This window comes from Phaenicophaeus curvirostris, chromosome 4 (assembly GCF_032191515.1).
Source record: "Phaenicophaeus curvirostris isolate KB17595 chromosome 4, BPBGC_Pcur_1.0, whole genome shotgun sequence".
Lineage (NCBI taxonomy): Eukaryota > Metazoa > Chordata > Aves > Cuculiformes > Cuculidae > Phaenicophaeus > Phaenicophaeus curvirostris.
The window spans coordinates 33919372-34207729 of NC_091395.1; the positions used below are offsets into that span (position 1 = coordinate 33919372).

The window sequence follows — 288358 nt, forward strand, 5'->3', positions numbered from 1 at the left end:
CTCATCCCTTTAACTACAGAGAAGACAACTAAAAAAAAATCAAAGTAACAAATTCTCAAATTCCAAACTTAAAGAATCATCTGATAGTGAACATGAATGAAAAATGAAGTTAAACAATTTGCAGATATCATTTGAGGAGCTGCATAGACTGATCAAAAAAACCAAAGGGCGTACTGAACAAAAAAAGGGTATACTGACCAAAAGAGGGTAAACTGATCATAAAAGGGCAAACTGACCATAAAAGGGTGAAATGACCATAAAAGGCCAAATTGAACATAAAAGGGAAAACTGACCATAAAAGGGCAAACTTATCATAAAAGGCCGAATTGACCAGTACTAAATGCTTAAGGCAACATGCCTAAATATAAATTCTGTAAAAGCACTTTGAAGTGTTCTCGGAACTCTAATCTGCAACAGAACCAATGATGCAGACAAGGATCTATCATGAAAGGCCTTGCAGACTATCACAGTCAGTCTGACTATTGGTAGCCTGCAGCTCAATAACTTGATACTTTCAAGCCCTTAAAATAAGGCATGTGCATTGTAACACTTTGCCAGAAAACAAAACATCATGAACTAGGGCAGAAATATCATTTGAATAAAGTAATGATCTGGTTTTCAAGATTTTATTGTGAAACATGTTAGTTTGCTTGCTACTTCTAATCCTTACAATTCTTCTTCCCATTTTTCATGTTACCTTTATTCCTCTCTTCTTTTGCAGTTACTGTGCCTTAGCTTCTGGGTAATTACAGTGACATGATTGACTGTTTTGGGCCCTAGAGGTCGATGTCCTTAATGTACTGGTGTCTGCTGATAACCTTATTTTAATAACATGGACAAAGACATAGATATAGGTTTTGACTATTACCCTTGATCCAATAGCATGGTAGGTGGCTATGTTATATTTTAGTTTGTATTTAGCACAGCTAATAAATAAGATCTTGGTACTAGTGAATCAGAGGGCTCGTTAACAGCTGGCCACTTTTAGGAGAACTCTAGAAAATGAAATTACTACCTAGCTGGAAAATCAAGGCCTGAATATGCATCAAGATGCATACATAAATGGTGTCATAATTCCAGGAAACAGTTTAGATTGACATCATAATTTAAACTCCCTGTCACATTTCATAGAATCATAGAATCATAGAATAACCAGGTTGGAAGAGACCCACCGGATCATCGAGTCCAACCATTCCTATCAAACACTAAACCATGCCCCTTAGCACCTTGTCCACCCGTGCCTTAAACACCTCCAGGGAAGGTGAATCAACCACGTCCCTGGGCAGCCTGTTCCAGTGCCCAATGACCCTTTCTGTGAAAAATTTTTTCCTAATGTCCAGCCTAAACCTCCCCTGGTGGAGCTTGAGGCCATTCCCTCTTGTCCTGTCCCCTGTCACTTCGGAGAAGAGACCAGCACCCTCCTCTCTACAACCTCCTTTCAGGTAGTTACAGAGAGCAATGAGGTCTCCCCTCAGCCTCCTCTTCTCCAGCCTAAACAACCCCAGCTCTCTCAGCCGCTCCTCGTAAGACCTGCTCTCCAACCCCCTCACCAGCTTTGTTGCTCTTCTCTGGACTCGTTCCAGAGCCTCAACATCCTTCTTGTGGTGAGGGGCCCCGAACTGAACACAGTATTCGAGGAGCGGTCTCACCAGTGCCGAGTACAGAGGGAGAAGAACCTCCCTGGACCTGCTGGTCACGCCGTTTCTGATACAAGCCAAGATGCCATTGGCCTTCTTGGCCACCTGGGCACACTGCTGGCTCATGTTCAGTCGGCTGTCAACCAACACCCCCAGGTCCCTCTCCTCCAGGCAGCTTTCTAGCCAGACTTCTCCTAGTCTGTAGCACTGCATAGGGTTGTTGTGCCCCAAGTGCAGGACCCGGCATTTGGCCTTGTTAAACCTCATCCATTGGACTCTTCCCAGCGGTCCAGCCTGTTCAGATCCCTTAATTAATTTAAATTAATTATCTTAGACACGTTAAGATCATTGGCTATTTCAAAAGTGAATATGTCTTAAGATCTCAGAAACTGCCATAAATTTGCTGGAACGTTGTGCTTAGTAACTTCTGGATTGGCAAATGGCAGTCATTAATGATGCGGACTTAAAACCCGGCGAGAGTGTTATGGGGATATTAAAGGCAACTCCTTCCTTTGACTTCCAAATGTGAGGATGTAATGAATATAACTGACACTGAAATGTGAGCTTATTACTTTTCCTAGTACTAATAAATAGCAAGGGAAGTAGATCAGTAGATAGACACTTAAGTTAAAGCAACTAACTTAAGGTGAATATCAATGGTATGATGCTGTTTTCAAATATTCATTAAAACAAGGTTTACTAGACTAATACTCTAATAAACTGTCCAAATAATAGGTAAATTACAATAACATTAACATAAACACAATTAATATTGCAAAATGGATAAAGCCAGTTCATAATATATTTGCTGTGCCAAATATTATATAGTCATTCAGTGATAACTTCATCATTTTTTATAGACCTAACACAATAACCCACAATTAATAGGTATAATTGTTTGCTGCAATAATAACTAAACAAAGATGTGGCTACTTAGGGTTTGGATTGATTGTTGGAACTGTAACAACATCCATTTTTTTAATTGTATTGCAGCTTTCATTGACTCTTGTGGAAGTTTGTGGGTTTTTATTTTTTACCAAAGGCGTTAGGTGAAAAAGGAATTAGCAAGCTTCATAAAGATACAATTTACATTGCAGATATAGTTTGTCTTGATTCATTGTTTTATTTGCAATTAGGTCAGAATTTGCAGAAGACTATAGAAATAATAAGTATTATAAAGAAGATGTGGATTAATCTGACTCCTACACTGTGGTTCACTGACATTAACCCTGAACATGATGATTTATTTTCTATCTGAAGATTGGCTTAGCTAATTAAATCTCTAGATCTTATTTTTTTTGATCCTTTGGCTTTTGTAATGTCAGTCTTTTCAGGTTTGAAAAACATGGGAAAACTTGCAGTTGCTGAGGAAGAGTGTTCAACACATGAGAATTCTTGTTGTGAAATGGTGTTGATTTTTAGAAATGGTAATGTTGAAACCTAATCATATACCTTTTGTAGAAGACTATGTATTTTTGCAAACTTGGCCTATGGTACAGCATACAGAAATTTTACAGGTAACAGAAATGTCCAAATGTTTGAATTGTCATAGTTTTTCTGTAAAGGCTGTAAGGGCTGTTTTGTTCGTCACAACATTAGCACAAAAATATTATAACTAATATTTCTCCTTGCTGCACATGCAGCCCAGCATTCTCCATCAAAAGAGTGTGATTTTGCTTCCAACTGAAATTTTTTGTGTGCGCCTTGTTAGTGCAAATTATCATACGTCAATGTAACCATTCAGTATTATGGACATGTCACTTATGAGAGGCAATAATATGATAAATAAATATCTATTCAAGTGACAAATAATTCTTGCCATAATTCATGAGAAAAAAATCCTCAGTTAGTTCTACTTAACACAGAGATATAAGGAGGTATGGATTGTGAGCCTGTAATTTCAGTGCTATTTTTGTACTAGCTAGCCTAGCTAGTCACCAAGCCACAAATGAGTGTAGCTTGAGGTGTAACAACTTCAATTAACACCACAGCAGGTTTTTAAGTCCAGATAATTTACTTCATGCTTACAGAAGATATGGGAGTTGAGAAGTGAAGATCAGGACAGGCAATAATTCTTAAATGATTAGGTGTAGTAATTTATCTTGAAACAGAGATGCAAATAAGGTAACAAAAGTTGCTGAGGTTTGGTCTTCCAGACCTGAGGGGTTTTTTATGGTACCAACATGTTCTGAAGCCTAAGAGCTCAACAACTGGCTAAGTATCATATTAAAATTATATCTATCAAATGCCTGTGCCTGACTGCAGACATATTTCTAATTCTTCTGCCTTCTTTCTTGCACTGAACCCTCCACTGTCCCCCTCAGCCTTTTTTTAGGACTATTTCAGTAGATCATAGTATCACAGAATCATAGAATAACCAGGTTGGAAGAGACCCACTGGATCATCGAGTCCAACCATTCCTATCAAACACTAAACCATGCCCCTCAGCGTCTCGTCCACCCTTAAACACCTCCAGGGAAGGGGACTCAACCACCTCCCTGGGCAGCCTGTTCCAGTGCCCAATGACCCTTTCTGTGAAAAATTTTTTCCTGATGTCAAGCCTGAACCTCCCCTGGTGGAGCTTGAGGCCATTCCCTCTTGTCCTGTCCCCTGTCACTTGGAAGAAGAGGCCATCACCCTGCTCTCTACAACCTCCTGTAGTTACAGGGAGCAATGAGGTCTCCCCTCAGCCTCCTCTTCTCCAGGCTAAACAACCCCAGATCTCTCAGCCGTTCCTCCTAAGGCCTGTTCACCAGCTTTGTTGCTCTTCTCTGGACTCGCTCTAGAGCCTCAACATCCTTCTTGTGGTGAGGGGCCCAGAACTGAACACAGTATTCGAGGAGCGGTCTCACCAGTGCCGAGTAAATGACTTGCTGATTTGCTCCTTTTTATGACAGAGGATTTGGTTTAATACTTGAAATAAAATGTCGCTGATTTTGTCTTTTCACAGTGCATGGCACTGCAGGTCTGTGCTACTTCACTGAATTTCTAGTCAGTTCTACAGTATTAGTAGGAAAACATCATGGTTCACTTCCACTTTCCATGTAATAAATATTCTGCATTGAACAGGAATTTAACAATATTGAATACTTTTTCAAATTATGTATAAGGAATTTCAGGAATAAGTTCAAATAAATAGTATGATATCTCTATCAATATTTATTATAGAAAGTTGTACATATGCTCAAGTACATATGTTACATATGTACATATGTTACATATACTGAAAGTGGGATCATCAAGTTCTGCTAATTAGCAGATGAGATACTGCTCACATTACAGTTTCATGAAAATGAAAAATTTGAGTCTTTCACAGGTTAAGCCATCTGGCTTCAGTTTTATTCGGTGCATGATTACCATTAAATTTTAGTCCTTTTCATGGACAAACTGACTAAATTAACTTCTTTATTTCTTCTGTCTTCTAAATTGTTATCCTAATTAAGAGCTCAGCTAGCAAAACGCTGCATATTAAGCAAGTGGCTTCCTTTAATAACATGCTAATTTATTGTGATAACACTGTAACACTTCAAGAAATGGAACTTCCAGAGTGTTTCTATTTGTAATATCAGAATTTTTAGAATTATCAGCAGATAGCATCACCTAGCATTCCTACTGAGGTAAGTATATGGTACCAGTGCTGTGATTGAAATGTAATTTTCTTAAAAGTAATATTACTTTCAAACTGTCTTCTTTGAGGCAGTGTCAATTGCATAGCATTATGTTGGACCTTCTTCAGAAAGAGGACTTTCTATTACTCTCTGGTTTAGTATGTCATTTTACTTGTAGAAATATGAGATAGTGTACATGTGCTTTTGTAACTTAATTTCAAACCCCCAAAGCCTCTCAGATTCATAACAGCAATCGTTTATAAAATTAGTTTATTTCTAATGTCTGTATTGTTTAGTTAGAGATTGCTATTGTAGATAATACTGGAAGTATGTGATTTTTAAACAGTTTTTAAACATTATGAAGGACAACACATATTGCATTATTAATTCAGTAAAATGGTCACAGAAAGTCTTTTTTTCTCTCCATTGTTTCTCCTACTCAGTAAGATAATGTGGTTGTGTGAACTGAATGGTTCCATCAAAGACAATCAGCCCGACCATATGCTTGAACATACAGGTATGCTTTAAATATGTTGCTGTTTCAAGACTATTTTGTACTATTGAACTTAGGTTGTCAGGAAAGCTGAATAATTGCACTGAGTGCGCTGGTCTTGACACATAATGCAACTTCTACATAATGGAGTAGATCCTACGAGTTGGTTATTTTTGCTTGGCAGCAAGGTTAACGTCACAGATTATGCTATAATTTATGTAGTCGAATATCTCAGAGAGCCCAACATTTTGCCTTTGAACTATTTCATACACTAGCAAAAGCATATCTTTTAGTTTATGTTTGAGTAGTCTCAGCAAAAGATGGGCTTTTTCAAGCCTTATTAATAAATTTCAACTTTTATGGATTCATTCTCTGATTCTAGTCTGATTCTCCATGCTTGGAAGAGGCAATGTTTAAAGGCCCTCCTGATGGTCCAAACATGCATTTTTGTGCCTATTATCATTTCTCTCTCATTCTGCAAAGATAAAAGAGCAGCCCACCAAAACCTTTAATTTTTAAGAACCAGCTTTGTTAGGTTTCCCAAAAAAACACTTGTAAAACAGAAGTAGTGGCTCCTGATACAGGCACAGCACTCCAGAGTTCAGATACTGGAAAGGGATGGGATCAAATAAATCTTTCTATTCTTATAGGCATGATGCTGCTCCCAGGCAACAAATTGAATGTTTCTTATGAGACTTGGTTAATCAAAAAGTGAAGAATTATAATGTAATTACTACAGTCAGGTAGGGTTAGTGGGAAGTAGATATTGTTTGACAAAATTAATATAATTCACAGAATCACAGAATCACTAGGTTGGAAAAGACCTCCAGGATCATCGAGTCCAACCATTCCTATCAGCCACTAAACCATGTCCCTGAGCACCTTATCTGCCTCTCTTTTAAATACCTCCATGGATGGTGACTCAACCACCTCCTTGGGCAGCCTGTTCCAGTGCCCAATGACCCTTTCTGTGAAAAATTGAAACCTTTGCAATAACAGCATATTGTTAGCAAGAACAGTAACATCTCTGGATGCGCTGTTTGCAGATGTTCGGTAGCCATTGAAAAGACTCTACGTTGGAATTCAAAATGTTTCAAAGATATTCTTCAAATGTGAATTGTCCCTTGCTTTGTCTGTTACCTGTTGTGCCTCTCCCTATTGCATGAGAATTATACCACCATCAAATATAACTAGAAGAAACTTTAGAGGTCTCCAAATGTTGCTCTTGTAATGATGCTTCTCTTATTCCTGCAGAAGGACAATTTTTGTCAACCATTTTCCCAGGTGTAATAAGGAAGGGTCTTGAGACCTATCTTGTTCTGAGACTCAAGAGGATGCACAAGTTTTCTGTTCATCATAAGGGTTGTGCAGCATCGTGTGAGAGTTAATCTTACATCTTACTGTCAGGATTAGTGGCAGTGTTCTTCTAAAGTTAATAATGAAAAATTATACCAGATACAAATGAGGTGTAAATTTCTGTTTGAGGAATTAACTTGAAATCTGGCATGTATGCTACAGTGGGGAAGGGTATAGATAAATAAAATTAATATCTGTGCAGTTTTACAACTGAAAAGGCACTTAGAGAATCAGAATTAGAAACAGATAAACACACGTCTAATTGGCCCTGAGGAATTAAATATGAAATTGTACCAAGTACAGTTAAATTAAATATCCAAGCCAATGAAACAACTTTAGAAAGCAGTTTTTCCATTTGGTGGAAAGTTGTTTTCTATTTCTTCATGATCCACATATTATGGTGCCTCAACAACCTGAATTTATTCATTAAAGTTACTATTAATATTTTCCTTGAGGTTATACCGACTAGGCTAATTCTCTTAGAACTGCATAAATACTGCAAAATACTTTGGGGATTTTTTGCTACTTTGTATAGCATATTGTCTTGGGCTACTACATGCCCAAGTAAATAGTTGATTCATGTGCAGTTTGGTTCAGGAGGCTGGAATGAGGTCTTGTAATTCTGTCTTTAAAAGACTTAGATAAAGGGTTATTCTGACTTTGAAGCAAGAGTTATATGTCCATTATGCATATGACTGGTGAAGAATAGGATAACTGTCAGTCCGGATTAGAATCCAGAGACATTTCTACAGAGCTCTTCATGTTAGTATGTGACCTCTGTTGACTTCCCTTTCTCATTTCTACTTGATGTCAGTGGGAAGGAGTGAAAGGATGTTTATTAATTTCTCACAGCAATGCTGCCAAACACAGGTCTTCAGGGTTGTATCTCTTTTTAAAGTAACAATTGACAAAGCTTCAGCTGTTATCTTTCAGTGTATATTCAAGCTGTTATACTGTATTTAGAGACAATTTTCCTTTCATGGTGGAAGCATAACAGGAGATTTGACTATCATATTGTAGGATATCACTGAAAGGAAATATTTAGCAGGGCAATGATAGAACTGTGGGCCATCCACGCTGGTAGTCCTTTCTGAAAGTGACCAAATAGGGCAAAAAAGGGCTGACGGAACCAAAACTTAATTTGTAGTTTGTATTTTTTTTTCCCCACAGGTTAGACATGTGGGTTTTCTTGTTTTATCTTCTATTTCTTTTGATGTCAACCATCATTTCCTAGCTAGCCAAATGTCTTAGATTCGACCCTGTTGCAATTCATGGAACTGCTAGATTTGCTGTTGCCTTTTTTCTTTAACAGGTAGAAGAAAAGATGTAGTATCAAGCTATTACTAGTAGAATTGATCCCAAATATGTTAAATCATTATAGTTTAAGAACTGAAATACTTTTTATACAACATATTTTAAATGGTTTTTTTTTTTTGGTTTGATACCTAGGAAGAAAACCGAACATAAATAATTGTCTTGAGAATATTTCTTTTACACTTGTGTTGTTGTTTTTTTCTTTCCTTCCCAACTGCTCCATTCACTTCCCCACTTCTTCTGGATGGGCATGTGTGTGAATGCGGGCATTGCTTGGATGTGGGATATTGGGAGATCTTTGGATTACTTGCTCCATTATATTTGACAGGACTCTGTCAGGACATCACTTCCTTAAACTAGGTACACCAAACAGGTTTGTAAATTTAAAGATATAATTTACTGGGATGAAAGCTAAAGTATAGTTGCTTTTGAAATAGAAATGCAGATGTCTTGGGTGTCAAAGGTTAAAATGATGGATCCTTTACTCTTCTTCACTTTCTAGCTCAACATCTTTCACTGGCGTTCTTGGTTGCATAAAGGAATGTAGTCTTTGCTGGGTTTCCTGAGCAAAGTTTGTGCTGTTTTGGTGTGTGGTGTGGTCCGTTTTTTCCTATTTTTTTTTTTCTCCCTCGTCATCTCTAAGGTCTGTCTGTGAGTGAGCTCATTTCTCTTTTTCACAGTCTCTCATTGTATACACCTGCAGGTTCCCAGCCTGCCTCATGTATATTTTTGCCCTCTAAAAGCTACATTTGCCCCCTTTGCAAATGCAAGGCAAATAGACAGTCCTTCTTGTGCTGCTCAGCCATACTTCCAAAACACATCTTACAGACAGAGATTAGTTACCAAATAAATTAAACAGGTGCTGTCCGTTAGAGTGCACGTTCGTATCTTAAATAACACAGAAGCCTCACGTACAGGATGTCTTTTGGCCCAACAGGAGTTTATTTGGAATGAAGAGGGACTTATAAACAGCAGAACCCTGGATGTTTAGTATTACCAAGAACGCTATTTTGCTGGATACCAATGCTGAAGAGTGAAGACAGGCTGGACATCTAGCCAAGAAGTTTGGCAATAAAATTATACTGCTATGAACATTTTACAAAATACTGCTTTAGAAAGAGGCTTTTCAGTGTCACCAGATTGTAGCTTGTTTTGACAATTGTTCAGTAAAGATAGCTGCAGGCACTGTGCTAGTCAGTCAAGGAAACTGAGACTGTGTTTTGGAGAAAAAAAAAAAAACCAGAAAAAAGAGGAGGAGAGATCGGGCTGTCCTTACAAACGCCAAGCAGAAAAGTTGCACTGAACATACTCTCATAAGTCTCTCATAACAACACTTTAAAGAAGGGAGAATAAAGGAGAATTGTAGCTTCTTTAGGTTTGGTTTATAACTTGTCTGTTTGTGTATGCTTAACAAAATGCATAAACATAAAAAAAAAGTGGTAAAATGTACAATTAATGAAACAACCATATAAGAAAAGAAATCTGAATAAAATTTTGTGAATTGTATCATAACATTTAAACACTTATGAAAGTGTTTAAAGCTTTCCACATGTCTGTATGTTGGATTAGCTACAGAAGTAATTTTTATACAGTAAATCCAGCTGATATCCTGTGAGATGCTCAATTTTTCTGGTTGAGTATACATTTCCTCCGACAGCCTACATCTTGAGATTTTCTTTAAGGAATGGTATGTGGATTTGAAGATGTATTCCTTTCATTATGTCCCAAAATAATTTTAGATTAACATTCAGTTTCAAACATGCTCTTCTTTCCATTCACCTCCCTTCTCTTCAACTCCCTCTGTCTGAAGGCTCTTAAGTTATAATTTAGTTAGGAAGCTATTTCTGTCTTTCTTTTAATGTAGCATTTTTTATCCTCCCCTGCTCAGGATCTATTTGGAACAATGAGGTATGATTTCTGTTTTAATATATAGAAAAAAGTAGTTAGCTAAAAGTCTTCAGCTAATGACTCTGATGAGGCTTGAGCAAGCGTTTGTCCTTTTCAAGAGAAAAATGACCTTCCCTCCCACCCAGCACATTGTTCGTATCTCTGAATGAAATAATTCTCTATATTATCTATTCAATTTTTAATGCAGATGTATGGCTTGTTAAGTAATAAAAACTACAAATGTAACACCCTACTGTGGGTAGCTTAGTACATTACTTCTGGGATTTTTTTTAAATCTTGGGTAGGTTTTTTGCTTCTTACTTATCTATGTGTAGGAATAGTAGTATATTATGTACAATATGGTACAAAAAAAGATAAGACTTAAATTCATTAGCATGTAAACAAGGATATTACAGAAGAAACTGAACAGTAGTAGAGTTGCAATACATTGCATGTCAACAAGATCTGTCCCCTGTAAATTTATATGCAAATATAAAAGTGCAGTTCTTTCAGGTCCCTTTGTGTAAGACTTATCTCTTACAACTTCAGGGTCAAAGATAATTTCACATATATCTTTGGGGTGAAGTTTAATGTGTTTATTCTTTCACAAAGAAAAGTGTGAAGTTGTTTAGTAGAGGTCAGAATTATGGGTCACTCAAGACATACTCTGCACACCAGAACTCTGAGTCTGTTATTACCGGCCTACATCCACATTATTATAACATAATAGAAAAGATAGAGGTGGGATTTATATTTACTGTCTTGACTGTACTGTTTTTTTTATTCATTCTAAGTATGCATGACAAAATTAAAGACTTATACAGACTGTTCCATGAGAACAAAGGTTGTTTAAGGAGGTGTTTTGCAGAGGTTATTGCCCTGCGAGGAGGGTGCTGTTTAAGTTTAAGTTTAAGTTTAAGAGGAACTTTTTAAGTTCCTCCATTTATTAAAAAAAATAATTATTATAAGTTATTCTTGTACAAATATCAAAGTGAAGGTCTAAGTGAGAGAAAATGATGAAGAGATAAAGCTTTGAACATTACATTTCAGTGCTTGTTAATACAATGAAGTACATTACTTTTATGCTCAACTCTACTAGAGAAAGAAAGCTTGGATTCTATCCTGTTGTACATTGTATTACTGTCATTGCTGGTCCTGTTTAGTGGTTCTTTCTCCTTTTCCAGTCTGGAGAAAAATCTTATTCTTCCTGTGCAACTTTAGTGTTTTTTTTACTAGTGCTATACCTGATATAATATAAAATGACAGCAGGGAGTACCTTGGACTTTGACTACATTTGCTGAGTGCTTCACTCACATGTTATGACTTTCATCTCTGAAGCAGAGACTACTCTGTAGAGTATAGGACTCCAAAGTGAATGGTAATACACTGAGTTTCAATTCCATCTTTAGCATTTAAACTAGTAGTTTAGTAGCTTACTTGCTTAATAATTCTATTTAATAGAATGATTATTTTATTAATATACTAGAAATATATATCTGTAACATTCCCATGAAGAGTATAATGAAAACATACCAAAAGTTCTCTTTGACTTAATAGCAGGTAACTCGTCAGATTCCATTTAAGGGTGTGATATTTTATGAAGTCTGGCAAGGAACTTTGAAGGAAGCTCATCATTGTCAGGTAGTACCAATTTCCTATGTGGAATTTTTGAAACTAGCATACTTCATAAACCACTGACATATAACCTGCTGCGCGCAGTCTCAAAAGCATGTATGCACCCTCAAAATGGAGAAAATCCCACCACTGAATTGGCAGAATGTACCAGCTGCTAGTCATCCAAAATTACACACCTCTAATTATTTCATTTAAATAAGGTATGAATAACTCTTCAATCTTGGTGTTTTTTCAGCAGTGACTGACCTCAGTATTTCTTATTGCTGAGTCAGTTTCTGTGGCCCAGAGATTTCATGCCTTACTCATATCCCAGAAAAGCTTAAATATTCTTCTTAGTAGATGGTAATTATTCTCCATCATTATAGTTAACAGTGTAAAGAAAGGCATTATGTGTTTCAAGAATTAAAACTGAACTGGCATTTTTTGTTCAGAATAGAGATCTCCAGAAAGGGACAGTATAGATAAAGTTATAACAGTATAAGAAGACTGATATACTTTCCTTGATAGGAAAGACTGATTCTGTTCCTCTGTCTTTAAAGCTTAAATGTGCACTTAAATGGCATGAAAAGATGGTGGCTGCTTGTGTATAATGAACAAAGAGGAAGGAAATTTATATACCTATAAATAACAATGTACAATGGTCTCTTAATAGCAAAACTGTATGGACTTATTTTTTTCAGGCTTACTTCTGAGAGGTAAGTGTGTCCAGCAATGCTCACAATAACTATATTTCTTTCCTTTAAGTACCATGCAGTGAGTTTTTCTGACTTACATATCAAAAGAAACCATTTATCTTGTGTTCCTTTATCAGTTTTTTTAATGGGAAAACTCCAGAGGAAGAACTTTTTCTGTTTAAAAAAAAAATACAATAAAAATGTGGTTGGTGTACTGTCTGTTAGAGAAAACAAGTTTTTCTGAAGTGTACTGTCCCTTAATGATGTGTTTCTGTTGTCATGGAAATGAACGTTTTTTTCAAGTAGGTTTATTTGTTCTACTTTTGATTTTACAGTCCTCTCTTCATAAGTCTGGTTCTGTACTGGCAGTGTTGTGCTTAATGAAAGAACAGCTATACTTCCTTTATCATCCTTTTACTTCTCTTTTATGTCCATTAGAATCTGATGTCTAAAAGGCTGAGGGAGAAACAAATATTGGCAGATATGAAGATACCAGGCATGTACATCGCCATATAAAAACAGCCTCAGTCTGGCAGACCCCAGAAGGTATTGTAATGAAGAATGTATTTAAAAAAGGTAAAGATTGCATTGGATCAAATTATAGATATTGTTAGCACTTCCCTTTTCCTACACATGTCAGTTGCAGAGTTAATGATAGAGGCCATGAAAACCATCCAGTTCTTACTGTGTCTATTCTCTATCAATGACTGAACAGGAGAGTTGCTGCTAAAATAGGCTTTGTGCTCAAAGGCAGTTTCTAATTGTTTACAACTCTTTCATACTTATTTTTTTCTGGATCTTGGTAAGAAAAATGACTTGAACTTCTATATAGTTAAATGTTGTTTGCCAAATAAGTAGAAAGGGAGAATAATGAGTTAATCATATATCACCTCTGATGCTGGGAACCCTTGAGGTGTGTCAGCATAAGACAGATCTCTCCAAGGTATCCATGAATTCCTAAGTTCTGCGTACATCACCACCTGATTTATGCTTTTATAGTCTTCTTCCTCACCACTAAATTTATCAGTTGAACACAGTCTCTTTCCTCACAATAAAACCATTAATTTGTCATTCAAAGTGTGGACAGTGTCCATGAAGGACAGGTCATACATGTTAGAGCATCAGACAGGACCATCTGTGCATCCTCCTGTCACATCTGTATGTCCTCCTGTCACACCTGCAAACTAGCCTGACAGAACATAGCATGAGGTCATTCAGCGGCCACTTAAGTTAACATATGGGTACTAGCTAAAGAGTCTTAGTTGGGTCAGCATATACCTCAGGATTACCCATTCCTTGTTATGTCTTTAGATGTGGGTCCCACTGCAACAGTTTTTCTGTAAGTATGTGCTAAAATGAACTGAAGCATTGTGAGTGTGTGATATCTGTAAAAATAAGCGAATAGACATATTTGTGCTGATTCAGAGAGAGTGTGATTCAGACTGTGCATAATTTGAGCCTCTGCTCTGGAAGTACGTGTTACTGACTTGTGAGAAAAGAAGGGAAATGTTAAAAAAGATCAGAGTTCAGAAGCAAAATGTAGAATGCCTCTCCTTTTGTGGGAGACGCTATTGCATCTAACATTGTTTTCCATCTGATACAGTATTTTATCCTTCCAAAGATAATTTTATCATGAAATATTTATGTAGTGAATGACAACTGCAGCTAACTTCCTGAGAGGTTGATCTTGCAAATCATAAGTTACTATAGCCTGTTTAAAGGATGAAAAATGGAGAAAAATCTGCTAGATATAGAAAATCCCATGTTTATCTATACCAGAAATTAATAAAATATCTTGTTAGTGCAGGGTAATTAAAAAAAGGCACACTAATAAGTGATTGTGAACATGAACATCTCAGATTACTTCTTTTAGGTACTGTATGATATGTATATAAAATATGTTTGAAATGGTTAGAAAATAGGTTTTGAACTAGATATGCATTCTATGTACAACATTAGCAGATAGATTCAGAAAGACATAAAGAATCCTCACGTTTATAATGCATTGCAAAATTAAGCTAAGATTGTTCAAGTTACTGTTACCCACACCTGAATTCTTAATGGTAAAACAAAAAATCGGGTTGGTTTTCTTTTGGGGATTTTTGTTTTTGTTTTTTTTTGTCTTAGCAGGATAAGTGTCATGAACATAATAACATTAAAAAAATCCTAACTTTGTTCAGCCAGAATTTTCCATTACAAAAAAACTTTGGAGCATAGTTTGAGATAGATGAGTAAACTGCTTTAGAATCTCTCATAAAAGTAAATGTCGGCTTTAAAATTACTATAATTATTGAAGAATCAGTGGAAAAAATATTTTATGATACTTTTATTTGGTGAAATTTCTACAGTGTAGAGTGCAATTCTTCCCTTGTTAAAACACTAAATTTTTAATAGGTACAGAGAAAGCTTAGAGGTGTCTGATATCTAAAACACAAAGCAGTTTACTCGTGCTATAGTAAAAGTGAATGTGGTTTGGTTTGCTGTGTTTTAATCAATAGCTTTTACTATCTTTGTGGGAACCCTTTTTTTTCCTCCCCCCAGTTGTCTGAAAACTGATCTGCAATCCATTTATGTGATTTAGTTTTCCAGATTAGGAAGATCCTATAATCATGTTGTATTAAAAGATTGCAATTAGGGTACGTAAAGAAATCTTAGCTTGAATGTCATAAAAATGTGCCACTTTAAAAAAACCAATGTTTTGTTAATCTTCATTTCCCCTTGCTTGTCATGTTACAATGTTGCTGTATGATAGAGATATTGTATGCTACTCTGATCCTTACAAAGGCACTAAGTATATAACAGGGATTATAGGATTCAGGGAGTTTGCTGAACCAGCATCATTAAACCAGTGCTCATGGAAGATATTTATAAACTGTGCTTTTGTAGCCCGTAATTGAACAGTCAATTTCAGTTATGTTTTTTAAATATCATTCTCAGGTTTTCTGGGAATGATAAGGGGGTGAGGTGAGGGATGTTGTGCAGCACTTACTGTATGGCCTGTTAGGACATGATTTACATGCCTTTTCTTGCTGTGCATGTATATTGCAGAAGAATCTCATTTGTTGATTATTTTGCAACTGAATAGAATTGCATGGGAGTATATAAATGTATATATAGAAAGTGTTGTATGTGTATATCTACATATGTATATACATACAAACATATATTCTTATATAAAGCACACATGAGCACATATATGTATATATTAGTTACACTTCATGTCTAGAACTTCTCTTTTTCTCCTAGCTATGTTAAATTAAGTGATCTATTTTTCCTAGGGTTTTGGTTTATTTTTTAAAAAAAGTTAAGTTTTGGTTTTGGTGTTTTTTTGCATGAATGTTACTCTAAAAGAATGACAATGATGCTTGTTTTAGATTCCTTAGTGTTGTGACATAAGGCCATCAGAGACACTGATGCATTGCTCATTGCGTGATATAAAAAGGAGTAAAAAGCTTTCTGGCTAATTGCTATAAGCATAGTTTAACTTTCATTATTTTAGAAATTGAATATTTGTGATCTCTCTAGTTTTAACAAATAAACATAGACAACTAGACTTGACCTTGAAATAAACATTAAACATTTATGATATTTTCAGCTTCACCATTCTCCATAAGCCTTGAGCTTTCTATGCTGGTAGGAGGACCCACCCAGCAGCCTTTTGTTTGTTCCTCTTTTTTACTCTACTGCTAACCTCCCTTTATTGGCTTGTTTTTCCTTTCCATTCAGAACTTGGATGAAATGGATGCAGTTGGAGAAAAGACCAGTGGTGGCAAAAACGTAGCTGGCATCTACACAAAGAGTCTACTGTAGTTGCTGTGTAACCAGACCTTGAAGAAAAGTGTCTGCAGTGGGGCATCTGAACTCGTTAGCAACCAAATATTTACTGCTATTGCAAAGACATCTTGTTTGTTTTATTCTTTTTTTTTCTTTCTCCAACTTATTATATTCCATAAAGCTCAGCTGACTCTTCCATAATAGTCTACCTTAGTTGGCATGAAAATTCTCTGAAGCATAATGACCTCCTCAACACCCTGCCTGTACTTCCCATCCACTTTATGATGTGTGCATTGCCGTAGATGCATTAGTTTCATTAATGTTTCTGCGTGGTTAACAAGAAGCCATAATGTGTTGCTCTTCCTATGAGAAAATCATTACAATAAATTACAAAGTCTCAAATCTGATTGTATTCTTTCTTTTGAAATGTATATAGTGTTGTATTAATTTTAGAGTTCTAAAAAGCAACAATTTAAAAAGTCAGAACACTTCTGATGTCCGTGTTTTCTAGGTGTTTATTGAGAGTAAATAATACCTTCAACTCTATGTAAGATCATTAGAATTTTTCCCATAGGCTTTTACTTTAAAACCTGGCACGTATCATTCATACAGTTATATTTTGCATTCATTTTATTTCATGTTATTTTTCACTCCATAATATGAAAAACCAAGCATGTAATGTAATTCCTGATTATTATTCTTACATATTGTGATGTCTGGAAGTCTTACTGCAAAGGCAGTTCTGTGTCAAATAATGTGTGAACAAAGACAATGTCTAAACTATAACTTGTGGAATAATGGTGAAAGAGATTAAAATTAACCAGCTTGGGTGTTGCAGGTAGTCTGTTGGGTAGTTTACTGTTCCATGGTTTCTGCACTGTACATGTGCAGTAATGTGGCTATTTCTTCTGTGTTGTGATTCATGTGGAGAAATTGTAGAACCTGAAGTGGAAAGCAGAAGAAATGGATGAGTTTATAGACATGCTCCATCACTAAGTGTAAATCAACTCCTCCATCTGAATCTTGTAGGCTAGGCATGGAGAAAAAGTACTGAACCTTGAGGTAAGTTTTAAAGGATAATTTTATTATAAAGTTGTCTTGGATTTTGTTGCTTACGCTTGCACATATTGAACTGTGATGAAAGTGAGGGAGCATGAGTTCAGTTGTAAAAATACGATACCTTCTTTTTCTGTGAAGTAGCATCTCCTATGGGAAACTGCTGTTTCCCAATGGGAATGGTCAAACTCTTCTTTCTATCTGATAAGTAGAAGCAAAATATGACCGATAGTGAGGACCACTTCGAAAAAAGATGCATTCTTTTCTGTGCATTTTTATCTTTCCCTCCTCTTTCCTTCCATACCACTATGTTCATTTTCTCTTGTTATTTTAATTTCATGTTGTGTTTGTGTGTTGCATATTCGTGTGTGTCCCGCTGTACTCTCAGCTCCTAACTTAGAGGTAAATGTAATCCATATCAAGACAAACTGTTAGACCAAATACAACCTTTTGAAAGCATCAAAAGGTGCTTTCAGATGTTCCTCAAACTATATGTGAGAGAGAGACTTTACAGAGCCAAAGAGAAACTTGAATTCTTTAAGAACTGATAGCAGTAATGGAACAGCAGCACACAGGGAGATACACCTACTGTTGTTGCATATGGGGCAAATAACACCTTTCATCACAATCTGTAAGCAACTTACACCGAAAGATTTGTGGGAAGGGAAATAAAATCAAATGTATTGGCTGTAACTAATTCTTATATGTGGCAAACCTCTAAATATTAAAGCTATTTGAATAAACACTTCTATGTACAAAGACCACAGAAGTTAAGGGAATCTCAGAGCACATTAAGATATGAAATCTCTCAGCAAACATAATTACAACTGTAATTAATAAAGTAATTAAAAAATCAGAGGATGGTCTAGGGACTAGTGTGGTCATCTAGTCCAAATTGCTGCATAATGCAGGAATTAATCAGAGAACTTCTATGACCTAATTAAGCTAAAGTATAGCTAGGAAAATATCAGAACTTGATTTAATTTTTTTTTGCATTCTAGAATCCAATTTTGTCAAATTTCTCTAGTGTTTTGAAGAAAAAAATCTAATATTATTTCTGTTCTTAATTTGTCTGGTTTGCAGTGGTGAAAGACTTTCTCAGTGAGAAAGTTTCTTAAAGGGTTTAATTTTCTGAACATGATACTGATGTTAGTGGTTAGATGCTAGAATGTAATGAGGCTATAAGCAAGTAGGTCGCTTTCACACTCTCCCATTCAATAAAATCCCTGTTGCTAGAAGTGTTAGACTATAGAATGATATAGAAAAAATGAGAATAAATTAAGATCATTAAAGAAAGTATACTCGTTGCTGTATTATTCATTCTGTCAAATGTAACACCCACACTCAAGCACAAATAGGGTTGTAATAACCTCTCAAACCTCTTCTTTATTATTCTGTTTATATGATACTACTTCATTTAGCAAATAGTGATTGATTGATTGTCAAAATGCAAATATTTCTTTTAAGTATTAGTAGATCCACTTGTATTGGGTGAATGCCTGTTCTGAAATGTCTTTAGGTTACAGAACCATGTTACAATTTCTTTGATAACTGCCTGATTTAAACTGGTACTTTGATCCTCTAGAAATATGCAATTTCCTTAGAAAAATAATCCTTGGATATTAGTAGAGTTATACAAAATCCCATCACTGGGATGAGCAACAATATCCTATCAACCTTATGTTTTATCTCCTTCCTTCCTTCCTTCCTTCCTTCCTTCCTTCCTTCCTTCCTTCCTTCCTTCCTTCCTTCCTTCCTTCCTTCCTTCCTTCCTTCCTTCCTTCCTTCCTTCCTTCCTTCCTTCCTTCCTTCCTTCCTTCCTTCCTTCCTTCCTTCCCTTCCTTCCCTTCCTTCCCCTCTTAACATTCAATTTTCCCACTAAATATGATAATTTGTTATGTCATTAAGCACGTCTCCTTTCCCTGGACAAGTATCAATGTCTGGGATGAGTTAAACTCTGGGAAGGTACCACTTGTTGATTATTTTGGTAAGTATTATTTGAAGCTGTAAATAAGAAATACACATCCCCAAATAGGCAGTTAGACACATTTTGTGAGTCTTAAAGTTTCTCAGTGCTTCCTTCTAACCTCATTCCATCAGGATATTTCAAAGATGAAATATCTTATGCCATCGTTTTATAGTTACATTTCTATTTTAAATATAAAATATAAATATTTTTTGTGAAGCTCTCTAAATATCAAGGTTGATCACCTAATTTTAATTTATCTGTGAGCCTTTCACAGATTTCCATAATCTACTGCCTAATTTTCATAAAATAATTACTACATGTGCATCTATATTAGAGTTCTGGTGAGTTAAGGAGTGAGCATTTAAAGAGAATGTCCCAGTTTTCCCTGCCTGCTGCATTTTGGGTTGCATCACAGAATGTTCTCTAAGAACATAAATTATTTTTGATGTAATGAAACCAGAATATGCTTTTCAGGAGTACACCTTATGCCACCCCAACACTGAAAGGATTGGCAGTCTGTGGGGCCTGACTGACATTGGTCCAAAGGGAATTCTGCTGAAACGCAAAGAATGGGTGTCACTTCACCCCCCAGTTCCATCACAACTTGCTCATGCAGTCATAGGCAGTGTTGTGACATAGCTGAGGTGATTCTGGATGGCTTTTGATTTTTCTTGCTCTGTTATCGAGGTAGTAATACAAGCAACATACATAACACTGTGCTTTTAAATTAAGCTTTCATACATTGATCAAGACATCATTGCACCACAATATCAGTATTATGTGGTTGAAAATCAATAGGATTGAACAATGGAAGGGTAAACTGATTTGAAGGCCATACAAAACTGGGAGTAAGAGTCAGGTGTCTTGTCACGCTAGTTAAAGCTATAAGCACTCAGCCTACATTTCATAATATCATAATGGATACCAGGAGATCTGTTGATGTCATCAGCTTCCAGTTATTCTCTTGATTGACTGTTTATTTAGTCTCACTACACAGTTGGATGTTCTGTCTTGCCATTTATGAATGACATTGTTGTCCAATGATTGCTTGCACCAACAATCTCACCTCACATTAAGAGGAAATTTTAGACAGTCATCTGTAGGTCCTACCAAAATAGTTTCCTTCTGTGCCAGAAGCATGCCCAGAAAGAGAAGGCCAGCAGCTTGGGTACTTTCTGAGTATGGCTTTAGGGTATCTTATTTATCATTGGTGATAAACAGCTTTCACAGTATGCTGAAGAAAGCAATCCTATATGGTTGGTGCTTAGAAAATCAGATAAAGTTGGCATTTTCTGGGTTGTTTTTTTGTTACTCTTCTTAATGCTTGCAGAGCTTTAACACCTATTCATAATTTCATCTTGAAAGGTCCTTAAAACAGTTTTTAAAGAACCATCTAGGAAGTACAGTTCTGTTTCAACATTAAAATATTAATAAAATGCAGCTAAATATGAAGGAAACTGGTAAAATCTCTTTCACATTCTCTCTCTTGCACACACTCACACACAAGCTGTGACTAGATGATCAGTTAACAGCCCCAGAAAGTAATCAGAATCCTCTCAGACAGGAGCTGTGACACTTGTGTAGTATGGAGAAGCTGATCTTTAACAGGAGGATCTGTTAGTACCTTAATGATGATATTATATACACAAAAGAATAGATTATTGCAAGGGGTGGATGGAAAGCTCAAAGCCATTGTTTGGCAATGACATACTTTGCTTCATACATACTTCTCCCAAGTGACAGGGGACAGGACAAGAGGGAATGGCCTCAAGCTCTGCCAGGGGAGATTTAGGCTGGACATTAGGAAAAAATTCTTCACAGAAAGGGTCATTGGGCACTGGAACAGGCTGCCCAGGAAGGTGGTTGAGTCACCTTCCCTGGAGGTGTTTAAGGCACGGGTGGACGAGGTGCTGAGGGACATGGTTTAGTGTTTGACATGTTTGACATGGTTGGACTCGATGATACGGTGGGTCTCTTCCAACCTGGTTATTCTATGATTCTATGATTCTATGATCATTTACTGTGATTTCATCTTGGTCTCTGATACATGAATGTAGGATTTTGAGGATGATAAAAATCCTAGCATTAAAATTATAAGTGTATGTGAAGCTGATGTGAGAATTACCATAGTGGAGACTGCATCAAGGATTCATTGGGCCTAGCATCTCATATACTTTGGTCCAAAAGCAGACTGTCTTGGAATTAGTATAAGAAAAGACAAAACTTTTCCATAAAATATTCCTCTACTTTCCAACAATTTGCAACTTGATGATCTCCTGATCCACAGGGGCTTATTCTTATCCACGAATCTTTGTGATTCAGATTCTCCTTGCTCTTTTGTTTATTTTTTCCTTTCTATGTGACCCTACAACTTCCATGGACCAAGTACACTTACTGTACTATGCCTTTGTTTTCTTCTAAGCCTACTTTATTTGCAGCTCTCTTCTTTTATCGAACAAGTTTTTTATTCATCTTTTCTATGTCTCTTCTGGTTGTACAATCTTTATTGTATCTTTTCCCACTTATCTCTTCCCTGCCATGTTTTTGATGCTTTTTATATTTGAAAAAAGTTTATATAATTCTTCAAAGAAGCGAAGTAATTTTGATTCATAAGCAACCTATAGATTCCTTTGTTGCAAATTCTGCTGTTAAAGGGATTGGTTATCTGAAACATTTAGTAATATCAAGAAACAAAACTCAGAAGCAATTACAACCTAAGTAAAATATTCACCACACACTTTTTTTAAAGTATGAAGATTTATTAATACTTACCTAAGAAAATAGTTTGAAAAGAATATATAGCAGAGGAGATTTAACCAGGAGATGTTTTATAGGAAATATTCTTTTCTTAAATCTGACTGAAGGAATAATTCCTAGAAAGATGGAAGACACTTAAATGCTATGGTGTTAAAGCAGTTGTACATGTGTAGACAATCTCAATGTGTTGATTTTGAAATGATTAATTAGATCAGAGAACTAAACCAAGTGATCATTTTTCTTCAATTATTCCAGAAAATAGAGACCTAGAAAGGTGAATTAAAAAGGAAAAAAGTAACTATATAAATATGCACTAAGTTATTTGACTATATATAAAAATTTAAACTAATATATAAAAATTATTCTGTTATGAACCATATTGGAAGAGATTTAAATACAAAATATCTAACCAAACATACAAATAAACCTAGCAAATCTCCAAACAAACAAAAAACCCCCAAACAACTTTCCTTTCGGGGGGTATTTTTGTAATGCCTTAGGAGGTAGCACTAGGTCAATCTAATTAAATAGCATAAAGTAAATGGATGAGCTATTTATCATTTATATGTGATTATGAACTTTTAGCCACAGTAATTTTTATATATGAGTAAGTTGTAGTCATTTTTTTCCCAGAAGGATAAGTGAAAACTGTAAAGAAAAATTTGATTTGTGTTCTAATTGCATTTCTGTTGAACAAATGAAAGTCTTAAAGTGATGTTACATTACTCTGTAGACTAAGGTGCAAAAATGCTAATTTATTGCTAGACTGCAGCGTCCAATTTGCATTCCAAATCAGACTGCAGAGCTCCCTAAATGAGTAGGTGCCCTCATAGTGTATTTAACCTATGTCTTTCCTGAGCAAATTCATAACAGTATGTGTATTTATGTGTGCTTCCTCACATACAGACCCACATCTGATGCTTCACCATTTTAAGAACATCTGGTTTTTTAATAGGGATTTGAAGTGTACAGCTAATTTTAGATATTAGAAATCAGAGAAAAAAAAAATAATGCAGGTGCTGTTTTAAATCTCTGAGCTGCTCCTCGGTTCCTGTTTACTGTGACACTAGCAAATAATGTGTAGAGTGCATATAATTTGCAGTGACTGATATAATGTATTAAATTGTGCTTGCATGTATGTATAAACATATAGTTGCAGAAAAAAAATGGTACTGTTATAAAATTATTTTCTAGACTATTATAAGGGTAATAGCGTGCATTTGTTGTTAGTTCAAGATGATACTAATATATGAGAAGGAAAGAAATGAAGAGTCATATTATTCTTAAATGTGCTGATACAAGCGGAGGGGGGAAGGGGAGGGGGAGAGAGAAAGACAAGTAATACAGCATAAAGAACCCACAGGCATCTGGGCTTTCCCACTTCAGTAGCAAATAGGGGGAATTATGGGTTGGTGGTCTGCTTCCCATTAGAAGGACACCCCTCCATCTGTTTTCAGTACAGCCTGTTTCCAATTTATAACACAGGTTTCAATACAAACCTCAATTTCTTTTCTCCATTTTATATGCAAAGTGAGTCTTATGAATTGGTGTCATTGCCATAAGGGCTCAGACCAAATTTCCCCCCAAAATTCACAGGCTGTTCATTTGAATACCTGCTTACAGTGGTACACAATGGGCAGCTTTGAGAAGAAAAATTGATAATCTTCACGGAAGAGTAATTTGAATGAAATTACACTTGACAGCCTGTCTCCAAGCAAACAAGGAGAGTGAGGGAGCCTTAGCTAAGCTCTGAGGACTTGCCTAAGCCTCTGCTGTTGGAGCTTCCCAGGGAAAAAAAAATCCACACTTTTTCCTACATCTGACTGAAGCTTTTGATTAATTCTCTGTAGCTGTTTCTAGTGAAGAAGGGTAGCCATGGAAGAAAATATGGAAGAAGGACAAACACAGAAAGGTACTGTGATAAAATTGCTTTCTCTTTGCAAGGAGAGAATTATTTTGCAGTTCCTTATTTTCTTTAGCAGCATGCTGTAAGGTTAGTGAATATCCTTATGTGGCAGATAGGGAAAGACTGGTTTGGTTTTTTTTCATACCATTTACTTCATTTGTCTCTCTGCAATAGCACCTAGTATTAAAATAGTGACTGTCATCTGATATCTTAGTATTAAAAGAATCTAAATAGCAAATTTTACATCTATACTAATAATATTGAAAGCATTTAATGCAGCCTGCTTCCCAGACCAGTCTTTGTTAACCTTCATTTATTTCATGTTTTCACGGTTGTCTAGCTGGGTCAGGGGAGTCTAGTGTGAACTATGAGACAGCTACTCACACAATATTTGAAGCTGGTTGCAGTTGGCTATCTAACAATGTAACCAGTATTTACACCTTGAATGAGAGTCCAGACTGAACAAAGACATGGGGTATATTTTGTACATATATATGCAGTATTGAAATTTCGTTCAGCTTTTTTCCTGCTTTTGTTTTGTGATGTGTTAAAGCAGCCTTGCTACAATTCTAATATTTGCATTGTACAGATCTGCATTTTGCTGAAGTTATTTTTGCACATTGCAGCTGAAATTGCTTTAGCAAGATGTACACAGCATGTTCAGGGCATTTCTGCTCCAGTGTTGCTGGCCAAATAGAAAATAGCTGAATGTCATGAGATGTGTTAGCACATAAAGATGCTGTTTAAAATTATTACAGACTGTTTATTAATTTGGGAACCTCTGAGAAATACAGCTTCTAGTCTTTTCAACCCAACCGTTATTTTGTACAAGCAACATTACAGTAGCGAAAGGAACCAAGGTTTTTTTCCATTTTATTTTACTGCAAGCATAAATGATAATCCTAGTGAATATTTTCCAGGTTAAACCATCTATGCATTTCATTTTGCATCTATTTTGAATTCATATCCATTTTTAGGAGGATTTAAGAACTCACTAAATGATTTAATAAAAATTGCCTGTTAATGCATATTTTTCTGCACTGATGACATATTCTGTTTTACTGCTCCCTGATCAGTCTGCTTTCTACATATAAATGTCACACTTTCTCATTATAAGTGACCCATTTAAACAGAATGCAGTTTTGAATTGTTTATTGTCTTGGCTTGATCTAGATGCACAGTAGAGACTCATGAGAAGACTAAGGGGGGTATATGTGCCCCCTCTGTGTGTATACATACTTATGTTTATAGATAAATAGGTTAGTATCTGGTCAGTGATTTCAGCAGTTTGTTCAGCTGAATTTTATTACTTGCCAGTAACAGAAATGATACGAACATACAAGACAGTTCAGTTTGTTTGTTTGTTTGTTTTTTTCCTGAAGGTAAAATCAGTACTTTTTTTGTATGGGTCAAATTATTTAGTGTGCTTTACATTTAGAAATTGGAGACATGCTTTTTTTTTAATATCTGAAATTCATTTTTCCTTCTTAAAGCAAGTGAATTGAACCATTTGACCACTGAATCAAAATACATCATTGTTACTGAACGTTATTGCCTGAAGAAGCATTGTGAGATTCAAAATCTCTAAATTCTTATTAGAGAGAAAAGGAGAAAAGTGAATAATTTTTTATATTAAAAGAACATGCTGTTATTGATAAACTGTGTTCAAACAGTTCAAACTGATAAGCAAATGAATGACCAATATCCACTCAAATGATGTGGTTAATAGTGTAATTACAACAGCTAACACTACTTTACCCCCACCCGCTTTCACAATGCCAGGTGTTCAGCCTTTTTTTTCCCTTCAGTGGTCACCAGACAGTGACAGGAGAATGTTAAGAGACCACAAATTATATGTATTTTTCCTTATTAGTGTGGTAGAGATGCTGCTTAGTTTCTGTGACGAAACCTGTTAACCTGTCATGTCAACCTGCTGTGTTCCCACTTCAATTATGACAACTTTTAAAATTTATTTAGAATCAAAGAAAATTTGCAGTTTGGGAGGAAAATGAAAAAAATATTTCTTTTTTGATTTTTTGGGAGTGCTTAATGCAGATATTGGAATTATGATGAAGTATAGGAATGATTATGAAATCATGGATCTCTTATGGTTTACACTTTGTACTTAAAACTGTTGACTGTTATTGGTATGACTTGATACTTTTCTTTCATAGTTCCTGGTGTTCATTGGTTTCATTTAGCATGATCTATATATTATGTGTTTCATTAATATCCCTAGTATAGTTCCAGGTCACCTGAACTAGTTTTTCTAACTGTAGCATCCCAGAAACTTTAATTGTCATTCAGATATTCTGATTTTCATCCTTCTGCCATCTTGAGTGGAACTGTTTCTTTCTTGCTTGCTTGCTCTCTACAAAATGAATGGGAGTATAAATTGTCACTGCTTATCAACTCCTTTGCTCTTCACAGCAGATGCTTTGAACCCCCCACTGAACAGCATTACGTCTTGCTAGCAGCCATGATGGAACTGAATAGTTTCATATTGATGCATTTCATAAATAAGAGAAAGATGGCTCTAATAAGAGGTTTGCAGGTTTGAAAGTCTTGTTATTTTAGAGACTTTTCTGCAGGAAAATATAAATGCAAACAGTTCTTACCATAGTGGTTCCAAATCATGACCTCTGTCTTACACAATCCTTGTACATTCTAGTGTTTAATACCTATGATTTGTTTATGGCTGTGTCTTGGAAAATTGTCAGCAGAGAAATATATTACATCTGTTTTCTGAAAGGAAATTACTACAATCTGTACAGTTCAAAGTAAAGATTGGAAAACTGAAATTGACATCTGTCTACAACCCCCCACCCCCAAATATTTTCTTTCTATTAGCCTTGGAAAGTGTGGTTTCATCAGTAAATTGAGATAATGCTGTTGTTGAGCAGTACAGCTATAGAAATTGAAAGCAAGAACAATACATATTAACTAATTTTCAGCTGTAAAGCAGTAGAAGACTTGCTCCCTGCCTCCACTCTCCCTTCCCCCACCCCCCCTTTTATTTTTTTTCCTTAATGTCACATTTCCTTCACTTGCAAGCTAGTACAGGTTGGGGATGACATTTCAAAGGTATTTTCTACACACTGTCTGTAGGTTTCCAAGAAATGGGAGTACGTAGAAAGTCTGGCTGAAATGTAGACTAGATATGAATACTAACATAAATTCTAAAAAGTAAAAGTCATAACATCTCAGAAATATTAACTTGTTCACAATTTCCATAGTATTGGCATTATGCTACATGCCTAGAACTGTAACGTACTAAGAGATTTGATTGCAATTTTGCTGTCTGGAAAACCCAAGATAACTAATGCTTGTAACTTATTTGACTGGTTTATTTTTCAAGAATGATCAGCTCCACGTAGAAGCAGAAGTTTCACTGATGTCTTTAGGGATGTATGCTAATTTTGAGAACCTCATGAATAAATTTGAATGTGTCAGTGATATGTCTCAGCTGCCAGTGTTTAACAAACAGTGACGTCAAACTGTTACCTTTGCTATGTGGAAAAAGATAATTGGTTCAGTTCCTGCAGAACAGACTTTCCCTTGGTGCAAGCACTGAGGTTGCAATGATGTCCCCAACCCCAGTCATTTGTCCCAGTAGAAAACTTTTCAGAGTGCAGGCACAGTAATTTATTCTGCATTGTGTGGGATTGTCACAGAGAAGTTTGGGATTATTCTCACCATACAGGTATTTCAGAAAAAAAGAAATATTCTGTAATGCAGCAAGGCATGCTTGTGCCATTTGCACTAAATTGAAGATAAATGTGCCTTTATGGTTACTCCATAACTTCATTTTTAAGTTTAAATTCCTGCATAAAATAAACTCATGGGAATGGATGGAACAACTGTGTTTACACTGCAGCAGACAAGAGGAAAAGCTAATTTTATTTAAGCTCTCTTGGCTGTGGTATACCTAAAAAACATACATAAGGTTCCACTGGTAGGATGGGAGAAAAAGGATTGTGATAAGATGGTTGAATACTAGAAAAAAAATAATGAGTCAGTAGCTGGTCTAGATTAGCAACTTAAGTGGATCTGCAGCCTATTTTCAAAGATTTCTTGTACCTTTCACAGCATACCAGTAAAGGAGGGCCTTAAGCAGAGTTTTAGAAGAAAGTAATGAGTAGTCTAAGATGCTGTCAGCAATATGTACAAACAGTTTCTACTTCTTCAGCCATGAAAGGTTGAATTGCTTCCTCTTACTTCAGTTATTTTTGGAAAATAGCAGGCTCTGAGTTAGGATACTGCAGACTAGATGAAAGTGATGATTTCTATTTCACATTAAGAAATAATCCAACAACCAAATAGTTGAAACATTGCTTGCATCTTTTGCAAATATAGTCTTCTACATTTTTTATTTACATATAAAAGAGAATGGTTATCCAGTTTCTCATATGACTATTGTTAGACAGTTGTTTAAAATAAAAATGAGCAAACCTCAATATTTTGCGCTTTGACTTTGTTGAGTGACTATATTTGTAAATAAAGCCAAGGAATGGTTTTCTGTTCTTCAGTGTAAATGCCACATAAAGTGAGAACCATGCTTGTATCTTCAGCTAGATTATTTTTTTGTTGTTAGTACTCTCCCTATTCTTATACGACCCTTGAAGTACAGTCAATTTTGTGAGTTTTTGGAAACAGTTCTTAAATTTGGCCTTATAAGTAGGAAGTAGCAGACATTTCCTGGCTGATATTTTTCATACAAAACCTGGATTTACAGTTTCTGGTTCTTAAAGAAAACCTCATTGACAGAGGTCAATATTTTTTTCTTTTGGAAAAATATTTTCACTTCCAGTTCCCAAGCTTGTGTTCAGATTGGATTTTACAAGTTTTTCTTCAGAGCATGGTCTTAACTTTCATTGTGTTTATTGTTGCCTGTTCTTAAAAGTGTGTGTGTACAGTAAAAGGGACAGCTAAAATACTCATTCACTTGACAATCACAAAGTCATTAACAGAGTAAATAATTCTCCTTCTTAATCAGTATTATATATGGACATAAAATTTAGCATCTGGCAAAGTATCTCACTGTATTGCCTGCTTAATACTCCTCAGTAGTTAATCAATACAGTTTATTAAAGGAAAATGAAATAACATTCAATATGATTTTGAAATTAATTGTTCTAATATTGTAAGAGTTATTCTCCTTCATGTAGTAACTACAGACTATCTTACTTAATATTCTTATATTAGGAGCAGTGAGTTCCAGAGCTGTGATTTGAATATATGTTATTATTCAATACATTAGGCTTTTATTCAGAGATAATGGATGTAAATAAATTTAGTCTTGTTTGCTTATTTGATCTTTAACATTGAAATATCTCTGTTAATAATAGAAGACTTAGTATTTCTTACAAGCTTGGCATCATGCTAGTCATAGTCGTGAAAATCCAGCATTAATAGGACCTAATTATACTTTTATATATATTCTTAAAGGGCAAAAATTTTTCCAAATGCCTTAAGGCAGATGGACTCCTCCACTCCCTGTGTGAGAATTTAAGACTTCCTGGAAATTCTGACACTAATATGTCAATTTAATAAATAAGGTGTTTAGAAAAAATATATATAATAAGAGGTGCAATACAAATGCTTAGAAAAAAAATACTGAATATGTTTAAAATAATTATTTATACAAATTCTTGAAAAAAATACTATACCAATCCAGCAATATAAATTTATAAAAAGCTTTTTTACAGTTTGTCAGACTTTGAGGGAAAAGGGGTATTTTTGGTCTTTAATTACTCTGAAAAAAATAAGCTTTTCCTGTTAACAAAACAGTTCAGATAGAGCAAAAATAAATTTGATTCAGCTTAGTGCTTAGGTTCCTTCTGGAAAAGGATTGAGGTACTATATATTTAATATCTAAAAATTATTAATTTGTGATAAGGCCCCTAAACCATTTTGGCAATGTGATTTTTTTAAACATATTTGAGTTGCCTGCAACTACACTAAAATTCAAGATGGAAGAGTGAATGGAATACTGCTGGCCTAACATAACAACAATGTTTGCTTTCTTGATGTAATGGTTTTGAACTGTTAATTCTCCCTATGCAGAGAGGTCGGATTATGCTCTTACCTTGTAATAGTTCTATATGAAGGTTTAAGTAGAAAATAAGAAAATACCCTATGCCTTTTTCTGGAAGTTCTACTTCAGATTCTAGACATTGTGTATGATGTTATAAAAAACATAAAGTATATAAGCACCTGATGACCATTGGAAAACAGAAGGTAAGGTGGGCAAAGGTGAATATTGATCTTACATCAAATATTTTGTTAGTTAATATTCCATTTGGCAATTCTGTTTCAGAATACTTTTCAGCCAATTTATGAAACTAAAAGGCATAATTCCTGCTGACATCTCATCACGTGGCTGGTTTCTGAGACAGACCAGCAAGTCCCACACTGGGGTGTTTTCACAAATCTTTGATTGGGAGTGGCAAAGGTGTGGAATTACAGAAACTTCAATTACAGCATGTAAGGAATAAGAAGTCTGTCTTGTAATTTTCTTAGCCACAGAGAGATCAAAATCAGAGCATCACAATAGTCAGGGTCAAAGATAAGCACCAAATAGGTGTTAACTACCAGAACAGTGAATTTTCTAAGGCGTATGAAGAAAGGCCATTGATGCAAAAAATGCTTTAAGTATTCTGTTAGTTTGTCTATGCCAAATCTCATCCAATACAACAGGGTAGTCTCCACAAGGCTAAATTTTCTCTCCCTGAGATCCTAGTAGTCCTCCCAAAATTTATACTGCAGCCATCTTGGGACAACATTGTTCCAAATAACAGTTGCTAAAATACCACCAACTACTAAGTGCAAGGATTACTCTTCTCTTTACATTTATAATGTCACTGATATTTACACTTGGATAGTTTCTGAAGAATTTTTATTTGGTTCACATAGTGAAAGTTTCTTTTTTTACCGCAGTAGTGATAAAAGTACAACTGTACAGCAAATAAATATCACAGTCAATTTAGTATAAATTTAAAAAAAAAATCTTTCTTTTTACTAGTGGCTTGGGGGCAGTAGTACATTTGCTGTAGTACTAAAAAAAGTACATTGACTGCACTATTGGTATATGAGAAGAAAAAGTATCTCTTTGTGATTGCTGTCCTGCTTTTCAATTTTCTGTGGAAAGACTTTCTTTTTAGCATCTGGAAGGCATGGAAATGAAATTCTATAACACTTTATAATTTATTCTGGGAACATGTAATGTAAGATATCAAGTGCTGCATATTTATTAATTAAGTCATAGCTGGTGACACTACTACTCAGTCTGCAGCAGGGTAATTTTATATAGGTAATATTGGACATTAAGGAGGAATTTGAAGGAATAGAAGCATAGTGAAGTGATTAAGCAGGGATTGCTTTGCATTAAGGCAGAGCGGGAAAAAAAGTAGAGGTGATTGTTCTGACAGAGGTTAAAGAGAGGCAATATGACGAAAAGAAGGAATGAATTGGCAATATAACTTGGAAGACTTTCAGAGGGGCTTGGAAGCTTGAAATTGATATGGAAATAGAGGAAGATAATATTAGAGTTAAAAGAATGAAAGGCAGTAATGTTCAATCTTTCAGACAAGACCTATAGAGGGCCTTGAAGAAAATTTTAGGAGTTTATAAATAAAATGTGCAATTTTAGTTAGAATGTTTCTAAATGTCTTCTAAATATTTACACTATAGACTCTAAAGAAAAAAGAATCTCTTATGATGTTGATATAATGATATAAATGTCAATAATTTTAAATGTAAAAAGCCCAACTAAACCACAATATGAACAGACTATTACTATATTAATATTTGTAGATTAATATTGGTAAACAAAGCATTTGTGAACCTTTACATAAAGAGTTATTAGATGTATATATTCAGAATTTCTTTCTAAAATAGTGAACACAAACATATTTTTCTTCTCCCAAGTAAAACAGTAGCCACGCTGTGTTCATGGCTACTATGGAAATACAGTAATATTAGTATGGAAATACTGTAATATTAGTATGGAAATACTGTAACTGTGGACAATTTCTAACTGTTATGAGCACGTAAGGGAAAGAAGGAGAGAAAGCTTGGTTTTATCTTAAAGCAATTAGAGATAGGAAAGATTTTCTTAGTTGGAAAAGGAAATTATAGCACTTCATGTTCATGGAGAAGAGTTATCACAGTTGACCTGCTGGCCTAGTTTCTCTGGTGAAGGAAGCCAGTACTGTGTACCCTTGCCTAGCAAGGTGATGTATCCAATGTGGGATGCTCCACAGTGTAGTGGCAGCCTCTGCTACTGGTGGATTACCTTAAATTTTTTTCTGTAATTCATCAAAACCTGCCACCCCCTGATTTCCCACCAAATCTTCTCTTACTCTGTTAAGCATATGCAATAGTAAACAGCTGGCGTATCTTTGAAACAATTTAAAAGCCTTTAGAAAACAACCATGGGAAGAGCTTGGGGCGTCTCTTTGCAGATCACAAATGAGGACGTGTTTGGCCATAGCCAAGAACTTACCCTTACATATTTTTATTCTGGAGTAGATCCTGAGCTTCTGGTGTCATAGATTTGATTGGTATCTTAGGGGGTAAATGAGGAAACCTATCCAAGCCAGGTACTCATCCTATGATTGGATGGCACAGAGCTTTGATCTTTGCCTCTCTAGAAGAAAGCCAATATGTGCATCCTGTTGTGTTCTACTTCCATCTACCAAATGGTTTGCTCCCCACCTCCTAGTATAAATCTCACTTCAAATAACTCTATAACTTGAAAAGATCTTCTACTCTGTGCAAATTACTAACAGAACTATGACTGCCTTGAGACTTCTTAATATTTACATACTGGAATCTGAACACAGAACTTGATGCTGTGGTAAGTTTCTCTAGTATGACAAGGAGAATCTGGGCTGTGATGGGCAAGATATTGTGCAGACTGCTGAGGGGGAATCCTCCAAGTTGGCACTAGAGGTGGAAGGCCATGAAATAGTTAGTGCTGTTGCTTGTTCTGTTGTTCCTGTTCTATCAGTAAATAAGTCTAAAGTCTTAGGATTGTTCTTTATATATTCACATTAATAAACATTTGCTATTTTGGGTGGTTTTCTTTCTGATATTTAAAATAAAAAATATTATTAACTGACTCTAGCTATCAGGGTGGCATATAAAGCCCCACTGAAACATATAGAAAGTCTTTATTAGCTTATAAAAGTACACTGCAGAGACTGGTAAGCCTCTCATATTTTAGATTTTACCTGGTCATTTTCTCAGTCTTTTGAGAAAATCGAAGTCGTACATTTTGACCCAGTAGCCTGAGAATATGATGTGTGAATTTATGGAAGATCTTGAATTTCATGCCATTCTAAGTATGTTGCCAAAGACATACATAGCCTACTGGTAGCTCCCTCTCTGAATAATTTTTATATGTTGTTGTATGTGACAAGCCTTTGGTAATAATACCAGGAACTGTAAATTCTGAGGCATTCCTGTTAGATAATGAGAATTAAATACACAGTTCAAGTAGAATAAAACAGAGCATTTACCCTTTCTTACAAAGTACAGAAGAATTAACATTTATGTATTAGAGAAGTAAGGGCATTTCTTCCAGGAAGAGGCATACTCTTGGTCTTACTTAAGGGAGTGTATGTGGGTTACCAAAAAAACTGTGAAGTTGCTCAATGGAGGAATAAATTTCCTGTTAGTGAATGGCAACAGACAAGCTGAAGTTACTTTAATTTTTCCAGTAAATTAATCCTTGCCTTTTAGCAGTTAAATAACATATTGTGTTCTCAAGACATACGTACAAAGCGATTTATAGTCAACAATTTCTTCCTTCTTATTGCCTTGCTTCTTTTGTGACCTCTATGGTGAAAATTATATTTCCAGATACATTTTTCTGTATAACTTACCATGTTCATGGTGCAACTTAGAGATTGAATCTGGTCTTTGGGATGCTTACTTTTGATCTGCTTCCTTTTCAATGGAGGTGGGGAACAACTGTGTAGAAGGTGCTGTAACTCAAAACGGACAAATGCTTCTGTGCCCTACTTGAGTACAATGTTAAACAGATCAGGTGGCTGTGGTAGAAGAAAGGGAAGACAGTAGCTGCCACTGGGCACAGTGAGCCCAAATTCAACCTCTCTGACTTTTGGATTAGTCCTTTGTGAAAAACCTTGATTGATGTCCATGTATAGATATTTTTAATGATAATAATAAAAATGGTACAATCAATAGCATTTTGAATTCTGCATATGGCACAGAACACAGAAAACCTTAAAAGTGTTTTCCATAAAGGTTATATACCAATAAAGAACATGTAGTAAGTTGCTTAGTTATTGTAAATTGTAACTCAATTTGCATAACTGAGGATGAAAATAGATGTCTGAAATTGCCTTGGGAAAGGGACCATTGACTACTGGCCACTGTGTTGTTCATAAAGTTATTCAATTATGTTATCGAATGTTGTACTATTGATCTTTAAACTGAGTAGCTTTAGCGTGAAATGCCTCCCACTTAACATGGTTTGCCTTTGTTCACCACTTGTTGATAAACAACTCCTATATAGAAAAAGAACTCGCATTTCTGGCTGAATGACACAAATTCAATGATTTTTTACAGCCTACAAGAAAGACAGGGAGTGGCTCTTTATCAGAGAGTAGTGGCGGAACAAGGGGTAACGGCTTTAAGCTGAGAGAGGGTAGATTTAGTTTAGATATTAGGAAGAAATTTTTTAACATGTGATATCCATGACTTCTCTGGGCAACCTGTTCCAGTGCGACACTGGAACAGGTTGCCCAGAGAAGTCATGGATATCACATCCCTGGAAGTGTTGACGTCCTGGCCAGATGAGACTCTGAGCAACCTGATCTAGTGGAAATCTTCCCTGCCCACGGCAGGGGTGTTGGAATTAGATGATCTTTAAGGTCCTATCCAACCCAAAGCACTCTATAATTCTATTATTTACTTTCTCATGAAATAGTCTGAGTATGCTAGATATATAAAATGCTTTTCCAGTTTGTTGCAATGCTTCAAGACAGTAATACAACAGTCTTCAGAGACTTTCTCAGCCTTCTAATTTCTCACAGACAGGCTGATCGCTACTTCTGGCCAACATAGACTTTTAACATTATAACTAAGCACAACCATCCTTCCCCTCCAGCCTTTTCTCACAGTTGTAAGTTGTGGTTCCTTACAAACAACTGCAGATTCTCTTTGTGGCTCTTAGCTATTCAAAAGCATCTTATAGCCATGTTACTTAACTAGGCAGCTGAACTAGATCAAAATGAAACAATATCTTGTTTCCCAGGTCTTCATCATTAGCTTGAGATCTGTGTCTCTGACCCATAAAAATTTTCTTCTATTTATTCTTGACTGTATTTGCTACATAATACTTCCCTTTTGCTAGAAAATTCGTAGTCTTAGTAAAGTATTAAGGACTACATTAATGAAATGTACTCACCTATTCTGTAGAAAAGAGTAGTTTTTTCTTGTAAATACATATATTGCCTTGACAGGGTGAGAGAGTTGGAATTGTTCAGCTTGGAGAAGAGAAGGCTCCGGGGAGACCTTATAGCAGCACTACAGTAACAGAATGGAGCCTACAAGAAGGGACAAGGGCATGTGGTGATAGGATGACAAGGGCATGTGGTGATAGTATGAGGGGGAATGGCTTTAAATTGGAAGGGGGAAGATTTAGACTAGATATTAGGAAGAAATACTTCATGATGAGGGTGGTGAAACACTGGAACAGGTCACCCAAGGAAGTTATGGATGCCTCTTCCCTGGAAGTGTTCACAGCCAGGTTGGATGGGGCCTTGAGCAGCCTGGTCTAGTGGGAGGGGTGCCTGCCCGTGGCAGGAACTGGATGATCTTTAAGGTTCCTTTCAACTCAAGCCATTCTATGATCCTATGATTTTAGGGTAGTATAATGCTTCTAAAATTACAGACATGTGACTTCAAAGTATGAAACATGAATGACCAAGGCTCTGAGCCTGCAAATACTTACACGTCATGCTTTGTGAGTAATTCCATTAGTTTTATGCTAATTATTCACATAAGCAAATAAAGAAGCATGTGCACAGCCTTTAAGATTAAGACCTAACAGTGCCATGGGGTAATTTGCATGTAGCCATCAGGCTTTTGGCAGGAAATCTGTGAGATGATATGATGATGCAGTTTAATAGAGTCTGAGAGGAGCCTGGAAGGAAGTTAAGATAGAGTTCGTTTATCAGCTGGTTTTTTTTGCTTGTTTTGCATGATGTTACAGTAGAAAAATATGCTTTCACAGAATCACAGAATCACAGAATAACCAGGTTGGAAGAGACCCACTGGATCACCGAGTCCAACCGTTCCTACCAAACACTAAACCATATCCCTCAGCACCTCGTCCACCCGTGCCTTAAACACCTCCAGGGAAGGTGACTCAACCACCTCCCTGGGCAGCCTGTTCCAGTGCCCAATGACCCTTTCTGTAAAGAATTTTTTCCTAACGTCTAGCCTAAACCTCCCCTGGCGGAGCTTGAGGCCATTCCCTCTTGTCCTGTCCCCTGTCACTTGGGAGAAGAGGCCAGCACCCTCCTCTCTACAACGTCCTTTCAGGTAGTTACAGAGAGCAATGAGGTCTCCCCTCAGCCTCCTCTTCTCCAGGCTAAACAACCCCAGCTCTTTCAGCTGCTCCTCATAAGGCCTGTTCTCCAGCCCTTTCACCAGCTTTGTTGCTCTTCTCTGGACTCGCTCCGGAGCCTCAACATCCTTCTTGTGGTGAGGGGCCCAGAACTGAACACAGTATTTGAGGAGCGGTCTCACCAGTGCTGAGTACAGAGGGAGGATAACCTCCCTGGACCTGCTGGTCACGCCGTTTCTGATCCAAGCCAAGATGCCATTGGCCTTCTTGGCCACCTGGGCACACTGCTGGCTCATGTTCAGTCGGCTGTCAACCAACACCCCCAGGTCCCTCTCCTCCAGGCAGCTTTCTAGACAGACTTCTCCCAGTCTGTAGCACTGCATAGGGTTGTTGTGCCCCAAGTGCAGGACCCGGCATTTGGCCTTGTTAAACCTCATGCCATTGGACTCTGCCCAGCGGTGCAGCCTGTTCAGATCCCTTTGCAGAGCCTCCCGACCCTCCAGCAGATCGACACTTCCACCCAGCTTAGTGTCGTCCGCAAACTTGCTAAGGGTGCACTCGATGCCTTCATCGAGATCATTGATGAAGACATTGAACAGGGCTGGACCCAGCACTGAGCCCTGGGGAACCCCACTTGTCACTGGCCTCCAGCTGGATTTCACACCATTTACCACCACTCTCTGGGCCCGGCCATCCAACCAGTTTTCCACCCAGGAGAGTGTGCGCCTGTCCAGGCCAGAGGCTGACAGTTTCTCAAGCAGAACGCTGTGAGAAACTGTGTCAAAGGCTTTGCTGAAGTCCAGGAAGACCACATCCACAGCCTTTCCCTCATCCAGTAGCCGGGTCACTTTGTCATAGAAGGCGATTCAGGTCTCATGTGGCTGTCTGCAGGTTCCAAGAAAATATTATTCTTTTCTTCTTGGCTGTTTTGACTTTTTAAGGATTTTTGTTTGTGTCTTTCCTTTGAATTACTAGAATTTGGTTTCAGTCTTCGGCAAGGTAAACTGACCTTCTAGTGGTATTAAAATGTTTTTCTAGTGTGTCTTGTTCATGTGCTTAAGCCAAGCCCAACAACAAATTTGCTGTGAAGATGAAATTTTGCCCAAGGTAGGCTACTTGTGACCTACCTTTTCTCTGCAACATGGTCATAGTCTGCTTTCTAAGATTATGTGGCAGTTTAATTTCATTAAATTCCTGCTGCTAGTGCAAGGACTGCCACTGGTGTTATACTTCTCTCTGTCCTCTTGTAATGAACTCTAGGTGAGACTCTTTCTAATGAAGGTCTGAAGCAGCTTGTTGGTGAGTTGCCTGTGTTTTGTGGGACAGAGTAGAGATGGGGAGCAAGCAGTTTGGCAGAGTGGAGCAATTTAATATATCCTGAACTGAGGGTCAACAATGAGGCTTTCTGTCCTTATAAGGTTCTGAACTCTGACAATGTCTATTGTAAATGCAGAAAATGGGTGTTTGCCTCTTAGATTTTTGCCATATAAATTTGCCTTTAAAGGGGAAAAAAGATACTGTTGTCAGCCACGTGTACAGTTTGCAGGAGTTTCTTCTAGTTTTGTAATACTATTCTACCATAGAGAAAAAATTAATCCAAAAAGTGCGTATCGTTGTGACTGTCCTAAACTTTAGCAAATCATATATTATATTACCACAGCCATGGCATGTGGCATTAAGGCCAAAAAAATCAGAGTAAACTTATTTCAGCTGTTCAACAGTGTATGGAGGCTACCATTTCTCAAAGATGTCATCTTTCAGAATTATTCTAGATTTATGAACATTCTTCACTAGTGAAAACAGTGGAGTAATTATAACCTAGTGGCAAAGAGGTCTTTTAGGTCAGCTGCATTTATGCTGATGGTTCAGACAAGTTATTTTTCTCCTTCCTCCCCATCTGGTACATTAAATATTTAAGACATAGAGGAAACCATCATGGACACTTAGGGTCTTTTATCGGATTTATGGATGTGTTTGCACATGGAGGACCTTTGCTGTTAACATTTTCTTCATTTTGATCTGGTATACATGCCCATACTGTCCGTATTGCCTGTGCTTCCAGCAGATATCTTTCCATTAGTACCTGTCATATCCCCTTCTAGAAGATGAAATCATGTACTCTATTGTATATTTATTGACAGCAGTAATTTTTGAAATCCACATCAAGCATATTTGCCTTTCTTGAATGGAATTGTAATATGCATATTTCAAGACTTTAAAGTACATGTAGCTAGCAGTGGGTGTGTTTTGTGAACATCATACATAACCAAAGAGTTGAAACATACTGCTCTTTCCTAATAGAAGAGTGTAGTTATCTCTGAGCCTGGGGAATTACCTTCTGACACACTGTTATTCCCGCTTGTCTGTCTTGATGTATTTCTCATATTGTTTTATTTTTATTATTATCTTTTAATATAAACTCACATAGATTTGATGTAGCTGCTGCATTTGCTAAATCTAGTGATGTCCTCTGGGATATCATTTTTCTCTTTTGAATCTTCTACTCATAATTCCTGCTCTTTTTTTGAGTCAGTACAAATTCTGTACTTCAGGCTGGAAAAATGGACTGTCTGCTACTAAAGGTATGAAAGTATTGTCACTCAGGAACTGTTGATCTGTAATCATTCCTCTAATTTAATATCCTGACAAGGCAGTAGACTTCAATGTTGCTACAGAATGTGTGTTTTTTTAATTCTAAAGGGATAATTTTACCAGGCTTTTTGCAGTCCTTCAGGGACGATGGATTACACAACGGCCCAGATGTAACAAGCAATTTAAGAGTAGTAGTCATTAAACTAAAATATTGCAGCCATCCTTACTGTCCTTAATCTGTTCTTTTTTTTTTTTTCCATAGCAATGTCAGTGTGATAAACTGTATAATTTAAAAGCTTCCCTGCTGAAATGTGATGAGGAATAATTTAACTCTTGGTAGTAGTGGGTAATGATGCTGCAGAGTTTTTTTAGGTAAGCATGGTCATAAATGCTGTAATAAATTAATCTAGTGAGTACTAAAATATAGAATACTTTCATGGTATGAATGTAATAAATGAATTTTCTCTTTGTAAGTCAGAAAACATGGTACAAACCCCCACAGTGATTTGTTCACTATTGTCAGAATATAAAAAACTTTCTGATTTTTTTCATTTTAATAATGTTACGTAAAAAAGGGCAATTATTTGCATTTACTTTATGCAATTTCCCTGTCTGTTTTTATTTTTTGTCCATTATAATTCATTTTATGAAACTGTTTGGTTTTCTTTTATTAAGAAAAATTAAGGAAACACTGGCCTCTTTTCTGAGTGTGTTTATGGTTCTGGGATAGAATAGCAGTTACTCTTGTCAGTGTCACAGTGTTTATTTTAATCCCTGAATTATGTTGGTTGCTAGGCAATTCTACTTCATAGTTTTAATGGAAATGACTAATTCAGTGTGCTCTCATTTCAGAATATGCAATCATTTGCTTTAAAACTGAAACTAGTTTCATATTGGTGTACAGTTTTATGACTACTGCTAATAAAATATCCACATTTCTGTTATCCAGTCTTATATTTTTTTGTACGCTACAACAAAGCCTTTGTAAATCTAAGGTTTTCCACAGAGGCAGAATTGGGATTTTCTGTGTATGTAGAGAATAAATATCTGCTCTAACATCTGATGTCTTAGAAATCTTTAAAGGCAGCTTATGGACCTGGTGACATAGTATGTATTTGGAGCTGGTATCAGTTCAGCCTTTTTACATCTTCAATGGCAATGGTGTAATAAGTGCTACATGTCTCAGTTACTCAGTTTGCAAATGTATTCAGCAGGTCTTGCTCATAGCAGTGTAGGGAAGTTCAGAAATAGGTATGAATATTCAAAGGAGTAACAGTCTATAGTTCTGGACCTGTTTTTCATACTGGAAAAATGCAATGCTTCGGGATTTTTTTTTTTTAAATTTTAAATAATATTTTCTGCTGTTTCAGTACTATTCTTATTTAAGGACAAATATAAATGAAAAATAACTTCATAGATTCTTCAGTATCAGGGTAGCACAGAAGTGTAGGCCTTGTTTATTCGTTATAAGCTATGCTTTTGGTTCTTCTGAGCTACCCAGCTAGGGAAATTTTGACTCCTTACCTCCATTCCACTCTTATATTTCCATGATGGTGAACTATATGGCTTCAAAATGAATGAAATCCATTCATCCTGTGAGCCAGAATGCCAATGATGTACCCTAGTAGGCTCTGTTCTCCTTATATTGATTTAAGGTTTATCAGCTCAGTTTCTCTAGCCCAAAGCATCATTCTGTATGTTTAGTCGCTCTTTATTTTCCTTCTCCTTAGTTTATAGTTTATCTTCCTGATGGCAGCCACCTTTTTGGCACAGTTAGTGCACTAAGGACCACAGCTGATTAGGCTTATCTGAATAATTTTTTTTCCATCAAAGACCTAAACAATGAATCTAATTTTGTCCAATTCAAAGGCATAATATCTTATCAAGACAGAGAAGGCTGGGTATGCTATGCATTTTAATGAATTTGGATTAAGTATACAATCTTTGCATTATCTATTAATACAACTAGCTGTGGCAAAATCTTCCAACTGCTGTCTTACAACTTTAGTTACAGCTCATGTTGGTGTTAGGTAAGCAACAATACTGTGCTATTTTCAAAAATCACACAATTACAAGTATTTTCAAGACTTTTTTCAAAAGAATATTGGGGGGTGGGAGCAGTGGGGGTGGAAGATATGTCATTCAGTTGTATTCCTCAAGGAACAATGTGCTTTCATTTGACTGTTTGTTATGTATGAGCTAATAAGGATGGTAGGTAGCAAGAATGTTTGCAACTGCAATGATAATGTACAATGAAATAAGAAGTTGGATCATTTGTATCCAATGTATTCTTGGGAGACCCTCTCACTTTTTGTAAATGAGAGATGGAACATGCAGCCAAAATTCATAAGATTACATTCATGTTAGTGAGCTCTCCAAGCTTATCATAATCTGTTTTACCAATTAAAGAAAGCAGCACTGAGATGATAGTTTTCAGTTTGTGAGACTACTTATGAAACTCCTGCAACAGAAGCATAACAATGTTAATGTGGATGAAAGCGAACTTGTAGAGGATATAAAATATATTTCTTAATAAGCATAGGCCATAACCCTGGTTCTGTGGGGCAGAACACTTGTATAAATGGTTTGTAAAAACAACTGCTTTATTATAATAACGTCACTAAATACTAACAAATACGGTAAAAACAACATAACAAAAATCCCATCAAAGACCTTCCAAAATTAGTTCCAGTGATGGCAGATTTAATAGTTGGACCTCTGTCCAATAGTGCAAAACGTGGACCTTTGTCCAGTATATGAATTCTCAGTAAGAGTGCACAGTGGAAAGAAGGAGGTGTGTCAGCAATAAATTGCACCATGTTTGGTAATTCTGTGGAATGAGATGGTTATGAAGTAATGAAGATAGGAGAAGTTATATTATTGGATTGAAAAATAAGCTGTTCTTTCAGCCAATAATTTATAAGTTTGTGTTTCAGAGGTAATGTTTGTGAAAATTATATCATTTAAGATTCTGGGCTGAGATATGAGAGATCTGAAACTGATTACCTGCATGATTTATATCTTTCAGTTTGAACTACAGAAATTACTACAAAATTGTTTGCACCCTTGAACAATCTTATTTAACTCATTTAAACAAGACACTCAGAGTGTCTTGTTTTCATGTTTGTGAAAAGCCATATAGGACATAAAAAAGCTTTCATTCCTTCCAACCATTCTATGACTTGTTTATTTCTTTAGTAGGTCATAGTCTTTACAGTTCTGCAATGGGAACCTCATCTTAGCTGAGGCCTTTAGATACTAAAGAAAGATGAAGTATACCAGGGAATACTTACTGATCTGTAAATTGATTAATTCATTATTTGCAGCTATTATATGTTTTTTCCTATTAAATATATATAATATTTATATAATATATTTTTTAATATATGTATATAGTGTTCCACCTATTAAAGGTGGAATGCAAGGCAATTGAAGTATCTTGTCTCTCACACTTTAGATTCTAACCAAATATTTTATTTGAATGAGCAAAACTAAAGGAGTTTCAATCTTTATGCATGTGGCATATGTGTAGTTAAAATGAAGAGTGACAGACCTTTAATTTTTAGCAGTGACATAATGTAAGGCAGAATGCTGTGATACACATATGGTGTATGTCTGTACAGTATGCCAAAGGAAGGAACAGTTCAGAAAGTTGTTGACTTCAACCCTTTCAAAAGAACTGGATTTTTTAATGATAACAGGCACGTGATATGAAAAATTTAGGACAGATATGATTCTACTAGGTATCAGTATGTTTTTTTTACTCGTTTTACAGTAATGATACCCAAAAGTGACCAGTCATCTGGTGTTTGCTTTCTTGCTTAATTTAAACAAAATATGAATTTTCTTCAGACAGCTTTTTTCCCTTAAGAAGGCAAATGCTACATTTTCAACTAAAGAAATGCTGAAAAAGTTTCCTGTCTTTGATGGCAGAGAACACAGATTTTGTGTTAGCAGCATATCATGGACTATAACCCCAAATACTAAGAAAATTTTGAGCATAGCTCTGGAAGGTGAGCATACCTAACTCTTAATAAAAATACTCTTAAAAGATTGTTTCTTGAATGTCTCTGCATTCTTTGAAAACATTTGTTGTACTGTCTGTGTTAAGAGACACTCTGAGTATCTTCTCTAGTGGTGGTCAGAGTGCATCCAATCTGTACCTAGAAACATAATAAGCATCACACCATCTAATTTATCTTAGTAGAAAGAGTACACTGTGAGCTCTGCATGGCAAGATTTATTTTTGCTACTTAAGCTATCTTGTTTAAATGGTATTCGTAGATCTTTCTTTAACACTCCTGTCTGCTAACAAGACGTATGCTTAGATCAATTGTTGAAACAGACAGCCTTCTGTGTGCTCCTCACTTTGCTACAAGTTTAAAGTCTTCTTAAGTAGCAGGACCTGCAACCACAGGATATGAACAATATATCAGCTGTTGCATTACAAAAGCAAATTTATGGCCTTCATTCTTAATATTACAAATCTACACATTCTGTTAATAGAGTACAGGTTATATAGGAACTCTGACAGTGTTGATGCCAATTTCGGCATGCATATGCCCTATCCTGATTTTCATGATTCCAAATAACTTGAAATGTTGGGATTTTTTTTTCTTTTTCTGTGTTAAATAGGAGTAGACCTCTGGCTTTGCTATTTGAGTTTTAGGGCCAAAGCACATGATGGGCCTAGCCTTTGCCACTAACATGTTAAATAACAATGAAGGGCAGTTCTGACCTCCTTAGGGTCTGACTGGCAACAACTAATGTTCAAGACTAGAATAACTGAAAGCAATGTCAAACTATTGTAAATTTCTCTAGATAGTAAAATAAAAAATAAGGTTTTATTTCAAATGAAGCAAATGAAGTGTAAGACATAAAGGTCTCTGAAGTTAAGCTGTCTAGTGTGTGGGTTGAGGAAAATGGGTGGAACTTTATCTTCAACATCCAGTCAAGAATTGTAATAGGGTAAGCTTGCTAGAGAAGAATAATGATAATGCTAATAAGTCAGTTCACTGAAGCACTGACCCATGTACCGCATGACGTGAGTCCTGTCACAACTCCTATTATTTCCTTGTGCTTTAGAGGACAAAAAAAAAAATGCTTTTTAAAGGTATATCTCATGGGAGTGGGAAGCATATAGCTTTGTTTCTGAGGCTAAGTTATTTGTCTTAGCGTGTCCATGGGAAGTGACTGCCCCATCCCTTCAGCAAAGGAATTGCAAGTCTCCTATTGTTGTGTTATGAGGACTGCAAATTTTATTTTTGTAGCTGTATTCAAAGGGGAGCTTTGCATTTCATTTTTTTACAAGTTTAATACAATCTTCTGTGAAATGAAATTTATTAATTCAAAAGTTTTGGAAAATGATTATTCTTTTCAAAATTCTATCTAATCCTATGACATTTTCTTGGGAAGGCTAGAATTTTATTCTGTTTTGCTTGATTTTTTTTCCATACAGAAGTGTAGTACTTTCTTTATGTTGTGTCATGCATAGAAAGCTATTTGTCTATAAGTCCAAAGCTATTTGTCCCAGAAGACAGACATATTGCTGGAAGAAGCAGTAAACATATGGCAGATTGATTTAGTCATGAAAAGTTCTTTTCTGAGCCCTGAGCAGAGGCAGATGAAGTAGTAGTAAAAGGTGCTCAGAAGATTATTGTAAAATATGAGCTTGTAATCTTGAGCTGTAGAACATGATAGGTTGTACTAGCTATGCAATAACCATTGTACTTTCTGAGTATAACTATATTGTAGTTGCCAGAAAAAAATTTTATGTACAACATTTTGCAGAACAGTTTGGTTTTCTGAATTCTGTGGAGCAGATTATGTCCTGTAAGTGATGATGAACAGAGCTTCAAAAAATATTTTGAGGAAAAACTGCATTTTGGAGAATACCTGCCTTTGTGAAGCAAGTATTAAGTCATTGTATTTCAAAGTCATGATATATAACAGACCAATAAATATTCCTGTGCCAGCAGCATGGGTAAAACACAGCTGCATGTTGGAAAATGACTGCAGCTTTCTCATGCTCTACTGTTCAGTAAAACCAAGTCAGTCTAGGGGAGAACTAGTCTTGAAGAAATAAATTATTATTATTATTCATATAATAATAAAAAAGTTATTCATTACCACTGGAGAACAAAAGAACAAAAGAATGAAGAGAACTTTCATCATGAGGGAACTTTGAGCAGATATGTAGTACATAAGGCAGCTGCTGCCTGGAGTTGTATGGCATATCTGCTTACATTTTCAAAATTTCCAAGGATGAAGCAATACGGATTACATGAAAATATTAGTCTTAATGTCATAAATGATCTTGCAAATGTAGAGTGGATTCTGAAGGCTCAAGATCCAAAAAATGAATGAAGGAATATATCACCTTTAAAAAAAGCCAGATCAAGCCAAACAAAAGCTAAAAAACCCAAAACTTGTTTTAAGCAGCATATGGGGGTCTGATTTTCCTGTCTTTACAATTTATGTCAATTAATGTACTCTTACATAGTTAATTCTTTTATGATAGGAAGGCTTGTGACCCCACTGCAGCTGCTGCTCAGGTGAGAGCTGTCTTTTAGCTCTTCCTTTTACCTAAGTGATGGACTTTCTGGCTCCTGGAGCAGGTAATAAAAGGGTTGTTCAGAATATGTAGTCAGAGGCTCTGTTTATAGGGATGTTGTAAAATACAGCGGGTGGAAAGACAGAGTGTATAAGGTTAGGTCATTGTATCAGTTCAGTGAAAACCTGCACTCGCAGTAGCTGCATAGCGAAGTACATCTGAGAGACTGGCAGGGTTGTAGAGTGTTATATGGAGTGCGAGGGTGAGTAGCCATTGGAGTTGCCAGTGGCTGGCAAATGAGGTAACTAGATGGATTCAAAGTGTTTATTGTGGAAAGGGAGCTGCTGGCAAATGTGGGACTTCGTCTTTTATTCTGTGTCTAGGGCATGTAATATGATGTCTACAAGATATTTTACTTCTGCTATTTGCTACTGAAGCAACAAGCTGAGAGAAGAAAACCAGAATAACTTTTGGCCAGAAGGAGTTTCTGTAGCAGTTATGCTGGAGCTGTGCAAAGCTATGTTGGTGGCAGCATTGGCACTGGGACTTTAACTAGAGAGGAAACAGTGAGGACTTCAGCATTTACACCAGGAAACAACAGAAGACAGAGAGAAAATGCTATGCCTGCTTCTAGCTGAAGAGTTCCCATGAACTCCTAGTCCTTTATCACTAGCTACCTTGCAGTACTGAGTAGGATGTGCACATTAATTTTCATTAAAACATTGCTCTGCTTTGAGCAGTAACTCCTAAGTATAGTCCAGTTCTAAAGCTGTTTTTCAGTGATACTTGCAAAAAGCTGAGTACTGTGTGTGCAGTAAATCATAAATGTTCCTTTAGTACAAAAGAGGAAATTACGTAATTTTTACTGCCCTCAGTCTTTTGCCTTGGGAAAAGCATTTTTTACTGTTGGAAGTATTTTGCCACTGTTTCAAATGGAGATAGGAAGCATTGGACTGGTACATGCTGGGAGTTTTAACTAAGCTGCTAACAAGTAAAAGAGGCCAGATATTTGTAGCAGAGAGAGGGGATACCTAATAGTGAAAGCAGACAGCAGAATCTGATTTTTACCTTCCAGATGTGGGTTGAGAAGTGGAGAGAAAGCTGAAGTAGTACTCCTGTGGACATTGATATCAAATGATATTTATTTGGAAATCTCCACTTCTATGGAGGCAAAAATTCTGAAACCATTCTCTCACAATAATTCTCATTTAAGGATGTGTTGAGGAGAAACCTGGGCAGCATTTAGGGACTGGAAGATGAAAAGCAAATAATTCGGGGGTGGGTGGGGGAAAAAAACCCAGAAGCTTTGTGTGTCCTGCAGTCATGAAAGCAGAACAGGCTGTGTAAATTCTTACAGGATTGCCAAGAGTTGGAAAGCATGGTGAGTGTTTGTTAACCAGCAGATACTACTTATTCACCAGGGCACCATAAGCTTGGCACACGGTGCAGTCAGTTCGTGATAATTCTTCCAATGTCCTATTTCACAGAGGTGCAGGAGAAGCTGTGCTGCGTCCCAGCTGACAAGACTTCTTCAACAGACACAGCAAATTTCCACTAAGTGTGTATGTGTGTACCACAAATTTCATGGACCAAGTCTGAAGGAATTTTTAGGAATGCTTCAAAGAGCACATTTCTAGATTATACCTGTCTCATTGGCATTTTCAAGTACCCCCTGTAAAGCATAAAAGAGATCCTGAAGTTGTTCAAGGAAAAGCTTGCCAGATTTCCCACTCCTGAGACCACACTAACGTACTTTCTTTTAGGTTGGTTGTTTGGAATAGTGGGAGATTTTTTGGCTGGAACTCTAAAGATTGCAGCCTAGAGGGACAGCATGCATAGCCAATTTCATCCTTAATAATTGATTTTGAAAAATAAGTAAATAAAACCAGTGTTTTACATTGGAAAATATTGGCATAATGATGAAGGTTGAGTATAAGGAAGAGGGGTAAAGAGTGGAAAGAGAAAGTAAGCACAGATGTGTATCTATGTTCCTGGTGTGGAATATCTGTGAAGAATGAAAGGTAGTGGGTTTGATAAAATGTGTATTCTATGAAGTATTAATAATGTCTATGGCTTTCTGATATTCTGATTTTTGGACAGCAAACATAGAGATGAATTTGCTGTGTAGGGAGCAAGACAAGATTACAAACAAAATTAATCCTCCTGGAAGACAGAAAGGATTTACATTACTTTTGCATGGCATGGTAGCACGGGCCTAGGGAGCACTTTGAAGACATGACAGATTTCAGATTTGCAATAATTTGGGGGAAAATAAAACAAAGTTAGAAGAACTGAATACTCAGTAGTGCTGGATATAAAGAATATGCATGGGAAAGGTGGCTGGGAGTGGAAAGGGCTGTGCGTGGTTCACTATCAGCCAGCTGATCTTAGACAATATTGTAGGGATATTACGTAAAATCTAGAATTGTACTTACTGATGCTGAATTTGCTAGAACAAAGTTTTCACCTTTAAGTTTGCGTGGTATCAGTGATTTCAGGCAAGCATAAGGAACATTTGTATACCCCTCAACTCCCCTGACAATATGTTTTTAAAAAAGTGTATGTTATATGGACATTCTGGGTGTCTGCAAGCCAGATCAAGTTTGGGAAACATAAGTTTGAAGATGTGAAATGATGAGTGCTGTTAGATGCTAATCAGAAAGATGTAGTGCAGAGCCAGTCCCAAAGTTCTGGTAATATCAAATAGCTGCCGTATTTGATTCTTGTAGCCAGGCAACTGATACACGTACACAAAATATTAGGAGTAAACATATAAATAAACCCTTAGTGGTTTGAAAAATAGCCTGTTCTACAGATACTGCAGAAGGTTGCAGCTATTTTTTGCTCTCTGCATGGTTCCTCAGATAATTCCATTTGGTAACTGGTGACACATGCCTTTAAAAAAAATGCTGACTTTCATTTAAAGTGACAGGGTAATATTGCTAAGAAACTAAAGAGTGAAGGTAAATACATATTAAATATATATATTTTAAATTGGTAATATACCATTATGTATAATTAGTACTCTTGAAAGATGCCAATCTCTTCAAGGAAGTTATTTAAATTGGAGTAATCTGTTTCCAGAGAATGAAAGAACAGAAATAAACTGAGAAACAAAGAGAGGGAGGCATTTTGAGCATGCCTGTGTTAACGTATTTCTGAAGGGGAAGAACAGCAAAGGAAATATGGAACTAAACTGCACATAGTTAATTTTTAAATTTAAATCCATGATGTAAGTATGTTACAGAATTCCTCCCCCTCCCCCCCTTTTTTTAAATGATTTGCTGCTAAGATGGCCATCTGTACAAATATATTCTAAATTAACCATTATATTCTTATATCTTGGAAGAAGAGTTCTATTTTTTTTTTTCTGCTCAGTTCTAGCCAACAATGCAATACACAAAATATATGTAATTCCCATGACTATTACAGCAATATCGACTTAGTTTTGTGAACATAGTTAAAAAAATAAATACACGAGTACTGAATACTGATTATTTTGGCAGAAATTTCTCCTTTAGTGCCACGAATATATTGGAGGATTAAAAGGCATTACAGCTATCTCTGTTTATAGTGTTCTGGCCTTTCAAACGAACTAAGATTTTGTTCCAGACATCTTTGTAGTTCAGTCTCTGGGATTTAATCTCTATAATGTGTTACACTCAGTATTGTCCCAGTGAATTTGTTGACAGACAGTAAGTGGGTCACTGCATTGAAAAGCACGATGTAAGCCCCGAGTTCTCCCTGCTTGTTGGCAAGGCAACCACAGTCGTCCATGAAACATGCGCAGAGCAGACTACTGGCCTGCCTCTCTTAAATGGTGTCACTGGAGGGCAGGGAGGGAAAATCGCTTAGATGTTGAAACAGGCAGTGTTTTTTTAATCTGCGCATTGTCTTGCAGTGGTGGTGGATAGAAAAGCAAACTTATAAATAAAACAAAGAAATACACTGCAATCGACGCTGTTTATTATGGCTATGTTCGAAAGTCTTTGGATATTATTTCTGTCTGGGGAGATTGAATACATTATACATCAGTTGGATCTAGTTGTTCTAATGTGTGACAGGAGAAAGATAAATATTTCATAACTACTTTAGATCTTGCTCTGATCTGCCTTTCCGTTCTCTTCTGCCCTCCTCCACACGTCCTTATAGAGAAGCAACTGATAAAGTGCTGTATTCCATGAATCTATAAATAAGCAGAATTCCGCTTGTACTGGAATTGTAATGTATGCTGCTAGTTGACACTATTCATTGACTATTTTTGCTGGTTTTCCTTTTTTTTTTTTTGGAGGCCTAGTGTTAGGGAGGGGCTAGTGAAGGACGGAGAACTGCCCTCGCTTAAAGGCATGAAAAGGAGGACAAAATCCACAGACGGTCAGTTTCATTGTCCATCATGCATTCTTAATTTTTCTGTTTCCTTGGGTTGTTTAAAATAACCACTTTGGATATAGTTTTTTCTAGAAGCATATAAAATGATGATGAAGAAAAAAGAGAACTTTGTTTTTCTCCAAGCTAAACATATTCTACACATTCTTCTGCTTCTTGTTCAGTCTGATCTAGATTGTGACAAGTCATGCAATGATGGAAGAAGAAAATGAATATTATATCTTGTGCAATCTGAATTTCTCAAGATTCTTTTATTTCGTTTCAATGGGTCTCATTTTCATGGACTTTTTTCAGAGATGAAATCACCTCTTTATTGGCTTAAAAATCTTTTGTGAATTTAGAGTTTTGAAGTGATGAAAAAATAAGTAACTGAGACTGAATTATATTCAGTAGGTTAAGCCTTTAAGTGTGAGAGAAGGTGTTAGAATAACATAGGATACTATTCTGTACTATAGTATGGTAATAACAATATTAGTAATATCAATAATAGTAATGAGTTGTAATTATAGTATGATATAGTAATACTGTAGTATGTTGTCAAGACGGCATGATGTAAATGCGTCCTCTATAGATCTTTAAAATTTCATTTACTTCAATATATGCAGATGTTTCAATAGTATTTCAAAATAAAGCCAAAGTGAGTCATACAGCTGGGATTAAAGTCTCATCTTCAGTGTTTGCAGTGACACATTCTTGCTATCCTTACACTGGAGCTAAAACTCCAGCTAAGTAAAAAACTCCTGTGCAAAACCAGCTTTATTTGTAGTCACCACAGAACAGAATCTACATGTCTGCATAATTAATAGCAATGAAACTTAAAAGCAAGTGGAACTACGTATGATTCTTACTCAAGTGAAATAAACTTGGAGTCTGTGCCTAAATAAAAATTTCAAACAAGTAAAAAGAAAATCCTTTATGTCTTATTGAAAATGAGTTCTGCTCTGTCCCATCAACATATTTATGGTGTTGGGAGAAAGGTCATGTCAAATCAGACTTCAGACGTAATTGATGAAATGCTTCTGTTTCCATTGTATAAATACAGATTTGTCATTATTGTCAGTTTTCTTCTGATTTAAACAGGTAGAAATTTAAGGGATATTCTTTCGTACTGCATAGTACAGATGTTTATCTCTCCATAAGCTAGGAAACTTCACTTGCAAGTAAAAAAATGGGAATTAGCGGAGTTGTTCATCACTTGTTTCGTAGCTTTTCTCAAATGGGTATAAGTTTTTAAACTTACACAAAGGCAATATGAATTGCTAGCACTTTCTATTTATTTGCTGGAGTTCAACAGCTGTTGGCATTTATATTGTTATTAAAAGTTAAATATTTTGATTTATCCAGAATAATCTGGGGAATAAAGAAGTACAATTTTATCTTGATCTTTGCTTGAGACATCCATCATGCAAAGGACAACAGCGATAATTACATTCATACCAGTTTCTGAAAAGTAGTCCAGGCACAAAGGAAATTTGAATATCAAAAAATTCATAATGATAACTGTTGATCTAATTAACTGATTTCTACCATTGATGCTGAACCCTGAGTGATACCACTACAATACTTTGTGAAGGAAGGTGTGTGAAGGGAAAAGGAAGGAAATTTAAAATTGCCTAGAGATTATAATCTTTCCCATGACCAAGTCAAGACATTTGGAGGAAACTAAGCTTTGTTGATAACACTACTCCATGGACTGTGTGTTCATTTGCTTCAGTCAAGTAGCTCATGACAGGAAGAGTAATTATTAGACTGTTACATTGATGAGCATAGGTGTAACCATCTGGGTTTGTGAAATAAAAGCGTGTGAAGAGCTGGGGGACATACCATGTTCTTTAGCTATGATTTTTTTTTTTAAAAAGAAATATATTCAGATAGGAATCACCAGAATTAGTTTTCTCAGGACAGCAGCCATGTTGCTGGTTACAGCAGCAGCCTGCTCTGTTTTGCCATTCATGCTAAAACAGGGAGCCAGGCTTCCCTGTATCTTTCACATAAGTCTAAACTATTTTAAAAAACTGAGGAACACCAATGTCATCATGTTGCACATCTGGACTTGATATAGTATGTAAAACTTGTCAACTTCACAATTTGTATGCTTCCCATCCCTATGGGCTGATCAACAGCAATTACTTCTGCTAAAGAGTTAACTCACATTGCATGGTGAACACCCCACTTATACCTGCAGCAAGGCATCTCTTAAATACTCACTGGATATCTATTTCAGGAGTTGGACTACAGTAAGCATACGTGCTGCTGGTTCCAACTGCCAGTCAGCAAACTATTTAAGGGAAGAGGATATATTTAACAGGTTAAGGAGAAATAACTTTCTCCTGCATCAAAACCACCAAAGTCCCCCAAACCAAATAAGACTAAAAATATCACTGTTTTGATTTTTGACAAATCTACTGCACGGTTAAATAAAAATACATATTAGTTTTTCGGGAAGAGCAGAAATGCATTTTCATATTGAAATTATTTTGATTACCTTTTTTTACCTATAAGTCAATATGAAAAGTGTGCTTTTTGTCTTGGTCTGTCTGTTATGTTGTTTGAATGGCCTACAAAAAGTGAAGGGTAAAATGGAGATATTTAAAGTAATGTTAAGAGATGTGGGGAAGATCTTTCTTTTGCCCAAGATCTGACAAGGCAGGCATTTCTTACATTTCTTTTCTAATTATGTTTTGTTTGATTCCTGGCTTTGAAAGTGCCAGATATGACTTCCTGGGGAAATAGTGCATAGCCCAATGGATTGAGACGTCACAGAGACTATTTACATTTTTCTATATTTTATGATCTTGCAGAGTTAATGGGATGCTACTAAAGCATTTCTCTCCACATTTCCAATTTGCATAGTAGACAGAGAGTTATTGTAACATGTCCTGCTGTTGCCTTTCTAAGTTTCTTTGGAAACTCAAAGATTTCCTCCCCTCCCCCTGCTTTCTTTTCTTTTATCTTCTGTAAAGGGCAGAATAAAAGCTGAAGCCAAAAAGTGTGAAGGGGATGGGAGGAAAAGGAGTTATTCTTGTTGTGATGTCATTCTGCAGGAGAAATTTTGGGACTTGGCCATAATTTTGTCAGAGTTTTTGTGCAGAAGAAAGTGTGAATCCATATAGTCTATTTCAACATGTATGCAACCTTAAGCTACAGATATTATACTAGCTATACATTTTGGCATTTTCTGCCTCAGGTTATTCAACGATTCTCCTCAGGGGTTTACATAAAGTGTTTACATCATGAACTTCTAAAGAAGTTTATTTTAGAGCTTATCTATGTTTGAAAATAAATAAAAGCTGGTTCCTCTCCTCTGAAAAGCAAGGGCAGAATACAAGCTATCTAATATCAACAAGAATATCTAAAAGCTTCTCATAATGGTGTTTGGGTTTGTGAGGGTTTTTTGTGGGATTTTTTTTGTTAGTTTGTTTTTGTTAGTTTGGTTGGGTTTTTTCCCCCAAAGATTCCTAGGTTCTTGTCACCAGAGAGCCTCCCACAACTCAGCTTTGTATTTGAACAGGCACGGAGGCTTCCTGAAGTCTGTGGCTGTAGTTCCATGTAGGTTGTGATGGACAATAGCACTGCATTTTCTGGTTCCCAGACCAAGTGTCTTGCAGTTGTCCATATCAAAAGTGTAGAAGACTTGGGGCCCATCCAAAATGGAATTAGAGTTTAGGTGTGTGTGTTTTAATCTGATCCTCACTAAACCTCATGAGGTTTTGCCTAATCCTGGTGGCTTGTAAAATGTATATGTACATATCTAAGTTGCATTAGAGACATCCTGGAAATGGAGCTGCCAGTAACTGACGAATGGGTTTCATATTTTTGTGAAGTTCATTTACATGCAGTGTTTCATTGCATGTGTTCACTTACAGGTTTCATCTTGTGAAGTGTGATCTGAAAATGCATAAGAGACAGAGAGTGCTAAGTTAATGGTTACAGCATATGCTTGCGATCAGTTCCCTTCTCACCCACATTTCCTGTGTCCCTGAATATATTCTAACAATGAAACTGTAGGTCAAGTTGAAATGGGAGCCATTCCCCCTCTGCTAAAACTGTTAGATTTTACTAAAGATAATTATGAATTCAGTGGAACAGAGAGATGAAAGGAAAAAAAAGGAACAGAAAAGAGAGCATGATGAAGCAGGCTAATGTTTGCAACCATATTTAAATAAGCTATCACTAAATAAATTATTGGAAAAAGAATTTTAATGTTTGCTTATTTCTGTATCTCCAGATTTGCTATTTAACTTTTTTTTTTAATTTCGTTAACAGTAATTGCATCTCTGTTTTATGCAATTCTTCATGGGTTCATGCTTCTCTTTTTTTTTCCTACCATTAACTGAATTTGACTTATTGCATGTGTTAAGAAGCAATGACTGCAGTGGATTTCATCTGATAGCTGGAAATAAAGACTTGGCTTTATGAATAGAATGGTCTGTGTGTCCTCTGTTGTTTCTTATTTGCATCTGTGTAATTTTCATAAATGTGCAAATTGTTCGGTTTTGCATCATTAAATTATCTTAATAGTGTTTATAATACAGCTTTAATATAGAAAATTACATTATAGAAATATGGTAATAAAAAGAAGACTATGAAGTGCCTTTTATCCCTTTAATAAATAGATATGAATATATATTATACATTCCTTGGTTTGCTTGGCTTTTTGTTTGTATGTATGACACCTGTTAGTAGGTTTTCTATCTCTATGTAAATAGAACAGGGCTTAGTAAAATTTTCTGAAAAGTTGTCTTTTTATATAAACATAAAACTATTAGCAACCACCAAAACTGGCTGAAGTATTATTGTTATATATATATATAATGTTTTTATCTTATTAGACAAAAATGCACAAGAATATGAGATAAGTACTTGTTAGATCATTGAAAAGAGTATTTCACTAGTTAGGGATGCTTAAGTTTCAATTGCTTGAGTGGAAGTTATGCGAAAATATGACTACTTTTCAGAAACTGCTCAGCAATTTGTAAGTTTAACCTCTTTACTAGCATATTTTGTTCATTTGAAGTGAATTTCTGAGTTTTGCTTTCTTGCCCTCAGTTATTGGAGCATAGCACTGCTTTGGTACTCAGTGCAAGCTGCTTACTTACCTGTATTAACTGACAGAATAAGCTAACGCAGAAAAACATTGCCCTTCAGTTCCTGCAGAGTCCATTCTTGGACCCTCTTAATTGAATTAATCTCTGCTGCATCAGAGCATTGAAGTCTCAGATCTGTTCCTTAACCTAGTCTGTTAGTCAGTTGAGACACATAATGTGAGGGACTCTTGATTTCTAACTTTACTGACTTAAAAAAGCCACCAGGCAAATAACAATCTCTGCCACTTTATGAAACTGTGGATTTAGACTCTCTGTGAAGCAGGCTAATAGAGATACTGGTAACTGATTTGTTTGAAGAATTTTGATAAAAATCTCTGGCTTAAAAAATTCTTTTGTTTTTTATTTTTTTTTCAGAATTGGGCAACAAAAATGTGGTAAAAGCCTAGACCATTTTATTTCCATTTGTTTCTGACTATTCCATGGCTATGCAAGGACAAAGCCAAGTCCATTAGCTTTTAATTTGGCCTGTAGGGTTGGAAACACTAAAAACTGGTTTTCTAATAAAAAATGATTTAGCTCAAACAGGTTGTCCCTTTGAAACCTGGACCTGGAGTTCATTCTCAGTGATTTATTCTTAAACCATACTGATTATTTTTGTAATTTTATTTTTTTTATTATTTAGTATTAATTTCTTGTCATTGTTTCAAATAATCCAATTAAATTTTCTGGAAATGTGCTTGCAATACAGAGATGTGTCAGATGTATTTACATTTAAATTAGACATAGTCACCTTGTGATTGATTGAGTGATGTCATACTGACTTTCAGGTTTGATTTTTTCCTAAGAGGTTTGGACTGTCACTTTGAGAACTGATACCTTTCTTGTCCTTACTAGTATAAAAGCTGCATGTAATGTTAATACTGCTGATCTGTACTTATGAAGAATCAAATACAATTCTTTACGTTTTTTCTGTTGATACAGTCTTCTCTATTAAAAGTACTCTATAACATATTCCTGCATCACATTTGTACAATTATTTAAACGGTTATTGATTCCTTCTCAGTTTAAAACTGTTCTTGTTTTGGGATCATCGCCATCATTTCCAATAAAAAACTGATTAGTTAAATTTTAATGACGTTTCTTAAGCCACAGTCAGTGAGAGTGTACTCCTTTGCTCTGTAATATGTGTTTGTGGAGAATTTAGTCTTGTTTGCATCTTGTTATTTTTGTACCTGGGATACTTCTGTATTGAAATAGTTCAAAATTTGTGACAGCTAATTTATTCAGGACACTTAAAATTTCAATAATATAAGAAAATCATGTGACTGTATGAATAATCATGGTATAAAATCTAGAACACACTGCATTTCAGCACAGTTCTAGCTTTAGGCAATTTCTACGTTTCACTTGTGTGGTCAATTCTATGACTGTAAGAGTTGAATTTATCTAACTTGGTAACAAAGTAATGCTGAATCAAATTGGTCAACAAAAGGAGGTGCCTTGGTTGTCTTCGTGAAAGGAGAAAATAACTTAGTAGATTAACAAGAAGGATGTTTATTCTTTACAAGACATGCTTAAATTTCTAACTGAATTTAACCCCAGAAAATGAATTTCATTTTTGAGCTCTATTTTTTTGTATTTCTTTTTGATCAATAGTAGTATAATTTGCTGAACTCAATATTAATTCATAAATACTTTCAACATTGAAAAAAATTGGTTTTAAATACATCAGTAATATGTAAAAAATATTTGTCTAGTGTTTCTTGAGGTGCATATCTGCTGTAATGGCATGATGTGGTTAGTGACTTTTCTCTCTGTTCTCCCATGAGGGCTAAGGAGAACCTCTGAAGTCTCCAGGGGCCTCTGGAGGTGAGTGCAGTGATTTGAGACTCCTGCACACCCTTTTAGACATCCCTCCTACCTACACAGTTGCATTCTGCTGTAGTTTTAAATGTGAAAGCTTAAGTAATCAGTCTAGGCAAATAAGATTTGCTGAATATCTCAGCCTTATTTCCATTTGGTAATTTGCATATACTGAAGAAGAAAATACATCTCTGAACCTTTAGGTGTCAGCAATCAGTCTGACCAGATAGAGTGTCATATGTCAGACTGTGGTAACCTTGGATGCGCCATATTCTGCTGTGTGTAGCCTGTCATCTGTTTCCTGAGAAAGGTGGCACTCCTTTGCTTAGTAGGAGCATCAAGCATTACAGTCTCAGAAAAAAGATAGCTGTTTGTCTGATGAACAGAATAAAATAAAATGAAATAAGTAGATGATAAAGGCAAAGGACACACATATGCTAGATGTGAGACAGAAGAGATTCATAGGTGAAAAATAATGTTTATGAAAATGTTAATTTTACAGGTACCTAACATTTTTCTTTCATGCTTACCTTCTGTCTATCCAATCATCTTCCTAGAAATCTGCTAGGTAGAAAAATGAAACATTTGGTGGTCAGTCTGTCAGCATGCCCTTTTAATCAGAATTAAACAGACATTCACTGTATTCATGCTGTTGTTAGATATGTATTTCAGTGTCTGTTTGGAACACAGTAAGCCATTCAATCTATTGATCAAATACTGCTGTTTTGTGGACAATGGTTTATCTCATAAACAAACCTTGGTTTTTTCCGTGAGTTGTGGTTTAGTATATATGTTGTAGTTATTTACAGTAGATAGTGATGCGCTTTATCACCTTCAAAATGATTCATATTGAAGTTGCAGGTACACAGCTTTGCTTTTATTGCAAACTTCAGAAGTAACACAAAGCTACTCATTGCATGCACACTAAATTTGTTGGTACTGGAAACCCCTTACATGATAAATTCCTCAATATATTTATCTGGATTAACTTTCCAGGGCTTACTAGTAAAATGGAATATTTTTTTACATGGAGTTGACTTCACAATATTCTTGGCTTCCTAGGAAGGTTTTGAAGGCATTCTGAATGCACTAAGTACTTGCAATATAATCCACTTAAATCCTGTTACTTAATTTGAACTGTAAAGTCAAGTACTAGTCTGGTCTTCTCCTGCATTAGCATGTCTAGTATCCTATCTGCATTAGCATGTGCTAAAGCTACTATTTCGTACAGATTTCAGCTGTCTATGGGCAGCACCTCATTCCAGAAAAAATCAAACCAATTTGCATTTATAGCTTATTCTTTAAGAGCTACCTCTTCATAGTCTCTCCATAGTCAATAATCCTTAATGTGAGACCCCCCAAAGATTACTTGTTTCTGTGAATACTACCAGTTGGTGCTATAAACTCCAGTTTTTAAGTTTTTTTGTGTGCTTGGATAGCTCTTTAAGAGACATTAAAAAAGAGTTCTAAGTAACATTTTTCATCAGCTAGGAGCTACTTCTTAAACATACAGTACTCTGGTAGTTATTTACGAGAATCAGCTTTTATATGATTCTATGATTTTATAAATATTATATTAACAAAACATAGTTGTGTGCTGATTGGATAGACTGGCAATGGTAACTGAGAGATCAGAATAAATTCCCCATCCCCAGCATGAATTACCTGTATGTGGAAAACATAGATCTAAGTATACTGGGGGCAGTAAAAGTCTACATTTAACTTTCCCAGACGAGAGCTGTACATTTCAGTAACTAATTCAGCTGTGATATCAATGTCATATTAGGACTTTAAATGATATACCATGTATAGCTTATATCTAAATGTGAAAACACCAAATTGCAACTGAATAGTACTACCCTTATAGTAATACTACTCTGATGTCCATTTCAGAGATGAGAAGCAATAGGAATAAAAAATAACTTATTTTTACTTCACCCTTGAAGGAAAGTCTGTCTGTGGTATAAGAAAGTGGATAATATATTCAAGGACAGTTAAACTTTATTTTTTTTAAGCTTATCCTTGTAATATTTGCAGCACCAGAATCTGAGTAAATATACACAAACTAAGGTATCGCAAAAATATTTTTCACATCTGATTGTTTTGGAACCAATTCAAATTTTACTTTTCTGAACTGTGTCAATTAGCCCAAATCACATTATCTTCTCTTTGAGCTCTATCTGGATTCACTTCTTTTGTGCTCCTAACTAGCTGAGTCACTGTTTTTATGCCAAGTGTCATGATAAATACCTGTTTTGTATGAGTTACATGAAAAACATGTGACGTGATTTTCTCATTTCTTTTCCATATTAACTTACAGAGTATGGGGTAGCTAATTAAAAAAATATCATGTTTTATATTGCTTAAGACAAATAAATATTTAGCCACAGAAAGTAAAAAGCCTTTAGAGAACGAAAGGAAAATTTTCGTACTTCAGCAAGAGACACATGAACGCATGAAGCTGCACACGAAGATAGACAGATTTACATTTCTGTTCCAACACCAACATATAAACTTAATTTTTTTTAAATCTTTAGTCTTTTAAAAAAAAGATATAAATACACTTTTTGTTGCTTTCAAGGTTAGATTTATATACTTTTCAGTTTGAATTTTGCAAGTGAATCTATTCAATTCTTCATTGAATCTTCTGTATCTCCTCTTATATGAGAAAATTTATTTGGTTTTATAAGTAAGTAAATTTTTCCTAAAATGCACAATAATAAGCAAAACAGAATTTTACTGTTTGGTTGAGTACCAGGAGACAATATGGTCTGTGCTTCTCTATAGATTTTGTTTAGGGAGTAGATTTGCATAACTTGCTCATATTTTGCCTGTCTTCAAAGAGGCCAGAGACAACTGGCTTCATGATATCAACAAGTCAAAATTTATTTTGACTGAAAACTGTGATTTCTTCTGTGTTTCTGCTTAGTTGAATTAGAAATTAAATTACTTCTGATTTATTAACTAAGCTGGACATACAAATCTAAGCTATGCGTATCTAAGCATTCATCTACAAAAATACAATGCTCTGTGTTTATCTGTGTTTATGAGTGGCCAACACCTGTCCATAAATGCAAATTTCTGATGAAAATTTCAACCCTGACAAATGAACCCAACTTTAAAGAATTCATCAGAACCACTTGATAGTTTTTAATGTATACTTTCCTTGATTATGGTTTTTTTTGACTGATTCCAGTATGTTTTAGTAAATCTTCACTCATATTTTATGTGTGGTAGCTTTTTGTTTGTTTGGTTGTTTTTTAACTGAGCATCCTCATTTATTTACCTTTGAATTTTCAATGTGTTATGGTGTGGCTCATAATTATTTTTTTCCTTTGGTCAGGTTTTTTCTGCTCTGTGGTTGTGTCACAAAAGATGATTGTTAACAGGTTTGCTAGTGCAGATACTCGGCTAGAAAAACTAGCTTTGCAATTTTGTTATTATCTGTTTGACGATTATTTTAAATGTACTGTTTTCTTTGGTTTTCGCTCCCTCCCACAAGAGTAATGTTAGGTTAGGGCAAAAATATTTGCCATTTTTAACCATCAACTTTAAATAAGTATATTTCTCCTTAGAATGAAATGTATTTATCACAATAAGAACAACTGGAATCTATGCATTTCTGCCCACAAGAAACAAGTCCATTTATTCCAGTAGCGTAGAATTCTGGAGTCCTGAAACTGATGAATTCCTCAAAAGTGTCTTGAGCCGCTGTTTGATTGTGGAAAACCTTCTCTTGCAGGAAGTTGTTGAGATGCTTGAAATTGTGGCTAATCAGTGGGAGAGAGATATGATGAGTAATCTCAGTGGGGTAGAGTTTCATGGACCAGTTCGTGCAGTGTCTGCAGAGTCATTTGCAAGACATGCAGATGAGCATTTTCAATGAACAATTGGTCCTTTTCTACTTACTGACGTTGGACGTAAGAATCTCGGCTCTTGGTGCATTTTGTCGATTTCCTGGCAATAGTTCTCTGCTGTCACGGTTGTGCCAGGATTCCATAAGTTGTAGTGAATGACTTCACTTGCTGACCTTCTTCTCATGCAGCTGTGGTTTGGGGAAATGTTTTGGGGCTTCATCTTGGTCCAGCCACTGTGTGGAACACCATTGGTTGCTGTTTAGAGTCTGTTTTTCATCACATGTCACAATGCAATCAAGAAAAACATCATTTTTGTTGCACAAAACAAATGTAGAGAAGACTTTGTAATGGCATTTTTTATTTTCATTCAGCTTATGCAACCCCCATATGCTGAACTTTTTTTTTGATTTCTCTGATTTGATGCAAATGTCAAATAACTATTGAATGGTCAACTGTTAGTTCTTCTGCACCTTCTTGAGTTGTTTTATGTGGGCCCACTTCAATAATGGCCCTCAATTTTTTGTCATTTATTGCAGAATCATAGAATCATAGAATAACCAGGTTGGAAAAGACCCACCGGATCATCGAGTCCAGCCATTCCTATCAAACAATAAACCATGCCCCTCAGCACCTCGTCCACCCGTGCCTTAAACACCTCCAGGGAAGGGGACTCAACCACCTCCCTGGACAGCCTGTTCCAGTGCCCAATGACCCTTTCTGTGAAAAATTTTTTCCTAATGTCCAGCCTAAATCCCCCCTGGCAGAGCTTGAAGGCCATTCCCTCTTGTCCTGTCCCCTGTCACTTGGGAGAAGAGGCCAGCTCCCTGCTCTGTACAACCTCCTTTCAGGTAGTTGTAGAGAGCAATGAGGTCTCCCCTCAGCCTCCTCTTCTCCAGGCTAAACAAACCCAGCTCTCTCAGCCACTCCTCGTAAGGCCTGTTCTCCAGCCCCCTCACCAGCTTTGTTGCTCTTCTCTGGACTCTCTCCAGAGCCTCAACATCCTTCTTGTGGTGAGGGGCTGAGAACAGAGCACAGTATTTGAGGAGCGGTCTCACCAGTGCTGAGTACAGAGGGAGAATAACCTCCCTGGACCTGCTGGTCACACTGTTTCTGATACAAACCAAGATGCCATTGGCCTTCTTGGCCACCTGGGCACACTGCTGGCTCATGTTCAGTCGGCTGTCAACCAACACCCCCAGGTCCCTCTCCTCCAGGCAGCTTTCTAGCCAGACTTCTCCTAGTCTGTAGCACTGCATAGGGTTGTTTTTGCCCCAAATGCAGCACCCGCCACTTGGCCTTGTTAAACCTCATGCCATTGGACTCTGCCCAGCGGTGCAGCCTGTTCAGATCCCTTTGCAGAGCCTCCCTACGCTCCAGCAGATCAACACTTCCACCCAGCTTAGTGTCGTCTGCAAACTTGCTAAGGGTGCACTCAATGCCTTCATCCAGGTCATTGATGAAGACATTGAACAGGGCTGAACCCAGCACTGAGCCCTGGGGAACCCCACCTGTCACTGGCCTCCAGCTGGATTTCACACCATTTACCACCACTCTCTGGGCCCGGCCATCCAACCAGTTTTCCACCTAGGAGAGTATTTGCCTGTCCAGTCTAGAGGCTGACAGTTTCCGAAGCAGAATGCTGTGAGAAACTGTGTCAAAAGCTTTACTGAAGTCCAAGAAGACCACATTCACAGCCTTTCCCTCATCCAGTAGGCGAGCCACTTTGTCATAGAAGGCGATCAGGTTAGTTTGGCAAGACCTGCCTTTTGTGAACCCATGTTGACTGGGCCTGATCACCTGGTTCTCTTGCAAGTGCTTCATGATAGCACTCAAGATCACCTGCTCCATGACTTTCCCTGGCACTGAGGTCAGACTGACAGGCCTGTAGTTTTCTGGGTCCTCCCTGCAACCCTTCTTGTAGATGGGCACAACATCAGCCAGACTCCAGTCCAGTGGAACTTCCGTAGTCTTCCAGGACTGTTGGAAGATGATGGAAACGGGTTTGGCCAGCACATCTGCCAGCTCCTTCAATAGTCTTGGATGAATCCCATCTGGCCCCATAGACTTGTGTGTGTCTAGTTGGGGTAGCAAGGCTCTGACCACCTCCTCTTGGATCATGGGAGCCTCATTTTGCTCCTCTAGCTCCTGGGTTTGTACACAGACAGAACGACTTTCTTTACAATTAAAGACTGAGGCAAAGAAGGCATTACGTACCTCAGCCTTTTCCTCATCCCCTGTCACTGTTGTTTCTTCTGTGTCCAATAGGGACTGTATGGTCTCCCTAGTCCTCCTTTTATTATTTATATATTTATAGAAAGTTTTTTTGTTATCTTTCACAGACTTTGCCAATCTGATTTCTAGTTGAGCCTTAGCCCTTCTGATTTTTTCTCTACACAATCTCACTTCCCTCCTGTAGTCCACCCAAGAGGCCTGTCCCCTCTTCCAGAGCCCATAAACATTTCTCTTCTTCTTGATATCACTCAAGATCTCTCTGTTCAACCAAGCTGGTTTTCTCCCCTGCCGGTTTTTTTTCCGGAACATGAGGATTGCTTTCTCCTGAGCTGCTAGGATTTCCTTTTTGAAGAGCTCCCAGCCCTCATGGGCTCCCTTGCCCTTGAGTACTGTCTCCCATGAGACTTTGCCAACCAGCCTGCTGAAGAGTTCAAAGACTGCCCTCTGGAAATTTAATGCTACTGTCCTACTAACCACCCTCTTCACTTCACCTAGAACAGAAAGCCCTATCGTCTCATGATCACTTTGTCCTAGGTGTCCACCTACTGCCACATCCCCCACAAGGCCTTCTCTGTTCACAAACAGCAGGTCCAGGAGGGCACCTTCCCTTGTCGGTTCATTCACCAGCTGTGCAATGAAGTTGCCTTCCACGCACTCCCGCATCCTCCTAGACTGCTTCCTTTCTGCTCTATTGTACTTCCAGCAGATATCAGGAAGATTGAAGTCTCCTACGAGAACAAGAAACATTGATCTAGAGATTAATCCCAGCTGTTTATAGAAGAGCTCATCAGCTGCTTCTCCTTGGCTGGGTGGTCTGTAACAGACTCCCATCACAAAATCCACCTTCTGGTGGGCTTCTCCAATTTTAACCCACAGGCACTCAATCTCCTCATCGCCACAATCAATCTCAATGGTGTCCAAGTCCTCCCTTACAAAGAGGGCTACCCCGCCTCCTCTCCTACCTGTCCTATCCCGCCTGAAGAGTTTGTACCCCACCATAGCTGCACTCCAGTTATATGAGTTGTCCCACCACGTTTCTGTGATGGCAACGACATCATAGGCTCCTTGCCCTACGACTGCTTCCAGCTCTTCCTTCTTATTCCCCATGCAGCGTGCATTGGTGTAAATGCACTTCAGCTGAGCTGCTGAGCCTTCAGCCCTCTTAGAGGGAACAGAATTCATTCCCAATTGCCTGGTAACTGGAGTAGCTAGCTCCAGAGTGCCCATATCTCCCTTACCACCCCCAGGAGTGTTCACCCCCACTTTCTGTGTGGTGATGTACTGGTGGTCCACACCAGCACACTCTCTCCAAATCACCATTGCCCCACGTCCAGGCTTGCTCCTGTCTAGCCTGGTCTCAACCCCCTCCCCCTTCACATCTAGTTTAAAGCTCCTTTTCCGAGCTTAGCTAGGTTTTTAGCAAGGGCTTTAGCCCCCTTAGGAGACACACGTCCTTAGCAAGAAAGCCTGGGGGTGCGTGAGCCACCCCATGATCAAAGAAGCCAAAGCTCCTTTCCTCACACCAGGCTTGGAGCCAGGCATTAATCCAATTCTTCTTCCTGGCTTCCCGCTCCTCTCTATTTAGCCTTGGGATGGAGCAGAATACTATTTGTGCCCCAGAGCCCTCCATCATGTTCCCAATGGCCCTGAAGTCTTTCTTGATGGCTTTGGTCTTTCTGTTTACTAGATCATCATTACCAGTTTGGACTACTGTAAGAGGATAGTAGTCTGTCTCATGGACCAGGGAAGGAAGTTTTCTAGCTACCTCCTTCACTGATGCCCCTGGTAAGCAGCAGAGCTCTCTGTGGAGCGGGTCCGGTCTGCAAATGGGTCCCTCCGTTCCTTTTAGGAGGGAGTCCCCTACAACAATCACCTTCCTCTTCTTCTTAATGGAGGATGTTTTTATCTTTTTCTGAGGATGGTGCGGCCTAGGGAAGGATTCTAGGCTGTGGGAGCCATCATCCTCATCCTCAGGATTGGATTCCACCTGCAGCACCTGGTACTTGTTCACCAGGGGAGTCTGGGGTTTTGGTGTCTGGGTGAGAGAAGCAGTTTTCCTTTGTCTGGCAGTAACTTGCTGCCATTCCCCATCTCTTCTTCCCCCAACCTTGCAGTTTGCAGGTGGATGGTGTTTGGACACACCAGCTCCAGCAGGCTTCTGAGTTAGTGAGAGGGCACTACTCTACTGGTCTATCTCCCTCTCACACTCCCTGATGGTCCTCAGCCTCTTTACCTCCTCCCTTAACTTCTCCGCCGTGTGAAGGAGTTCCCCCACTCGAGCACAGCTTTCACAAGTGGAGCCAGTAACAGAGGCACGAGCTGGTGTGGGAGGGGGGCACTGCCTGCAGTCCAGGGTCTGGGTAGCTCCCTGCACCCACTGTGGCTCTGTCTGGGTAGCTGCATGCACCCACTGTGGCTCTGTCTGGGTGGCAGCATCCGTCCTGCCTGCTGCAGCACATGGGGCTGTCTGTGTGTTTCCACAGCCTCAAGGCTCTCACTTCCATTACAAAATTTTTGGAACTAGCTGTACATTCATTGATGGTCCCGTGGCCAAATGCTTGGTTGGTATTTCTAGAAATTTCCACTACTCTACCTCCTCTTCTGATCTCATAGAACAAAATTACTTGAATTTGCTTTATTTTCTATCTTTAATTAAAAGTACAATATAAAAAAAATAAATGGTGAAAACAAAACCATTAGCATAAATAAGTAGAGTGAATTTTGCACTTTGAAGTGGCATACAACATGAGCACAGTTAAATAAAAATTTAATCCAAAATAAGCATCACAGTTTACAATGACCAAAAAGTCAATTATTTTTGCGCTAATCTAATAATTACTGCCCAATGGGCATAACATAACTTCTAAAAAGCTTTCTAAGCTTTTAAAGTAACCAAGTTAAACTGTCTTTGAAATTGTTAGGCAAGTATTCTTGATAAACTGACTTCCTGTGCCCAGTGCTACTGTAATAACAGTTATTTTGACAATGCTGTTAATGGACACTATGTGATGTACATATCATCTAATAAAGACATCATAGTGTAGAGAAATCTCCACCTCTTCCCTCACTGTCTTACGTTTTCAGTCTAAGCCTTGTAATTTTTTTTCTTTTCTTGCAACTTGGGTAACAATATAATTTAATTTTGACTTGCTAGTTTTACGGTTTTGTTACTGCTGCATTTTCTTATTGTAGATGGATGTCCATATCTACTGGAAAACCATCATGTCCTCAGTTAAAAAAACCCCTGTTCTTTGCTATGTGGTATGCCAGAAGCCTAACGGTGTGATAGTTGTCCAATGAAACAAAATTGTCAGAATTTCAACTGATGTGCAATAGTTTCTTTCTGAAATAGATCGTTATTGAAAAAGTAAATTTTGCCAGCACTTAGCAGATGAGTAGTATCTAGTATGTAGTAGTTTTCTACCTTGATAGAAGGTAGGTTTCAAAGTAATTTCTTTTTTTTTCTGATTAAAAACAGCCTCCCTGTGCAGGAGGTTTCAACATTCTATATAGTAATCTGAAATCTCCTAAAGCCACTGGTGTCAGTTCCAGTATAACAAGGAATAAAAGTATCAGTGCATGTGTCTGTGAGTCATAATGCTTCCAGAGGTGCAATTTCCAAAAATCTGAACCATCCAAAAAAGTCATAATTAAAGTATAATACATCTTTTACTCAACCTCTGTTGAAAATGGCCTCCAAAATATTAGATGTGAATGTTATATCAGTTTGATAAAATTTAATTTTATGAGAAGTGTCTATAAATTGCTATGTAATGTAAAATTGTAGTAAGTTTATTTCTATTTATATATTTTTATTCCTAAAAATCTTTTTTTTGCATTAAATTATAAATAATCTGTAGTCAGTAATCTGTAATTCTAAAACTTCCCTCAGACACATAATTTTTACTCCTTTTACACTGGTATTACTATTTCTTTTAGAATGAGGCACTACATTATACTTTACTTGAGGTACTGTTGATTCTGACTGGTTGACTGCAGCAAACCCCTCATGACTGATCTTTATTTGAAGAATGTCACACAAGGCTAGTTTAAATGAATTTGCTGTTACTGAGATTGTTTTGGTGTCTATTAAAGATAGTGGCAGTGATGTTAACTACAGCAACTCCCTCCTTCCTAGCCCCAGATACTATAGCAGAAATAAAGGGTTTACTCTTCCAAAGTTAAATGGCCTTGGCAGGGCAATGGCTTGTATAAATAAGTGGAATAAATGATAATGCAAAGGACAAATAAATGTAAGACCAATATATCTGCAAATATCCATTTCTATAACCTCTAATCCCTGCCTTAAAGTAATAATATGTTTTTAAAATAAATTGGAAATCTTTACACAGGTGGTCTTAAAGTTTGATTTATTTTGTACTTGACTATCTCTAGCTACTTCTAAACACAAGCTATGTCCACATCAGGTCAGTTTCTGGAGGAAAAATTAAAACTGAAAAAAAAAACATTCTATGCTTGCAGCTTTGGTTGCAAGGATAATCTTCGCTCTTCCTAATTGAGACATTTTTGTGAATTGACCAGAAAATCTTTAAAGGTTTTGAAGAAAAGAATTTTTTATAGTTATTTAAAACAAAATCCATCAGCAGAGTCTTAGGAAGCATCTCAGTACATATTTAAAACTACTGTTTCAGCGAGATAAATCTATTTGTTACAAATAGGAAAAGGCAGGCATTTTCTTTCCTTAAGACAAAAGGATGGTCCAAGTGACATCCTAAGATCTTACCTAGTCCTCCTTTCTGTGCCAGAATGCATAAGAGAATTAGATTTTTAAAAATGTGTCTTTTCAGAAATGAAAAGCTTCACATTTGTTAGAATATTCTATTCCTTTTAGTAACAAATATTAATATAGTACTTGGTGGTATGCATTCACTAGTTACAGCTTAAAGATCTATGCTTGGATACTGGCTGATTAAATAGTCTTCATTGAGAACTTGAGAAAGGAGATCATGGAACTAAAACTTTTAAAAGTCTGCTAAAAAGGTAGATCTTGGAAAACATTGATCAGATAAGTATGTTTGCTGCATTAGTCTACCAAACAAATTATTATTTGATGATGAAGTGTCAAATACTGAAATGAAATAGTTCAGGGACGTCCATGGGGTTTTTGTTGTTTTTTTCTTTTCTTTTCTTTTGGATATTGTTTTAAGTAGGAATCATACAATACTGGTGCTAAATTTAGTACCAAGAAAATAGTCCTGTCCTTCTTTAGAAGCAATTTTAAAAATCTATGACCATTAATTTGGTCATGATTTGAAGCTTAGGAGAACAGCTATTAGAGATTTTGGCCAATGCTGGAATACAGACAACTCTCAGGGAATAATTTTCCCAAATAATTTGGTTCCATTTGTGATAAGTGTAAATTACAGTCATTGGCTCAAAAGATAAGATTCGAAACTCAGTACTTATAATATTAATAGTTTAGAAATGATACAGTTTCAAAATCTTGTTACTGCTTCTTACTGTGTACTTCAACACACAATGCTGCTGTACTTTGTCAGAGAATGTAGCAATGCTATTTGCAATATAGACACCATCCAGAGTTGCGTTGCTATAGTAACTTTTGCCTTTTTCTTCTGTATCTAACAGCATCCTAAATTATGTAGGCAGGTTTACCCAATCAAGTCAATTTAATGCTTTCTTATGAATGCCATTAATTTTCTACTCGTTCTTCAAATGTTCTATAGTTCATTACAGACAAATTCTTCTAAACTACTTCTGCAAAGGCACTTTGGCTGGGGAGGGTAGAAGGAGAGGATAGAGGAGTAAAAGGGTAAGGTGGCTCTAGAGATATGTTTTTCACTAGCTTTTTATAAAGCATGCAAAATAAGGGAAGTGTCTAAGGTGGCTGTACGTTTTGAAGTACCAGTGGTAAGTTGCATAGCCCATGCCATAGGGTCTTTGGCCTGAATTTAAAAAGCACATTCATAAAAATAGTCTTCAGTAAATAGAATGCTTGATTGTTTTGATTTTTGTGCAAATAATCCAGGATCTTGTGTTTAAAAATATATGGATGCGCCAATCAAATGGAGGATTTATTTCAGTTTCTGTTTTCATAAATTTAAAATAGCCTGTGATTGGGAATTAATTCGTGTTTTTTAAAAAATTTATAAAAGACCCAAACTACTTTAGAAATTAACTACATAGCAACAAAATTTTATTGCTAAATGACTTTGCAAGAGGCTTTTGCTCTTTGAAAAATAATCCTGGCATTTGTCATTTAAGAAAATTACACTTATTTCTTTTGAATCTTTTTTACTGTACTGTACTGTACTGTACTGTATCATTTGAGTGTAGCTAAATAAGGTATGCCTTAGTATTCCTACAGGCAGGAGAGATTCAATGAAAAATGCTTGTTCTGATATACTTACTAAAGATGTCATACACTTAGTTGCCGAATGATCTTGTATTTATTTAATTATTTTCTTTTTTTTTGTCTGATAGTGATTTTTCCTTGTAAATATTCAAATGAGGTTATGGAAAGTAATAATTTGTTGAACTGTGTTTTTCAGATTATTTCATCCTTCCTGTGTGAACAAACTCGGTCATAGTAGGCAATTCTCCCATACTGAGCTACAGGAGACTAGGATGTTGAAATTTGTTGCAAAACCTCTAGTGTAACACATGCTTCTTATTGTGTGGTTCTACACTGCCTTGTAGCCACTAGCAAAGTGTTTCCCAGACTGTTTTTTTCTCAGCTACAAGTTGTGGCCCATGATGGAATTCCCTGAGCTGTCCTGGCCCTCTTGGGCACCAAGGCAACAACCAGGCTAGTTTTACATGATGTAATTTTTAATACTGTCTGGAAGTTTATAAATGTGTAGCTTTTAGAGCTGTACTGGAATAAATGGCTAGTACGCTCCACTGGATATCCCCCATAACCTCACATTTAAAGTATTACTGCCATTATGGGCACTTCCTCTCTTAATAAAACTGATTTCTTTAATGCTTCATTATTGAGACACGCTGACCAGATTTATTTCATAATGAGTTTTATTAATAGAATAAAGGTGCTAAAGCTACTACTCTTCAAACACTTTTATAAAGGTACTATGTATTGTATCGCAACATAAGATTGCTAAAAAATGCTTACTCTGTATTTGGGAAATGTTTTGTTAAATAATTCCATTTACTATTGCAACGATTATCTTTTCTTTGTGATCTGTGGAAAATCATAGAATCATAGAATAATTCGGGTTGCAAGGGACCTTAAAGATCATCTAGTTCCAACCCCTCTACCGTGGGCAGGGGCATCCCACTAGATCAGGTTACCCAAGGCCCCATCCAACTTGACCTTGAACATCTCCAGGGATGTAGCATCCACAACTTCCCTGGACAGCCTTTTCCAGTATCTCACCACTCTCATGGTGAAGAAATTCTTCCTAATGTCTAATCTAAAATAATCTAAGACATCACCTTAAGGCTGTTTGCCTTAATGAATTTCTCTGTTTCCCTGGAAATTATTTTGTGGGACCTTGGTTGCTCTATAAGAACTCTCCAGCTACTGTATCTTTTGGTCCTGTGTTGTGAATATAAATCGTCTTGCTAAGAATGGTACAGTATAAACTTCACTTAATGGCCTGATGGAGGTGTCAGTGTTTAGTCTCTGGAGGATGCAAGCCATTTCTTCAAGGCCATTTGTATGATAGGGTTATCTCTGTTAAGTGCTAATAATTCTAGTGTTTTGAAAGCTACTTGCTAGTCTTGTGTGTAGATCTACAGAACAGGGAAGGACTTGATTACTGCACTGGAAGAGTTTACAGAATGGTAGAGAGAGTTAGGTGAGCTCATTGTGAGCACTGAGGTCCCTATTTGCCATAAGGATCCTGCTTCTCCTCTATACTGTAAGAACACTCATTGTCTCCTAAGGAAAACTGTGTTTATTAAAAATCTGCAAAACAATCTTATGTGCTGTGTCACTGCATCCTGGTATAAAGGTTTGACCTGTTGGGTAAAGAGGGAATTTTATGTATATCATCAACAAGTGGCACAAATGAATGAATTCAAAACCTGTTTCAGTGCCAGTGGGAGATCTGTATTTCTTTGTAGTAGAAAATCCTACAGGAAATGATAAATTTACATTTCCTCTGTGATTTTTTTTTAATGGATTTAGGCCACAGATCTGTAAATGTTGTTAAAGCATTACAGATATCTACATCAGGTAACCTTTTCAGTAGAGAGGTTAGTACTGCCACTGCTTAAACAGAATTAACTTTTTGTTCTGGTTTGGTTCAGTCTAGTTATTTTACTTTTAGCTTAGAATTGTTTATTCACTTAGGCTGAAAATATCAACTGTATAGTTGCATGTGATATTGGCATGCTTAGGGTTTTTCCCCCCCATAAAACCTACTGTTGGAAATGGATTTTTTTGAAGAGAATTATAGAAATATGGATTAAAAAGGACCACATTTTTTTTGCCAATGGTATATATGCTTAATGGAATGTTTAATTCTTCTCCTGAAGAACATGACAGTTCACTTTTAGGATTTATTTCAGCTTTTGCACTGAAAGACAGAGGTTTGAATATTTGATAAGTATCTTTGCACAACACATGCATATTCTTTTCAGCCTTATGACAGTTGGTGAATGTGCATTAAGAGATCATCTTCCTGTCCCCCACAGGAGATCACCTCCACACAACATATGCAGCATTTATCTGCCAAAATTCAGAAGTATTTTGAATCAAGCTTTAAAAAAAATTCTTCCATCTGGAGCTCTTAATGTTTTCCAGAGATTCCAAAAATTCTACTAACAGAAATTTCAGAAGATTTCAGAAGCTGTAGTTAAGCTTAAAAATTTTTAAAGGAAAAGGTTCTATGAGAATTGTGAAATAAACTTCACATAATTTAAAAGATCTGTGTGTGTATTTCTGTGTTTTAATTAAAAAAATGCTCTTTACATGCATGCAAAAGGCATATATAACATATAAACCCAAACAGAAATAAGTTCTAGCTTCTCCCCACATCATTTTGTTTTCCTGCAGTTGTAAGGAGGTCAGTATAGAGGAATAGTGTCACAAAAATGGTTTACGCTCCCTGTGAGATTGTTTGTGATCTTCTCAGCATTCATTAGGCAGTAATACTGATTGCAAGTTCTTAGTATCTGCAAGTGAAAATTTTATGCTGATTTTAGATGTGAGAACTTGAAAAAGAGAAGCAAAGATGGAGCGAAAAAATAAATGAAATTGGAAACCCTTTATTCTTCCCTCACTATTCTCTTTGGTTTACATACACAGGATCTAACTCCCTAGTTGCTTACACAGGGCAAGGAAGGAGAAGAAGTGATATTATGAATACTAAACAATCTCTTCAGTTCAGCTGTCTGGCTGGGAAAAATTTAACCTTTTTCTGCTCTACAAAAGCATGCTTTCAGTTGTGGTGGTCACTACAATGAAAATGCATATTGAAGAACTGGGAATGGGAAAGGGTTAGTGGTCTTGTAAGTACCTTAGACTTTGGACTACTTATTTTCAGTGCTAATAATCTGAAGAATGACAATTGTGGCCTGTGATAATGGCCAACATTCACAGACCAACTAGGCACAACTTGCTTTCCTTGAAATTTTGAGGTAATTTTAGGGTTATGCCATATCAGCTGTCTTCATTCAGCCAAAGGCTCAATTTATAGAGTACTTGTTTCCTAACAGGTTTTGACGATCTGATTTTATGAAATGGTTGTCTTGGTAACGCATTCATTTTGCTTACATCTGTGAAAAAGCAAATGAGAAAGCAGTAACCTGGCTAGAATTGTTTCTTTAATCTTCCACCGTTTACTTATTTCTATTTTTATGTCAGATAACATAAGAACCCAATGTAACATAAATATGTGATATGTAACACTGAATAATGTCCGTATAGCTCACAGGCAGATAGATGTACTGTCCTTACTTACTCAGTACATAATTCACAGGGGTTTTAATTACAAGATCTTCAAGGCAGTGACCTCATTTTTAAAGACATCTGTAAAGTGCCAAGCATAATAATGATACAATCTGAATAATAACAGTAAAAGTCTGCAAAAAATAGTTTGTGAAATAAAACTTAACTATTTTTTGTTTATTAAAAATTATGTAAGTATCAGTGTTACATTTTCCTTTATTTGCATGCTTCCTTAATTGTTACTTATGTTAAAATACATTTGCAGTGAATCAGTTTATATCATGTTCAAAAAAATATAGTGTTATTGAGTATATATAGTATGACTAAGCATTTGTTTTTCCTAAGGTACAATATTTTGGATGGTTTAAATGCCATAGGAAAATTTGATTAATAAAATATAAATAAAAGGAGAGTTATTAAAAATTATCAGAAAATAAATTGCCATGAATTATCCAAAACTTTATGAAATTAGGACTAATCTAATATCTGTGTTGGCAGCCTTTTTGGATTTGACCTAGAAGCCGTAGCTGTAGCAGCATATAGACACACAGGAGTTTTAGACTCTGGGAAAGCAAGTTTGAAAGGCATTGAGAAATTTAGTTAGTAAGGTGAAAAATGAGAAGTAAAATTCTGCCAAAATGAAACATAGTTGAGTAGTCTTAAAAAGACTGCTTAAGGCATGACTGATCAGTTCTCCAAGTGAACAGAATGAAAGACACAGGAATAAAGCCAAGTGCCTTCATCATACAGTTAAAGATGTAAGGCTGAGAAAAAAATAGTTCCTGAAAGAAGCAACCATGTTACAATAAAAATAATGTCAGCATTAGTTAAACTGGAAAGAAGAAGAAAAATAAGAAAAGCATAAAAGAAATATTAATTCATTTTAGTAAAAAGGTAAGCGGACATGTGAAAATCTTTTGGAAAACTATGAAGGGATAAAGTAGAACCAATAGCAAGGAAGGTAGGTAAAATTAATGTGGTTTTTTTTTAAAGAAAAATGACTGAGTGCCAAGACCTAAGGTTTTAATCACTTGATTTTTTAATTGTCTTTTTGAAAATTGAAACAAAATTGAGTCTTGATTTTTCCATTTTCCCTTTCTCTCTTCACTCTTCTTTGCTAACTCTCATGGGGATGACAGCCTGTAAAACGTAAAAGAAAAAGAAAGAGAAATTAAAAAAAAAACAAACCAAAAACTTTTACATGTGAGGGAAAAGATTTGCTTTCTTGGCTTTATTGTGGAAGAGATAGGGTTCCATTTCCCACAACTTGTTTCCTGAGGTGTTATTTGAGCAAGTAGCTCTAAAAGTCTGTTGCCATGCATAAGTTCAGCTTTTCTTAACTTGTGTATGATATCTTGGGTCAGCTTTATAGGGTAGATTTTTTTAAGGGATGATTGTGAGAAATCACCATGTTTTCCCCTTTGTTATGCTCGTATTCACCTTCCTGTTCCAAACCACAGAAAACCAGTAGAAACAGAAAACGGGAAGGTGTTGCAGAAACATAACTTGCACAGTTGATCTATTTGTTGTTGTATGTTTTATAATTAACTTGTAATTAACTTTCTCTTACCAGAATATATAATGCAGACTCCAGAAAACAAGGTATACATTCTCTAACTCTAACATTGCTGAAGAATCTGCCATAGTCACCTCGTGTGGTTCAACTCACTGCAGTGGTTTGAGAACCTCTGTTCCATGACCTGCTTTCTGTCCCTGTGGTACTTGGAATGAAGGATGTATCCCAATATCTTACTAAATGCCAGTGTCCTAAGCCTTACTCAAGTTGCTTTTGCTTCTCCTAATTTCTGCTGTATCAGCTTTTACCTAGGCTGTGCAGGTACAGTGAGGACCCACTCTGTTATCTGCCTGATACAGCGGAGATTGTGTTGGGGGTATAGTTAAGGTTTCTCAAGGCCTTAAATACTATAAATTCTCTATGCTTTTCCCTGCTATTATCTGTTCTCTGAAATCACATTTGACTTGAATGAAATTAAATAAAAAAATACAAGTATAAGCTTTTATTTATAGCACTTAAATCAGGCAGTAGGATTACAAATTATATGCTCAGGTAAAGAATTTTAACACAAACTACTCTTGGTATATTAATGTACATATAGTATGATAAGGCTCTTCCTCTTCTTTCTCCAACTTACTCTGTTTCCTTCCTGACGAAATGGTAGCAATCATTTCAGCATTTTTTCATGCCTTTTTATTTTATGTTTAGATTTTACTGTCAGTCCACTCTTTCAAGCCTTCTTTTCTGAAATCTCTTCATTTGTTTTCTTCAGTAGGAGACATTTGTCATTTGGTCTGACAACAATTTTGAATGACTTCCCCCAATTTCTTTCTTTGGTGAAATCCACCCACCTTTAGTGAAAAACTTCCAGTAATGTTGTCGTATCAGGGACATGCTCATTTCTCTGTGCTGTGTACCCTCCCTGTTTCGGTATGTCCCCATAAAGCACCAGCAGTCTTTAGACTGCTGTGGGCAAATAAGGCATGTGAATGCTGTGCATAGTTGGCTGAGTGCCCAAAGTCATTGGTCTGTGATTTTCCTGAATAGGAGAAATTCCTGCTGTCTGGGCACATGGCTGTATATTGTGGCATATGTTTATATGGTAGGTATGATCTTGACTTTGCACACAGATGGATAGCGTGAACACATAAATTTTATATTTTGATAGTACTGATAAATAATTTAAAATTATAAAATAAAATAATTATAAATAATTATAAAATAATATAAATAAAATAAATATAAATAAAATAATATAAATAATTATAAAATAATCGAACACAAAATACAAGATTACCTGTGGTGGGTCAATCATATAAATATTAATTTGAAAGATCACTAGCACTCAACTGACATCCTACAGACAGTCTCTACACCGCTATCTCATGTATATATTATCTACTTCCTTGCCTTAATGGATCAGATTTTCTGGTGGTGCAGAACAAACTTCCCCTCCAGATTGGCTAGGGATATAAAATAAACGTGTAATTTTGGTAACTTCCTCTATGGTATTTTAGATTCTACAAGTATTTTTGGCATGAGTCTTTGTTAGCATACACATCTGTAGGTAGTGCTGCTTAATTTAAAAAAACCCACAAAACACACTAATAATTAAATCACTTTCACAAAGCTAAGTATTTCCTCACAAAATATGCAAAAATGTATTTATGATGGATTGCTAAGTTTACTGATTCACAGAATCACAGAATCACTAGGTTGGAAAAGACCCACAGGATCATGGAGTCCAACCATTCCTACCAAACACTAAACCATGTCCTTCAGCACCTCATCCATCCATCTTTTAAATACCTCCATGGATGGTGACTCAATCACCTCCCTGGGCAACCTGTTCCAGTGCCCAATGACCCTTTCCATGAAAAATTTTTCTCTGATGTCAAGCCTGAACCTCCCCTGGCGCAGCTTGAGGCCATTCCCTCTTGTCCTGGCCCCTGTCACTTGGGAGAAGAGGCCAGCACCCTCCTCTCTACAACCTCCTTTCAGGTAGTTGTAGAGAGCAATGAGGTCTCCCCTCAGCCTCCTCTTCTCCAGGCTAAACAAACCCAGTTCCCTCAGCCGTTCCTCATAAGACTTGTCCTCCAGCCCCTTCGCTGCTCTTCTCTGGACACACTCCAGAGCCTCATCATCCTTCTACCAGCGAGGGGCCCAGAACTGAACACAGGATTCAAGGTGTGGTCTCACCAGTGCTGAGTACAGAGGGAGAATAACCTCCCTGGACCTGCTGGTCACACCGTTTCTGATACAAGCCAAGATGCCATTGGCCTTCTTGGCCACCTGGGCACACTGCTGGCTCATGTTCAGTTGCTGTCAACCAACACCCCCAGGTTCCTCTCCTCCAGGCAGCTTTCTAGCCAGACTTCTCCTAGTCTGTAGCACTGCATAAGGTTGTTTTTGCCCCAAGTGCAGGACCAGGCATTTGGCCTTGTTAAACCTCATCCCGTTGGTCTCAGCCCAGTGGTCCAGCCTGTTCAGATCCCTTTACAGAACCTCCCTACGCTCCAGCAGATCAACACTTCCACCCAGCTTAGTGTCGTCTGCAAACTTGCTAAGGGTGCACTCAATGCCTTCATCCAGGTCATTGATAAAGACATTGAACAAGGCTGGACCCAGCACTGAGCCCTGGGGAACCCCACTTGTCACTGGCCTCCAGCTGGATTTCACACCATTTACCACCACTCTCTGGGCCTGGCCATCCAACCAGTTTTCCACTCAGGAGAGTATTTGCCTGTCCAGTCTAGAGGCTGACAGTTTCCTAAGCCGAATGCTGTGAGAAACCATGTCAAAGTCCTTACTGAAGTCCAGGAACACTACATCCACAGCCTTTCCCTCATCCAGTAGGCAGGTCACTTTGTCACAGACTAAGATTAAAAGTGTCAGTAGAAGAGTGGTAGATAGGAGAAATAAAAATGTTATAAACCCTTGTTTTTGCAGTCTGGGTTTCTCAGTAATCAGAGAATTATGGCCTAAAAAATGTTTATAATTGATCTTCAGTGATGGATTCATTTTTTATTTGTTCTAGAATTACTAAAAAACTTCTTAAGGATAGGTCATTCTCTTTACCCTACTTTGTTGATTGTCTTGTAACTCTACAAAGATCATGTGATATTGTGTGAAAATCTGTCCTTTTTTCACTTCTGTTGTAAATTCACTTGTCTGTTTATAGAAAACAATTTACCTCTGAGATTAATCACAGAATGGGCAAGTAAAAGATGCCATATACTGATGACACTCTGCTAATTTTTTGTGTTATACATACTACAGACTATAAAGATGAGCTGAATTTCCATCTGATTCCAATGACCTGTCATGAAGTAACTCGATTGGAACAAACACAGGTTTACATAAGCTGTATATGGATGATGCTAGAAACCTTAGATGGATTTTTCATGTGCATACCTAACAGCTTAAAATTCCAATATGCTGCAATGCACCTGCAGACTGTTATTGATTTCAGGTGGTCTTCTAGAAAAAAAGGAAATATCTTGTAACTTGCATTTATTTAAGCTTTATATAGGGCAGAATGAATTTCCAGTTTGTTCCAACCACATGATGCATCACTGTTAGTTCTCTTAATTACATGGCTGTCATCTGTCAAGGCCATGCAGTTGCAGCACAGTGTGATTTATTCTGAATGCATCTACACTCTCCCTTAGCTGGCATACACCTCTCTAGCAGGGAGCCCATCAGGGAAGATTCAAGGACAAAATCATTGCCTTTCTGTAATATCTGTCCTTGAAAGCACATGCAGAATTGGCTCGCTGGTAACAGGATTGAAATTTCTCTCTAAGATTGCCTAGTTTTATGGGATTGGGTGCATTCTCCACTGTGTGTATACATCTGGGAAACCTATGCCACTGACAGCACAGGGTTGATGTTAACAAAGGGGTGCCCCAGATAACTTCCTAAAAGGTTTGGGATATCAACCAGCAGATTTTAAGTAGTTTGAGAATGAGATGGAAACCAAGGGCTGGTCCCAAGTGTATACACACAACACAGCTAGTTTCTTGAAAAGGTCTGATCGATAGGATTCTCCATACTGCCTTATCGATTGGACAGGGCCTCAACATGAGTCCCACAAATAAGACCTTTGCCACAGAAAATTTTCCTCTCTATGTCCTGAGACAGATCCATTACCAATAAGCAAAGGGAATGAGCAAAGTTTCTGCATTTTGGTAGAGGTTCATAGCATAGAAATGTTTACCAAGGGATTTGTTTTTTGAGTATGCAGGCAAAACTAAACAAAGTTGATGTTGGTCCATTAGATTTAAGGTCAGAATTTGTAAAATGGACTTTTACCAAATCTGTATCTGTACGTTTAGGTGATGTTCACAATCTTTCATAATCTAAAATGAGAGGTTTTCACTATATAAACCTAAACTTAAATAATTTAATCTCTAAAAGCTATGGGAAATTTTAATTGCAGTGAGAGTGTCACTCAAATTATATTACAAATCCAGTATATCCTGCTATTTCCCATGTTGTGATGTTTATTGAAAGTGAAAGCCTTTTTTTCTTAGGATTGAAATGAAATTCTTGTGACTGCAAATTTATATAGTATTATCCATGATGCAACATTCGAGCTTTATTTAAATCTTCTGTCTTTGCTGTTTAAGCTCTCTATTTGAGCAATATCTGACTCTGTGGTTTTGGATGTAATATTTGTTATGTTTTTTGAAGGAACACTTTAAAGAGTCAGTTATGCAAGCATGTATAGGTGAGCAGGTAGCCTCTTGCATGTGGCTCTGAACAAAATCTATCATGTAACCTGTAATCTGTGGTCATGTCTCCCTATGAAATTTGCTGCTCTTTGAATTGAGCGGGGGGCTAGTAATTGCTCAGAATAAAAAGTGAAATGAAAAGACTGGTATCTACCAGGTCTGTTACCTGGCATACATTTTATCTCCAGGCTCATCCAGTAATAATATTCCTCAATAGAAAAAAATTACTATATATTTCTCTGTTGCTTCTGTGTAGAGAGATTTTGGAGGGCCTGCAGGGATGCAGTAGCAAGAGAAAGCATCCATCTAACTGAGTTGTAGATGTCATTGTCTGAAGATTCTACAGAAGCAAAATTGATTTAGGCAGAGATTGTTTGAATGCCTATAATCAACAGTCTTGGAAGTGTAACAGAAAATGGAGAGCCGTACCCTCCCAGCAGCAAAATCACTCAAAATAAAAATGTCTTTCCTAACCATGATCTCAGGAAGCCTGTGCCAGTTCTTTCCAGAAGGATTTCAAAATATTCTGTCAGTACACTGCAGATTTCTATGCTCTTCTAAGCTCCAGCAGCTGTGAAAATCTGCAAACCAGGAGCAGGAGGGCAAAGCAACAACTATACTTGAGCAGAATCATGATAAGACTCAGATTTGATTTTTTCCCCCCCAAAGTTCTGCTGTTGCTGTCATGTTTCATGTTGAAGTGTGTACACAAAGAGAAAACCTGTAAGGAGAAAAGATTACTGCAGTATGAGACTAAAGTACAGCTCAATATTTACTTTAGAAGAATTCTCTTTGTGAGGCAAAAAAACCCCTTAAGGCTTTATTCCATAATTTAACAATTCTGGTTATGTCCATTTGTAATCCACATCAGACAACATGTCTAGTTGCATTTAAAAAGACACATTCATTTTACTTGCAAGTAATATACAGACATTCTACTCATACTGTAATTATAACATATGTACAATGTCTAAAGTTTTAGGTGCTCTCACAAGTGGGACATTCTAAATAACCCCTAGATGATTTGACTAGTAGTATTTATTAAGAACCAACTGGACTAGATACTTTCCCCAACTTGCTTATCTCACACTCTCACAAGTGGTTGGGCAGAAAGTTGTACTGCTGCCTGTACTAACCCACAATGGACATTGTTAGCCAAGGACCCCATATGACCATAACATTCATCTCCATCCAGTTAGCTGATCTCCTGGATTTCTGATCATTTTCAGGATCTTTCCTCCAGCCAGGATCTTCACCACCTTCTCTCCAGGTTCCCTTCTTTTTATCCTCCTTTTCTTTCCACAACCCCAAGCCCCAGATTTCCCAGATTGTAGTAGCCGCTGTGCAGGAACACAATCATGTGATCAGCATCCTAATTTGTGGTTCTGTCTTATGCCTCCAAAAACTGGAAGGTTTGGGACATGCCACTTTTATGCCAGCTGTTATAAAAAATTATAGTCTGACTGTACTCATTGCAGCTGGCAAATAGCAGACTTCTACTTGACAGTTCAAAGATTCAGTTCCTGACATTCAACCCTCCTACATACATACACCCAATTATCTGCCACCTGTTAGTGTTCACGGTTTAAGCTGGAAAGGTTTTTCTGCCTACGATAGATGCTGCTACTCCTAAATTATCTGCAGTTTTACCTCTCATAAACTGACCCAGTCCGATGCTGTTTGCTGCATCTCTTCCCTTCTCTTGAGCTGGATGGTGTGTGGAATCTGTAGATAGGAAAAGACCTCCTGAAGTTCCTCTGAGCTTTCTCCTAAAGGTGTAATGGTGTTTTAAAAGTAAGTGAATATATCAGATTTTAATAGCTGTGTATGACAGATGAAGAAAATTTTTGCCCTCATTAAGGTACTATGCAGAAAATAATTCCCAGTAGTATACTCATTGATAACATGTTATGCAAATGTCTTATCTTGAAGGTCTGAAGCACTGTAGTGAAGAAATGCAAATGTTGACACATCTCTGGTGTGGAAAGTATGACTAAGATAGTTGACAGTATTATCAAACTATAATTTCGAATTCTTTTTTTCTTCATTCACCATCTTGAGCAGTAGTTGATGAAGCAAGAGAACTTTTGCACATTTTGTAAGAATAATCTAAACAACTGGAACTTATTTTTTTCTAGTTTCTTAAAAAAATGTGCTTGTAAGTGTTTGGGTTTCTTGTTGGGGTTCCTCTTTTCATATTATGTGAGAAATATGAATATTTAATAAAGCACTAGTTGTACATTAATGTTTTGTCATTGACTTAAAGTAAGCAATCTTCTGTTTGCCTCAGATGCAGTCTTTATATGGTATAGACATCCTTTGTGACTTTTATAACTGCAGATGCTTGTGTGTTTGACAATGTGCATTTATAATGTGCATTTATAGATGCTTTGACACAGTAGAAAGATAGCTGATGTCCAAGGAATTATACAGAAGAGCCAGCTGACATCAAGTGAGTCTATAAGATCTTTGCCAATGTTTTTGGCAGTCTGTATTTCATTAGAAATCTCCTATTTATTCATAAGCTCCCCCCATTCTCCCCAACCATCTATTATCACACACCCCTGAATTCTAAATTTCAATAAAAGCTACTCTTACAGGAAGAGCTCATACAAGTAAATAGTGTTAAAGAGAATTAGTATTCTGGTCATATCCCTAGTGACAGCTGAAGTGAACCCAGTAAAATGAATTCAGCCATAAAGCTCTGCTAGTTGTAGTTTGTCTATGAATTTAATCATTAAGAAATTGTATATAAAGGATAGTAACTACTGCTTCTGAATTTTTATTTATCAAGCACTGGAGGATGACATATTTGAATAAATAAGAATAAAAATATGAGTGAAAAATGAAAATAAGTAAAGAGTTACTTACTTTAACAATGAATTTCTCCAAATTATGCTTAGGATTGTGTTCACTGACTGAAAGACTTATACTTGCTCATGTCAACCTTCATTGATATGAGTAAAAGAACTTAAATATTTTTCTGTGGAATTTCTATTTCGTAAATCAATTACTAAATCATTACAGTAGAGGAATATTTATGATGTTTATCTCTTTTTTAATGCTAGATATAAAACATCCTATATATTCAGATTTTCTGTTGTAGCTTGTCATTTGCGAAGATGATTGAAGTTAAATGAATATGAGCATGAGTAACGTCTATAAGCATTATAACTGTTCACATCTGTTTATGTGGGACAATAAGCCAACTACAATTACTAGGCAAATTCCTGAATACAACATAATCCCCAAGTTTGCTTATTACAATTTTGTTCTTCCTTATTGCCACTATTTATAGCGGTCTCTGGTAAACAGAAATATTTATAAACTCTTTAGAAGGTTTATTTTTGTTTGAGAGATTTGTTTTGTTTTTCTTTCCTACAGATTTCATTGCATCATACAGCATGTCAGAGAGTTGCAAGCAGGGAACAAGCATATTCAGGGAAACTTGTAGTGGTGGCAGTGTCTGGGATTATTACCCGATATCCTCTGAAGTTTCTTTAAAGCTCTGTTTAAAAAAAACCCCACCCATCTGATTGTGGAAATATGATGATGCCAAATATATGAATAGTTGATGCTGAGATTAAGATGAAGCAACTGGCATCAAGTAGCAAACTATTCTGGTTTCATTGGACTCTCTTCTCTGTTTCTCAGGATTTGGAGAGATCTTAATCCCATTGTTGCCCTGAGGTTACTTTTCCAAGCTGAAAATTTTCTAGAAGGAAGCAGCCTTGATTAATGAGTGTGCAATGTGGGGTTCTTTCCCACAGCTATGATTTTGAATTAGTGGAAGGGGCATTTTGGTATTCACCAGGCATTCTATCAATATAAAAACATTCAAGCAAAATCAGCTATTGTAACTCCAATCTTTATCATGTGAGTTTCAAAATGAATAAGACAGTAAATGAAGGAGATTGGTACCAACTGGATGGCTTTTGAAGCAAAAATAGTTTCAAAATCCTTAGGCTAAAGTAGTCCAAAATACTACAGTGTTTCTACAGTGAAGGAAAGACGTAGAGGTTTTTCTGACTGTTCAGGAGCTCTTTTCTTAAGCCCTGCTGTGTATTTGCTATAGAGAAGGTAGTATTGTGGCTTATCAAATTTTGGAAAGTGAAGAAATGCACATACGATAACTGTCTTATGGCATGCATTCTCATCCTAAAGAACTTTTTTCAATACCCTTAAATTCAAATTAGCCTGTAGAAAGCCATACTGTTTACATGCTTTTGTGATTTTAACAGACAGTTCTAAACCTCCTTGGAAATCCAGTAGATTCCTGAGTGGTGTGTATTACCAACTTGGGAAAAAACCCCGCTCTTGCTCTTCTTTCCTTTGAAAGTTTCTGTTCTTCCTCTTCCATTAAAACAATAGATGCTTAGGTATTCTCCTCATTCAGCATTTTTCAACATGTTTTTGCATTATTCTGCCCGCAGATTTCCCAGTAAAAATGAGAATAAAGCTAGCAAAGAATTCTCCTTTGTATTGAAGGCTTTTTCTAGATTGCAGCTGTAAAGAGAGTTTAATAAAGCAGCTCTTCTATTGGACCATTTCCTTGGACTGTACGAATGAAATGCACTCCATGACCCTCTGAAAATTCCCCTGGAAATGATTGTAGGTTCCAGATCTCACCTTGCATTTAATGTGTACTTTTCACAAATAAAGTTATTGCTAAAGTTTCGGTTGTTGCATCCTAGGTCATGCAGGAGATATTAGACATTAGCTATACATATTCTGGTCCTCATAAAAGTACTTCTGAAGTTTTCAGACATTTTGCACCAACCATATGAAGGAACATTTTGGCGTCTCAAATGTCATTCTGCAGTAATTGTAGGGAAACCTTTGAGGATAATATTATTTTTCATGTGTTTTATTGTAGTAACAGCTTACAAATAAAGAATAAGGGAAGAAGAATGACTTAACATTGCTTTTTTCATCTACTTGGATTGGAAATAAGAATCATAGAATGGTTTGAGTAGGAAGAAACCTTACAGATCATTTAATTCCAATGCCTCTGTGATGAGCAGGAACACCTCCCACTAGATCAGGTTGCCCAAGGCCCCATCTAACCAGCTCTTGAACACTTCCAGGGATGGGGCACCCACAACTTCCTTGGGCAACCTGTACCAGGGCCTCACCACTCTCATTGTGAAGAAATTCCTCCTAATGTCCTAGTCTAAATCTGCCCCTCTCCAGTTTATACCCATTCCTCCTAGTCCTATTACTACATGTCTTTATAAAAAGACCCTCCTCAGCTTTCTTGTGCACCCCCTTCAGGTACTGGAAGGTCACTATAAGGTCTCCTTGGAGCCTTCTCTTTTCCACGCCAAAAAACTCCAACTCTCTCAGCCTGTCCTCATATGGGAGGTGCTCCAGCAATCTGATCATCCTTGTAGTCCTCCTCTGGACCTGCTCGAACAGTTCCATATCCTTCTTATGTTGAGGATTCCAGAACTGGACACAGTACTCCAAACGAGGTCTCAAGAGAGAGGAAGAGAGGGGCAGAATCGCCTCCCTTGACCTGCTGGTCACAATTCTTTTGATGCAGAAGAGAGGATATACCTTTGCTGCCTGTTAGATGAGTGGATGAGAATGCACTGAAAAGCTAATCCAAAACAATTACTTTTAAAGGGGAGTAGCAGAATATCTCTTGGCAAGGGGTTTCATGATCAACCTGCCAGAAAATTGATAGAAGTACATTGAGTAGGACTGTTTTGTCTGTGATGGTGGGAAATGGCCTAGATGGCTCTTGGAGGCCTCTTCTTTGTCATTTTATATCATATGATAGAAATCAAAAGCTCCAAATCTCTAATAGTCTGCATACAGTATAGATGTTCCAGGTAACTCTGCTACTCCATTCTGTGTTAAAACTAACAAACAAAAAGAATAAAAGGGGAAAGGTGGGGAAGTTCAGCATACATTACTCTTTCTATACTTGCCTCACGACATCTACTCAAACATTGCAACTCAGTGTTATCAGTAAGCTAGTGCTGGAAATAATCCATGTACTGTGTTAACTTCACAGGTCATTATGTTCATTTTAATTGCATTAAAATAAGGAAAATGTTAGCATAAAATCAGCTCTCCACAGTTTGTGAAATTCCAGGAGACTCTTTCGTCTTATAGCTGCCCTGGCTGAGAAATTGAAAAAAAAAAAGAGACATCTACAACCGTGTAGGCCATGCTATGACCAACAGAACTCTTTTGAGCAGCAAGCTGTTGAATCCTTTTCAGGAAAACACAAAATTAAAGAAAAAAATCTTCAAGTCTACATTTTGACAAAGTAGTGCTGTAAAGACTAAAATGAAATCAGCTTTATGATCCAAGGTTGCTACAACTAGAAATCCATACAAGATGAAATTTGAGCTAATTGCTCAGTTTTAAACACTGAAATCTCTTTAGGCCTCTTTAAAATGGACATCTGATCTCTCAGTGGTTACTGAGAAATTTAGTGGTCTACCCTTTTAGTGGAGGATGTGTAATTAATTGCCCAAAAGCAAACAGTATGCTAACCAGACTAGAGGAAGCCTTCACTTAAGATCAGTAAAACACCTGGCATTTCCTCACCAAAGTTTTCAAGAATATAATTAAATGTCTCTTAACACCTGTGCTGTTATTAAGAGCACCATATCTTTTGAGGTCAGAGCAGGATATTCTGTAAAGTATCCAAGTTGTCTCCAAGGAATTTCTCTTTTGTTGGGGAATCAATCACACAGTCCCACTTTAAGCTTCACCTCAGGGCTTTGATATTTGACATGCAGAGAAAGAACAAAATAAGTCAAGATTTCAATAAGACAAATGAATTTTATGAAAAATTTCTAATAAAGCCCTTTATTTGTACGAGAATAAAAAAAACACTCTAGAATTATGGATATAGGCTTTCATTCAGATTAATTTCTTACTAACTTTGTGCTCTCTTTAAAATCTTGTACAGACTTTTCCAGATTTACTTGTCAATGATGCATTTTACACTTAACTGAACTGATTTGCAATGATCTGACCTTGCGGTTATCCGGCACACAGATACTTTGTGTAAGAAATCAGCAGAAATCTCATAAGCAGACGTCTCCAACTCAAACCAATACACAGAGATAATAAAAAGAGAGAAGAGGAAATTCGGAGAGATTTTACTAAAGCTTTACTATCAGAGCATTGGCTAAAGACAAAGTAATATTCAGCTAAGCAAGCCTGTCAAAAATTTTAGTCTCAAAAATACCAAATGCTGTCATCAAGGGAAAAAAAATAAAGCCTTAAACAGCTTTCCATGTTCAGCCAAAGAAGAACAAAAATGTTTACTATCTTTAGAGGAAATCTGCTGTTTTATTAAATGTTGTCCTTCATAAACAGAAAAGAATGATGCTTGTCCTTCTGATGTCTTCAAAGCAAGACTCTATCACATTTATGGATGCCAAATAGGCCCTGGAAGATTACATTCTTTGCAAACTTCCAAGACAGCTGCATTTCTGAAAGATGTTTTTAAACAAGTACTAAGCCAGAAGAAATTTCATAACTGATATAAGGATATGATTTCCCTGAAAGTACAGGATCATGTTAGCATGGTTGTGCTATACCTCCCTTATGAATTCACCTTTTCATTCACTAAAATTTTCTCAGTAAATTTTTCATTCAAGATCCTTACTTTTGCTTTAGACATTTTTTTAGGTTTTCTTTCAGGTATAAATGTTTCCTTTTTTATAAGATATAGAATAAATATTTTACTCATTGTTATGTGCTGAGATGCACACGTATTTTCTGAATAAATGAAAAGTCATTCTTAAATATAATTTTTAGTTTCTTTGACTAGTAGAATCTACTCAAATGAAGTATGTAAGGTTTAAAAATAAGATTTCAAAACGCACACTGAACATAGCTTTGAAGTCAGTGTATGCTCATAAACATAGTTTTTGAGAACTATGAATCTGTTACCTTGTTGGCTCAAAGTATATTTCCACATTAAGTGCTTAAGTTGTTGCTGACAGCCAAAACTGTAATTTAGAAATAGTCTCATGAAAGTCTTTAAGCTACTTTTTTAATTTGGAGAAATAATTTTTGACTTTTAGCACATAAAATTCTTAAGACTGCTGAAGATATTTTCAGTGTCTATCAGGAAATGACTCTGAATATAAACTCAGTTTATCTGAATGCTTTATTCAAAGCTGATAAGTAAGACTAGTAAATTCTCCTAAGTTCTCTGGACATTTTTATTCAGTTTTCAAATACTTGCTATTTGTGTTTCATCTAAAACTTTTTGAATTTTGACACACAGCAAAACAAGCACTATGACAGTTCTGCTATTGTTTCTCCTAATAAGACCAGTGACTGATTCTGGAATTTTTGAGAAATTCACAACTTAAACTATAGAATTATTTAATCAAATTTTCTGAATTAAGGTTTTCAAAACTTCCTTATGTCATACTAATCTCCAGTAATGTATTGCTTACATGAGGTATATCTATCAAAAAAGGCAAGAATGCCTGCATATCTCATTACCAGAGCACAACAAATAATTTAAAAAGTCGAGGCTTCTTTTCATGCATATTTTTATATCTTTAACTTCACTAAAAAACCAGATTCTTAAGGGAGGTTTTGTAACCATCTCCCTTTGATTTTTGCTATCAAAGTATGTTTGTGTCAATTTTTTCTCCCCAAGGAGAATTATGAACTCGTGAAAATTGTGACTGAATCGTTATTCAATGCATCAATGAAAATGAGCTATTTCTAGCTCATTTCATATTTTTTTAAATGTATGGCTTGTGAATGTTGGTTTGTGATTTTTTTTTTTTTCAGTTTGTCTGGGTTCTACATGATTTTTTGTCTTCTAAAGACAAATTATTGACAGCAGGTTTAACCTGTGCTTCACTGGGAACAAATGCCTTGGCAACTGGCCATTGTAACAGATTTTCTGGGTGACATGCATATTCCATACTGATCTTGCCAAAGCCTGGTGTTTCAGATAGCTTCCTTTTCAAGAGCAGGTGTTCCTTTATTTCATATCATTCTGTAACCTTGGCAGATAAAATTCAGAATTACTGATAAAAAGAGCTCATTGATCCAGCTCCATAGAAAAGAATCCTAATGCTTGGACCTTTAAGTAGAAAACCCAGAAAGAGGACGAAGAGTGTGAAGCTGGATTGTAGCTCAGTGATAATAAGGAAGGATGATGAGTTATATCTGAAACTACCACCTCATTAACTTGCCTGAACCCTGAACTTTTTGAGGAAATACAATAATAATTTGCTTATAAAATTATGTATTGATTAAGCAATTTATGTACTGACAGGAATCTCAAAGTATTGACAAAAGTCACTTTGCAGCCATTCTTACATCCTCAGCAACACTGAATAAACTATTGCCATCTGATTGCAATAGTTTTTTTCTTTGTCAAAATAAATCTTACAGTCTCCTTTTCTTTTACTTTAAATATCTTGACTTTGTCAATATTGTTTTAATTTCATGCAATGAAAACCTTCCAGATTTGTCATTAGTGCAAAGCATAACTTACATGCATGAGATCCAACAGCAAAACTGTGCTCGAGAACTAAGTGCGTACTAAGAATTCCCATACCAACAGGGAAAATATTCTAAGCCTGTGCAGTTCCATGGATTTTGTATGCTTGAAGGAGGCAAATATTTGATGAGTTTCATACTACAGTGAACTCTGTTTTCCATTTCTTTGCCACTGTCTCTATTCTCTTGCTTAAAAACTAGTAGATGTATCCTATCTTTGATGTATTCCTTTACCTTTGCATAGGCCATCTCAAACCAATTGCAGCAAACGGTTTTGTTTTACACATTTCTTTATTTATACCTTGGCCATTGTATATGTTTAAAAACTCTTTATCAGGCTTAAGTAAAGAAAAAGAAACAATTATAGCCTATTAAGCCTACTGAGAGAGAAAATAAACTTACTACAAATATACAGTGCACATGTACAAAATCAAATTTAATTCAAGCCACCTAACTGACCCATGTGCTTTGTGGACTAAAGACTGATGATTCAGAATTTCTTGTCATAATGATGCAAGAACTAGTTAGAAGTGTATGGAGGACCTGTTGTAAATTGATGGTACTTTTAAAGAGAGGAAGAAATGAATACCTGAAATATGACTGAAGCTCTTGGAGACATCTTTCATCTTGCTTCAGGAATAAAAAAAATCCTTAGGTATTCTCATCAGTATATGCTGAAAATAATTTAGGCCAAAAACAACATAGGTTCTTAGGTGGACTTTGAAGCATATGTTGCTATGTGATGACACAACTGTTTTGCTGACCATACTTGAAATTACAACAGTGTGTGTGTGTGATTTAATTGCTACAATACATTCATTTCCAACTGTGAGCTTGAGATGCAAATGCTTTATTAGTCTAACTATTTGAGACACGTAGAATGATCACTTCTTTTAAGATCTAAGGGAACAGGTTTCCGCTGTCCAGGATTTTGGACTCCAGAGAATTTTTTATCAAAGTAAAGTTTGAAGTTACAAACCCACAAAAAATTAGCTATAGTTTCTGAGAAGTAAATATCTGTCCTCTGTAATAGATTCACATCTCTACTTTAAATGTAATCAGAAGACCGTCTCCTGCATTTCTGCCATACTGTTAAGTGGAAATTCCAGTCTGGAAATGGCAAAAGAAAATTTTGTAAAGAAAATTTAATCAAAATGAATATGTTCCTGCAAAATATTTTATTCCCATTGAACTAGTCTCTTTGGAATTATTTTTTAAGTGAAAAAAGTACTGACCAGGCTAACCCTTACTGAAAAAAATAAAGTCTATAATACTATGCATCTCTTTCTTACCTACAGTTGTCACACAAATGCCTAAGGCTGAAAAATAGCACAATGAAAGACAAGAGTATAGATTTGGAAATGCAAACCATAGAATAGAGATAAGTTCTAACAATTTAATTAATTTTGACAAGTGGTAAATTCATATTTTGTAGCCAATGTCACTGTAAGTTTGTTTTTCATTTACCGAGACAACGTTTTTTCTCAGTTTCTGCTAGAAGATTCTTAAAACTTTTTTTTCTACATAAGACTGCTCACAACATATTAGCTTTTCCTATTTTCTTTGTTTAATATTCAGAAACTCTTAATACAGAATTTATTTTAAAACATTATTAAAAAATAATAATTATAATAATGGTTTTGCAATTTCAATGGTATTCTACTCTGAATTGTGACTTAGGACAACTTAACTTTGGTTTCGTTCCAGTTTGTGTCATTGTTTTACTGATCTTATTTTTTCATAACTCCTGCATTCATAGTTGTCTTGTCTTTGTAACTCGAGAGCACTGATGCTTGCACCAGTAGTATTCTGATGAGGGTATGTAATGTGATGTTGTTGATGACCTTTAAAATATCCAGCTTCTGCTGGGTAGTAGTAGATGAAGTAGTCAGATGAAGATTTTCTTTATCCTTCACAAAAGCTGTCCCTAGAACTCCAGAACACAAACAAGAAATAATATCTGTTAGTCATTTTTTTGTGTGACCAGGAGAATAAAACACAAGTACAAATTTTTAATCAAGAATGATATGAGTAATCCTTTTCTTTTTTACACAATAGCATATGAGTGAAAATTTTGTCTCAGAAAAAGTTAACTGGAAAATATTCAGTGTTTTTTGAGGCCCATCTGGCTTTGGAAACCAGTGTAATGGCCACAGGAAGCCTTTCAGGTGGGTAATCTGTATGTGTGACAGGATACCATAACACTGCACCACAAACAAATACTGTAGCAGGCAATGCACTGGCTCTTCATTCTGAAAAAAATTGCATGTGGAGAAGAATGCAAACAAATATTTTGGTGGTACTTAACTATCCTAACTTTAGCTATATGGGCATCATCTAGAAAATGAGATATTTGTTTTAGTGTAGTTTTGAAGCCTGTTGAGTCAGCACAGTTCTTCAGAAGCCTAAGTCTTTGAAGTTGTACCATGGTTTAAAATTAAAATGATAATAACAATAACAACAACAGCAACAACAACACAAAAAGCCTTCCATCAGCAGAACTGCAAATTGGTCCATGCTAAGTACCATCTGCTTTGCAAAAGAATGGATTTTTAACTAAAATGCAGTACATTTGGCTGAAGATTCACCCTGACTTGTGTTTTAGTTTTCCTTTGTTATACTTAATCTATTCCATTCGATATTTTCTGAGGTCTTTAACTTATTTATTTAATTTTAGTCAAGTGGATCTTAAAGGTATATTGGCTGTCTGAAGGTATGCCTAAATTTTAGAAGGATTACTAGGTTCCTTATCATTATCATCTAAAGTATTATGTTAACATTTTCATGTCTTTTTAGAGTGATTTTCAACAGTAGATAGTATTTGAGAAAAAAATAAATGTCATTCAGATGAGCTCATATAAACATTACTGCTATTTGTGCTTTATGGAAGTGAGAGTAGTTTTCTGTCATTAGAGGAGGTATACTTGCAGATACATTAAGATTTATTTTTTTACATAGTTTACTAGAACTTGTTGGTAAAATGTATTACCATCCTCCATATTTTTTTTGTTTCCTTAATCTTCAGAAAAAATTAGTTGATTTGAGGGTCTGATGAAAGTCATGACAGTCTATTTTGACCTTGTTTTGCTGGCCCTCTCTTGTCACCATTTTAGGAATATGAAATTTAATATTTTTGTGAATATAAATGGAGTAACCTGCCCATTAATTTAAAACTAGGTGTTTCAAAAAAGTAGAAGTCTTCTACACTGACAGAAAATAAGTTTCTGTCCATTATATTTAGCAGTTTATGGAAACTGAACAATTTTTCTTTCCATATACCTCCAAGAAGAGTTTTCCTTTAGTGGGAAATTAATTTGCATAAATCTATACAATTACCCACATCATGCAAATTGTTTTTTACTATGCATATTTCATTCTTTCATGGCTCAGAATCCAATTGCAGGCCAACTTCCAAAAAATTCAGTTGTGTGTCTAGTGATTTTAATTACGGGTGTCTGGAAGCCACTTTGTGTTTACTTTAGTTTATTCAGGACGCCATTGGGGTACTTTCCTTCAGTATTTCATTGAATGGCAAGAATGTAGATCTACAATTTCAGGAATGGGTTTTTTTCTGCCTATGTACACATAGTACTTCCTCTGAGAATCTTTTTAAAACAAAGAATTCATAAAATTATTTTAGTAGTCTGAATCCACAGCCTTTTGGCTGTTTATGAAGTCTATCTATTGTGTTGCAGGAGAAGCATTTTTACAGAATTACTAGTAGATGATGCCTTAAAAAAAGAAGAAAAAAGTAAATGTCCATTTCACCTGCATTGCCTTGGATACTGTATTACCTGCTTTCTTGATTTGCTTAAGGAATTCTTCAGTTTCTCCTTTGGATACTGAAATCCTATTCAAAGGTCTGTGTAAACAGTGTGAGATTTTGACTTCACTCAGACTCTTGATAATCTGTAAATCTGAGTCCACTGGTAACATATCGATATGCTCCCTGAATTACAATTGAATTGATTATCAGATTCCATTTCTTTTGTAAGAATGTAGTTGGGTGACTAACAGTGATCTGAGCATAATTTTGGAAATTTCCCATGATATTTATCTGTAGCACGAGGGATTAGAGTAATTTATAGTTGTTACAATAACAGCCCACTCTTCATAGTGCACTCTGGTGATGTTTGCCTGCACCACAAGGGCTCTTAAATTTTCATATAGGGAAGAGAACTTTGACTTTGGAGAGAATTTTCATGCATTCTTCTGCACTCAGGCACTGCTAGAGTTGACTGTGTGTAATGAAGAAGACTGAACTAGTAAACTAGGGAAACAACCTTGCTGGAGTACATAGTTCTGTGCAGCTCCTTCACTAACTCAAAAAGAAATCTAATGGCAGTCAAATTAAATGGATTCTTTATTTGTATATTGTATGAATATTAGGTCATAGGACCATAGTCACCACAGGACTTATAACAGCAATGTAAGGAAGAATTCTCTGCTGTAAAAAAAAGACAAACATCTGTTATTTTTTATGATAATAACAAGCTTCTGTTCACTTTTTGTAGTGACTTTGCTTTAAATCAGAAGGGTATTTGAGAATGTATTACATTGGAAAGCTTTTAAGCACAAAGCTTTAAGAGTATGAGAAAAGACATCTGTATTGCAAAGCCAGACTTGCATGCTAGCTGGAAATTTTCTTTGATTAACCACAGTAAGATAACTAAAAATCTTCTAATAAGCAAAATCTAGTATAAATCTTATATGTTCTAAATACAATTTAAAATACTCTGTTGTCACTGCCAAACTCCTCATACTTTTGTGAAATTTTCTTTTGAACTTGTTTTATTATATCCATGGTTTCTTTCCCGATATGATATATTGGCTTCTTGATTTTTGCTTTGTTTTATTTGATTTGTTTTTCTGGAACAGCTTCAGTGAAATCATTTACAGGAAGGTGGATATTCCTGCCTCTGAAACATGAGATTAAAGAGCATCCCCTCACAGTGGCGTAACTCTGAATATCTACTAAGCTCTTCTGCTGTAGAGCAAACCAGCAGAACAGGAGATACATAATAAATAAGCTTGTCATGATATATCATGTCTCTGGGAAATGCTTTCTTATTGCATTATTGGTCTCTCTATTATCTGCTGTATATTTTCTTTCCTTGGCACCTGGAATTTAGGAGAAAGAATAGAAATTATAATAACAAAACATTCCAGAGCCAATATAAACTGTAGTCAACTACTGCAGACATTTTTCACTTTACAGTTAAAGGCTTGGGAGATTCAGCTGGTGGCGGGTGAAACTCGATCTTTCAGTATACTGCTGAATTTTATACAGTCAGGTAATTTCATATTTAAAGCAAATCACCTGTAGATATGTTTCATTCTGCATCATTTGAAATCCATAAATTAGTACTTGGTTTCTTTCTAAAAAAGCTATTAAAATATAAGTTGTAGTCCCAATGCAATTTTAGGTAAGGTTTAGGATGTATAAGAGGTATATTGGCTTCTTGTGGTTGATTTTATTTGGCTTCATAATCAATGGTGGAAAAAAATATTTCTAGATGTCTGTCACTATTAGGATTAAAATGTTAAATGGCAGCTTTCACAGATCTTTTCTTACTTTTTCATGTCTTAAAAGTAGTTCCCAAACCTTAGATTTCTGGGAGGAAAAAAAGCCCATGATGCATAATACTTGTATCTCACATTCTATGCTCTTGAAGAACTCTTTGCAGTGTTACCTATTACCTTCTCATGCTTCAATATATCTTAAGCCTTGCTTCTAACTTAAAAAGTTCAAGAAAGCAGAGAATGAGTAGAACATTCTAATTTTGTGCAGCAATCATCCTCTCAAAAAATTAGAACTTTTTAATTGAAGAAAGACTTTGTGGTAAAAAAAAACCCCTACATAAAGGGAAGAGGGCAGGATATCTAAATAGCAAAAATATTAAGTTTGATTTCTGACTTTCAGCATCCTATCTACATTGAGTTTTGTCTAAACCAAAAACTTTAATGAAAATAATTGTATCCAGGTATTTTACCTATGCATCTTTGTGAACTAGGAAAAAACCAGTCTTTCATGGCAAAGCAGCATCTGAGTAAGAGTAATATGAAACATGATTTCAGAGTGTGTTCTTGAAATGGAATTTTCTTGTCTGCCTCGCACATATTAGCTGTAAAATTGTTTTAATGTACAAGAGTTAACGTTTTTTTCCACTTTATGTGGAGAGTGAAAATGAAATACGCGCTTAATGCAGATTGATCTTTCACTAGATTCCAATCTTTCTGATTGAGAGTCATTTTCCTTGACACAGTTATTCATTCCTTTACTCCAAAAATTGTCACTTTATTGGATACTAGCTGTGTTTTCTGTTCCTGCTGGAATCAGTAACAAATGTTGTTTAACTCTACTGGGAGATGGCTTAGATTTTAAATATATGGTCTTTTTGAAGCCAATAGAAGATGGCTACTATGGATGCTTCTGTTCAATAGAAATGCATAGCTTAAGTTGAGATCTCGGTGGAATGAATGTTATTGACTCAGTTCTGGTAAAAAAAAAATCTATTTGATACCATTGAGATTATTACTTGTAGGCTTGAGAAAGTATGGAACATAGCAGTCCACAGAAACTTTGCTTATGGCCTGTATCTTTAAAGTTGTTATAATGAAATAAGTGAAAAAGTAAATATACACTGACAGAGTAAATGATACCTTTAAATTGTTTATTCTAAGTTTGTTAACAAACACTTCATTTTCTGCTTCATTTGGGACTGCAAAACTGCTTATTGATAGATTTACAGGTTTGTGTTTTTAAATGGAATTAAGGGATTAGTTACTGTATGGAAAAGCCTAAATAGTACATTTTAAGATGTTATACATATTCACATATACATTTAGAGCATTCATTATTTTCATGGAACAAGCTTCCTCGTAACTAGTCCAGTCATGACTGGATTACTCAGATCATCTTGAAGAATGACAACTATCTGCCCCACCATCATACACAGAATCACACAGAATCACACAGAATAACCAGATTGGAAGAGACCCACCGGGTCATCAAGTCCAACCGTTCCTATCAAACACTAAACCATATCCCTCAGCACCTCGTCCACCCGTGCCTTAAACACCTCCAGGGAAGGTGAATCAACCACCTCCCTGGGCAGCCTATTCCAGTGCCCAATGACCCTCTCTGTAAAGAATTTTTTCCTAACGTCCAGCCTAAACCTCCCCTGGCGGAGCTTGAGGCCATTCCCTCTTGTCCTGTCCCCTGTCACTTGGGAGAAGAGGCCAGCACCCTCCTCTCTACAACGTCCTTTCAGGTAGTTGTAGAGAGCAATGAGGTCTCCCCTCAGCCTCCTCTTCTCCAGCTTAAACAACCCCAGCTCTCTCAGCTGCTCCTCATAAGGCCTGTTCTCCAGCCCCTTCACCAGCTTTGTTGCTCTTCTCTGGACTCGTTCCAGAGCCTCAACATCCTTCTTGTGGTGAGGAGCCCAGAACTGAACACAGTATTCAAGGGGCGGTCTCACCAGTGCCAAACCATCTATTTCTTCATCTATTTTTCTTTCTGAGATGTTGAAATGACAGCGATATGCAACATTATCTAATGCTTCCATTGCAATATTATGGGCTTATTTAACATTCAAAATTTCAGACTGCAGCTTTCTATATTTTTTTTTCTGCTACCTTATTTGAAATTATTCTACCCTTTGGGGTAATAAGTATATTCCACAACCTGCACATGTCTGTTTCTTTGAGGACTATCTCAGTGCCTTGGAGAGGGGTGGCGGAATCGGGTAGCTAGAACAAGGATAGACAGAGAAGAGGGAGATAGTTTTGTGTTCCCATTGCTCATCCCCCAGAGAGCTTGCTCTCTCCCAGCTTTGAAGAAAATGAGTAAGATTATCTTCTTTGGTTGTTTCTCAGGCAAATAAGTGTTCAAGGGAATAAGAGTAGCCAGCATGAAGACAGCCTGAGAGCAAAGGGGACAGATGAAGTGAAAAAGAAGCTTTTGAGATAGACATGATTTTAAGCAGGAGGACGTAAGATCAGAAGTTGCATGTGATGTAGAATAAAGAGCAAGGGCTATGTAACACCAGGTAAAAAGATGTTTTAATCACTACCATATCCAAGAGCTCAGGATTTTTGTGTTCTAGAATTCCATTGCTATCAGCTAACAGTTGTACAACCTACACACCATACCTACTTCAGTAGTGGAAAGATTTCTAAGGCAAAAGAGGCCATTTAAGGCAGCTGAATATTTGTTTTTATTCATACACTTCTAACTCTTGTGTCCTGCACAACTGCTGTAAAATGTTCAAAGTATCCACAACTTAGATCTAATTGTATTTTTGTTGTTTCTGACTGTTAAAACATACCACTGTATATGACAACAGAAAGTGTGTTTTGATTATATAAGGAGATACATAAACATAAGTATTCTGAGAAATCAAATTAATGTTATTTTGAGTACCAATCAAAAGATCACTTGGCAAATAATTTGTTTGTTCCTCTGTTCCACCACCTGAAAATCAGGAGATGCTACCTCCTCTAGAATGAGAATGTTTGAAACTGTAAATACCTTTTAAATATGTAATAGGTTTGTAGAACATTTCAATTAAATGGATTAGTGCACAGAAAATTCATGGAAGAAAGTTCTGTGAGTTTTCAAGGATTAGATAATGCACTAAAAAAAGAAAAAAGATGTGGCTTGAAGCCCAGTGTGACTCAGCCTATTTGTGAATGAGAAAAAGATACTGCAGAATTACATTTCAGTACATGCTTCATAGTATTTTTCCATTTGAGAGAAATAGATCTGTTCGAGGCTGAGGAGAAGGATTGAGGGTCTGATTCTATGAACACTAGGTGAGAGAAATTAAAAGGGAACTAATTTTCTAGTTTTAAGATCCATGGCATCGTCATTTGCTTTATAATGAGAGCACCAAACGTTCCATAAACTTAGTGTTCTTAGAAACTAGTATTGTGTCCAGCAGATAAAAAGCATAATTCTAAACATTTATAATAGTTTAAATCATCGTCATCTCTGTGTTACTGATACATATAAGATATTTATAACCTATTTATTAAGAATAATTAATTATTAATTTACTTAAAGTACAAATCTTAGATGATTTATAAAGACTATGCAGTGGGTGAAGTGTTTGAATTAATTAATTAATTAATTTGTATCACATTTGTGCAGCTAGTTTGTTTCATTCCTGTCCTTTTATCTTCAGAGTTAATTTGAAGCTGATAAATGTTGCCTGTGTTAAATCATCCTGCAGTGTCCTTTAAGATTACAAAGACTGACTGTATTATGCCTGACTGATTAGTGTTTCAGGCAGTGATTGCTCTATATCAGTAACTTTAATACTTATTAACTGCTTGATTAAGATTTGTCTCATTAAACAGCAATAAACCTAATATAGTGAAGAGTATGTAAGAGCTAATCACAACAGCTTTCTGTACATTGTCATAATTATCCATGTGCCACAAACATGATTATTCGCTTGTATTTGTAGTTTCTTTCAACAGTGTGAATGTGTAAGTTTTTGTATGTATATACATAAAATATTTTCATTAATACTTTGTCTAGAAAAATTGCATTCTTTTATATTGCAAACTATAACATTAACTGTAAAAGGGACAATTTTCTTAAGCATATACAGATTCCCCTTACAATGTTTTCACTTAATAATCAGTACTTCTCTCACCAGAAGCATTAACCATTTGACCATGGATACAAAAACAGTATGAGAATTGATAGATATCACATATGTAAAGTTTTTTATATAAATGTAAAATAATAAAGGTTTCATGTATACTGAGGTCCAAAATTTGGTAAGAAAAGTCCAAGCCAGATTGTGTCTACTTATTAATTGTTCTTTATTGCAGCTATTTTTACAGTACAAGCGTCAAACAATATAAGTAGGCTTAAGGAACAACAGCAAATCTGATGTCTGTCATGGGCAATAGGACAAGGAGCTGAGAAGGGTTTCATATGGGACTTGGGAAACCAAGAGAAAAATAGAACGATATTGGCCTAAAACCATCCCTAAGCTCCTGCTTTTTCCTTTCAGTTTTATTAGTGGAAGTTACTTGTTTTCATAAATGTTTACCCAAGAAAACAATGCATTCAGGTATAGGGTGAGGCTGTACTAATAATTGTGGTGGGATGTCACAATGTTCTTTCTCTATGCCTGATATTGTGCATATATTATTGAGGTTACAGCGTTAATTCGATTTTAAGTTGATGAGACAAGCCACATGCTTGCAGTCAAATACATAATACCTTGCTAAATGGAGCCTTGTGTAGGCACCTAAATAGTAACTGAGCCAATTTCTTTGACAAGCTATGCAGCCAGGAACTTTTGCTTAAATCAGTTATTTCTTAGAATTACAATTGGCAGGGCAGGGAAAGGTGACACTGATACCTTAAAGGAAGCACACAGCACGTAGGATGATCATTCACCTGTCCATCAAAGAAGAATGAAAAATAAAGTGAGTAAAAGAAAGATTAGATTCCAGTCTGATTCTCTAAAAAATGAGGCATTTCACTGCAAAAAAAAAGTAGTTCCAATCCAAGATAGCTTCCCTGTTCTGTCAAGAGTTACAGAGAAGAAAAGACATGTAGAGTAGATCTTTGGGATGTTGTGCAGTCTCTGACAAAGCTTGGAACGTACCTTCACTAGGTGAAATCTAGACCTTTGATCATGACTCATAATTAGACTTTACTGCCAAGCTGGTAATTCTATGCTGTTGGAATAAGTTAGAGAATCAGAGAACAGTCAGTTGGGAGGGGTATTGCAAAGGTAAGTCTCTTGCTCCTTTCTGTTACCGGATGAGTTCTGCAAAGCTGTATTTCTACAGAGGGAGAATTTTGGAGGTCTGAGGCCTTACAGAACAGCTTCTGGTTGCAGGCTGCCAAGATGTTGATACTTCACATAAGCGAACATACATAATACATTAATATGCACTATTTTGAATAGCACAATATAGCCAGTATTTGTAGCTTTATTCTATCCATATAAAATAAAATTCTCTGTATTGCCATCTTCTATATATTTATTTCATTATTACATTATCTCTTTAGAATACTTTATAATTAAAAAAACCCAAACCCTGTTCTTCATGTTAAACATTCAACAGAATCAAGTTTTAGATTACTTGTTATGGTTTATGTAAAAATATAGGGGCCCAGCAGATCTATCTAAGGGAAAATATTGGTAAACATAACCAAAAAAGAACAGTAGATGCTTAATTATATTGCACAAGGTTATTGTGCAGAGTGAACTGTTTGAAAAGTACTGAAGTCTATATTTGTAGAGAAAAACCCAAAAATCACAGGAACATAAAATCTTTTTTGTCTGTATCTGTATGTTTTTGCTATCTTGTGAAGACGGTGTACATTATCATGAATGACTGTCTTAGACATATACACATATTGCACAGCTGAGTCACATTCTGTGCTGGTGATTCAATATCATTGTGTAAGTTAAAATAGAACTTCTATTGTTCTGTTACCAAACAACTGTTTTCTCATTCTGAACAGCTGAAAGAAAAGATTTGGAGAAATGTTAGCTACAGCACATTTCCTGCTGTGGTGTATGAATGATATGTGATACCCATTTAACAATCTCAGTCCCAATTCAGCGATTTTCTTTCGTTTTGAGTTGGTTTGACAATACAGAGAAATACAGAGTTACTCATGAAATAAGTAGTGAAAACGGTAGTAGGTGTATGGAAGAGCTGAATAAATGAAAAAGGTCCTGAGACTATCTGATTACTCAAAAATCTAATGTGATTGGAGGAATTATTTTACAATAATTTTTTTATGAGTGATGAAGTCTTGAAATGGTAAATTATGTTACTGTTAAAAAAATTCCTTAAATGCTTATAAGCGCGAACATTTTTAATATGAGAGAGGAATAGAAGCACTTTCTCTTCAAGTTTTTCTGTATTTCAGTTACTTGGAAAATTGAAATTAAAAAAAAAGAATTTGTTTCTGATGAAATTTTTTCATTGAGTTGAACCTTATTGTATCTGTCATCGCATTATTGTATGATATTGCTTTTACTCTGTCATACTATTTTATTTTATTATAAACTTTCATTGTAATAAGGCTAAAACAATATTACTGACCCTGGATTTTGATGTCATTTGTGAGGTCTAAGTTTGAGGTCAAATGTCCTAGCAGGAGCTAGTAGGTGAAGTGCAGCATCTTCAGGAGGTGGTGCACAGCCAGCTTTTTCCAGATAACAATACTCAACTATGAAATACAGAAATTGTGTGAATATGACCTTAATGAAATTTATTCTGAGACAAACTATTAGCTATTTTTATTCCTATGATGTCATTTCTCTAACTTTCTCTCTTCCATTTTGAAGTCTTGGAAGGTGAAAATGAAGACTTCACAAAATTTTTCATCTACTTCCCTGCCCCAAGCCATTGCAGTATTAAGAGACAGTCTACACACAGTCTATGTATCTCTGTGAATGTTTAGGTGTATCTTATTTTTTCATATCTGACCCCACTTGCATTATCCTTCTGCTGTTGTCTCTACCCCTCTTTTTACTTTTTCAGATAATGCTGATAAGTGTACAAAATAACAATTTCCCTGAGGCTTTCTCTGTTTTAATTTTTGTGGTGAAAATGACAAATAGGCATTTTGTGATCATCTCTGAAATTATCCAGCTATTTCCTTGCATTTCTTGTTCAATGTTTTGAATGCATACTTGTAATTTTTGTGCCTTTTAGACAGTAGAATATCCAGTGAAGTATACTTTTCAAGTATTGTTGTAGGCTTTTAAACACTGAGGAATAAACTAAGGTTATTGTTAAAGGTAATCTTAGAAAAAAGGACTGAAGGGAGTTTCGAGAGATTTCCTGTATTTACCTGCATTCAGAATCAGTTACTTCAAAAACATTCATATACTTCCCTAGTCTGTTCCTGAGGCCTCCCACTGATGAAAAGCCTACAGATTTCCTAGGTATAAACCTCTGTAGTGTAACGATCACTGAAGACAGGCACAAATTGATCACTGGACATTCAAAGCCCTGTGCTGTTGAATAAGAAAGATACCTGCTGACAGCATAGGGGGGTGCCATGGATTGCAAGAAGGATATAACCTTCAGCCAGTATTGTATGGGCTGAAAGAGGAGGGGGAAAAACCACCAACCCAGAATCCTGTTACCAAAATTTTGGAAGAGTGGAGGGTGTTACATCCATGCAGTTATGTGATAGCTGCTGGAGGTGGGTCACTTGCAAAACAAGTTACTCATGCAGCAAGATTTTGGCAGCAGTTTATGTATATGGACAAATACATTTCACACTTACATGTTTTAGAGTTGGCTGTGATATGGTAATATGTCTTTAAACAAAAGTAATCTCAAGCAATATTTTTTATTCTACTCTTATACAACCAGCATACATAGTTGGGAATTGCCTCTTAATACTGTTTTTCTTGTATGTATTCAGTAATATTAATTTAAAAATATTTTATACCCTTGGGTGGGTCTCATCCAGCCCTATAGACTTCTGATTGTCTAACTGGCCAAGGAGGTTTTTAACCATTTCCTCTTGGATCATTGGAGCTTTGTTCTGCTCCCCCTCCCTGTCTTTTGGTTCATGAGGCTGAGCACCCAGAGAGCATCTTACCATACTATTAAGGACTGAGACAAAGAAGGCATTAAGTACCTCAACCTTATCCTCATCCTTTGTCACTATTCTTCCCCCTGCATCCAGTGAAGGATGGAAATTCTCTTTGGCCCTCCTTTTGTAGCTGATATATTTGTAGAAACATTTTTTATTATCTTTCACAGAGTTGACTAAGTTCTAGCTGGGCTTTTCTCTCTGCATGATCTCAAAGTAGACAGGGCTGTGGAGGGTGTAAAAGTCACTATGGGAGTGGCGAGACTTGGGAGAGTCAGAGATTGCTGTATTCATAGAACTATTTGACAAACTAGGCAAGGCAGGGCCAGCAACTTTAGCACCCTTGCTGGGGAAGGTTTTGATGTGGAGTTGGGCATTGGTTTAGACTTTGATGGCTGGACAAAAAGGTTGACCTTGTATAACTAAAAAGCAATTGCCCCCACTTAAGAAGCCTTGCACAGGGTAAAATACATTGAGAAAGAAAATCAGCTTCTACAATTGTTTCTAATTCTGTGCCTTTTTAGTGGATATCTTCATTTATTCTTGTGAGGTATCTTTGAGTGATGCACAAAGACTTGGTGGTGTGGGGTGGAACAGTTCTGTTGTCAGCACTGCATAGATGGGAAAATGAGGAGCTGCTGACAGAGCTGGGCTTGTTTAGCCTGGAGAAGAGGAGGCTGAGGGGTGACCTCATTCCTCTCTACAACTAGTGCTGGCCTCTTCTTCCAAGTGACAGGGGACAGGACAAGAGGGAATGGCCTCAAGCTCCACCAGGGGAGGTTTAGGCTAGACGTTAGGAAAAAATTCTTTACAGAAAGGGTCATTGGGCACTGGAATAGGCTGCCCAGGGAGGTGGTTGAGTCACCTTCCCTGGAGGTGTTTAAGGCACGGGTGGATGAGGTGCTTAGGGATATGGTTTAGTGTTTGGTGGGAACGGTTGGACTCGATGATCTGGTGGGTCTCTTCCAACCTGGTGATTCTGTGATTCTGTGATTCTGTGAAAATGGAATAAACCTATAGTGATGGAAGGAAGTGACCTGGATATTTTTCCTCTGTGATTACTATTGCCCCCCTCAGTAATCTGATAGCTAAGAAACAGAAATCGAGACTACAGGTATAACCTAGGATTGACGTTGTAACTTGCTCTGGGTAAAACCATGAAACTGTACAAGGAATTCACTGTTTGACAAATCATGTTAATCAATGTGCATGTCTACATTTAATAGGTTAATTAGTAACTGAGAAAACTCAGAAGCTGAATTAACCTGTGTTCTTTCACAGCTTTTCTTAGACTATGTGTTGCACTTGACCTAACCTCTCTTTGGCCTGCAGCTTTCAAGAATTTGCAAAAATGTTTCACAAGAGTGAAAGCTCTTTTCTTGTTTTCTTGATGCACTATATTACAAACAACTTACTTTCTTTGTAGGGTGCTTTGAGTGTTGCATCAAATGCCTGGGAGGTATTCCCTATGCATCTTTGATTGCTACCATCCTGCTATATGCTGGAGTTGCACTGTTCTGTGGTTGTGGACATGAAGCACTTTCAGGAACCGTCAACATTCTGCAGACCTATTTCGACGTGACAAGAGCTGCAGGAGATGTTATTGATGTCTTCACCATGTAAGTTACTAATTTGTTTTAATTATTTCCTTTTAAAACTGCTGAAAAATCCACAGGGAATATAAATTTGATTCAAGTATATGTGTTGTAATAAAAAGCATAAGAATAATGATTTGGACAAGCTCAGTACGTGAAGTTTTGAAAGAGCTGATACTCTACTTACAGGCAATTTATAATACTATTCATTATCCCACATTTATCATTTAATAGTAAAAATTATTTAATATAACAATGAATCTGTTCCATACAATATATTTGCTTTTATATTGGGATAATTTCTTTGCTGAAGTGTGTAAAAAAATTTCTCTGTGCTCTAAATGGATAAAACAGGAGCTTGTATCAAAAAACAGATTAGTTCTGGGAGTAAAGGCAATAAAGAAGTTACAAAAGAGAACCCTGAGGCTTGAAATGTCAAAACATTATTGCCTCTGGTTTTCCTAGAATTCAACTGTTTTGAAGGTTTCATGCTTTACTGCTCTTGAAAATCTATTTCTGGAAGGCCTTTGTTTTTTTGAGCTTCTCCTTCACTTTGGTGAACTAAATACATTTAGTAAAATTATTTACTGTAATTTGGACTTAAGTGACAATTTCTAATTATATTGAGACTTTAAAACACGGTTTTCTCAGAAATAAAAATTCTTATCTGGCTACCAATGATTCTAACTAAAGCTGAAGAATCTTAGCTTCAAATATGTAAGCCTTTTCTTTCTCAGGTTTTTATTTTTTTTTGAGAAATTAAGTGATTTGTTCATCCATCAAAGCATCAACATTACATGATGGGTACTTCCATAATAATGTAAGCTCAATGCTTAACAGTAGCCAAAAACCAAATCAAATAACACAAATTATTGTGAAAGTCATAGAGAAACAGAGAATGTACTTGTTCCATTATATAAATTCATCTTTCATCCGTATAATGAATACTGTGTATCGTTCTGGTTCCCCAAGCTTTGGTGCTCCAAGAAAGCAAAACCCAAGGGTCATTAGGGTTATGGAAGAGAGGACGTATGCTTAAAAAAATGACTATAGTATCTTCAATCTAGACAAATGGTGATTAAGAGCTGTTGAGCAAGAGGTCTGTTTTTGCAGTGTGTAATTTGCAGTGTTATGAATAAGGTGTGTAAGGATAGACTGTCTCTCTCTTCCAGTACAAGAAGTTTGAGGTATAGGAGGAAACTGTTAGGCAATAGATTCAGAAAAAAACAAGTGGTACTTCTTCAGTTGTATAGCTGATCTATGAAGCTAACTGCAGTTTGTGGATGCCAAAAGCTTATACAGGTTCAAGGGAAGACTGAATAATCTTGGAAAACAAATCCATTGATGGTTTCTAATAGCATAGAGATTTCCAGATCAGGAAGTCCCAGTGGCTGGAAGAGCATTGGGGTTTATCATATCAACTTGCCTATTCTTATTTTTTTTATATTTATTTTTTGAGGTAGGAAGATGGACAAGATACATATTTGATCTGAATCAGATCCACTGCTTTTCAGGATATCAAGAAACAGAACTTTAAATCTTTTAACTCGAATAGAGTTACAATAGCAATATCCTTTCCAAAGCTTCTCTGTGAACATCAGTAGTATAGTTTGCGGAATTAGTAGTGAGAAGGGAAATGTATCAAATAAGTATGTCACTACTACACATATCCAGTTTTTGAATTAGTGCCAAGGAATTTAGATATTCTTGTAAGAAGTATGTGACTTCTGCCTTTCATTTTTTTTTTTGGCATGTCATTTAGAATAATGGGTATGGCGTGACTTGAGGGCTAAGGTTCATTGTTATCCTGAATGAAAGATCAGTCATTTTATTAGACTCTAACTTATTTTATTAGTCCCTAGGAAGCCATTAGTGCAGAACAGTCACAAATCGATGCTTTCTCTTAATAGCAAGTTTTCCAGCTGCCCTCTGCTGAATACTGAAGTGAAAATTCAGTCAGGAGCCATAGTTCAAATAAATATAATTCACTGGAAATTATTAAGGAACTGTAAAAGTGATTTTTTTTCCTTAGCATTTAATTGTATGACTTAGCTAGTAGCTTTTTGACTTTTTTGTTTGTTTTATTTACTTAAAGATATACTAAGCCAAATTCTTTCCTTGGCAGACCCACTGGAACTGAAATTTCAGTTTATTCATTTGTGAAATATGTATTTTATGTTTCAAAGGGATGAGGACAAAACACTTTGTCTAAAACCAGATGAGCTATTAACTCATTAACTGGAGCTATTAACTTATTAACTCATTATCTGAGTTATTAACTTATCAACTGAATAAAGTGTACGATTCTCAACGAAATTTACACATGCCAAATTTCTACCTGCTTAAGTAGATAATTCTCTGCTTTAAAAAATAATTTTGTATGAAGAAGAAATGCTTGATATTTTTTCAAAATTATTGATTAAAAGTTGGTGATACGAAAGCCCTATAGTATTTATACATCTTTCAGAAACCAAAAAGCAGAAAGAAAAATTATGTAAGCAGAAATAAACAGCACAGTACTTGCATTCTTAAAACTATACATCTTGAAATAGAAATAAAACCTAGATGTTTATTGTTCCAATTAAAAATAATAAGAATAATGAAAAAATCTAGCAATGTGCCCTACTAAATAATACTTCTTTTAAGGTTTTTAAGATATTCTTTCTCTTACATTTCTAGTTCTATGAAGTATCTCAGGCTAACCAGGAGTCTGTTCCTCTGAGATAAATACACTAGGCAGACGTTGCTGTAGAGTGAAGTGTGTTAGATTCTGTTTAATCACACTTACTGTTTCTGTCTATATTTTCATTAGCATAGTGGATTTCAAATGTCATTCAGCATAAGAATCAATGGGTACTGATGGGTACTTACGAGGGTCGTAAGAATTAAGGGCTTGTTTAACTGTGCCCACAAGTGTCTCTGTTCTGAATTCAAATAACAAAACTCACAAGCCACTCTGTATCTTTTATCCTTGTCAATGCAGCTACTTATTGCATTTGAAAATCAGCAGCAGACCCCTGAAGAGAAAGAAGGGAATAGCAAGGTTATAAGTGAGATCTGAGACACTCTTTAAGGGCTTAAAACTGAAGCCAAAGTAACTAAAAGCAACAAAGCCATTCAGAAATGTCCCTGTCAACATCCCTGAGGGCATCAACATCCCTGAGGGCATCAACATCCCCAGAGAACCTGCAATAGGCCTTGAAGTCCCCTTGGATGGCTCTGCCCATAGGGGTTCAGCCAAGAGCAGCAGCTCCATGGGGCAGAAGAGGGGTCTGAATCCTGGCCCTGCAGGGTGGATGTGGTCCCTGATTCCAAGTCCTCACACTGTTACCTGAGTTCAAATAATATACACCAGTTCACATCTGCTTTGGAGATACTAATAAGTAGTAAATGTTTATTATTTTAAAAATGAAGAGCAGGTTTTACAGCTAGTCTTAAAATTCCTTAAATGCCAAGGAGTTAAATCATTTTTCTCATATTTATGGTTTTCTTTCCAAATTTAAATATCATAGGTAATAATTATGAGATATTGAAGACATGCTGGAGGGATGCTGAGTAGAGTAGAGGTAGTGCTTTTATAACAAAGATTTACAGTAAAAAAATGCTCTTGCTTGCTTGTTTTGAGGGACAAGGGGGAACAAAACCAACTTTGGCCTATAGTAGTGTGCTAAAAAGGAGCAAAGGAGTTTTTTAAAAAGATTGAAAGGAATTTTGCTCAAAATACTGGATTACAGCTTGGCTTGAATTTTTTCAGGGTTATGCAGGTAAAACAGATGCTCTAAACTGTTGAAATGTATGCAGATGCACGAGAGCACATACTCTATAGACAAATTCCTTATGGAGAGAGCATATCTTCAAAAATAACAAAGCTGAATGAAGTAGACTATTCTCTCCTTACACAGTCACTTCTAAATCCATGAACTTTTAGAAAATTGGAAGCTTATAAAAAGCATATGGAATTATCAATCTTTGACCTTTTCCTTGGGGCTAATCACTAACTATATTGCTTTCTGAATCACTTTTACAAAACTTCATTCCCTCTAGTTTCAGACTTCTTCAATATTACCCTTATTACTTCTCTAATGGTAGCTGGTACCCCATCCCTACTCACAGTGAGTGAAGAAATGCCTGTTTGGGGATTTAATGGACAGAAGTCATAAGCTGTTGGATGGGATGTGAGTTCCTTCAGAGTGGTTATTTTAGTTCGTATGATTCAAAGGAACCCTAAGAACATAAATATGGTGATCTAAATGAGCCTGAAAACTGTCTTTATGATATTGTAATTGTAAGAGGTGAATAGTTTATGTTTCCCACTTTGTCAGTTTAGCAACTCAGTAGGTTTCATTGCAACTGAGATTGCAATGAGGAGGCAAATGTAGTATTCAGTCATTTTTCTAATAACTGCAATGAACGCTATATCTAAAAGTACTGGGTATAATTAGAATAGTTTACTTAATACCTTAAGTTTACTTAAAGCCCATGTCAGCTTAAATATATGTATAACTTGTCTTATATGAGCTGGGTTTTTATATTTTTCTGATATTTGGAAGAAATTCCATGAGATGTTTTTAGGAAATAAGGAGCATAAGGTATGCTTGATGCATTTCCCAACAGCAGTTTTTCACAGTTCTTTCTCTTCAGTATGCAAGGCCAGTTAGTGCCATCTGTCACGTTTGTGATATATAGGCCATGAAACAAGGGAGTCACACCCTTAGAGTGGAAAATGAAGAAATCTTTCTGATAGAAGCATTAGCATTTTCTTACTACAGTCAATGCTAACTCAGGTCATAGTAAATTCACTTCCTTTAAAGGTGTGAAACCAAAGAGTAGACTAAATAAAGTTTCAGTCTTTAAACCTGCTGTCCCAACCTTCTCTGTTGGAAGTGCCAGAGATGCTCTACTTGAGCCACCTTTTAACAGCTGAAAATTTCCTTCTTCTCAAAATATGAAAGTATGTGTTTCAGATGTCATTGTGTTCAGGTTTAATGCTTGCTGATAACCTTTCTGTTAGTCAGTCTGTAGTCATTGAAAGGATATTATTTAGTAATACACAGATGTATGTGCAACTGTTTTCTTTGGAGGAAAAAAGGGAGTATACACAGAATTTTTGTATCCTCCCTGTTAGTCTTTGAAAACTATTCTGAGAGGTAGATAAATGGATGTTATTCTGATCTTCAGCTCTTCTTTGTTTTTGTTGGCTTTGCAGCTATCATGAGTTAAATACTGGTACTATTAAAAATATCATTGCAGTCATTGATATAATTATACTAGTATTAGTGAAATACCGGGAAAGATATTACAATGAGGGCTATAGTAAAGGTTAGCTGATGTGAAATATGATGTTTGCAAATATTTGCATTAGACCACATGGTGGTTCTGTTTTAATTGTTTTCTTAGTAAACAATCGTACTAATCTGGCTTTCCCTGTTCTCCTACAAAAGTTTGGTAGTTTTTAAATTTGTACTTAAATTATGTTTTAAACACTATTTGCATTATGGGAAGCAAAACATGTAAGGTTCTTTATCAGGACAGACAATTGCTAACTCATGGAAGACTGTATCGTAGGATGTCTGGAAAGAGCGACCAACCTAAAGAGCCCTCATGTTTCTTCTGTGACAGCAAATGATTTTCAATTAATTTTATTTCACCTATATATTGTAGAAATCCTAGCTTGATGTGTAATTCTGTGTGTCTACTGTGTATGCAGCACAGGAGGATAATCAGCTTGTACCCTGAAAAAATGGACAGCAGTGGGCTAATAACTGCCTTATTCATGCTCTGTTTTAAAATCTAAAGAGGATCTGTTCTCTTTGTTTTGAGATACAAGGTCTCAAGATGTAGTCCAGAGTTAAGCAGAGGAGTCGCATGGCCACGTATACATTAGCAAGCAGTGTTAGCACAATAGAAACTAATCAGTAGTCTTAACTACTTAGTGCTAATAACTTGCTGTTCATACAGTATTTATTTCAGGGACTTATTTTGGACTCAGTCTTGCCTGAGACAATGGACTGAACATCCATTAGTGGTTAGAGTGCAGTAGGAGCACTGCTGGAGTGTGCTTGCCATTCAGCGTAATTTGAAAGGAGCCCATATTGCGCATTCTGAAAACATGATGCAAATCATATCTCTGTAAGTGAGGACAGCTGCAGAACTTGCCTAGAAAAAAATAAAATAAATCCGTTCCTAAACTGAAATGCTTGCAAGGATGTACCCATACTGCCTGCTGCTGTAAGGTTAAAGATTTGTTCACTGAGATCAGTGGTAAAAAGACTTCTAACTAGGCTAATGAATTTTCCCACCAACAGCACCTTTTGAGTTCTTGTACCTGGATTCTGAGTACGTGTAGAAGAATGAAGTTATCTCTGCAAGGAAGGCCTGATTTTGGCCCATGTGCCTCGTTTAGGGATTGTAATTTGTCAGGAACTACCAGAGAGAGCCCAATATCATTGAAGTATGCATTTTTCATCTAAATAATGCAGTTTACTTAAGGAGAATAGTTTCTATTTCACTGGAATGGCTCAGTCACACACAGAAAGTAACATTGGACAAATAGAGCATTTTAAAGATTAGGTGCAGAACGTAGGATTTTAGATCTGGTGTCTTTTGTCAGGTACACCAAATATGACGAAACATGCCAGCAAGTGAGAGTATGGACTTTGCAAGATTTTATAATGCTGAAAAGTAACCTTTACTGCCTACTCAGCTGCATGGTGTAGCCTTGTGTTCTGTATTTTGTTAAAAGCAAAACCAGTAACAATCTATGTAAGTAAAACATTTCGGGAGGTACCTGCAAAAATGTGGTCATCATTTCATGAAATAATTGAATAAGAAAATTCATAGCAGCATATGTGAATAATAGCCGAATGGTCTTAAAATAATTCTTTAGTCTTCACCTGTGCAAATACAGTCCACTACTTTTAGGTAGACAGCTGTATTATTTATTATTGTGTTGAGCAGATCTCTTATTTGGTTGTCTGGAATTTTAGGTTCACTATAATTGCTATGTGCCTATAACTTGAAGCATTTGCAACTGATTGTTCTTAGCAAATTGTTCATCTTCATAGGAAATAACTTTTTCCCTTTTAAGTGCTTTTGTTCCCTTTTGGCCTAAGTTTACTTTATAAACGTGAAATGGAAAGTATATATTCCTGCATAGTATACATATTGCTAAATCTTGCTTTATGTGCCATGAAAAAAAGTTAACTGGGCTTTCCATGGGAGATCTGAAAAAAGGAAAAATTAACTACTATGATACCAGTCTGGAGTTTTAGTATCAAGTTGTCATTCTTATGCTATCAGTATTTACCATGTGTGACTCACTCCAAGTTGATATTTGTAATAATTATATGCTTACAAATCCTGTGCTTTTGCCACATCTTTTCACATTTTATTGCTATGTAAAGTAGTCTGGGACTTCAGTACCCATAATGTACAACACTATCATGTAATTCTGCCAGAAATCTACATATTACCATTCATTAATTTAAATCTTTTTCTCGACCTTCAAGCAAAGAGGGCTCTGGACTTATTATGTAATTAACATCTTTAAAAATGTTTCTCTAGAAAGTTTTGTTTTATTTCCACCTGAAATTTAGAAGTTTATACTCTATATTAACCCAATCTCAAAAAAAATCCTTCTTAGATCTTACTAGTTTCATTTTTCTCTTCTCTGCAGTGAGGATATTTCAGTTTCTTTTACCTCATTTATGTTGTTGCCTGGAGTTTTTGGTCTTACTTTGTAGTCAGTACGTGGTCATTAATAAATCCTTCTGCTGGCTGTATGTATTTCTTCTGATGATTGCCTTTGCTTTACTCCTCCCTTTGTTAGCAAATGCCCTACGTTCCTTGGCATCAACATCTTTGTTTAAAATGCTTAAGTGAACAATGTCATGAACTTACACCAAGAAATTCTTCCCAGCTGATTTTGAGAGCATGAGCACCTCCTTTAAAATCTTCCAGGGAGTGTGGCTTCTGCACATCCTAAACAAATCTTCTTGCTTGCAAACATCCCCTTATAACTTGGCTCTCTTCAAAAAACACATTTGCTAAACCGCTTCTGCAAGCCTGAGATAGCTTGAGATAGCTTGAAGGGGCAGGCTCCTATCTCAGCCTGTTAGGATCAGTCCCTGAGAATGCAACAGGATCAGCATGAAGGCTGGCATTGTTGTTTGCAGAGATCATTGTGCATTCTAAATGTGAACATTAACTATTCAAAATTCCTTGTGATTGAAAAAAACTCCAAAGATGAAAAATGGCAAAACTGACCTACCCCAATGGTAGTGATTACGTGCTTTTCTCATCTGCCTATTGTCTATGCCAGCTATAAAACCCACAATTTTTAATTAAAAATTGTACTATGATAATCTAACTTAGTAGTACTATGATGGCTTTGATAATTTATTTTCCTTATAGGGTTTTTTTTTGATTTTTTTTGGGTTTTTTTTTTTTTTAGCTTATAAATAGGTATAATTGCCTGAATGTACTTGCATTCAGAAAGTACAGGTACAGTTTGCTGTCAATTATATTCTATTCGGCACCTGTACTATCTGAATCTCATTACCTATATTTGGTGAAATTATCTTATAAATTCAGAAAGAGAAACGTGAGGCAGAATTATAAATGCTGGAAAACTGGTTCCACAGTAATACCTAGTACTCTGGTGGGCTAGGCTAACCTAAACCTCTCTTATATTAGGCTTTTATCTGTTGCTCAGGATAAAGTGTACACAAAAATTTTTTGGATAAAAACATTTTCTGGACAGCATGAGAATCACATGTCACAGGGCAAATGAATGTGGTGTTTTGTTTTTTTTTTTGTTTCGGTTAATTGCAAATAAATGTCTACAACGCATTCCTATACTAACCAAATTAAAGAAAATTATCCCTAGCTACTCTGTAGATTGTTCTAAGGCAATATGAAGAAATTTTGATAGAAAATTCAATTAGTGTGCAATAGCTGAGTACCTGCCTTCAACACCGAGGGCCGAAAGCATACCATGATTAGACTGAATAGTGCAAATGCTTCAGGGATACTACAATTTGCAGTTCCTAGAGGGTACAGTAGAATATAAAGGGCGAAGGTTAACCGTTCTTCTTGGCTTATCTATAGGGGAAATAAATCCACTTATTATAATGGAGCGCTACTGATGTGCTCCAGTGAAGCAACTATTACTTCAAGACACAGTTAACAGAAGCCAAATATGAATATTGAAATACGTTCAAAACAGGATGTAATAATTATAACCTCAGCTGATTGAAGCTAAACAACAAAATAATAACTAATCTGTTATAACACACTTCTTGCAAAAGCCTGCTATACATATACATCACAGAATCATATGGGTTGGAAGGCACCTCTGGAGATCATCTAGTCCAATCCTGCTGCTAAAGCAGGTTCTCTTATATCAGGTTGCACAGGAATAGCTGTGCACAGGCAGGTTTTGAATATCTCCAGAGAAAGAAATTCTACAGTCTCTCTGGGTAGCCTATTCCTGTCTTCTGTCACCCTTAATAAAGTTTTTCCCCATGTTGTGGTGGAACTTCCTGTGCTTCAGTTTGTGCCCATTGCCCATTGTCCTGTTGCTGGGCACCACTGAAAACAGTCTGGCCATGTCCTCCTGACACCTGCCCTTTAAGATATTTATAAGGATTGATAAGATCCCCTTCTCTTCTCCAGGCTAAACAGGCCCAGTCTTTCAGCCTTTCCTCATAAGAGAGAGACTCCAGTCTCTTAATCACCCTTGTGGCCCTCCACTGGGCTCTCAAGTAGTTACTTTTTTTTCTTTAACTGGAGAGTCCAGAACTGGATGCAATACTCCAGATGGGAGTACTCACTGGGGAAGAGTAGAGGGAAAGGACAGCCTCCCTTGACCTACTGGCCATACTCTTCTTAATGTACCTCAGGACATCATTGGCCTTCTTGGCCATGAGGCACATCGCAGAGCTGATTTCCAACAGGCCAACCCCTAACCTGAGCCAGTACATGGTGTTATTCCTCCTGAGGTGCAGGACTCTGCACTGACTTTCTTAAACTTGATCATTCATCAGTTAATCTTATAACTTGCTGATTTTTTTTTTTATTATATTGCTTTAAACCTTAAATTTGCCAAAGCACCATGAAAATACAAAGAAGGATCTGACTCAATGTTTTCATTCACCTCTGACTAGTCTGCTGGGATTGTCTACTCTACTCAGCTGCAACTTGTTCTTTGAGATGTTAGCAATGATGGCCTCCATCAGTAACTTCTGTCAGAGAAAGAAAGTGTTTTCTTTAGACCTGTTTTAATATTCATTTGTTGGATAGAATCCAGATTCAGAATAATGAATTAAGAAATCCATTTAATATGGAATAATTAATGACCCAACAACAGAGTAAGTACTACAAATTGAAAGATCAGCTTAATTTAAATCACAAATTGAAACCAGTCATGTTTGTGTCTTTAACATTTCTGAATATAGTGTTGAGAGGAAAATCAAACCTGGAACCCATGGAGCGTCTACAAGAAGAAGACAGTATGCAAAATATGTTTTAGATCATTGTATAAAAATGTTTTTACTACTTTCAAGATGTTTTTCACAGTTTATTTATGCTTAGATATTCAACATATTCTACTCCTCAACCAGCAACATTGATATGTGAAGACTGCATGATCAATGCAAACTTGTTAAAATTAGGTTTGCTTTCATGACCTTCATCGATTGACTTTTAAATAGAAATGTTTCATGACTTCAATTATATCATTATATAATACCAATAGGACTCCTGCATTTAGATATGCAAGATTTCTTTTTCTTCTTTGCACTTAACGTAGCTTTAGTCTATCTTTCAAATCCTGTCACAAATATAAAATTTTTATTTATAATTTTTTCTCTTCCTTTGATCCTTATCCACCTCTTTTCTTTCATTCCAGCCTACACATGTGCAAGCCCTACTTACCTTTTTCTTTTTTCCTTATCTACCTTGTCCATTGGCTCATGTTTAACACCACTTCTACCTCCCTCATTGCTCTCATGCTCTGTCTGCAGCACTTAAGACTTCACTGAAACACAGATGACAATTAATCTCCCTGAGCTCATCCACAAAGAATAAAATTTTATTTTAAAGAAAGGCAATCGTCATTTTACAAGGCCTGTATTTTATTATCTATTATAATTTCATTGGAAAATCAAAGTTTATGTGAAATTTATTATATGCTGCAGAGTAATTTAGTACCAACACTATTTTCAAACCTATATATATATTTCTATATATATAATGTCACTGTTGTGGTACATTTTTTTTAAATACAGCATATACTAAACTTAATTATGTTGCAATGCAATTCTATCTGATTCTTAAAGAGGTAGTCGAAAGATTGTTTCACAATTTTTATTTATATTTTTACTCCTTGCATTATAGAAGATCTTTTCTCCTTGGACTAAGTCTGACTATTTCATCTCATGTAGTCTGATTGGTAGAGATTTTACTACTTCTTTCCTTAGAGAGTGCATGAAGAATAAATTTTTTTTCTGGATTTGGCTATTGTATAGCTATATGCAAATTTCTTGTAGAGGACTTAAGTGAAAGTTATTCCTTTAGCTACAGAGAAGGCAGAGGGAAAAGCAGAGAACTCTTAGTATGGTTTTTGATACAAGCAGCTCAGTGGGAGACTCAGCACAGATGGTTTAAAAGGCTGTTGTACGGGCTGAAATAGTCCCTGGACTTCCCAAAAATCTTAATCTCTTTACGGCAATGATAGATTTTAATTTCTACTGCACTGTGCACACTGATGTCTTCGAGGAGTTGCTTCTGGCAGGACTCCCACACTTCAGCTGCTGGTGAAGGTCAAAATTTTTTAAGGTGTGTAATGTAGGAATCGGAAATCTTATGGAATAGTCACAAAGTTGTAGTCTGTTTCTTCCAAGATATTTTTCATCAGTAATGACAAGATAGGCTCAAAACATAATTGTCCTCTTAGAACAGTATTACACTGGCCAAATTGCTATAAAATTCGGGGAATAGGATTTTTTACTGTGCAATCAGCAATTATATACACGAAAAGAAATAAAATCTTTGCATTATCTAATACTGTCTATAGTGTTAAATTTGTTTCACCATTTAGAATAGTTAATGTATCTATTCCATACTCATACCAACTTACCCTAATTTTCACTTGAGTATGAAAGAAAGAGTGATGCAGAAAAACCTGAGAGAGCTTTGTTACTGGAAAGCTAGGGAAAAGACATATCCTGTCTCATTCTCAAACCCTTTCAGTTATCACCTTCTGAAAAATACTACAACATGTGCAAAAAGCATTGATTTATAATACTTCTTAGACCAAAATAAGTTCATAAGTTTAACTGCATTTTTATGAGTCTTTTTATACATCTGAAATATCAACTGTAAACATGAATCTGACTTTTAATCTCTTGAAAACCATACAAACTCAAGGATATTTTAGTGGATTTTTGAGCTTTGTTATTTTATTGCATGTATTGAGAGTTGTCTTTTGGGTGATCCTAAAAACTGTGATCCTAAAGAAATGCTGAAAAATGTGATCCTAAAGAAATGCTATTGTTCCATATTTCTTTTCATAACACTGAAAGTATTAATCTTTATGTCTTGAGAAATGTCCAGCTTGGGTAGTTGTTTAGTGCATGTCAAAATTCATTTTGCAGATCTTTATGGGTCTCTGGCTTATTTTTTGTCCTACTTTGTAATAAGCTGTTGCTATTTTGACCTGGACAACATGACTGGAACTTACTAAAACCTTAAGCCTGTGTATTACCATTTTCTAATGAGTTGCTCAACTCCTTCTGTGTCATATTAATAAGCTGGAAGCTTACTGTGGATAGTTTTTTAGGGAAGTCCAAGTGGGAAACATTGAAACCTGCTGATTCCACACAATGGTCCCCAGGAACGTTTCCAAGTTTAGAAAACAGAGCAGAGAGATGCTTTCAAATATCTTTTCACAGACCCTGGTCATGAGAGAACATAGAGGAGGCAGAGTCTCCTTAAGTGATTGTTGAACTTCCAGACAGAGTTGGGCAAGACAACCACATGACAGTCTTCTTTGTAATTAATTGAGATTTCTAGGGCTCTGCATGTTACACTGTAAGCCATTCTTCCATTTCTTGAGCCTCAAGTCTGTGAAATGATGTTTTTAAAGCGCCATTATAGAAGAATGCTAGATGATCTGACCTTATTACTTGTTTCATAACACCTTTCTGATTTGAAGTTAGGGATCTCTCTTGGTGACTTCATGATTCTATCAGATTTTTGTCGATTGGAGACTAAGTGGAAAAATAATAATGAGGAAAGGAGAGAACAGACTGGCATTGTAGCTTAAGAACTACTTGTAAATGTAGAAGTGTTTATTGGAAATGGTAACAAAATATCTTTTCTATAACCTAAGTGCTGGATATAATGTGTTACTGAGGAGGTATGTCAGATTCTTGGGTATATTTTCTTTTTTTCTTCACCACTTTATTTAGAGGAGAAATAAAATGAAAATTAAGTGCCTTTTAGATTATTCTGACAAATTCTGGTATAACCAACACAGATCAATTTTTACATTTTGTTAAATTAAATGACCCAGTATTTCTTATATCAAAGATATTTTACTCCAAAGTTCACACTTGTCCTCAGTTGCAGCTGTCATTATAGGACTTCAGCACTTAAGTTGACTACAGTGTAGAAACTTTGAAGCTAATAATCTCACCCTGAAATTTCAGAGTCAGCTTTAAATATTTATGCAGATAAAAATTTTTGCTGTTCCTATACAGGATTGACATCTTCAAGTATGTGATATACGGTGTAGCAGCTGCATTCTTTGTATATGGCATTTTGCTGATGGTGGAGGGATTCTTTACAACTGGTGCCATCAAAGATCTCTATGGAGATTTCAAAATCACCACTTGCGGCAGATGTGTCAGTGCCTGGGTAAGTGGTAAAGAAAGCTATTGTACTTATGACAATTTCAACATATTATGTATATTTGTAATGTCTTGTGCTGTTTATTTTGGTTTTTTTCTTTAATATTTTCTGATACTTTTAGTATCAGTTAGTTTGATGATTAAAAATCACAACAAGGGATAATAGAGCATTAGAAATGCTCTCTGTATTGTTTAATCACTTCATAACTCTCGCTACTTATGACAAATTAATTCCAGCAGCTGAATGGAAAAGCTTATTCTGAGCAATATAATCTGTTTGGGACAAAACTAAAATGTGTGTAATGCCTTCAGCAGTACTGGGTGAGAAATATTTTTCTTACTGATATTTTCACAGTTATTTTAGAAAACTTGCCTATTTCACTTTGGGACAAGTTGAGATGTGTCATCAGATTTTGGTTTGGTTTAATGTGGCAAACATTATTTACTCTTACGTTATCCTGGTTTGGAGAGACTAGTCACTTATTACCCTGGGAAACTTAGATTAAAAATTCTGATTTGTACTGGGACTTAAATGGAGGTTTCTGATATTAAAATTGCTGATTATTTGAACAGGGATTATTTTAAGATCTCTGTTTTATATCAGGAAAGTAACTAACTTTTTTGGTATTTGACTCTTCTGCTTCCATGGCAAGAGGCCTGGACACCTGGTAGATGTTGGACTTACATATTTGTGCAAACAGCATCAGTATCAACAAATCATATTTTCTGTTGAAAAATAAATGATTAAATAAACCCAGGTAGATCTAGGTATTAAGGTCTGCTTAATGTCATACTGTATTTGCAATAACAGATGTAGAAAATAATAGCCAGAGGAGGGTTCCTCATTGTACCTTCTTACAAATGTCAGCATTTATTAAACTTGATTACAGACTAGGAACAAGTAACAGCAATAGAGAATATCTTCCAATCACAATAAAGTCTATCAAAAAGTATTTTGGATATCATGACATTTAGGGTTAAACTGAACACAGATAATCTACACATTGAAAACTGGGATATATGGCATGTATGCCATCCCTATATAGATGATACGTATTCCACAGGAATGCTGGCTTTTTTAATTTTTTTTTTTGCTTATTTCCCTTAAATTTTGGCACTTTCACTAAGAATGGTTTTAAAGCCTTTAAATAAACATATACATAAAGACGGGGGACATTTTGATTAAAGAACAGTCATTGCTTAGACCAACACAGCTTTCATCTCCTAGAAAGAAATCTCTAATTTATATTCACTGAGAATCCACTAAGCTAGTTCAAATTCTGTACAGAGTAGCGTATTTTTCAGACCGTTACTTTTTCTTCACAGCTCCCACAAATGCCAGTCCTCAGTGCTGCAGCAGAGCAATGCCTTTGAAGTACAAACTGTAATTCTGTAGTACATATCTAGAAGAATTGAACACTTAAGCATCTATTCTATAGCTAATATAATTGTTATTATTAATAATTCATTAAATTAATACCTCTGGCATTTTGTTTTCCTCATCAGTGATTTGTAGTGTTTGTGTAGCCCTGTGTTGATATACATTCTGCGGGTTAGGTTAAGGCTGTAAACTGTTTATGATCATAATTAAAATCAGCCATCAAATATTTCGAGTTAAAGATATTGTTGCTATTCTTGAAGTTAGTGGAATTTTTTTCTTTTACTTGAAAAAGAAAAAAATCTGCAGTTTGATAGCTTGTCTTATTCTGATGGTATATCAGCAAGGTTGCAATACAAATGTCTGGATCTATTTTAGTTTATTATTCTGGCTTTTGCTGCTGTGCTGTAGGTGTTTGAGAATAAGACTGTGAATACAGTATTTTTGTCAATTAAAACTTGATACTCTTTTTGTCTGAGTTTATTTTTATAATCTCATATTTAAAATTCTAAATGGATAAATAAAAGTTTGCATTTAAAACAAAAACAAAACACATTTGAAATTAGAATATATTTCAGTCCAGAAGTGATAGGTTTATAACTTATTCAGTTTCTCAAATCATGCAGTCATATGAAGAGATAAGTTCTAAGAACAACTGAAGTGTGACTGGAGAGGTAAATAAAACGATACCCTTGTGTGTAAGCCTCAAGTGTTCTATTGCTGTGCAAAATTTGCTGTAATAATTTTCTTAAGTATAGTTGCCAAAAGAGATAATGCAATTGAAGAGGATTGGCAGATACTACATGTTGCAAGAAAGTTTCCTTGTATAAAAATTTAGGGTAGTTATTTTTTTAAATACTAAAATTAAGCTGTCAAAGGCTACATGGTTGGTTTTTTTCACCAGCACCTTAACGCTATTGGAAATGTACACACAGGATATTTGTTGTTTTGAAGAATTATAATGACAAAAATGGCTCCACACAAAATAATACCTTTGTAAAAATCCAATTATGACTAGGATTTCATATGAAATCTGCTAACGTCTTTCTAAATACCAGGTGAACATGATAAAGTTTTAAAATGAAGTCATCCTGTTTTACTATTGTCACCAATTACTTCTCTTCACTTTCTAGCTCTACATGGGAAAAAGGAATTTTTTTCACCTGATGTAATGGGAAAAGAAATAGGACAACCTAACATTCCCAGTGATTCTATAGCTGACTGATGAGCCAATGTGAGCATTCAGAGGCTGAGCATCCGAGTCATGCCAGTGCTGCTGTGGAGTGTACCCTCTCAGATCTGAGAGAGGGCCTGTGAAAGTGACAGTGAAGAGTCTCACTGGCAGCATTTTCAGAATTAATTTACTGTGAAAAGTAAAACAAAAGCAGTGTAACAATGCCATTCACATTCAAGGAGGGAAGACTTTGGTTTTTCTCTTTATTTTTCAATGCTTGACCATGCTTTTAGGGAATTAAATAATTAGTTATATATAATTGTACTGTAGAATGATTAATAAAGAATGGGAGTAAGGCCTGAAGCCAACTGAGACACTGCATATTTGTGATTCAATACTTTTCCTATTTATATTTATCTAACTTGATGATGGAAAACCTCGTTTATACCTTGTTTTAGAATGTCTTTTACAGAGTCAATAAAAAATGAGGAAGAACTGCAAATGTGGCTTTTTCCTTGGAAAGTTTTACTTCTATGAAAATTATATGTCATGAAATGGGCAAGCAGTTCTTTTTATTTAATCAGAAAACATTTGATAAAGAATTCATGCTGGCAGTTTTATTTTTATTTCTTTGTATCTTACCTTTTAAAAGAAATATCATAAGGCTCTAGAAAAAGATATTTTATATTCTAAGTTGCATTGACAAATAAATCTTCTCTATCTTTAGCATTTAGGATCCTTTTATTTCAATGAGTGAAAGAGATTTGAGAAAATTATTTTGGTCACCTGAATACCCAAGTGTTATTTGACCCTTGATCTTTGCGTACTAAAACTAAAATCTGTACTTCCCAAAATATTCCCAGGTTTTGTTTTGCAAGAAGATTTGTGACTGATTTTTATTTTTATAAACCCCATGTTTATAAGGGATATGAATTTGTGGTTTTGTCTTACCCTTACCAGACTACTTATTCTAGAGGCAGTGAAGCTGCATCATATTGACATTTGGTTCTTTTTGTAACAACAGGAACAAAGCTCAGTGTAGGCTCAGCTGGTTTTCCCACCCGTAACAGATGCGTCATTTCTGAATGCCAGAAATTAAGCTTTCATTTCTGAAAAATCAGATACATGTCTGGATATTCTGATCACAAAATGCTGAGCTGACAGAGAGACCCTACTTCTGATTGAATACTGCTGTGTCTGAGGAATGCAGAATGCTTCATACCATTGCTTCTTCATTATAAGAACCAAAGAACCTTCTGTCCAAGACAGCAGATGTACTTATGGGTCTAGAATCCCTTAGCAAACTTTAATAGAGAAAACATCTAAAGAAACTCTTGTTCCATACATGTTAAGTAACTTCAGTAGTTTCAGACACTGACATGGGAGATGGAGAAGGTGAGATTCAAATGATGGTCTGACTTTTCAGACTGCATAGTCACAAATAATAATCACATATTATTGTCACAAATGACCCAGAAGCTGATAGAGAAGTTGATTTCAGAGGGACTATATCATGAAAGAAAATGCATCTCACCTAAATTGGAATGTCACTAAGGTTGCCAAGAAAGGGGCCTACGCCACTTCAGTAGTTAAAGGAGAGAGAGGGTTAGAGAGACTTTCTCAGATGAACTGTATTTTTATGCAAGTGATTGTCTTACTTTCTGTAAAGAGAATAACCCTCAAGTCTTTTAGGTTAGGTCTTTTGTATTAAGCACTTCAGTAAACTACCTAAATTTAGTAGGATATATCCTGCTTAACTCCCTTTAATTGGCTGGAATGGGTGAATAAGATAAAACATAGTGACAATTTTGTAGGTTTAAGATAATAGACAAGTGCTGGAACATTTTTAGAGGACTGTATTCCTTGTAATCTTCTCTGCTTATTGAAATCAGAAGGACAAGCTCTAGCAACATGTTAAAATTTAGCTGATTGGTTAAGAGAATCTCTCATCTTTATGCCATTTCTCTTCAAACTGCATTGTTAATATACATAAAAATGCACAAGTTATTACTTTCTTCCCCCTTTCTTAGTTATACTTTTAGAAATCTTTTTGCAGTGAGCTCACAAGTTACGTTGCTCTTTATTTGTAGATGCTGACTGTATTTTTGGTCTGTCTTATTTTGGTACTCTGGCCAAGTTTGTGTTTCTTGGTTTTTTTTGTTTTTGTTTTTTCTTATCTTTATTTTATACTTCCAGATTTTCTCACTCAGGGATATCACATTATAAAATAATGGTTTTGCCTGATTGTTCCTTTTCTCATATAACTTAACATGTGTTTTATACACAGCCCTTTTGTTGACTGCAGTGTTCATCGCTTCTTTTAATAGAGAAGTGTGCCAGACGTTGTAATATGTCATGCCAGGAGCTTCCCAGCTTCTCTTGGTCTTGCTGCTCACTGACAGAATTTTTATTGTTGGTGATAAACTCAACAAAATGTTTTTACTTCAGATTATGCCGTGTGTCTTTCACATCAAGGACATATTTTTTCCTTGGCATGTAAGCTCAGCTAATAAGTAGGATTTTTTTAATTAAAATGTTTTCTGAAAATGTGCAGTCATATATTTACAAAGTGTGCTAGACTGTAGAAACTTTCTCCATGGGCTTTATCATTCTATTCTGAACCATCACAAGTTGTTCAAGATGATAATTTTATTTCCCCCAGTTTCAAACCTTCTCAGTTTTAACTTCAATACTTCATCAGGTGATCACAGTTTTCCATGAATGCTGTTCTCACCTGGCTGACTTATTCTTTTTTCACTGCGTCAGATATCTTACTATTTCTATAGTTATTTAAACCACCAAATGTCAGTAACATTGTCATTTTATAGTCAAATATATGTCCTTTATCCACTCCTGGTGGTTTTTTACCTGCTTATTCTTCAGTTCTTCCACTTAAAGTTGCTGTCCCCAAAATCCATAGAAAAAATATACAGGTTTTTGTTCTTCATATGAACTGTTTCTTCCTATTGATGTATTATAAATTCATAGCTCCCACTGTAAATGTATTTTAAGGGTTTTTGTTTGCTTGTTTTGGTTTTTTTTTGGTTGTTTGTGGTTTTTTTAATTAATTTTAACTATTATTTCTTTCCCAGGAAAAAGGAGGGAAACTTGTAAGTTTATCCCCTCACCCCTTGTACCCTTTTATTTGTGCATGGCTATTAGCATTCAAGTTAAGCTGGTAAGACTTAGCAAAACAGAGTATTTTTATCAACACTTCTTTCAGCTGAAGAGCTTTAACATTTAAGGTCACATTTTCAGAATCCCCTCGCTGATTAAAAGCCATGTTATTGATTTTTCTGCTTATCAAGACAGCAAACGAGAAAGGATGTTCCCTACCCTTTGCTTCTCTCAGAGGCTTCTCAAGCCCCATTTAGAACACATCAAGAAAGAACACATATTCTTACTTGCGTTAGTGACCCATCTGTTTAGAGAAGCAAGATTATTATTTCTGCTTTCTAGTTTAACCTTCACTGTCTTGTTTCCAAGTACAAAGCATCCAAACTCCTGAACAAAAATCACAGTCTTGGCAATGTGAAAAATGTAAACAGTCTGTATAGTGCAGTCTTTTCCCAGCTGGGTGTTATTTTTTCTGTGTATAGGAAACTTGTCAACACTGAAAACCTTTAGAGTATGGACCTTTTTTTTTTTATAAACAGGTTACCAGGAATTTAAAAATACCTTGAAAATTTATGAGTAATACCTGCCTACATTTTCAGGGAGTAGGACATGATGGAGTTGATTGTTTCTCATATTTTATGTCTTTGAATTGAATAGTTGTGTGGCATGAACACAGTCTGAAGAACCCATGAAGCAGCAGTGTTTAATGAAGATATCTAATACTGTTTAAAAAAAAAATTAAAACCAGATTATTTATCTGTAATCATGTTTAAATAAAAAAAAATAGCTTAATTATATTCCCAGAGAGTATATCAAAGTGCTACAACTACCACTAGAAAGAAAAACAATAGGAGGAGGTGAATTTTGAGAATGTGAAAATACAAACATATACATTTTGAGAAAACATAATTTCTACCTGGAAGATGATAAAATGAAGTAGAAAATTCTGCTGTTGCTAAACAGCAGATAAGATCTAATGCTTTCTGGAGGACTTCAGAAGCATATTGTATTGCAAAAATGATGGTGTTGCCTAAAGGTCATATAAAATAACTAATGCTTACAACTTTGAGCAGCACAATGCTACTAAACCATCAATATTCAAAAGAACATTCAGAAATAAAATATTGGTATGACTAGTTCATAAGGAAGTACTGAAAGTTAAGATCTAAAATCTTCAGGGAAAACCTAGTATTGCATCAATGCAAAACCATCTTCTTTGAACTGAATATGTTTTGATAATGGATTGGTTTGCTAAGTAAAATTTAAAAAAAAACTAATCAATTTGTTAGAGAGTCTTCTTTCTGTATTGTTGATACATTTATGGAAATTGTCTCTCCCACTTCTAACAGTAAATAAATTCAGAGTAAATCAGAAAGTAAAACAGCTTTTTGTGTGCATCTAAGTAGCTACAAAGCAATAAATGTCTTGTGTAGAATATTTCAACCTTGAAATACACCTTTAAAGGGAATTTTAGAAAAATGTATGTGCAAGTAAAAAGTAGGAAGTAACAGTAAGAATTGCTTTTAATTTTGTCGCAATCAGTTTTTCATCCATCTTAAATCTCTGTAAATGAAAAATATATAAAAAACTCCAAACAAAACAGTTCCATTAAGTTGATGCCTCAAAATTTCAGGGATTTAATAGTTTTCTGGTAAAAGATTTAAAAAACCTAATGTGAATTGCTATTAGGCAAACCTGAATTAGGCAAACCTGAGTAGTTTGTTGTACTATGAAGAGAAATTCCAATACTGGCTTTTTTTTTTTCTTTTTCCCCTCCTTCTCTTGGAGCTGTTAGTTGACTTGAATGCAAGCCAAGAAGCATGAACTGCATGACAGTAATATCATAGTATGAAATGTATCCATGTTTCAACAAGGCTCTTGGAGCTTTGCCTAGGAACGTAATATGTCAGAGGGAGAGAAAGGATGAACATGCTTTGTAAAGGTGATAATAAATATACAAGTGATTGTTAGCAATGAAAGGGATGCTTTAGATCAAGCAGAAAAGACTTTGTAAGTGTGTATTTTCTGCAATTCACAGTGCATTTAGTGGTAATGTCAGAACATAAGTCTGGCACCTCTATATACAAAATGAGATAAACTGAAATACTTTTCCTTCTTCTTCTGTTCAGGAATGAGGCATGAATGTGGGAGATGCTAGTTAGCACAGAAACAAGAATGTTAAAGAAGGTCATTTGGTTTGGAGCTACTTAACAATCCTTCTTAAACATGTTAGTATTTCATACTAAGTATGTAAGAAGAGGGCGTATGAATAAAAGGAGAGATTTGCTAGGATGGCAAAGGATGACCTATAACCTATTTAGCACAGACATATCATGAGTTTAAAGGTATCTGTATACTTTTTTCAATTTCTCATTTGACCACTTAAGAAAACATTATGATTCATTCAGATTTAAATTAATAAGAGATGTATTGCTGCATCTAGACAATCCAACATTTGTAATTAAGCAGCAAAGGCTGTTTTAACATCGTCAGTGTTAAAATCTTTTCCAGAGGAACTCAATAAGTTTTTGCATTTGTTTTCTCTAGTATTTGCATATGGGTAACTATACATTTAAGATGCTGTTGCAAAAAATAATTGAAAAGAGGTTGAAGTGTTTCTGTAGGGATTCTTTTTTTTAAAGTGCAAAAATTGCAGAATTCTATTGGACGACTTCTGAGTCTCCCCAAAATCAAAAGAACTGAACACATATAATGTGAGAATACAGCTTGTAGACAGGAACAAAATATTTACTATTTACACTGATCTATGATAAAATTTCATTAATCAAAGGAGGTTACTGACTCTGGACTGCAGATGTAACATGGTAGGCAGAACCCTGCAGTATGAAAAATTGAAGGTAAATAAACAATAGATCTGAGATAGTACTTTTAAATATGACTTGTAAACAGCATAAAGTTCTATGCACTCTATCAACACAACTTCATCACGATGAAGTTCAGCATTTAAGAAAATGCGCAGTGACAGCAATGAATAATTTAAAAAGTGTATTTAAATCTATTTATGCCAAGTGTGTGCAGGGTAAAGAGAGTAGCATTAACTCAGGAATTTCTCTTTGGAAGAATGGACACAACTGAGGCAAAAGGCCTGAAAGCCAAAGGCCATTTATGAATTTAAAGCTGGATAAAGTACTAAAGCTTATGAAGTTTTCATTAGTATTGAAGTCAAACCTATAGATGATTGAAAATGAACATGATGTTAGAGACAAAAGGCAATTCCGGAAGAAACTGCAAAGATCTTCCTGTTCATTCTTCTGAGTTGCCATCCAATGACACACAAGGGCTTATTCTGATGTGAAATTAGAAAACTGTACCCAGAATCAGGAGTACATAATACACGGTGTACGTCATATGTCTTCTAGCATTCCAGTTAGACACAGCCAGGCTAAGCCCAGGCTCATCTTTGGGTGATGTTCTAAACTGACAGGGTTTCATAGTAAAGCATAATAGGCTTTTGGCAGAATGGAGATATGTGATCTCTCTAGATGTAGTTTTGATCTCTGGCAGAAACTGTCAAAGAGAATTTCTAAGCCTGTGAAGAGGTTTGGAAGGAACTTCTGATATTGTCAAGCTGAAAATGAACAATGAAGTTTTGTGTGTATTTCATAGGATAATCAATCTAAATGACTTACAAGTACAGCATGATATATGTGTTCTTACAACTCTCTGAGTTGAGAGCTCATGTTAGGGAGTTCATATAAGGCAAGTATATGTGTAAATTGAGAAGAAGTGTAAATCTAAGTACTGAGTGATTTGGAACAAAGATAAAATTATATGGCAACGTGAGGTTTCTGGAGTTAAACTTTTTTATTCAGGCACATCTGAATTTGTGGCCACGTTTCTGTGTTGTATTTTTGTAGTAAACAGCAACGTCCTTATACAATAAAATCACTGGAGTTTACTGTGTTTCCATTTCAATCCATCTCTCTGTGTTAGCAGTGCCTTTTAGATATGATTTTACTGTCTCTATCCCTAGGGTCACTGAAGCAATGTTTCTTCAGGGGTATTAAAATATTTATAACAAAACTAAAACAAGAACAGTGTTTGAAATTCAATGAATGTGCTTTTCATGGGACCAGTATCCATAAATTTTAAAAATAAAGCAGTAACTGAAATCCTGATCTTATTAAAATTAATAGAATTTGAGTATGGTTTTCAGTGGAAATGATTTCTACCAGCTATGACCATCTTGAAAACTGTTGTGCTGTATGCACATCATTTCAGAACATGACCTGAAATCTCTACTTCCTGACATTGATCTGTGCGACAGATTTTATTAAAAAATCTTTCCAGAAGGGCTGATGATTTGCTTCCTTTGATAATTTATGGTTCAGGAAAGGCATTGCTGGCAATGAAAAGTTTATAATGTCTGGCAAGAGGGTTTTATTAGCCATGGTTTTCATAGAAGAAATTAACTGCCACAAAGATTAAAGATTTTTTTGTTCAAATAATCATTGGTGTTAGCTATTCTTTCTCAATGTGAGATGAATATTGACTAGTGAATTTTTATCTTCATGATTTGGTATATAAATTTTGCTATCACTTCCACTTTGTTCTGGATTTATGTGTTTGGCTTCCTACAGTGAAAATTAAACTGAACTGAGAAAGTAATTTTCACTACCAACGCAATACATAGCATACTAAAGAACAAACTCCAGTACCTCTTTAAGATGCTGCACTGCTATTTTATAAATCTTTGGCTTGTCACGTAGCAGAATGCTACTTCAAAGGAGAAAGATCCCTTTGAATCTCAGGAGACTGAGTTCTGAATTTAATACCTGGAGTGAAAAGTCTCCTTAAGCATTTCTTGTAATGTCTCTAGAGCAGAGAGGGAAAATTATAATAGCAGAGAAAATTGTCTGAGAAAATATTTTAGTCCTTCAGCTGTGGTTTAAAGAACATTCATTCTATTAGAACAAGAATTTATAAGTAAACAATTTCTGTTCCTAGAAACTAATAACTTGTTGTGCAAGGTTTACCTTTTGCTTTTTACTATCCTTACAGCAGAAAGTGTATTATTGCCCAGATCACACTATTGTGGCTTTGTTTGCTGATAACAGTGATATCAGCTTCAAAGGATAGCTCATAGCCACCGAGTGATTTAATGTAAAGTTTTCCATTTTAGTTATTCTTACATGAAACAAAGGAAAATTCTCTGTTTTTTCCATACCCTCTTGGTGTTATGGCATGTATTGGAGCATATGAAGAATAAACAAAGGAGTTAAGGATGTGTGCATGCCTGCCAGGCTGTGGTCTCATTGACATCATGGAGACATGGTGGGGTGGATACTATGACTGGCCTGTTGGAATAGAAGGATGCAGAATCTTCAGGAAGAAGAGGCGAAAGAGATGAGGAAGAGACGTTGTCCTGTATGTTGGTGACCAGCTGGAGTGCATCAAGATCCACCTGGGCATGGATGAGGAGCAAATCGAGGGCTTATGGGTCAGGACTAAAGGGAAGGCAGAGTCAGGTGACATTATAACAGAGAATGTGCTACAGGCCACCCAACCAGGTAGAATGAGCAGATGAGGCCCTCTGCAGACAGATAGGAACAGCCTCACATTCACAAACCCTGGGCCTTGTGGGAGAATTCAGCCACCTTGATATCTATTAGAGGGAGGGCAGGGCATAAGAAATCCAGGAGGTCATAGCATGGGTTGGTCATAACTTTCTTCTCTGAGTGACAGAAGAGCCAAAGAAAATAGGTGCTATGCTGGACCTTGTTCTCACCAGCAAGGAAGGGCTGGTGGGGAATGTGAAACTCAAGGGCAGCCTTGGCTGTAGTGACCAGAAAATGGTGAAGTTCGAGATCCTTAGGGCAGTGAGGAGAGCACACAGCAACCTCACTACCCTGAACTTGAGGAGAGTAGACCTTGACTTCTTCATGGATCTTCTTGGTAGGACATCAAGGGATAAAGCCCTGGAGAGGAGAGGGGCCCAAGAAAGCTGGTTAATATTCAAGGATCCAAGCTCAGGAACAATACATCAGCATTTGATTGACTTTTTCTGATACACTCAACCAAACATATTCAAGTTTTTAAAGAGAATCTCTTTCATAAACAAGTAAGCAATTCTATCTTAAGAAGGCAGCCCTCGTGACTCCCAGCAGCCATCATCTGACAGATTTTCCATGCTCTTATTCTGTGTCCAAGGCAGATTTTTTCAGAGGCTAATAAGCTCTTTAGTTTTCCCCCTCTTTGTTGTAACAATACATTGTATTATCTCAGTACAGATTTTTAAGCAAGCTTCTTAAACAAGCAAGGCTACAGAGATATGCCTGCCTATCACAGATCAGAAAATAAAAAGATATTAAACAGAAGTTGTAATGCTCACAGTAAGGGTTATATTTATCCTCCATTTGGTGCTTGACTAAGAGTAGGAAGCTTCCTGAATCTCTGTGGAGCCTAGTCTTAAAACCAGTTACAACAGTTCAGTAATATGAGACATATAATGAATTTATTAAGTGTTATTTAGTTCAGAAATTCTTGAAGGGAGATCAAAAATAAGGCCTCAGATTTACTTGTTTTTGGGAAACTCAGAAAAAAACCTAAGAGGCTGGTTTTGCCTTTGAAATGCTTTTAGAACATAGTAAACTGAGACTTTAAAGGGTATTCTGAGAACACACAGAAAGTCTTCTCTCTTTTTTCTTGCTACTGCTTTAGAAAAATTGGTTCTGTACTCAGTTTGTTTGTACTTTAGCTTGATAAGAAATTAAGATCAGACATAGGATTTCAGTTGGGAATTCATAGCCGTGAAGTGAATCTACATTTTCAAGTAATTTTCCAAGTAATTGTTCATAAATGAATGCCTGGGGTAGAACCAGATGTTGTCTCATTACTTTTAACACTTTAATATGGAGAGGAAAAGAAAAAGAAAATAGTAAAGGAGCAATAACGGAAACTAAATAGTAGTGCATATAGAACAGTGTTTACTTGTATTGACTGTTTTCCCTGCAATACCTGGGATAGAATTTCCATTACACAACTGGCACACAGAAAATTGTACTGTAAGATTCAAGGGTATACATTTATTATACACTTTGCTGTCACTTTCTCTGTTTTACCAGTTAGTTGTCTAGTAAGTGTGGTTTGAGGAAAAGTTGAAAAGGAAGACAGCCATTATCTGCATTAATACATATTCAAAAATCTCTAAACAGTAAATTAGACACACTTTTTAACTAGTTAGATGCTAAGAGAAAACGTAAAATGATTCATAGCTTACAAGGTGGCTGGTAAATTTGATGTACTGAATAAAGAATATTATAGAAAGTATCTACCCAAAGTTTTAAACAGAATACTTCTATTCTTTGTTCCACTTCACCTTTTGCTTTCCTGCATCCTTCTGGAAAACTTTTTTAGTGCTATAATTTCTCTGTCTTTTCAAACAACTGCTGAAATTCTCATCTACCTAGAGACAGTCAGAAAATTAATCTGAATTGAATTTTAAACTGGATTAATTAAACAACAGTAAATCCCCATGTAGATACAGTTCCTCAGAATTAAACTGGCTTTTATTTAATATTCCTTGGAAGTGAGTTAAAGTAGATCAAATTAAGGTCTCTTTAATACTGTTAGAGAATGTCCATCCCATAACTTCAAAGTGATAAAAATACCTCATCTATAATTCAAAACTTCTGTTGTTTTGGATTGCTTTCCGGGTTAGGTTCACATGAATAATCTACCACTCTTAGTTTTTACTACCACCTGCAAGCCTTTTGAGTGTGACCCTTTTTGATTTCCATAATTTTTATATATATATATATATATATACACACACACAAGGCTTTTTCCTTTATCACCTGAAGTGAGAGATCTTGCAACAAAAATGTAATGAGAAAATGTCTTCCATTGTCTTTAAGGTTTAATTTTGAGCAGATTGTGGATCAGCTTGTTCAACTTTCAAAAGTAACTCTTATTTCTTATTCTCAGAGTCAATGTTTTTCTGTGGTATGCTGGTACAAAAATCTTAGTGTGCTGAAATTCTTTTGTTTCAGCAATGTGTTTAGATTCATCAGCATTTCTGAAGCCATCAAATCTTGGGGCTATTCGGATTTAACATATAGAGGCTCATTTATCTTCCACATTTGACCATGTAGATACTACATACCCTTTCCACAGTGTAAAATGAAGAAGTAATTTGTTATTGATGAATGTGGCTGCTAGTTGTCTTAGGGGAGCATCAGAGTAGTAATATAGCATGCTTACATATTTACATATGCTGGTGTCCCAACATAACTATTGGCAGTGAAGGCAAGTAGAGTTCAATGCTTCCTATAAGCAGATTGCTCTACTGTTGAGGCTCTTGACTAGAAAAGAAAATACATGGCCTTTGGAAAATACATGTTGCAAAGAATGTAGTTTAATGAGTTTGTTATGAACAGAGATAAGCACTGTAGTTTGCTCTGAGTGATGAATTCTTTTGTATGCAGACCCCAAATATGTCTAAGTACAGTAACAAAATGGCAGATATGTCGTCTCCTTGGTTCAGTGCTAAATGGATTTGCTAGTGAGATTCTATGGCAGATGTAGACAATGACTTATTTTTATGAAGACCCAGTAAAGCCTGTAGTATTTCATTCTAATTTTTTTATATCATGATATAAAAAAACATGGAAAAAACCCACCATGTGGCCTGTTGTCTTAACTGTGGAACAGCAGTGAAGGGAGAGATGGAAACACATGCTTCATAAAGCATTCAGCTGTCTGTACTTTAGATGTGGTGCTTTGCATCATAGACCCAAGAGTGACAGAAATGTGGAGTAACCTTCCACTTCTAGAAGCATAACTGCTCGTTCTTCAGAAATATCATGTTAACACTCTGTCACTTACTTTGACCAGGTCATCCAATGATTATCAGTACAAGCCTGTAATTTAAATGAGGACAGAAAAAGTCAAAATCAGTCAGAAGTATATTTGTTACTTCTCCATGGTTTTTTTTTTTTTTTGCAATGGACAGTTAAGTTCTGACTTACCACTGGTTTTGGTTTTCCCTCTTTTAATCTTTTACAGTTTATTATGCTGACATACATCTTTATGTTGGCCTGGCTTGGCGTTACAGCTTTCACTTCACTGCCTGTTTACATGTACTTCAATCTGTGGACCATTTGCCGAAATGCCACCGTAGTGGATGGAGCTAATCTCTGCTTGGATCTTCGCCAGTATGGTATGTGAATGAAAAGCACCAAATATAAAGCAAGATTTCACAAAAGAAAGCATAATATGTCTTTGCTTTTACGTATTGGAAATGGACTGCTTCAATGTTTCTGAAAAAACTGTTTAGTGTCACTTTCTGTCCTTTTATCCACTAGTCAAGGGAGTATATCAGCCAGACATTGCATTTCCAGGCCTGGCAAAATTGAATCAATAATCTCCATCTTCTCAGGGTACTGAAATTTGGCCTGGGGCTTCTGTTTAGTCTCTTTTTTGTTTGTTTGGTTTGTTTTTTTTTAATTGCTGAAATTTGTCTAAAATTACATGCTCATCAGGAGAATGTTCTTTAATCTGGTGATAGGACACTGATTTGGAGGTGTGAGATCCTAGGTAGTCATCTGTCTCTGTAGAGCCTAGAGGCAAATCAGGACAGGACAGGATTCATTGCTTGCAAAAACTTCTGTGAAGAATGGGAATAGAGCTAATAACACTAACAGGATGATGGAGAGGGGGTGGGGCTAAAGTCTGAACTGTAGAGGTTAGAATGAAGTGGGGATATACAGACACATATGTGTGTTTTGGGAGGATAGGAAATTTGGACAAAAGGGGATTCAGAATCTTTAAAAGTCTGAGAAATCTTGTCTTGTTGTTGAAAATTCAATTCCTTTCTGCCACAAGACTGATTTTAATTTAGGTATTCAGGCCTCGATGGTTTCTCAGCCCATAGAGCTTTGGGTAATCATACTCTCGTCAGGTAGTTCCTTGAGTCTTTCTTTTGTTGTCTTGGCCTAATATAAAATCGCATTATATTTTTAATTGTTATTTTGAGGTACAGAGAATGCTCTGTCTCTTGGGAATGAAACACTTTGGTTCATATTAAACATTTCACTTAACCTGAAACAAAATATTTCATGTTATTTTCTTTATGAGGGGAAGAAAAATATCTTGTTTTAATATATTGACTCCCCGAGCCATTATGACAGGTGAGTTGAAAAACAACCATCTATACTGGTTCTCATCAAAAGTATTCTTCTCCTTTTTATGATATTTTATTTTGTTAGTATTCATGCTTACTTATTATTATTGATATTGTTTTAATTGTGCATAGAACGCTAACATATAAAACATATACTCAGTGATTCTACCTATTTCCTGAAAATTCAGTATAAAAACTGTGGATTGCTAATAGGAAAGAACAATACCATTTCCGTGATAACAGAGTTATAGCAGTTTTCTTCAAGCTAGACTTTAATTTATTATCTAAACATTAAACAAGAGAAACAATATAGGAGATTCTAGTTATTCTTACTGGTAGGGAAAGTGTTATTACAATAAAGTATAGATTTGGGTAATGTTTTTTTATAATTTCTGAAAGAAGCTTTGTACCAGATCAACATTTCAGAAACAATTTACAGCACAGGTCTCCACATGATAGTAGAGAAAATTTGTGATCAATATGGTTAAGTGTACATACTGGTAGAAAACAAACTTCTGATGTTTTCGTTATTGTGTTGATCAAGATCTCTATTGAAGATATTTTTGAAAAAAGCTGAATAATTATTCCCTACATGTTTCTTACTGAGTCTTTTACTAACTAGATGATGTATCAGTTTTGTCATTGCTGAAACTATCATAGAATCATAGAATAGTTTGGGTTGGAATGGACATTGAGGATAATCTAGTTCCACCCCTTCACCCTCCTTCCACCAGATGAGGTTGCTCAAAACCTCATCCAACCTGGTTTTGAATACTTCCAGGTATGGGAGATCCACTACTTCTCTGTGCAACCTGTTCCAGTGGCTCACTACCCTAAGAGCAAAAAAATTTCTTCCTAATATATAATCTAAATCAACTCTCTTCCAGCTTAAAACAGTTACCCCCCATCCTATCACTACACTCGCTGATAAAATGCCCCTCCCCAGCTTTCATGCTGGCCCCCTTTAAGTACTGGAAGGCTGCTATCAGTCCTTCCTGATGCCTCCTGTTCTCTGGGCTAAACAAGCCCAACTCTCTCATCCTGTCCTTATATGGGAGGTGCTCCAGACCCTTGATTATCAACCCCAAAAAAGGATTTTGTTGTTAGACATTGCAGCCAAGGATTTGTGTTTCCTAGATGTTCTGGGTCAGATGAAGTAAACTGATAGGTACTTGGAATACTAAATACTTTTAATATTTATTCTGCTCCAGGTATTGTAACTATTGGAGAGGAAAAGAAGGTTTGCACCACATCAGAAAGTTTCATCAAGATGTGTGACTCTAATGAGGTGAATAAATGTGATAATGTATAAGCAAATCTATAATATCTGTTTAAATAGGAAATGGCCGATGTGTGTTTTCTTCTTGCTCTTAGTGTTCTAATTGTAGCTATGATGATGAAATAAAAACCCAGTGGAAAATGCAGTCAGCAAGTACTTTCCCTATTCTTTTACCACATACTTAATGTAGCCAGTGCAATTTCTCCAGCCATTTGTTTTCTAAATATTGTAATATTGCCTGTATTTTACTTTTTTAAGAATTCCATTGCCATGTGTATTTTTACTGAGATGTTTTTGAAAGTGAATGCACCTACTGCACAACGAATAGGTCTGAATAATGAAGCACTATCTGAAAATCTTATGATTACTGCTGTGAAAGGAGAATAAAGTTTTCCAATGGATTTGACCAAAACTTGCAGTGTGTTAGTGTAACTCCTCATATATTTTTTCTTTCTAGATTTTCCCTTAGGCAAGGTCACCTACTTTAGTGAAGCTGAGGGTTCTGGTTTTATTTTTGAATGATCGGGGCAAAGACGGGACAAACAAAATTACGTTTATCTAAAACCAACATGAGAGGCTAAAATCCTGATCCCTCCGAAGTCAGAAGGGGCTTTGCTATATGTCTTACTAGGTCTTTCTAGACCTGTCTTTTCTTAGAGTGAAGGTACACAATCTACCAAAAACATCTGAGAAACTGCAACCCTTGCTGTGGATTCAACAATTAGCGGCTACTGTGTAAACCAGATCAGTGAAATTAAAAACAAACACAATAATTTTGTTTGGGTTATGGTAAAGAGGGTGGTTAACTTCAATTATTTAGGTAATCTGATTTATATTATGTTACTGTGAGCAGATTTTCTTGGCAAATTTGTGAAGGAAGAAAATCAATATATGAGAATAGAAAGCTACAGCTAGTGAAGGAAAATGGTGTTTTTTTAGGCTGTGGCTGCGCCCAAAGATAAATTTTTGTCAACCTAGTAAGGTAGTACTGCAACAGTTAAAACAAAATTAAAAAAAAATGTTGGACTGTTTATTTTTAAATAATTGAGATACAATATTTTTAAATAGAATTATGCTTTGTCCCTGAAAAAGTATTAGTAATCATGACTTTTGTAGAAGGGTGGCACCAGGAAGGTAATTATTTACTCTACATTATTCAGACTTTTTATTCAGTTTTATTTTAGAGTGCCACCAAGTCCTTTTCTTTATCCCCCTTTGCAGCTAAACATGACATTCCACTTGTTCATTGTGGCACTTGCTGGAGCTGGAGCAGCAGTCATTGCTATGGTAAGCTACTCAACACTCTACTTCTGTTGTTACCTTAATTGCTAATACATACTGATTGTTACTTAGTATCACTTATTAATTTTCCATACTATGACTCAATGCTATTAATTAAATATAATTCTTTAATTCAATACTCTCCCTTATAATTTTTTAAAATATATCGATTGATTACCTTTGAAGTAGAAGATCATGTTTAATTTTTTTTTAATTAAAAAAACACCATTAAGTGCATGCTAAGAATTTTTACCTTGCTGTGTTCAGACAAGAGTCTGAACCTGTGTGTTTATCTCATGACCTTATTACTATACGCTTATGGTTCATGTCTTTCTTGGTATTCACAGGCTTGTCATGCTGCTATTTTAGGAGCAGACTCTTTTTGTCAGTCTGTGCATATAAGTGAATGCATCAATTTTTCTGTCAGGACTAATTTTTGCTTTTATTAGAAAATGAAAATTACTCTCAATTTGATGACATTTTGCCAAAGAGAATGTACAACCAAGAAAAAAAAAAGTGTATGAGCTAGTGCCCCGCTCTTCTGCCTTCTGTCTGCTACGTCTTCTTCCACATAAAGATATTTGTAGAATGGCAATTCTGCATCAGCATATGTTTGTATGATGCAAACAGGAATGGGAATGAAAAATTACTGTTACATGGTACCAAAGCTTTCCATAAGAAAACTGTTAGTGATGGTGATTGTTACTATTAATTTTTCATTGATCTTAGGGCCATAAATTTTTCACTTTCCTCAGAACGGCATTTATGAAAAATCTGGGAATATTCAATGACTCTCAAATTCCTGTTGTGCTGGGTATTTTTTTTTTTGTTCTTCTCTGCCATTTTTTTTCACTATTACATGACATCCTGCCAAAACAGCAGAAAGAGATAAATGGAAAGAATATATTTTTGTTTCAAGACCAGAAATAAAAAAATAGTAGTAGAATATAAATTATATTAATAATTTAATTGATTTTCTGAACTGAAACTTTTTGCTTCCAGCTGAAAGAAGGTTGACCAAATAGTATATTAGTGTAAGGAAAGCAGATACAAGAGACAATTAGTTCGCCAGTGCATTATTGTTTTGAAGTATATTCTGTAGTAATTATCAAATGGTAATTTGTTCAGATAACAGTTCTGCATTTCAAAGAAGAATTTTGAATCTGAATAGTCACCAAAATATTTTTAGTGAAAACCAAACATGGAATCGTGGAATCATAGAATCGTAGAATCCCTAGGTTGGAAAAGACCTTTGAGATCATCAAGTCCAATCATATACATGTCTTTAGTGGAAGCAAAGTAAGTAGGTACATTGAGCCATGTAGTTTAAATACACGATACTTTCAATAAAGTTAAAAAAAAATGAAACAAACCTTCAAAGCTCACAGACCATAGGTGTGTCACACCAAGCACTAGTCCACAAAGAATTCACTTTGATCATTCACATTTATTCATGTATTTTGAAAGGGTTACCCATAGGTAACTAAGGGTTACCAAGTGTGCTCGGATTCTGTGACTACACAGAACTGCTATGATAACAGCAATTATTTCAACAGAAATATAAGTTAAAGTCTAATTGCTAGTAAATTACGCAGTGTCTAAAGACTGGCAAATGTATGTTTTTTTGAAAAGGTTGCAGCTGTGTTACTTATGTTTCACTTTCATAAGTAATTTGTTTGGTTTTAACTTACCATTGTAATGTGTTTGGTATCTGGTGAAGACTAGCAGATTCTACTTTTTGATGGTGGTGGTACTTTCTAAAACCAGGATACCAGACCACATTTATAGGTTGAACTATGTTCTTAATACTCGACACAGCAGTTCAAAGATCAGGGAGAGGACATGAGTGAAAGTTGAGAATTTTGTGGTCGGACACACACATATTACCAGGTTCTCTCTCTTTAACAGAAATTTGCTTTCCCAAGGAAGAGGTAATTTAGGAGAGAGAAGAATTTTGGGTCCTAAATACCAGTAAGAAGGAAGAAGAAAGCATCTTTTTCCCCCAGATCTTATGCTCAAATTAGCAGAAGGCAGTACGATACCCACAATGGTCTAGGGTGAGGACAAAGTGTGCAGAATCCATTTAAGTCACTGGAGAACCAATGCTCTGCCCTCTATGTGCTGTTGCAAGAGTGATCACAAATATGATTTAATGAAGTTAGCCTTTGTAAATATCCATGACAGTAGCAGATCTCCATGCTTGGGAAATTCAACAAGACTTTTAACAGGAAAATGCAATTAAATTTCCAGTTCTTTACAAAAGAGAAAGCTTATGAACTTGTTGCAGTTTTAAAACATCTCTTGCAAACACTTATTTTAAACTAGAATAATCTAACTAAAGAAGTAAGTAAAGAAGTAAGCATTTTGTGTTTCTTACCAGCCAGTACTAGTAGTGCATCATCAGTGAGACTGCTGAATAACTAAATTGGTAAAATGTGCTCTTATAAATGATATTTGAAGTCATGACATTGATATACTCCATTATATCCTCCCTTCTGGATTTGTAGACACAAAAGCCAGATTTTTAATATGTGCAGATTTCTGTAACTCTTTTAATGTCAATATTTGTCATAAAATTCACTAAAGAAATCAGCTTGTTCATAAATATTAAGACCATCTGTCACCAGAATATTTTTCACTAATCTGTTTTAAAAAATATATGTTAGAAAAATTTAGTCATTTATTGCAAAAGCAACAAAATTTTATTTACACTTGCAAACCAACTTGACCACAATTCACAAGGTTCCCATATCTACTACTTTAATCTCTCTCAGTCTGAAATTTGTTTACGAATATTAGAAATTTTGCCCAATTGACTAGATGCCTCTATTCTCCAAAGGAGTGAATTGGGCTGTGAGTTAGAATTGATGTGTAGAAAGACACATGTATTTTTTATAGCACATGTAAGGGAGACCTCTGTTTTGCAGACTAGGAAAATGTCTTAATTTAGACTATATATGGTTCTGATCATTAAGGTTGTTTCTTATATCTGAGTGGATAATAAATGGATACAGAAGTGGTCACTGAAGTAATAGATATTAGCTTTACTGTCTTCAATGTTGTGTTAGATGGTAACAGAAGACATGAAATTCTTTAAATGGAAACTCAACCATCCCAAAGGGTTGATTGTAAGATTAGTAGGTTAGGCAGTTAGTTCTGCCTTTCTGTTTTCCCAAAACTACTACAGTAAGATTGTGTTCTTCTGCAGGACATTAGATGCATTTAAGGGCAGGATAAAAAGTTAGACTTCTAGCTTGCCCAGATAAAGCAAAAGGAAAACAAAACTAAACCAAACCAAAATCAATCCCCTTCCTAATCTAGATATAGTTCTACAGTTTCAAAGACTGAAGCATACTTTCACATTATGAAGAGATCTAAGCAGGAATTAGAATATGGAAAGACCCTGTGCTGTGTTGCATATGTATGTAACTGAAACATCCAGAGGCAGACTGTGGAAGCTGCCCTGCTTCAATTTGAATAAGCCTTGACAGGGCCCCACTGGCTTAAGGCTATTCATGTCATGGAAGTGTCAAATGCAATTAGACAGCCACTTAGAGATGACCTCCTTAGTGTGACAATATTATCTAGGAACTTGGTGTTAAACAAAAAAAACAGTTGGTGGGGCTGTTCAAGATGTCTGTCATTATATGACATGGATATGTATTTGAGATTATATTCACTATATAAACTAAAGTAGTTTCCAGGAAAGTCATCCTACTTATAGTGAATGTGAATTTTCAACAGTTGTTCCAGAGGGTTTGTTCTGTAACTTTTTTAAGGAAGAGATGGGTGAAAAGTGGAAATTTAATGAAGGTCAGGCTGTGGAGAATGTACTTTCAGAACAGTGTGTCTGTTTTTTAGTAGAAGAAAAATACCAGGTGAAACTGTAAGAATCATAGAATCATAGAATCATTAGGTTGGAAAAGACCTCCAGGATCATCGAGTCCAACCACTCCTATCAACCACTAAACCATGTCCCTCAGCACCTCATCCACCTGTCTTTTAAATACCTCCATGGATGGTGCCTCAACCACCTCCCTGGGCAGCCTATTCCAGTGCCCAATGTCCCTTTCTGTGAAAATATTTTTTCTGATGTCCAGCCTGAAACTCCCCTGGTGGAGCTTGAGGCCATTCTCTCTTGTCCTGTCCCCTGTCACTTGGGAGAAGAGACCAACACCCATGTCTCTGAAACCTCCTTTTAGGTAGTTGTAGAGAGCAATAAGGTCTCCTCTCAGCCTCCTCCAGGCTAAACAAACCCCGTTCCCTCAGCTGCTCCTCGTAAGACTTGTTCTCCAGCCCCTTCACCAGTTTCATCACTCTTCTCTGGACACGCTCCAGGATCTAAATATCTTTCTGATAGTGGAGGTGCCCCAAACTGAACACAGTATTCAAGGTGCTGCCTCACCAGTGCAGAGTACAGGGGGAGAATCTCTTCCCTAGTCCTGCTGGCCACACTGTTTCTGATACAAGCCAAGATGCTTGTTGGCCTTCTTGGCCACCTGAGCACATTGCCAACACATGTTCAGCCAGCTGCTGACCAACACTCCGAAGTCTTTTTCTGCCAGGCAGCATTCCAGCCACTCTTCCCCAAGCCTGTAGCACTGCATGGGGTTGTTGTGTTCCAGGTGCAGAACTCTGCCCTTGGCGTTTTTAAACCTTATCCTACTGGCCTCAGCCCATCAATCCAGGCTGTTCAGATCCCTCTGTGATTTTTATGAACCACTAAGCTCCATCTCAAATGCAATATGGGTGTCTTATACACTTTATTTAGAAAGAAAAACAGTGGCAGAACATATTATTTTCTACTGGTAAAATACTTTTCACTGACTTTCAGAGTAAATTTATTGAAAGCCACGTGAAAAACATTTGTTCATGTAGCACTATTGTCAATATTCTTTAACTAGTGGTAAATACTCCAAAGTTTGCATAGACATTCTGTCATCCCCCATTAGATGGCATATATAGACCAAGCTCTTTGGGAGTATATCATCATAACTCATTCTGTGACTTTTATTGGCTGCAAGTAAGTCAGGTTCAGTCTTCAGTATTCATCAGTATAATCACAGCCTGTGAGGTTTTTCCCCATTTCTTTTCAGAAAGTGTTTGGTGTTTGTTTTTCTTTTCTTTTCTTTTCTTTTCTTTTCTTTTCTTTTCTTTTCTTTTCTTTTCTTTTCTTTTCTTTTCTTTTCTTTTCTTTTCTTTTCTTTTCTTTTCTTTTCTTTTCTTTTCTTTTCTTTTCTTTGATGGAACACTTTGAAAACTATTAATTTTATTTTCTTAAATAAATAAATAATTTTTACATATTCAAAAATTTAGATGGAACATGAACATTGTTTCTGCTCCATTCAAGGTGTACACAGAAGTTGTCTTTTAAAATCATACAAATAATATTTTAAAAAAAAATTCCATGAACTTTAAAGGATAAGTTATGTTATAACTAATGTAACAGTGAAATAAAATTACTAAATTAAGACTTCAAGTTTATTTATAACTATATTTTGTCCTATTTTGCCTAGCTGAACATATTTTTAATTTTTGACACACTTTTCCCAAGTTAGCTAGTTTTTACAAAATACGCAGTTGTAGATGAAAGAAAGAAATCACAGCTAAGTGGAAGACTTATGCTAACTTTAACAAGAAAGAAAAAACGAATCCTTCTGTAACAATATTAGATATGGAATCAGAAGACTACATGTGTGTCTACAGCATATTTCTGTCTTAAGAAATTCCTTTAACAAATAGTGATCCAATGTGGAAAACTCAACAAAGTAACCAGAAGGCATTTTTTCATGTAGATTTGCACACTAGCTGAAGTAGTAAAGCAGGGATGATTTGTTGATTTTTCATTTTTTAAAATCTTTTTTTATAATCATTGCTACCAACTGCTAGTCATGGTAACAGTAACAGTTGTGAGCTGAGTCATCTAAGGATTAATGAACCTTGAACTTCACAATGAAACGCTGTACTACTTCTTGACTTAGTTAGACAGGTTTGTTCCTTCTGATGAAAACTCCATCCCTATCCTACAGCTCTGAAGTTCGAACTTGCTGTATTCTGACTAGCTCTACTGGTTCCTAACTCTGTGTTACCTCTCTTACAGGTCCATTATCTCATGGTGTTGTCTGCCAACTGGGCCTATGTGAAAGATGCTTGCAGAATGCAAAAATATGAGGATATTAAATCAAAGGAGGAACAAGAGCTTCATGATATTCATTCTACTCGCTCTAAAGAGCGGCTCAATGCTTACACATAAATCCCTCCTTGTCTTACTTTCTAATATGTGAATGCTTTGTTGTTTAACTAAAGGCCATCCAACCATTTTAAAAACAATTGAAAGTGCTTCTCACAAAAGATAGTTTGGGTGACTTACGTATTACCCATGTACAATTCTTGGTTGTTTAGCACTTGGTTCCTTAATTAGTTCTTACTTTGTGTGACTATTCTCTACCACAAAGCTCCTAAATAGCCTTTCCTGAATCCTTTTAAGTGAATTAGTTCTGCTAGATCAAGGATACTAAACAGTTGTCAAATACAAATATGTGTTTGATTTTTTTAATCACTTTGTATGTGTTATGCATAACACCTTTTGCATTGTTTCTTATATGTTTTTGGGAAAAAAAGTAGCTTTTTATACTTTTTAGTTCTGAATTCAATAAGTACTTTAACTACAGGTATACTTCAAAGGGACCATTGTACATGATGTACAATATATAAAGAAAACATTCTGATGACTTTCCTGTGTATTTGGAAAAATTGCCAGATGGACCCTGATCAACTTAAATGAGGGTCCTAAGAACGTTTTAAACAATCAAAGGTGCAATTTCTAAATTTGTAATAGTGGGTAAAAAAAAGAAAAAAAAAGAGAAAAAGAAAAAAAAAGAAAAAAAAGTGCTTCTTATCTTTGTTAACATTGCATTATTATTATTGATGTTTTTAAAGAGTATTCTCTTGTTCCAAGTTCCATGGGTGATAATTCCTGTTTGTATTGTGAGCATGCAGACCGTGGTGCTAACAATGCATGGCCACTTGCCTTTTGAAGGAATTCAATACCACGGCTACCTGTTAAAGAGTTACAGTATATAGACAATTGTTAATTGAGTGATATAGTTATCCATAGTTTTTTTACAGAATGATCTCACTTTAATTCAATGATGGTTTTGCTAAATTGGAGCTGTTCATGTGGTGATGTGAAAAATTACTGCTTAGCTACATTTATGAAAGTAATATATCAAAAATACAGTGACCATAGAAGTCAAATGTCTTTTTACCTGCTTTAAAAATTTAAATGGATTGCACCTGTCTGAACTGTAAAAGATATATTAAAGGAGACTTCCATAAATGTTATAGCTTAGCTTCTAGCTTTCCTACATATTTTGGTTTACCTGTATTATGTTAAAGTATGGTGAAAGACCACTATAAATCTTATTATTTGAAAGTATCATAATATATTTGAGCCTTTATTTTGATAGGAAAATGTTATCAGAAACATAGGTCATCTTAATTTGAAAGAATTACCTGTATCAAAAACAAAACAAAAAACCCTGTTGAAGAAAATCAGCATAATTGGACCAAATTTGCTGGAATTTTTTTTTTTTGCCAATTTCTAATGCTACAAGAATGCTGTAAAGTGTCTTTTAAAGTGATGTAGCCTGACAAGACATTTTTGTCAGTGTTAAAATTCTTAGGTAGTTTTGTGCACTTATTGGACCATTGTGAATTCTCTCTCAGTGTAAGTGCATTTATAATAAAAATTCTTGAGTAAATCTTCTTTGTACTATTACTAGTTATGCATCATCAGTAATTTTTAACAATTCTTGTAGTAAGTAGAGGGTAATACTATAGTTATTTGTGGCATGGTAATGCATTAAGTAGTATTAGTTGATTGAATTTTTTTCTTTTTCTTTTCTTTTGCTTGTTTTGGGGGTTTTTTGGTTGCATTTTTGATTTGGGATTTTGATTTATTTTTTTTTACACTTAGGCTGTCCTACAGGGTCAACAGTTTTCTGATAATGTGCAGTACCAGTATTACAGTTCTGCAAAAAGTATTAGGAACCTCTTTTGGATTCTATATTGTAGTGTTTCAGTTCTGTGTCTTAAAACGTTTGTGCTGATTTTTAAAGCTATGTCTTTTAAACTCATGTAATGATGTTAATGCTTTTGGCTCTTCTCTGGTATTAGAGTTTGTATTTTCACAAAGAATGCTTTGTAGCAGGCATTACAATTAATCTGTTTTGTACATAAATGTGCCAACAGCTTGATGGTGGCGTTTTTGAAATGTAGAACAAAGTGCTTGCAAAAATGTAATAAACACACTTGTGTACTTTGTGTACTTATTAATTGTTTTGTTGTGTAGGGTTGTTTTTTTGTGGTTTTTTAGTTTGCCTATATTGGACAAATCATTGTAGCCTGAAATGGAATAAGCTTGTTCATTCTATTGTCCTTGGTACTGAAGGACTGTTCTCAGTTTTATTTACTTTTTGCACAAACTACTTTTAGATGTTCAAGGAGATAGTTCCTTCAACAAAAATGATGAGAACAAAGAGTAAAGTTTTAAAAAATAATAATATGGATATTTTACTTTAGTTAGAGAATATGTTTTTATTAAATCTGTGGAAAAAAAATCTTATTGGAATGAATAATTAAAAGAAAAAAATCCAGACTGTAAAGAGTGATATTCTTATCCTCTTCTATGATACAATTACCTCTGGCCTGTACGTTTACAAATCACATTGAAGTGAAAGTTCAGTCTGCAGCCTTCCCGTGGTTAGAAATTGTGCCTCAGTTATGGTTAGTTTGTTAAACTGAATTAAAACTCCCAGTCATTGCCAATGAACAGGTTGCTTCAAATACATCCCTTTCCCAGTGTTTAGTATCAGAAATTATATATCCTAAGAATAAGCAAGGAAATAATGCCTAAGAGTCAAATTTCATAGTCTAGGAAAAGCAAGGTAACATGAGCCATACTTGTTATAATTTCAACATATCAATCAAGCGATCAACAGGGCAATATTCTCATTATAGCAGTGTCCTTTGGAACAGCTCAGCAGAAGCTGGTCTGACATCAGTTTGAATGTTTCTCAGGAAGTATATATTAGTACCTGGAAGTTACAGTAGATAATACTTTAAAATCTTAATAACAATACTACATTAATTATATGCATGTGAGGTAATTAAATGGTTAAGAGAAATCTATAGCTGTGCCAACTAACATGATATCACTAAGGAAAATTAATTAAAATACAGTTCTACAATGTGTTTATTTCTCAGTTAACTAGCTCTTATATAGTACTTTATGTGCTCTTGATGATAGCATGTGCCATAGTGGGAAACAATTTTTCATCATCAGCACAAACCAAGGGAGTAGAGGAGCTTCTCACAGCACAGCACATCAATCATAACCAATTCACTTCAAAGTTTGCACTTATTTGGTTTATTTCAGACTCTTCTCTGTGTGTTGACAACCTAAGATGATTTATTCTGAGGTAGGTTGCATGGATCTTGATTTCTGTAGACTCTTCCGTGCTTAGTCTAAATGTGTGACTATCGTGCTTTTCAGAAACAAGGAAGCGAATTGAAGTTCAATCAATTTGGTGCAGTATTTTTGCTGCACAAATGTGTGTAGTTTAATGAAAATTTCAATTTAAGAAGTTTCCAGCCACAGATGTTTTTTTGTATTTTATTCAGTTTACTATGCTCCATCATATATACAATAGCATGTTATGAAACAGATAAAAAAATTGCCTGAGTTGGAAATCTTCCCCATCCATTTTCCCCTACCCACATCACCTTTTTTTTTTCTTTTTCTTTTTGCCATAAAAGAGCAGACTATAAAAGAATTTTATCCCAGGAAGGGAAAGGTGGTGTTTATACAAGCTCTTCAAAAAAAGCTATGTTGTATTTCCACTGAGTTTTACAGAAATCCTGCATATACACGTTGTTAGGCAGGAGACCAAGTTATGTCTCCAGGTAACATCCCATTTCAGCACTACCTCTCTTTTGCGTACATATCAATCGAAGAGAACAAGCTCAAAGCACTTCATATATTTAACAGCTCTTGCTGTCCCATATGAATTTGTCTGACTTGTATCTTTTACAAGAGAGGAACTCCAGCAGTTTCTGAATTTTGAGATTTTCAGCTGTACTTTCTTTTTCTTTCAGATATCTGCAGAGGATTGCAACACTTCAGAGAGTTACTTCGGTATTTAACAGTTGTTATCAATGATGGCAACAGGTAAGTTTTGCTGCTGGTACAGTTTGAGAGCTGATAACTAGTAGAGAAGTAGGTTATCTTCAGTTTACAGTAGTCTAAGCATCAGCCAGGAGGCTTGTAGCTATTCTACAGGGAGAAATTTGTCCTGAGAAAATCATTCTGCCCATGTTGTACAGGCTGTTGTGGACTTTTTCCCCATGTCAAGTGGAGTCTGACCAGACAAATGTAAGCCCTGGGGAAGATCATTTTAGTTGCTCTTCGAATCAGCAGTTCTGATCTGCCTGCTTTTCTTTTGCGTTGCTGAACTTCCTGTGACTGAAAGGGAAAATTTAGAGGCAGGTATATCTCCTCTAGAACTGGTCAGAAAATGCCAAGTAGAAGCTCTTTTCATGGCAGCTGCCACAGCCATAGGAATAACGTGACAACAACTGAAATTTTGCACTAGATCCCATTGATACTAAAAAGAAGACTTGAAAAAAATAACAAGAGGCTTTCATGAATATCCTATGTTTCTGCATGTTGAGTTACTCAATGCTGTATAGGCCAGAAAAATGATGATAAGAGCTAGGTTTTCCAAATTATCTAAACACTTTTTTATTTCTCAGCTGTCCAGGAAAATTATACTTATTAATGAATCCCTTTCCTACAGTTAATCGGGAATGTTTTGGTCTCTGAAACTACAAGTCCTGCATGTTTTTAAAGAGATCTAGTGACTTGTATATCTATCTTAAGGATAAAGAGTAATTTAAGAATGAATCTCATCAGGGAACAAATTTATCCTCAACAAGTTCATGTCCCAGTTAAAACATGCAAATAAGTTCCTGGAATTTTATAATTCAGCTGGTTTAGTTTGCATGTAAAATCACATCCTCAACAATCTGGTCTTTTGGAACAGTGAACTTAATCATGTGTTTAGACACAGAAACAAAACACAAGGTTTATCACCTGGCTGTTTTGAGCTGATTAAGCAGACTAAAACCTTTTTCAAGGAGGCAGTCTTGAGCTGCCCTCTATATCATATTTTGAAACATGAAATAGCATTAACAATAACCTCATTAAAGTGTTTGATTTATGTTTGTGCTCTCCTTTCATGATTTTCGTTTTTTCCTTGATGTGCTGTTCCTTGTGCAACTTGAAACTTGCAGCTACTGAGAAGGGCCGATCTCACCAAAGTGACTGAATGGAGTACCAAATGGCTGGAAACAGGGACAAGGACAGTACTAAAAAGCAAGACAGGGACAAGGAAATGAAAAATTTTCCCCTTCTAGTGAGCTCCATCTGCAAGCTACTAAGCTGGGATCAGAACCTGTACCTCAGTTAAAGGAATATATACAAGTATGCCTCTTAAGACTCATGGGCTCAAGGCACGATGGGAAAATACTGCCTGGAACATACTGATTTGTGGCAGACTGAAGCCATGTTTCTCTTTAAAGGAACAGATGGACAGCAAAAACTTGTATCTGCAAGTCACCTTTAATTGTCACAGTAGGATTAAATAGCTGGTGGTATGGCCATGAGCAATAAGATGGCAGAGAAGATGTGTCATATATGCAGACACATGGAACAATCAGATAAAATTTGTATCATTTAAAATAGCTTGGGGGATGATCCAGAAGAGGACCGCCACTCTGCATGATGCAGAAAAGGACCACCACTGCATGAACATAACCCTGGCCCCATAGAAGCAAGGCTGCATTTCACTAACAGAAGAGAACACAGTGCAGATCTGAGCTTGAGCGGTCTGGAAAATCTGGTGTTTGTATTATTTGCTTAAAACTAAGGGAGAAATGTTAGAATTTTTTGCAATGAAAGAGTTCAAGTTAAGTGATTACATTTTTCATATTTATTAAATGTACACATACACATATAGACTCATAGATTCATAGAATGGTTTGAGTTGGAAGGGATCTTAAATATTGTCTAGTTCCAACCCCCCATACCATGGACAGGGACACCTTCCATGAGATCAGGTTGTTCAAAGCCTCATCCAGCCTGACTGTGAGCACCTCCAGGGATGGTGCATCTGCACCTTCTCTGGGCAACATGTTCTAGTGCCTCACCACCCTCACAGTGAAAAATTTATTCCTAATATCTCTCTAAATCCACCCTCTTTTAAGCTGAAACAGCTTAAATCCATAACCCCTCATCCTATCACTGCACTCCCTGATAAAGACCTCCTCCCCAGATTTCCTGTAGGCAGCTCTAAACCTTCTCTTATCCAGGCTAAACAAGCCAACTCTCTCAGTCTGATCTCATATGGGAGGTGTTCCAGACCTCTGACCATCTTCATGGCTGTCCTCTAACAGATCCATATCCTCACTGTGCTGAGGACTCCACAACTGAATGCACTACTCCAAGTGAAGTCTCATGAGAGCAGAGTAGAGGGGATGAATCACCTCCCTCAATCTGCTGGTCACACTTTGTTTGATGCAGCTCAGAATACTGTTGACTTTCTGGGCTGCAAGGAAACATTTTCGACTCATGTTGAGCTTTTCATTCACTAGCACCCCCCAAGTCCCACCCTTCAGGCCTACTCTCAATCCTTTCTCTGCCCAGAGAATGTATGTGCTTGGGATTGCCCTGATTCAGGTGCCAGACCTTACATGTGGCCTTGTTGAACTTCATGAGGTTCACATAGGTCTCAGGTCTGTCAAGGTGCCTCTGGATGTCACCTCATCTTTCCAGCACGCTGACCACACCACACAGCTGGTGTCACTGACAAACTTGTTGAGGATACCCTCAATCCCACTGTCCAAGCGCATGACAAAGGTGTTAAACAGCACTGGTCCCTGCAGAACACCATTTGTTCCTAGTCTCTACTGGGACATTGAGCCATCAACCACAGCTCTCTGAGTTCAACCATTCAGCCTATTCCTTACCCTCTGAGTGTTCCATCCATTAAATCCATGTTTCTCCACTTTAGAAAGAGCGATGTTGTGCACGATAGTGTTAACTACTTTGCACGTGTCCAGGGAGATGATGTCAGTATTCTTGCCCTATCCACCAATGCTGTAGCCCCATTCTAGAAGGCCACCAAATCTGTCAGGCATGATTTGCCCTTAGTGAAGCCCTATTGGCTGTCACCAATCATGTCTTTATATTCTGTGTGCCTCAGCAGAGTTTTTCAGGAGGATCTGCTCCATGATCTTGCCAGGTACAGAGGTGAGACTGACTGGCCTGTTGTTCCTTGGGTCTTACTGTCTTTGTGTTCTAAAAACAGAAGTTATGCATCCCCTTTTCCAGTCTGGGGGAACTGCACTGGGCTGCCACAACTTCTCAAATATGATGGATAGTGGCTTAGAAACTTCATCCACCACCTCCGTCAGGACCCACAGATGAACCTCAGGTCCCACGGACCTGTGCACCTTCAAGTTCCTTACATGGTCTTCCACCTCATCTTCTCCGATAGTGGGCAGTTCTGTCTCCCAGTCCCTGCCTTTGCTTTCTGTGACCTGGGCAGTACGTCTTGAGAAGGTTTTCTTGTTGCCTTTTGCCAGATTTCATTTTATCAGTGCTTTTGCTTTCCTGACCTGACTCCTGGCTGATGGGACAACTTCTCTGCATTCCTCCCAGGCTACCTGCCCTTGCTTCCCTTGCTTCCATCCTCTGTAGGCTTCCTTATTGTGTTTAAGTTTGTCCAGGAGTTCCTTGTTCATTCATGCTGTCCTCCCGGCCTTTTTGCCTGACTTTCTCTATCAGAGCATAAAATATATGCTCTGATAAAATAGATTTTTATTTTTAATATACAGTTAATGAGTTCTTTCTTGTCCAACATTGTACTATTTCTCTTACAGAAGAAGAGTCAGTTGAGATCCTGCAGACTTTTATGGTATCCTGATATCCCGTGGGCCATTAAGCACATTATCTTTATTAAACAGCATTTTTGTTAGAATTTGCAGTAAAAAATACAGTTAATGGATACCTGTATAAATCAAACACACTTGAGAAGACACAGCATGACTTTTATAAGTGGAAGTCTATTAAGAAACCTACTGGGTGTTTTGAGTGTCAGCAGCCATGTGCTTATCAGCAATCTCTTTCATTTCCAATTTATTTAGATATCCAAAAGGCTTTTGACATAGTTCATGTCAAAGTATTTTAAGGCTAATCAGCCATAGGATAGTCTTTGTATGGGTATATCATTGGTTAAAAAGAAAATAAATAAGACAGTTCTTGCACTGGATGAAGGTAAATTTTGGTCTCTGGGTGCTAGACTAACTTATCTTTGGTCCTGATTCTGTACAGATACCTTCTTCACTCAGACAGTCATTTCTGTCTTGTACAATAGTTGTTTTGGATCTCCCTGTCTTTTGTGGCACACAGCTTTCTTTTCCTTATTCCTAGTTTAAATTCATCTTATCTTAGTCATTCTTGACCCAAGGGAAAATGTTTCTGCTTAATGCCACCCTTAGAGGAAAATAGGAAATTCAACAACTAGGGAATCTTTACAAGAAATGGCATTTATTTTACTCTAACATATTCATCAGATAGTTATGTAAAATGATAAAATAATCTATGAAAATAAAAACCACTTTGACTCTTTTTTATAAGCCTGTTCAGCTTGTTTTGATTTCTGCTAATTGCAGGTGTCTGGGGCTTTATGGTGTTATTTTTTTCTCCCTTCAGATTTTCTAAATACCTGACAGAAATATTAAACATGCAAGTACTTAGGATTTCTCCCAGAATTTAATGTGTGTAAATGCCTGCAGAGCAGAATTCCACCCCTCTCCTGTCTTTCTTTAACAAGTTAAATATTGTTCTTCCTTTCCCTGTAGTCTCTCATGTGTTACCTCAGATGCCGTAACTTCATGCGCATTTTTCCCTGACCCTTTTCCTGGTAGCCCCCTTTACCAACACATCACTGCCCCCAGAGCAAACCATTCCTGGGCCTGGCTTCTACCCTCCTTTCTGCTCTGGGAGCAAGTGGCTGAGAATGGCATGGGGATTAATTTTATCTGACTCTGAGCAAACGTGAGACTGCACCCAGTTAAGACCCTGCCACAGTTATTCATGATGCTTCTCCTTGTATGCTCTCAGTCTGATTATCCAAGTCTGAGGAATAAGTGGCAATGTGAGTACCCTGTAAAGACCAAGGAGAAGATGTTAAGTAAGGAGAGAAATCTGAGCTCCTTAAAGAAACTTCAATCACCCTTCAATGTTCTTAGTGTAAAAATAAGGGGAAACCCAGCAAGTGAGGGAATCTTTATACATGCAATGTCATGTCACTGTTAATCCTATGTAAATTTGTGCTATGCTATACTTTTCAAAAGATATTCAAGATTTATTGTGGTTCTTCTTTAAAATCTAACAAAACTATGAACAGTAATATTAGACAAAAGAATGTTTTCCTAAATCTGGGAAGGAGTGTTCATGTAGGACAGCAGCTTCTAATAATAACCCCAAGTCCACTCAATTTGTGAAAAAATGTTGGAAATAATAATGTGAGTTGATACCATAGTTTACATTATGTCCTTAAGTGAATTATAGGGGTCATCAATAATTTTTCCTAAGGAAAACAATTTATTTGAAAAAGAATTAAAAATATCCTTATTTAAAATACAAGACATAACAATATTCAGAAATAACATGCATTTTAATGTTTTGGTAAATTGTGTACAATGAGATATTTTTGAATTTTGACAATAAATACACAGTTTCGTATGTCCATTTGTATTTAATTTCATTAAAACTGAATGGATAGTCACATGCAGTGAAGGAGCCACCAAACTGTGAAGGTCTTACCAAAGATTTCCCTGTGTGCCAAGGGGATCAGTACGAGTTTGTTATCTGCATTAATCTCTTTAACTAGATTAGATTATTGAGAAAAAAATCTACTCAGTTCCTGAACTTATATATGGGCCAGATCTGTGGAACAGGTATTTGCAAATAGACACGCAAACAGTGTGATTGTGTTCCAGAAGATTAAAGTTAAGATCTCTGTCAAAGGTTTTCCTGGGCTAGCTGAGAAGACTGCATGATCTGCAACTCTTTTTAGGGTCATAGTCCTTATAATTCTATTGTTTTGTTTTAATTTATCCAACTGAAAAAAACCACATAGAGATCTTTGTGAGCAAACACAAATCTGTGTATGATCAAGCATTGTTTTGGCTACTGTTTGTGAGGTTTTGTGTCTATGCTAGATGGGGATAACATATATAATCTAATATTAGACTGGTTTGATAAATGCTGAAGAGATTATTGTTTTCTTCTCCATTATGATGCAAAGGTCATGGCTAACCAGTATAACAGACTGCATTGCTTTGAAATCTGGTGTCAAAATTGTCGTTTGCCTGCAGAAAGGTACACTTACTTAATCTATATTTTTATTTTGGCAGCTGTAGTCGTGAATTCTTGTGCTTACAGCTGACCTAACTTAATTTCAACTCTATTGCAATTAGAGAGACTGTCAATAAAATCCTATTTGTTTGATGTTGAATATTTTTGTAATTTAAGAAATATATTTTTTTAATTTCTGTTTGAATATTTGGAAATGCAATAACCTCAGCTCTACTTCTTTCTAGGAATTTATTCAGACTGAGAAATCTAACTAAATTAACTAAAAGTACTTGTCCTTTCTTTTTAAAGCATTATAATTTTCAAAAGGTCTCTTAAATTCCAGGGGAATCTTTATTCCACCTAAATGTTTTGATTCACAAAAACCTGGATGTAATCAAGTAAAAGTGCTGTGGTGACACTGAAATTTGATCTTGGACATATTTTTCTGTCCTGAATTACATGACAGCATGTGCTGCAAAGATCCTGTGGAGCGTTGTGCTGTTTAAGCAATCTGCCAAGATATTATGGCATTTTGTTTCTTGATGACCAGACCCATCAGACCTGTTTGATGTAAGTTAGTTAAACATGACTGAAAACCCTTGCAGATGTGAAACTACTATGGAAGTCATATTTTTTTCTGCCCATGTGATAGAGCCCTGTGTTCTAATCACAGCAGAATAAGACACTACTGTGCATAAACTGAAGGCATGATGATCTTTGTGCTTACTCCTCATTACATTTAAGTATCGTTACATATATAAAAAAGATGACTAGCCACGTAAGGTATTATTTTGTAGCTTTCACTGACAATGAGGAAAATGGTTGAAGGGATAGACTGTGATCTCATACTGCAATTTGTAGAATGCTGACATCTTGTGGTAAAAATATTTGCATAGCAAGATGTGTCTAGTTCGGTTTGAGATAGTGTGATTTTAAATAAACACTTTTAGTAATAATTGGTAAACATACAGGAAGTGAATAATTAAAGGATTTCAGTGGTGAACCTGACTTTTCGGCATGACTTCTTATTTTAAAAGCACTTTTTAATTTTCAATGGGTTTTGCCCTCTACTTTAAAAATGACTTTCATAAATATTGGTGTAAGATAGTACTCTGAGTCAAAAACTAGAAAAATATTTCTTATTTGTATAGAATGGAGTGGGTTGGGGTTTTTTTTTATTTTGCAGGTAAAATTTCTAAAAATACAACTGATGATGCTTACATAACTTACCTGGTGGAAAATCAGGGCTGCTAGACTTATCGAAATACTTCATCACTTTCTAAAATACATATACATTTCATTTAAACTAGTGAGTCATAGTACTAGCATCTTCCAGCTATATCTAAACTTATTTGCCATTAAAGCAACAAGGACACCTCTAGATTCATTTGGAGCAGACCAGCGCTTGGTTCAAAAGTCATGGGATCATAAGACAACCATGAGACAGCTCAACTTGTTAAGGTAAGTGGTAAGTGGAGCTTTCTCCATAGACAGGGAAGTTGCATGTTAAGCTACCTTTATATCTAGATAAACAAGCAGCTGTTCAAAACCAAGTTGTGTTACAGCCAAAGACAAAAACATAAAGGGGCATAAACTGGATGACAGTTATGGTCTCTTTAGTTCCCTTAGGGTATTTCTTCTGGTTACTACTCCAGAAGGGCTGTCAAACATAGTAAGTCTTACATTTGTTAGCCTTATGAAAGGTATCAAACACTCTAAAACATGCAAAATGACACTACCTTACTAGATTTGCATACCTGAGTCTTACATCTCTTGATCTCCAGTGTTTTGGCTAGGGCATCTGTTGCAGTCTCTGGCTCAGACTTCCAGTCTGGGCTGTTTGGCAAAAAGAAAACACAAGCAAATCCATCTGTGTCTCTTCTGGCTCTCACAGTATCCCAGCTGCAGGAAGATCATGTACATACATCACAAATACAGCCCCACTCCTGATAAAGCATTTCCCCTTAACAGATAATTAAAATATAGATATGATTTAATAAGGAAAATAGGAAGGATTAGTCTTTGGTACAGGCAAGAACCTTAACCGTTCACAGTCTGGTACCTTCATAAAGCAGATTTAATCAGTGACTGAAACAGAAAATAATACTTACATTTATTGTTAAGTGCATGAATTCAATTCAGCTGTGTTTTGCTCAAATGCAGGGAACCTTATCAGGAATTAAGTCATTAGCAAAAGAAGACTTCAGCAAGAGAAGTGAAGCCCTTGAAAAAAAATTGAGCTATATGGCTTGTCAACCATATAGTTTTCTTAGTACTTCCGTAGTTCAGTTTAACAACCTATAGTCCCTTCCCAGGAAGAAAATTTCATGCTAGCAAAAATTAGTGTTCAAAATAAATTGCCAAAGGTATTGTGATATTTTTAAGTATGGAAAATGTACGTTTTCCCACTACTTAATTTTAAGGGATCTGTGAACAGATCTTGTATAGATAATAAATAGAATCATAGAATCATGGAATAACCAGGTTGGAAGAGACCCATCAGATCATCGAGTCCAACCATTCCCATCAATCACTAACCCATGTCTCTCAGCACCTCGTCCACCCATCCCTTAAACCCCTCCAGAGAAGGTGACTCAACCCCCTCCCTGGGCAGCCTCTGCCAGTGCCCAATGGCCCTTTCCATTGAATATTTTTTCCTAATGTCCAGCCTGAACCTCCCCTGTTGGAGGTTGAGGCCTTTCTGTCTCATCCTGTCCCCTGTCCCTTGGGAGAAGAGCCCAGCTCCCTCCTCTCCACAACCTCCTTTCAGGTAGTTGGAGAGAGCAGTGAGGTCTCCCCTCAGCCTCCTCTTCTCCAGCCCCCTCACCAGCTAGATAATTACATGTTGATGTCTTGTTTTCTTGAACAAATTGTTAAACTGAATCGGAGACTTTCCTCAGAAAAACTTATTTTCTCTTAAAAAAAACCACATGTAAAGAACTTCCTTTTTGGTCTGAAATATGTGTTTATCACCCACTGCACTAAGACTTTCCAAGTACCCAGATTAATTTTACTTGAGTTTAAATAATTGTAAGTTTGTCTTGAATGAAGTATTCTGTAAAACTCTTTAGATAAACCCTTGCTTCTCCATGAGTTTTCAGAGAACTCATCTCAGCAACATTATTTTCTTTAGTAGGTTTTTAGTTTGTTTATTTTTTAAGATTTGTAAAATGAAGATCTGCAATACATATGTTTTATCAACATCCTGAAAGGTCAGTAAACTCTTAGCACATGTTTTATTCAGTCTAGTGTGCATAAGAAAAACATCAATTAACTCTTGCCAGAGATGCTTTGACTAGTAATTTTACTGTAAAGTCTTCATTTATTTAACATCAAAGTAAACACAAAATTTGGTGTTTCGTTCATTTTTAGCGTTATATTTTCCAACAGAAGTTGATGTGGTAATACAAATTCCTGTTGTACTGTATGTAAAGATCTAACAGATTAAATATTTTATGCTGTTAATATATGAAAATATAGGTGGTCAATGCAGCAATATTGTAGAGAATGTCCTTATTATAACTGGTGTACACATGTAAAAATTCATTTGAGTACAAATATTGATATTAATGGAAACAGTAATTACTTACCTGTCAGTACACATTTCTTGCCAAAATCACTCTCTAAAAGATTGCTAGGGGGAAGAGGTGATGTCTTCCTTAAAGTCTATTCACATTGAAATGATTATTATGGGAATCACAGGAATCAATACAGTTTAGGGACCATATACCTAACACTAATTGTAAATATGACTCAGAAATCATAAAGGCGTATTTTTTTAAAGGATTTTTAAACAAAAAAAAAATTACTGTTTAGAATATCAGTCATTTGGACCACACTAGAATACAGTCTTTGTTCAGAGAACTGGCTTTGGAAAGTTCCCATCAGAGACTCAAAAGCAGTAGAAACATTTTTCAGCAGTGATGTTTGGGTTTTTTGTTTTTGGGGTTTTTTTTTTTATGTGTTAGTGGACTGGAGGTATGATTTTACTGCTATGTTCCTGAAGAATTCAAAAGATCTGTCTCTAATCTATCTGGGATCAGTGCTGTCATTGAGTGGGACAATAGAGGAGTTTTCAGATCCACAGTAAGAGAACTACAAGTGTGAGGGATGTGTGTGACCTAGCCTAGTGTGAAAGCTCCTATTCTAGCACATGGAGTCTCAAGAGTAATTCAGACAATTAAATGATGACATCCAGGAGCTTACCAGCTATGTCACTGCATGCTCAGTAGACTATCAATATTGGTTGATTTGATTGTGCAACCATAACTATTTTCTGATTTTTTGTAGGATATCCCATTTGATCTCCAGTTGCCAGAGTGGAAACCTTCTGCAATTTTAATGCCGGATCAATTGAGACAACTGACAGCCCCATGTGTGTATCACAGGTATGCTAGGGCATCATCTCAGAAGACACTATATGCATTCGGGTGGCTGAGTGGAACCTAAGGTCTAAACTGGCTATAATGAGGTCTTACATGTTTTTCTCAAATGCAAACCCCTAAACTCAGATGTTCAGGCATTCTGATACCTCAGAAATTTCCAGAAGTAAGAATGTTATTTGAGAAATAGACACTTGATCAAATTATGCAAAAGTCCGGGGCTAACAGAGGGTTGCTATAAGTATTTCAGGGTTTCCTTGTGATAAGACCAATCTAGGCCAAGAACTCAGGCTAGTTTATGTAGAATATAAACCTAATAATGAAGGATACTTGGAATATAAGTCTCCTCTCTCTTTGTAATTGGGGTTTGATATAGAACAAAACATTATCCCATGGCTGATCTGTATCTCCTTGGATATTAAAGCTGGATCTGCATTAGTTTGCTTCTTTCTGCACACAAATACTAAATATCAGAGGCAGTGTCTTACTGAAATATCTGGATATGTTTTCCCTCTTTGAAGTCCTGTTTTGCCTTCCTGCAGACTCAAGCAGAATTCCAGATGCAGGTATGACCAGGCTATATTTTTAGGATTTTCAAGCTATTCCAATGAAATGATGCAGGCAATGAAACTGATAGATGTGCAAAGCAATTAATGGAAAAACAGGAAACTGGGTGTTTCTAGTAAGGTAAAGAGGCTGTGATAAGAAAAAGAAAAGGCAAGACAAAATGAGAGATGACAGAGTAAAAACAACTAAGTGCCTTAAAGGGAAGGGAGTGAATCAGAACTTGATGCAATGTAGCAGGCAGCCCTGAGAGCGAATACAGATCAGAGACAGGTTATGCCCTTAAAAAGAGATGGGGCAGAAACCTGAAGAAGAAGGGAAGTAATCATCAATCTGGTATGAGGCTAAAGAGAAGATTTGGATGGGTGAGGGAAAGAACTGAAAAAAAGCACATGGAAAGGGATGTTGGGATGAGATATGTAAAACTACTTAGCAGGATCTAGAGATCCTGGACATGAGTCCAGAGAGAAGGTAGTTGTGAGCAATTTACAAACTAATTGGAACTTTGAAATAAAAAATAAAAAGCTGTCAAGAGACACTCATATTAAGTCTCTCTTGACAATAAAACATCTGCGAAGACCTGTAATTATACTGAAATACAAATCTAAAAGAAAGATGAATGATCTTCTTCTGTAAGTCTGTGAGTCACTGCAAAATGACTCAGTCATTGAGGCCAAGGAAGATCACATAAGAGCAGAGAACAAAATGAAAGTATTTCCTTTTGAATTTATTTGTAATATCAGAATTATAGCAAATGACAAAATTATTTTAAACATCTGATGGATTTTCTCTGTCATCTTTTAGAAAAGTTGTGTAGGGTTTTAAGAATTTATGCAGATTACAATTACAGGAAATAAGCATTCCCAAAGGTATTTTCTTTCCATAAAAATGTAAATGTACTTTCTACTGCTACTGCTACTTACCTCGTCTTCTGTAGTTTGCTTTTCTACTCCATGAGGTTGAATATGGAAAACATTTTTCTTTATTGAGATTGAATCTTCACATTTCCAAAGCCTAGCAATGTAGAACTGAATACCATAAAGGAATTTATAGCCTGTGTGATTAGACTGGTACTACTTGTTGATAATGTTGGTTTTTTTTAATTACAAAGGTAGCAATAGCAACAAAAAAAAGAAACCTCACAGAGCCAAGGAAATTAAGTATAGTGCAAGTGTTTGCTTTAAGGTTCAGAAGGTGCTATACTTTCATATTTGTGGCAAGACACATCCTTTATGGAAAATAAATTTGTCTGCACTACGGCTCAGCCAGGAGGATACCAATTAGTTAGTCTTCCAGGAAGTGAACCACTTCTCCAGATTTCGTCTGGAACTAATGTAGGTCACCATGCCAAAGCTTCCTAGATCCATCTTAGGAATCTTTATAATAGGAAGTGAAACACAAGGGAATGCCAATATTTTTCTTTTAATATCTGATCCTTTTGTTATGTAATCATCCTTGGTGGCCTTATCAGCCTCTCTGTTTTGTCATTTTGTAACTTTTTGGGGTGATAAGAATTGCCTGCAGTGTTCCTTGTCTAGGGGGTGTTTCATTCAAAGGGTGGGCATTCTCTGCCTCCTGCTGCATGATGATTTGCACACAGCCTTTTATGTTGGTTAGTGTTAGCTCCTAGTTTTCTTTTGTCTGTTGCATGTTCTTGTCTATACAGTTTCACAGCTCTCAAAAACGTATTTCCTTTATCTTATGTCTATTTAGCAGTAAGCACGATATAATGCTGGTCTGAGGATCCCATGTGATATAAAAATTACATAAATAACAAATGAAAATTATAGCAATTTGCCTAGAGTCTTACAAGTGCTTCTAGTCTATTCTGGTAAGGGTCTGTTCAGATTAGTTGGAGGATGCTAAAATATATATAGAGAAGTAGTAGCTAGAAATTAGTGAAATTGAGAAATATTACTCTTTTAGTGAGTGTAAATGGTATTAATATTTTGAATTTCAAAAATGTTCAAAACCAAAGAAAACTCTAAAAATTCATTGGCTTCTGCATTCTGTGAACACATTCTTCTGTATTTTTATTTATTTTATTTATTCTCATTCATTAATTTCCTTTTCCTCATGTGAAAGATAATTCAAACCACCTATATCTCCTTGCAGGACTGGCATGGTGCAATGCAACCTTGGCCATTAGAATTGGCTGGGTCCATAATGTGGATGTCCACAAGGATTTCAGAGAATTAGAGAGCTCAGTTGAGGAGACTACGAAGGCTTACATTACCTTTTCCCCAAGGTGCTACTCTAAGGAAACATTTTAATGTCTTAGAATTTTTAAAATAAACTTAAAATGATTTTTTTCAGGTAGCTTTGGATTAGGCTGGCCTAAACCAAATCAACCCATTTTATCTCTATTCCAACCTAAAAAATTTAGGAAAAAAATTCCAAAATAACAATCTGGTTTGGGGAAAAAAATATTTTCCTGAGAGGAGTCAATCCAGTAGAAAATAACTGGTCACCTGTACGAGTAACTACTATTTTTTTCCCTGAAGGCTGAAAACAGAGCTCTTGCTGCCATCTGGTGTTATTACATGGAATGGTTGGAATAGTTGCCCACAATATTGAATTAGTTTGTAGTATTTTTCATTCTAAACAGCCTTTAAACAAGGAGAAAATATTTAATAGACTTTATGTATTTCACTGAGAACTTTAAATAATTAAAGAAAATAACAATTATGTTATAGAGCTGTAGAGATACCATGTACAGGCTGGAGAAGAGACACCATCACCAGCTATGCAATATGGATGTGGCCAGTCTGTACTACTTAGGCTCATATTGAGGTAAAGATTCCTCACCTTGTTCTATTTTCTCATTAGTTTACATAAGCTTTCTTTTGTTAGCATTTATTGTGTCAGTAATTTGTGTTCTCAATGATACTTTTGAAAGGTTTGACATTCTTCCATCAAGATATTGCTTGAAGCAGAAGATTTAAAATCTTCTGGAAGGCTTATGTGAGAAGTAAAACACTGTCTTTCAATAAAGTCAGAAAAAAATCAAACCTTTGTTTTTTTTCCTTATTTTTCCCAGAGTCGAAATGAAAAATACCATGCAAAGTATAACAGAAAAAAATATAGAAATTACAAATATATTAATATTACTATTTCAGTCTAGGGTTTTTTTGGGTTTGTTTCTTTTAAATCTGAACAGCAAAATTGCTTCTGTTTTGCAGACTTGTGAATAAGGAATATCATATTTACTACATATATCGTATTTGAAACCATGTTGAACAAAGATTAGGAAGAAAATATTTAAAATATGGGGGTTTTATTAATTGAAAAATTCTCGCTCACATCCCTGCTCTCATCCTACTGCTGGTTGTTCCTCTTCTGTTCCACTTCAACAAGTAAGTTTTGCTGCTAGACTAAAGGAAAACAGAAGAATTCATGAAAAACAAATCTCTTCTGAGCATATCAACCACAGGCAGAGTGGACAGTGTTTCTGCAGAACTGTCACACTGTTGCAAGCTAGCAGAAAAAAAGCTTTAATATGATATCAGAAGTACTTTGTATAAGGTCTTAGCTGAAACTCTGCGAGTAGTTCAAAGGACTCTGGCAAAAATGCATGGAAATGTTTAAAAGATGACCAAGTAAATGGAAAAGAAGACATGAAGAGAATGACATACTCGACCAAGAACAGCAATGACTGCGGAGATATAGCTCTTGCCTATAACAGAACACTTGTACGACAGTGAACAGCAGGGAATAAAAATACCTATTTAATCTATGAACTGACACTATTAAAAGAATAACAGCTAAAAGTTAGCTATTGTGGGTTTAGGCCTAAAATAATAATAAAAAAGATTCCAAATATTTAATGTAGACTTTCTGTAAACTTCTAATGGAAAGATAGAAGGGAAAAAATAATTACTTTTTAAACAGGGATTAATAGTAATTTGAAACATTTCCATAGGTTATTTTTTTTATAATAACAAAGAAACAAATGCAAGGATCCCAGGGTCTACATTTCTACCTTCATTTCCAAACCTTTAAATACCAGGGGAAAATGTATTATCAGTGCCAGAAAAGAACTGGGAGAGGAGAGTCTCACAGGGCACCTGTCAGTCAATCAAGTTTTCCACTGCAGGATTCTTACCTCCAGATCAAGATATGGATTATTTATTTATTTATTTATTTAATAATTTCTCCATGTTCCTGGCTTCTTTTTGCATAAATGAACTATTAATTACTGCACTGAATTGTTTTGAGGTTCGGTAGGATTAATGCTCAGAAATATAGCAGTATCATTCAGTATATTACAATATTGATTAAGCTCAGTCTATCACTTAGTATCCATGTTTCAGATTCAAGTTTGGAATCAATAATTTTTGGAACAAAACCTGAATCTAAAATTTTCCTGCTCTGATACTGTGATCTCCTCTCTCCCCCACCCTCATCCCTCTCCTGTTAATTCTGATAAACAGTTTCATCTAAATGAAAACCTAATTTTGGGGCTATAAACTCTATGACAAGATGAATTGAGGAGGATCTCTATGGATACGTTGCATACCACAGCTACATTATTTGGAATGATTCGGGCCATATCAGTGAAAATTATTTTTGAACCAAATACTAGTATATACAGAAAAATTCCACAAGATGGGGACGAAGTCATGTTTCATATCAAGAAATTTGCTTTGTATAGGGCTTAGTTTACAGTATAGTACTAATTTACAAAGATTATGGAAAGTAAAATTTCATCTTATGAGTCAGGGTTCAAATCAAATATTCATGAGAACACAATAGATTTCACAGAGTGATGCATGATGTAATATAAGCCTATTTTAATAACTTGAACAGTATAAATTATACTTATATTATCAAGAATTATATCAAATTATTATCAAATTATCAAGAATTGGTCCTGACAGAATTAAATTCAATATTTGATTTAAAATTGATCTTATGTTTCATTTGCTTGATGTCCTAACTTCAACATTCTAATTTTATAACTATGGGAAAATATGCTGGTTTATAAAAGTCCATCTCATACTGGTGAATACAATAAGAATGGCTGTTGCAGCATTCTGTAAGAAAAAATTAAATACCAAAAAATATAATACTCAGATCTACAGAAATCATGAACTAAGTGTAATAGGAATAAAAGTCTTTACATCTGTATAGTAATAAGGAGTTCTTTGGCTAGAATGCTTTGCCTAGCTTTGCTAGTATTCATTTCAGAAGAGACATGAATTATTTCAGAGCTCATCCACTTGTTTGTGCGAAAGAGATTTTAAAAGCTTTTGGTTATTACAAAAGAAGCTAAGCATTGACTTGATCAAGAGCTACAGGAAAACAGAAAACTCATGTTATTAGAACCAGAGTGCTGATCGATCGTGCTAATCTAACTGAGTATTGTGTTCTACACCATCTAGAAATGGAAGAAATATTGCTTATAACTTAAATCAAGAAGAGGCATATGTTACAATAAAATCAAGAAGAGACTTGCATACATTTGCCTGTTTGCGAACTGAGCTCACAAATCTCCAGTTTAGACTAATTCTACGTAACTATGACAGGTTATGCGAGGGTACAATACTCTCTGAATAGATTCTGAATGTATTCCACACAGGAAGCAAAGATGTTTGACTTTACACAGGATTTTGATTTAGCAATGTATTGAAATCAAAACATAAGCACACTGTAGCAATTGTGATATACAGTTGGATCACAATGCAATCATGATTCCCATTGCTAGTGTCTATGCGCTCACTGCCACAATGCTGGGCCTCCCCATTTGCTGGGAGGAATACATAAGTTGGAGCTTGCTCAAGTTCTCTGCTTTTGCCTAAGCTCATTTTGTTGGTTGCTCAGATTTTCCTCTACGTTGAACTGAGACACTATACACTTTCCTTCAAGGGTCTTGCTATCTCAGGGAGACATTCATACCACTTTTGGTGTGAGCAGATTGGTTCATCAACAAAACTCGACTTGACAACAGTTACCATCCAGTACTATGCACTAGGATAATAGAATAGGTAGGAACTATGCTGAACAATTCAGTGACAATGAGCTACAGCCACACAGCGGGCTGCATCTGAGCTGTGAAACCTAAATCAGTGACTTTTCATGTATTTCCCTGCAACTATTAACTGTGTGTTATGTCTTTATCATGTCATTTATATTGGTTTTATTCTTTTATCTGGTTGCTAGGATTATATTCAAGTTCCAGTCATAAGCAGCACCATATATTTAATTCAGGCCATATAGATTTACATATTAAATTTGGTTCTAGATTCTTTTCTCTACAACATTGCAAGTATCCACTGCATACTTTTTATTGCTTTTTAAGCTCATAAAAATGCTTTTCAGTAGTCTAGTCTGGAGCTGCTTATAAGTGGTATGTTCAAGATTGAATCCATAACATGGCTGTAGTAACCAGTATTCACATTTTTCATGCCTGTGTATCATTGCTTTATCTTACAGGTTTGATTTTAAAAGTATTGCTCTTCTGAATCATGGTATATACTGCACAATTCTATTACTGAAAACATGTATTAGTATACAACTTCAATTCTTAGTCATGATGGAAGTTCGCTGTAGGTGGCAGAACATTTTTATTATCAGTAAGACATAAAAAAAATAAATGAAGTTACTTAATGTTGTACATTACTTAATAACACTTTTATTAGCTGTTAGACTTTCCAAAGTAGATGAATTATTCTATAAGCAGCTGGGAGAAGCCTCATGAATGCTAGCCTTTGTCCTCATGGGGTAATTCAATCCACAAAATATCTGCTGGAAATAAAATACAGCGGAAAGGAGATAATCTAGGTGGTTTCTTGAATAAGATGGTGAGTAAGCCAACTAGGGAAGGTGCCCCACTGGACCTGTTGTTAAAAAGAACAGAAGACTCGCGGGAGATGTGATGACTGGAGGCCATCCTGGGCTTAGTGGCCACAAAATGTTGTCAAAGACAACAGAGGTTGTCAAAACTACTGTCATGGATTTCCAGAGGGCAGACTTTGTCCTGTTCAGGACATTGATTGAGAGAGTCACTTGGGAAACAGTCCTGAAAGGCAAAGGAGTCCATGAAGGCTGGACATTCTTCAAAAAGAAAACCTTAAAGGCATAAAAGCAGGCTATCCCCATGTGCTGTCAGATAAACTGGCAGGGAAGATGATTGGCCTGGCTGAAATGGGAGCTTTTTCTGGGACTCAGGAAAAAAAAAAGAGAGATTTCCATTTTTGGAAGAAGGGTCAAGCAACTCAAGAATAGTACAACAATCTCTTTAGGTCATGCAGAGAGAAAATGAGAATGGCAAAAGGCCAGCTGGAACTCAATCTGGCCACTGTTCTAAGAGATAACAATTTATGTTTGTGGGTTTGTTTTTTTTTATTTGGGGGGAATATAGTCATCAAGTTTAGATGGGATATTAGCACTGAAGAGGCTACACCTTGAACGCTGTGCTCAGTTTGGGGTACAAGAAGCATGTAGAGATGCTAGAGTATGTTCAGAGAAGGGCAACAAAGCTGGTGAAACATCTGGAGCACAAGTCTTAAGAGGAACAGCTGAGGAAATGGGGCTGTTTAGTCTGGAGAACAGAAGACTGGGAGGAGAACATATTGCTCTTTACAGTGACCTGAAAGAAGATTGTAGCGTGGCAGGTATCGGCCTCTTCTCCCAAGTAACAAGCAATAGAATGAGAGAGAATGGCATCGAGTTGTGTCAGGGGAGTTTTAAACTAGGTGTTAGGAAAAAAATTCTTTACTGAAAGAGCTGTCAAGCATTGGTACAGGCTGCCCAGGGATGTGATTGATATTAGCTGCCAGTCAGCTGAAAGTGACAATCTATTACCTAATAAACCAAAGCAATATATGCACAATTATTGTCAAACAAAGTATCTCTGTTTGTACTTCACATCTGCCAAAAGGCTGGCTGTATGCAGGTGGTTTGAAATCTTTGCATAAAACTGTTATGCAAAAGGCGGGGTTTTTTCTGCCTAAACAGGCAATTCCAAATGAATTCCTTTTTGTCTTTGAGTGCATATTATACTGATGTCATTAGGGAACCAAGGTGTAACACTGCTCATTTCCTGATATTTCAAAGTTCCTGAGGCAACTGGATTCTTATCTCTGCCAGCAGTGGCATCTTCTGGCTTATGCCTTAGTGAAGATTGCCAGTAGACATCAAAGGCATTTCCAGACACAGAGTTAGACAAATTTTGCTCTATCCTCATTCCAATTGGGCTGCCAGTGTAAGAAAGTGAACAAAACCCAACATAGCTATTATTTAGTGAAAAACACATATGACTTTTCATTCATTAACTTAAAAAATACCGAATTCTACCAGAAATAGAGACATTTAAGCTAACTTGAAGGGCAGGGAGAATTTGTTTTACTGTAAGGAAACACTGTCAAATACTGGAATATATCTCCCAGCAAGGCTGGTTATTCTCCATCTTTTGAGATAATCTGATTTCTAGATTATGAGGCCCTGAGAAACCTGCTTCAACTTGACCTTCCTCAAGCAGGAGCTTGGACTAGAAGACCTCCAGAGGTCCCTTCTGATGCATTTGATTCTGTTTCTATGTTTTGCTAGTATTGTATCATGTGCTACTGATCACCTCAAGCTGTTGATTAGCTGATTAGCTACTAGAAATAATATATTTTTAATGAGTATTGCCACTTATTTTTTTTCAAGGATTCTCAAGTTAGCACTTTACAGTTTAAAGCATACCGGTAGGCAGTGTAATACCGTTGGCAGTAGCAAGTCATTCTTAACAATGGTAATTTCTAGTCCATCAGCCACACACTAGCAACAGCTGAAAACCTGCAGCTTCGTGCCAAGAATGAGGTTGAATGTCATGTTAGAGCTAGAGCTTAAATCTCACAATAATTCTTGGGGCAAACTTGGCTATTCAGATTTCACCATTCTTCCCACTCACTCCTACTTATTTGTATGCAACAGATATATCTGGCCACATTCAATGGCAATCACGAAGAAACTGTATGCAAACACATTGCCTCCACCTCTTTTTCTGTTCAGTTCTGTACTGCAGCCTTCCAGGAGCCTCGTTTTTGCAGCCTCAGCCTTCATCTCATGCTGCGGTTGAGTCTTAATACAAACAATGATCATATCTTCAGTCTGATGTTTGCTTCAGTGAGAGTTTACAGCCACTGACAAAAAGGAGTTCACCAGCCTACATCCATCCTGCCAGCTCCTTCCCTGAATCTCCCATTGCACTGCTGAAAGTGTATAATTGCCTACCTCTCAGCCAACAGTTGAAACCCTTCCCCTAGCGTTCCTTCCTGAACCAAGCTTCTGCATTTTAACGTATGCCTTACTTCATCCAAGACCTTGTATAACATTATCTGTATTCAATGAAGAGCAACAAATGAGCATTTAATCAGATTTGCCATACATAACAGTCAGTAAAATCAAGCATCACTGTATAAATTTTAGATTAAATAAAGGACAGGCTATGCTTTCTTCTCCAGTTAATTCCCTTCCAGTCTCCCAAAACATACACTTCAAATGTACATATACTTATATTTATATATGTATATTTATAGGTCACTGTGACCTAGCTTAGATGGAAGGTGTCGAGCATTGGTACTTGCATGCAATGGTCTCTCAAATGTGAAAAAAAAAAATTAGTCTTTGAAACCAGATAATACACCAATTAATGCTTCTGACAATTCCTCAGTGAACCATGGAGAAAACAGTGTTATTACTAATTCTATGGAGGCATATAGGTCTGCAAAATGTGAAATTGGAAAGTTGCTGTTCTGTCCAAAAGCAGATAACTGCCTTGCAAATGTATAAATATATATGTAAGATCTGAGGAAATATTAAAATATTAAAATATTTCCAATGAATTCTCAACTTTTATTGGGCATTTTCAGTGCAGAAAATACGAACTAGCAAAAGGTACATGGCCACTATGCTTTCCACAAATAATTAGAAAGCTAATTTGTAACAAACCCCACCCCCCCAAAATGTCCCTGAGAAAAGATCACTAGGAATTAAGAAGCTACTGCAGATATAGCCAAGAACTTAAAAGTAAAGTCAAAAAGTCAGAGGCAGTAAACCTAACAGTGATACTAGTATTAGCATTTGCTACACATCTTTAGGTATATTTACTTAATCAGAGATATTTATCACAAATTGTATTTGCAGAAAGGGAGATGAATGAGTATGGCTACTTGATCAAACTATTTGAGAAATAATGGAAAATAAAAATGTACAGCTAGTCAGCCAACACACCGACAATCCATCCCGAAAAATTAAAAAACCAAAACAGAACAAGAACTTTCTAAAGACTATGCAAGTGTTTATAAATCACTCATTCAGGTTTACCTTCCACCTTCATAATATTGCAGAATTAAAATCATCTACATCCTCCACAGAAGATGGTGTGTATGAAAAGTTAATTGGCTAATGTTCCACTGACTGAAAAACAGAGCAGCTGGAATGGTTGCTCTTGAGCTAGAAAGACCTGGAACTGCTTTTGCAGGATGCTGTCTTACACAGACTCTTCACCAAGTTTAACTTCTCTGTTTGTGCCAGAAAGAGTTCTAGAAAAGGCAGTAGAAATTTGCATTGTGTTAATTGTTGAAAGACCAGCCCAAAGTAACCACAAGATGTCATTGTGGGCCTATTAAGATAACTACTGTTAGGATTATAACAAAAAAATAAATATCAAATTAGAAATTATAGCTATTTTTCTGTTACATAAATTAATCTACAATGAAAAGACAAATGATTATTTATATTAAAAAAGGAACATTTTCCATAGTTTTTATCTAGCCACTTTAGAATACAGTTTTAAACATGAATTCTTTATATCAGTATTCAACACTGCCAGTCTTCTGGGAGGCATCTGCTGCTGAGGTAAAAAGTATTTCAGATGAAATGAAGTTTATGCTTATTTGAGGTAAACCCAAGAAATACATAAAACACCAGAAAAAAATGAATAAGAAAATCAAAGACATTCTACAAATATTTAGGAGTTTAATACACTATTTTCATAGTCTTGTATTTTAAATATTGCTTCCCACACATTGAAGATAAAGATATGTTTTATACTGTACACAGTTCTTGAGAGCAGATATTTAATTTCCTCATGACTTCCTCATGATATGAGGATGTAATGTAGAAAAAAAAATTATGATTGATATTTGACTGTCTCCTAAAGTACAAACAATAAGAAATATAATGGAGATTGCTTTTGATACAATAAGATAACATTTTCAGACCTGGTTATTTTTAGTCATAATTATGAGCCAAAGGACTTTCAGAGAAGCTTTAACTCTTTCATTGATATTGAATAGGTCATAATATAATTTAGGTGTTATAATATTTAACATTGAGATGTCTCACCAATTAGAAAAATTCCAAGAACCCATAGAGTGACTGGAAGTGTTAGGTATTCAAGGATTTAGGGAGTCACACTAAATGCTGAATCACTAAAGCACATATAAAATGCCAAGAAGAAAGTCTGACTTAATCTTGTACCCTGCAGAGTTTGAGGTGCCCAGTTGCATCACTCAGAAAGGTACCTTCACTCTTCTGAAACTTACAGTTAGCTGTTACTGGGGGTGAAGTTCACTATTGAGAAGTGCAATCTAATTAATACTGGAGAAAAAGCCAGGACAAAACCACCTTATTGGGTCTACCTTTAGTACATTTATTTAGAAAAGGAATCTTGGTAATGCATAGACCTATGGTGATCTGCGCTCAAAATCCACAACTGGTACGCATAGAGAACAAACAACTCTGGAGAGATTTCAATATTGCTCCTTTGAAATATTTGATTCCATGAATAATTAAGGCATTTTGGAATTTCCTGCTCAAAAAGTGAAAATACAACCTCTCCTATTAAAAAATGAATGCAGTATAAGGTTGTATTTTTGTTATGGTAACATAGACATCTCTTATCTATTTACAATACTTGTCCTATATGAATTTGCTGGTTTTTGTAAGTTAGCCCATGTTCCCTTAACGAATAACCTGAGTTTCCATTACATCTTAAAGATAATTGTAGTAATTAAATGATCCTCAGGTTTTGTGTTCTGGCTTCCAGAACAATAACATAAAAAGAGTAGTAAGAGGAAAGTTATTTTTAAATAAGGGCATTTTTTTAATTAAATAATTACACATTTGTTTAGCATCTCTCAGACAATTTATGAACTTCAAAAAGAAATAGTTTGGCTATGTGGAAAAAGAGTACTATCGTGGAAAGAAACATGCAAGTAACTTTTTTGTTTTTCACTTACAGTGACACAATTCGTTTGGCACTGATAGAATTAGGACAGGGTTATTGCTGTTCCTTCCTGGGCACAGAAATGCTGTACAGAGAGTGACAAACGATTCTAACATTGTAATAAGAAATACCTCAGCTTTCACTATAAGAAGTTGTTTTATGTTTTTGGGATAAAACTTTTGCGAAAGCTAATGATTCTCATGCATGACAGGTCTCACTTTTCTTGTTTAATTTATAGTAATCACTCAAAAAGGAGGGAAAAAAAAGAAATGAAGAAATTGGATCAAAGATATGCCATGGAGTACTTAATAAAGATTTATAGCACAATGCCTATCTATTTTTATGGTGGTGTGTGGAGCTGAAAGTAGCTATTGCTTTTTCTGTCAGTTTTTGCCTGGGTGTCTTTCAGGCTCTAGAGGAAAACCCCATTTCTTACTTACTTTATTCTTTTACTATATTGCTAGGCTTATGTCTAAATTTATCAACACAAAGTGTATACTTCAGTGGCAACATAATTGGGATCTTACAGCTAAATCCTTGTTAATTTTTGGGCTAGATAATAAGTACTTGTAAAAATATGTAGTTTCAAAATGTATTAGAAAGAATAATGAAGTAATCAGCAAGCAGTAGTGATTTATGGAAAACTCTTCAGAAAAAAATAGCTGTGAAAACTGTAGAGAGAAGAACGTTCAAACAACAGCTTCAGAGAGTCTTTATTGTGGTAGGAACTCTTGTTGAAAAGATGATGACACATGGGATGGTGGCAGCCCTGATGTTGTGCCGGTTGAGATATTTGAAGCAGTATTTCTGAGAGAATTTTTGTGGTGACAGACTGTCTCAACATAATCCGTTCCACTAGAAAAACTTGCAGTGAATGAAAAAGACAGATAGTGTCTTCAAACTAACTTTCAGTGTGAAGGCATGTATAAAGCTAGCGATTGCTGAGTAATAATTTTTATGGTGGAAGGGGGAAAAGGAATTAAGAGAAAAACAGTCTTTCTTAGGACCTGAAGGATTAGTAAAGTAAGGAAAGCCAGTAACAGTGATAGGTTTTGTAAGTTTGTTTCATGAGGTGATGCCACATGAAAATCTGTGTATCAAGTCATTTGGAGATCTATAATAAGAGAAATAGAACAAGAATATTCTGTGGGAAAAATATGTCAAGTGATTATGAATGGTCATCCATCACATAGGGATAGGAATACTAATTGTTGAGGTTTGATAATGACACACTGACACCTGAAAGAGAATATCTTTTTGAATGCTGAGTAAGGTAAGATTTGGTAGGCCATGCAACATATCACATTTCAGGTTATTCCCATTGTGGAAAAGATGAAAGCTTTAGGCTGAGATCTCAGGATTATGATAAGACATGAGATACATTAGTTGGGCAAAGTCTTAATGAAATAAATAAAAAAGTGAAGGGGAAGCTATAGGGTAAAAAACATTACCTTGACATCGCATGACCAAGCTCATGATAATAACATAAAACTTCAGCTCAGTGCAAGCACATACACAGCACATTCTGATGGAAATAAGATGCTTTCTGTTCCTTGGTAGGAATTTACATGATATACATTTGCATCTGCTCCCTGAATCAATCAGCTTCCTTATGTTCCCTGTTGCAGAGTTGGAGGTTTGGAAGCTCAGTCAGCTAGGCTTCTGGCTCCTGAGCTGTCTTAAGAATATATAAGGAACTAGGAACCTGTCTATACCCAAGTTCATCTTTATTTGAAAACTTGCAAATGAAGCTCAGTTATATAAAATAAAATTCCTTATTGATAGGAAATTTCCAACATTTTTTCTGCTACAATGTTGAACACTTTCCCCCCTGTTCTTCCCACCAAATTCCAGCAGAATGGGAATTCGTATATTCCATCATCTCTAATCACAAAATGCTGCTGACATAAAGAGATTATTTTGCCCCTGTGCTCCACTCTGTTGAGAACCACCTGGAGTACTGTGTCCAGCTGTGGCGCCATCAGCACAGGAAAGACATCAACCTATTGGAGCCCTCCATAGGAAGGCTGCAAAAATGATCAGAGGGATAAAATACCTTTTCTGTGAAAGGCTGAGAGAATTGAGATTGTTTCTGGAAAAAAGAAGACTCCAGGGAGATCTTATTGTGCCCCATAAATACTTAAACAGGAACTATAAGAATGATGGGAACAGACTTTTAAACAAGGCCTGTTGTGATAGGACATGGGTTAATGGATTTAAACTAAAAGAAGGTAGATTCAGAACAGATATAAGGAAACAATTTTTTTATGAGAGTGGTGAAACACTGGAACAAGTTCCCAGAGAGTTGGCAGATCCCCCATTGATAGAAATATTCAAGGTCATGTTGAACAGGGCTCTGAGCAACCTGATCTGGTTGAAGATGTCGCTACTCACTGTAGGGGTTTGAGCTAGATTATCTTTAATAATCCCTCCCAACCCGTTTTATGACACACACAAGGGCTATTTTTACCATCAAGCATCCTAAAAGGCAATAATTTTTTTTCCTTGGTTCCATGGTGGAATTTAGTTTCATGTATTTCATTTGGTAAACAGTTTGGATTGAGCAGCAAGATGGAGAAAGGGAGAAATTACTGGAATACTGAAGAAGAGTGGGCAATCAGTTATATAAGGACCAAGATTTTACTGGAAATACAGTAGTTAAGATTAAATTATTGCTTGTGGAAATAGTCCCTCTCCCTCCTTAACCAATTCTAGAAATGCTTAAATCTCACTTTCATGATTCCAGCATTTTGCTCTTGACTACACTGCGTAGCTCAGTTAGATAAGCTAGCGTTACTAATAGAAATATTATGCTAATTCCTAGTGACATTCAGTATACATGAGAGTCCATATATTTGATATGAAAAATTATCCTCTGCAGAATATGAATACTAATAATTTGTGTCAGTTCAAGACCTTACCTTCTGGCCCTGTACTCAAAGATGTAAAAAATCTTCCATCTCTCAGAAGAAAATACAGGTAAAATGGAGGTTTTCTGTTCTGGTTTTACATCCTAATCCTAGTAAGAATCTGTATTCTTTAAAAAAAAAAGTTTACTTTACTAGGATTTTGAACTTTTCCCACACAATTCTTGGTAGTATATACATTTAGGGTGTTTTTTATCATGCCAAGTGATGAAATGTTATTGGTAAGCTTTACATTAAAAGGAATGCTTTTAATGAAAACTATAATGTTGATATTGTAATGCATAATTGAAGAAAATTAAATAAAATATCTAGAATTCTTATAATAAGTGTTGTCCACTCCATAGTTCAGTCAGATTAACTAGTTAATAAAAATGGAAACCAAAAAGATAATATGTTGCATGTATGGTAGTATGAAATTTAAGCCTCTTATTTCTGTAATATGAATTTAAGTTTGTGATATAATATATTTTTTTATGTATGTATTGATAGTGATGGGACAGGTTTTAAGTATTGTAAAAAGCTTGGGTATGGCTTACTTTGATTAATAATGAAGTACAAAATTATTTTTGTGGCAATTTTTTGAATAACTTCAGAACCATTGTGTAGCCTGAAAGATTTGGAATTTATTTACTCTAGATTCAGAAATTATGCATGGAGGTAATTTAGACCCCAAGTGCCTCCTCTGCTTTATTAGATTTACTTCCATGCTAGACACAGCAATGCATACTTTCATTGTTTTGTTTTCTTTAGGTATTTTGCCATCATCCCATGTTTGATTTCAAAAGTGGGGAAAAAAAGACCCCAACAATCAGCCATCACCACATACTCTTTTGAAAGGAGGGATAATCCTTTATTATCTTCTAGGTTTTATTGCATAACTGTTGTCTTGAACTTTTTTTTCCTTCTGATTTTCTTAGTATTTCTATGGTTATGGACCTCTACAATTTGTTTTAATATCCTTTATATGCTTTCATTTACATAGTTTTTGAACACTTCAGATAGCCTCTTAGGTACAATTTTCTCTTCTTTTGTTCAGGTTTCTATCCACTTAGAGATCAAAAGGAAATAATAAGTATTACAAACAGAGACAAAAATGTTAGTGTTAACTGAAGGCATATTGTGAAGATCTGTGTCTCATAACTTAAGTAAAGCCTATTCCTGACTAAAGAGGAACTTTATCATTTGGGTCATACATGGTAGTATATTTAGTTTCAAAAATTACAAGAAGAAGGTGTAGTACTCCAACAGCAGTTAATATACCAAAGATATAGTCATTGGAAAAGTGGGAAAGGTGCAAATCAGCTGAGTTTGTTCTGTAACAACGTGAGTTCCTTCCTAATTCTTACCTACAGTTCTGCACTTAAAAAGAGAGTAGCCAGAAAAACACAGTTACAAGAAAAGTGAGAGAACAAATGAAGAACAAAATCAACAACTAAGTAGATATGAGGTTACTGACATGAGGCCAAAATCAACAAGGAAAAAGAAACCTTGATTAAAAAAAATATTTTTTTGTAGTCTCTGGACTTTTCTGGTGTAATGAGAGTTTTGCTGGTGTTTGAATATATATGTAGCAAACAACAGCCATGTTCTTAGTTATATGCTAAGTGGAAATGATATGCAAAAGCATTGAATGTAAGGAGAAAAAAAGAAAATAAGGGTGAGTTATGGAAGGTCAGTAGACTAGTCATGAGCAGGATGAAGGTCTGTGCTTCTGTGTAGTGGCTGTTCTGCTGAACTACACAGTTTGCCTAGTCTTTCATTGCATTGTTTAGAAGAAATATTTAGGGCATAGACAGGGAAAACAGAAGGGCCAAGAAAGCTACTTGAATTATTTTATTATTTCATTGTCTACACCATTTTTAATGCAGTTTATAAAATGGATATCATCTGATATGTATGAAAGAGGAATTGATTGGTTTTCCCTGTAAAGTATAATATATCAGTTTGTCAGAAGCACAAAGTAATAGTCCTAATGAGTACATAAAGCTATTAAAGTACATGTAAAGAAGACTCATGGAAAAATGAGCTTTAGAAGGCAAGCAGGGCTGCCTTCAAGGAAATATTTTATTTAGATTTCCACAGCATATGAATGCATGTGTGTATACACCGTTATCACAAAAGAAAAGGGGAAACTATCATATACAGAGTCAACTACAAGCATTTGACAAATAAAAGTAGAGTATTTTATTCAGCACTTATAAAGTGCATATTTCCTTCAGCTTTGCAATATCTGAATTAGACAGTGATATTGTATTATACATGGAGATTAGATTAGAACCGAATTCAGCAGGAATGGAGAAGCAAACCATAGAATTTTTAGTATTCTGTGATACAATAGACTATATGACTACTGTGAAAATTTGCTCTCTGTAATGAATAAGGCATAGAGTATGATTTCTTTGAAGGGAATAATAGACTATCTAATATAAATTCAAGAGAAATTACAGTTTACCTGCCTGAAATGAACCAAAAAGAAAAAAAATGCTAGATAACTTATGTTCAAACAAAACATTATTAACGCTAGAAAAAGTAAAATGCAGTTTATTTGTTCTCTTTGTTTCCAGTTTTTCTATAATTTCTTTACTGTCTGAAGATGCTGCATTAAAAATACAACATTTCCCATGTTAAAAAAAAGTAGATTTTACCTCTCTGAATCAATATTTATTTTTCTTTCTATATCGGAGTAAAAAGATGAAAGACAAGATGTCATTCCTGTAATTTCAGTATGCTACCCACCAGCAACACAAGGACATGGAATATTTACTTTATGCTCTTTTTACTTTGTCTTTTTTTCTTCATTAACTTTAAAAACAGAGGAGACTTTGCTTGAGTGTATATATTGTTGTGTATTACATTTGACACATGGATGGCATGCATTCCTGGCAAAATTACAAAGTGTCAGGAAAGGAAAATTAAGAAGAATCAATGTGTCTGTTGAATTTAATGTGAAGATATTTATTCATCTGTAAAGAGCTGAAGGCTCTTCTGTGACTTCATTGCATATGTTTCATATAGCAGTAGAGAAGGGAATGCAATCTAGTATATTTTTCAGATTCCTGAAAAAGTTAGCATAATCACTGAATGGTATAGACGGCTGAAAAACTGTGTGCTTCTGTGGGATTGGCACAAACACTGATTCTGAGTTGAACTAGCAGAACTGGATGTCAGGTAGTTTAATACAAAAATTTTGACTTGTTTTGGTTTTGTAATTATTATGGTAAGAACCAAGCATGTAGTGCCTTAAAACGGCATCAAAAAAAGAATGATAAAATAGAACTGATAAATGCTCAAATGTAATACATTATGTCCTCTTTGTCTTGTTGGAAGTATGTTGCACTACATGATCTGATAGATCAATACATAGCGCAAATAAATCCACTGAAATCACTTGGTATAAGCTCAGACTTATAATGCTAGAATAAAAAGAAAAAAAATAATCCAGATTTTTTTAATTTAGGAACACACTTTCGAATCCAAAGAGCCCAAAAGAAAACAGTACTTTGTAAACCACTCTCTACAGTCTTGCCCCTGCACAATTTAAAAAGTTTACTTTGTACTGCAGCTGATCAAAGATGTTTGATTAACTGATAATCTAATTAGTTCTGAAGTCTATGGGATATTGGGCAGTGGATTGATCACAAGATTAAAACTATGCAATAAGAACAATACATGAAAATGTAGCTGGTAAAAAGTTGCTCATTTTTACCAGATATATGCGTTCATATTTGCCCTCAACTTGTGCTTTTCCATTTGGTTTTGTATGTTTTCTTAAAGACAGATTACTATACAGATGTCAAAATTGTTCACTCTAATGTTAATCTGCTTTTGTGTAGGGATATTTTAGCAGACCTGCTGTTATACTCTTCTTGTTACATGCTAATTAGCGCACATAATGCTTTTGATGTAAGTATAGCTTAGTCATGTTTAAAATGGGTATATAAGTTGAACACCTCAGAGGTGCAGTTTCAAGTCAAATTAATTAATGCGGCAATGCAATATGTAATACAGGCCGACAACTATGGATTTACTGTTATATTCATTGTCAAGCCATGCTAAACAAAAGGTCAGAAAAGATGCTGGTTTGAATGTATTTTTTACCACACAAGAATGTGCTCAGTCTTGAGCTCAATAGCCACTGAAATTGATAGATTTTGTGAACTGCAAATGAATTGCCTCTAAAATTAGAGAAGTAAAATCATGAGGGTTATCAGCATTGTAACATGAGAGAGTTTGGTGCTTGTCAGATTCCAGCAGTAACTGCACTTTCTGAAGGACAATTACAGTCTTGGTTCACGGCAAAGTCTTCACAAGGTTTATGGCTTCAATCTGTGTCTCTAAAAGGCTTCCTTGGATAAGGTGTTAAAATATGTGCCTCCAACAAGGCACTAACAAAAAATTATGTCCCATGATACGATATAAAACTTCTACAGTTTCTATCTCAGCTTTTAAATAGGGATAAAAAAAATTATATAGTAAATTACATTTGTATTCCAGCATTGATATTTACATTTCATTCCTGTCACAGGGGGCCGGGCCACATTATAATCAATTAACTCTTCTTTCCTAGTTCTGCATGACTATGCACCCTGTCCCTTCCTTCTGACTTTGTTCGTGCATTCTTCTGTAGAACATTGGGTTTTTAAATCTCAAGTTCTATAGTGTCTTTTTGATAAATATTTTAAAAATTATTTATTATCGGGATATCTATAGTAATCACTGTAATAGAGGGGTTTTTGTCTGGTTTGTTTTGAAGTCCATTGAAATATCATTGTATCTTTTAATGCTAAAGAAAAGGTTATGATGTGAAGTAGGTTCAAATATTATGCGCCTCATTTTTTAGCATTCACATCACTTTTTAGTATTGACTTCTTTCAGGTTGCAATATAAACACAACATGTCAGTAAACATTACAGAAATTGGTATATTGGAATAAATGCATTTTGCCTACTTTCTAAACCATTCAAAATAGTAAATTTAAAATTTGCAGTGGATAAATTGAAATTCTTGTGATTTTAAGGTAATACTTTACATTTATAACAATATATTTTGTTTCTTCTTTTAGAAAAACTGTGGGGATTTTCTAGCTTTGTATGGCCTTTACATGACATTAATTAATGCACAATAAGAAACATAAAAATGTGTAACAGTTTAAGCCTGTTCTGAATAGGGTAGGACTTCTACTGCAGCTCTAACTGTAGTGTCAGATTGCTGTTACAGAAGCAGTTACAGATGCAAGTCTTCGAAACTGTAGGAAATATTTTTTCAACTCAAATATAGCATAAGTTTGCAGGAGTTTATAAAGGAAGCAACAATTTCCTTCTGATTAGGTGAGCTGTTATGAGTTCTTTGAGTTTAAAACTCCATTTACCAAGCATAACCAATGTGTGGGACTTCAGAGACAGCAATGTTGTTGGTGTTGAGTAATGTGAAAAATATTAATAACTGCTTCTCTTCAAAAGGATACTGATAAACAGTGCACTAGGGTGCTTTAAACAATCAAATTGCAAGTATAAAATATACATAACAGCACAACATTGGGAATATAATTCTAGATCACCAGTCTAATGTTCAGAATGCCATAATATATTTTACCTGTCTATCCCTTTCTTGCATTCATTTTATTCAGCTAAGAGCTCTCAACCGATGAGACACAGTTTACTTTGTAAAATAAGGATACTCTAATTGCATTGTATTGACTTTCCTTATTTGACCATTCGCTGTGTTTCCTGTTTAGATTTACTCTCTTGTTATGCATGTTGCACCTAACTTAACCAGGCTCCATTTTCTAATACGTACCTGTGTGCTACAACAATAATAAAGGAAAATGGTTTCAGCTTTCTAAGAAATAACTTTATCTCCTTATTTCACGAAAATGAAATCAGACTATTTTAAAGTTAATTGAGTAACCATGAATGATGGTGCTCAAACCTCTGCTGCTAATACAGGAAAATAAGTCAGTTACATAATCAGCATACTCTAAGAATTTGCTGCTGTGATCATACACAACATCAAGTGAAATGTTTTTTTCAAAATATTAGCCAAAAAATGTGTTTGTCACAACTCATGTTGATTAAAAATATTTGCAAATTTGAGTTGAAATTGCTGAGCTTTTTTTGGTGTAAGACCCCTTTCCCTTCCCTCCCCAAGGGGAAAACAATATTATTGGAATATTTACACATTTACAAAAGGCAAAACATCAGTTTTCGCTTATGATTTTTTAAAAGAAAAAAACTACACTTAATATAAATGCATTTTTAAAAAACCAACAAAAGAAAAAGGAAATGAAAAAATTGTTTTGGATGAGAGTCAACTTCTGTCCACCCCAAATTTAGTTTGCTTTTGCTCTGGGGATATTTTTTGAGAAGATAATAGAAGCAATTCTCTTAATCTTAAGTCAATTTTCTACTTGATCAGTGAAATGAACAGTCATCCTTTTACATAGCAGCCTTCTATGCCAGGTGTCAATTTGCCCATAACACTAATGCTGTTTGCACAAAGTGGTTTTGTTTCATTGACAGCAGCTGAGCCAGTGAATTGTTGTGATGGGAACTGGAAAAGGCAACGGAGTGACCTAGCTAACTACATAAATGTGCTGTATTTGCATCATGAATTTTTAATGTGCAACATTTTTGATAAAAATTCATAATTTTTTGTGACCCATGAGTAAAAACTTATGGCCAGCTTAACTGTGGTCAGAAAGAAACTGTTATTCCTTGTGTAGCAAATGGTAAGAAGTGTGACTGCATAATTAAAGGCAGCTTATAGTACTGCAATTTTCTAGAAAAGCATACGGACTGGTATAGCTGCCAGTGACAAACCCATTTTATTTCATTCCATAAGATTTTAGTTGCTAGATCAGATTGAGACTTGCAAAACATTCAGCTTGCAAGGCATGTTTTTTAATCATAAAATAAAGACAGAAACTCTAAGACCTTCCTCCCACTTACAGTTGACTTGTCATACTCTCTACGACTTCTTCCTTTTTGAGCTTCAGATTTGCTATTACACACAGCTACAGACAGGTGGTAAATATTTCCTTTTGGCAGTGCTTATTTGGGTTAAATGACTTCATAACTGAGAACTGCTAATTGAAAACAGCTTGGGATCCTTCAACACACTCTTCACTACTTTAATTAGATTGTAGAAGTCTGTAACACACTGCTGTCTGATATATATAGAGCAATTGTAGAGCAAAGCAAGGAAGATTAACAGATGGCTGAGAGACTGGTATAGGGAAGAAGGGGTCTTCTATCCTGTAATGTGAGCAGAGCAATCCTCTTGGTGAAAGGATTTGACTGGAGCGCCTAGGAGTCTCATACTCAGTGAATGAGAGCTGAGAGAGACACGTTTGCAACCCCCAGTTTTGACATAAGGAATAATCTGGCCTTTCCATCTTGTTATTTAAAATGCACATTCTGTCATTTCCTTGCAGGCTTCTTATAGTGGTGTGTATGTTGGAAGATGAACCTTCTTACCTACTGCCTGTATGAAAATTATTTTAGGACTTTTAATGTTCCTGTGGGATATTTTTTTCTACTTCTATAACATCTTCCCTTGAAATAGGGGACCAAGCCTTCACAGTCAATGTGCGGCTGCACCATGGAATTATCCCTTTTCTGTTTGTTTTTTTTTTCTTCCACTTTTCTCTTTCTGTTCTCTGTTTCTTTCCCTGTGTTACCTAAGATTTTGTGTTCTTGCTAATTCAATGCTGAAGAAGTTAAACTTTTGCATAGCCTCTTCTCTGCTAATATAAAAAGACATATATAATGCATAACCCCTTTGAGTTCTGACCACGTCTACACTAAAATGATCTAGCAGCATAGATTTTCAGGAGTTATATAAAAAATTTACTGTTGTAGTATTTCAGCTTGTACTGCAGTAAGAGCTTCTGGGAACATTTTAATTTTGGAATGACAGTGGTTTGATATCTGTTTTATTAAATTGTATGCCACTGCCGACTTGCTACTGTTAACAAGTAATATAAATAGGAGTAGTAATATGCTGTTTGTTAGTTGTATTAGTTATACCATTTATAAAATCCATTGGAGCTTTTCCGTGAATGCACAGACTAGAGAGCATGCCATTTTGGCATACTTGTAGAATAAGCTATAATGTCACATTGGTTTACTCCCAATAGATTTCCTACTGCTGTAGCACGCAAATAGTTTGGACTATTGAATTTATTAAGAAGCCAACATTTTGAATGCAATACATAATGTTTCTGAGGAGTTTATTGCTACAGGAATTTTCAAGGCAAATATTCTGACTCTTTTTTAAGGATTAGAAAATACAGTAAACATTTTAGGATCTTGACTTTTTACTAAAAACAGATAGTGATATGGGTAATAGGACACACTTCTACATCTGAAAAAAAATCTGCATGTACAGAGTATCACAGGAGGACTGAAGCCATAGTATATAGATACTATGAATACATAGAATCAGATACTACTAAATAGAAGGTAACAAATCAGACAGGCTAATAAAAATCTGTGGTATGCCAGCTTCAGTGGGAAATCATAGCATCATAGAATAGTTTGAGTTGGAAAGGATCTTAAGATTCATCTAGTTCCTGCCCCCTTTGCCGTTGTCAGGGACACCTTCTACTAGATCAGGTTTCTGAAAGCCTCGTTCAACTTGACCTTGAACACATCCAAGGGTGGGGTATCCTCATCTTCTCTGAGCAGCATGTTTCAATGCCTCACTATCCTCACAGTGACAAATTTCCTCCTAATATCTAATCTAACTCTCCCCTCTTTTAACTTAAACTATTACCTCTCATCTTATCGCTGGACTCCCTGATAAAGACCTCCTCTCCATCTTTCCTGTAGTTCCTCTATAAGTACGGGAAGTCTGCTCTAAGATGTTCCCAGAGCATTCTCTTCTCTGGGCTAAACAAGCCCAACTCTCTTAGCCTGTTCTTGTATGGGAGGTACTCCAGCCCTGTGATCATCTCTGTGGCCCTCCTCCGGACTTGCTCCCATAGATATCTGTCCTTCCTGTACTGAGGACCCTAACACTGAATGCAATAATCTAGGTGAGGTCTCACAAGAGCAGAGTAGAGGGGCAGAATAACCTTCGGCGTGCTGATCATGCTTCTTTTTATGCAGGCCAAGGTATGGTTGGTTTTCTGCGTTCCAAGTGCACATTGTCAGCTCATATTGAGCTTCTCATCCACCAACACATTCAAATCTTTCTATTCAGGGTTACTTTCAATCCATTCTCTGCTCAGCCTATGCTTGTTCTTGGGATTGCCCTGACCCAGGTACAGGACCTTGTACTTCGTCTTGTTGAACTTCATGAGGTTTGCACAGGACCACCTCTTAAGCCTGTCAGTGTCCCTCTGGATGGCATTCCTTCCCTCCATTATGTTGGCTAGACATTAAGCCATTGACCACAACCCTTTTAGTGTGACCATCCAGCCAATTCCTTATCCATTGGGTGGTCTGTCAACTCCATGTTTCTACAGCTTAGAGACTAGAATGTGGTATGCGATTGTGTTGAATGCTTTGCATGGGTCTAGGTAGATGATGTCAGTTACTCTTCCCTTATCCACTGATGTGGATAAGATAACCAGTTTGTCAGGTCAGGCATGATTTGCCCTTAGTGAAGCCATGTTTGCTGTCATCAGAGGAAAAAGTAAGCCTGTGATACTGCTGTAAGTCTTTCTTTCATCAGCAACAGAAGTATATGCAACACTCTTGCAGTATCCAGATTCTGAGTTTGGATTTCAAAGGCTTTCCACTTTATCCATAATTGCAACTGAAGTTGCTACTTGTCTCAGAACAACACATGGTATGATGAGTTTCAGAAGAGCTTGGGACCTTCCCCTTAGAAAGTTATAGATGTGTCAAATGGTGAAATGTAATTAAATATTTCTTGTTAGAAATCTAGAAAAGATCATGCCTTTTCTGTCAGTGTTTGCTACCTGTATCTTCTTTTTCCTTCACTTTGTGTTACTGTAACAGCTATATCAATGAAGCTTGTGCCTTCTTCCCCAAAATCCAGCCAATACACAGTATATCTGTCTACTGTACTGTGGAGAGACCTACTTAGTTTCACATCACATGAATGTTAAAGCAAGCAGAGTTACTTCTTTTACCTAGGTCACAATTACACGACTACAGCTCCAAAACAAATGACTTTTAGTCTCATCACACTTAATAGATTATGTTTTTTTCTGAAGCAGATTAGCCATAAGAAGTATCAGGGCTGCTTTCTTAGCTAGAGACATTGCTATACTCTTTAGTATTGAGATTCTATTGATAAACAAGAAGATAGCTTATATTCCTCGGTGTTCTTTAAGTAAAATTTACATTACGTAGCACTCATGACAACAAGTGCTTGAAAATAGGTAAGCACAGTCCTCTCATATCATAGCATTATTTTTCTTTGATTATTATCTTTTTCCCCCTTTAATTTGTTATTGTGCATTTACCATGGGAGACCAATATCCAGGAAATTCATAGGATTATCCAGCTGCATCCATCACCTTCTGCAATCTCAGAAGGTATGACCTTTACCAGGTCATTTAGCTGTGGGCCTAAGGAGAACTAGAGTGCTCAGGTTCTCAACTAACAATATATCTGGAAAAAAAAGACTACTTCCTCCAAAGGGAAACCTCACTATCTTACCTTTTCTTCATTTCTTCTCTTTCTCTTTGAAAAAAATACTATTAATAAAAATTCAGTAACCTTTCTAACCAGGATTTCTACCTTTTTCAATAGATCATTTCACTTCTATTACTAAGGAATAATGGCTTCTTATAAATACAGACAGATTTAAAGAGGAAATTATAAACTGTCTTTTCCTCAGAATAGATGTGCCCTATAATGTCTTTTTTTTTTTAACAGGGAAAGATTTTTATATTTTTAGTCTGGGCAAGAACAAAAGATTAATTTCTGCATGGAACACTTTTCATAGAATCATGGAATCACAGAATAACCAGGTTGGAAGAGACCCACTGGATCATCGAGTCCAACCATTCCTATCAAACACTAAACCATGTCCCTTAGCACCTTGTCCACCCATCTCTTAAACACCTCCAGGGAAGGTGACTCAACCACCTCCCTGGCCAGCCTGTTCCAGTGCCCAATGACCCTTTCTGTGAAAAATTTTTTCCTAATGTCCAGCCTAAACCTCCCCTGGTGGAGCTTGAGGCCATTTCCTCTTGTCCTGTCCCCTGTCACTTGGGAGAAGAGGCCATCACCCTCCTTTCAGGCAGGTATAGAGAGCAATGAGGTCTCCCCTCAGCCTCCTCTTCTCAAGGCTAAACAACCCCGGCTCTCTCAACTGTTCCTCATCTTGCCAAACTAACCTGATCGCCTTCTGTGACAAAGTGACTTGGCTGCTGGATGAGGGAAAGGCTGTGGATGTGGTCTTCCTGGACTTCAGTAAAGCCTTTGACGCAGTTTCTCACAGCATTCTGCTTGAGAAACCGTCAGCCTCTGGCCTGGACAGGCGCACACTCTCCTGGGTGGAAAACTGGTTGGATGGCCGGGCCCAGAGAGTGGTGGTAAATGGTGTGAAATCCAGCTGGAGGCCAGTGACAAGTGGGGTTCCTGAGGGCTCAGTGCTGGGTCCAGGTAGAAAGATGTTGAGGCTCTGGAACGAGTCCAGAGAAGAGCAACAAAGCTGGTGAGGGGGCTGGAGAACAGGCCTTATAAGGAGCGGCTGAGAGAGCTGGGATTGTTTAGCCTGGAGAAGAGGAGGCTGAGGGGAGACCTCTTTGCTCTCTACAACTACCTGAAAGGAGGTTGTAGAGAGGAGGGTGCTGGCCTCTTCTCCCAAGTGACAGGGGACAGGACAAGAGGGAATGGCCTCAAGCTCCACCAGGGGAGGTTTAGGCTGGACATTAGGAAAAAATTTTTCACAGAAAGGGTCATTGGGCACTGGAACAGGCTGGCCAGGGAGGTGGTTGAGTCACCTTCCCTGGAGGTGTTTAAGAGATGGGTGGACAAGGTGCTAAGGGGCATGGTTTAGTGTTTGATAGGAATGGTTGGACTCGATGATCCAGTGGGTCTCTTCCAACCTGGTTATTCTGTGATTCTATGATTCTATGATTCTATGATAAAGCCTGTTCTCCAGACCCTTCACCAGCTTTGTTGCTCTTCTCTTGACTCGCTCCAGAGCCTCCACATCCTTCTCGTGGTGAGGGGCCCAGAACTGAACAGTCTTCCAGGACTGTTGGAATATGTTGGAAAGGGGTTTGGCCAGCACATCCACCAGCTCCTTCAGTACCCTTGGATGAATCCCATCCGGCCCCATAGACTTGTGGGTGTCTAGTTGGGCAAGAAAAGCTCTAACCACCTCCTCTTGGATCATGGGAGCCTCGTTTTGCTCCTCTGACTCCTGGATTTGTATGCAGAGGGAACAACTTTTTTTATCGTTGTGTGCAGAGGTGCTCTGATACCAAGGCAAGCCTTTATAAAATAAGCTGGCTAGGAGATGTTCTTGTTTGAAAAACCACAAAATTTGCAGAGGGACTTTAGGGAATCTCTTTTAAAGAGGTTAGTGTCTTCCATGATAATTTCACAATAAAAATATATTCTAGAACAATCAGTTATCTGTTCCTTGCTCCCAATCCTTTTGCAGGTTTGGTCTTGAGTTTGGATGACCAAATGTATTTCACAGGATCTCCTTACCTCCACACTCACCAAAAATGCAAACCCTTCCCCCTACAGCAATACTTTTAAGTTAGATAAGTTCCCTAGCCTGACACTTAGCACAGCCAGGCAAATTTTGTTCTAGCATCAGCCAGGACAGCAGCTTGTGGACAAGGGCTAGGGAAGACAGAAGTTTATATGTTTCCTCATCTTTCCTATTCCCACTTTATTTGTTACTTAATTCCTATACATTTTAATTCTCAACTATTTTAAGACTGATTTGCACTGGCAGGAAACATGCATCTGTGTTTTCTTCTCACACCCCCATATTTTCTTATTTGCACATTATTTTGTTAATAAATTTTCTTACAGACAACTTTTCACCAGTTTCTACTTATTTTATCATATACAGCTAATGGTATTGACATTGACATTAAAGGGTTTTCTTCCCATCAATGAAAGTTGTGCTCTTGTTTGCTTTATTTTAATATTAAATAATCAAAACTCAGAGAATAAAAAAGGTCTTAAAATATCTTTATAGAAATAGGGGTTTTTTGTGCACTTTATACTTTTTTCTTCTTGACTCTTTTGTCAAGAAATAAAAATTATTCTTAGAGTAATATCAGAGTGAAAGAAATTAATTTTCCAAATAATATTGCTATTCTCAGTCTGTGATTTGGTTCCAATATATAAAGTCTCAGGTTATTTCCATGCTGGAACAAATGACAGTTAGCAAAATTTGTTAATCTGCTCCTACAATTGACAGGTTTTTCAACAGGATGTGTGACCAAGTCCTGCAATGGCTATTTCTGAAACATTCTTTGCAACTTCTGGTAGAAATCAGCCCAAGACTGTGTTAAGAATTCTACCTTATCTCTTTCTATTACTTCAATTAATATAACTGTCCCTTGATGTTATTTTAATACTATTAAACACTTAATTTTAGTGGCATCGCCTGGCAGTTAATTCCTCTGGACAGTAGTATTTTCCAAAAATAAGAATTATATATCCCCTGATGTGTTTACATTTGTTGTATTCAGAAGGCCCTAAAGCATCTCAGGCAGGTCAGATGTTGGTATTTAATTCACTTTCCTTTGTTCACTTAATATGTTATGAACTATCACACAGTCCAAACCCAACAGCCCCTAAAATTTTTGTCCAAATAGGATAAATGATATGTCATGATGGATATCCCTGGAATGCAGTTTCATCTATCAGAAAAATTAACTGTTCCGCAGTTCAAGCTACAGGTAAGTCTATGTTTTAAAATACAGCTTGGTAGATTTGCAGGTGATGAATAGTAGACTGCATGATTCAATGAAGTAAAGGTATTTTCACCTATAGAAGGTATGGTAGTTGCTTGCTTTTCAGTTTCAGAAGGAAATTCCTTGCCTTTTTTTTTGGAATGTTGAGTTCTTTTAACACCATGCCTTCCCTTGTCTTCATTCCTGAACAGCAATATAGGTTTGTCCTTGTCTAAAGAAATCATACTAATATAATGTAAGAAATTTTATTCCAATATTAGTAAATGAGCAAAGACTTGAAAACATGAAGGAGAGCTCCCTCAGAGAGCAATAGACAACCTCTTGTTGCTAGGAAACCATTTTTCTTTGTTTTCCTTCAGAACAACTAAATGAATTTATGTCTGGTTTAAAGGTGGCTGGGAAGATGGGAGCAGAAAGAAATGCATTTCAAAAGTCTCACCTCTTCTCCTCCCTTCTTGCGAATATGAGGAGAGCAATGAGTTGATATGATTCGGTGGGATTCAGGGGAATATATGACTAAATGATCTAAGAGCAATAGAGTCTGTGTGGGTGCTTTTATTGAAGCAGGGGTGTATATCTGTGTGTGTGCACAGCAGAGTCAAAGGACCTCCCTGGTTCCCATGGGACTTCCTCTCATAGCCTGTCTTGTTCCACCTCCCTGCCACCTGCTCCTCCCGCTAGGGTACCTCAGGTATTTCTAGTAGCTCCTTTTCATCTACATTTTGGGGCTGTCTGGGTCTTCCTTTTCCTTTTCACCTTTCTCCATCTCCTCAGTTCAGGTTCCCTTGGAGAGAATGGGCAGGAGGCAGCTGTGTGGCTATAGGCCCTCACCAGAGAGCTGGAGGAGGCAGTGGAGCAGGAAGAGCGATTGCTGGGAGTGAGGTTTGGACCTGCCTCTTAGCAAGTCCCAGCTCTGTGGTGAAGGGGAGTGTGGGTTACATGAGGTCCTGGTTTAGGACAGAGGGCAGATGGCTCCCCAGGGGACAGCCATGGGGGAGCAGGAGGTAGGGAAAAACCCTGTGGCTGCTTCGTCATTCCCTTGCTCACCTGCCTTCTCTCCAGCGAGCTGCCAGATCTTCCATTCTTATTCATGTCAGGAGTTTCCTTGCCCTGCTTCTACCATTCCCCTTTCCCCTGTTTCCCTTGCTTTCTCACCACATTCCATGTCTCTCTGAAGCTGGGGAACATTTGGCACCTAAATTGGAACAAGCTGAGAACCCAAGTTGCTTATTGATTCTTAAAGTTATTGAACACGACACCAGTAGCTGTTCTTGTCCAAGGAGGAAAAGCACAAGTATGAGCCTGCAGGAGGCTACAGGTTTGTCACACACTTCACCCTAAGTACTTCACATGGGCTGCTTTCATTTGGATTATATGTGCAATTCCTTCACAGCACATTTGTTTGAAAAACAATGGAAAAAGATAAGCCTCTCAAAAGCTGCAGAAAGAAGAGTTGTGTTTCTGAAAGCACAGATTTAATCAAAGTCAAAAGCACTACACCTGTTAAAGTTGCTGTCTGGTGAGAAAAAATTTATATCTTAAAAAAACCCCTACATTTTTCCTGTGTTTCCTTTTATCTGACATTTAGGTATTTGTGTCCTACAGCTGTGTTAGTTACTACTGTTTTCAGTAAAACCAGTAGCTTTATGGTCTGTGTCCATGTATAATTGTGTACACTATATGTGCACACACATAATCTACCTAAACCCAAAAATAAACTACCTAAAATATGCAGAAAGAAAAAAGTTGTGTTTACATGTGTATATATGTTTATGTATGTGTTTACATGTGCATACCTCTATAGATCAAGTCTTTCCTACCCCTAACTCATTCTTAAGAACTTAGGTAGGTCTTTTTGCTACACTTAGTTCAACTTATCCAGAAAACATTAATACGGCAATTGAAGTATTAAGCTCTCTTAAAATTGGACAGCACCTATAATTTGGCAGGTACTTTTACAATGCTTCTATCAATACAACATCTTAATTAAAAAAAAAATCTATAATCTCTGCATAGTTTCAGCCAGGTTTCCCTGAGAAATCCTATCCCTGTGAGCGTTCAAGGCCAAGTTGGATGAGTCTTTAGCAGCCTGGTCTAGTGGAAGGTGCCCCTGCCCATGGGATTGGAACTGGATGATCTTTAAGGTCCTTTCCAAACCAAATTGTTCTATGATTCTATGCTTCTATCTCAATATTAGAAGAAAAACTTGTTTTTAGGACCTAGGTGCAGTTAAAGGCAGTATTCCCATATTGTGGGATGTAGACAAACAAAGCATTGTGCCAGTCCAGCTCATATAAACTGTCAGTCTAAGAGAGTGGGGAAAGGGTATGTGTTTTATTTCGGGCAGCACTGAAAGCTGGTGGTAAATTCAGAGCTGAGGGGTTCTTGTGGCCTCATTTCACCGGGCTATGGGTATGATCTGCATAATGAGAGAAAAGGCTGTTTATTCTCTAACTAAGGTAGATTTGGAAAAAAGCAATGCTGTAAATCACATTCTGGGGGATAAACCGATTTGTAAAAGGCTTTTCTCATAGCAATGTTATGTGTTTTATTTCCCAAGTTAATGCATTTCAGGAGTTACTCTGTGCCACAGGGATCTTTTTCTGACTAATCATATATCACCCTTGTTAGTGTCCGCCTGGTTTAAGTGGCACCCTAGGAGAAAATCTGACTTTAATTCTGTTACTTGCAGTTGTACTCTTTGCTGTTGCAGCTTATAAAACAGATTCCTTTGCAATTTGTGTTGTTACAGATTTTTCCTTGTATTTATGAAGAGGACAGAGGTGATTTATTTGTCTAGTGTCTCAGCAGACTCTTTCATGCTGTGTTTAGATTTTTTTAAGGAGAGTTGATTTTGATCTCTTTCAAATTAGGAGGAATTGTATTCTTGGTTTGCAAAGCATTTAGCAATCTTTGTGCTTGTTTATAAATAGAAGTTAACTGAAGTAGGATATCTTTTCATTGTTTAAAAATAGATTTTGTTTAGACCACTTTAGCAGGTTCTTTTCTATCTGTGTAAAAATAAAAGAGTCCTTTGAGAAGCAGCAGAACTGAGGGACATTTATGTTCTCTTCATGCATTAGATAGGCAAAATGTTCAATTTACCATGTTATTTATAACCTGACACAATTCTAAAATCACTTACTAAGAATTCAGAAGCAGCTGATAAGAAAAAGTCCTGTGAAATGTGAAAAATGAAATATTTATTGGTGAGAGAGAGCTCACTATCACAAAAGCAACAAACACCAAAATAAAAAGACTAAGCAGGCAGCCATTTTCATGAAAAGATTTCCCAAATGGTCAAACCCGAAAATATCTTTGTCAGAACATTTAGGGACAGATTATTTATGTGACTACAATTAACATTTCCTGTCAGTGTTCTGCGACATTGAAGAAATCACCTGTAAACATCATTGTCTCTGTCCTAGCCTTTTGACAATACATAATCCCTATAATGTAAATCATGGGAAGCTTTAGTAGAAAAGATGGGACATAGAAAGAAAACATAGGACATACGTGGAGATAAACTTTATTACGAAGCAATGATAAAAGGAAACTAGTATTTAAGTGGTATGTTTGCATATAATCTTGCAAATATTCCACATAATTAAGACACAATTTTAACTATATGGTTTCATGAATACTTCCAGAGAATGAGATCTTATTCTGCACAAATTCTTAGTCTGGACTGTTGTTTCTTTTCTTTGTCTTCTTATAGCTACTATCTCACTTCTCTGCTATTTGAAATTGGATATCCAGCTTCATTTTTCATTCAGATATTCAAAAATTTTCAAGGATATAGATTGAAAGACTGAGGATTTATAGAGCTATATTCTGTCTAAAAAAGACCTAGACCTACAAACTAGCAAGTTAATTGTATTCTATCATGTAGAGAGAACATGTAATATACTGTGTTCTGTCATGGCGGTTGGGAATCTTTTAAAATGAACAGACTACTTGAGTATGTATGCAGTGATGGTGATTACAGCTTTTGATTCCATCATATCAAAGGATGAGTTTTGGTCAAGCTTTTCAAACAAATTGGGTCAAGCTAAAGGCAGCAGGAAAATATGGACTCTGGCTTCACATATATTGATGTGTTTAAGATTTTACCGCTTGAGGTATAGAATAACAATGACCACAGAAATGGGTACCAGGTAAGCTTTAAAAAGCTAGCAGTTTTCTTGTATATTCATGTGCATTGGCTATTAAAAATAAAATTAAGTGTAGTATTAATTATTATAAAACCGTTAGTAATATGACTCATTTTTCTGTTTTGGCTTTTTATTTTTCCAGAGAAATTCCTTAATGATTGAAGTCGCTTCTGCTTATTTCCTGAGAAGCAGGGAACAAATGGTCTGTGATATGTTTAGACTGTAAAATCAATTTAGTATGAAAAGGTTTTACCACTGAATGTGTTTAAATATTCTGAAGATGCTAGATGACTCACAAACTAAATAGACCTGGAAAAAAACTTTTAATGAAAATTTCTTCCTAAAGGAGAAAGTTTTTCAGCAGCAACAAATGAGTCTATGAAATACTATGAGGTATTAACTTTGGGAAAAGTCTTCCAAAATGAAAAAGAAACAAAACAAAAACAGTAAAAACATTTTGGTAATTTCTAAGTGAATCTTCTGCCGCCTTTTCAGTTTTGAAATGATTTTTCAGTTCAGAGTTTTGAAAATTATTTAAGAGAGTAAAGATTCAATGGTTACATTCCCTAAAATCCAGAAAAAAAATCAATTTCTGAGGATTCCTATTGAAATTTAAAAAGAATTCTGAATTCTCTAGTTTGGTCTAGTATGTTCATCTTCTTAGATATTTCTATTAATTCCTTACTTTTTTACTCTTTTTTTTTTTCTTCCCAATCATTTTCATTTTACCATTAAATAATCCTTCGCTTTCTGTTCCAACACAAATCTGTCAAATTCAGGAAGAAAAAAATTACAGCTCTTTCCTTTCCCGTTGGTGGTCAAAAAGTAGAATACAATCTTCTCCTTTGGAATAGGTAGTTTAATTAATGCAATGCTCTGCAATTTTTTAAGTTGATTACTATGAGAAATTTTTGGTAAAAGTGAAAGAAATACTCTGGAATTCAGTTATAAATGCACATTTTTTGAATTCATTATTTAATAAGTCTGTCAGCAATTTGGAGGACAGCTCTGTCGGACAAATCTTTCCAGATTCTGTATTTTGCCAGTAGAATTCAAAGAAGCAGTACTGTTGAATATCTTTCTGAAACAGTGCTTAAGTCTATTTGTTTCACATTTAACCAAATGTTAATTGAAACTTTTATCAATGTAAAAGAAAGCAAATAAAATAATATTATTTCATTGCATTTACTTTTTCTTTTCCAGCCTCTGGAGTTTTGAATGATATTTGGAGAAATAGGAAGGTAATAATGAAATACTTCTGAAAGGTCATCGATAGATCAGTCCCCAAAATCTGCTGCATTTTTGTAATAATAAGCATGATGGACATGTCGGTTTAGAATGAGTATTGGAAAATGAGAGACTCACACAGGTTTTTGATGTCATATGTTAGTTATGAAACTGAATAAATACCACCATATTGTACCTTTAACTCCTTCACAGTTTGGAAGAATTCCAATAAAAGCCGCTCAGAATCCCCACAACTTCTTTCCACTTTAAAGTATCTTTTAGTCACTCTGTTGTAATGGTAATTTTACCTCAGGAGTGGCAGGTCTTTTTGGCATCTGCATATACAATTTTATTAACAACCGTCTTAGACATTTTTGATCTATGACTGAATATTTTACTAATGTTGACTTTTAAGGCAGTTATTGCAACGGAGAACTGATGAATTACATCCACATCTGTCTTTTTACCCTAGAAAACATAGAATTTTTAAGTGCTTTAAGGCTTCCAAGTTCGGTCATGTGAAGTCCTTCAGTCACAAATCTAATAACTTTGCAAGTAACTGATGGCCACTATTCTTTGAAGATACTTCATAACTTTTGTAGCTGAAAACTTTGCCTTCATTACATAAACACAGCTGAAAACAAAACATTTGTTGGGAAGAATGCAAAAGAGGTGGTTTAAGTGGAAAGCAAAATTTTAACTGTAGAAAGCATACATCAAAACTCAGCTGCAGGCAAATATAGAAAAGATAGTAATGAACAGGAGAAAGTAGACTTTGTAACATTGTTCTGACTTGAAAAATAACTTATTTTTCATCCTATGTCTTGTTCTACTTTCATATGCAAAGTATCCTTTTCTGCTTCAGGAAAATTCTGTGGGATGAGAGGACCTTTCACTAGTACAAAATCAACACAGTGACCTCCCTGTCTGCTTTCATTTATGCTCTAGAGAACAGGCATTTCTAAAAAGCATCTAGTCCTTAAGCCTTCAACAAAGCATGTTTTTAAGGGGAAGTAATATTTCAACAGATCTGGGGAAGGAAAATAATATCTGAGAACTTACCTGCTTTTTTCACCTATACTCACTAGAATGTATCGCCTATCCTGCATCTGTTTTATATCCAGGCCTAAACAATCACATCAGCAGCCTACAAGACTGTATTCAGAACTATGATATTCCAGGAACCAAAGCCATTTTTGTCAGTGAAATGACAATGAGCAGTCTAGTGCATCAAATGATGCACAGAACAGTTTAACTTTTGAGGTCAAACCAAATTGTGATGAAATAAAATCCTCACTTGGGAAAAAAGGAAGATTAGTTTACCCCAAGTCCCTCATTTTGAAAATATCTTCAGTTCCTCTTAACACTCCACTGCACAACAGAAGTGTTCTGTCTGCTTTCAAAGAACCCTACAGGTTACGGTGCCAAGGAAATGACACCTACACCTCCATGCTCTGTCCCTTTTCTGTTCCCTCCTTTCTGATGTGCATTTATGTTTCCCTCTTCTAATTTGCCTGAAGGTATGCATTCTCATTTTCCCTGTAATAGTTTCCAGTACTGATTTGGTATCCCACCAGACTGGCATTCAAACTGGAAAATCAGTTTAGAGACAGTTTAGCTGCCAGATGATAGACGAAGTATAAAGTGTATTCTTCCCTTCTTAACATGATGCCCAATTCCATGTCAATGTCAAAGGAAAATGCTTTTTCTGATTATTAACTCATTGATGAATGCTGCCTGCTGATTGGCATATAACTGCTAAGAAAACTAAAATCATACATTTTTATAGAAAGTCACTTGGGAGCAGTATTTGAAATTATTGCTTTTATTTTTTTTTTCAGGAAACAGACACCAGATAAAAGCCTGCTTCTACGCTTATGATTTCCCCTGTGCTAACAGTGTCACGGAAAACTTCACATCCTTGTGGACCAGTCATGTAATGTTCAACTAATTCCTTTATGATGGAAAAATTTAGCAGCAACGAGCCTATAATAGTAGTACACAGTAGTATTAGCCTAACTAGTAACAGCTTAACTTCATACCAATACCGACCTTTGGAACAGAATTATGGAAAGGCTTAAGAGAGTATCCTTTTTAAAAAGAAAAAAAAAGTAGAAACAAAGAAATAAGTGTTAAAAGTTTGAGTTGTGGAGTAGAAGTGTGGGAAGCAATTTAGCAACTTGACTATATAAACATGCATAAACATGCACTTGTTTCTTATTATTGTCATACATGTGGGTCTGGGTGTGTGAGAATTTTTCAAACTATGGATACCACAATAAGGAAGAAAACTCATTTCTTTCCATTTTCTTTAAAGAGGCTAAGGACCATCAGGGAATGTGAGAGGGAGATAGACCAGTGGAGCAGTGCCCTCTCACTAACTCAGCAGCCTTCTGGAGCTGGTATGTCCAAACACCATCCACCTGCAAACTGCAAGGTTGGGGGAAGAAGAGATGGGGAATGGCAGCAAGTTACTGCCAGACAAAGGAAACCTGCTCACCTCACCCAGACAACAAAACCCCAGATCTCCCTGGTGAACAAGTACCAGGTGCTGCAGGTAGAATCCAGTCCTGAGGATGAGGATGATGGCTGCCACAGCCTAGAATCTTTCCCTAGGCCGCACCATCCTCAGAAAAAGATAAAAACATCCTCCATTAAGAAGAAGAGGAGGGTGATTGTTGTAGGGGACTCCCTCCTAAAAGGAACGGAGGGACCCATTTGCAGACCGGACCCGCTCCACAGAGAGGTCTGCTGCTTCCCGGGGGTATCAGTGAAGGAGGTAGCTAGAAAACTTCCTTCCCTGGTCCACGAGACAGACTATCCTCTGATAGTAGTCCAAACTAGTAACGATGATCTAGTAAACAGAAAGACCAAAGCCATCAAGAAAGACTTCAGGGCCATTGGGAAAATGATGGAAGGCTCTGGGGCTCAAATAGTATTCTGCTCCATCCCAAGGCTAAATAGAGAGGAGCAGGAAGTCAGGAAGAAGAATTCGATTAATGCCTGGCTCCAAGCCTGGTGTGAGGAGAGGGGCTTTGGCTTCTTTGATCATGGGGTGGCTCACGCACCCCCAGACTTTCTTGCTAAGGATGGGATACACGTGTCTCCTAGGGGGCTAAAGCCCTTGCTAAAAACCTAGCTAAGCTCGGAAAAGGAGCTTTAAACTAGATGTGAAGGGGGAGGGGGTTGAGACCAGGCTAGACAGGAGCGAGCCTGGACATGGGGCAATGGTGATTCAGAGAGAGTGTGCTGGTGTGGACCACCAGTATATCACCACACAGAAAATGGGGGTGAACATACCTGGGGGTGGTAAGGGAGATATGCGCACTCGTGCTAGCTACTCCAGCTACCAGGCAAATGGGAATGAACTCTGTTCCCTCTAAGAGGGCTGAAGGCTCAGCAGCTCAGCTGAAGTGCATTTACACCAATGCACACAGCATGGGGAATAAGAAGGAAGAGCTGGAAGCTGTTGTAGGGCAAGGAGCCTATGATGTCGTTGCCATCACGGAAACATGGTGGGATGACTCATATAACTGGAGTGCAGCTATGGTGGGGTACAAACTCTTCAGGTGGGATAGGAAGGGTAGGAGAGGAGGCGGGGTAGCCCTCTTTGTAAGGGAGGACTTGGACACCATTGAGATTGATTGTGGCGATGAGGCGATTGAGTGTCTGTGGGTTAAAATCAGAGGAGCCCATAAGAAGGTACATTTTGTGATGGGAGTCTGTTACAGACCACCCAGCCAAGGAGAAGCAGCTGATGAGCTCTTCTATAAACAGCTGGTGATAATCTCTAGATCAATGCCTCTCATTCTTGTGGGAGACTTCAACCTTCGTGATATCTGCTGGAAGTACAATAGAGCAGAAAGGAAGCAGTCTAGGAGGTTCCTGGAGTGTGTGGAAGGCAACTTCCTTGCACAGCTGGTGAATGAACCGACAAGGGAAGGTGCCCTCCTGGACCTGCTGTTTGTGAACAGAGAAGGCTTTGTGGGGGATGTGGCAGTAGGTGGACACCTAGGACAAAGTGATCATGAGATGATAGGGTTTTCTGTTCTAGGTGATGTGAAGAGAGTGGTTAGCAGGATAGTAGCACTAAATTTCCAGAGGGCAGACTTTGATCTCTTCAGAAGGCTGGTTGGCAAAGTCTCATGGGAGACAGTACTCAAGGGCAAGGGAGCCCATGAGTGCTGGGAGCTCTTCAAAAAGGAAATCCTAGCAGCTCAGGAGAAAGCCATCCCCATGTTCCAGAAAAAAAGCCGGCAGGGGAAAAAAACAGCTTGGTTGAACAGAGAGATCTTGAGTGTTATCAAGGAGAAATGTTTATGGGCTCTGGAAGAGGGGACAGCCTCTTGGGTGGACGACAGGAGGGAAGTGAGATTGTGTAGAGAAAAAATCAGAAGGGCTAAGCCTCAACTAGAAATCAGATTGGCAAAGTCTGGGAAAGATAACAAAAAACCATTCTATAAATATATAAATAATAAAAGGAGGGCTAGGGAGACCATACAGTCCCTATTGGACGCAGAAGGAACAACAGTGACAGGGGATGAGGAAAAGGCTGAGGTACGTAATGCCTTCTTTGCCTCAGTCTTTAATTGTAAAGAAAGCCGTTCCGTCTGTGTACAAACCCAGGAGCTAGAGGAGCAAAATGAGGCTCCCATGATCCAAGAGGAGGTAGTCAGAGCCTTGCTAGTCTGACTAGACACACACAAGTCTATGGGGCCAGATGGGATTCATCCAAGGGTATTGAAGGAGCTGACGGATGTGCTGGCCAAACCCCTTTCTATCATCTTCCAACAGTCCTGGAAGACTGGGGAAGTTCCATTGGACCGGAGGCTGGCTGATTTTGTGCCCATCTACAAGAAGGGTCGCAGGGAGGACCCAGGGAACTACAGGCCTGTCAGTCTGACCTCAGTGCCAGGGAAAGTCATGGAGCAGGTGATCTTGAGTGCTATCATAAAGCACATGCAAGAGAACCAGTTGATCAGGCCCAGTCAACATGGGTTCACAAAAGGCAGGTCTTGCCAAACAAACCTGATTGCCTTCTATGACAAAGTGACTTGGCTGCTGGATGAGGGAAAGGCTGTGGATGTGGTCTTCCTGGACTTCAGCAAAGCCTTTGACACGGTTTCTCACAGCGTTCTGCTTGAGAAGCCGTCAGCTTCTGGCCTGGACAGGTGCACACTCTCCCTGGTGGAAAACTGGTTGGATGGCCGGGCCCAGAGAGTGGTGGTAAACAGAGTTAACTCCAGCTGGAGGCCAGTGACAAGTGGAGTTCCCCAGGGCTCAGTGCTGGGTCCAGCCCTGTTCAATGTCTTCATCAATGGCCTAGATGAAGGCATTGAGTGCACCCTTAGCAAGTTTGCGGATGACACTAAGCTGGGTGGAAGTGTTGATCTGCTGGAGGGTAGGGAGGCTCTGCAAAGGGATCTGAACAGGCTGGACCGCCGGGCAGAGTCCAATGGCATGAGGTTTAACAAGGCCAAATGCTGGGTCCTGCACTTGGGGCACAACAACCCTATGCAGTGCTACAGACTAGGAGAAGTCTGGCTGGAGAGCTGCCTGGAGGAGAAGGACCTGGGGGTGTTGGTTGATAGACGACTGAACATGAGCCAGCAGTGTGCCCAGGTGCACAGGCGTTATGAGGAGCGGCTAAGAGAGCTGGGGTTGTTTAGCCTGGAGAAGAGGAGGCTGAGGGGAGACCTCTTTGCTCTCTACAACTACCTGAAAGGAGGTTGTAGAGAGGAGGGTGTTGGCCTCTTCTTCCAAGTGACAGGGGACAGGACAAGAGGAAATGGCCTCAAGCTCCGCCAGGGGAGGTTTAGGCTGGACATTAGGAAAAAATTCTTTACAGAAAGGGTCATTGGGCACTGGAACAGGCTGGCCAGGGAGGTGGTTGAGTCACCTTCCCTGGAGGTGTTTAAGGCACGGGTAGAGGAGGTGCTAAGGGGCATGGTTTAGTGTTTGATAGGAATGGTTGGACTCGATGATCCAGTGGATCTCTTCCAACCTGGTTATTCTATGATACTATTCTATGATTCATTACTGTCAATCATATCTAATGTGAATCAGAGTAATACTTTAAAGGAAAAAAAAATGCTTTTTGCCTGTAAACCAAGCAGTAGGAAAGGATAGAACGTCTCTTGAGTTGGTTCCTAGTGCTCCTCCAGGGAAAAAGAAAAAGCTGCCTACAGATTGAATGATTAGATTGTGTTTTTTTCTCAAGAGATGAAGAACTACTCTGGGCTCTGATTAGAATATTTCAGCAACTTTTCTTCATGTTATGCTTGTAAGTATCATATCCAAGAACTGATGTTATGCTCCGTAACTAGGGACAGAAAAATAATTTGTTCAATAAATATATTCCTTCTTCACCATCTGGAGATTATCTGAAATACAATAACCTTAAATTTATTCACCAATAAAAATTCATTGATTTCTCCAGCAAATAATTCTTACACTGTAAATCACTTCTGTAAACTCATTAGAACTACTGTTTGCAAGTCTGAATTCACTGGTTAATTAAGCAAATCACTTGCCTTTCTGTTCTTGTCTAAAATAAGAATCTGTTCTGAGAAGGTCAAATACTATACCTTTCCTGCCTCATGGCTGTAAGAGAGTAGGTTTAGACCTTCCAAAACTGTTGCTAAATTTGTAGAACCTGGTTCATACAGGACTTTAACACTGCCATTTTTTCAGCTAAGCAGAATGCTTCAAAGGAACTTGTTTCATGACCTATATTCTCTCTTGTCTTGTTCTTCATGTAAGGAGATAGAGAGAAAGGATCTGAAAGAATCCAGAGTCATTGTTTTTCATTAAATGCTAATGCTGCAGTCAATGACTTACCTCTTAACACTTAGTCTTGTGCTGGTTTTAAATATGAATATTCTTTTAAAGTTCCTGTGAGGATTTTCATTTGTGTTAAGTTAGGCAGTTTTTTGTGTTTAATATGGAGTTATACACTAACGACAAGTCTCTCAGGGAAATTGCTACTGAAGAAAACGGTAAAGTATACAATAAACATTAACTCCCTTTCATTTTTAGCTATGCAGATGATGATGTGGAGACAAATGAAAAATTTTATTTTCCTTAAATTTAATGGACAATGAACTTCCTTTTTATCTGTTTTAATTGATAAATTAACTTTTCTCTTTCATCAGTTCTGACACAATGAATATTTTTGTTGTGTATAATATAGCTGTGTGTAAACATTACTTTTGAAAATAATTTGCTTTTTTTCTATTTATTTATGCTATTTTCGCCATGTCCTTTGTAGTTAAATGATAGAAATATGCATATGCTCATTAATGCAAACTTAGTCTCTGTTGCAAAGATTTCACAGAATGTTGAGCTATTGATACTCATGATGGTCAAGGCCTTCACAGAACATTGCTTTTTAACTGTCTTGTAGGATTTTGACAGAAAGCCACTTGTAAAGTAGTATTCCTCTAAAACTGCAGTATATTGAGTTACCTGCTGATAAAACAATATATAATACAAGGTAAACACAGTGTTCACTAACAAGCACCAATAAACTTACTTCTTTTATCATAAAATAGAGAAGGTAAACAAAGTCTCAAAGTGATTAATGCTATTGTAGCTGATACAAGTTATCACAGGGCTGGTGCAAGCTCAATGAAAATAGTATAAATCATATTTATTGTCCTTGAGTTATATTTAAATATCCCATTGTTGTTTAGTACACTTATCTTTTTTTATCTTCCTTAAGGTCTCTATGCACCTCTTTAAAACTTCAGCTGGATTTGTATCAGTTCCCTGCTTTATCACAATAATGGCAATGAGGCTGAATATATCTTGCAAATTCTTTGTGTGGGGAAAAATCAGTTTAAAGCCAAAGATTGTTTACCTTGCATATATGCTAGGAGCAAAATCTTAAACATTTTTAAGTTTTCTTTGGAGATCACTATTTAAGTAAAAAACTTTAGAAATCCTAGCTTGTATGCAACTGTAAGTTCCAAATCACTCAACAATGTCTCATAGGAATAGTTATATGTATTAGAACAGACTAATTTGAGTTTTAAACAATCACCATTATTTATGCAACTGTGGTAGCACAAGTATTTTAAATAAAAATATTTAAATTAAGTTTATGCTTAGGCACAAATATGAGTGTGTTAGTTTTAATAAAGTATGTTATTAATCCTCTTAGAGTTAAAGTACTTATTGCTTGTTGAACTTTCAGCCTATTTTTAATACAATATGTGTATTTGTTGTTGTTCAGCTGAATATAGAATAAGCTTTGCTTTCTGCCCTGTACAATTTTGTAAATGTATTTTGTAACATGACCTGATTATGTGCATTTTACTGATGAAGTATTTTTATACCAGTAGACATCTAGATAAATGATATAGATATGTCTAATAAGGGATCTTGTTATCAGTAAATCCCTGAAGGCTCTACAGGGGCCAAGTTGTTATACAGGTGTATTTAATTGCAGTAGAGCTCTGCTGAAAATGCGAAGATAATTACTACCTGATTGGCCTTACTACTTTTGAGTTTTGTCGGTTTAATTTGTAAATAACAGACTTATCCTCCAAAAAGTTTTTGTTACAAAAAGATAAATGATTTTGTAAAGCTGATAGCATTTTTTGCCTTAAAACAAGGCATATGTGAGAAGGACCATGTTTTCTTGATTTAACCTGTATGGAAGAATTTATGTAAAGAAAGGGAGAGGAAAAAAATGTCTCTTGCATTCACTAATCAAAGTTGTGTCAAATCAAATACCAGTCAAATATTGTTCTGAGACTTAATGAAGGTTTAGGGGCCCCATAAAGAGCATTGTTATTCGAGTCAGTAAAAAGAATTACTCATATTAGAAGATGAATTTTTTAGCAGGACTGTTCTGAAACGAAAGAGAAGTGGGCAAGACTAATAACAATGCTAATTATTTGTGTACCTCCTGGACACTATGACTCTTAATCAAGCATTTTTATTGCTCTGGAAGATTGACTTTAGCTGGCAGCCATGTGCCCACCAAGCCGCTCTATCTCAGCAGGATGGGGTGGAGTCAGGGGGAGAAACTAAGACCGAAAAATCTCCTGGGTGAAGAAAAAGGTGATTTTGTAAGGCAAAAACAAAGCCTGTTCCTGGAAGCAAAAGAAAACAAAAGATTTATTTATTTTTGCCACCAGCAGGCGCTGTCCAGCTAGTTCCTGGGAAGCAGAGTGGCGATATGTGTCATGGTTGTTTTGGAAGACAGGTGTTATAATAATGAATATTGGGTGATCCTCCTTTCTCTTAGCTGTTATTGATGAGCAGATCTCATATAGTATGAAATATCCCTGTAGTTATTTTGGGTCAGCTGTCCCAGCTGTGCCTCCTCCCAAGATTTTGCCAATTATGGAATTCAAAGACTACCATGAGTCTTCATGTTTGACAAGGTTGTCCTGAATACCTTGTTGTGACTGTTACTGTAGACACTGTATGAAGTGCCAAGTATCATGTAGTAACGGAGACTGTCTAAAAAAAAGACTTTTTAATTTATAACTATTATTAGCCTGATGTATCAAAAATAAAACAACTCCAATTTATTTCAACATTCTAAACTCTTAACTCACCTAAACTTAATCAAGAAAATTTCACCTTACTAACTTACTTTCACTTCCAATACAGTGAAATATTTTACACCTCTTTAGTTTTGTGTATCTGATACAGATTTTCCTACTTGCCTTTGACAGCCTTGCTCCTCAGACTGGTATGCTTGAAAAAGATTTAGGTCTTCAGTAAAAAAATAGAATAAATATTCAGGTTAAAAGAAAGTGTTTAGAACACTATGTTATGTGTAATAAAAATATATGAAAAAATGAATCACTGTCTATATTACTTTGGAATCGGTGGTGGATTTTTTTTCTCTTTTTTTTCTTGAGTAGGCAAATACATCCATTTCTAACTGAATGCATGTAAGATCTTTGTTCAGCGTGCAGGCCCCATGGCCATGTCTCGTTACATGTACTTCAATTTTGGATTAAAATTAGTCTTATCCTGTGGATAGTGTAGTAATCTGCACGATGTAGTTTGTAGCTGAATTGACCTTTGAATGGTTCCAAAGGGCTATGGGTCTGCTTGTACCTTAAGGATATTTTGAAAATTTTACAGGAGTAATGAAGAAAGATTCTAATTCTTGGGTTGGACTACTTATTACTTTGATGCTAGATGTGGTTCTTTAAACAATCATTTGCCCTGACATGTGAGTAAAAAACGAGCTTATCAGAGGCTTAGACAACCATTGTTTCTACTACTTATAACGTCGGTAGTAGCTCATGATTTTGTTTCCTTTTTAATAATGCCTTCTTTGCAAGGTCAAATTATATCATTCTAAGTTATTCTCTAATTTCTTTTCCTTTGCTTCCTTTGCTTTCTTAAAAAATATTTAAGAAAAAAAGTTTGGTTTTTTCTCCTTTTTATCTATTTCTACTGGAAGCTTTGTTGAGGAAACACTGCATCATCGTATTAAGCCAGATTTTTATCAATAACTGATGATGAAATTTTTCAATATAAATTATAAATTGATTTAGAAGGCTTTGGACAGTAGTAAACCAAAGTTTGGAAACTATAAGCTGAAGCAGAAGCTATGAGCGTGGGAAACTATGCAAATGAGGTTAAATAACACTAATATGATTATAACTAGGATTTGTAAATTAGCAAAACACAGAGAAATGTTTTTTTCAAACAAAAAGCTGACACTGACTGTATTTTTGGAGTCAAAAGAGTACTAACAACTCAGGAATCTGGTCATTTGTTTGAAGACAGTATGTTCTTAACGACTGTTCCTCTAAATGTGGAAACTTGATCCATTTTAGCCTAGCTTTTGGTAGTCATCACACTTCAACTTTTGAAACACATGTTGTAAAGGTGAACAAGGATACATGAAGATATAACTATTTAAAATTTGCTCTGTGGCCTGAGGATGTGACTCGTATTTCCATTTGTCTCTTCTCTCTTAGCTTCCAGAGTTGTTTATACCTGCTTGCCTTATTTCTCTGTGCAGAAGAGAGAGAGAAGGCAGAAAGGGCTTATGATAATGGATGGATTTATTACTAATGCATTTGCTAAAAAAAAAAATAAAAATCGTTTACTGCATTTTTGTTCACACAATATACAAGCTAACAAATTCAGACTGGACTGCTTGTTTTCTTGATTTTCAAAGAACAGAGTTGTACAATCATTGTTACAAATTCCAAAACTTTTATGGACTGCCATATATGTTGCCTAGGGACCTCTTCTGACTTCTAAGTAAGTTAAGTGTTACCTCTAATAAGGTTTAGATGTTTTTAAGAATAATGAGCCTGGAGGCTGCACAAAGAAAAACAAATTTTCCAGAATAATATAGCAGCTCTGTACAGATGTTTATTGAAGGAAGGTGGGGTGAGAGCGGATTGTGTAGGAGGCATCTGTCAGGGAAAACAAAGATTTCCCATGAGAGCAAGATCAACTTAAATGTAATGTAATGGTGGTGTGTTGAGAAAACCACCAGGTTAATACCACAGTATCACAGAATCACTAGGTTGGAAAAGACCCACAGGATCATTGAGTCAACCATTCCTGTCAGCCACTAAACCATATCCTTGAACACCTCATCCACCCATTTTTGGAATACCTCCAGGGATGGTGACTCAACCACCTCCCTGGCCAGCCTGTTCCAGTGCCCAATGACCCTTAATGTGAATTTTTTTTTGTCTGATGTCCAGCCTGAACCTCCCCTGGTGGAGCTTGAGGCCATTTCCCCTTTTCCTGTCCCCTGTCACTTGGGAGAAGAGGCAAGCTCCCTCCTCTCTAGTTCAAACTGCATACATCTCCCTGTCAATCGGTAATCTTATACTGTCTATTATTCAGTGTATGTAGAAAGATTTTGTTTGCTCTTGGTTGTTTGGGTTGTTTTTTGTTTTAGTTTCCTTCCTTTTACGTTGGCACTAAGTCTAAATAAATAAATAAAATATACCTTTAGCAGTGAGACAAAATAATTGCTTTTTATTCCAACATTAATTTCATGTAAATTTACATTTTTTAAATAGAAGGAAGTCAGATATCAATGGTGCCTATAATGATTACACTGAGAAGGTGTCAACAACTATGAGGCTGCTCCTTATTGGATATGCATACATAGCAGAAAATCTGTGGGCGTGTGTCCAAGCCCTAGCTCATACCCTTTCTGTACTCATGCTTTTCATGTTATTCTATTGACACCCTGTGTCTACCTCTTCCTTCTTCTCCCTTCCATCCCTCCACCGTGAGATGGAAAAAGCCTCATTTTCACCATTATCTACTATATCAGGAAAATGACCCAGACCTGGATCTCAGGGTTAGCACTCTTCCCCATGAGTCTCCCAGATGCTGCCTATATTAACCAGAATACTTACCTGTAAAGCAAATGCTTGTCCAGGACTTTAGAATGCCTTCCCAGAGCATATCAGTGGAGTATTTGGATTATTCAAAACATTGAAGGCATCTCTAAAAAATTAGCACTACTTTACTATTCCTCAAAAATGGGAGGCTTTTTAAAAATTTATGCCAGCAATGTATACTTAGAAGTCATCCTTTCTTTCCAGTCTGATAGAAATTCTGAGTTGATAACAATTTATAGAAGCATGTACCTTTAAAATAAATTGTTCTTCATCCACAGATCTCTGTGTATGACACTGCAGATCTGTGCTACTATATCTGTACTGGCAGGACCCCTGTGTGAAATCACTCTATTTGCTGCAGGAATTCTTTGGGCTTGCATGACATTTTATCTCTTACATTGCATAAAATAAGCTAGTGAAAAACAATTCTGTTTATAGGATTTGTTAGAACCATGTGAGTGATTGTTACACCAGCAAAAGCCATTGCTAAGTTATTTATCCCTTTGAGTTTTGTAGAGTAGATCAAGGACTTTGTTCTACCCAGAATATGTTTTATTTTTGTTTGTAGACAGTATACATACATACCTGATCACTTACTTCATTTTTTATTCTCTCTCAATATAGTTTAAAGGTGCGATACTGCAAGATTTTTATTTTTAAAATTTTCTTTCTAGAAAGTTATTTACTGAATTTGGAACACAGAACTGGACAAGGGTGATGAAATATTGTTAAAATAGGTTTATCTAAAGTGAAGTAAAAAACTTTGTAAATAATCTCAAGGTGGTAGTCTTAAGAAATCCAAAAGCCTGAGGCAGTGCCTTAAGGTAAATGTCTCTGTGGGCCAGAAACAAATGAAGTCTTCTGACACGTTGCTGAAAACTGTCATTTCCCTGACTCCTGTAGTATATTGAGTAAAACAGAAGAAAAAAGCCAGTCTTCAAAAGGGACTTTAGTATGTTAAAATATACAAACCAAGACTGGCTCATATCTGAAAACCACACTTTTCTTATCATATTTCTCAGTTTTATGTGCATTCTGCTGCATTTCTCTTCCTTACAAGCAACGTGTCTATTTGATTCATAACTATACACTATTGCGCTGGTTCATGTCATTTCCAAAACTGACTCATTATTCTTTGATGGATATTAAATTTGATGCAGCTAAGCGTGCATCTATATATAGATGAAGCAGTAAAAAATTAACACTTCCTTTCCTCTGAATGTAAGAGACCTATATTTTCTAAGAATATGTCTAAGTCAGGTTTATTTACAAAGGATTGACAACCCAATCAATGCATAATTATCACACAACCCAGTGGTATTTTTATCTGCTCTACTGAGCTGCACAGTCCACATTTGGAGCATGTACTCAGGCTTCCAGTTTAAGCTCTCCTATGGCTTCAATTCTGGATTCAGCTGTGTTGTTCAGACCAGTCTATCAAAAGCAGAGGCACTACCGAATAAGCAGGTTTGGTGACTTTGCCCATCATCACCATGTGAGGATAGTTACCTGTTTTTCCTGTACTGTACCTACATATTCTTTAGCATAAAAGACACTGAACAAGTGTAGTTCTTAGTTCAGAATGTAAGAGCAATTCTTCTCAAGACTATCCTATCTTCTCTGATGCCTAAATCAATTTTCTTCTTTGTAATTTTTTCTGTTCACATGAATAAATATTTTTTATTTGAATACTGTTTCAGCCACAGAAGCAAAATTGGTGACTAGAACTAACAAGAATCTGAGACTAAGTTTAACTGATGTGATAGAAAGTATCAGAGAGAGGTTTTAAATGACTTGAGCTGAGAGGTTCTAGAAACTAATATTAACATTTCCTGATACAGAACCCTAAATAGCAGAATACTCTAACTGTGTCAACATGTGAGGGGTGTGTGTGTGCTCTGTTTCTAATTATATAAATAGTTAAAATATATTTTTATATGCTTCCAAACTGTAGTTTGGAATAATGGCATGTGGTCACCTCTGCCTTACATGCTTCAAATCTACCTAACTTCAGTATATAAAAATTCAGGAATATTTATTAAGATAATAAACCTCTGTCCTGCAAAAAGAAAGTGTCCAGAATTGTGAATGTCATATATTAATAGCCACTTTCTGTATAAGAGACAGAAACCTACATGTGTCAGGGCTCATAGAAGTTACATTTGGGGATTAATATCTGGCATTTAATAGCAGATTAATCCACTTCTGGATTTGGTGTGCATGTTTCTGAAACACCTGGTAGCAGACACAGATGGAAACAAGATTAAAGATGTGTTATACCGAGTTTCTGATTTGACTTTTATGTTTTGTGTTCTTGATGGAACCTGATATTAATGTTTGGGCTTGGTAAGTATATTATGGTAAAAAATGTAGAAAGGGATTTAGACCTCTAGATAACCATAAGTGTCTCCGATCACTTATAACTGCACAGTCACCTATAGTGCTTTAGGCACAGCTTCCTTGCTTGCAAATGCATGTGTAAGGTGCAAGCAGGGGGTCTCTATATCTGAAGTGGTGAGCTGCATCAACCTCTACCTTCCTTTTAGGGGTGAGAGATGGGAAGGGAACAAACGCTTCTACTTCACACAGACTACATTTCATCCAAGAGGAGCAGAACTGGATGATATAACAAACTGGTATTTTTGAGTATAACGTATGCTTGTGTGTGTACGTGAATGTGGAAAGTCAGCTTCTAATTTCCTGAAATTCTTCTTTTTCATAGAGAAACAGATAAATGTGTAGAAAGAAACACCACCACCACAATCATCCTCCCCCCACACAGCAGCATTGTGTGTGGATAAGGCATAATACTGTGGAGTAGCACAGTTGCATATCTTATTCTGTGTACATGAACTTTACCATAAATCTTGACAGTGCAAAGGGAATACAGTTTCAGAATAAGCTGATGTGACTACGTATAAATAACCATAATTTTGAAAAGGAATCCTTTATGTTTCACTTTGCATTTTTGTAGATGTTATAGAGCTTAATCTTATTAGAAATTAATTATGATTGTGTCACTCAATTTTTGTCAGTAGTATTAAGACCGAAACCACTCAGGAACAAGAAACATGAATATATTTGACAAGATACTAGGTAATGTCAAGATATGCTCCTGTTCATTGAAAACTTAAGAGTCCAGAAAAAAATTAATGGAAAAAAATACGTAGCATGCTACAGTACACTACGTAGCACATATTGTTCTTGCCGTGTGTCATAAAGTATTAAAGTTTCAAAATAATCCACATTTGTCGTGGACATTCTCTCAGATGAAAAGAAAAAGAATTATTTTGGACAGATATGATTCCTTTGGAAACTTGAATATGCATATTTGTATATTGATTATACTTGGGTTAATATACAGTGCTTTTCATCACGGTTTGTGATGTATTGCTTGTAGCGATACAGGTTTTGATCTGGAGCTGGCTTGTGTCTGGCTGACATGGACTATGGCAATTTAATTATGGCTTCTTCAAAATATATCAATACTTAGATTTTAATAAAAAACTTAGTTTAAAAAAAGAATATTGATTTGACTTAATTTTGTTCTTTTTACTCTTTTAGTACAAATACCATGGAAGAACAAACATAGTGTCATCATGTTGAAAATGCATATAAATTTTGTAACAATGTTCAGGAAACATCTTGATTGCTTATGTGATGATGTTCTGCCTGCAGAGAAATGGCAGTTGAAGTTGAAACATTATTGTACTATTCGTTTAACTTACCTTCAAAATCTCTGATATGGTACAGTAGGTAGACTACTAACCCCAAATCTTTACCAGTTGATGGTATTACCAAATATATTTTCTTTGGTATGTGACATTATATTCTTTAAAGATTAATGTTAGCTTAATTTTTCATGTTGGTCAACGGGATCAGCACTGCCTAAGCATTCACTAAGCATTCACAGCATCACTGAATATTCTGAATGAATTCCCAACACGTTATGCAGAATAATCTTGTTTTCTATTGTAGTGGGTATATTCAAACAGTGGGGTTCATTTCTTGCATGTCGTTATTTACAGGGAACTGTTGACTACTGGTATCGATTTATCTTGGCAATGCTTTGATTCATTGGACTATTTTAAAAGACACTGATACAGTCCACACACCAAGGAACACAGCCAGTGCTGAAGAAAACTTTTCACACAGGTATCTAAAAATCCTCTCCCAAAACTCCTTGGAAAAAGAAACCAGAAAACTCCACAACCTGAGAATTCTCTGTGCTTTAATGGGTGGTAACAAAGCATTAGTGGTTGTGTTAAAGAGTAATCTCTATTCTAAATCAACTTTTTTTTACCCCTACGTTGCCACTAATTGCTTTGTCTATTACATATTTATTAACAGAATGGCAGAGAAAGCAAGTTGTCACAAGCATGTGGGGTAGTAAGAAAGTTCCCAGTATCTGGCTGCACTTTACAAAATATGACTGTCCTGTTCTCAGTGTATATCTTGCATTTGAGCAGCTGCTTATATTATCCCCTGACACAGAGCTTGGCAACAAGGAGCTGAGAAATACAGATTGTGAAGAAAACAGCTCTTCTCTGCCTCTTTACTTTTGGTACTTAATTTGTTAACTTTGACTTTGCATGTGAGATACCACAGGGTGTGGGAATGAGAATTTTGTGGTAGGTGGTAGGAATCACTAAGACCTGAAAGATTCATTAAATGTTCTAGATTGTAAATACTTCAGCTGAGTCAGCATTGACTCCATGTGTGATCGGTTCTCTTTAAAGAAATCTTTTATACCCTCTCAAACTGAATGTGGAAGTCTTTTCCTTAGTTAAGTAATGACTGTAGAAATTATCTGTAATTGAGGAATCACATATAATTGGGCTATTCATGCTTTCTAAAACACACTGTAATTAGTCACAGTGATCACAAAGCAGTCATGTTTAACATCTATGGAAATAGGAGGAAAACTGACAGCAAGACCTCATCTCTGGATACCAGGAAAGCAGACTTAAGGTTGGTCAGGGAACTGCTTAGTAAGGTCCTCTGGGAAAATGTCTTTGAAGGTGCTGGGGTCCATTTGTTTTAGTTGCTTTTTAAATACCATTGTATGGCCAGTGGAAGCAAATGCAGGTGACATGGGAGGACTACAGGGATGCTGTTGTTGTTCACCACTGTAGGGCAGAAACTCATGCAACCAAAGCTCAGTTAGAGTTGAAGCTGCCCAGCACTGTGAAGGACCATAAAAAGAGCCTTTTAAAAATAAGTTAATAACAAAATGCAGTCCAGAAATAACATTGGCACATTACTTGATAAGCACGGACACCTCATAAACAGGGATTGTATTGCGTGACCTAAATGGATACTGCAAGCAGTAGAACTACCTGTTTCTGCTTTTGATTAGATGGTGGGTACGGAAGGTAGACCAAGATAAGTTCAAAATCACTAAATTAATATTTAGATTCAAAATAAGCAGTCCCATTTCATCAATGGAATAAGTAATAGAAGATGGATAACAAAAGGCTTATTTTAAGGAAACCCAGAAAACAGAAAAACAGGAAAGACAGAGAACAATCTGTTTGAGGAGTTAAACCAAAAAAACTTTCTCCCATACAATGCCTACACAGTTCACTTGTTATGAAAATTGGTCAGGTGTGATATCTGTGAGTGTAATAAATCACAATACAGAAAATTTCTAGTTAACATAATGCTGATCTCATTTGGATGTGTCTCATTACATCAAATGCCATGACAGATTCACTCATCAACTTCCCTGCTCCTTAAAAAATTCTCCATTGGCAAAGCATTTAATCATAATGTGCAAAGTTCTCCAAGGACTGTCTTCAAAGGAGTAATTTAGCTTCTTGTTATGTTATGCAGAAATAGTGAATTAACAGAAAACTAATCTTAAAACTAGATCAGATATGAAATATTATGTTTATGACTGTAATCAATGAATACTATGATTACATCCAAGGACTGAAAAAGAATTATGGAACAGCCATGGCTGAATATTTTAAATGGTGAGGCAAGAGGAGGAGTGACATAAATGACTGGTCTTGATTTTTATGTATGTGCATGATTGTCTTGACATAAAATGCACCTGAGCAACCTTAACTCTAAAATTCTTACGTCCTCTATATAGAATATAGCATTGGTTGCACAGATTACATAAAAATTTAAGTTTGTTTATTAATTAAATAACAAACCAAGCTAATCTAATTAGAACCTTTCATTAGATTATTTAAACTCTTGGCTACTGGGCCACTCGTTATCTTAGTGGTCAAGCTTTTGATTTGCCATTTTGGAAAGTCTGTCTTTGTCAGGGCTATTTTTTGTTATTGTCAGAATAAATGAAACATTTTTAAGGAGTCCACTAGAATCATTGATCCTTGCTGCCTGTTTTTCTTAAGCCTACATTTGCATTTGTAATTAATTACAGGTAATTTTCAAATAAAATGATAATGCTAATCTAAATTAATACTCAGTATCATATAATGTCTTTAATATAGGTGTACTAAGTATGAGTTTGTTATACAGTGTATTTTTAAACAAGATTACAGAACCTTATATATTATCTGGAATAAGAAAAGAAATGTTCTAGGTACGTATTTGTCCCTAGATTCATGTTGTGATCTATGCTAGGATACAAACCAACAAAATATGAAGAAATGATCCCTACACTGCCTATTCAAATACTAGTTTTTCACTGTATTAGCACATTAGCTTGGTTGTGAAGGATGTGAGGATTCAGTGACAGAGCAGAAGTGAATTCTTCAGAGAATTGGTATCTTAGATGAATATCACCTGTAAAAATATGCACTGTTACCAATGATACAGCTGTTTTACAAAATATAAAGTAGCTGTAAAAAAACAAAGGGATTATTTTAAATGAGATGCCTATCTGTAGTCCATTTATTATTCTGGTGTTTTCTTTACAACAAATAACTGCAGTGGCTGGTGAAAAAAAGATTAATGTTAGGGAAAACCTTTGTATAATCAACTTTAGAAAAACTCACTTCTCATGCTAGTAATTTGTTTACAGCTGTGCTACAACTGAAAGGCAATAATGAGTATTTTGGAGCGGAGATTAGCTTTGCTGTTGAAAAAAATATGTAATGTCAAATGGAGGAAAAATAAATGGTATGTATATAAACAACCAAGCCAACAGGTAATGTGATCGTGATAAAAATGATTAAGTTGTCAAAACCAGTACGAATTTCTTATTGTAGAGTGAATGTGGCACTCATGAGAATGTTAAAGTACAGGCTTAACTTGAAATGATAAGTTTTCAAGCTTTGGAATGAAAGACAATGCAATGCATGCAACTATTCTCTTTTGAAGCTTCCTTTTAGATTCACCTTTACAGCTTTGTACTTGCCTCCTCAGGACTTTAGGTACACAGTAGCCAAACGGAGACTCTTCTCTAGAAGACTAAGAAAGCAGTTTAGTTTGTTTCACATACCAAAAACCAGTATTCTGATGGGCAGCAAAGAGGATAAGAAAGTGGTATGGGGCCCTTTTTCAGATAGAATCGTGTATTCTAACAGTGTGGCTGAAAGAGGAGGGGAAAAGAAGTGCCCCATCCAGGGGCCTTACAAGCTACTTAAATCTGTAGGGCTGTGAAGAGATGTAATGTTTAAAGGTCATTTTGAACAGATAAAGAATTAGTGACCCTCTCAGGAAACACAGAATTTTCCTGTAAAGTTTTTTGATCACACTCAACTCTCTCAGTTCCATTTCAAAGGAGTTCAATCACTGCATTTGACCTTTAAAAATAATTTGTCATGTCCAGTAGCTTTATTAGTGTTTCTTAACAAGTAGTAAATTTTTTCTTTTCAGGGCCTACGTCTGATTGTTTTATTAGAATAAACTTAAGAGGTAACTTGATAAAGAATAATTTTTATTAGGGAAAAATGCTGTATACTACAAAGACAATCTCATAAATCTGTGGTATAAATTAGGTATAAACTTTAACAGTGAGGAAGATTAGTCACTGGAGAAACAAAAAAAAGGAACATTTTTCTGTCTTTTGTTAACAAGGTTAGATGACTACCTTTTCAAAGATACATTTCAACAGAACAAAAGTAATTTGGATCAATAATGAGATAGATGATGTAATTTGATACCCTGAGTTATACAAAAAGCAAGGCTAGATTGAATGCTCCTATCAGTGTTATGAATAATGTATATGAGTAACAGGAAGTTTTTGTTTATGGTTTGCATATATTTCCCCTTTCATAATCATTTTTTATTGTGCTACAGCAGAACTTCTTTTGTTATATTGAGTAGTATTTATCTTACTATCAGAAGTACAAGAACTTATCTCTACTTTTCAGCCAAATTTATTTTTCATTGGAAAATGCTGTTTTAGTATTTGTGGACATTTTCAAGTTTAAAAGAAAGTCAAAAGAACCCAAATCTGAGCCAGCGGAGTCTGGGCATTTCCATTCTGTGAGACATTTTGAAGAATTAGATTTTTTTCTGGCCCCTTTCACAGGGAGTTAGAGATATCTTAGTGGTCTCTCTGACTTAAGCTGTGATTTTCAGGGTATCCATCTCTCTGCTAAAGAGAGAAGAATTTAATGTTCTTAGTTCATAGCATGAATAAATTTTTAGTTTATACAGGACACAAGAGATTCAGTTGTGTCACAGCTGAAGATTTTCAGGTTTCCTTCTGCAGAGATTAGGACCAAGCTTTAACTAGAGACTGATCTTCCAAGCAATCTATATTGCCCCATTTAGAACATGAGAACTGTAATAAATCTATCAGGTACACTGACTGGAAACAAGAGAATAGCTTAATGAAAATTCACCAAAAGAAATATTTGTGAAAATATCTCAACGTTTATGTGATTTCCTATACCTCTGGTTTTGATTAGAAAATTCTGGCCTCCTAACACATTCATATATTTGTTCAGAAGTTTATGTGGGTGACTCATGCCCTATTTCTTATTCTTATCCTTATCCTTAGCAATCGCTCCATTTGAAATAGAGCAGAATATGTCTGAGAGCGAAAATATGACACACAAATGAGCACAAGTACATACACAAATATATATATATACGTACACATATACGTATATGTAAAGCATTTACAAACATAAGGAAAACCAAAATTGCAGAGCAAGACAGAGAAGAATGTGGAAGTCTAAATTTATTCTACAGATTCTACAGATTCAAAGATTTGACCTGAATCTAAAGCAGAAAGAGAATTGAGACCAATGAATATACTTAAAATATTTGCATCTTTGGAATATGTAGGCCAATATCTTCTTTCTAGTATACAGGCTGAGATAAATACATTTTTTACAAGTGAAAATGCGAACTTCTGGACTATCATCTGGGCTTTTGATATTGTGCTGTTTTGAAAACATCATTCTTTCTCAAAATGAGTTAGTTTTGTTTTATTTTATTGGGCTTTTTTTAAGGACAAATATTTGAGGAAATAAAAGGTAAAAGTTGAGGCAAAGTGATCAACTCTTTCATGGTAAAGAATTAAATTCTCATAGAAACTATAGTACTCCAGAGAAGACATGCAATTCTGGTGATATGGATACAAATCACCTACAATGAGTTATGTTGCATTACATTAGTCATGTTACAGTTACATTAATATCTATTAGCGGCATATAAAGTAGCGGCAATAACATGAATAAATTACTTCATATCTCATGAGATGCAAATTCTAGGCAATTGTCTTCATGTCTGTGTGCCATGGTTTGAACAAATGAATTTTTTGTAACTTTAAATGTTATACATTTTCAATTACATTTACAGGTAAAAGACCTATTTGCAGGTCAGAATCAAGAATGACATATAATTTCTTTAAGTGCTCAGAGAATAACCAAATTAGTTCCACTTTTCTCCTCACACAGATAACACAATAAATTAATAACAAATGTGCTATCCACTTCTTTTGTTTAAAGAAATCTATGAAATTATTTATTGACTCAAGGATGAGGTTCAGCAACTGTCCACAACTTTCATCTATATCCCTGTTCAATATAGTTCTCTCAGCACACCTCTTATCCTTCAGAAATCTTCAGGTTGCTGCTTTGTATTAGCGTATCACTCCTGTTTGGACCTGCATGGTTGAGTTAGCGAACGTACATAAAACAAATTTCTCTACTGGGATCATGGGCTGTGTAATTACATCAAATAGGGCTGGATAAGGAGGGACTGTCCTTTGGCCTTATACATGAGATACATGTAGTAATTCCTTACAGAATATTTTTGAAAATAAAATGCAAAAAAATACTTCTAGATAGCTCATGTTGATGGGTTTCTGGTTTTGTTTGGGGAGCGCTTTTTGATTTTGGGGGTTTTTTACTTCTAAATGTTCAGATTCAGCCACTATTACAGCATTATTTTTCAGAAATGTTCCAGGAATAACCCAATGATAATATGCAATAATCAATTAAAGGCTCTTTACACATGTAGTACCAAGTGTATTTGCCTGTTCTAATAATAATCTATTGCAAAGATAAAAAAAAAAACTTTTCCAGTATTCAAATTGCTCAATATGCAACATACTTTCAGAAGAAACTCATAGGATGTTTTGAATGGTTTGAGCACACAAACAATGACTACTTCAATTGGCTTCTGAAACCCATATAACTTACAATATTTAGTAGGAATTTGCTAAGGTATCAAAAGCCATTGTAAGCTAGTTGGAGATCAGAGTTAACTGGACAGGCATGCGTGAACATATTTTGGAATTGCTCAGAACTGATTAGTAAGTAGGAAAAATAACATTAGTTTTCACTATTCTTTGAGAGCTTTACCAGCTCGCCTTTGTCAAGGACTGTTTCAAGCCACAGAAAAAATTGTTCTTTTTATTTTGTCTTAAATGACTTTTTTGAGCAATGTTCCGATATGAAGTGGTTGAAGTTAGTTCAAAAGGAACAAAACAAGCTCACAGGCTTTCACACATGCTAAAATGCTCTTTGTGCAAATGCATCAGAAGAAATTAAGCAGTGGTCACTGCAATCCAGGAGGGGCTACAGGGGCCTCAGTTCTCCTGAAACCGACTGCAAATCCCCACCTGGAATAACCACATGACAGCTTATGTAACACAGATTTCCTCCTACAGGAATATCCAGTGTGTGTGAATGGGCATGATCAGCCAGCATCAACTGCATAAAGTGGAAAACCTCCTTATTTTGAAAATTCCCACTTTATTTTAAGGATAGTAGAGTTATGTTTCATTGCAGGATCCCCAGAAAGGTGAACTATATTTTTCGACTAATTCTCTGTTTCCTCATTTTAATCTGCCTCTCTTCTCTTCTCCTCAGTTCTCTCTTTCTGCATTTCCATTTCTGGAGAGGCACATTATAACTTCAAGCAGTTTATATACACATACAACTTTGCCTTCATCAAAAATCAGTATTTGGTTTACACTAAGACTACTGATTATTTGCAAACTACCTTAGAATTAATAATTAGTTCAAATCAGACGTGTAGCATAATTTTCACTTGAATTCACTTCTAGAATTCCATTTTAATGAACCATGTCCTCCTTCCACTTGTGGAGTGGGGGTGGGATGTAATATCTTTCTAGAGATTATCGCTTCTAATTCTGGAGGCATATGGAAGCATATACTTGTTCCTGTACTTATGTCTGATTTTACAGACTTCAAAATCTACTTCTTATTAGCTTTTCTGAGGTAATAATGAAGTGATACTACAAAAAACTAAGGAATTACGAGTTGACATAAAAGAGCTGGTATGGTATTATAAGATAAGTCAGTAGAACTGTCATTTATGTTGAAGCTGATAAAGCTGATGATTGAAGTCTAGCAAAAATATATTATGATACTAAGAGTTCTTTCTGCTAATGGTATTTAACTTGAATGGTTAAATTAACTGTTGAAAGTACTAGTGATAATCTGTAGAACTGCAGATAAGGTCACATTAATAAAGTCTGCCTGACCTGTAGAAACAGAAGGTATCCAGTAAATGACTATTTTGTAGCCAAGCATGATTCTGTAAATTATGTTATGTTTCATCCCTAAGAAAGTTCTGTTTGTGGTATACTGGATAAAAAAAAAAGAATAATTTGGGAACAAAGAAAATTCAGATAAAGAAATAGGCTGGCTGAGCAAATAATAAATTAAAGCTTGTCAATAACACAAGTTAATTTGGCTTGAGACTGAAGAGCTATATTTTCATCTATTTGGGACACATGCTATAAATATGTGTATTAAGATGTAACCTTTATTGAACTGAGCATACAGCGTTTTTTTCTATCAACATCCAGACTTTTAAAAAAAAATGTACTTGTTAAAGCATTGATACACCAAACTGGAAATACATCTTTTATGCCTTTCTCAATCTGACAGAGGTCAGATCATATCTTTTCTCATAAAACTATCCTAGCTAGCAAAATATATCTAGAAGAGTAGATAATCAAGGTGGGTAGGCTCCATTGTTCAGCTTTCCATTTGTTTTATAATAGTCATCATGAAACTATGGGTAAAATAAAGTCAAGAATGTAAGATTCTTGCAGCTTGAATGACAGAATGCCAGAGGAAACATTCATGTGAAACCTAATGATAATGTCTGAGGAAGAATAAATCTGGGTTTTCTGAACAGGAGCTTGTAGCCTGAACTTCTCTTTTTCTATAACTTCTAGGTTAGATGAGAGGGATAATAAAATATATTTGATAACAGACAGTTTTTTTCAAACATTATTTACCGGAACCAGTCAAGAGGTTTTCAAATGACCTATTTTGATCTTCCATATAGTCTGGATTAAGCCAAATTTAGACTGAAGAAACTCCTACCCTGAGGATGTCCATGTAGCCCTTTTTTTTTTTTTGTATGTTGCAAATTCTTCCTTTTGGGATAATTTTACACATGATCATTTAATCATCTATTTCTATCTGGTCATGTTAACAGATGGGAGAAAAGAAGTTTTTGAGCTGGAGGGTATGCAGCTGAGCCAGTGGGTGAATGTCTGTTTTTGAATTAATTTTATCTATAGCTTAGAGGTACATTTTTTAAAAAATAAATGTCTAACAGAATTAATACATGGTGATTAGAAATGAAGTGTCAAAATTTATATTTTCTTTGCTATCCTTCATGACCTGAGAGCCACTGAAATTCTACTCCTCTTTCCCCTCCATTAAGATAAGAAACTAACATTTTCTGAAAGTAATTGAAAGGCATCTCCAAAATTGCAGATATATTACACAGAGAAGAAAGTGATCTTATTTCAATGACTGACAGAAACCCATGTTCAAATTCAAACAGTTTCTGGTTTTATTATCTGCAGAATGGGGATTTAAATTGGAAATGTTTAGTTGATTCAGGTGTATTAGTGCAGAACAGCTGTTTTAACTAAGTCCCTCAGCATTACCAGTTTTCAACCAATATAAGGCGATTGTTTTCAAATGGTCGTGTCAAAATTACTATCTGACACTAAGATGCTGCTCCAAAATCGGTGTTGATGCAAATCTTCCATACTAAATGCATTCTAAAAATAAATTCAAAGGCATTCATTATATTTGGGTTCTTTTTACACTTTTAACAACATTAGCAGAAAGTAGTTTCCAACAGGAAAAAATATTTTTAAATTACCTACTCCTTGTGTTATTTTCTCTTTGGTTTGAGATGGATGTTATGAAATATTTAAATAATCAATACTGAAGGAGCACACCTACTGTTTTGGAAGCTGACTCTGAATAAATATATCTAATTGAATATACTTTACTTAAATTTTCACATTTCTGAAATGTAATTAATTAGAATGATTACACACTTGAAAAGTATTTTTAAACTTGTTTTAAGCTACATGAGAATTAATTATTTTCAGCTTTTATCTATGACACTCTCCTGTGGTCACTATTTTTAATTCAACCTTTCTAAAAGCACACTATTCAAATGCACTGTTATGACTTCTCTTGTAATTGGAAAAGCCTGTGAACTTCTCTGAGATGCAAAATAAAAAACAAATAAAATGAAGTACATGCTTCCCCTAGAAGGCAGTTTCCTGTGATATTCCAAAGTACCTTAGGCAATGTGCGAACCTTGCCATTTCAGAGTGTTAGCAGCTCCTAATATAGCTAAAAAATCAAAAAAAAAAAAAAGAAAGAAAAATTCAAAGGCAGTGTTTTGTTTCATCAGGTCGTGGTAGCTGTAGAGCAGAGAGTTATTGTTCAGTGTTTACTATCACTGTATATCTTTGTCTAAATTGTTTAGTTTCCCCCTTTTTACTGAAACATTTCTCTCCTTTTCTAACTTCGTCTATATCCTATACTTCATCTATATTTTTCTGTCTTCTTATTAACATGCTGTGATAAGAACAAGAAAGGAATCTCAGTGAAACCTTTTCACAGGCATCTCTGCATTACAAATATGAGACATTCAGGCCCAGAACAGCTGTAATCTATATAATTTAACAAAACAAAATTCTGTTACTGATTGAGGCCTGTGGGATTTCCTTGTACCGAGATGGGTGATCTGTACTTTGAAATTCTTTCTGCAAGGCTTTCCAAGATATGTCAAATAAGAGCTATGTCCTAGTTACCTAGACATAATGATCATAGCTCTGACTGCCACATTTTCAAACATGTAACTCTTACTATGTGGTTTATGTATCAAGTTAAAGGTATTTCCTTCATGTGGCACAGCATCTGCAAACTAATCTCTGCTGCAAGCATCTTAGAAGCGAAGGCTTTCACACCTGTTCTAAAACTTTTCTACTTTACACCACGTTTAATTATGGTGGCTACTTCCTTTTATTTTCAGTTGCAGTTTTACTGGGATGAGAAGATTGCAGCATTTTTAATACATTATATATGGCAGGCTTTAATCCATACAATAATCTTGTAAATACTAAAAATGTGGAGAGAATCGGAGACAAGAAATAAAGATTTGGAGTTACTACTCTTCTGACCAAAGTTATCAGTTCTGTGCTGAAACTTAAGTAAAATAGGATTAACTTTTACATTTGAGCAAGTGTTATTAGCAATATTATACTAGAAAATCATAATAGATTTTACAGAAAGGAAATATCAGTAATGGAATTTCATTAAACCGCTAATAAGGTGAACTCTGAGTAGACTGCTTCAAATCCATAAAACTTCATAATTCACATTTAAGCAAATGAAAGCTTTGTAGTAGAGACGGAAGGTGGTATATTTCTTTAGAAAAATTATATAGTTTTTAAGAAAAATGATCATTCAATTGTCTTTCTATTTAACAAAAAAATCTAAATCATTTAGTATTCTATTAGAGACTTAATTCCTTCCACTACAAGAACATTCTATATTACAAGAAAATAGGATAATCACTCAGCTGTGGGGTTTCTTTTTCTACATGTAATTGTGTGTTCCTCCTAATTCTTTTCCTTCCTCCATTGCCCATTATATTCCTTGACATCATGGGGTCTTTTCCGCCTCAAACTGGGGGCCTGGTCAAGATATTGTGAGCCATTTCAGAGAGATTTGGATGAGTATAACAAATGAAAACAGAGTTTTTGTAGCACCCAACTTCTTTGTTCCAGCTTTATCCATCACAAAATTTTAGCTCTTTTTGGAACACTTGATGTGGAACAAAACATACTTCTCATCACATTAGTACTGTCTTTGGTCTTACTATTTGCCTACCCCTCCTCCTCTGCATATATTAAATCAAAATATTAGCACACAGTATCATGGCAGTTCTTAATATTATCACAGTTCTGATCAGAGTGAAACAGATTTTGAGTGGTTAAGTAGTATTATTCTTACCTTACATTGAGGTGGACTACAAGATTCACTTCACTGCATATTTCTTATGACAGCCAAGGCCACACACAAGGTTAACTTCCCATAGTTCTACCCATTGAAAATGTGTTGTCTGGCTTCAAGAGCACCTTATTCAGACGCTGATAGCCCAAGAAAGAGTTCAGAGAATGCAGTGTGACATCATGCTTTGAGATTCTGGTTGCAGAGTTGACTTGAGGTTCATAAAAAATGATGACTGCCATAGAAACTCAATAATTCTGATTATATCAGAAATACTTCTAATTTTACTCCTGTCTGTTGAAAGGCACGTCAAATAGTGATATTTGCCTCTGGATCCTTCTGGATCCTTCTTGGCCTCACTTGTATTCTACAGATCATGATAAAGAAGAAACCCTAGAACGCTTACAGTTTTGTAATTGTTCATGCATAAATTTCCACAGTCAGAAACCTTTTCTATGAGATTTTTTTCAGCTTTTTATGTGTTTTGATTTCAAACAAAAGGGAAAGAGATTAAAGGATGCGTTATTCAGGAATATGGAACTTTCATGATGTCGGGTTCAAGGAAAAGGAAATTCTAAAGAAGGACAGAAATACAAAATTTGAGCCGAGATATTTATACACTGGTAAACTGAACTGTAGCTCCACACTGTCTGCAGCTTATACAAGTGAAAATGTATTCAGCCTTTTGACTCATGTAATTTACTAAAAAAGATAGAAACTAATGAATATTTTTTGGAGTTTTTCTGTTTATCACTGCACAGTGGAAACTCCTTAGTTTACTATTTTCGCCTAAGTCACACTGGCAGATTGACCTTAACTAATTCTGCTTTTTAGTCATCTAAGTAATTTTCAACCATTCTTTGAGGGTCATAATGGTATAGAAGTATGTTTTTTCTAAAAATATCCTATTATTCAATGATAAGCACTCCAATATGTAGAAAAGACTAGGATGAAATAACTACAGGAATAATTGTTTATGTCTTTATTAAAAAATAATAAGAATTGTTATTACATACTGCATTTTAAAAGTTGTTTAATATCTATAAATAGAAGTAAACTGAGAATTGTACCAAGAAAAGCTTGTGTGCAGCATAAAATGTAGATTATGTTTTCTGAAAATATGCTGTTTTAACTCTTTATATTTTTATTCTTTATTTCTTACAGTGCGAAATCTTGTACTAGGAAGGAGCACGTGATCAGGATGTTTGATATCTCTGTTTTTTTACAGTAAGACTATGAAAGAGTTACATCTTAGGTATAGCCGTTAACTGCTTCTGACATATGAAACTTCCTGACTCTTCATCAGAGGGAAATTGTTTCTAGTTGAAATGATCAACCATATTGAACCTAGTGTACCTTAAGAGTTAGTTATGAAAGTCAATGGTTTAAAAGCCATTCAACTGTAAGCTAATGGTTTCTATAGCAGGATAATCTAAGCATTGATACAGAAAGCACTGACAGGGAGCAGGGAAAATGTGTACATATAGAAAAACTTCTCAAAACCTGCTGGTGAACCAAGAATTTTTCCTCCTGTTGTTCAGCTGATTTATGTTTGATTTGAGCTCAATCATTATGCTTAAGGACATTCAAGTAGATGCTGTGCTTAAGCTAGACAATGTTCTGAAGAATCATAGAATCATAGAATCACCAGGTTAGAAAAGACCCACCAGATCATCGATTTCAACCATTCCTATCAAACACTAAACCATGCCCCTCAGAACCTTGTCCACCAGTCCCTTAAACTCCAGGGAAGGTGACTCAAGCACCTCCATGGGCAGCCTGTTCCAGTGCCCAATGACCCTTTCTGTGAAGTATTTCTTCCTAATGTTCAGCCTAAACCTCCCCTGGCAGAGCTTGAGGCCATTCCCTCTCATCCTGTCCCCTGTCACATGGGAGAAGAGGCCAGCACCCTCCTCTCCACAACCTCCTTTTAAGTAGTTATAGAGAGCAATGAGGTCTCCCCTCAACTTCCTCTTTCCAAGGCTAAACAACATCAGCTCTCTCAGCCGTTCCACATAAGGCCTGTTCTCCGGCCCCTTCACCAGCTTTGTTGCTCTTCTCTGGACTCGCTCCAGAGCCTCAACATTTTTTCTTTTGATGAGGGGCTCAGAACTGAACACAGGATTCGAGGAGCGGTCTCACCAGTGCTGAGTACAGAGGGAGAAAAACCTCCCTGGACCTGCTGGTCATGCTGTTTCTGATACAAACCAAGATGCCATTGGCCTTCTTGGCCACCTGGGCACACTGCTGGCTCATGTTCAGTCGGCTGTCAACCAACACCCCCAGGTCCCTCTCCTCCAGGCAGCTTTCTAGCCAGACTTCCACTAGTCTGTAGCACTGCATAGGGTTGTTGTGCCCCAAGTGCAGGACCTGGCATTTGGCCTTGTTAAAATCATGCCATTGGTCTCACCCCAGCGGTCCAGCCTGTTCAGATCCCTAACCTTTTCAATATTATAGGATCAAACTATTTTTTTTTCATTAGAAGAGGGACAAAATAGAGGAGTGCTTCTCTAAGGATAGAAGACTATATCTGCTGAGTAGCAGTAATCAGTTGGCCTAACTTTTTTTTAGAGAGATACTCTTTTATGTGTAATCTGCCTTTTTTTTTTTCTCATTCATTTGTGAAGTTATCAAAAATGAAGAACAGCCTATGGAGAGGAAAGATACAATCTATATGCTTCCAAATAGCAGAAATCAGGGAGAAAACCATACATTTTTATTGTTACTAGAAAAACATGTTAAAAGACTGTCTTGTCTTTGGAAATCTGCTTACCCTGTTTCACTAACATTGCCTTTTGAATATAATCATTGCTTAGACATGTTAGATGGTAATTCAGAATATTTTGACATTCTCGAACAACCAGGATTTGAATTTTCCATGTAAAATTCCACTCTACTGAATTGGAATGCTCTTCATTAGGATTCACTAATTATAGTTTCTTCCTGGAAATCTACTGAAGCCTGACTAGACATAGACAGTAACTGACATTTAAATGTAACTATAATTTGCTTTATTTCACTTGTGACAAATAAATTAATGGTGCTTATGTTCCTTTTCTATGCATCAGTATCAAAGATTTCAATTGTACCATAGCTCTGATGAATGTAGAAGTTTTATTTATTGCTTCAGTGCCATGTCTTCTGAAATCTTCTTTTGTTTCTCTATTTTAAAGGTTTAAGGACAAGTAAAGAAGTAATTGAATATATTATGGCTTTGTTTGTGTGATCATATTGATCATCAACATTATTTTCTTAGCATTCTTATTTGAGATGTGTATAATTTTGTGTCATCTTTTAATTTAACCCTTTATCCTAATGAGACCATCTAATTGAATTGAATTAGAAACATTACCATTATGATCAAAACATTGTTCACCTAATTATTAATGTCAGTGGATCTGGTTTAAATTTCAGAAAATCCTGAAGGAAGGCCAACGCTTTGTCATTAGGAATGAAGGACTGGATTGTCCCAAGTGAATTTGTGGCATAAGGGCTCCTCTTTCAGAGATCTCTCCATCTTAACAGCTGCACCTTGTATTTGATTTGATTTTGAATTGCTAGTGTTGCAGTAAACTTGCAGCAGTGCTATGAAGCAAACTTAGGAGTAAATCTCTAAAATATAGAAAAAAGGCTAAATACATAAAGTTATTATCAAGAAAAAAAATAAGGTAGCATTATACTAGAGGGAAGGAAAGTTTTGAAATGCAAGTGTCCCTTCTATCATAGCCCCTTGAATGCACAAACATTCATCTCTTCCCTTTCTTTCAGAAACTAGGATCCTTTGAATAGGATATCAAATTTTGATTCTCCTTATACAATTCATCTCTAAAGGTCAGGAAATTGATTATATCCCTTTACAAAACAATGCTATGTGTTGCAAAAGTTTATTCAATTTATTTAATATATTGTGTCATATACTATGATGAAATGGACAAGTTTATCGTAAACTAAATCAAATAATTACTTCAATATTTAGAAGTTAGTTATAATTTCTTTTAACGAAAAGATAAACTTTTTTAAACTTTCTTTTTCTTTATTTAACTCTTTTTACATTTTTAGCAATGAATATTAATGTTGATGTCAGTCTCATAAATACTGAACTAAATAATTAGCATATGCGATGTGGAAATTATTAAATAAATATGAAAAGAAATGTCTCCTCTGTCTAGTGGAGAAGTATAACTTTTCCCTCCCTCCATGCTATTGAATGATACTTATATTTCACTGAAAAGGCTTTTACTCTGTTCTGTGAGTCCAGCATGTTATTTAACCTCATTACTGAATAGAGATTACCTAAAATACCCTCGCTACTAAGTAAAATTAACATTTTCCTTCCAAGTTCCTATATCTTGATGCAAATTTTAATTTGAATGCAAAAACTATAGTGTTTATTGCTACAATGTTATTAGATAGTCTTTGGTTTTCTGCTGTCCTTAATGGCTTCATAAAAATCCTGTCTTAAATTCACACTAGGAGCTCTTCTTTGTTAACAAGGTCAGGGAAAAAAATCAGAAATATTCTGCTTTCTTTTTCCCTGGCAGAGTTCAAACAAAAGATATCACTGTGTAAGACACAGAAAAGACTTTTATGGAAAAAAAGGAGTATATTCTGCCAAGCAAATCACAGTGGGCACTTTAAGCAAATTTAACAAGTAGGTAGAATAAGTATGGTGCTATATGATACATATTTTATGAGACCGCAGGCCTTTACATATCTTTTCATAAATTTTTTAACATGTGCAATTTTCCACTCCAATAATTTAAAATGAAAAATGTTTTCCCTTTATAGAAAATTAGTTAAAGCACTGAAAATGATTGTATGAATAAAGAAACTTTGTTTAAGACAAAGAAAGTGGATTTTTTCCTAAAAAACACCCCTTCACTAAATGCTTGAAGTAGAAAAGTGCATAAGAAATTCAGAAGCGTAAATTGTCTTAGGTCAGTTAGGACTTCTTGTAAATCACTGCAATGTTTTAGAAAATACTCTCAATTGGTTACAAAAAGTATTTAAGCAGGAGTCCTGAAATTACTGCTGTAGATAAGACAAAAACCCATCAAGACTTTCACTGACCGAACATAATAGAATTCAGCTTCTCAGTGAAAGGCAGGCTGAATTTGCTGGCTGATGTCCTCCAATGTTGTGAAGGAGTTTTATTTATTTTTAACCTCCAGTATGTGTCCTGGAAACAGTTTGTGTTGTGACTATGTATGAAGAAATATATTCTATCTGCTCAGAATAAATGCAATACTGGCTTAGGAAGAAGTGGACCAATGGCAATAATTTACTGATGCAAGATCTTTTTTCTAGTAAATTACTCCTGAAGACCTACAGATACAATATTCCAGATCAATTATGGTGACCAAAATCGCAGAACCTTATTACCTGTAAAATGAGGAATGAAGAGATAAATTCCATCTGGCTTTAGTGTGAAGAATATTAAAAGTGCCAAAATGAACAGGATTTTTCAAAGTTTTCAATCCTGGTAGAAAACCAAAGCTAAGTGTTTGTCTTCTCTTGCAAGACTATACTTAATAAGTGCTGGCAACTGTGGTACCTTGCTTCTGGAACAGGATGACAAATATTGCTAGTTGTTTTGAAGTATATGTTAAAAGAGAGCTTTGAGGGAAACTGTGATTAAATATTTTTACATACATATAGATAACATATTTCAGGGAGAATACAAGCATCTTGGCATGACATTCAGTCTTAAAACATATTACAGAACAGTGGCTTAGAAACTCAGTCACTGAACATTTTTTTTAATTCTCCTGCATGCATTAGAGCTTTAACATGTTGTTAAAGTTGTTAACTTCCTTGAGGTCTAATACAATGTTGCATAATGTTACATCCAGTCATGAAACCTGATTTTTCAGACATGTTCCATGTAGTAAAATTGGTTCCGTGTCATTTACCACTTTTGCATCGTAGCTTATAATAAGAAAACCCTGGAAACTACATGGAGGGCAGATATTAAGGGATAAAACTAATTTATGTTGTGATTGAAAAAGAAATTTCATGTACAAGGGATTAGGAACTATGAAAATTAATCTGTGGTGGATTAATAAGCTAACACAAGATCTAACACAGTGGTGAATACATATTGTGGACACAGACAATTTTGCATATATTTTAAAACTAATTATTAATAGTAAAAGATAATGTGTTGATATTACCTTAGTGTTTATTAAATCCAGAAAATTCATCTTCTGAGTTTTACTTTATATTTTTATTCCTAAACTACTAAATTTCTATTACTAAATTCATATTATGTTCTGTTTTTTGAGATTCTATTAAGGTCTTGCAAAAATATGAACAACTGGAGCATACTTGCTAAATGTTATTATTTAAATAATAAGCAAACAAAAAAATCAAAAACACCTAACTAAAATAATGTTATCCTCGGTAACATTGTCAGGCATTATACAATTTCATATTTGTAGATCTCATCTTTGAAAAAAATCCTTGCAAAATGACAAAAAGAGAGCTGTGTTCTGGATTTTGTTTTATTTACTTTTTTATATCTTAATTCTTTTTATATTTTAAATAATTATCTTTTGCAAACTAATTTAAAATAATTTCTGAATATTTCCTGTATGTTCTAACGACAGAATTCTACACCAATTTTTTAACTTCTGAACAAACTCTGAAATGTTTTCTTTAATAGTCAAGAGGACAAACTTGTCCTGAAGTCAACTCATTTTGAGTCAACTCATTCCCTTTCAGCTCTCACATCAGCTCAAATAATGATTAAAAGCACTTCTTGATAATTTATACTTGTCAAAGATATATTTGGTTTGTTTGGTCACCCTTGTAAAATTTTCTTTCATTCTTGTAGTTATATCCTTGCACTCTGGCTGTAACCTGCCTCTTTGATATCTCTGTGTGTATATTAAATTATTCAGCTTAACATGTGTATGGCCAAAACATTTCTTAATTGTCTCCCCAGCCTTTTTTTTAAATTTAAATTCTTCCTTAGCTGGCACAAGCAGCACCATAATCCTGTCTGTAATTCAGATCCATAGCTGGGAAGCCATCTACAACTCAGAAGGCTTAATACAAGAGTAGAGGATGAAAGAAAGTAGTTAAAAAAAACCTAAACCAAAAAACCTATATGGGAAAGGAGAGCATGAAGAAGGTCTGGAATTTGTGCCTCTTCCTTGACTTTTCTTTGCTTGCCTCTCCTTGCTAGTGCTGCTGATTTTACTATCTCTTCCATCTTTATGCAGAAGTATGCTGTTTTTTAAACCACCTGAAATCCTTTGTTCTGTTTCTCTTGGTAGAGCCATAAGCTGTCAGGTGCTTCAGGAGATTTTAAGAGACAGAACAATAAGTATTAAAGATGTGCTACTAGAAAGCCCTTTCTTCTCACTTCTGCTTTTGAAAAGTCTGTAAATTTTAGTATCCATTTCTTCTCCTTGCCAACTCTCAGGTTAGGACTTAAAAAAAGATATAATGAAGCTTTTTTAATTTCCTCATTTGTCAGTTTATACTATCCAGACTTACTCTATGAGAAAGAAGTTTCGAGATTTTGTAACATAAGATTAGAATCTTGCCAATTCTTTGCTGTCATACTTACATTCATAGCATGCAATGGAATATTCTGATATAAATATTTATATTTTTATACATGAATTTATAAGAAATAGAACTGTGTGCTGAACTCCTGATGTTTCCCTTAGGTCCTTCTCATGCTGCTACTAAACTTGCTGGAAAGTCTGAATGTCTGAAGTTTGTCTTTGGTCCAAATCTACAAATGCTGAACTTAAAATACCTGTGTATAAATATTTTGAATCAGCCTCAAAACTGAAAACCTGTTGCACCACTTAATTTATAATTGGAAGGCATTTGGGGGACCTTTCAAACATTGGTTAATTTTTTTTTTTGTAGTTTGAAAAGTACTAAAACATTTTAAAGTCTTATTTTATGTAATCATATATGACTCACAATATCTACAATGATAAGAATATTTTAGTATGAAGGTACTATTTTTAGATGACCCTAGAATGCAGCTGTGATGATAAAGTGAGTTGAGAGAGTATGTTACAGCATTTCAGATGGAAATGCATATTTTTATGAAATATCAGCTTTCTTGTGCTAGTAGTCTTTAAAGTGTGTTCTTCAATGTCACTATGGAAAACATTCATGATAGTTGGAATCAGGGCTTTTCCAGAAGGTATTTTAGAAAACCCTAATTGCTGGGTTTTGCCATTGTTCATTTTGGCATTGTTTATCTAAGGGCTTTTTACATAAGAATAAAATTTTTTGTCTTGTTATCACTAGAAAATTGCCTAGCTTGTAAGTTTTTACATTTGCAAAGTGGACTGTTTTGTAGAGTATCTTAAATGTATTTAATGCAAATAGAACATTGCAACCTGAATCATTAATTATTAAAATCAGTAATTTAGCTAATTAGCTAATAGAAGGGTCCAATGGTGCAATCTATCACACAGGGGAAAGATATGACATTGATAAAAGCAGAAATTCATTTGCTTATTAAATAATGGTATAATTTAATGGAAGATGAAACCTAAATCCAAAAATATGCAAAATCATTGAGCTGGTTTTCTCAGTGTTTGGTTCTCTTGTTTGCTCACTCACATTTAGTTTCTCTCCTATGTTTGTGATTTGCTTGGAATTTTGCTTCCTTCATTTTGCAGTCTTTTTACATTGAAGTAATCTGTCTGAATGGGGGATTCAGGGTGAAGAATGTTTTCATAAATTAAACTATTTCTCTGTATGGAATATTTTTGTTATTGTTGCCCACAGCTAGTAATATTGACCTACTAGGGTCTCAGATTGAATTGTACTTGAATTGTACTGAATGCACTGTACTGAATCATGGTAAATCCAGTATATTTTAAAAGTCTGAGGTGGGTATGAATGATTTGTTCAGCTCACTAAAGCAGTAGGACAAATGAAAAACAAACATTAATTTCTCCATATAAATATGATTGTGCTAAATTTATCTAGTGAGCATTACTCACAACAACTTTCATTTTCTAACAATTATAAAAATTTTTATTTCTTACAAATCCTCTGTATATTTTCAGTTCATGTTTTAAACTTATGATTTCCACATGCTCTGACTATTCATCCAGTGTGACACATGAGTAGCTGATGATGCTGGTTAAGTGCTTACTTCATAAAATTTGCCAGTTCCTGATTACACCAAGAGGAATCCGTGGATTTCCTCATTCTATTTTCTTTTGGAAGGAACAGGAGGAATTTGGATTTTTTTTCCTTCACTTCTTCCATGAGGCTATTAAAATATAACTCATGTCATTATTCTATTTATCAATTACTACATAATGCTGTACACTTTTTAAATAAAAAAGTAAATTAAATATATCAAGCTATACTCCTGTCTATTTGTGCCCCATTAATTTTTCAGCTAACAGCTTGAATTTGTCTTTGCAGGTGACTGATGGATCAGTGGGCATGTTTTTGCAAGGGAGTTAATTAGCATATTTTGCACAAGAAGTTTATGTAGCAGAGTTGTAAATGTGTAAAATATAAAAATAAACCAAAACAAAGCATAAGAAACCGCTGATGTCTCACCTTAAGCATTTAGAGAAGCCAGGGTAGGAAATATGAAGTCTGCTAATCTTTTCTTTCCATAGATTTGAAGTGATATGACCTCAATTCTGTGGACCCAGTTTTATTTTGTGATTCATGAACAAGTGCACTATAGTCACCAAATCCAAATCAATCAGTCAGAAATTAATTAAAGTCCACAACTTAAGTTGCTTCAAAACATTAATGACTTTCTACAGCATGGAAAATAAATATTCTGCAAGCATTTTGTCTATGTTGGTTTTAAATACTATTATGTTTATTGATACCTCTGTTTCTTAACCTACTTAAAGCAGAGTTGTGTTTTCTGTGATCCCAAAGATGATGTTATTAGATCTATTTCATTTTTCTCTTCACAGAGAAATATTTAAAAGTTGTAGAGATCAATATAACATCTGGTAACTGTTGTACATTTGCAAATACAACCAGCATATATTTGGTGACCTGCCCATGAAAGTAGAAAAACACCATCTGTGGTGTGACAAAAATATTTGATCTTTCATCCACAGGAACAAGTTGCATCAAACACTTGTATCCTTTACAGAACTTAAAGCAAACTAAGGGGAAGTATTTAAAGAATGTTTATTTGTCACCTTGGGGATGGTGGTGTTGGGCTGACAGTTGGACAGGATGACCTTAGAAGTCTTTTCCGGTCTTAATGATTTTATGACTCTATGATTTTCCACTTATGAAATATAAGTTCTACAGTCTATTATGGAGAATAAGTAACCCACACAACCAAAATCATGACAGCTGAGTTTTGGAATGCACTAATTGCCAATTTATGGGGAAAAAAAGACAAACCCCTGATACTGCAGAGGCAAACAGGCCTTGTGTACAAGGTCTTAGGTGGGAATTGTTTTGATCTCCTCCAGTGTTTCATCTCTTGGAAACACAGCACTATACGGATGGATGGTAGAGCCTGACTACTGATGAATGAGTAATTTTTAGGGAATACTGGTAACATTTTTACTACTTAATCTTGGAAGTTCTCAATGAAACTCTGATTCCTCCCCAGATTTCAAAAAGTCCAAGCTAAGTGCAATACAGGACACCATCAGAATCTGCTGGATGCCATTCAAATAGTTTACTTGTATCCTGTTCAATTACAGCAAATCCCAAAAAAGACAGACAAAATCTGTGCACGTATTTTGGAAAAACACCATGATTTCAGTTTTCAGTCACAAATTGCTTACTGATAAATATGTCTGTAAGTCTAACGTGGGTGTATCTGTAAAATAGATTATGAAACAAGAAAAAAAATGGTGAGGACTGCATTATGAAAACTGAATTTCTGGATTTTTTGTTATGTTTTCTGCAAGTAAGTTATATGAATATACAATCATAGCGTTGACATTCATACTTATGAAATTAGAAAAGGGGCAGATCTAAGTGTTCAAATGATTGCATAAACTAGTGATTAGACAGGGAAAACTGGTGCACAGAATGATAGTTAGTCAATATAATATTGGGGTGTTTTTTAGGAAGGTGGAAAGACAGAGAGAGATGAAAAGTAACCTTAAACAGGACACAAGGAAATAAAGGAGAAAATAAGTGCTTGATAGGCAAGTATAAGATATTACAAATTTTCTTACTCTTGATACTGTGCTACAAAACGAAATTAAGGTTCATAGAATCATAGAATCACCAGGTTGGAAGAGACCCACTGGATCATCGAGTCCAACCATTCCCACCAATCTCTAAACCATGCCCCTCAGTACCTCATCCATCTGCACCTTAAACACCTCCAGGGAAGGCGAGTCAACCACCTCCCTGGGCAGACCCTTTCAGTGAAGAATTTTTTCCTTATGTCGAGCCTGAACCTCCCCTGGAGGAGCTTGGGGCCATTCCCTCTTGTCCTGTCCCCTGTCACTTGGGAGAAGAGGCCAGCTCCCTCCTCTCCACAACCTCCCTTCAGGCAGTTGTAGAGAGCAATAAGGTCTCCCCTCAGCCTCCTCTTCTCCAGGCTAAACAACCCCAGCTCTCTCAGTCGCTCCTTGTAAGACTTGTTCTCCAGCCCCTTCACCAGCTTTGTTGCTCGTCTCTGGTTATTGTATTTTCTCACTCTTATTGTATTGCTATATCAGGACAACAAATTCATGCTTTAATATAAGTCTCATTATATTAACAGTGTATATTTCTCCACATTATCTTATCTAACAGGAAATTCACTTTAGGACCTTCTCAACATCTCCAAAGGCATCTTGTTTACAATGATTGCTCAGTAATATTTCTTTGAAAAGTATGCATAACTGGAGCAAATAATATCTGTTTCTGTTTGGAGTCTCTGAGTGAATTTTCATACAGTGTGATTGCTCTATCGGTGCTTGTAAAAAACATTAAACCATGTTATGCCTGGTCTATTGACTGATTTTATTCTTTTCTTCTTATCTCTAAATAGGCTGCACCACATACAGACACTTTGATTTATGTTATCTGATGTCGTATATTTCCTTGCTTCCAGTTTTAGACTTTTAAATGAACCTTAGTATGAGATGCATCCTTTACTGAGAGGGAAAACAGGATTCCTTTTTGACACTTGAGTCTCCTTTTCCCTATCTTCAATGCAGACTTCAAACAGTATTTGCATCTTAAATAACCTCAGTCATTATTACTGGAAGCAAAGAAGCCTCACCTGAAATATTACACTATATATATGTTGTAATTTATATCTTTGTTATGTTTTCTGATTTTGGTTACACATCCCTGGATATTTTTCTAGTAAAGTTAAGAAAAAATAATGAGACAAGAAGTTATTTGCAAATACACACACACAAATAATATATACACATACATTAATTATTACTTCTCTTTGTAAAACAGTAGTATGGAATTAACATACAATTTTTCTATCTAGCTGCAGATTCATTGCATTTTGATTAAATCATTAAGTTGGATATCTATAGTCAGTGATGTCTCCAAAGCAGTATTGCTCTTCAGTAAGCATGTCTCATGAAATGCAATGAAAGAGGGTTTTTGTGTTTATTTTGAAACATGAGGAATTTATCTACCAGTGGAAATGCTTATGTCTGGATATCAAAAATATAAGTGCTCTCATTTTGTCATTCAAGTGCCACTGACAGCTTTCCTTCCTGATCTTATACGTTTCGATAATACCTCAAACCTATGGACTAACTGCATAGCTAGAAATTATTAGAAATACTTTTTAAAATTATACTTTGGATTTCTACTTCTCATTTTCCTAGGACTAAATAAATCTTTCATTGTTGAAATTAAACTATTGCCTACGATATGTTATGTTTCTTTTAATATATTAGGATTTCTTACTTTGTCCAAAAGAAATCCAGCAGATGTGCTGTGTCTCCTAACAGGCAACAGTCTTGCTCAAGAAACAGATAAAAAAGCGAATAGAAGTGTTCATACTGAGGCTATAGTTAAAAGTCTCATATTATTGGGGATCTTCACAGAGTTGCACCTTACTGAGTTGCCACATGTTAATGATGGCACTTAGTAAAATGTCTTTTGAATAATTATGCTGTTTCACTAAGATGCCATTTTTCACTCTTTTTTATGAATCTCTATGTCTTCCATGCTACTTGCATTTACAGATGAATGTGTTGGGCTGTGCTTTTCGAAGCCCTCTCTTCCAATCAGAAAAGACACTCAATCCACCTGAGAAATACTTTACTTGTATTACCCTGAAGAGAACCTCTTGCATTGCATAATTCTCTTGCATCTTCTCTGCTGATCTGCCTGTTCATATGAATAGTTGTGAGTGTTTTTACTTCAGGTATTTTATCTCACATGTTGCATTTTTATGTGAGAAAGTCTGAGAATCTGAATGTGTTAAGAAATGTATTTTATAGCAATTCAGTGTGATATTTTAAATAGGATAGGGAGCTGATAAATGTTTTCTATGTGTCTGTCTCTCCATGACCTCTCTTAAGTTTGTAAACCACAGTCAGACCTTTATGGATACAGCTGTTGAAATCTCTTGAATTTGAATTTACATAAAGATTATCTCCATGATTTAAAACCAAACCAAAACAAACAACAACTCCCCCACCACTACCCTTCTAATAAAAAGATAACTGCTTCAGTGTACTGGTTTTGCCCGGGGTAGAGTTAATTTTCCTTGTAGTAGTTTTGGATTTGTGATTAAAACAGTGTTGATAACAGACCAGTGTTCTAGTTGTTGCTGAGCAGCACTTACACAGTGAGTAGGCTGGGAGTGCGCAAGAAATTGGGAAGTCAAGTTCCACTTGACTGGAGGCTGGCTAATGTTGTGCCCATCTACAAGAAGGGTCACAGGGAGGATCCAGGGAACTACAGGCCTGTCAGTCTGACTTCAGTGCTGGGAAAGTCATGGAACAGGTGACCTTGAGTGCTATCATCAAGCACATGCAAGAGAGAACCGGGTGATTAGGCCCAGTCAACATGGGTTCACAAAAGGCAGGTCTTGCCAGACTGACCTTATTGCCTTCTATGACAAAGAGACTCGCCTACTGGATGAGGGAAAGGCTGTGGATGTGGTCTTCCTGGACTTCAATAAATCCTTCGATACAGTTTCTCACAGCGTTCTGCTTGAGAAACTGTCAGCCTCTGGCCTGGACAGGCGCACACTTTCCTGCGTGGAGAACTGGTTGGATGGCCGGGCCCAGAGAGTGGTGGTAAATGGAGTTAATTCCAGCTAGAGGCCAGTGACAAGTGGGGATTCCCAGGGCTCGGTGCTGGGTCTACCCCTGTTCAATGTCTTTATCGATGACCTGGATGATGACATTGAGTGCACCCTTAGCAAGTTTGCGGACGACACTAAGCTGGGTGGAAGTGTCGATCTGCTGGAGGGTAGGGAGGCTCTGCAAAGGGATCTGAATAGGCTGGACCGCTGGGCTGAGACCAATGGCATGAGGTTTAACAAGGCCAAATGCCAGGTCCTGCACTTGGGGCACAAAAAACCCCATGCAGTGCTACAGGCTAGGAGAAGTCTGTCTAGAAACCTGCTTGGAGGAGAAGGACCTGGGGGTGTTGGTTGACAGCTGACCGAACATGAGCCAGCAGTGTGCCCAGGTGGCCAAGAAGGTCAATGGCATCTTGGCTTGTATCAGAAACAGTATGGCAGTAGGTCCAGGGAGGTTATTCTCCCTCTGTACTCAGCACTGGTGAGACCACATCTCGAATACCGTGTTCAGTTCTGGGCCCCTCACCACAAGAAGGATGTTGAGGCTCTGGAGCATGTTGAGAGAAGATCAATGAAGCTGGTGAAGGGGCTGGAGAACAAGTCTTATGAGGAGCAGCTGAGAGAGCTGGTGTTGTTTAGCCTTGGGAAGAGGAGGCTGAGGGGAGACCTCATTGCTCTTTACAACTACCTGAAAAGAGGTTGTGGAGAGGAGGGAGCTGGCCTCTTCTCCCAAGTGACGGGGGACAGGACAAGAGGGAATGGCCTCAAGCTCCGCCAGGGGAGGTTTAGGCTCGACATTAGGAAGAAATTCTTCACAGAAAGGGTCATTGGGCACTGGAACAGGCTGCCCAGGGAGGTGGTTGAGTCACCTTCCCTGGAGGTGTTTAAGGCACAGGTGGATGAGGTGCTGAGGGATATGGTTTAGTGATTGACAGGAATGTTTGGACTCGATGATCCAGTGGGTCCTTTCCAACCTAGTGATTCTATGATTCTATGACATAGCCAGGACAGCTGATTGGAACTGACCAAAGGGATATCCTACACTGCACGATGTTGTGCTCAGCAATAAAAACTGGGGAAGAGTGAGGAAGGCGGGGAATGGGGGAGGGGAGCTTGGAGTTATGGCATCTATCTTTCTAAGTAACTGTGTGTGATGGGGCTTTGCTTTCCTGGGGATGGCTTAATCTTTGCATTCAGATAGGTGGCAGTGAATGAATCCTTGGTTTTGCTTTGTTTCCAGATGTCTTTTGCTTCAGCTATTAGACAGTCCTCAACTCAGCCTATGATTTTTAATAATTCTATGCTTCAAATTCTTACTCTATGCCATGGCGGCAGGGCATAGGGTAAATCCTTTGTGATTTCCCTCATCTGGTGATAATGAGCTGCTGGATTAACATTTGCTTGTTTATACTAGGAAGCCAAAAATATAAGCAGCAAAATAAGTAACTGCTCTTTTTTTTTTTTTTTTTTTTTTTTGTGTGTGTGTTCTCCACATGCTTAATTTTCTCTCTCAGTTTCTTTGTCTGCCTCAGTCTCAGAAAGAAGAGCTATGTGGCCACATATGATATTACCAGGATTGTACTCCAAATTGTTTATCCTGTCTGTCCGAATGCTTAAATGTATGTAATTCAAGCCTTAATATTTTTCAGTTACAATGGTGTAATTAAGATAATAATCACTGTTCTACTTATAAGAGAAATGATAGTCTAACTATGGATGTATTTGAAAAGCAAACTGAAGAACTCATATAGTTCACTATGAATTTTCAATTATGTTCTATTCTGTTTTTAACAGAACTCAGGGTTTATTTTATTACCTGATGGAATATATATTTCTTGGTTATTCTCAGTAGAAGCTGCCTTTGGAAAACTATAAACTGCTAGTCACCAAATATATTTGTGATCCCTATTATTATTTTAATTTGATTTTTTCAGGGTTAGCCTGTGTGCCCTGTTATTGATTTTTAAAATTCAGATTCTCATAACTAGCTTAGTCTAAAAGCTAGAGACAAAATAATTGGGATTTCTGGGACTTAGTAAAGAAATAAAGATTCTGTGTTTACAAGGTGTCGGGAATTGAAAAAAAAAAACAACTGGTGATTCTCAATCTTTAATAAGAGGCTCCTAAAATAAAACCACTATCTACCTAGGAATGCCTGACATGCAAAGAGAACAGATCTTATTCTTTTTCCCATGTTGTTTTCTTTATGTCTCCAGGAAGATGCTGCATCTGTCAATCTTCCACCTGCAACCTTTTTCTGTCAGTAACTGTTCTCTTTCTTTTTCTCAAAGAAATGAGCAGAATCCACCTTTACTCTTTGTTTTAGAGCATTTTAAAAGAAGCTTCTTTACAACAGCGTATTATAGAATCATAGAATCACCAGGTTGGAAGAGACCCACCAGATCATCGAGTCCAACTATTCCCACCAATCTCTAAACCATGCCCCTCAGTACCTCACACACCCATACCTTAAACACCTCCAGGGAATGCGAGTCAACCACCTCCCTGGGCAGACCATTCCATTGTCTAAGGACCCTTTCAGTGAAGAATTTTTCCCTTATGTCGAGCCTGAACCTCCCCTGGAGGAATATGAATGTACATATATCCCCTTTTTGCAAGGAAATCTGACTCATAAGCATCTCTTGCCAGATCCCACATGAGACATTTGTGTAGCCTGATGTGAATAGAATTTCAGCCAGACTACTACAACAGCCCAGCCCCAATGGAGCAATGCTGAAAGAGAAGTGATACAGACAGATGTTCCTCTTTTTTAGACTGCTGTAATTGCTTGGTGTGTTGTATGTGGCATTGGATCTTTTGTGCGTGTGCAGGATTATAGTCATGTCTTTGGGATTTCAAGATACTGGCAATTCATCAATCATTGCTTATATGGAATTACCTTTAGAACCTGCATAACCTTTAAATAGTAATTCTAAAAGAGAGGAGATAGCTTATTGTGGAAGAGGGCCTTTAGAAAGGTGAAGCTTAGTCTGTTGATATCTTGAAGCAATGCAAAAAATAGCTGTGACTTCCACTTCTACTGATACCCGTGGCTTTCTTCCATAAATATATTTACATATTATGTAGGCAGGATAAACAAAACATACATACCAGAAGGTGGACATAAGAACCTAGACCATAGGCCCTTTCTAAATGGATTATAGGAACAGTTCCTGCTTTAAACCTATGGCATTTTGCAGTGTAGGTGACCAGGCCACTCTTTGTTTTCACTTTAGCGTAAAGAACTGCAGAAGGTAAAGAGCACAGGCAAGTATTTACAGTTTTAAGAAAACTAACATACTGGTAAGGGTTCCTCACACTATTAGATATATTCCCATGTGCTAGACATTAACAATGAGCCTTACTGAATTTTCTGTTTTTACTTTTTCTTTTGTGTGTTTTGCCTCTAGTAAAGAATTTTGCAAGAATGTAAGATAATAAAGGAAAAATACTGTATTTTCTTCACACAGATGCAGTATCTGAGTACAAAACAGCTAGCTGTAGTTGAGATTAATTGAATGGACAGTGAAATGTAAACACTGTTAATTGTAACTGCTTTAGAATTTCTGTATTTTAATTTCTCTGGATTGGCTATAACTTTCAGCCCACTGAAGCTGACTGTCAAAGCCTTTAGCTCTGCTGTGTAGATGAAAGTAGAAATATTTTTTGAAGTGGAATTTGTGAGTTAGGGAATCCTAGATATTTCTTGTAGTACTACCCAAATTAAAGTCAACTCTACACTAGAGTTGTCTACTCCAGGGAAAATGCTGTCTTAAAATAAATGAACTCCTTGGCTTTTAGGTTGGTTTTGTTATTTTTCTGAATCCTTCTCTCAAACTCTTTGTGCAAGGGCTGTGAAAAAAACAGCTAAAGAGGATATTAATGAGAAACAAAATGGAAACTAAAATATAGGTGTATTCCTATATACTAAGTATCAACAAATGCTAGGCGGCCTTATTTGAGAATGAGAACTAAATTTCAGTGACCGAGCCAGGTTAAGTTGCTGTAAACTTGCAGATAACGCCCCAAAGACTGTGTCAACAAGAAATTTAGTCAGTTTTTGCTTCATCTTGGATTACTTCATCCCCTTAGATTCACATCAGTTGTGTCTTTTGGTTTTTCTACTGAAGTATTTCAAAGTCCATCTGAAGGTATAATCTAACTTTCAATGATAAAAACATGAGGAAGAAATGCCTGGCCTATAAATACATTTAAAAAGGGATGTCAACTAAATCTTAGCTGACATAGGCATATGTCTACTGCATTTACTCCAGTGTCCACAAGTTAATTGTTAAAGTTTTATAAGCACATTCATTTACTTATACATCTTGTTGCTGTGTTTGCCAGAAAATAAATGAAACTTACTGTGCATAATCTCATAACCTGACAGCATTTCTACTCACTAAAGTTACTGAAATATGTACAGGCCTTATGTCCTAGTGAAGAGGTTATAGAACTGTTTGCTTACCCTAGACCCTTGGCTTAAAATCAAAGTGAAAAATGAATGTGTTTTGGTTCTTTCCTTCTGTTAAAAAAATCGGGTTAAGTCATCTATGAAGGAGCGATCACATCTCCTTTAACTTCTGACATCAAGAGGTGGAGAGTCTTTACACTCTGTTCAGACATGGGTTGGCAAAATTCCCAGCAATTCCTCTTTATGCTGGAACAGGAATGTTTACACAGCATATTAAATGAAAACTTTAATAAAAAATACATTCTGCAACAGAGTGATGCTATCAGAGAACAGCAAGTCATGTGGATGAAAACTTTTCATTTATTGAGCTCTCACTGTTTCTAGGGTTGCCAGTTTCATACTTACTGATCTTGTTATAGCTGGAAGAAGAGCTCAAAAAGCAAAGGCATTGAAAAATAAGAATTCACAAAATGCAAATGTAGTCTATACTTTTCACACTTTGTATTTTCCATTTCTTTCACACACTCTGTATTTAATATCTCTCTAAATGGATTTTTTTTTTTATACACAGAATTGTCCTTCACGTGTGTTTTTCTGGGCTACCAACCTGTCGGCCTCACCTCTGTGCCTGGGAAGATCATGGAACAGATCCCCTTAGAATTTATGCTAAAGCATGTGGAGGACATGGAGGTGATTAATGGCAGCCAGCATGGCTTCACCAGGGGCAAATCCAACTTAGTGGCTTTCTGTGGTGGGGTGACCGCAGCAGTGGACACAGGTAAACCAACAGATGTGATTTATCTAGACTTCTGTAAAGCCTTTGACACAGTCCCCCACAACATCCTTCCCCCTAAATTGGAGAGATATGGATTTGATGGGTGGATGGTGCAGTTGATAAGAAACTGTTTGGATGGTTATATTCAAAGAGTCAATTGCTCAAAGTCCAGATGGAGATCCGTGACAAGTGGTATCCCTCAGGGGTCCATACTGGGTGCTGTTTAATACCTTCATCAACGATATTGACAGCGAGATTGAATGTACCCTCATCAAATTTGCAGATGACACCAAGCTGAGTGGTTCAGTTGCCACATCAGAAAGATGGGATGTCATGCAGATAGACCTGGACAGGCTGGAGTAAGTGGGCCTGTGAGAACCTCATGAGGCTCAACAAGGCCAAGTGCAAGGTCCTACACCTGGGCTGGGGCAATCCCCATTTTCAGTACAGGATGGGGGATGACGTGATTGAAAGCTGCCCTGCAGAGGACTTGGGGGTGCTGGTTGATGAGAAGCTCGACAGTTCAAAGAAGCGTGGCCAGCAGGTTGAGGGAAGTGATTCTGCCCCTCTATTCCTCTCTTGTGAGACTTCATCTGGAGTACTGTGTCCAGTTCTGGAACCCTCAACATAAGAAGGAGATGGAGCTGTTGGAATGAGTCCAGAGGAAGATACAAAAATGATCCGAGGGCTAGAACGCCTCCCATAGGAGGCCAGGCTGAGACAGTTGAGGTTGTTCAGCCTCAGGAAGAGAAGGTTCCAGGGAGACCTTATAACAACCTTCTAGTACCTGAAGGGGCTAGAAGAAGGCTAGAGAGGGACCGTTCACAAAGCTTTGTGGTGATAGGACAAGGGGGAATGGGTATAAACTGCCGAGGGGCAGATTTAGACTAGACATTAGGAAGAATTTCTTCACCATGAGAGTGGTGAGGCTCTGGAACACCTTGGCAATGGAAGTTGTGGTTGCCCCATCCCTGGAGGTGTTCAAGGCCAGGTTGGATGGGGCCTTGGGTAACCTGATCTGGTGGGATGTTTCCCTGCCCATATCAGATGGGCTGGAATTAGATGATCTTCAAGGTCCCTTCTAACCCTAGCTATTCTATGATTTTATGATTCTAATATTAACTGGGCTACAATAACATAAACATTCTCAAAAATTATTTCTGAGACATACATAGTTGTAAAAGAGGAAAATATGAACTGTTTTGTTGTCTTTCTCACTTTATGTGATTGTCTTATGGTTGCACTAATGAACCCAGTTCTCACTTAATAACAAGGTTTGTAATAAAGAAGAAAAAAGCCTTTCACATCAGAAAATGATACTACCAATTGCTTGACTTTTGACCTTGGCAGAAATCTGATTGAAACACTATGATTATCTCAGTGATGACTTCTTTTGTGTGTCTATCTTCCTTTTCATTATGCATGTTCTACTTATTAAATCAGATTCTAGTTTAAACTTACAAAATACAAAGGTGAACATTTATTTGTGCAGCTATGCTACTTCATGCTTTTTTTTTCTCTGTACTGTTTGAATTTCTTAAATGATAATTCCTTGCATCTACTCATGTTATTTTCTTACCTTATAGTTGTTCTTCTGTGATTTTGTAGGTAATCCATGTCTACGACTCCAGTAAGCACTGAAAATGCCAAGTTAAACAATGAATAAATGCACTATTGCTCAATTTCTAAAAGCTATAAATCCTAGAATTCCTCAGCAATTTATAGTGTTGTGATTTACTTTCCCTTTAGACTGAATCGTATATGTTCTAAACAAATAGGGAAATCGGAAATTAAATAAAACTCTTCAGTTTTGATAATCAAGCAAGAAAACCCTCCTATAGCAATGATTTCTTTACTCCCTTGGGATTTTTATTCAAAACCAGGGCGTTTCTTTGGAACCTAAAGATGGGAGATATTACTAGGTGAGAGAAGCAAGTCAGCACTGACTATCAATATCAGAATGTGTCATGGTTTAATAGGTACAATGAGGCTTACATAGCCATAACCACCCATTGAAGTGGACTAAGTGAGAAGGAAAATCCATACAAAATTCTACCTATAAAATTATGCCATAGAATCAACATTTTGAGACCATTTAAAATACAAAGGAACACTAACTTCTAATTAGGCCCATGAACATTTTAAGTTATCACTGATCTTTATTGAATAAATAGTGCACATAATAAAAGCAATGGTAAGCAGTTTCTGTTCTTATGCCTTTAGAAGTCTCAGCATTAGATACAAAATTAGCTTTGTATAAATAAATCAGAAATCCATTTCTTTTAGCCTTTTGGTTTGTTTGTTTGGTTTTTCTCAGAGTAACCAAATAACAACCAAATCTGTCACTGATCGTGTGTTCTTAATTTTCTCCCAAGCGTTCTATCTCATGAAAGCATACCACTGAAACGTTTCTCTGAGGAAAACTGATATATTTAAAGGAAAGGTAATATCATGAAGGCTTTTACTACAGCAGTCACTCTAGTTTGGGGTTTTCTGAGCATTGCATTCTCTATTTAATATAACTTTTGGACTTGTGTGGGGCTTTTTGTCTTTTCTTTTTTTACATAATTTAAACTGGAAACACATGACACCCATGGTAAGCAACATTTTAAAGGTTCAGAGGGATCTGCCTTTGTTCCTCCTGCCATGGAACCCAGTTTTTTGTTCACTGTGTATTTAAAAGAGATGCATTAATCACTAAGCATAACAATAAGGTGATACGGTGCCTATAACTCTTTTTATTTAACAAATTAATAAAATCAACTATGATCATCTTCAAAATAGTTCCATTCTGAGTTGATGCACGGCTATATATAATGCAGTCAGTGTTCAGAGCTATCCCACTGGTCATTTTCTGAAGGGCTGCTGATCATCTCTGTTGTTTTCGCTTGCACATCTGCTTACAAAAAATAAGTTACTCTGAGCACCGACTTAATTTTTGGGATCTCTTCAATAACTGAACAGTTTCCATTATGAATTTCTTCAAGTTTCACAAGAAGCTTGTTTTTGTTGTGTTGGATCTTGTATGAACAGAAAAATTATTGTATACATAGCTAGTACTTTTTTAATCTCTCTTCCACTCCTCAAACCTTATTATTGGTCTTTAGTAACTTGGATCATATTTGTCTTCCTTTAATTACTTCATAGCTTATATCTCTTTCATTTATGTCTGCTTATAATGCATTGTTTTTGATTTCCTCTTCATGAAAAGGCATTACACCCACCCCTGTATCACTAAGAGTTATCTGAAAAGAGATTTCTATGAACCAATGCTAGTGTGACCTGACTGAATCAAAGTAATATGCTGTGAATCCCATCTATTTTCAAGGTGATGTAGAGTTGACAGGTTGCCTGCTGTGCCCTTTTTATTGTTGTTTTGGGCAGATTTTTTTTTTAAGCAATTTCAGAAAATTGTTGATCATTTTCCAAAAGAGACTGCATGAACAAGTTATTATGGGTACAGAATGATGCACTGAGGACAGAAGGATGGTGAAGAGGTATCATAGTTTAGCCCTGGCCTGGCTAATTTTGGCAGATAAAATTGTGCAGTTGGATTCCTAATTCCCTTCCTCCCCAACCCAAGGAAAGGAAAATGAGAGGGAAGAGACTTGCAAGTTGGGAACTAAAACTACTGGGTTTACTATTATTATTATTATTATTATTATTATTATTAATAATAATGATGATGATAATGCAAGAAAATATATTAAAAATATTAAATCATGCCCCTGTGCCCTTGATGACTATGGACCACCACAAATACTCTAGAACAGACACAGGGGAATGGGTCCATAGCTAGGAGGGAGCTGGACTCAGGAACTGGATCCAGGAGCATACAGATCCAGGATTAGGGGCAAAGAGACAGACGAGGTCCTCACTGGACATAAGCCATCACAGAAGAAGGTGAGACACATGATCTCTGAATTTTATACTGAGTATGATGTATATGGGATGGAATACTCTGTTGGTCAGTTTGGGGTCACCTGCCCTGTTTGACTCTTCCTGCAGGTGCGGCCTTTTTTCACCACCTTGAGGATGGCCTTGGTTGCTGTAAGAATAAGTATAAGCATCGGCCTTTCTGCATATCAATGCCTCACATTAAAACTTCTAGAGAGACACTGTCTGAAAAAACATGCAGTTAGCTTTCAGAAAATGAAGTTACTTAAACAAGAATGAGTTAGAGACAGAGTACTAACTCTAACTTAGTTCAAACCACAAGAGAAAAGAAAAGAAATAAATATTGGTTAACACTGTTGCATGGGAGAACTACCTCAGGTCAGGACAACTAGAGGCATCTCTGGAAAGTGAAGGGAACCATAGTTAGAGAGGTACATGATATTATGTCTAAGTAGGCATTCAGAAATGTACAAATACTGTTCATCCAGTTGAATTGTCTTTATTTAACAATACGCAGTGAAAGACAGCTTGTGGCTTTGTAGTACACATTCTATATAGTCCGTGAATTTTCACACAGAATCATGCTGACTCTGGAAACGCTGGGGGAGACAGTGAATGTGCAGCATAAAACACCAATAAGTCAAACTGTAGTTAAGGCTTAGCCATTCATGATTCAACAGGAAATTTAGAAGTCAACTCACTAAACATTATCAATCTAAAGAAACCCTGTATCCAATCCAGAACAGGATGCCTCTGGGGTTGCCTAGTCATAACAACAGAGTTTTTACTTTTCTTGTAAACTCTGCCATACCAATACCTTCACTGATCTTCATTTGAGGTGACAAGCATCAGTGTTACTTCAGGTCACTGTAGTTTAGATTTTGTGGGTCTTTGAAAATCTGAGTCTCAATGCAAGCAACAATGTTTGACGTAGGTTCATCCCTAATGAAATCAAAACCAAGTTGACCTGATATGGACTGACTCTAAATGAATCAGGAACATAAATGTTGTGAGCAAGACATAATTATTGCAAAAAAACAGGTAGGAAATCCCACTTGTAATCCTACATTTATGCATTTTTATAGATTTGAAACTTAATGAAGAAGCAAGTATATTGATGTGGACTTCTGAGCTAATTAATGGGACTCCTATTATATAGGTAGTTCATGAAATAACTAAGACTAGCATTTCACAACTGTAAACTGTTTAAATTACTCCTTGATTTTCAAAAACACAGGATACATATTGACATCAATGCCAAAGAATCTGTTTATGAACATAAGCATGTATCTCACCTATTTTAAAAGTAAGATTATAATTAAATAGGTAAAATATCGATGTGTTTTCATTCTTCAATAACTAAATATTTAAACCCTCATCAACATCAGAGATAAGAATCAATCCATGCTCTCCTCATGAAAGACAAAAAACCTTTTCTTTGTCAGATATTAAAAAATCTATTGCATTGTACTTTTGACTTAGCTTTTATGTTGCATCTCTTTGTACTAAATTTACTCTTGTTATACATAGACAGGAGATTAATAAAATTGATATATAAAAAAGTATGTAAAGAATTCAATTATAATAACTTCTGATTTTTTAAAGACATGGTGAAACCATCCCAAATGTAATATTTTGTCAACCTTTTAATAATAAGGAAAATTTCAGTGCAAAATATTTAAGAGTTACCATTTTTCATATTGTGCAATTAATAGTAGTGGCCCGTTTTCTTTCTTATGATATAATACCCCCAAAAAATCAGACTAATTTTCTCAAGTTCCAAATCTAAACTAAGACAAGTGGAAAAGTTCAGATAGCCAGCTCCAGAGGTACTGACTTTTTCTGTGTTGAATATTACCAGATTTTGACAGATATGAGCTTTTTTGTATAGGGTAAGTACATATACATGTTAGTTCGGCTACATGTAACTTCTTCTAATTGCAGATGAATTCATACTGTTAGCAGTAAATATATACTGGGTTATCATGTGTAAATGTACCCAAGGAATGCTAAGCCAGACAATTTATGATTATTTTAGTGAGAAGTGATTGGGAAATTATCTTCAGGGATGTTATATTTTTCCAGCTTTCAGGTGGTTGTGGGTTACAAGTTTTTATGAATTTTACTTGTAATGTTTCCTTCTCACCCTTTCCTTGTTCTGTATGTTATTATATTTTAAAGTTACTTCCTTAGAGATGGTAAGACTATGGAAGACCTGGTGAGTCCATTTACTTTCCAGTGGCCTGCATACATTGGTACTTCACTAGGATTCTGAACTCTTGCAAGGTTAAGCTGAAGTATGTCTTTGATTGCAGTGGATCTCTGTAAACTTCATAAAAATGTGCAAAAGAAGTATGTCCATTTCTTTATCACATGAATAGTTTTGTAGCAGAGCAGATACTAGAACAAGTATTACAATGGGAAGAATCATATCCAGATCTTGGCCACTCAGTAGAGACACAGGTGCACAACATAAAATTTGAATAGGAGAGCTGACTCACAGGAGGCAGTTTCATGCCCTTAGAGGCCCCTCTTGGGCTGGAGGAAGGAGCCGAAACCTTCCCTAGAGACGTGCTGTGGGAAAAAAGGCAGTGGTTCCAGGGAGGTTACTGTCAGCTTAATTGAATAGCTTACATGATTGTGTGTCTTTATATGTGGAATTTTTTTCCCCTTCAGCCTGCTTAATGCTATGTAAAAAGAGATTATGTGAAATTTGAATCATCACCTATGGAAAGCTGAGCTATTTGCACTAACTAATCAGGACTTACTTTTTAAAAGTAATTATCTATGTTTGCAGTAGTGTTCAATTTCAGAAGGTCATCTTGTGGAAAGAATGGGTTTTACTAGATTATGTCCAGATGTCTCTTCCAGATTCATACATATTGTGATACAGAAATATTTATATTTGCCATGAGGAACTTGAAAATTAGAGGATTTTCAATTTTTTTACTTGGGGTATCCCATCCTGAATAGTTCCATTAATTTATGTTGATCTTCATGTTCATAAAAGAAGTATCCAGGGAAAAGACAAGGTGTTAGATTCTGTCCTTGGTGCTTTTCAAGGATGTTGATAGCTAGAACAAACTGGATTAAAAGAGTTTCATGATACCAAAAATAATTTATCTGTTGCAAAATTGAACTCCACAAAAAAAAATTAAACGCTTCTAAAAATCTTTACTTTCCATTTAGAAGGAAATTTCACTTTTTATATCTTTATAATTTTTGATAAAATTAAAGACAATGCAGACCATTAGTACTTAAAGTGCAATTTTTAAGCATTTATCATTCAACTTTAGAGGCTTTATGTGATTCAGATTTCTCACACAGCAGTCAGAACTTAATTTAAAATGATTGGAACAATTTCTAAAGTAAGTTGTGTGTCTCTCTAGTGAAATGAATCAAGTTCTTAAAATCATAAAATCATAGAATTTTTTGGTTGCAAAAGACCTTTGAGATCATTGACTGGAGAAAGTGGAGAAATTTTTCCTGACATGTAATCTGAATCTACTTGGTGCAACCTGAGGCCATTTCCACTCATCCCATCACCTGTCACTGGGGAGAAGAGACCAACACCCACCCCACTAAAACCTCCTTTCAGATAGTTGTAGACAGTGATAAGGTCTCTCCTCAGCCTCCTCTTCTTCAGGCTAAACAACGACAATTCCTTCAGCTGCTCCTCATAAGACTTGTTCTCCAGCCCCCTCATCAGCTTCATTGCCTTTCTCTGGACATGTGGCAGCACCTCAATGTCTTTCTTGTAGTGAGGGGACCAAAACTGAACACAGTATTGGAAGTGCAGCCTCACCAATACCAAGTACAGGGGCACAATCATGTCCCTGCTCCTGCTGGCCACACTGTTTCTAATACAGGCCAAGATGCTATCAGCCTTCTTGGCCAACTGGGCACACTGCTGACTCATATTCAGCTCATTGTCTACCAACACCCCCAGGTCCTTCTCTGCTAGGCAGCTTTCTAGCCACTCTTCCTGGAACCTTTAGTTCTGCACAGGGTTGTTGTAACCCAATTGCAGGACTCGGCACTCAGCCTTGTTGTGCCCCACAGACTATCAATCCAGACTGTTCAGATCCCTCTGTAGAGTCTCTCTGTCCTCAAGGAGATCGACATTTCCACCCAACTTAATCCCAGAGCCTTTGTTAAAGTCTAGATACACTATACCCACAGTCTTTCCCTCATCCATTAAGCACGTCACCTTGTCATAGAAGGAGGTCAGGTTAGTTTGGCAGGACCTACCTTTCATAAATCCATGTTGACTGGGCCTGATCACCTGGTTGTCCTGGTTGTACTGTGTGAGCTGTGTGATAGCACTCAAGATGACTTGCTCCATCACCTTTCCTGGCACTAGGGTCAGACTTGTAGTTCCCTGGATCTGACTCTTCATGTAAATGAGCACAACGTTTGCCAACCTCCAGTCAAGTAGAACTTCCCTCAAACTGAAAGTATTTTAAAGGGTGACTATGCTGTAGGCAGAACTACTTTTCATAGCTGAAGTGGATACTATTGCAGAAGTTCAAAGACAGGATAGGAAGACTTCAGCTTTCAGATTGATGTGCCAATCCATTTTACATATATATACCGTACAGATGTTTGGTTTCCAGAGTATTACTTCCACTTTCTTTTGCCAATCAGTGTTCTGATTGAGAAAATCTGCTGCTCTGTGTTTCACAAGTGAATCATTTGTTTTTCATAGGTACTATTTTCAGCTTTTGCCCCCCTACAGTGACTCACTTCCTTCTGTTTTTCAAAGCCCCAGTTTTCAACTTACTGTTCATTCAATGAAATCCTCTACTAAGAATTTCAAAAGACCATAAACCAGAGCTCATACTTTCTTAAAATACTATAGTACTCCTGGGATCACAGTATATTAATAATTTTGTGTCATCAGATGTACTGAGAGGAATTTTTTTTACTAGCTAATTGCAATGGGTAACTCTTTCCAACAAGGAAAACTTTATGAAAAAAGAAATGTGGTATAGGTTTACAGAAGACTGAAAACTAATTTATCTTAAACATTATCTTTGGGCTTTAAAATCAGACTATATCTATAAAGAGTCTAACCTATTATGCTTGTATGGCTAAATTTGTCAAGCCTCAACTTAAGATATTCATTTCTCAGAGATCAAAGTACATATTCTGAATTGTAAGCAGGTCTCTGTCAGGCTTTACTTATGTCCAGGCTTAACCACAGAATCAGCAAATATGTAGCAAGTTCTCCAAGGCATTTCTGATTACTTGTATAGAGTTGGGTTGTTTAGCCTATGTGGTGCATCAGAACATTTTATTGCTCTTTGAAAATGGAGAAGATATATCCTGGGCAATGAAAGAAAGCAGCAGTAGAGGAATGCATATATGTATACATTTGGTTTTTAGAAAAGCAGAATGACATCAAAAGAACACACAAAGACAACAACTTTTTCTTCATGCACTTAAAACATTTGTTACTGAGTGAGAAGGGGCATGAAAAAGCCAGGGGGGGTGGGGAGAAAGAAGTTCAGTCATACTGTCTCTTTTTCTTGTTTCTCCCAATTCTGCTTACTTTTTCTGTTTTTCTCCAAGCCTCCAGTTTTAAGTTGTTTTAAAATTTGGGTTGGAATCCCTACCTAGTATTTGGAGTTAAGAACTCTTAGATACAATGCATCCTGTAAAACTGTGTAAACTAGTGGTCATCTTAAAATTTCATGAGTTATTTTGAGAAACACTGAAGTAACCATTCAGTTAGCAGCTTTAGACTGGAGCACTGGGCAATCATCAATGGGATGATATTTATCAAGAATAAAGTCTGGATTCTGCACTTGGGATGGAGTAACATCAGACACAAATGTAAACTGGGAGAAGAGTGGCTGGATTGGAGAGCACTGGTAGACAGCAGGCTAAAGATGACTCAGCAGTGCCCTGTCAGCCAAGAGATCAAATCGCATTTTGGGATGCACTGAAGACAGCAAAACCAACTGGTCAAATGAGGGGATTATCCCACTGTTTTACATTTAACATTGGTGTGGCTTCACCTTGAATACTATGTGCAGTTCTGGCTACCGCAATTCAAGAAGAATGTGAAGGTCTTTGAATGTATCCAGAAGAGGTCAACAATGCTAGTGAAAGGAGTGGAAGGAATACCCCATGAGGAGTTGCTACAGAGGCTGGGTTTGTCTAATTTGGAGAAAAGGAAGCTAAGGGGTGACCTCATCGCTCTATTCAGCTTCCTGAGGAGCTGGAGAGGGAGGTGCTGATCTTTTCTTCCTGGGATTGTGTGATAGAATGCATGGGGGTGGTTCAAAGCTGCAATGGGGAGGTTTAGACTGGACATCAGGAAATATTTCTTTATTGAGAAAGTGGTCAAACACTGGAACAGAATTCATAGAGAGGTGGTCAATGCCCCAATCCTGTCGGTGTTTAAGAGGCATTTGGACAATGGTCTTAACAACATGCTTTAACTTTTTATCAGCCCTGAAGTGGTGAGGCATTTGGACTAGATAATAGTTGTAGCTCCATTGCAACTGAAATATTCTATTCCATTCCACTTCATGTTCTAATTGCACTTTTGCATCCTGACTGATGTCAGCAACAAAGGAACTAGTAGATTGTAGGCTATTAATTCACAAATGCATCTTCCAAAACATTTGAGAGATGACAGATAAAATTATCATAGAGGATGTAACACATGAGAAGTAAAATATGCCCACACGAAAAGTCAATGATAAGTTATTTCAGTGTAAAAATAGTTTGTTTTGAATTGAAAAAGCCCAAATATTTTATCATTGTAACTTACTGAAGTACTGAATCTTTATGTAGAATGAATGTATGTCTTGAATTTTATTTCATACAACCTTCACAGACTACTCCGTAATCCTTCTGACATCAATGCCATCTTTCTGTCAGATGTTACGTATTAAGTAACTGAATAGAAACCCATTCATTTGTTTGTCATATCCGTAACCTCTCTTCTACAACAGTTACAGAGAACATGCTGAGTACATCAAAGCTTGATATTTGCCTATATTTGGGTTTTAGGCCATAGGTGTTACAGTTTTCTGACTTTAATGCTGGCAGATACCTCATAAAATCTGCTTTTTCAATCACTGACTTGCTAGTTTCCTCATAGTTCATACCCAAAGCCTTTATATAAGCGTCCAACCCAAATTCCTGTAATCTGCCTCATGGACTAGCTCTTAACATGATAAGAAAGGAAAAGACTAGATAGATGGGAATTATTCCTTTTGACACCCTATGACACAACTCTTTTATGAACAACTTCATGATTCTAAGGCACTTTCTCCTGCAGCAAAGTAAATGTACACCCCCGTTAAGCAACTCAAGCCGTGTAAAGCCATTTTAAATTTGGCTAGAAACTAGCTTCTGAATCAGAAATACTTTGTGTATATGTTACTGGTGTTGCTCACAGGTTCAAAAGCTACTGAACTTTACAAAAACTACAATCAGATCCTACCAATCCAAAGCAGGAGATTCACTTCTTTCTTATATATTTCTCCAGTTGCTAGAATGCTGAACAGAACTAAATCTTCCAGTATCGAGAGATGTTTGACCTGCAGGACGGGGTTTTCCCCATTTAAATCTTAGTTAAAATCTTAGTTTAAATCTTGGATTTAAACTAAAAGCGAAAACTTTACTAATAGTACTGTTTGCTTAGTTCACAGATGGGTTTTAGTCTACCAATCAGATGTGAAGTAGCTTACTTTCTTAATTGCCTGCTGATTTAAATAAATGCAAATTTATGCTAATATTGAATTTTTCAGAAATATATGTATGGTTGTGAAAATCCTAGAAAATTCAATTTTCCAGAGCAGCTGCTTGGAATCTCTAAGCTTTATTGGCACAAGATAGGTGTTATCTTATTTCTTTCCAGGTTCTTGCAAAAGAACTGGGTCTCATTATCTCTTATGTTCTCACTTATTTGGATTCCAGAAGCACAGGTTGTTAAACTAACTCATCTCCCAATTCACTGAATCAAAAAAGACTATCCTGTGGAATTACATTGTAATAGAATCTAGAGATCCCAGATTAAATGCAAGAGAACCAGGTGATCAGGCCTAGTCAACACGGGTTCACAAAAGGCAGGTCTTGCCAGACTAACCTGATCGCCTTCTATGACAAAGTGACTCGGCTGCTGGATGAGGGAAAGGCTGTGGATGTGGTCTTCCTGGACTTCAGCAAAGCCTTTGACACGGTTTCTCACAGCGTTCTGCTTGAGAAACTGTCAGCCTCTGGCCTGGACAGGCGCACACTCTCCTGGGTGGAAAACTGGTTGGATGGCCGGGCCCAGAGAGTGGTGCTAAATGGTGTGAAATCCAGCTGGAGGCCAGTGACAAGTGGGGTTCTCCAGGGCTCAGTGCTGGGTCCAGCCCTGTTCAATGTCTTCATCAATGACCTGGATGAAGGCATAGAGTGCACCCTTAGCAAGTTTGCGGATGACACTAAGCTGGGTGGAAGTGTCGATCTGCTGGAGGGTAGAGAAGCTCTGCAAAGGGATCTGAACAGGCTGGACCACTGGGCAGAGTCCAATGGCATGAGGTTTAACAAGGCCAAATGCCAGGTCCTGCACTTGGGGCACAACAACCCTATGCAGTGCTACAGACTGGGAGAAGTCTGTCTAGAAAGCTGCCTGGAGGAGAGAGACCTGGGTGTGTTGGTTGACAACCGACTGAATATGAGCCAGCAGTGTGCCCAGGTGGCCAAGAAGGCCAATGGCATCTTGGCTTGTATCAGAAACGGTGTGACCAGCAGGTCCAGGGAGGTTATCCTCCCTCTGTACTCGGCACTGGTGAGACTGCTCCTTGAATACTGTGTTCAGTTCTGGGCCCCTCACCATAAGAAGGATGTTGAGGCTCTGGAACGAGTCCAGAGAAGAGCAACAAAGCTGGTGATGGGGCTGGAGAACAGGCCTTATGAGGAGCGGCTGAGAGAGCTGGGGTTGTTTAGCCTGGAGAAGAGGAGGCTGAGGGGTGACCTCATTGCTCTCTACAACTACCTGAAAGGAGGTTTTAGAGAGGAGGGTGCTGGCCTCTTCTTCCAAGTGACAGGGGACAGGACAAGAGGGAATGGCCTCAAGCTCCGCCAGGGGAGGTTTAGGCTAGACGTTAGGAAAAAATTCTTTACAGAAAGGGTCATTGGGCACTGGAACAGGCTGCCCAGGGAGGTGGTTGAGTCACCTTCCCTGGAGGTGTTTAAGGCACGGGTGGATGAGTACTGAGGGATATGGTTTAGTGTTTGATGGGAAGGTTGGACTCGATGATCCGGTGGGTCTCTTCCAACCTGGTTATTCTGTGATTCTGTGATTCTGTGAAATTCTTAATTTCTGGGAGGTACAGCTAGTTTTATAACATGATAATAATAATAATAATAATTAAAAAAAACCCCACACAAAAAAACCCCCAGAGCTGGAAGGGAGAATGGAGAGTTTCCCAGCTTTGAAGTAGACTGATGTCTCAATAGGCCATTTCCAACAGATTTAAGAACAAATCTGTGTTAGCACCTGCAGTGTAAGGGTCTCTCCAGCCTCTGAGATGATCTATTTCACTTTCTCTCTTAGACGTATTTTCAGCTTATCAAACTATTCTTCTTTTTATTTGGAAGTAAGTCAACTATAATTTGGTTTATGTTCCAAATAAACAATACCCAAGCCTTTTACTGTGACACATTTTGTAGATGTCTTTTATGCCATCTAGCTCTTCTTTGGACACTCCACAGCTTTTTTAGATTTCTTTTTGAACATGATGCCAGAAATAGTTGTATTTCTGGACCAGTAGCCGCTTAACTAGTGCTAAGCAGGCTGGTAGTTCTGCAGATGCTCTTATTAACCAAACACTTATTGATTTATAGCTGAGGTTTGGGATTGGATATTTTTTTTTGAGTCTCAATTTTGGTGTGGCAAAGGGTCAGAGGAGTTACTACTAATATAAAAAAAATAATTTTAATTTGCTCTTCAAAGTGTTGACATTCCTTCTTCCAAAGTGCAGTAGAAATGTTCAAAAATTATATGCTGTCCTCAGTTAAGGTAACTACAATTTATCAGTGATCTACTACTACTAACTACTATGTAAGTGATTTATTACCCATTGACCCTTAATGTGGTTATCTAGGTAGGTTCGTTTCTGATGCTTTTTATCACTTTCTAAACTTGGGGAAATTCAGAAACCTGCACAAATTTTGAAAAATAGTTGCTAGTGAGGTAGAGGTTACTCTAGTTAATTTATACTGCACTTATCTGTGAATTCTATTAATCTTGTTAACTATTATTAATTATTAATTATTAACCTTATCCCTTGAATTCTTTCTTTTGCTATTTTCCTAAATTCTTCTGCTATTGTATTGCTTTATAAATTGAGTTGCCTTTTGGGGGATAGACTAGAATTCAAAATTACTTAAGGGTTTTTTTTTGCTGTGTCATTCATGAATTGCTTTTTTAAATTAGTAAAGGTTTAAAGTACATTCTATAAGTGCACATACTAAATAACGTGATCTTTCAACCTGATAACAAGCAATGGTTGGTAAAATCATTCCCAATAATGATTCTTTCTCCTCTTTCTTTCATATAAAAACTTGTTCTTTCTTCAGGTACTTTTCAAATATGACAGCTTTATAAAATAAAGTATAAGCTGAAAAATTCAGTTAAAAGTGAACTTTTTCTTATCTCTCAGCTTTAGACACCAGCTTAGAGGCTTTTAGGACTCTCACTTTGTCCTCAGGTTAACACTGATGGCTTTTTCTGGGGAACAATAACACAAGTGCAGCCGGCTTTAAGTTTGTAATGGTAAAAGCAATCAAATTTGATAACCTGTTATTTAGAATGCACCTTCTTTTGTGTTGGTCCTTTGAAAGAAACGGTCAGATCTCCACTACACACAAAAGAGCTAAGAGAATATATGTTGCTCTCAAAAAGTTAAATGTATAGATATTAATCATTTTTTCAGGGCTCAACTGGCCTGCTGAAAGCCTGAGCAAATTAATTCATAAGTCTCGAATATCTCAGAATAGTACTGCTTCTCTTCTCTTCTTACCTCTTCATTCTTTATTACTATGTTGTTTATTTTATTGTGGTTTTGGTTTTCTTTCATTTATTTATTATTATTTATGAATCTAACTCTATAGTTCAAATAATTTCATTTTTTTCACAGATAGAATGTATAAGCAATTTGTGAAGATGGTAGAAGGAGGAAATATTTAGGAAACAAGAAGAAATGAATGGGGAATGGTTTAGTGTTTGATAGGAACAGTTGATCTTGATGATCCGGTGGGTCTTTTCCAACCTGGTTATTCTATGATTCTATGATTCTATGAAACGAGGTTTCATGCACTGGTAATGCGGTGTGGATTTTAGAAGACAGATTCCTGCTTTTATCATGTTTTCAGACACCTGGGATTAGATCCCAACAGTGACTTCGAGGACACAAGCCAAGGATTGCCAAATTTAACTTGAGAAGGCATCTGGCACCAGGGTAAGCCCAGAACTCTGAGTGAAAACCTAGAGCTTTTAATGCATGTTCTTGAAAGCATTAGGCACCTCAGCATAAACACCAAACTGCATTAAAAAAAAAAAGAAAAAAAAAGGAAAGAAAAAAAAAGGAAAGAAAAAAAAAGGAAAGAAAAAAAAAGGAAAGAAAAAAAAGAAAAAAGGGAAGGGAAGGGAAGGGAAGGGAAGGGAAGGGAAGGGAAGGGAAGGGAAGGGAAGGGAAGGGAAGGGAAGGGAAGGGAAGGGAAGGGAAGGGAAGGGAAGGGAAGGGAAGGGAAGGGAAGGGAAGGGAAGGGAAGGGAAGGGAAGGGAAGGGAAGGGAAGGGAAGGGAAGGGAAGGGAAGGGAAGGGAAGGGAAGGGAAGGGAAGGGAAGGGAAGGGAAGGGAAGGGAAGGGAAGGGAAGGGGAGGGGAGGGGAGGGGAGGGGAGGGGAGGGAAGGGGAGGGAAGGGAAGGGGAGGGGAGGGGAGGGGAGGGGAGGGGAGGGGAGGGGAGGGGAGGGGAGGGGAGGGGAGGGGAGGGGAGGGGAGGGGAGGGGAGGGGAGGGGAGGGGAGGGGAGGGGAGGGGAGGGGAGGGGAGGGGAGGGGAGGGGAGGGGAGGGGAGGGGAGGGGAGGGGAGGGGAGGGGAGGGGAGGGGAGGGGAGGGGAGGGGAGGGGAGGGGAAGGGAGGGGAGGGGAGGGGAAGGGAGGGGAAGGGAGGGGAAGGGAGGGGAAGGGAAGGGAGGGGAAGGGAAGGGAGGGGAAGGGAAGGGAAGGGAAGGGAAGGGAAGGGAAGGGAAGGGAAGGGAAGGGAAGGGAAGGGAAGGGAAGGGAAGGGAAGGGAAGGGAAGGGAAGGGAAGGGAAGGGAAGGGAAGGGAAGGGAAGGGAAGGGAAGGGAAGGGAAGGGAAGGGAAGGGAAGGGAAGGGAAGGGAAGGGAAGGGAAGGGAAGGGAAGGGAAGGGAAGGGAAGGGAAGGGAAGGGAAGGGAAGGGAAGGGAAGGGAAGGGAAGGGAAGGGAAGGGAAGGGAAGGGAAGGGAAGGGAAGGGAAGGGAAGGGAAGGGAAGGGAAGGGAAGGGAAGGGAAGGGAAGGGAAGGGAAGGGAAGGGAAGGGAAGGGAAGGGAAGGGAAGGGAAGGGAAGGGAAGGGAAGGGAAGGGAAGGGAAGGGAAGGGAAGGGAAGGGAAGTCCACTTATTCCAGATTCCATGAATTATTCACAGATTCCATGAATTTTCTTCCTTTCCTATGTAAGCATCCTTCAGAAAAAGTGACTTGATTTACATTTTCTAATTGAATTTTTCTAAAAGTCCCCACAGGACTGAAGAAAACAGTTTTCATCATTGTACACACCAGCCTGCATAAAAGAGAATATATTTGGGGAAATCAAACATTTTATTATATAATAAAATAAAAGGGAGCTATAAAATGCTCTTGAAGATACCAGAAGTGAAAAAAAAATACGTTCATGTTTTATGCAACATCTGTAAGAAAGGAAAAGGTTTTCCTACAAAAAATAATGCCATCAAACAAAAACTGAATACTGTTTTTTCCCCCTCTCTAAAAATGATATACAATTTATATTGGAAAAGCTCTTTAGAATCAAAAACATCAAAATGCTAGGGGGTCAGAACAGACAGACATTAGGATCTTCTGAGAATAAAACCAAATGAAATTCACAATTGCACAATTTGGATAATAATGAATCACTCTTGCTGAGATAAATTACACCTTTATTTGATCTCATGTATTTTGAAAAATGCTCCAACTGTAGCTCCAGGAATTCACCAGCCTCTGCAGATTGCTGTTATTAAATGAGATTTCATTATCCATAATTTTAAGTGTATATTGCAATACTACCTATAGTATTAAAGTGTTTTTCAGTCCTGGAAAAGACAAGCTTCTCGTCCAGGAAGCTTATTAAATGGGCAAATGACATGCTTAGGGATGTGGTTTATTAGTGGACAGGTAGTGTTGGACTCAATGATCTCAAAGGCTTTTTCCAACCAAGCGATTCAATGATTCTATGAAATAACAAAATAAGCAGGCAGAACTGTGTGAGAGGAACAGAGGAAAGAAAAATGACTAAGTGCAAGAAATGTGGTTATAATTGCTCCCCCAGGCACTTAAAGGGCTTTGTCATACCGTATTCTATCTGGAAAGGGGAGAAAGAAGAAAAAAGGTCAAATGGCTCTCTCTTCTTTCCACAAATTAGCTAGGTTCACAGACACTAAATCTTACTAAAGAATCATTGCTGACAGGAACTGTAGTCTTAGGCTAATGTGTATTTTCAAGATTATTGTTTCAATAAAAATGGGAATAAGAACTTGAGATTTCATTGTCTGTGAAGAAAAAATTATGTTAATTATGCATATTGTGGTAAAGGGCTGAGTGTATTGTCATGATATTTCATGGATGAAGAAACCCAGGAAAGCATGTGTGGATCATTTTGTTGACTGATAAATATTTATAAGACAAAACTGGAATGGCAAATTGCATTTTAATTCCCTTTTTTGGGGGTGTGTATTACAACACAGAGAACATTGGATATCTAATGCATGCCATCTATTAAACTAAGTATGAAAGAACCACCATAAAGTAATTCAGTTCATTGGTATATACTGCATTACATCCTACTAGCTGTTACAGAGGGGAATAAACTAGTTTGCTCCTGTTAGGCTGAGCTGTCACATCAGTTCTCTCAACTGTTTTATCAACAAGAAAATGCTCTAATATTCTCTGGTTTTCAAGGTGAACTTTCCCTCCTTTCACCCCAAAGAGAGAAATCTGATTCACTGAGACTGAAACACTTAGAAATCTGATTATAATTTTTCCAAGGGGCAATCCAATTCATATTAAACAAACTTAACATTTTCAACTTCATTTTTTTTCACATGGATCTTTTTGGAATTTTTCAAGTGCTAAGTACAGTACTTTTCTTCTCCCATTTATTGGCTATAAAAGCAGTCTCCTGGTTTCAGTTTGGATAGAATCAGTTTTCTTCTCAGAAACTAACATTTCTAAGTAACTGCACTAGTATCACTAGTCATAGGAGCCATCCCGCCACATATTCACGATGTCAATAAGCCCTGCAGGCATACACACATCTATTAACTCCTTGTTTATTCCCATGCTGTGTGCATTTGCATAGAGGGACTCTAGTTGAGCCCTCAGTGAAACTGACTTACTGGCTGGAGTGTTCTCTTTCATGTGCTCTCCTGCTGACCTGTCTTCCTTCTCCGGGCTCTGAGCATCAATTGCTGGCACCGACATCAAATTGGTAGGAGTGGGATGGACTGAGGTTCCACTCCCCTAGCAACTTTAGTTTAAAGCCCTCTTTAGCAGCTTGGCAAGCCTAGGACTGGAGATGCTCATCCCCTTCTCTGACAAATGGACCTCACCAACATCAAGAAGAATGGGTTTCTCAAAATATGTCCAATGATCTAAGTAGCCAAGCTCCTGTCTGTGGCACCAGTCCTGTAAATATTTGTTGATTCACCAGATCAACTGGAAGGACTCATGAAAAAAGTATCTGTGTTCCAGAGTCCTTTTCCAACACTCCTAGGGCTCTGTAATCCTCCTTGATTCTCCTCAGACTGCTACTGACTGTATGAATAGTGCCCACATGGAAGAGCAGCAGTGGATAAAAGTGGACTATATAGTCTCTCAGCAACGTCCTTGATAGAAGCCCCCAGCAAGCAGCACACCCCTCTAGAGAGTGCATTGCATCAGCAGACAGTTGCCTCTGTACTTCTCAGAAAAGAAATGCCCACTAGTATCACCCATTGCCTTTTCTTAGTAGCACTGGTTGCTGTCGGGGCAGCAGATCAGCCTGCCTTACTCTGGTCCAGTGTTTCTGATGTGACAGGTCTTTTATGGCATTTTTTTTTAATTCAGTTTAAGTCACTTGTGAATATAGTTTCTTAGTATTTGTAGGCAATTCTTGTTTTTCATTGATGTTGCAACTTTAATTTGCAAAATACTATTGGTTTGGTGTATATGAAGAACCTGATCAGATATTTTTTCTATAGAGAAACAGTGATGGAAATTTCAGGAAAGCTTTAATTTGTGTACTTTGCATTTGTCAACCTCTCCATGATTGTTGTATTTAGCAATTAGTATAGTTCTGACTGAATGGAAAATGTTATTTTTTACTACAATTCTCTGCTGATTGCTTCAGATCTTAAGAGTACCAATGTACATACTTAGGTGATCTGCAAAATGCCTTTGATAAAAATATAGGTTTCTTTAAATGAAATACTTGAAAATCATGCAAATAGTCCCCTTTAAATTATACATAGTTGCCATATAGTCACTATGAATTCAGAGACTAGATTTATTTTTTGACTCTTGGCCCTAGTTAGACTTAAGTAGGATCTGCCTGTTTGCAAACCTCCCTTGCTTTACTGTGTGTGCACCTCAAGCATACGTATAAACATACATACAGAGAAAGCCAGGGAAATGTTACATCTTAAAATGTGGGAAGTGATAGGTACTAGAATGGAAAGTATGTTCCAGATGTTTTAATTCTTGAACTTAATTTAGTGTTGCATCATTGTATCATTTTATAATCTAAGAAGTGCATGTCATGTTTCAGCAGGGCAAAGAATAATCACACAGTAAATGGGGCTTTACAGGGAAATTGTGACTGAGCAGCAGAAAGCTGTTCCTGCTGTTTGTGTATTGTGCAGCAGGGATGATTAGCTTTTATAAGTGAATTAAGGGTATTGAGGAAGAACCATTCTGCAGCCTTATGAGAAATAGTGGTGAATGACCTCAAACGATTGACAGCTGGTCCTAGGAGGTCTTTCTGTTGCCCACTTTGAAAGATATGTATACACGAGGGCCAGAACAACCTAGGTAAAGCTAAACCATGGTTGTATAGAACAACTGTAGACTAGAGAGGGAGAGAATTTATACTGATCTTCGGAAAAACACATGTAGAATAAGCCTCCCTAGAGAGCAGTACCATTTTATATTAGCAGCTGGCAAGAAGTGAGGTAGTGTGAATAGCGTGAGTAACGTGCCCTTTCCTCACCCCCATGATGGAAAGGAAAGAAAGGAAAAGAAAGCAGACTATAGTATTTTGCTGCAGCCAGGAACTGTCAGAGGGCAGAACAAGGCCTAGTTAATCAAGCCAAAGGAAACATAGAGAAAAAAGAGTTTTATTTCTCCACTGGGGATTCACAACCTAGAATCCTGTAATAAATGTAAGTGCTTGTTGCAAAAGAGTCTTTCTTGCTGAAAAATGGTTTTGAAGGACTTCGTATCAAATAAGCTTTATAGTTGATTTGGTGTATGGCAAAAAAAAAAAAAGAGCTGAAGGAAAATTGTGTTCCTTAGCAATAAAAACATGAGAAACATAGATTTAACTAGAATACTAAATGAAAAATTATCTGAAATGTATCATTTTAAATCAAAATCTATTACAAATTCATCGGGCTGTCACAGTCCCTGAACAGATGGGAATGTGACTGAAAAATAATATCAGACTGTAATTAGAACTGTACAATTAGACTACAACAAATTAAATGAAGCTTGAATGCTGCAAACATATTGCTTTCAAAAATACTTGAGCATGGCTGCACTGGAGAAACTAGTGAACTGAAGACATTTAGAGAGACTGTATGTTATACATGTATTACCTATAATCAGCATCCTAGGCACTGCAACTGCCTTATAAATCACGGAATGGTCAGGGTTGGAAGGGACCTCTGGAGATCATTCAATCCAACACCCTTGCTAAAGCAGGTTTACCTACAACAGGTTGCACAAGAATGTGTCCAGGTGAGCTTTGAATATCTTCAGAGCAGGAGACTCCACAACCTCTCTGGGCTATCAGTTCCAGTGCTCCATCACCCTCACACTAAAGAAGTTTTTCTTCATGTTCAAGTGGACCTTCCTGTGTTCCAGGTTGCATCCATTGCTCCTTGTCCTGTCTCTGGGCACCACTTAAATAGTCTGACCTTATCCTCCTAACATCTTTCCTTTAGATATTTATAAGCATTGATAGAATCCCCTCTCAGTCTTCTCTTCTCCAGGCTAAACAGACCCAGGTCTTTCAACCTTTCCTCATCAGAGAGATGCTCCAGTGCCCTAATCATCTTTGTGGCCCTCCACTGGGCTCTTTCCAGTAGTTCCTTGTCTTTCTTGAGCTGGTGAGCCCAGATGGACACAGTACTCCAAATTTGGTCTCAACAAGGCAGAATAGAGGAGAAGGATAAATTCCCCCATCTTGCAGGCCACACTCTTCTTAATGAACCCCAAGATACCATTGACCTTCTTGGCCACAAAGGCATATCGCTGGCTCATCGTTAACTTGTTGTCCACCAGGACTCCCAGGTTCTTGTCTGCAGAGCTGCTTTCCAGCAGGTCAACCCCTAACCTGTTCTGGTGTATGGGTTTATTTCTCCTGAGGGGGAGGACTTTGTGTTTATCTTTGTTCAATTTCACTAAATTTGTCTCCACCCAACTCTCAGCCTGGCCAGGTGATGCTGGATGGCAGCACAGCCCTCAGGGATATCAGCCACTCCTCCCAGTTTTGTTCCATCAGCAGACTCACTGAAGGTATACTCTGTTCCCTCATCCAGGTCACTGATGAATATGTTAGACAAGAGTGGTACCAGTACTGGGCCCTGGGGAACATTGCTGGGTACAGGCCTCCAACTAGACTACATGCCGCTGATCACAACCCTCTGAGCTTGACTGGAGTTTGGCACATATTACATTTACAAGAAGAGTCAGAGGGACGATCCAGAGGACTACAAGCCTGTCTGTCTGACCTCAGTGACAGGAAAGGTGATGGAGCAAGTCTTCTTGAGTGCTATCAAGCAGCACACACAGGACAAACAGGTGATCATGTCAAGTCAATATGGTTTTATGAAAGGCAGATCCTGCCAAACTGACCTGATCTCCTTCTATGACAAGGTTACCTGCTTAATGGATGAGGGAAAGACTGTGGATATAGTGTACGGGACTTCAACAAAGCTTTTGATGTGATTTCTCACAGTGTTCTGCTTGAGAAACGATCTGCCACTGGCCTGGACAGGCAGAGCCTCTGCAGGGTAAAAAAACTGGCTGAATGGCTGGGCTCAAAGAGTGGTGGTAAATGGAGTTAAATCCAGTTGAAGGCTGGTCACAAGTGCTGTTCCCTAGGGCTCAGAGCTGGGCCCAGTTCTATTTCATATCTTTATCAATGATCTGGATGAGGGGATTTGCAGATAACAGTAAGCTGGGAGGAAATGCTGATCTGTTTGAGGGCAGGGAGTCTCTACAGAGGGATCTGAACAGGATGGATCAATGGGCTGTGTTCAAAAGTATGAGGCTCAATAAGGCTGAGTGCTGAGTCCTGCAATTGGGTTACAACAACCCTGTGCAGAATTAAAGGTTTTAGGAAGAGTGGCTAGAAAGCTACCTGGCAGAGAAGGACCTAGGGGTGTTGTCTGTCAATGAGCTGAATATGAGTCAGCAGTGTGCCCAGGTAGCCAAGAAGGCTGATAGCATCTTGGCTTGTATCAGAAACAGTGTGGCCAGCAGGAGCAGGGACATGATTGTGCCCCTGTACTTGGTATTGGTGAGGCTGCACTTCCAATACTGTGTTCAGTTTTGGTCCCCTCACTACAAGAAAGACATTGAGGTGCTGCCACATGTCCAGAGAAAGGCAATGAAGCTGATGAGGGGGCTGGAGAACAAGTCTTACGAGGAACAACTGAGGGAACTGTCGTTAATTAGCCTGGAGAAAAGGGGGCTGAGGAAAGACCTTATCATTGTCTACAGCTACCTGAAAGGAGGTTGTAGTGGGGTGGGTGTTGGCCTCTTCTCCCAAGTGATAGACAATAGGATGAGTAGAAATATCCTCAAGTTGCTCCAAGGGAATTTCAGATTAGATATCAGGAAAAAATTCTTCACCAAATGGATTCTCAGGCACTGGAATAGACTGCCCAGGGAGGTGCTTTGGTACCCATCCCTGGAGATATTTAAAAGATGGATAGATGAAGTACTCAGGGATATGGTTCAGTAGTGGGCAGGTATGTTTGGACTCGATGATCTCAAAGGTCCTTACAACCAAGTGAGTCTATGATTATATGAAATTTTTCTTAAGCAACTGGTAGGCATTAATTCACTAAAAATAAGGAATTATGGCTCTACCGGGTATATTAGAAAGATGGGCTTTAAAAATTATTGTCTTTAAGAAAACAATTTCTTACTACGGTTTCCTTCTCGTATCCTCCTCAGTATTGCCTTGGTCAGTTCAAAATACCTTTGCACCTGACAATTATAAGTTATCTGTGAAATTACTTGAATATTATTTCTTTAAAGATATCTCCTATACGTGACAGAAAGCTGTTTAAAAATTAAGATTTTCTAATTAAGGCAGCATAATTTATGTTGCTCTAGAGACAAGGATTCTGTCTATGCTTGTGACTTATTTTTAGAAAGGGTTCTTAGATGGTCACTTAAATAAGACTTTCAGGTCAGTACTTTTGTGCTAGGCACTGATAATGCAACCAGGCATCCAGAAAATATGATCCTGGGGGTTTGATGTTCCAAACTGAAGAGCACTTAGAGGTAAACTTTAGTTAAATGTACTCTGAGCATATATCTCCAGGCTTTACACCCTGCTGAATTACACTTATTCTCAATGTATTTATCTCAAGTTAAGCATCTGCTAATATATGCGTTAATTAATGTGTTTCAAGGTTTACTTGATGTTTTCCCTGAAGATTACTTTTAATTCATAATTTCTGTTCTAATCATTTTCCATTTATTAATAGATGGCAGAGAACCTCTGTCTGAAGAATGAAGAGGGCTAGCAATCAAACAGCAGTTCCTTTATTGGCATAGTTTATATTAAATATATATATATGTATATACAATTTTAAGTGCATATGATGGAAATAATACATTTACAATATATGAACCAGCTAGTAGTTGCCTTTGAAAGCATAATGAATTAAACAGGAATTTAAAAGACTTGCAAGTCCTTTGAAGTTGTAGTAATAAACAAGTTTCTAAGCACATCTGGTCTAGTGCAGGAAGAATGCAAACAAATGCCAAAAAGAAAAAAATCCAGGCCACTTTTCTGTAGAGATCAGATTACATTAAGACACTGTTTTTCTGTATAAAACTGCCTCTTCAAGGGAAAACAAAATAAATGCTATCTTTGAAACAACTGCAGGGGGTCATAGAAGCAAAAGAAATGGAGTCTATGGAGTCTTCTTAGATTTTCTTGCTTGTGTTCTGAGGAAAAAAAAAGCAGTGGTGAAAAGTGAGTGGAATGATTTAGTTTTAAGATAAGTTAATCCTCTTCCTAAAAGAGTTTTCAAACCTTAGGTGTTTTTTTTTTTCCCTAGCTCAGAAAAAGAGAAACGCTAGAGAGAGCAATGACAGCTTGCTGTGGTTGAACTGAAGAAGACCAGACAGAGCTAATTTTCAGAGGGAAGATGAGAGAAAAATAGATGAGAAGTCTAAATTCAAGCCTGGGAATGACAATAATTCAAGGGAAATGAGGCAGTAAAGAGAAGTGTGAAAGAAGGCAGTTCAACATTCAGATTTAGAAAGATAAATCTCAAATGTCAGCAGGATTCAAGAAATGGTACCTCAGATTCACAAGGTCTAGAGTTCAAGCAGAGATTTGAGATTACATAGGATTTTTCAGCTGAAATTCTAGAAATCTGAAAGGCACAAAATAGGAGGAAGAGGAGAATATGAAGAATCAAAAGCAAGTTGCAGTGCTGAAACCATATTAAACCAAGGAGGGAGGGAAATTCAAATACAGTAGGGAGAAGGAAACACAAAAATGAGGGTTTTTTCATTCTAGAGATTAAAGAAGGAAAAAAAGCCTTTGAGATTAATGTGGTAGCTTTTCAAAATAAGACTGATTAAAGCTCTTTTCACTTACAGTTCTTGGTTTTGTTCCTATGGAAAGCCTTATAGATGACAAGTTTGTTTTTTTCTTTTTTTTTTCCAGAAGGTTGTAATCAAGGACAGAATAACCATATGGCAAGTAAAATAAGGAGTCAAATTAAAGCCTACCAAAGTTCTATATGACTTCACACAGCATTAACTCCCAGCATAAAACATCTGTAATGTACTGTGAGATAAATTACAAATATTCAGTTCCATCTTGCTCTAACTTTATTAATAGTATCAATATTCACTATGCCATATGCAAAGATAATTAGAATAATAGTGTTACATCAATATACATGAATTGTCTTCGTTTGCATGGATCATAAATGCTTTATAAAGCTTAACAATGAAAACACATAGGTCAAATTCTGTTTCAATTATTCAAGTCAATTTTACATCAGCTGGAATTGCTTGAGTTTCAAGGTATGACACAGAATATACTTGTCATGATACACAAGGGAATTATGTTGTTCACAAATGAAGTGCAATCATCCCTAGAGTGAACATCTGCTGTGTTTAATAGCACACAGCAGCACTACACAAAACAGGAATCAAACTGTAGATTAACTATTGAATGACCTTGGTGTTTCCAATACACAAAGCTTATCCATCACATGATGCTTCATCCAGTTTAATGCCTTCTTATAAGCAATTAGCATCAAAATGATACATGGTGGTGTTTAAAACACTACAGTTCTCCTGGTGTAAGTAGAGCTAAACTATTGTGACAGACATGCACATATTGCCTTTTAGGTAACCTGTATGACTCAAATTTCAGAATTTTCAAAATCACAATTCTGGAGGGGGTAAAAACCCTTTGTAAATAATATTCCAGGAAGAAATAGCACACAGGAGAAACACTAGTGAAAAACTACTGTATGGAACTTACCCCTATTTTAAAAGATGGGATGTAGCATTTGATTTTACTCCAAAATAAAAAAAAACCAAACAAACACGCAAATATAGAAATTCATGAAATAACGTTGGCTTGTGTTTACTTACTCATTGTTGTTACAGGTACTGTAACAGTCTACGTATTCGTCTCCATGCCAGTCTCCCTTGTGAGGTAATTTCTTCAGACAGTGAATCCTCTCAACATTGGTAGGCAAGTTTTGCTCTGACCATGATTAATACAAAGGAAGACTATGGTTATCTTCTGGGATTTAAGCTGATATCTTAACAACTGTAAAGCATGTAACACAAACACAAACACACACAAACACACACAGCTTCTGAGTTTTCCCACATACAGAACTACATTTCATTATTACTTTCCTTGTCCCTGTGTGGCTGTCTGTCTTCATTCTTGGACTCAACACTAAATTTTAAGAAAATTCTATGCACTTATGTTTAAAAAGTGCAGAAATTAGATTTTTCCACATCTTAAAATTCTTCCTGTTGTGTTATGACTTTCAGCTGTTTAACCATTCTTGACTATGTAGAAAAAGACTTGATTAAGGACCCCAAGGGAAACATAAGACTTCCTGCAATCTTCTACGTAAATGGTGTACTGTTGTTTTGATAGTAAGATTACTTACTATTTAATGCCTAATGAAAGGTAAAGCTGCAACAAAGAAGTTGATTTCCAGGGTGATGCCACAACTTAACACAGTGAGTGCTGAACACCAGATTGTGGGGGTTTTGTGTGTTTTGGTTTTTTTGGGTTGGTTTTTTGGTTTGGTTTTTTTATTCAGGGAAAAGTTTGTACTGAATAATATTAGCCAAAAAAAACAGAAAAAAGGGATTTAAATGTGACACCAAAATTCCTTAAATGATAGATACATGAACAGCTGTGCACACAGAGAACCTGCAGCTAGTATGTGTGAGTCAGATGATCTCATTACCTCCTATATAGAAATAATAAAGAAAACTCGAGTTTTATGAAGCTTCAAGTTCTGTAAGGCTTATGAATCCTACCAGGAATTAATGTACCACTGATTAATGGGGAGCAGGAGTATGTGTTTGGGGTGTCTGCAAGAACACAAAGAATCTTCCAGCATCCTATAACATGACTGTTTGAATATTGATATTTTGCTTAAAAATCAAATTGCAAACAATTAATAAGACCCAAACTAAGATAAAAAAGTGGCACCAAATTTTATACCAGTTAAACAAGAATGAATACAGTAATCCTTGACATTAAGTTATTCCTGAAATGTTTGAATTCTAAAAGTGTTAAACAAATCTTTAATCCTAGAACACGTAAGTTTACAAGTCAGCTCACCTTTGCAAAATTTTATTTTCCATAACAAGTCCAATCCACATCATTCTTCTGATACTCAAGAAGGGTGAGCAGCGAGGAAATAGCTGGGAATGCAGCACAGTTGGTCCAGCATAATGGTGCATTCAGCATCAGTTCAGACTGTGCAAGGGACAAATCAACACAAGTCTAACCTTACAGATACGTGTTTATCCTCATACTTGGTTCTATGATTGTTAGCTACTACCACTCGTAAGAGAGGGAATATGCCAAATATCTGTTGGGGAGTTAACAAAAGGAAACTTAGAGGGCTTACGAAGAAATACATTTCCTGTGGCACAGTATCCAGGGTGAGCTTAAGAAACATGCACTATTTCAACTTCTTGTTCCCTCTAGCCTGCTAATTTTTTTCTTTCTGAATAAGGCCAACATAGCTGAACACAGGCAAAATAAGAACATTTTCCTCTAGTTAAAGGAGGAATTTTCTTGGGAAATTGCATCTGATTCCAAATAACTTTTTACACCAGATGGAAGAACACATCGCTAGACAGTACATTTGGGACATGCTGGTTGTCTAAACTGGTTGTCTAAACTACTGTGTGGGCTGTGTGTAACATCTGAGGAAATGTGACATAACAGAGAGTACTAAATTACAGATAAATGTTCCCCATTTTCTTTCTAATGAAAACATTGTAAGCTGTAGTAAGAAACCTCACTTATAGTAAACAAAATAGAGAAAGGAATAAACCACTAGAAATTAACTAAGAGCTGTTAAAAACATGCAGATCACAGTGTGGTTGCAGTTGCCATCATCATAACCATATGCCTCTTACAATTGTCCAGAAAAGCATAGAGATATGGCTTGGGGAAAACCAAACAAGACTACTACCCTTATGTTTAATAAATCAGTTTTAAAATGTAATTTGAGAGTGCCAATAATAAGAGATAACTAAAGAGCAGAGGATGCAAACCTTAGACAAAACTAGTAGAAACTGATCAAGTTGCTGAGCTCCCTCCTTCCCCCATGCTCTGAGGTACTGCACAGCAAGCAGCAGTAATTAAATTACTCACAGACACTTACAAGGGGAGGGCTGTGAAGTATTCTCCCAACAGAACAGTGAAAAAATAAAACCTGTTTCTTTTCTGCTATGGTCATGAATGAAGACTGAGCATCTGTACACTCAAATTTGGAAAGCAACTTTCACCCTGAGGGTTGTAAACCACACTGAGCAAGCCCCTTCCTAACTTAAAACCCCTTATCTGTTATCAAAGAAGACTGTGACTGGTAGTCTAGAAGTTCTGTCCCTGCCTGTCCTCATCTCCTTGCCCATTATCTCTCCCCAAATCTTGCACTCTGAATAGCTGCCTTGTTCCTTATTAATCTGTTCATTATCAACATTCAGGATCTCTGGAAAACAAATCATTTTTGTCCTGAATAGACCTTGAAATAAAGGTCATTAAGCCTGGTTCTTTTACAAGTCATTTTGGAGGACTGGTGGATTGAGGAGATTTTTTAGCTTAGTTAGGTACTAAAATCACAGTTCATTCCTTTCCTCCAATTTGCTTCTGTTCTGAAAATATAACCAAACAAAAATACCAAAAAGGTATTTTTACCCAAAGGTGAAAGACACAAGACATAAAGACACCAAAGACACAAACCCAGACTTTGCACATAACTTGTTTTCTAACCTGCTTCAGTCATAATCAGCTGTGCCTTACAAAACTTTGTTTCTCCTTATTTCCAGTAATAGCTTGAGAACATCAGGCTGCTACGGCATGGATAAAAGTCATTAACAGTCACCAGCCCATCCATTTCTCCTCCTGCATCTATGCTATAGAAATTCTAAGAATCCCAAAATACCCTTGACTTTCTTGGGGCTAAAACACTGTCACAAAAGTTTCCTATCTTAGAAGCATTTATGTGCAAAACTGTAATACTTTGTTTTACAGCTCTGCTGCAGAAACAGAGGGGCATATATTTATCGTATCAAAGGAAGCTACTCCAAGATCCTGCTTTAGTATCTCATTAGATAGATGCTTATTGCCTGCTTAATCCGTTACCTAAGAGAAAGTGAGACAAAATAAAATAGTCAATGGGATAACGGCCTATAAGGCCAAAGGTGCGGCATAACCCCCAGAGATGGTTTGAAATACTTAACTGTCAATAGTAAATATGAAAAATCTGTATGTCTAAATGAGAACCCTGTACTTGATACCCCAAGACTCATTAGAATTGTGTGCTAGTGGAGATGTAAGGGGTTTTTTAACCCAACAGTGGCCTATCTTTTCACCTGGTTTTGCTTCTGTCTCTGCAGTAATATGCTTACTATCTCCTAAATAAGGATTTTGGATCAGATCAGTCTGGGCAGAAGTTCACCATCTCTCATTTCACTAGTTGTGTCTCTCCTTGTCCATCAGTCCTACTCCAGCACTCTACTACATAATTTAGTTTCTTTTCACTGCCTGTCATAGGCATCTCAACTTTGTGCATCACAGCTGTAGCTGTCTCACTCTCTGTATGACCAATGATATACTATATTGCCTGCTTCCTAGCACCTGGCCTACCTATATAAAACACCTGCTAATTTTACTCTGAAAACCTTGCTTCTCACAGTTCTTGGTAGATGTTGTCCTCTGCCTGTGGCTGATCTAAGATTCTCAGTTCCTAACAGGTTCTATCTTTGGTCTCCGAGCTCTTCTTCCTCTCAGTTTCTCTTTACTTTCCAGGGAATAAAAAAGGACTTTTGTCGATTATTGGTCCAGGATTTCCAGATGGTCAGCACTTAAACCAGACCAACAGCCATAAAAAGTCCCATTCCACCAGTGAACTATGTTATAAATGTATGAAGTTTCACTGGTTTCAACAGTCAGCTGTGCATCACTTTCACAGTACACTGTTAAAGTGCCAGAGTTATGTCTGGAATTCGCCATGGACAGCCAATGTTTAGCTCTGTCTGAGGTCAGTATCAGATACCTCATGGAGGCATGAAAGGAAGACAAACTTGTGATATGGTTCCTACCATACTGTTTCCAGCAACCTGCAGTTCACGAACTTCATGATTTTATTTCTTTCAGTTTGGTTAATCACATTTGAAACTTGGTAACCTAAGAATCTCTGTGGAATCCTGTGAAATGTGGCAATTATCATGGAATATCAATATCAGCAAATAATTAACTCAGTTACTGCTAAGCACAGCAAGTCACGCATTTTCCTCCACTCTCTCAGTTGTGAAAGCAGCCCATTTGTGAGTTACCTGAGGCTACAGCTGCCACATTTTGTCTTTGCTGATATATTCAATCGCTTGGGATGTACTGTGCTAAACAGATAAAATGTTTTGAAGCAAGCGGTTTGGAAAAAAACCCACAACCCACAACACAGTTATATAACTGAGGGGGTGGGGAAATAAAAGAATCCTTAAAATGAAGGGTACTCTTAGACTGGCCAATTCCATGTAAACTATTGACACAATGAGAATGTTTCAAACATCACATAAAAAAGAAATAAGAGTAAAGAAGTACAGGTACTATTTAAAGAGTCAATTATATTGGCTTCAGATATTTTAAAAGTATGAGCCCAAGACAAACCATAAAAAGATCCACTTAATAATAGTTTTTCAGGAGAATAAGAAAAGTAGAGGTGATTGGAAAAGATACAAATTTCAGAAATCCTACCTGTTTGTCTTTTTTATTTTTATTTATTTTTTAATGCATGAACTGCTTACATTGGGGTAGATTAAACTTTGTACTAAAACAGTCATATTGCATTGCGTACCTCTCAGCTTCAGGGCTTAAGAATGCTCCCACAGTATTCATTTTTGCTCTGCCTAAATTAATGTTTTGCTTCCTTGGAAAACGAAGTATATAACTCCATGATATGCAGTGAAAATTTACAAATGCCATAGGTTAAAAAGTTATGAGTATCTGAAACTGAGCACTTCAGCAAAGCTGAACACTGCCTACAATTGCTCACGTTGTGTGTTTCTACTCTTAATGTACTTTCTTGTCCAGTACCTATCTAAACTCATATAAATGCCTGGCATTTGCAACGTTCTGTATGAAGGCCCAAAAGTCTTTGTTGCATTGTTAGACAAGCCAGTTTCTATCTTAACTTAACATTCTCTATTTTTTGTGCTGGAAGTGACAATGACTATCAAGACCTACACCTTCTCTGCATTCCAGCCATTATTTCACAAGTCACTTTAGTATCTTCTACTAGTTATTCAGAAAAACTCCTGGCTTACTTGTCAATCTTTTCATGGAAGCTGTTCCACACCTTTGAACTTCCTTTTGTTCTTCCCTAAGCTATTTTGTATTCTAGCATTTAAGTTTTAAATTAGGAGCCCTATCTCTACACACAGTATATAGCATTTTAGGACCAGGAACAAATCACAGATATACACATTAGCATAATCACAAGGGGTTTTTTTTGTTTCTTTCCCTCTTATAACAATACTTTTTAAAAAACATTTTTTAAACATAGTATAGAAAATACTTTCCTTCCTCCCTCCCAAGCAGGTGTTTTGTGGTTGAAAGCTCCGTGATAGCTGCGCAGTTGTCTTATATTACTGTATTGTAAGCATGTCCCATATGACATGACAACAAATGTGATATAAAAACATAAACAAAGAATATACAGAAGATTTGTATAATGTGAAATATCTTCTCTATAATGTAGATTGTAGGATAAAAAATTAAGCCAGAAATGTTTATCATATATCCTGGTACACGTATACATACGTGCACAGACACGACTGCAGAGCTCATGCTACTCACGTTCAGTGCCAAAATCTCCATTATTGTCAGTTTGATTCTTCACATACCTAACCTCTGGCAAAAATAGGATTTTAAAGAAGTGTAAAGAAGTAAAGAAGTTTATATGCCTTGACTGATAAATATGTGGGGTAAAATATCATCAGGTATAATTCCAGGTATAAACTCTAATGTTTCTGTGATGTGCACAGACGTTGATCTCATATACATTACAAATATTTAAATGCATTATTTTTGCAAGGTTATGAACATTTTGAATATCCTGAAAAACTCAGAGAGAAATAAATGCAAACAGCAAGACAGGCAAGAGAGCAAGGGAACATCCAATTAAGACTGTCAAAAGGATTTAAATGCTGTGCTTTCAACTGCTAGAACTACTTATGTATTTGGAAACCCTGGCTGAAAACTTGTCCACCCTCCTTTAAAACCCATCATTAAATGTCACTACTGTATTTGACTTCACTCAGTGCACTATGTTTTCTTTCCTGCTTAATGGAATATATTTAGAACTTATTTTAAAACATATTTTCCAGAAAGTATCTTAATATAAAAAACATTAATTGGCAATTAATGCTCTATTAAACTCTATTTTTTCTTTCCCTCAGATAATATTTGTTATTTTTCATCTATCTAACATTTACAGTTTAAAATTATGAACCTATTTTAAAAACACAACTAACACTGTTCCATATTGTATAATGTGTCATAGAATCATTTTAAACTGAATTGTAAAAGACCTTGTTTGATTGACTGTTATATGGAACAATTATATCCTGATGTGTAAAATATGTTGAAATATTCCTTCAGATTCTTTGGATTTACAAAGCAACACAAAATGAAACAGTCGTATCAGACAATCTACATTTTGTATATGGCACAAAACAGCATTTGCATTGGTAGTTCATTCAGATACTATGACATTTTGGGATGTGGTATTTCTTTCTTGCCAGTGCACCAGGGGAGATACTTGTAACCTGTTATAAGGTTAAAACCTTCAAGTAAAATGTCTGTAGATATAATATAGCATATAGGTAAAGACATATTTTGATATGGGCATTACATATGGGAGAATATTTCCTACTTAGTAAAAAAAAAACATATAAAATGTGGGGGTATTTTGTTTGCTTTTATTAGATGGTTACTGTATGAACTAGCCCTGTGCTTTTATACTGTGCTAATACATTTTAGACAACAATGATCAGACTGTATCCTTACATACACACTTATAAGATTTTAGGCTTTCCAGTTTGCAAAAGATTATGAAAATCATGTAGCACAACTTTTGTAACTTAATTGTACTAATAAGTCCTAATTATAAAAACATATTTTCTGTAGAAATGTACCTAAAATAATTATAGTAGCTACAAATCTTGATTACGTGTATCTACTTACTTATTACTGGAATTATGAACACTGGATACTAACTTAGGCTAGCCTGAAGATTCCAGTCATTTCATCAAATAAAATTAAGCAAATGGCAATTTTTGTTGGATGATTATAATTTCCATGCATTTTACATCTTTGCAACCACATTTTAAACTAACATCTGCTCGCTCTAATACCTTTAACATATTCTAAGTTTTGTTTGCTGAATTTTGCCAGCCTTGCATTTTAGTATCATTTATTTATGGTGTTGTTCCACATCTTCATCTAATATTTTAGGGGATGAACAACTCAGTGATTAATCAGTAGGATGCATCTCTTACTCCAGCATAAGAGTTTTGTTAGTCATCAGATAGACTTTGAAGGCGTATCTTCTTCTCTTCTGGCATTTCTCCTTGGATGATCTTCTGATGCTTACAATTCTTTGTGCCTTGTTCCCACTTGTAAAGTGTGGATAACGATTCTTTCCTACTGTGTGAAGCATTTTGAGATCTGCATATGAATAATACATTTAAAGACAGTTATCTCACTTTCAGATAATTCTCACGTTCAAACTAAATAATTTCGCTCTTTTACCTGTAAAGGAATTTAGGATTCAGAGGTCAATGGCAGTGAAACAAAATACCTCCTTCTCTCAGAATGTAAAATTCCTCCACTCAATCAACAACAAGAAAACAAAAGTTTAGAGAAGCAGAATTTAATACCCAGCCTCTAATTTTGCCAGGATTGAGAGTCATATGTCTGTGTCTGAACTCTTCTTCCTAGCAGCATACAATCTGGGTCTTTACGTTAGGTGTCTTAGCAGAAGACAGCAATTCTGGCTGCAGAGCAGTGACCGTGATTCAGAGCTAAATGAGGAATAAGAGTTTATCTGCTGCAAATAGATCACTCTATGAGACAGCAGAACCTCCATCCAAGTATTGACCTGGTTCTATCCTATTTTATTAAATAGGAAAGGTTACAAATCCAAAACATTCAGATAAATATTGGATATCAAAGTAAGACTCTGCAAACTGTGGAGGCATTAAATCTGCCAAGACTCTAACAAATGTGTTTGCAGCTGAGGTGATCAGGCCTGATCAACAGGCCCAAAACAAAATAGTTGACCCATAGATAATTTGTATTCCTTTGCTATGTGTACTGTTTAACTGTAACTTCTGGCATTCCTATAACCAGTAGAATTGTGCTGTGCTGTTTCAATTATAACTTCTTCAGTATACATGGCATGTGAGAAGATGCATTATAGTCACACTATCAGCAGAATTGTGCTGTGCTGTTTTAGTTGTAACTTTGTAAGTATACACAGGATATGAGAAGGTACAACATAGAGACAAGCAACAATCTCTAAGCCCATGGATAATGCATGATTTCTGCGTGATTGCCATTCTGATTGGTCATCAACACCTTGACTGATCAATTGGCATGGCAGACAGGGACACTGTGTCTGAAAAGACTAGAGATATGCAGGAATGTTACACCACAGTATCTCCCTTTGTTCCAAGACAGGAAATATGCAGAAATGGAACACTAGAGCAGCTTCCTTGATTCCTCTTTTGGGCCCTGACCAGGCTCCAGAAGGGGATCAACAGGGTAGCTGAAGCCAGATAATTTTGCATTTTTAGAATGATGTAAGTTGTTTGTTTAAAAATATAAAATGCTGGTCCCTCTCGCAGGAACTTTGGAGACCTCACCTACAAGTAGATGCACTACATAGGACCTCCCAATTGTCACAGGAAGGCTCTCCAAATCCTTGCTGCGACTGGGGCTCCCCAGCTACTGCAGGTCTGGATGATGGCAATAGGGCAATTGGGGATGTTATGCAAGATTGCATAACTTGGAAACAGTGAGACTGATTTCTAGAAGACAGGGTCACCTTTTTTGTTTTGCCCTTGATTTTGCTTGTCTTTGATTTAAGATCAGCTAAATGAAGTAAAAAGGAAGAGAAATACTCTGAATTTATCTCTATGTAGGTTAATCACTGACCTAAAAAAACCTACACCAACATATGCTGTAGGAAAGGCTTCAAGCAACCTTCCATCACTATGAAAATTTCAGTAAAACATCTGTTAAATAGAGTCAATTAATGAATTAACATGATTGACATAATATTAATCTTATTTTCATAACAACAAATTGATTTCTTAACTTCCGTTAAACTGAGTGTCTGACAACTTCTATGCTTTGTCACAAGACTACCGATGTCAGATTTTTTAGTTAATTTTCTTTGCTTCCTAACCAACAACTGTTGTGAAAACACTTCATTGCTATCTGTCAGGTGCTCTACAAATTCAGGGTTTGGTTTTCTAAATGAAGCATGAGAGACTTTGGGTTAGTATGATATAGTTCTGGGACAACAGATTCTTCTGAGTACATACAACTGACCTTAACCAAGGTACTAAACTTAACTATTTCATCAAGAGATTCAGAGGTTGCTGTTATATATCTTTTTGTTGGTTTTACATAGCAGAGCCATAGCATAATAAAGACTGCAGAAATTCAACAAAAAGCATACGCTTCCTTACTCCTATTTTCTGTTACATTAGATAACACTACCTTTATTTTAGAGCAGTCTTCAGACATTATTTCACCAGCAAAGTATACTCTCCTTCCTCTATCATAATCCTTTATGTTTTCAAAACACCCTGTCCTTGCCTTCTACTCTGCCACAAAACAGTGGAGTAGAATAAAATAATTCCTGTTCCAGCCATTGACATAATTAGGTGTTCTTACTGAGACATTTTTCATTCCCAGGGGAGTGACATAGGAACTGGGAACCATACCGACTTTCTTGTACAGTTATAATTTGAAGGTCCATAAAGCTTTATGGATGGATAGCAGGTATGTATAAATCCCATCAAGGAGGACTTCTGTTCATTTAGAAGCACCTAATAAAATATCTATTGTCATTATTCTTATTCTTGCATACAGGTCTTAAACTCAGAATATGTACTTACTTTCAGGAAAAAAAAAGGGGGGGGGAAGACTACATTTGAGGAGATAGTTTAAAATTTCAGTAATTCTTTAAAAAATTAGTGTTCTTGATGTTGCTTAATTACCCCTTCCTTTCAGTGTGTCCTAATCCCAGTACAGGGTTATACACTGGCAAAATAACTCAAAGTTTTGAAAGTAAACTTTAGGCACAAAAAGAAAAAGTGGTAACAAACTACAAACCACCCGCGAGTGGAGAAACAGATGCCTCTATAAAATGTCTATGAAGTATTATGAAGTATTGTTTAATCTGCTACCAGCAAAGACAGTACTCTAATTAAAACTGTTATTATTGATTTGGGTCATTACAGAGTGTCTATGAATAAACTCTAAACACAGTCCAATTCCTTAAAATACAAGATACAATAATAGTTATCTGCCATTATCTCCTATTATCTCCTTTTGAATAAGTTTCAAAAAAAGGTCTGCAGTAGCAGTATATGGATAAATTATCGGTTTCTCGACCAGAAAAATATTATCTGGAAAGAATGGATTGCATTGATTAGACATTCCAGTGCATGTAAATTCATTTACTGAAAACATATCTATAGAAATTAATTGAGGTGAACAATAGTTAAAATCAATGCAAATTATTTTAATGAAAAGCATATATTAATATATATAAAAATGTTTTCTATAAGACCTAGGAATGATACTTGAACACTTAATATTACCTGTCACTGAGGGTAAATATTCATTTCCTTCTTATCTCAAAATGAAGAGCACCAGGTCCCCCTGACATTTTTCAGTATATGGAAGTATTAATGCTTTCTATTTCAGTGGCCTAAGAATAGGAATGTACCCTCAGTTTTCAAGGAAGAGTATGCTCAGTTTTCTAAAGTCTCTCTGTAGTCTCCCAAAAATAAATTTTAAACTACTGAAGGTTTTAATCATCTTAAATATTTGATCTTTTTAAATATAAACGTAAGCTATGATGATGAAGTGTCTTCCTGGTGGGACATGCCTCTTCCAGCTGTGAGAGGATTATAATGATGTCTTAAATCTCTTTCTACATGTTCCATGTCTCCTCATCAGAAATTTTCCTTTCTTCCTGCTTTCAGGGAAAAGAAAAGAGAGATCTTCGGTTATTTTTACATCACCATCTTTTCTTTCTGTCCATACATACACCAAAAAAAGCAAATAAGCAACTTTACTACAGAAACAAACACTAGTTAGCCACTTTTCTAACCCATTCCAAGCAGACTTTCCTTTTTTATTGCTATGGCTAGAATTAAGTTGTAATAATTTCCTTTTTAAATGATGAATAAAGTAGATAACATAACTCAGTGTTCAAGCACATGAATAAATCAACTGATGTCAGATCTCATGCTACAACACTTGCTCCTACCTCCATCACCCTCACCCCAAGAGGACTATATGCTAACTCTAAAAGATCTGTAATGCCAAACGCTGTAACATTTAGTCGGTTTTCTTGTTGGTTTTAATGTTACCTCCCAGTGATAGCTACAATTCTTGTGAAATCTTCTGTACGAAAGTACTTACCTGACCAAGAACCATTCTGTACTACAGCATGTAACTATCAAAGCTGGCACTTGTAACACAGCATATGTGTTCCCAGTGGCTCTCCAGCCGCATTCAGATAAGTGCAAGTTTCTGGCATAGTGGCTGGCCCACAGCAACAGTGGGTTTGATTGCTCACACCAAAAACTTAGCTTTGCTTAATTGCTTCACTTCCTTTTTCAGAAGTGCACAGACTGCATCAATACATACGTTACATTTTAATCTCAGTCATGCACGTAGTCAAAGAGAAGGAACAATAATAAATTCTACTCATTTGTGTTTTGAAATTGTGGATCAAGAACTGAAGGTTTTTTCTGTGGATCTGTATTAATTCCACTTTAGTTCAGATATATAACTGCAACAGTTATTTCAGTTATTTAGGAATTTAACTAAGGTCCCTTCCATGGTGAACAGATGCTGCACACTGACACCCATTTGTTGCCTCTTCATGTTCACAGTGCTCCCTGGTTTGGATCTCTCTGAAGTTAGACTTAGATCTCAAGCCTGTTGACTCTTACCAGCCTGAGAGATTTAAATTCCAATTCATCAGATCAGACATAGTAATTTTCGCTAGTATCTAGGCTCCCTTTATTCCTTGAGAGGAATAGCAAGTGATTAATTGAATCTAAAGCCCATACCTAGAACAGGTAAGATAAGCTGTGTTCTGGAACTGGCTGTTCCTCTTCACTAGTCAAAAAGGCTGATTAACACAAATACAGATATTTGCAATGCAGAAAAAAAAAAGACAAAAGCTGAATCCCATGGCACCCACAACGCAATTTCTCTGCAGTCCTTCTAAACATCAACAGCAGAACAATAATGGTAAATTACTACTATTATTATTAAAATGCAAGAGTACTTTTAAGGTGTGAAGTTTCCACATGATTTTGACCCTCCCTCTTTGGCTAAAAAGCACCAAGCTAATGAGACTGGCAAAATGTTCTAGCTTATGGCTATTATAAATGCAAAAAAAAACCCCACAAACAAACCCAGGAAAGTTCCAAGTTGTTATTTCTAGATCAGCTCAGCTTTTATTATTGAATGTAGAAGCAAGGAATAAGATCTTTACATTTTCCCTTAACAAACTTAACTTAAATAATTTATTCCTGAAACTGTAGCAGACAATACCAGGCTTCAAAGTACAAGCCCAGTGTTGGCTATTTTCATTTTCAGAATCAAAATAAAAAAGAGTATTTCCAGGGGAAGTTTAGAAGTAAAGAGCAGCAGCAAGCATGCAGAGAGCTGCAGAGGTCAGCTCTACACCACTGGAGAATCTCAGCAGATGGAGAAGTACTACCGACAGCGAAGACAACAAAGCTGCAGGAGGCAGCAGGGCTCACCATAACATGTGGCTCAGCGGTTCAGGTTGGTTCTCTCCTCTCTCCAAATAAGGCAAGAAAAGAGATGATTTTTTTTTGTTGCAAAAGAAGCAGAAGTAATAGAAGTTCCTGCTGAGTGCTGGAAACAGGCATAACAGGGGTTAGGGGACCTGGTGCTAAAGTAAAGAGCTTATGTTAAATTTTAGACACATTGAAATTTGTTCATGATTTCCTCTCTGAGCAGTCAGCAAAACGCCTGGGTAGTGTCACCCAACAGGTGGTGCAGCCTATGCACGTAAACCGCATGGAAAGAGAGACTGCATAATGGAGTTACATCAATATTGACATGATTAATTTATGATTTACCTGTAGAAATTTTCTCACTATATAACTCATTTCAGCCTCTCAAACAGTTCACCTCTGCTAGAATTACTGTGATTTTTTTTTAATCTGACAGAAAACAAACTACTATCAGAGATTTCTATGTATAAAAATTTAAATAATATTAAAAATCTCTATAAATACTTTGAAAAAAATGAGCTAATATATCAGATTTCATTTTTCTTTTAAGACATTTTTATTGTAACTTTTATTTTTGTTTGTAATTGTCTGGTAGACTTATTGTTTCAAGCAATGCTGTGGGATTCCACAGACTGACATTATTCTGGGAAAAAAACCCACAAACCAAAACAAAAAAGCAAATGTAAAGACATTAAATGGAATTTCTATATAAAGAAAAACTATTACACCTTCCCTCTGTATAGATAAAAGGGTCATTCAATATCAGGAAGGAAAAATCCAATTCTGTTTTGAGGAATCAAAGTGACTGGTTTTCAATTAATAAGTGACAGACCTACTTATCCTTACTGTTAGGTTCTCCTTACATAATTGTCAGAAAATAACTATAAAAGACAGCGTAAATGTGATATATTAATCATTATCTATCTGGAGTAGCTGAAACTAGATCATGTCTACAATAATAACAAATTATACTAATGATGACATCTGGTCAGTAGTATCAATATGTTGGAAAATGTCTGTGCAAGCTAAGAATATATTACAGAAGATGCCTGGATAATGTTACTACTTGGGTTTCTAGAAATGAACTACTGCCATGAAAAACACAATATCACTCACACAGGAAACTTTTGCTTTATTTTGGGATCTCCCTCACTATTGGAAACACTGTAAGAGACTAAAATTAATTTTATATTGGCCAAACATACAGTGATTATGAACAATAAATAAGGTGTGGCTATGAAATAGAATATGTGCCAGAATACATCAGCTAAGTTATCTGGATCCTGTTGATACGTAGAAATATAGAGCTATTTACTGAATTTCAGCTGTTCCTCAGTTGGACCATAGTTGCAATCAAGCACATTTAAGAACCAGGAATGTAAGTCTGGTGCTGGTGCTGGAAATGTGATTTATACTGACTTGAGAAATGAAAAGCCTGCTTTTACAAGAGAAGACTTGATGGTTTGTTACATCCTTGGAGCAGTGAGTTCAGTACATGCTTCTCAAGGGACATTCTCTTCTTAACTGAAATAACATGAGACTGTGAGGCCTCTGCCACACCCCAGGTGTCACTCAGCTGACTTGAGCATTGGCCACTACCCAATCCATCAGGCTTACAAGATAAAGTTGTTCAAGTTGAACCACTGCCCTTTTGCAAAGTCATGGAACTGTTGGTGGTTTCCACCTCTTGCAAGATCACCCTTGACAAGTCCAAACAAGTCCATTGTACCACAATAAAATAATGATTTTAACAAAATAACAATCTGACTGCACTAGGAAAGAGCAAAATACATTTTCTCCTGGAAAAAAAGAATTGGTCTGTAAAAGAGAACTCTTGTACTAATAAAGGCAAACCCTTCTTCACTTTTAATTCTTCCATTTTCATTATTCTAAATGCTAAAGTAGTACTAATTTCTGAACTACTTTTTGCTTCATTTGTGGAAGGTGTTATATAATTGATTTATCAAGCAAGTTTTCTAACCTTCAGGACAAAAGAAGTGTGACCAGTTCAAGAAATAATCTTTCTTTATTGGATTTTTTTTCTTCCAACAAGCACATTTGCCAGTAAGATCTCAATTCTAACATCCAATGGTCTAAACCTAACAGTAATTCTCACTACCTGATAATTTCAATGGCTCTCTTGCATTTGTCTCTTACAGACATGAAGCACTGTGAGGGAGTAATGAGGGCCTGGACTCCCCTCACCCCTTGTAACCCTCTGCCTCTTTCATGTAAAAGTCAATCATGTCCATTTACTTTCCATTCATGAAGACAGCAGCCTAAGCCCTTGCATGACTCTAGTGGTTGATGCATTTCCCTGAGCACATCATAGCATGGCAGGCTGGAGCTGCTACAGACTTTAGCTTTCATAGAATCATAGAACCACCAAGTTGGAAGAGACCCACTGGATCATCGAGTCCATTCATTCCTATCAAATACTAAACCATTCGCCTCAGCGCCTTGTCCACCCATCCCTTAAACACCTCCAGGGAAGATGACTCAACCACCTCCCTGGGAAGCCTGTTCCAGTGCCCAATGGCCCTTTCTGTGAAAATATTTTTCTTAATGTTCAGCCTAAACCTCCCCTGGTGGAGCTTGAGGCCATTCCCTCTCATCCTGTCCCCTGTCACTTGGGAGAAGAGGACAGCACCCTCCTCTCCACAACTTCCTTTTAGGTAGTTGTAGAGAGCGATGAGGTCTCCCCTCAGCCTCCTCTTCTTTCTTCACAGTGCAAGGGAGGAACATCAACCTTATTCCTGATCTAACTTCATACAAATGGCTTCAGTTTGTTCTTGGAGCCAAGCTGCCTACAAGCGTGTGAGGGGCTGAACTGTGATGTTTCTATCTCAAAAATTGCTAGTAACTCTCAAACCACAAAAAAGCACTCTGCAAAAACAATGTAGGGTGACATGACCACTGCTTGAAAGGCAAACTGAAGGTGTGTGTGCATGCACAGATATATGAAGATGCACAGTATGTGCAGTCATCATGATGACTCATCTGAGAAGAAAAATTATAAAAGAACCTGTTGAAAAAGCCCCACGTCCACCACCAACTCATTGTGACACTCCGACCCTCTGCCCCTCAGGACTTCATGACCCCATGGTGGTGACTACTCTTGCAACTCTATCCCAAAAGCTTGCTTGATTTCTGTCTGTGTTCTACTCTTTCTTATTGCTATTGCTTTATCTTGTTGCCTTTGATAATAAAGATTTTTTTATGTATGGCATCTGACCTCGGTTGTGTCTTAATCTTGTTCTGGGGGATCATATTGAAACTCTCTGCTTTTAGATCAGGACAAAGAAGCTGCCATGTGTTGCAATAAAAGGTACCCTTAAAAGAGAACTTGCTGTTTATTCAGCTGGCCAGAACACCATCCAACTAATTCAACACATACCCAGATTACAGGTGGTGAGAAGATATCCATAAAAATTGTGAACTGCATCAATACACAAAGAGCTCAAACTATCCATTGAGTTCTGTGTATACTCTACCAGCTACAGGACATGCTCGCTGTCTCCTTGACCACAGACTGCAAAAGTCTGAAGAACTGTCAGGGGAGAAAATTACTAGAAGAAAATGGTGCCTAAATGCTCAATTAGTATCAATAACAGCAGGACTCAGATTGAATGGTATTAGGATTGAGTTTAAGAAGAAGATGGAAAGATTTCAAAATTGTAGGAGCGCTCACAGAAGAGAAATAATGTAAGAAGCTACAATAACATGAGAAAAACACCACACTAGGTTCTATATGTTTGTGAAATCTTCAGGAAAAGTATAAGTTTAAAACCAAATAAAAAGTATACCTTCAAAAACAGAGTTCAAAATAAAAAGAAATAAAATTAATTGAAAATGAATGTTAAATTAATTGAAACCTAAGAAAAGTGAGTAAACCCACTATTTTTGTTTGGAATTGAGGAAGCATGTTGCTTTACAAGCTGAAAATGCTTATTAAATTATGTAGACTTTAAGTATATTGAAATACTCTACTCATCTGAAAATACATGGCTTTGAAAGCCTGTAAGGATCACAACTGTTCAATGACTTTCACTTTGCAAAGAAAACAAAGAAGGCTTTTAAAATAAAAATTATTTCCCTTTCTTAATGTAACTTGAAGTATGTTATACAATGATCCACTGCTATGGATCCTCCAAAAGTTATTTTTGTTTGTCAAATATGAATTGCTTTCTGCTCTTGGTGTTTTCTGGTGTTTGAGGGAGATGGGAAGAGGAGAGAGGGAAGGTTATTCTTGGATTCTTTCATTAGTTGTTTCTGGAGAATTACTTTTTTTTTTAAATGCTGTCATTGACATAACACATTATGAAGCATTGTGCTGTCAAGTGTAACATCAGCTTGTATCAGTCACACTGCATTACTTTACATGCCTAGCCTAATGTGTCACTGCACAGTAACAGCGGGAACATCCTACATGACTGAAAGTAGCAATAGCTTGCAGATGAATATATTGTATAATAATTTTTGTACCCAAATATACTGTTTTTACAAACATGCTCCCAAATCTGAAAAGTAACACCACTTACATGCAATGTCTGTACAACAGCAGGAGGTTATCTGCAATAAAAATACCATCAGAAAGCACACCATCAATAAAATTCTAGCAAAAGGAAGCATCTCCTTTGGCTGTTTTAGAAATATCTACATATTGAAAAGCAGCATTTTATTGTTTGTACAATCCTCTGATAGTCAAATAGTTTGAAGAAAAATTGCTGCTATTATGGATAACTGTCTTTGTTTTGTTCTGAAAACCTTATTTTCATGTAAAAGGAAGCATATGTTTTCTCTAAATTTGTAGATATAAGGAGACGATTTTTGGACTGAATAACCCTCACTTCTGCTCCTCCTGTCCTCACAAGCTGAAACAGGGTTTATTTTTAGTTACATTTTTACATCCTCACTCTACAGTAAAGTATTTCATGCAACTCTTTTGCCATTACATGTTTTCAGCTGAGGAGAATTTATTGTCTAGACAATCAATCATCAATGTTCTATCTAGGTACCACTATACCAAGTTCATAGTCAACACTCTACTTTCAAATGAATAGACAAGAGTTACAAAAGAAATTTTTAAAACAAAGGTGAGTTACTGTCTTTTCTTCTCTTTTAAGTGTGAGATGCCCTAATTTGGAGTTGGGTTACTAATTTAAACATTTGGTGGTAATAAGTGACATGAGCAATGAAAAGCTGTCTTGAATTTCAGGTTAAGAATACCAGACATTTAGATAAGGAATAATTTTTCGAAGTGTTAATTACATTCTACCGCCAGAAAACTATCAGTTTTCAGGACTTCTGTTTTACTGTGAGGAATGAACATAGTTTTATAGAACATGGTTTTCCATATTGATTTGAGCACAGAATCATACAGAGCTGTTTTATTTCCCTTTTCTGTTCAAGTTACTACTTACATGTTTGTACTTAATAGTAGTCTTACGTGCATATTCGATTAATTTAAAACTGTAATGAGGGTTCAAAAATATCTGTAGGCCCATTGAATGTTGCTGGTCCTATAAGCTCAGCTGAGCAAAAGCAGAGTTGGTTTCACAGCTTTCTTCTAGAGAAAATCCTGAACACGCCTAGCAAGTGCCATATAAGCATAACAGATTTGTCCTTGCTTTCAGAGTGCCAGTGGTCCTCACTCATCCCACACTGTGCTCCAGGAATGCTTTCAAGATGGTTAAATTGTACATTCTTAGGCCATTTTCTCAGACCAACTTCTCTTTTGGAGTATGAGAAAATATATCATTGTCCATACTTGGATTGGACCAGAAGGAACTGAATCTTTCCTCTTTTTGTCCTGAAGCTCCTGAATGAAAACAAGCACACAGTTCACCATAAAGCTAGCTTGGTCCCCTCTCCATTAAGGCAAAGTGATGGTATTGGAATTGTGAATTGCGCACCATCCTCAAACCACCCCACTCACCAGAAGATTTAACTCCCACTGTGAGTAGCAAAATAGATTTTGTATGTAACTGCTAAATCTTCCAGTGCATTCAACAAGTTCAAGCTGACACATGCAATTTATCCCGTAGAATTATGTTAGTATCAAGCATGTAGAAAAAAAAAAAAATCAGACTTTTTCTATACTCAGCTTATAGAAGCACAAAGTTTAAACTACATTAACAGGTACTTTTGGAAAAAAAAAACATGTCTTCTGTGGCCTCCCCTGTGGGTGCATTAAAGCTGATTTTGACTACATCAGAACAACACAGTCTCCTGTTTCACTGGATTGTCAGGTATTTTTCCATTCTTACTCTACACCAACTTTTCCATCTTCAGATATCAGAACTATATTTACAATAATTTCTAGCTTCAAAATCATTTTAGTGACAGCGACTGAAAATTAAGTCTTTTCACACATTCTAACCTTACTGTCTATTATGATTACCAGTGTGAAACCAATGCTTACATTTTTAATCAGCTCTCCAATCTCATGTAAAGAAGCATAAAAATTTAAATTAGATTCCACTTCTATAAAAGTCAATTAGATTTTAATTTCATATGTTCATAGTACTAAATTATTTAAATCATTAGGTCTTTATTATTAGACTCCTATTAGGTGGTAGTTTATCATGGATTGACTAAAATCTGAAGAGCTTACATCTGCAATATATTATACATATGTGTATAAACTCATAGTATATTTTACAAACTATTTCAGATAAGTCTAGGAAATATATATTAAATGAATGACCCTGCTGTTATCAACTTGTTCCTCCTAAAACTCATTCCCCAGACACTGATCGCCACAGCTATTTTATAGCATTTTTAATTTAAATACTCAGTAAGCAAGTGGTTTTAATTTGTTCTGTTGTTGTTGTTGCTTTTAATACTGATTTTCAGAGAACATAAGAAATAGAGGACACTTAGAAGAATCAAAGTGTTGGCATGAGCAACATCTCAGATTGTCAACTGAAGTTTCTATGCACTTCCTAAATATTTACCTTATCCAAATCTTCATATGCAAGACACTGAACCTCCCCACTACAGTCCTTCTCATTACACAGCCTAGATGAGATTTTCTTAAATGATTTTCTAGTAGAATGATTTTCTACTCCTCTCATAGCTTGAAGTATCATTTTATCCTGCAACGTATACTAGTGAAAATAAATTTCAGAGGCCTGGTAAACTCATGTTTCAGTAAATGAGCTTCCTCCAAGGCAATAACTAATTAACAGTCAGACACGGTGCTCCAGTAACCAACTTCAATTTTTTTTTCAAAATAACTACACAATCCTTGAACTCTTTAACAGTAGGCTAGTATTCTGTACACTGGGAGCTGACACTTAGGAGCTCATAGCTTGTTACTCACTGTAATGAGGCTGGCAACAAAACCACTGGGGATTTAGCCTAGTGGCAGCATGAGCACTGTTCTTGCATTCCTATCTGCCAGGTTCTTTACTAGCAACCAATGCAAGAATTGCAATATCAGGCAAGTTGAAAGCATTGTTAAACAAATAGAATGGTTAGTAACACTGTAGTTAGCCAAATACCGCATCTGTTCAAAACCAGATCCTGTTTTCAATGTACCTAGGAGTTACTACAGGCAGATAAAAGAAACTAATCCACAGTTCACTATGTCAATGTGTCTTACACAACTGTAATACTTGATTGTACATTAAGAGTTTTTGAGCTGAATCTTCCCTTTTCTTTTATTGATTTACTAAAAAAGTGAGATAAGGGTATTGAAAAATATCATATGAAATATTAGACTAATAGTAAGTACCAGTAAAAATTATTACTAATTTTGTAAGGGGAAACTTCTTCACGGAGAATAAAATGAAAAATATCAGTATAATTACTTTAAAACTGGCTATTTTTAAAATATGTTTTCCCTACCCATTTATTTAAAACCATGTATCTTGTATTATATAAACCCTTTTACTATCTCTAATTGATAAAAACCTCCCTTTCCAACTTTATTAGAGTTAAAATTGGCTTTATTTTAGCTTCTATATGGAAAACCATCCTGACAATTCATCCTCATGAAACCTTTATATTTTGAAACAGCACACTATAACAACACATGATGTAGGACTACATGAAAATATATTATGCACTGACAAGCAGATTCATCTATACAAAATGGACGGAGATAACTAAGTAGAGTAAAATAAGGAACAAAAAGCATTCTACAATTTATAAATATCAACTTTATATATAGATTAACTTTCAAGGAAATATAACTGATAATATTATGGCTATATGATTTTGTTTCACTGGGAACTAAAAGAAATCTTTGTTTAAGTGAATGTTTCAAACAAGAATTTTTTAGAAGTATTTTGAGGAGATATGAATGGTATTTTTCAGAACTAAATCTGGAGAAATTTATGGCTTACTGAGTAGCAGCTTCTGTAATCTTAACAGCTGCCTTAGGATTTAGCTCTATTGAAATAATTTAGTATCACTTATGGGTATAACCATGTATGATCATTAACAAGTTTGTGACAGAAACATTAAAATGCATTCTGCTCAAACACTGTTATACTTGCAAGCTGGTGAGTGTTATTTTGTTTTTGTTCATGTGTGATACCTCATCTAGGTAGATACCACTGCATGCCTGACTTAAAAACTGGACAATAAGTGTTCTCACTCAGACATACTTGCTACCCATTTATTTCAACTGACACTTGTGCTTGCAATATGGTACTACAGTGACCTGTGACTACAATTGTGTGATAAAGGTATTCCGCAAAAGACATTTAAAATCCTTCTTTCCACATTCCTGGTCAAGGCAAAGTATATCTGTAGGAGAAGCTAGGAACAAAAAGCCTTCAGTCATTACATGTGTTCCACAGTACAAGGGAGAAGAGAAAGTGTGCTAAAGAAATAAAGGAACTGTACAACCTTTGGAAATTGGGCAATCTTTTGTCTTTTCATTAAAACAAAACACAGGATAACGTTACTGGTTAAGATAGGAGTATTTTATAATTCTGTAAGCACTTTTGTTGTAGAAACTGGTTTAAGAGTATGGATAATAATACTAAACATTTAGCAATTTAATTTTCCGGTTTTCGTGCAGATAAAATTATGGTTGCAACAGCTGGAAATTTTAACTGAGAATTCTATGATTAAAAAAAGAATTGGGGTTGTGGCTGGCTTAAAAATACAGTTTATAATTTGTTACGATACTTCAGCTGTCTCTATTGAAGTCATTACTGCTGCTGTGTAATTGAGTATTTCTATATGTACTAATTAACAAAAGAACTCTCTGCTGTCACCAGCCCAAGCACACAGCAGTGCAGGCATGTGCACCAAGTGGAAG

At 36.4% G+C, this 288358-nt stretch overlaps 1 protein-coding gene across 1 annotated transcript; it reads left to right on the plus strand.

The window, feature by feature from the left end:
• Positions 1-23512: 23512 nt before the first annotated feature.
• Positions 23513-143925, plus strand: GPM6A (glycoprotein M6A). The gene is made up of 7 exons (XM_069855758.1): positions 23513-24072; positions 103882-104074; positions 117814-117970; positions 132660-132813; positions 134988-135064; positions 136277-136342; positions 142437-143925. Exons 1-7 carry the CDS (start codon positions 24036-24038, stop codon positions 142587-142589), a joined length of 837 nt encoding a protein of 278 aa, XP_069711859.1. The 5' UTR covers positions 23513-24035; the 3' UTR covers positions 142590-143925.
• The last annotated feature ends 144433 nt before the right edge of the window (positions 143926-288358 follow it).

What these genes read in the sequence shown, in the direction of transcription:
- GPM6A (XM_069855758.1), top strand. Translation starts at nt 24,036, where the DNA reads ATGGAAGAAAATATGGAAGAAGGACAAACACAGAAAG. An exon ending in GTTATTGATGTCTTCACCAT is followed by an intron (nt 104,075 to 117,813) that starts GTAAGTTACTAA and finishes GTTCCTATACAG; the next exon opens with GATTGACATCTTCAAGTATG. An exon ending in AGATGTGTGACTCTAATGAG is followed by an intron (nt 135,065 to 136,276) that starts GTGAATAAATGT and finishes CCCCCTTTGCAG; the next exon opens with CTAAACATGACATTCCACTT.